Genomic DNA, 288,358 nt, shown 5'->3' with positions numbered 1-288,358 from the left:
AATTTAGACAATTTTACTGTAATACCTTTTTCTCTAAACCTTTTCAGAGTTTTGCTCAAGGTCAGGCAATGCTCTTCCCAGGTAGATGAGATTACAAGTATATTACCTACATATATTATTAAATCCTTTAACAATTCCCATCTTAACGCCTCATCCAGTGCATGTATAAACAGTTACTGAGATATTTAGCCTGAATGGCAACACATTAAAATGATACAATTCCCCATCAAATAGAAATGCTGTATATTTATTTGATACAGGATGTAACCGAATTTGCCAATATCCAGCAGTCAGGTCCATTGTGCTGAAAAATTTTGCGTTCTCAAATTTGGACAACAATTCATCGATATGACTTACCTGAGATGGTCAGTCAACTTTCCTTGCTGGTTAGCTTGATGCTGGAATCTTCTTTTCCCCTTATCTCCAAAAGTATATCTGCTAGGAACAGAAATTTCTCAAGACTCTTTATACTTTAAAAATAAGCAGACATACACATTTTCTTTTGCTCCACTTAACGATGTATATTTAAACATCAAACTTTTACAAATCTCATTCTCCACATAAACAAACACTGTCAAGTAAGTCTCCTTGTATATCCAAAGGTTTAAAACACATTAAATTAACATTTATAAGCAAGTTGATTTAAGAACCACTCATAATTTATGAACATGTCTTGCTTCTACCAAGTCCAACACATGAATTAAGTGTCTCTAGTCAAATCATATTTCATTTGTTCATAATAATTACAATCATTGCACTGTCAAAGAATTTGTGTGTGCTTGCTCCTTGTACATCACATACCGCTTCTATGGCCCGAGCGACAAACACTTGTTTACGCCAATCAACCACCACAATTGCAGTATTCTCCTGATACACGTCCATCCTGCACACACAAAAACCAGTGGCATGGTAGACACAACTCCACTCTACCACGCTCATACTTAAAATATTGAGTGTTCAAGATGGTGGAAGACCAAGTGTCTCTAGAATTTACCCCGAAATTCTCGAGGCACTGCAGTTCTTGGCCATCCTCCATACAGTCCGGTCCTCTCTCCCCGTGATTATGATATTTTTGGTCCCCTTAAAAAGGCTATGAGGGGCAAACGATTCACCTCAGATGACAATGTCCAGCTGTATGTGCACAACTGGTTAACATCGCAGCCCTGCGAATTTTATGAGACAGCCATTCACCGCCTTGTGTCACAGTGGGACAAGTGTCTCAACAGCCAGGATCACTAATTCTAACGTACAGGTATGGCTCATTTCTTTTTGAATGCCACTTATATTATCCATAAAAGGAATTATAATCAGAGAGATACTGAACACTTCCAGTATCTAACGAATAAAAAAACCTTGGAGACAAGTATGTGATACCTCTATTACCAATGAAAAAACACAAAATTTTTTTAACATTTTCAAGCTTAATTTTTATATATCTTTTCCACAAAGGACTGTGATTTTCAGAAGTACAGACAGATTAAAAAACAGGATTAGATGAGGTATTAGAGTATTTTGTGAAAAGAAGTGGTAACTTTTTATGCTCTCAAAAACTGACAGCAGTCCAGAATTTCTTAGTTATTTCAAAAAATACAAATTAGTTTTCAACCATGTCATAAACAAGGCAAAAATTAAGGAAAGTGACAAATATATTACGAAATCATACAGTAAAACTAAGTCTATACAAACAGCTGTGCAGGATCTTATAGGAAAGAAGACAATTTGCAAAAATATTGCGATATTGCACGATGGCAGAAATGTCACTGATCCTAGGGCAGCCGCAAACAAGTCTTGCCCTGATTATAAACCTCAGTGTGTGCTCCCTTGGTAGCTCAGAGAACGTCGAGGCGGTATTCCAGTTCCTGCCAGGTGTTTTGTAACATGCGTTCTGTCACAGTACCCACAGCAGCTTGGATCCTAGCCTTCAGTTCATCAACATCAGCAACGGGTGTGACAAAGACTCTGTCCTTGATATAGCCCCAGAAAAAAAAGTCAAGAGGCCTAATGTCTGGAGAGTGGAATGGCCTGAGAGTTGGACTGTTTCTTCCAATCCACGATCCGGAAATGTTTCATCCAGGAAACCACGCACTATCAAAGCCCAGTGGGGAAGGGGGAAGGGGGAGGGGGGGGGGGCGGTGCTCGGGGTGCTCCATCTGGTTGGAAAATATTATCCATGGTTGATATTCTTCTATCTGTGGGGGAATGAACTGTTGCAAAACATCTAAGTAAATGTTAGCAGTAATGGATTTTCCTGCAAAGAAAAATGGTCCAGAAACCTTTTTATGCATAAGGCTGCACCAAACATTCACTTTTTCACTGTCTCACTGTAACTGTATAGTAGCATGTGGAGACTCTGAACCCCATATACAGACATCATGCCTATCTACCATTCCACTGACATGAAAGGTGGATTCATGGGTAAAGCATATGCAATTTAAGTAATTGTTAGGGCTATCAATCCTGTTGAGAATCTCAGTTGCAAATTCAGCACATGTCAGCAAATCATTCAGTTGCAAGGCCTGCACAATTTGCACATTTTAAGAATGCAACCTAAGCCTTTCATGAAGAATCTTCACCACACTTGCTTGTGGTATCTGAAGTTCACGTGACACTTGAGAGTTGATTTAGACGGACTCTACTGAAACAATTGCCTAACATGACCAACAGTTGCCTCACTCACATGAGGCCTGCCACTTTAAGGATGATCTTCAATGTTGCTTGTTTTGTTAAATGTTGCATACCATCTCTTCACTGATTTAACGTCAGGAGGGCTGTGTCCATTCGAAGCCTGAAATTTATGCACAACACAGACGAGAGATTTTGTTTTGTGAAACCAAAGCACACATCGCACTTTTTCCTGCTTTGATACCATTTTGCTAGCAACTAACATGTCCTGACAGACCACGTTGGTGTTGTGGAGCACTAGTGCCATCTATTGGCCACAACAACTAGTAACACTAACCTAAGTAACGGCATCAAATGTAACCTATTATGCCAAATGGGTATTTGTTATAAATTTTTATAATCAGGGCAAGACTTTGTGCTCACCCTTTATATCCATATACTGTATGATCATGGTATCACGAAAAATCTGAGGAGCTGCCAGCATCAGTCACAGGGGGAAAAAATTCTGAAGATCACTTGTAGATAAGCTGAAACGAGTTAATAAAGAAACATTATTGCAATCTCGACTGTTCATTTTTAAATATCCATGTTTCTCAGTTCAGTAGCCACTGGTACTGATGGTATTTCAGATTACATTATAAAAATAATAGCAAGACATATACTTTCTCCTTTATTATACACATACAATTCATTCTTATGTGATGTCTGCCCACAGCAACTTAAAATGCTGGAAGTAACACCACTATATAAAAATGGTGACTGGCAATGGATGGGTAACTATAGGCTTGTGTCACTACTGACCAGGTTTTTGGAAATTAGTGAAAAAGTGTTCCTTTCACAACTAACCATATTCTTCGACAAGAATTTCTGCTTGTCAAGATTGCTTCAGACCACAGCAGTCAACTGAAACAATCACTTTCAGCCTGATAAACTATGTCTTAAATGCAGTGGGCAACAACAGAAAAATCTCAGGTTTATTCTTGGACCTAACAAAAGCTTTTTATGTACCAATCTGTGCTCCTGAGAAAGCTTGAAGACTATGGTGTAAGAGGTGTGCCAAATGCAAGGATTAAATCGTATTCAGAATATCGCTCTCAGGTAACTGAAATTAAGTACATGAAAGTACATGGTCTCCAGGTACACCATTCAGACTCATGTGGACTAAGTCATGGTGTTCCATAGGCCTCTATTGTAGGTCCATTTCCTTTTTGGTATACATTAATGATATCCCATTACATGTTACAGTACTGTTTGCAGATGATATCAGTCTATTGACTGAAGGAAATTAAGAATAAAATCTTACTACATCTGCAAAAGACATCACAAAAGAAGTGTCTGAATGGTTTACCAGAAGCAGCTTCATAATTAATCCCCAAAAGCCAAGAGTATGTAGAAGATGGTGGCGCGCGTTGATGCAGTAATAAATCGCTCGGTAAATTATGAGTATTTAGCGTCTACAAAGTGCATATCGTGTGATAAAATAGTAAAAAGCGGTATTAGAACTTGCCCAGTGATGCATATGTGGTATCATCCACACTGCTTTGCGAAAGTAAATCTCGAAAACATATCGTGTGCTTGTGGAACAAAGTACAACGGTTATCTAGATGCGACTGGAATGTATCGTGAAAATCGCGAAACCAATGTATTAGAAACACTGCAGAAAGAACTTCAAGCCACAAGACAACATGCTCTGCTACTGGAAAGCATGATCAAAAACCTTTCTGAACCGCCACATAAGGAAAAAGTTCGAAATTTGTACAGTGATGTTGTTCTAAATACTTGTACTAACGAAAGAAATGATGCTCCATTGAAGAAGAGTGAACATGAAAAATGTGAAACAGTAAACAAAGGTAAGAGTGAACATGAAAAATGTGAAACAGTAAATAAAGGTAACCTACAAAGTGCTTCTGAACACTTCTCGTGTAATTTAAAAATGGTTAAGAAAAATGACTGCAGTAAGTTGAAAACAAACACGAACATGAGTCAGCTTACAAATAACAAAAAACAGGTACTGTTACTTTCAGATAGTCATGGTAGGAACTGTGCAGAAGTACTGAACGAAATTTCAACAACCAGCTATAAATTTACATCTTTGATAAAGCCAAATGCTATATTCAAAGAAACAACATGCAATATACAAAACAAAACATCTAGTATAGGACAAAATGATTATGTTGTTGTCTTAGCTGGTGCAAACGATATTAATGGATCAAAACGTGGTTTTATGACATCACTAGATGAAACGATCGCAAAAACTAGGCACACACAACTAATTCTATGCACAATACCGTACAGATATGACATGCCAAATGAAAACTGCAAAATCTACCAAATGAACAGTTACTTGATGCAGAAGGCATCTTACAATGAACACATCAGAGTTTTAGATGTAAATAGCTTCCTCCAACGGAAAGATTTCACCAGGCATGGGCTTCACTTACATAAAAATGGAAAAAAGAAACTGTGTGTTAATCTGCTGAATGCCATCAAAAGTCCACTGGTAACAAGAAGTGCCATAAAACGTGTTACACCAGGACATCAAACATATTCGTGGTCCAATGAAGCTAATTTGGTGGACAATCTCAGAAGAATGAGCAATACTGCAGCTGAACCAACAGCAACACTAGCAGCTGAAGAGCCATCAGTAACAACAACAAAAGTGAATATGCAGTCAGGGTCATCAAGGAAAACACCAGAAACAGTTTTAGAAAAGAAGAAGGTATCCACAGTCAGCACTAAGTCACCAACAACATCCTATGCAAATATCTCGTCAAGTGCCACAAATCAGTCAGCCCACGACATCCAAGTGGAAACAGCAAACAATGTGCAGCCACACTCCAAATCAGTACCACTGGAAACTGTGACAAGATCTTCAACACGAAAACGCAGACCTCCAGCCCACAGCCAGGATTTTTTATGGGCAAGAACACCAGTAGCTCCCTGCTAGCAGCAAACCAAAGGAAAACAGGTGCAGAGCAAAATTTTCATGAACCAAAACTACAAGAAAACCTGGTGATTGGTGTCAAAAATCATTCCATTGGAAAGCAGTCACTATTATCCTTTAAAATATGTTTAATAAGTTACTAGAAATAGATCTTTTCCTAAAAACAAAGCCATACTTAGATGTTCTCTGTATTACTGAACACTGGTTAACAGAAGACAAAATTTTAAAAAAACCACTTGGCGAATTTACTCTAGCTGGTTATTCTTGTCGGAACAAAAGTAAGGGAGGTGGTACAACAATCTATGTCAAAAAATATTTAAGATACAAAAGCCTCACAAAGTACAATAATATGCAAATTGAAACAGACTTTGAATTCTCCTTAATTATCTTAACAGACTATAACCTATTGATACTGAACGTATATAGAGCCCCTGATGGGAACATCCAAACCTTCAAACACTCCCTCGAAGCACTAATCACAAAAATTCACTCACTAAACAAAAATCTATTAATACATAAGTGGAGACTTTAATATTGACTTCCTCACACCTGGAAAAAACAAAGACGAATTGTTGAATATTACAAATTCATTCAACCTATCCCCAACTGTAAACACACCAACCAGGATCCCAAAAAATTCAAAAACAGCTCTAGATCAGACTTTCATAAACGCAGACAAACTGCACCACTCAATCGAAGTCATCAGCACAGGTTACAGTGACCATGAAGCCCAAATACTAACAGCGAATTTAAATTACATAGGACAATATCCCACAATAACTAAAATGCAAAGGCAATTTAATGATGATAATATAAGGCTTTTTAACTATCTGTTAAGGGCTGAAAACTGGGCAGAGGTCTATAAAGAAAATGATGTAAACTACATATTTAATTCCTTCCATGAAACATTTCTCCACCACTTCAATACTGCATTTCCACTGAAATCCAGGAAAATCGGAAACAAACACACAAACTCGTGGGTAACAAAAGGGATAAGGATTTCCAGACAAAAAAAGCGTGACTTAAAAAATCACATGAAACACCACGACGTCAATGATCAGTTTAGGTCATATTGTAAGACCTATTTTGCAATCTATAGGAAAGTTATCCAACAAGCAAAAAAATTATACAATGATAAATTTATAAAGGAATCTAACAATAAAATGAAAGGCTTGTGGACAGTTGTAAAAAATGAAACAAACAGTAAGCAGCATGTTACAAACAAAACATTAAAACTAAACCTAAATGATGAAGTCACATCAGATCCCCAAAAAATATTAAATGGTTTTAATGACTATTTTAGCAAAATAGCAGAAAACCTGATAAAGAACAACTGCCACAGACCAAATGCTCAACACCAAACACTAATAGAAACCGCACCGGTACAGGCATCAATGTTTCTTCACAAAGTCTCCAATCCTGAAGTACTTACAGTAGTAAAAGGACTAAAGAATAAGTACTCCAGTGGTAGTGACAATATTCCTGATTTAATTGTAAAGAAATGTGGAGAATCCATTGTAGAACCCCTAACCCACATAATAAATGCATCCTTTACAAATGGAGTTTTCCCTGACCTACTAAAGACTTCTAAAATTACCCCAATTCACAAAAAGGGCTCTAAAAATGATGTAGCCAATTACCGGCCCATAGCACAACTCAACTCATTCTCAAAAATATTTGAAAAATTATTTTACACCAGATTGGAAGACTTTACTAATAAACTATCCTTATTGACAAAACACCAGCATGGTTTTAGAAAGCAAAAGACAACTACCACAGCTATTTATGAGTATCTCAACGAAACCTTAAAAGCACTGGATAATAAGGAAATCACTACTGGTATCTTTTTAGATTTATCCAAAGCGTTTGATCTAATTGACCATACCATACTCCTTAAGAAGTTAGCAAATAAAGGTATAAGAGGAATTACAAACAAATGGTTAGAATCTTACCTGTCAAACAGATTTCAAAAAGTTGAAATTAATTTTGAAAAAAAGAATACAACCACCCATCAATCTACTGTCCACTCCTCTGACACAATGCCTATTAGATATGGTGTGCCACAAGGCTCAATCCTGGGACCCATACTGTTTCTGCTATACATTGATGATATAAGCACAAAGCTTGCTACAGGACATACCACACTATTTGCCAATGACAAGTATTCTAATAACGAGTACTGATACAGAGGACCACAACCAAAAAAATAAACCGCTTATGTCGTCACTCAGCAAATGGTTCAACGAGAACAAACTGATTATAAACATACAGAAAACAACCTACATCAACTTCAGACTCTCATCCCAAAAACAAGAAATGCCTGATGTGATTCTAAATAACCAAGAGCTTATGTGTGTGGACTCTGTCAAGTTTCTTGGCATATGGCTTGCAGAAAATCTTAAGTGGGGGACACACACAAATTGTATCTCAAAAAAGCTCTCAACTGTGTGTTACATTTTAAGGATACTCAAAAAATCAGTCACAAAATCTATTCTCATACATGTATATTATGCTTACTTCCATTCTACATTACAGTATGGAATCATATTTTGGGGGAACTCACCTGGAGGTAGATATATTTTCAAAATGCAAAAAATGGCAATACGCATAATATGTAATCTAAGACATAACAAATCATGCAGACAACATTACAAAACAAATGGCATTATGACACTGCCCTCTGCTTACATTTATAATATCGTCTCATTTGTCAAGTCATACCTGTTAAACAATGACTGCACACTAAAATTCAATGGAGATATTCATAACTATGCAACAAGGCAGCAATCTGACCTACATATGATTCAGTCCAGAACTACCTGCTACCAAAAAAGTGTTTTAAATGTTGGGATAAAAACGTATAATAATTTACCCAATGAAATCAAAGCAACAAAGAACCCAAGAGCCTTCACACATAAGTTAAAAAAATATCTATTGGACCATTGCTTTTATGCAGTTGACCATTTTTTTGAAAGGGGTTAAAAATGTAAAAAATATGATAAATGTTCAATTAGGTCTGAAAATTATATACTGTGCATGTCTATGAAATACACTGGACTACTTTACTATTACATTTGTATTGGCTGTTTGTATTTTACCATACAACATTTGCATTTACTCTTTTGTTAAAGATAGCTAACTTCCTCATTGCAAAATAATGTAAAATCAATTTATTAAATATTACCTGCAAATATGTTCCCTTGACCTATCCAATATCGTATGTAAAACCTTACATCTCTTTGATTTGTATTAACTGTTTTGTTGAAGACAGATAATTTCCTTGTTACAAAATAATGTAAACATCAATTTGTAAAAATTACTGTAAATAGCTCTCTTGACCTATCCAATATCATATGTACAGCTGTACAATACTACGATTGCCTGGATCAATAAAAATACAATACAATACAATACAATACTCAACTAACTTTCACACAGATCAAAATAAAAATTCAGCTCAACCAGTAACACGTATAGGTAACCAAAACATTATTTGTGTCACTGAAATTTAATTTCTTGAGATCCATATCCTGGAAACTCATAAATTGAGCTTTCATATCACATCCTTGAATTCAAAACTAGCAAAAATGAGCTATGCAGTAAGAATTCTATGCTACAATACTAGTGCAGAAACAGTTGCAGCTACATGTTTTGCTCATGTACATTAACTACTGAAGTACAGTATCATTTTCTGGGTAAATGTAAAGCAGGCCAAAACAGTTTTCAGGAAACAAAAGGCAATTATGAGAATAATGTAACAAGTGATCAGCAGAAAACAATGCACACCTTTATTAAATGATCTAAAGATCTTACCCCTTCCCTGCATTTATGTACTGGTTGTAGTCATGCATGTCAAAAAAGTATACTGAGAAAATTTCTTTTCTCAGTATACTTTTTTTGACATGCATTTTTTGACATGCATTTTTTCCTCATAACAAAAGTATCTGTGATTACAATACCAGGTCAGACTGTGAAATGCATGTTAGTCATTGTAACATCATATTATGCAGAAACAAAACTATACAGCAGATTTATTTATTTTTGGTCCTGTGACATCTTGGACAGATATAGGACAACCAGTCACTAACCTCACCTGCCCCATCAAAGGCAGGGCTACAGTGAAACCAGTTATGTGACCTACAAGCTAAGCTGCAACCACTGTGCTGCATTCTATGTGGGCATGACAACCTACAAGTTGTCTGTCCACATGAATGGCCACCGACAAAGTGTGCCAAGAAACAAGTTGTAATGTAACGGACTACTGAAACTACCAATACCACCAGCTGGCGAGGTGTGCGGTGCGATCAATCAACTTGAACTTTAACTACGTAAACATAAAACTGAAATATTATTATTTTGTTACAAAATTGTTAATATGAGGACAATCATGAGGTATATTGCCACAGAACTATATTATAAACACTTTTCATTTTTCATACGAGCAATGTGTAAAATATCGATATACAACCAAGGTTGGCAGTATTGCACAGTTTGTAAGCGCTGTGACCAGGAGACGGTTGTTGGCAGGTGTAGAGACAATGGGCAGTTGGTGTTGAGACGTCTTGTAATACACGTGCTTTGAGAATGTCAAGGATAGAAGGAACAAAATGATGTATTGGAAAAGCTGTTACATTGAAAATTATTGAATATCATCATGATCAGCATTTATAAAATAAAAGTTGGAAGTTTAAATATGTGTCAGTTCTTACACAGCAGAATACACACCCTGGACCTCAAATTGATTTAACAAACAGCAGATGGCGAGATTCATCACTGGACCACAAGCATGCAACAACGACCAATAAAGGTAAGAAAGTTATATTACTCTAAATTCAAATTGTGATGATACCTTTCATTCTCCACGTCTTCAACCCTGTATGTACTATGTTGTTACAGTGAACAGTGTGACGGGGACTTGTGGTCGACTAGGCACACCAGGGAGACCACACAGGTTTAAAATGATAATTTGTAGCTTAATATACTACTACTGATAATAATTAATATTTGTCCCCCGGAGAAAGAGGTGCATTACAAAGTGGACCACCCTATTGATGAGCATGCTGCCAAACATGACATGCTTTATTTCAATGACTGCTTCACAGCCTGTGCCATATGGATTCTTCCCACCAACATCAGATTTTCTGAATTGCAGAGGTGGGAACTTTCCCTGCAATACTATGTTCTTGTAACCCTCCTGGCCTCAACCTTTGTTAGTCACTGCCCTCACCCATCCAGCACACACAGCCATCATTTCCCGACCACATCCAGTCTCTTTACTTCTCTCCTTTACCAATACTCCCCCCCCCCCCTCCCTACCTCTTCCTGCCCACCATCTAACCTGCAGCACCTCACTGTATGCCACCTCCACGATACCATCCCTCCCCTTCCCTGCCCCAGCCTTCTCCTTACCCCTACCCAGTTACCACTCCTGTCATGCACTGGTGCTGCTGCTCAGAGTTCGGTTTCAGTTGCCTGAGACTGAAGTCGTACGAGTCAACATCTCTCCTATATTCCGAGCAGCAACTTTTCTAAAACAAAGATGATGTGACTTACCAAATGAAAGTGCTGGCAGGTCGACAGACACACAAACAAACACAAACATACACACAAAATTCAAGCTCATCAGGAAAGAGGGAAGGAGAGGGAAAGACAAAAGGATGTGGGTTTTAAGGGAGAGGGTAAGGAGTCATTCCAATCCAGGGAGCGGAAAGACTTACTTTAGGGGGGAAAAAAGGAAAAAAGGACGGGTATACACTCGCACACACACACATATCCATCCACACATATACAGACACAAGCAGACGTTTTTAAAGACAAAGAGTTTGGGCAGAGATGTCAGTCGAGGCAGAAGTGCAGAGGCAAAGATGTTGTTGAATGACAGGTGAGGTACGAGTGGCGGCAACTTGAAATTAGCGGAGATTGAGGCCTGTTGGATAACGGGAAGAGAGGATATACTGAAGAGCAAGTTCCCATCTCCGGAGTTCGGATAGGTTGGTGTTAGTGGGAAGTATCCAGATAACCCGGACGGTGTAACACTGTGCCAATATGTGCTGGCCGTGCACCAAGGCATGTTTAGCCACAGGGTGATCCTCATTACCAACAAACACTGTCTGCCTGTGTCCATTCATGCGAATGGACAGTTTGTTGCTGGTCATTCCCACATAGAATGCATCACAGTGTAGGCAGGTCAGTTGGTAGATCACGTGGGTGCTTTCACACGTGGCTCTGCCTTTGATCGTGTGTGTGTGCGAGTGTATACCCGTCCTTTTTTCCCCCCTAAGGTAAGTCTTTCCATTTCCGCTCCCGGGATTGGAATGACTCCTTACCCTCTCCCTTAAAACCCACATCCTTTCGTCTTTCCATCTCCTTCCCTCTTTCCTGATGAGGCAACAGTTTGTTGCGAAAGCTTGAATTTTGTGTGTATGGTGTATGTTTGTGTTTGTTTGTGTGTCTGTCGACCTGCCAGCACTTTCATTTGGTAAGTCACATCATCTTTGTTTTTTTTATATATATATATATATATATATATATATATATATATATATATATATATAGCAACAATAACAGGATTTATCACAAGTTTGACATAAATTCAAATGACTATATTAATACAAGTCTGAGTGTTAGAACAGGCCCAGCGTATTCCTGCCTGTCTTAAGAGGTGACTAAAAGGAGTCTCAAGTGTTTCAACCTTTTTGTCATGGTCTCCTACAGGGTTTGGCCTCCATTCTTCAAAATTTTTAAGAAGAGCGAGCCAATTGAGGAAAGGCATCGTGTCCCTCATGTTCTGCGACCTTTAGCACCCGATATCATTGTGGATCTGCAATTCTGCTCATTCTCCAGTCATTGGGTGAGGACAACTTCTCAGGTGTGTTTCCTTCATCCACTCTGCAGTGTCGTTTTCTGTGCCTATGATGATAATAGACTTGTTTGCAACTGATATCCAGCACGATAGCCAGTCCGTTGTGGTGTGGTCACAATGTATCCCCTCGGTTGTAATCCCCTGACTACGTGTGGATTGCTCTGCTGATGCCTGTGCCGTTAACTTCCCACGTATGCCGAGGAGTCGATGCTATTGTACCTGGAGCATTCAGGCTTTCAGCAATGGCCATCCTGCCATGTGGCCTTAGCTGAGGCTAGGTGGGCCCATGGGGAGGGCCCATGGTCAGAGGGGGTGGCATCAGGGAAGATGACCCACTATGAAGTGGACAATGTCATCTCTTGCTGGTGGTCAAACACCAGCAGTCTCTAAGTGTTCAAGGTCTCAATTCAATGCAAGGAAAAATGATCCCAACTCACTCCCCTCCCTGGTCACACTATGGGAGGAATTCCAGGCTAAAGATAGAAGCGAACCTTATACACCCTAGTACCTAGTATTTAGAGGTCAAGTGTGGAGCGGTGGAGGGATTGTCCAAAATGTGATCTGGGTCAATCCTGTAAAAACAGCATCCTCTGCCCAGTCGCGGGCATTACTCACCTATGACAAGCTGGCAGATGTCTCTGTTTCAATCACACCCCATAAGGGCTTAAATATGGTCCAGGCTATTATATACCACAGGAGTTGCACACCAACTTAGAGTGCTGAGGTGTTCATTTCATCCAGCACATTCATAGGGATCCAAAGGATAATAAGGTTGCCACCGGTGCCTTCATCTTGGCTTTTGAGGATGATACATTACCTGAGAAGGTCAGGATGATGGTATACCGATTTGTTGCAAAGCAATACATCCCTCCTCTGATGTGTGTTTTAAGTGCTGGAAGTTCAGGAATATGTATTCCCACTATACTTCCAGCGTTACATGTTGAGATTTTGGATGTCCATCACATCCTAATACTCTATGTGCTCTGCCTTCCATCTGTGTCAGCTGCAGAGATCACAACTTCCCTTGCTTGCTGGACTGCAGGATTCTCTAGAAACAAAGGAAAATCATGGAATACAAGACCCTGGATTGACTGGTCTACACCTAAGAGAAAATGTGGAAGTCTAAACCCTGTGTGCATGATATCCTCTTATGCTGCAGCTATGATGATGTTTACAGCCCCATCTGTTTCACCATTTATAGTTGGCCCTCAGGCCCACAAGACTACACCAACTTCAGGAGCAATTGCCGCCCCCCGCCCCCCCCCCCCCCCCCCACCAACCATCTGTGACATCACTCCCAACTTATCAGCTGGTGAAGCGTAAGTCTTCCTGGCTCCTCTCACTAGGAAGGGGTCCCTTGGGTCACTCCCTTTAAAGGTTGCTACCAGTGGGATAGAGGATGCCCACCAGTGGCTGAAGAACCCACAGGCAGCTGGTCGTAGGGCTTCTCCTCAGCCCCTGAGACTGAATCAGTGAAGCCTTCCCAGCCAGAGAAACACAAGGGGCAGTGAGAGACATCCAAAAACAAAAAGAGCTCCAAGAAAAAAGAAATTGCAGTGGCCCCCACATCATCGCTACCTATAACCTCCAAATCTGAGGATGAGGTGGAGATTCTGTCATCTCCCAAGGACCTAGACCTTGCCAGACCCTCAGATACGATGTATATCAATCACACAGGTACTCAACTGCTGGCAGCAGGTGACCCGGAGGTGTCCCTTCATGTCTTCCCAGCTTACAGGCAATGTCATCCTCCAATGGAATTGTGGCAGTTTTTTCCACCACCTGACTGAGCTACCTTTCCTACTTCTGGGAGATTTTAGCACCCATAACTCCTTGTGGGCTGGCACCACGCTTACTGCCCAATGAAGAGACGTCAAGAATTTACTGTCTCAACTCGAACTCTTCCTCTTAAATACTGGCGCCCCCACACACTTCACTGTGGCTCATGGTGCTTTGCAGCACAGGTCTTCTCCCATCTGTCCACTAGAGAGCCCACAAAAATTTGTTTGGTAGTGATCACTTCCCCTTCTTCTTCTCACTCCCTCAGCATCATTCCCCCAGACGCCTAACCAGACAGGTTTTAAACAAGACAAACTGGGAAGCTTTCACCTCTGGCATTACCATTGAGTCTCCCCACATGTCAACATCAATGTGGTGGTCGAGAGAGTAATCACAATGATCGTTTCTGCTGTGAAAAAGGCGGTCCTTCGCTCCTCAGGGTGCCCCCGGCGAAAGACTGTGTCTTGATGGTTGCCGGAAATTGCAGCAACATAAGCAGCACCCATCACTGGAGCACCAAAGACCTTTTAAACAGCTTCATTTGCATGATCACCAGCTCATAAATAGATGGAAACAGAAGCTTTGGGAGACGTGAGATGTGCATCTCCACCATTGGGTCTCATACGTCGTGTTCGCAAGTCTGTGAGAAAATAAGGCACGTCTTTGGGTAACAGAACCCAACACTTGTCCCTGGAATATTGTAACGGGACATCCTCCTCTAGCATTAGTTTTTCTCAATAGTAGTTGTCGATACCAGCATTATTTTTCTGGTTTTTAACAGGTTAATATTATCTCAGTTACTTCTCTGAAAATGTTCTTATAATTTTATACACAGTATGTTATATTTCAAGCTAAAATTTATGAAACGAGTTACATTATAGAATATTTTAGTTTCAATGTTATAATTAATAAGTACTAGTTCTGAATGTACAGTTATAATTCATTTTTTTAGAAACATTTGAAATGATGAATTATTAAAATCACAAATTATTGAAATTATGAATTATTGAAATTACAAATCATTAAAATTTCTATTATTAATTACGAAATCCTGTACTGTTTACTATGTTTATTTCTGGATTCATTTATGAAATAATAATCGAAATTAAAGATAGTAGAAATTCAGTTGTATAGAAAAATTATAAAACTTTACGAATATTGTTTTTTCCACAGAGTCATAAGCATGCCTCTGATGTGATCAGAGATATTTTTGTGCGAACAATGTAATTTCGGCTTTGTAAACGTGAAAAATCAAAATCATGTACTAAAAACGTACGAAAATACATGTATGTAAAAACATGCTGCAACAACAATCTCCAGATTTATTTAGTTCAAACCAATCATGAGGACCCGATGTGACATTTTCAGTTTCAAGAATCAGGCCCACAGACAAGAACAACTTTATTATTACCTTTATTACCAATTCTATGTCATTCACCAGCCACAGCTGGATGGACAGCGTCAAAATACAACATTATCAAAATACATGAATACAACTCTCATATGATAGTAATTTAATACCGCAAGACATATTTAAGTTATAAATTAGATTACAATAATATCACAACTATAAAATAGATAGAAGTATACAATGAAATTAAATATGATGGTTGCTGTTGGAGTCATGGAGCTGAGCTGCAGCTGAAGTAAACACTATGCTATTACTAGAGAATAATTGTTCAATGTTGTAGAAGGGTTGCTCTTTTAGCTTATGCAAAATAGTAGTTTTAAACTGCTCCCATGGTAAAGACTAAATGTGATCAGATAGAGCATTAAACAATTTTAGGGTCACCACTGGGAAGCTGTTTTGTGTCTTTGCTAATTGACACCTTGGCATGTCGATATTGTCTTTGTTGTGAACTTCATTTCTCTTTCTGTAAATATCATGGTTTCTCTTTATGTGGCAGAGGCAGTTCAATATATACTGGCTGTAAACAGTCAGGACTCCTAACCTGGTGAAAATTGGTTTACAGTGGTCTGTTTTTTTGCTTTAAGTAATGATCCTCATTGCTTTCTTTTGCAGTAAAAGCACATTCTTGCAGCCTGCTGAATGGCCCCAAAACAACATCCTATAACTGATGTGGCTGTGGAACATTGCATAGTACACAGTTAGAAGGTACTGCTTCTTCAAGAGGTACAGAACCCATGAAAGTTTGGAACACACATGTTTGGTGTGCTGTTACCAGGTTAATTTGGTATCAATGAAAAAGCCCAGAGGTTTAACATCTGCTGTGTTACCCAATGCTCCAGTATTGCTGAGGCTGCATATCATCCTCTGAGTTTTTTGTTCATTAATTTTCAGTTTGTTCATGATAAACCAGGCCTTAGCTTCATTGAACAAGACTTCTGTTGTTGGACTGCCGGTACAACATTCTGTCCTTTTAAGAACAAGGTTGTATCATCCACAACTGCAAGGTGTGCTCATTGGGGCCTACGTCAATTACAAAGATAAGGAACAGCAGGGGCCCTATTACCAATCCCTGTGGCACACCATGCTGTAGCTTCTTCTCATCTGAATCAGCTCCTTGCAAGGAGACAATCTGTCGTCTGTTTCTCAGATAGGATTCAAGAGTTTGCAGGACAGATCCCCCTATACCATATGTTTTTAGCTTTCTGAGCAGGGCCTTATGTGGGATCCAGTCAAATGCCTTACTAAGGTCGCAGAGCATTAGTGCTATAGACTCTTTGTCTCCAAAACCCTGACTTATGTTTGTAACTAAATCAAGTACAGCTGTTGTTGTTGACCTGCCCTCCCGAAAGCCATGTTACGCATCATAAATGAGACTGTCTCCTTCAAAGTAACTTAATAGTTGTTCTTTCACTATTCCATCACCTTCGCTAGTACTGGTGTTATAGATATGGGCCTGTAGCTTGACACTTCATGTGGACTGCCTTTTTTGTAAACGGGCACTGTGCGTGCAACTTTCAGGAAGTCTGGAAATTGCCCTGCACGGAGGCTTTTATTTATTACTACTGCTAATGGCTGTGCAATTTCACTGATTATAGGTTTTATCATAGTACAGGACATGCCATAAATATCAGGGCTCCCTGAAGATTTGTACCTTTTTACAATTTTCAATATTTCTTTTAGATACACTCTCTTCCACATTACCATGCTGCCTTTATTCTCAAATTTCACAGCAGCTGCAGGATCTGTTACAAAGTTAGGAATTTCATCTACTGCGTTTTTCGCTATTTTTATAAAATGGTCATTAAACTCATCTGGACTGCAAGAATTAGAGCAAGAGGTGGGCTTTTTCCTGTGCTCGTTAACCAGGTCCCATGCTGCTTTACAAGGATTGTGAGCTTTTTCAAAAATCTGGCATCGCTTTCCTTCTTTGCTTTTTCTATTTCCTTTCTGTAGATCCTTTTGGTCTGTAAATAACTAGAGTACAGTCTATCCTTAATATCTATATCTTCAGCAGCTTGACCTTGTCATTTAGTATTTGGACAATACAGTTTATTTTGGCTAGTCTAAGAGTATACCACCTCATTACTTTGTTAGTTTTTTGTCTAGAGCCATTTCAACAAGACAAGCTAAGTAAACTAGAAAGTTTATCACAATCTTTGCTCCTCTCAAATCTTCATAACAGTCTTCAATGTGGACAATAGATGGAAGTAGCAAAGAGGGGGGAGATTGCAAGTGTGGGTGTTGTCTGTGATTAATTGACTAACAATGAAGTTTTGTCTGGTGGAGATATCATCTAACTTCATTGATTTTTTAAATTTATGTACAAATAAATTTTCGATCACATGGAGCAAAACTGAAGCATGCCCAACAAAGGATCTTTGTACCAACAGTGATGATGTACTACCAATAATGATGGAAGTGAGAAGAACTTTACAACTACAACCAGAGACATCAAAAAAGAAAGATAAGTACAAATTATTTGTGAAGTTAATTTTGTGGACTCGTGTGCTTGTTAACAAAATTGATAGGGACAAAAGCAAAAGTGAGGTAGAAATGAAAGCTGTAGAATTCAGTCAGGACATGTTTGAGCTGAGTGAAACAGAAGTCGCTAAAGAAACAGTACAGACTGATGTTTTGCAATTAATCTTGTAAAAACTAGAGGAAATGAAGACAGATAACAATAGCAAATTTAGTGCAGTTAATGATCAGTTAACTAAAACAAGAACATAATGATAGCAAAGTTGCTTCATTACAAGGACAATTAAATGATTTGGAAGCTGAAAATAACAGTAAAATGGACATGGTACAAGGTCAAGTAGGTCAACTTAGTAATAAAGTTTCAAGATTAAAAAATGGTTTGTCCAAGGGGTTAAAAAGTGTGAATGAAAAGATTGCTGTTTAAGAAAATAAATTTATTGTTTTAAAAAATATGTTTGTAGCCGAGTCAGCAAAACAATCAAAGAATATTTATGACATCAGAGTTGAACAGAAGCCATAGTGGAAAAAATTGTGTGAGTTGAGAGCTACTACCCGACAAATTTCCACCAGTTTAAAACAAAAAAAATTAAGTGTAGAAAACAATATGCAACCTAATGTAACAGTTATAGATCAAAAAATTTCAGCAGTTTAAGGAAGTGGTATTAACAAAAACCTGTGTGCAAACAATGATATTGCATGGTCCAACATTCGTATCAAAAGTTTCATGTCAGATAATGTTGTGACTCGCCGATCATTCAAAGCGCCGCCGCACAATTACGCACGTCCTCTACGTGCGGCGCTGTCTGCCAGCCATGCAGCAGCCACGCCACCCAAGCGGCCAGCCAGCCAGCGGCCGCTAGACTTGGACTCAGAGCTCATTCAAATGTTACCATGCTCACATGTTTTGCTTGGTCAACTTGCTCTGTGACTTACATGTGTTTTGACGTTTTGACATACATGTGTTTCACTTGACGTTATAACAATCGGCGACAAGGTAGTGGATTTTTCCTTTTTATTGTTGACCCACAGGTTTCCATGGCTACTTTAGAGCAACTATTGCAAGGTGTCATTGAACAGCAAACACTTCTCACATCGGCAATTCGTGATTTCATCGCGGCATCAAATGCGGGCCGTTTCTCGTTGTTGTCTATACCTCCTTTTCCTCCTTACGATGAGACGGCGGAAGACTGGTCTGATTATGAAAAACGTCTTTGACAGCACTTCTTGGCATTTCATGTCACGGATGAACAAACATGTAAGTCTCTGTTCCCTTCATGGATTTCACCTTAAATGTATCGGTTGTTGTCGCAACTGGCTCCTTTGAAAGAGATTAGATTAGATTAGATTAATACTTGTTCCATAGATCATGAAAACGACACTTCATAATGATGTGGAATGTATCAGGTTCATAAAAGATGTCTGTACAAGATATTACATTATACAAAATATTGCATGACACTAATGTTTAAGTTGTTGTTGTTGTTGTTTCCCTTAATTTATATCTAAAAATTCACCCAATGAGCAAAAGGAGTTGTCATCTAGAACTTCTTTTAATTTATTTTTAAATGTTAGTTGGCTATCTGTCAGGCTTTTGATGCTGTTTGGTAGGTGACCAAAGACTTCTGTGGCAGCATAATTTACCCCTTTTTGTGCCAAAGTCAGATTTAACCCTGCATAGTGAAGATCATCCTTTCTCCTGGTGTTATAGCTATGCATACTGCTATTACTTTTGAACTGGGTTGGATTATTAACAACAAATTTCGTAAGTGAATAATATATACTGTGAGGATCCCTAGACCCTTAAATAGATGTCTGCAGCATGACCGTGGGTGGGTTCAGCAACTTTTTAAAAAAAATTTTTTTTACTTTACTTTCATTCCACTTGATCTGTAGTGAGGAGGTCCTCCAGGATGTGGAACATGTCAGAAAAACAACAATACATGACAAATATTTACAACTAAAACAAATAAGCTAATGCACCATTCCACAGGTCCCAAGTGATCGTCATTTTTTAATGAACACTATATGAAAGAGTCATTTTACAAATACTAATGCACTGAATTTAAAATAATTTTTTTTTATTTATTTATAAGGTAATAAACATGTAATACAACTTCTATAATACTTATTTACAATGAACACATTACTGCACTGAAATGGTGCAGAAGTTAGATTGTACTTACACACACACACACACACACACACACACACACACACACACACACAAATTTTCAAGGAACACATTACTGCACTGAAATTGTGCAGAAGTTATATTGTACTTATATACAAATCAGTTGGTTTTACTGAGTAATTCATCAGTGGAGTAGAAGGAGTTGGCCACCAATAAATCCTTTAGGCTTCTCTTAAACTGAATTTCATTGGTTGTTAAGCTTTTTATGGCTGCTGGCAAGTTATCGAAAATGTGTGTTCCTGAATAATGCACACCTTTTTGTACAAGACTAAGTGACTTTAAATCCTTGTGAAGATTATTCTTATTTCTAGTATTGATTCCATGAATTGAGCTGTTGGTTTGAAAAAGTGATATATTTTTAATGACAAATTTCATTAAGGAATAAATATATTGGGAAGCAGTAGTTAGTATCCCTAGTTCCCTAAACACGCTCCTGCAGGATGTTCTTGACTTCACACCACATATAACTCTTACTGCACGTTTTTGTGCCCAGAAAACTTTAGCTTGGCTTGATGAATTACCCCAAAAAATAATCCCATATGACATCATGGAATGAAAGTAAGCATAGTATGCCAGATTTTTCATTTTTATATCCCCTATGTCTGACAAAATTCGCATTGCAAACAGAGATTTGTTAAGACGCTTCAGCAGTTCTGTGGTGTGCTCCTCCCAGTTGAATTTATTATCATGCTGTAATCCCAAGAATTTAACACTGTCCACTTCTTCTATCATCTTGTCATTGTATGTTACACATATACTCGTGGGACACCCCTTACAAGTTCTGAACTGCATGTAGTATCTTTTTTCAAAGTTTAGTGACAAAGAACTGGCTAGGAACCAGTGATTAATGTCCACAAATATTTTATTGGCTGATCTTTCTAAGACTACACTTGATTTGCTATTTATTGCAATGTTTGTATCATCGGCAAACAAAATGAACTTGGCATCTGGTAATGTTACTGATGAAAGGTCATTGATATACACAAGAAAAAGTAAGGGCCCCAAAATGGAACCTTGTGGGACCCCACATGTAATTAGTTCCCAGTTGGATGATGCCTGATAGGTTGATACATGTCTCTTTCCTAATAACACCCTTTGTTTCCTGCCAGAGATATAAGATTTGAACCATTTTGCAGCATTTCCTGTTACACTCACAGTCAAATGCCTTTGACAGATCACAAAATATACCAGTTGCCTGCAATTTTTTGTCTAATGAATTAAGCACATTTTCACTGTATGTGTAAATAGCCTTCTCAATATCACAACCTTTTAGAAATCCAAACTGTGACTTTGACAGTATGTTATTTGAGATAAGATGGTTATAAAGCTGACTGTACATTACTTTTTTGAAAATTTTTGAGAATGCTGGCAACAGTGAAATTGGACGGAAATTTGATGCTATTTCTTTATCTCCCTTCTTAAACAATGGCTTAACTTCAGCATATTTCAGCCATTCAGGAAATATTCCACTGATAAACGACTTGTTACACAGATAGCTTAATATGTTACTCAGCTCAGAATCACATTCTTTAATTAACTTTGTTGATATTTCATCATACCCACTAGATGTTTTTGATTTTAAAGATTTTATGATGGACGTTATCTCTGTTGGGGTAGTGAGGGTCAAATTCATATTATGGAAGTTACTTGAAATGTCTGGTCTGAGGTATTCCATAGCAGCATCTACCGAACCTGACAACCCAACTTTTCAGTAACAGTTATAAAATGTTTGTTAAAAAGTTCTGCAACACTATACACATCTGTCACCAATGTATCATTTACTCTTAATGCTATTTGTTCCTCTTCATGTCTGGTTCTACTGGTCTCCTCCTTCACTATATCCCATATTGTCTTTATTTTGTTATCTGATATGACTATCTTTTCCTTGTAATATATTTGCTTTGATATCCGTATTACAGTCTTTAATATTTTGCAGTATTTCTTATAATGCACTATAGCATCAACATTGGAAATGTTTCGGATTGACAGATACAGTTTTCTTTTTGTTTTAGAAGATACCCCTAGTCCTCGAGTAATCCATGGCTTCTTTGTAGACTTTGCTCTAACCTTGGTAAGTTTTGGGGGAAAGCAGTGTTCGAATAAGGTAAGCACTTTATTAGCAAAAGTGCTATATTTTTCATTCATGCCATGAGCACTGTAAATATCAGTCCAGTGAATGTCTCTGAGGAGTGTCCTAAAATAATCAATTTTTGGCTTACTGATTACCCTCTTGAGCTCAGATTTAACAGATTTTATATCCTGTTCAGTATTAACATTTAACAGAAGGAACTGCATGTCATGGTCTGAGAGGCCAATGACTATTGGTTTTGTAATATAATTTTGTTCATTGGACTTTTCTATAAAGATATTATCAATGGCTGTTTGTGAGCAAGTGGCTCTCCTAGTGGGGAACTTTACAGTGGGAATTAAGTTGAATGATAGTGTTACTAACTCAGATAAGTTCTTATTGGGAGAGTCTTTAAGGAAATCTACATTGAAATCTGATTACACATTTTTGAGCAATGAATACTTTTCTACTCAATGATGAATTACCCCAGAATATGATGCCATACGAAAGCAGTGAATGGAAGCAGGCATAGTAAGCTAATTTACTGAGTTTCTTATCACCAAAATTTGCACTGACCCTAATAGCATACGTAGCTGAACTCAGACGTTTCAGCAGACCATCAATGTGTTGCTTCCAGTTTAACCTCTCATCAATGGACACACCTAAAAATTTTGAAAATTCTACCTTAGCTACAGACTTCTGTTCAAAGTCTATATTTATTACTGGAGTTGTGCCATTTACTGTACAGAACTGTATATACAGTGAATTATCAAAATTTAAAGAGAGTCCATTTGCTGAGAACCACTTAATAATTTTGTTAAAAACATCATTTACAAGTACATCACTTAGTTCTTCGTTTTTGGATGTTATTACTACACTTGTATCATCAGCAAAAAGAACTAACTTTGCATCTTCATCAATGTGGAATGATAAGTCATTAATGTATATCAAGAACAGTAAAGGACCTAAGACCAAACCCTTTAGGACCCCGTACTTGATAGCCCCCAGTTTGAGGAATCAGCTGTTGTTTTAACATTACATGAACCACTTATGTCAACTTTCTGCATTATTTCAGTTAAGTATGAATTAAACCATTTGTGCACTGCCCCACTCAAACAATAATGATTTAGCTTATCTAAAAGAATTCCATGATTTACACAATCAAAGGCCTTTGAGAGATCACAAAAAATACCAATGGGTGATGTCCAGTTATTCAGAGCATTTAATATTTGATCAGTGAAAGCGTATATAGCATTTTCTGTTGAGAAGCCTTTCTGAAAACCAAACTGACATTTTGTTACTACTTTATTTTTACAAATATGGGAGGCTACTCTTGAATACATTACTTTCTTAAAAATTTTTCATAGAGCTGTCAGAAGAGAGATTGGGCGGTAGTTGTTGACATCCGACATATCCCCCATTTTATGCAATGGTTTTACAATGGCATATTTCAGTCTATCGGGGAAAACACCCTGCTCCAAAGAACTATTACATACGTGGCTGAGAATCCTACTTATCTGTGGGGAACAAGCTTTAAGTATCTTGCTGGAAATGCCATCAATTCCGTGAGAGCTTTTACTTTTCAGTGAGTTTATTATTTTACTGATTTCAGAGGGAGAGGTTGGTGGAATTACAGTTGTTTCAGACTGCACAGGTATGGCCTCTTCTATTGGTAGCCTTGCCTCTTCTAGTGAAGATTTAGATCCTATTTTCTCCACAACATTTAAAAAAATGATTATTGAAAATATTTTCAATTTCTGATTGTTTGTTAGTACACTTGTCATTCAGTTTTATGGCACTAAAGTCTTCCTGTGCTCTTGGTTGCCCTGTTTCCCTTGCAATAATATTCCAAATTGCTTTAATTTTATTATCAGAGTTACTGATCTCAGACATGATACACATGCTTCTGGACTTTTTATTAACTTTTCTTAGTACCGCACAATAGTTTTTATAATATTGAACAATTTCGGGGTCAGTACTCCTTCTTGCTGTTAGATACAGTTCTCTTTTACAGTTGCAAGGTATTCTTATTCCTTTAGTTAGGTTTTTTTATGTTTTCTTGGAATTATGTTTAACTATTTTCTTGGGAAAACAATTTTCAAATACCCTTGAAAATGTATCATGAAATAAGTTATATTTCAAGTTTGCATCAGGTTCCTTATACACTTCATCCCAGTCTAGCTGCCGTAGGCTTTCCCTAAAGTTTGCAATATTTATATTGTTAATTGAACACACTGCTTTGAAAGTCTGATTTGATATACTGCATGGAGCTATGTGATGTACTGTAACTAGCTGTGCACCATGACCTGAAAGACCATTCTCAACAGGATAAGCATTTATGTCCTTAAACTTATCTTGGTCTATAAAAACGTTATCTATCAATGTACTGCTGTTCTTTGTTATCCGAGTAGGAAAATCTATGACGGAGCTCACATTGAAAGAACTGAGTAATACTACAAGGTCATTCTTCCTATTACACTTTTTCAGGGAATCAACATTGAAATCCCCACAAATGATAATTTGCTTCCCCCTGTCTGACAGATAGCACAACAAAGCGTCCAAGTTTTCTAGAAATAGCTGGAAATTCCCTGAGGGGGACCTATACACTGTAACAATTATAAAAGTGCCATCATTTAGTTTAAGTTCAGTGGCACATGCTTCCATGTTTTTTAGTTTCTAAATTTTTTACACTGTGGAAGCTTTTGACATGTATGGCAACTCCTCCTCTCATCATATTATCTCTACTTACAGGTGCAGCTAATTTGTACCCATTGATGCTAACCTTTTGCATATCAGTGACAATGTGATGTTCAGACAGGCATAGTACATCTATTACATTCTCAGTTTCTATATCTTCTAAACAAAGCAGAAGCTCATCAATTTTATTCTTCAATGCCCCAATATTTTGATGAAAGATCCTGCGTCTTTGTCCTTTGCTGAAATGTGCTCACTTCTGTCTGTATATTTTCATAAGCAAACGCATGTGGTAGCCTCTTGTGTTGCCTTTTATTGTTGTCAAAAACAACCAAATCAATCCCATCGCACTTGGGCTGCTGAGCTTCACGGCCTCAGTCGAAAGTGTCAATTTGTTACTGACGTTCACAAAGAATCCTACGCAGATTACATGGTATGGGATACTATTATCTGGTTGGCACCCGACAAAGAAGTGAGACAACGTGCCCTTCAGTTGGCAAATCTGACTCTAGATGAAGTCCTATCCATCGCGCAGTCTTTTGAAATTTCTCGCGCCACTGGAGTGCAAATAGAGGCCTGGGGGTGACGTTGGGGACATACAACCTCTGTGCGCTGGTGACGACGCGTGCGGCGTGTCCCCACTGGCTGATGTGGCCGCAGTACGCTCCCATGCACAGCCTCGGCCTACCCGTAAACAAACCTCTCAGAAACTGCAGCAAAACTCCCAGCAACTTCCTTCATGTCCGCAGTGTTTTACGAAACATTCACGAGAGGATTGTCCCCAACGTTGGGCCGTGTGTCACAATTGCAAAAAGAAGGGTCATGTGTCTTCCATTTGCAAATCCGACTGCGTACATGATGTTCATGACCGTGATGCTGATTCTGCTTCTGTGTTGTCTGTCAGTTGCACTTCTTCCCTTTCAGGGAAGTTATTCTTCACAGTCCAAATCCTTGGTCGTGATGTTCACATGCAGGTGGATACTGGTTCTGCTGCCACTATCATTAATTCTAAGATGTATCTTCAGTTGGGTTCTCCTCTTCTATCACTCGTCACTTGGCAATTACAGACGTACAATAAACAGAAGATTTCTCTCTTGGGACAGTTTAATGCTGAGGTATCTTACAAATCTGTCGTTCACATTGTTCCCATATTTGTGGTCGACCAGAGTAATGCAGAAAATCTCTTTGGTTTCGATGCCTTTCGCGTTTTTGGGTTCTCCATAGATGACTGTCAATATAGTCTCTGATGCTATTCCGTATGCTCAATTGGATTCCTTGGCTCAATTGGATTCCTTGTCGACGACATTTTCGTCCCTTTTTTCTCCTGGGTTAGGCCATGCAAACGACTTTGAAGCTCATATCACGTTCAAACCCACTGCTCGGCCTAAGTTTTTTCAGGCTCAGCCCGTTCCTGTGACCCTTTGTGATTGGGTAAAACTGGAGCTGGATCATCTTACTACTTCAGGAGTCTTGCTTCTTGTCACTTCCAGTGAGTAGTCCTCTCCTGACGTTGTCGTTTCTAAGCCCAAATGTGATATTCGTCTCTGTGGCGATTTCAAAGCCATTGTAAATGCGCTGTGCCTCATCGACACTTACCCTATGCCCCAACCTGAAGAATTGTTCACTAAACTTGTGGGAGGCAAGTATTTTTCTAAAATTGACCTGTCAGAAGCTTATCATCAACTTCCTCTTGACGCTGCTTCCCGGCAGATTCTGGTCCTTAACACGCCTTTCAGCCTCTATCAACACCAATGATTGCCATTCGGGGTTGCCAGTGCCCCTGCTCTCTTTCAGCGATTCTTGGAACAATTATTGCTCACTGTCCCCGGGTGTATCAATTACATGGACGACATTGTTGTCACTGGCTCCACCACTGACGAACATCTTCAAAATCTCCGCACACTTTTTCATGTCTTACAGACTGCTGGTCTTAAGTGTAATCATCAGAAATCACAATTTTTTCAGGCATCTATCACGTACTTGGGGTTCCAACTCTCTCGGGATGGTAGTCATTCGCTTCAGCAAACTGTCGCTGCGATTGATGCCCTTCCTCGCCCTACATCTGTTAAGGAGCTGCAGGCCTTCTTGGGGTTTTACCGTCTGCTGCTTCGGTGGCTCAGCCGTTGCATCACCTGTTGCATAAAAACATGCCTTTTCACTGGTCCGCATCATGCGATGTGGCTTTACAGAAATTGAAGACTATGCTAAAACAGGGCCCATGCCTGGCTACTTATCGACCTGGCCAACATCTTGTTCTTGCCACAGACAATACAGGGTCGGTGCAGTCCTTCCACACCGTTTTTCCGACAGTTCTGAACAACCCATTACTTATGGCTCCAAAACGCTCATGGATTCCCAACAAAAGTATTCTCAAATTGAAAAAGAAGCTTTGGCCATTATTTATGTTCTTCATAAGTTTGGTGTTTTTCTCTATGGATCCAAATTTCATCTTGTTACGGATCACAAACCACTTGTTTCTTTGTTTCATCCCTCAATGTCACTTCCTGACAAGGCTGCACTCCGTCTCCAGCATTGGGCTCTTTACTTGTCTCGTTTCAATTATGAAATTCATTTCCGGCCGACGGCTCAACATGCGAATGCTGATACTCTGTCTCGCCTTCCCATGGGTCTTGATCTGGCATTCGATAGGGACGAACTTTTGTGTTTCCACCTGGATGTTGCCGAGCAGCGGGTTGTGGACAGGTTTCCCATCACCGGGAACCGGCTGGCGGCTGCTAAGCGTTCTGATATTACCCTCTCCCGGGTTTTACACTGTATTCAGAAGGGTTCACCAGATCATCTATCCACTAAGACTTCTGATCCATTGTGCAACTACTATGCTTTGCACTACCACCTCACGGCTAGGGATGGTGTTATCCTCCTTTCCACTGACAATGCTTCGCCGCGTGTTGTGGTAGCTGCGTCTTTGCGTGTGTCGGTCTTGCGCCTCCATCACCAAGGGCACTGGGGTGTCTCTCGCACAAAATCTCTGGCGTGTCGTCATGTGTACTGGCCCTGCATCGAATCTGAAATCACATACATGGTCGCTGCCTTCGGCCCTTGTGCATCACAGGCCGCCACCCCGAAGTCATCTTTGTCACCGTGGCCTTTGCCTGAGAAGCCCTGGGAGGGAATTCATGCTGACTTTCCGGGACCTTTTTTAGGTTCTTATTGGCTACTCGTAACTGATGCCTACTCTAACTTTCCTTTCATTGTCCGTTGCATGTCGCCTACCACCATGGCAACCACAAATGCTATAGCTTGCATTTTCTCTTTGGAAGGCCTTCCCACCATTGTCACTGATAATGGTCCGCAATTGGCCTCTTCCAAATTTGCGGATTTTTGTGCCCGTCACAGCGTCATGCGTGTCACGGCCCCTCCGTTCCATCCACAGTCCAACGGTGAGGCTGAACCACTGGTCCACACATTTAAGGCTCAGATAAGGAAACTCCTGACTTCTTCTGCTGCTGATGATGCGCTTCTCCAATTTCTGGCTTCTTACCATTTCACCCCTATGGGTGACAACAGCCCGCCTGAGCTCTTACATGGCCGACAGCCTCGCATGCTACTTCATCTTCTGCAGCCTTCCACCTCACGGCCGAAGGTGCCTTCGCTTGGCCACTTTACTGCCGACGACCTTGTATGGGTACGGGGATATGGCAGGTGGCCAAAATGGAGTCCTGGCCGCATCTTACGACACCGTGGCCGATGCCTGTATGAAATCCAGATGGACATGGGTGTTGCAGTGAGTCATTCAGACCAGCTTCAGCCTCGTGTGCCAGCATCGCCTGTTCCGACTGCCATTACACCACCTTCGGCTCTACCTGATGCTCGGGATCTTGGCATCTCTCATTACACAACACAGCCCTCTCACCATCATCTCAGTGCCAGCACAAGAACGGACGCCACCGGGAGACGTGCTCATGCAGGAACCGGATGAACATCACTTGTCAGAGCAACTCTACTCGCCTCCTTCTTCTATGGACGCCGACACATCGCCCATGTCTCCTGTTATAACAACCGGACTTGCTGCAAGAGGCAGATTGGTGTACGGGGCCCCAGCAGACTCGACCCGTACGTCTCCTGTCATCTCGACCCGTTATCATCGGGGACACTTCGGTCTGTACGGGAAGCCTCCTCCTCAAGACTTTACTGCCAGTCAAACAATGCCTATGGACTTAGCAATCTACAGGCCACCTCCATCAAGACCAGTGCAAAAATTTCAAAGGGGGGAAAAGTGTTGTGACTCGCTGATCATTCGAAGTGCCGCCGCGCAATTACGCACGTCCTCTACATGCGGTGCTGTCTGCCAGCCATGCAGCAGCTACGCCACCTAAGCGGCCAGCCGAGCAGCGGCCGCTAGACTTGGACTCAGTGCTAATTTCAATGTTACTGTGTTCACATGTTTTGCTTGGTCAACTTGCTCTGTGATTTAGATGTCTTGTGTCGTTTTGACATATATGTGTTTAACTTGATGTTATAACAGATAATTTACTTCCAGTGGATTTTCTCCACCACTGCAGAGATAGTTTTGTGACAGGCATTAATGATAATCAAAAGATTAAGTTCATTAAACAATTTCTTGAAGCCAAAGCTCTGTCACAGGTAAATTTAAATTTTAAGTCAGTGGGAAGTCTAAGATTTTTTTAAAAAAATTATAGTTTTGAACAGTTTTTATGATATGTTGACAGACTGGATAGTGCAGTAGAAAGAAGTATGTACCATAATAATAGGAATGATAGAAATCACAATGTGAGTTGTGACATTTGCCTGCTTTATTTCTTCATTGATTGTCCTCGGTTCAACATACTGCATTGTTACACTAGCAGAAAAATGAGGTTTGTAATTTTGACACTGACTACCGTAAAAAATGTAGCCGACATGTGCACAGTTGTGTTTCACAGTTGTTTACTTTCACCGTTCACAACCACCCAATAGTACAAGGTTGTATATGGCCAGTGTTTAACTTTTGGTAAGCCTCATTAATTGATTGCAGGCAAATATCCACATACTGCTACAGTAGTTTAGTGTTGTACAACTATGAGCAGTAAAACACTAACCACGCATTTTATAGTCTTTCATATGAATTTGACAGACACTGTCATTGTTTTAACACATGGCCTACTGGTGTAACACTTATTTCATGGATACATTGTTGTTGATCTAACCAATCCAGGTTCCTCATCTGAAACACAGTTATGGACTGACTGTCCCACGACCCAACATTGGGCCCTTATATATCCTCACAATAATAGGTGCTCAATGTTTAATTTACAGAAATTAACTCATTCAATTAACTGAATACATCAAAATCGCCCTTCTTTTTAATGGTTTCTACTATGCAAGGGCTAAGCTGTATTATTTGTTTCAATCATGAAATTAACATATATAGTTATTCAAACAATAATTTTAACAAAACTGTTAATTACTTTGGAATTAATTAAGGGCTGGCTTTGCTAACATGTTTTCAAATAGAGACAAAAGATATTTCTAAGATTATTATAGTTGAATTCTTTTATCTTGGCGGCTCGCGCATGCCCGCCCAGATGCGGGAGATTGCTGCGTTGCCAGTTGCACACGACGCACGCACCAAGAGAAGCAGCGCCATAGTATAGCATAGTTCGCAAGCTTAGGTTTAGGGGGGAGCACGCAGTTCATGAAGTAAAGCCTCCACGGCCGCATTAACCCTATCGCTGCTACAAAGATGTGCTCCCTGCATTCTGCGCTGTGCGCGGTTTTGTCACTGCACTGCTCGCCTGTGTAGACACATTGTGTTCCGGCTGCTTTGACGCTCTTATCATTCGATTTCACAAAAACTATTTGGCCCAAAAATTTGATTTTTACACATCTTCTTGACTGATACCTTCCCCCCATAAATGACTTAATTTTGTTTCGATGTTCAACGCAGTTATTATGCAGCATTAAATATAGTAAACCTTTGCACGAAATTTTGAAGAGTTTGCAGAGGTAAAAGTCCATAGAGTATACTTTCCGCATGGTCGATTTTAGTTGCCACAATGTTGAGAATGAAATGTGGACAAGATACCTACATTTCATATAAAATTTACTGTACAACAATATCTCATTTAATTTAATTACCACATAGGTGTCATATGTAATATTGAGAAATATTCCGTCTTTCGCGACTGTAACAAAAGTTTTATTTACACCGGGCACATTTGGCTTTATTTTAAAGCACTTCAATCAATCAAAAGGAAGTAGACAAAATACATTAAACAAAACTGTGGACTTACAAAAACATTAAGACTTGAATATACCGTCTATCAGTGAAGTGGTCTGAGCTATGTCAAATATAATTTTTGTGTGTGGCACACACAAACATTTATTTGCTAAAACACTGATCAGCCGACACAAACGTTGAATATTGTGTTACCACAGCACAAAACTACGAAAGGTGACTTGGCAATGGAGGAGACAAAATATTGTCCACTGAAGATGCTTCAAAAGAGAGACACACATCTGGTCTAAATAAGTCGCTTTATTACAGTTGCAGAATAGGAATATATTTCAATACCATTGGTAAAACTGCGACTGTGGAACAAAAACAAGAAAGAGAACATGAGTACCATTGTGTATGTGCCATACCTTTCACGTCTCGGTCACCTCTTGTTCGCATTGACAGCACTTTGAGCAATGGACCTTACATTTCAGATGTGTTACGACCTGTGTCTCTACCCTTCATTCGATCCCTGCCAAACCCTACATTGTAGCAGGATAATGCACGACCGCGTGTTGCAGGTCCTGTACGGGCCTTTCTGGATACAGGAAATGTTGGACTGCTGCCCTGGCCAGCACATTCTTCAGATCTCTCACCAATTGAAAACGTCTGGTCAATAGTGGCCGAGCAACTCGCTCATCACAATACGCCAGTCACTACTCTTGATGAACTGTGGTATCGTGTTGAAGCTGCATGGGCAGCTGTACCTGTACACTCCATCCAAGCTCTGTTTGACTCAATGCCCAGGTGTATCAAGGCTGTTATTACAGCCAGAGGTGGTTGTCCTGGGTACTGATTTCTCAGGATCTATGCATCCAAATTGCGTGAAAATGTAATTACATGTCAGTTATAGTATAATATATTTGTCGAATGAATATCCATTTATTATCTGCATTTCTTCTTGGTGTAGCAATTTTAATGATCAGTAGTGTACACACAAAAATGTATTACATAAGAAATCTTACCAAAATTACAGTCATATGTTTTTCAAATTTCTACTTCCATGAATTGGCCATATGAAAATTCCCATACAAATTATTTACATACATTGTATTGCACAACTACACAAAATATCTACAAGTTACACTTTTAATAAAAATTAGGCATCTACATTATAAGTGATGTACTTTTTGGGTAAACAATGATTACATTCTATGATACATATCAATTTATATGAGATCTGTCTTGCTTAAAAAGTTATACTCACATGGGTTGCAAAAAGTCAAATTACACTGTGCATTCCTGTTTAGACAGAAAATTTCACTTCCTCAATGTTTAGTAATTTTCGCAAGCACTTTCACTCTTTTAATGAGCTTTTACACATTTTCTCACCAAGTTGTTCACGCCTTCAACAGGTCCAGTTAGTAAGGAAATGCACTGCTTTCAGTTCCCTTGGAAATGGTTCTCCTCCACTACAGTACATGAAAAAATTAGAGAATATACTATACTGTAGTGCATTTACTTTTGCTTCTAACTTAAGCCTAAAAGCATTGTTTAACACTAATGGCAAATGGTAGACGTTACATCATAAATAAATACATTACATAGTTCTCATAACATAACAATAATCAGCACTAAATTTGACTATAGTACGAAAGGTGTGGACTAGAAAAAATTTTAAAATCAAGTGCACATTACACTACAAAACATGACTAAGTCATAACTGTCTGAAACTGGTTAAAGTACTGTTTAAAGATTTGGGTCTCTTTTCTATTTGCGAAATAGAAAGAACTCTAGATGTGCAGTAGCATAGATTTGCTAATCATCACATTATAAAAAAAAAAAAAAGAATAGAGTCACCATCACATAACTTAACCACTATTCAAATCAAAATTAAGGAGATAGAAATTCTACTAAATCATTGTCCCACGGCGCTGATAGGTCAGTGTAATAGTGCAGCTCTCTCAAAAAAGCAATCGTGTAGCAGTGCAGTGGGCAAGGAATGTAAAAAACGTTTTGTAAAAGGAATTCTGCATGTAATATGAGATCTGTCTTGCTTAAAAAGTTATACTCACATGGGTTGCAAAAAGTCAAATTACACTGTGCATTCCTGTTTAGACAGAAAATTTCACTTCCTCAATGTTTAGTAATTTTCGCAAGCACTTTCACTCTTTTAATGAGCTTTTACACATTTTCTCACCAAGTTGTTCACGCCTTCAACAGGTCCAGTTAGTAAGGAAATGCACTGCTTTCAGTTCCCTTGGAAATGGTTCTCCTCCACTACAGTACATGAAAAAATTAGAGAATATACTATACTGTAGTGCATTTACTTTTGCTTCTAACTTAAGCCTAAAAGCATTGTTTAACACTAATGGCAAATGGTAGACGTTACATCATAAATAAATACATTACATAGTTCTCATAACATAACAATAATCAGCACTAAATTTGACTATAGTACGAAAGGTGTGGACTAGAAAAAATTTTAAAATCAAGTGCACATTACACTACAAAACATGACTCTAAGTCATAACTGTCTGAAACTGGTTAAAGTACTGTTTAAAGATTTGGGTCTCTTTTCTATTTGCGAAATAGAAAGAACTCTAGATGTGCAGTAGCATAGATTTGCTAATCATCACATTATAAAAAAAAAAAAAAAAGAATAGAGTCACCATCACATAACTTAACCACTATTCAAATCAAAATTAAGGAGATAGAAATTCTACTAAATCATTGTCCCACGGCGCTGATAGGTCAGTGTAATAGTGCAGCTCTCTCAAAAAAGCAATCGTGTAGCAGTGCAGTGGGCAAGGAATGTAAAAAACGTTTTGTAAAAGGAATTCTGCATGTAACGTGTCGCTTCTGGCTACATGAAAAGTGTGCAAAAGTGATCCTAAAATTCATAAACGATGATTTCTTGTGGGATTGCCAGGATTGCTTACAGAAATGTTTACGTGAAGAAAAGGCTGATCTCCAAAGTGAAGTGACAGCAAAAGAAACTGTTATTCAAGTGCTGCAGAAAGAAATTGAATCCCTCAAGGACGACCTGTTAGCGTTAGCCTACTAAATGAAAACTGCGAAGTTAAGCGTCAAAAAGACTCTCTGCGGGGTCTACCAGTACATCACCAGAAACGATGAAAATTTGTGGATGCAGAGTGATACAAACCTTGTTTCAAAAAACGATAATGAGGCGTCCTGTGAAGCAATAAAACCACAATCACTATTAACGCGTAGAAATGAATACGTGGACCTTACTTATTAAGAAAATTGCAGCTCAAATAAAAATACCAAAAAATGTTCGATGCGAACAAGGAAGTGCGCCATTTGCGGAGGGATACAAATACGCGCTCCCTGCAAGACGAGCGTTTCACGTCACGTAAATTATCACAATTGCAGACTCAGTAGGCATAAATACTACATATAAATGGACAAGTGGAAAGTTCGAGAACAAAAGACGTCATAGTATTAGAAGTGTAGCTGAAAATGAATTTCTCATAATTGGCGATTCCATGTTCAAAAATGTCGTAGTGCCAACCTGTGAAGTCGAAATCCACCCAGGAATTAGGTCCCATCAGCTCAGTAACTATTTCAAAATTATTACAAACTCATGAGAAAATATCGAAACAGAAGCGAAAAAAATTTAAAAAAGCCGTTTTCATCAATGTTGGAACAAATTCCCTCTGAGGATACAGCGAAGAAGAAATTATTAACGAAACAAAACATATAATCCGATCAGCCAGAAAAATTAACCCTGCTTGCAGGGTAGTGATCAGCGGAATCATAAGCAGGAGGCCAGTGAGTGACAGTTATATCAGTCAAATCAATTCCAGAATTAATGAGTGTTGTGACAGACTAGGTGCAATATTGATAAACTCAAATAAGTTTTTAGGCAAGGAATGTCTAGACAAGGATGGACGGCATCTAAACAGACTAGGATCAATGACCTTCATCAAAATCTTTAACTAAGGAAAACTAATATTTACTGGAGGAGATACAAAAGAAAAAAGCCTGTTAGCTGAAAAGAAATCTGCTAAAGACTGTCTATGAAATTTATGCTCAATACCATTAAAACAAGCAAAAGTTCTTATTTGATGCACTGGAATATAAGTGGCTTAAGTTCTAAATCTTCCAGAAGCCTGAGCTACAAACTCAATGAGTTTCAAATTCTTCTCTCAGAATGTAAAAACATAAAAATTATTTGTTTAAATAAACAAGGCTTAGCTCTAATACAATAAATATTTTAAATGAAATTGAAAACTTCAGTGTTGCAAACAGCTACTGCAGGGAGAAAAAATCTCATGTAGGTTGCTGCATACTCCTGGACTCTTCTATAAGCTATGAAGTAAAAACAGATTTTAATTATTTAAATGAAGACTGCATGTTCGAAAGTTGTTGCGTAGAGCCCTAAAGACCTTAATATGTTGGTCATTTCAATTTATACAATTCCAGAAAGGGCTTTAGTCACGCCATTCCTCTCTAAATTCCAGTTCTTGCTAGATAAACTAAAGAAAGGAAAGAAAAAAATTGTAATAGCAGCAGATTTTAATATAAACACTGCAAATTATAATAAAGAATCAACAACATTTATTGACTCAATAAAAAAGTCTGGTTTTAAACTAAATTTTTTTAGAGTTCACCAGAGAACATATTCAGTCAGCAACATGCATTGACAACATTGTAACAAATTACTATGGACCACTTTGATAATTCTGTCTAGACTTAGGACTTTCTGATCACTCAGCCTTATTTCTCTCAGTGCCAAAAGCTGATAAACATAAATAAGAAAAACATATATCAAAAGAAGTTTCAGTAAAACAAATATTGAAACATTCTATGCGTAACTAAGTTACGTGGTGTTTTGGTGATGGTGAATCAACAAATGATAACTGTATTACATTCTTAAACAGTTTTCTTGAAGTATTTAATGAAGCTTTCCCACTAAGATCATATATTGCAACAAAACATCAAGTAAGATAGGATGGATCACACCAGGATTAAAAATATAGAGTGAGGGGAAAAGGAAGCAACACAATCAACTGAAGTAAAACAAAGATCCTGATTTTGTAAAATATGTTAGAAACGATAAAACTATTTTTTTAAAGTTATGAAAGCTTCAAAACAAATGGCAAATAATAGATCATTCTAGGGCAGAAAAATAAAACAAGGGCAGTGTGGCCTGTAGTTAAGTCTGAATTAAGTGTCTGAAATCATAAAAAAGACATTTTAGAAATCAAACTTACGGAAAAATTGGTTGTATGTCCAACTCAAATATCTGAGTGCTTCAATGAGTACTTCATAAATATAGCAAAATCTGATTTAGAAGTAGCAAATTATGAGCAGAAAGTAAATGGTTTTGGGTTAAACGCCAGTACCAGGGAATGTCTCAAAAAATTCAACACAGCCTGAGCAAAATTTGTTGAAAACGTCATACCCCCCTTAAAAGACAAAACTCTGCTGGCTGGGATGGTATACCCACCAAAATAATTTAAAAACTTTGCAACATAATTGCTCATCCTCTCTCTCCCATAATAAACAAATCTTTTGAAGAAGGTTGCTTTCCTGATGTCTTGAAATATATGGAAGTGAAACCATTGTTTAAAAAAGGTTCAAAATATGTTATGCGAAATTATCGCCCCATCTCTATACTCCCTGTCATATCAAAAATATTTGAAAAAATTGCTGCTTTACAGATACAAAGCTTCATCACACGGAATAATATCATTTCAAATAACCAATTTGGCTTCCAACAAGGCAAAATCACAGTAGATGCGATAAATGAGTTTATCGAAAAAATTACTTCATCACTAGATAGGAAAGCTAAGGTGACAGGAATATTCTGTGATCTTACAAAAGGATTTGACTCTATAAACCATGCCCTGATGCTTTTCAAACTCAACAGGTATGGAATAAGGGATGTTGCTTGGAAATGGTTTGTACCATATCGCTTGAAGAGGAAACAAAGGGTGGTAGTCACATCAAATGGAGCAGATCACTTCTCCGAGCAGAGAACTGTGTCACAAGGTGTTCCTCAAGGCTCAATCCTTGGACCCATTTTATTCCTGTACTACGTAAATGACTTGCCTCTCAATATAAATATTCATTTAACTTGGTTTGCAGATGATACTTCTGCACTAACTGAAAACGAAAATTCTGGCAATATACCACAGAGTGTCATGACTATGTTAAGTGTAACCTGGAAACATGGTTCAGTCAAAATGGCTTAAGGCTAAACACTTCAAAAACCCACATGATGAGTTTTAAAACAAAACATTCAAAAACTGAAGAAATCTGTGACACTCACAACAATCCAAAAATGGAAGAACTTGACACAGTCAGGTTCCTGGGAATAAACTTGGACAGAACATTGAGTTGGAATTCTCATATAGAATATCTAGCAAATAAATTAAACAGCCATGCATTTGCAATGGAAATTTTAGCCTGTGCCACTGATATGGCCACCAGGAAAATAGTATATTATAGCTACTTCGAATCAGTTATTCGATATGGAATAATTCTTTGGGGAAACTCGGGAAATGTTACACGAATTTTAAAGTTGCAAAAAAGAATCATTCACAACATGTGCTCTGCACAGCCGAGGGCATAATACCTAACAGTATTTAAAGACCTAAAAATATTAACTGTCCTCTCTTTATACATCTTTGAGGTGGTTATTTTCCAGTGCAGCACAGCTGATCTATTCAAAAAATCATTTTGAACATTCATATGACACAAGACATAAACAGAACTTCATGCTCACCTATCATTGCTTAAAAATGAGTGCTCAAACTCCTTGGTATATAGCCATGAAGATTCACAACACTATAAAAGGGTGTGACATAATGAATATCACGATAAACATTTTAAAAACAAGTTACATGTTTTTCTAATTGAATGATGCTACTACTTTGTGGAATATTTCATGAAGGACAAAGTGATACTTTGAGCTGGATCCCTAAAACGGAATAGAAATTTATGATAGTTAGAGTAGATGTAAATACTGTAAGTTTGACAAATTGCAAGCAAGTAAACGCTCCACAAAGTACTATTGTAAGTGTGAAAAAATTTTAAATAAGCAAATTGTAACCTTGACATGTATCCTGTACATGTGACATATGTTCTGAAATTGTGTACGTTATGAGATGAATAAAACACATTACATTACACATTACACTTCTGTACTCAACTCTGAGCACCACTCTCATTCAACCAGAAAATTAATTCCTCAGAAAATGCTGCCAAATAGTTTATCTGTCAGGATATTCACATCAGTCTACTACCACAGCTATCAGCTGATTGGCAAAATTACTGTTCATCATTCCAGTATTACCATCTCAACCTCATAATTCCTCAGAACACAAATAGAAAGTTTTTCAGATAACCTATAGATCCAATAATGCAGCATTATATGACTTCTAGCTCACTAAAACATTACCCTCTGCTAAACTCTCATTCTCAGCTGCAGTGTTATGAATTGCACAATACAAACAGTACCCAATGTTGCCTAGTCAAAAATGTTACATCCTCAATACAGTTACAGAACATTTTTTTGCATACCATTGTCCTTTTCATTACTGAAGCATGTCTGTCAGCTCCGTTATTCTACTTACCTTTCTTACCCTGTTAGCTAGTGGAGGGCATTCTCAAAAAAAAAAAAAAAAATTCCTACTGCAGAGATAGGTTCCCTAACCATTAAGACACTAACTTTATTCATTATTTTATTATTTCATTATTGAATCATTATCTAATAAATGAACACCTGCTCTGCTTATATAATACAAAATTGATTCTACAGAAAAACACTCCACAGTAACAGATCCTCATCCTAAGGCAAACTTAGCTCTCATTACCGATCAGACAGAATTATCACTTAGAAAAACTTTTATTTGCTTGACATTATAGGTGGAAGGGTGATATACATACAAACCTTGCTTATATATTCAGCACATTACTCCAGGCAACTGTGTTTGAACTCGTAATCACTTAATGTTAGAAATGGCTGCACAATGACACAGATATATAGTTATCTCACATATACTGATTGCACCAAACACAAACACTTCTACTATACCACAATTAATATTATTACCTAGGATTAAACATGCTTCATACTGCGTATTGCATAGATATGAAAGTTGAATGTAGAATGGCTTTGATTCAATTATAAACTATAGATAGGATAGTAGAAGAGTTTGACTGCCTCTTGAAACATGAAAAATGAGACAGACACTGGGATCATTATGATCGCTACATAATGAATCCAACACAGAATGTTGAACCCACTGCATGCTAATTGCACAAGAAATTAGTCCCAAATATTACATCATTGCAGAGGTTTTGAATCCCCAGCCAATTGCACTCCAACAGCTGTCCTGCCAATTCCACAGTTAATAGTGCCTCTTGTTTCACACCCTTTGACAGCTTACCAGTAGCACCAATAATTTTTATACCAGACACATATATCACTACTATACCCTCTGTGTTCTTAACAGATTCAAAAATTACCTGTGAAATGCTATTCAAATCACTACCACTGTCGAGTAAACACTTAACAGTTGTACCTTGTACAATTCCCGTTATTACACGCTGACACACTTCCTTTTTACCTATCATGTGATCTTCTTCATACAACAAATCCTCATCAATCCTTTCCCTGGAAAAACTATCAGCCTGCTTACGAAATTGATCATCAGACACAGTCAAATGACAAATAGCATGGTCCTCTTCCTCATTTCCACTCTCAAACTCTAACTCTTCATTACGCCTAATATTATCCTCTTTAATTCTTTCTTTACTTTCACATTGTCATCGTTATCAATTAGAAATTCAAAAACCTCATCCTCAATATTACTTGATTTGTGACTACTAATATCATTACAACTACTGTCAGAATCAGACTCACTGTCACTTTCATTGTCCTCAGATATTTGCCTAATTAGTTGATCCTTGTTTTCAGTACTATACCACAAAGCAAAACACCTGAATTTCTTATGTTCTCTTAGAAATTTAACATCCATTTTGACACTTTGGACATTCCATCCAACAGCAACACCCAGTGTTTCATCACTTGATTTTATTATAGTAAGTTCCTCCTCTCCTTTTATGGGGTAAACATTGCTACCCACACCATCATTCAAAATCTCACTAGAATTAGAATTTGCACTTGTCTTACCGCTATCATTTACATTAACCTTACCTGTGATTACAGCACATTTATGTACAATTGGTCCTTCATCACTACCCGCTCTAGTGCGAGCAAAAACTGGAGCAATATGTGCCTTAAATGGTTTGATCCAGAATTAAAATCATCTACTCCATTTCTTTTACTTGAATTTCTCCTACCATTTCCGTGCCCATTCTGGCTATCCTCCATCCAACCATTCCTTGTATTTCTACTGTAATTAGTCCTGTTCATCCTGTTTACCTGAAATTCTCTCCATGATTGATTCTTGTCGTCAAAATTCCTTCTAAGACCTTCCACTGAGAGCTTCAGCCTCTCCACTTTATAAACATAATTCAAGAAATCACTAATATTACACCTTGGAGCAGATACAAGTTATTCTCTAACTTTCTGAGGCAACTTAATTTCTGAACCCATAATTACTGATCCACTAGCTAGCTCTTTGTCCAAATATTTCGGTTTGTTTATCCAAAGCTGACAGAAACCTTCCATAGTACCCTACCAAGAGTAAATCTCTCTCCTCCCCAAAATTCACTCAAAAGTCTCTGCTGCTTCTCTTTGGACCAATATTCTTCTGAAAATGCTTTCTCAAAGATTTGCCATGAAGTACAACTATCAGCTACCTGAGCTGTCCATCCATAAGCATCCCCTTTCAAGAAGCCTCTCACAAATGGCATTTTCTCTCTGTCATTCCACGTTTCAGGCAAATCATTAAATTCCCTAATAAAATCCAGTCGATGCACACACTTCCCCATACAGTGCAAAATCATTAAATTTCCTATAACTAACAAATGAAGGACTGTTTGGGATACTACATACTCTATGCTTTAGATTTTGTACCTCTTCCATGTTTTTCTCTATTTCAGCCAATTTTAATCTACATTCCTCTACCACTACGGCACACTTGGTTTCTACCTCTGTTTCTAAACCATAAAATTTCCTGGCCAGTTTGACTTCATCTTTACACTGTTTTTCAGAAGCCTCCACCCTTATAATCATCACAAATCTTCTTTCTCTCTCCTACAAGGTTACTTCTCATCAATGTTAATTTCTCATTAATATTCTGTACTATTTCTTTATCTTTTCATCACCATCTTTCCCTACTGCCTCAACCTTTTTATTTAATTCTGAAAGAGAAGTGGTAACTACCTTAATTTCCTTGGTTATTTCTTTCTTCAGTTTATCTTTTAAGTTAGTCATGTCAGTTTTAATACTACCAATGTCTTCTTTCATACACATACTACTCACACTACTCATAATTTGCATTAACAGCGCTTCCACATATCCATCTGCCATAGACTTTTGCCCTTGCTGATTTTCACTAAGAGTTTCCTCCTCCTTAACCCTAACAATTTCATCCACTTCAGTACTGTTTTCGTCCATTTTGCTCACAACTCAATAGAATGTGTATGACGCTTTTATCATTCCATCTACAATAGGAATTTCGTCCCCATCATTCAAAGTGACATTCATGTCTGATTTATAAACACTATTGTCTACACAACCAGTCCCATTTAGGTATTTTTGTTCATTTAACAACTTAAGCTCTACAGCTTTGTTCTCAGTCAGACAGTCTTGTTCGTTAAGGCCACTCATTATGTATCACTTAATATAAAACAGCGGTTGTCATCTTTACTCGTAGTCAGCTGCAAGTTGTAATTCTCTCAGTGATGCCTCTTGTTATCTCGGTCGAATGTGTCTACCTGTGTGCTGCTTGGATCCTCCTGTACTCAGTGGCTGCTTCCATAGAACCCTCTCGCTGATTGGTGCTGTCCTACTGTGGTCGTGAAACCCCAGTGGTGATTGGCTGTCGCATCTCCTCCATTGAAATCACTCTAAGCCGCTCAAGTTCACACTTCACTGTCAAAGTTCGTGAGTTCAAGTTTATTGTGCCCACATACAATAGTCCTCACCTTGGGGCAACAAATGTGATGTTCCTTGCTTTATATCTTTGTTGATTGTCGTCGGTCTCAATATACTGGATTGCTACTCTGGCTGAAAAATGAGGTTTGTAATTTCGACACTGACTACTGTAAATAATGTATTCGACATGTGCACAGTTGTCACAGCTGTGTTTCACCGTTGTTTACTTTCACTGTTCACAACCACCCAAATAATACACAGTTGTATATGGTCAGTGTTTAACTTTCGATAAGCCTCATTAATAGGTTGCAGACAAACATCCACATACTTCTACAATAGTTTACTCTTGTAGGTCTACCAGCAGTAAAATCCTAACCACACATTTGACAGTCTTTCAAATATATATAACAGCCACTGTCATTGTTTTAACACACAGCATATTCGTGTAACACTTATTTCATGGTTACATTGTTGTTGATCTAACCATACAGGTTCCTCATCTGAAACCCAGCCGTGGACTGACTGTCCCATGACCAAACATTGGGCCCTTATATATCCTCACAATAATAGATGCTGAAACTACACATTGCTCAATGCTTAATTTACAGAAATTACAATTAAAATCTAATTCATTAAATTAACTGAATACATCAAAATCTTCCTTCTTTGTAACAGTTTCTCCTACTACAAGATTTAAGCTGAACTATTTTTTTCAATCATGAAATTAACATATATATATATATATATATATATATATATATATATATATATATATAGTTAAACAAACAATACTTTTGACAAAACTGTTAATTACTTTGGAATTAATGAAGGACTGGCTTTGCTAACATGTTTTCGAATAGAGCCAAATAGATACTTTAAGATTACTAGTATTTCATCTTCCTAAATTTTTATTATTAGTATATAATTTATATTTGTTTATAATTCAACAATAGATTTAAGTTACAAAACAGTTACTGATTTCACCCTATAACAAAATTATTAACTAGGAATAGTCAAAATTAATTAGAAAATCAATTACATACATAAAACTAAGAACAAAATTAGACATGGTGTTGTATTCTTTAAAACTGAGGGCCAACCTTTCTCTTTTATGAAAATGCAGATTATACTCACATATGCTAGTGCAAATTAGTTAAAAATGAAAAAATAAATTTTAAGGAGGCAGATGGCAAAACAAAAGGGGAAGTAAAAATATCCTGGCTTGCTTCATCACAGAGTAATCACAGAAACAGAGGGCAGCCATAATTTTAATTTTTGTTTAATTCTGTAATGCACAATTCGGATATAAGAGGATGGAAGCAATTGAGTAGTTTTATGCCTGTATAGTTCGAGCTTTTCTCATTAAGTGTTGTTCTGTGAGAGATGTTTTGGGGTCTCTCTTTACCTCTAGTGTTGCGATCATGTACTTATTTATTAAGTGTTTTATTACTGTTTACTGCCATAATGATATCATAAGGACATACAGGTTATGAACAGTTACTATTTTTAATTCTTTAAAAAAATTTCTGCATGACTCCCTGTCACATTTCTTTCCCACAATTCTAAGTGCCCTCTTTTGTAGGTTAAGTACACTTTTCATATTACTTTCACTGCTGGATCCCCATACCTCTATCCCATAGCTTAGATGGGATTCACATAGCGCAAAATATATTTGCCTCAGAGTGGTAATGTTACAAAAAGGTGTCAGTTTTCGTAGGGCATATATGACAGTAGATAGCTTTTTTGCAAATATCATTTACATGATCATACCAGTTTAACTCTGCAAAAGTGTCAGACCAAGAAATTTGGTCGAGCATTCTTTTTTAATGTATTCATCACCCATTAAAATTTGGGTTTAATGAGTTTTTTGCCTGCCAAGATCAAATTCAATACAGATTGACTTATTTGTTTTTAATTTGAGTCTGTTTTCATTAAAATACTGCAGTATTATGCCTACTGCAGTACTAGATTCCACTTCAAGCTGCAGGTGGCTTGCATTGCGGCATATTAATGTGGTATCATCTGCATATAAGATAGCTGTAGTAGGGTTTGTTGTAGACTGAATATCATTAACATAAATAATAAAAAGAAGTGGTACTAATATTGACCCCTGTGGAATGCCAAAATTAATGTCAGTAGTGTTTCATTTGTATGCTCCCTCTGCAGTGCTAATAGACACAAACTGCATCCTATTTGTCAAGTAGGATCTAATCAGATTATATCTAGAAAGATGCCACATACATGTTCTTTATTATCTATTGCCTGGGTGACATCTTTGATTAAGTTGGATGCTGGTGTAATGGTTGATGACCCCTTGACAAACCCACTCTGCCCCTTGGAATCACTTTCTTGCATTCCAGGAAGTTCCAGATCCTTATGTATATTACTTTCTCAAAGATTGTGGATATTATTTGAGGATCAGATATGGGTCAAAAGTTGTCTACTAGGTTTCTGTGATGCAACTTTATGTATACATTTCTTAAGAGTATCCAGACTAAGACCATCATATCTTGCTGCATGAGAATTCTTTAAGCTACTCATTACTTTCATTATTTCTTCTTCACTTGTTGGTGTCAAAAAAGTACTACCTGACACTGCCGTTCCTCTGAATTTGCATTTATGATTTTTAAGCTGACAGTCTATGCTGGGGCCAACAGAAGCAAAGTAATTGTTAAATAAATCTGCTACCTTATTCTGGTGAGTTCCTATTGTGCCATTTGTCAGCAAGTGATTTTCAGTTGTATGTTTTACCAGATTTACCTATTTCTCTGTTTACTAGTGACCATGATGTTTTGGAGATATTATTTGAGTTTTGAAATACACTACCAAAATGTTTCCGTTTTTCAGAAATTAGGAGGTCTCTATAGTATTTCTGATACTTTTTGAACTTTTCTATTAATTTTTATTTGCTTAAGTCATTTAACATAGCATACTCATACCATCTTAGTTTTTCTCTAGCCTTAGTGACCGAACTTGATATCCAGTTTTGCGCTACGGCATATGACTGAATTCTCTTTTTTATTAATGGGCAGGCTTGGTTGAGAATGTTGTATAGTTCACTTGAGAATATGCCATAACTATAATATGTCATTAGAATACTGTCCCAATCCACATTCCTTAGCATGTTATTCAAATGAGTTATATTTTGGTCTGTATTCATCCTAATATATCTATAGCCCACTGTGTGTAGGAACCTTTTTTATGTTCACACATAGTTCTATTGCGTGTTGGTCTGACAAAGCACTTACAATAACGAAAGATGTAAGATCATTAAATGAATACCAGTGATTATGTTGACTATTGCAGACTGGCATGTTTCAGTCTCCCTGGTTGCAGTGTTTATCAGTAATCTTACATTATATTCAAGCAGGGTATACTTGAACAGTCTAGTGTGTAACTTATCTGCTACTACATTTATGTTGAAATCTGCTATAATTACCAACTTATTCAGCTGTTATATAAAAACATTCTCTATCATTTCACAAAACTTTGTTAAGAAGACTTCCGAGTTTCCACCTGGTGGTCTATACAAACGTATAAGATAAATTTCATCATTTGGTATCTTTATGTGTGCTGCACATAATGCAATTATTCCTTCTAATGAATATTTACTTACGTCTATAGAATTCAAATCAAATGCACTTTTTGCATAAATTGACACACCCTCACCTCTGATAAAAGTTCTGCAAAACTTATTAGCCAGTACCATGTTTAGAGGTTTAAAAAATTCTAATTTCTTACCAGATAACCAGTGTCCACTAATAGCAAGCACATCAGGCATAGTTTCATTTACAAACACATCTAATTGTTCATATTCATTGCTCAAGCCTTGTACATTCTGGTGGATTATTTTAAAGTAGTAAATACCTTGTAGATTTCTCGCTTTTCCAACTTAAATAAGGTCATACTGTAAAGCTGGAATTACATATCCCCCTATTTCCATCTATTGTACTATAAACTTTTTTCCCTTATTTTGTTACCTGAAGATAAGGCATTTCTGTGTCTTTATATATTGTAATTGTTCTACTATTTGTGTATATATATATATATAGATGTTTTTAGATATATTTTTCCCGCATATATATACATATAAATATAATAGCGGGAAACATTCCACGCGGTAAAAATATATCTAAAAACAAAGATGATGAGACTTACCAAACAAAAGCGCTGGCAGGCCGATAGACATACAAACAAACACAAACGTGCACACAAAATTCAAGCTTTCGCAACAAACGGTTGCTTCATCAGGAAAGAGGGAAGGAGAGGGAAAGACGAAAGGATATGGGTTTTAAGGGAGAGGGTAAGGAGTCATTCCAATCCCGGGAGCGGAAAGACTTACCTTAGGGGGAAAAAAGGACAGGTACACACTAGCACACACACGCATATCCATCCACATATACACAAACACAAGCAGACATTTGTAAAGGCAAAGAGTGTTTAGGATCTTTGATAGCATTGATTCTGCTGCATGGAGCGCGGGCAGAGGGAGTCTGGCTGGAGTAGGGTGGAGGAGTAGGTGTGTTGTGTGACACTCCCGCGAGTTGCCGTGCTTTCGGGGTTTGGCAGCAAGTAATTGCACTCGACATCCTATGATAGTTTCTGACATGGTGTCGCGGACGGGAAGCATTAGCTGGCGCACATCAAGAGCCCGTTTCGCCTGGTGACCGTGTCGAGAAGAAGGTGCGCCAACATCCAGCTTCTGCAACAGCGACGGCCGACAATGAGTGACTGTCGCCATCTCCCCGATCGACAACTGCAAACCTTCAATCAACCCACAAGGAAGACTAAAAGCACGTAAAGTTTTAGAACTGTATGGCAGACCTCAAGCAACTTAGCATGAACCTTTGTTGCTCATTGTCCCAATTGCATTACCAAGCAGGGTCCCTTCCTTTTCTGGAATGAACCCGAGTGTCTTTGAAATGAAATTCATACGCCATCATTAAAGTAATATTATTCCATTTCACTGCTTTAATTTCAAAGTTCAGTTAAAGTATTCATAGCTGGCTACAATATTTAGATTACACAAGCAGAAATTAAAAGTGCGAGTTTTGTTACCATATTTTAGCTAACCTGTGACTGCAGCTCAGCTAGGTACATACTAAATTTTACTATTGTTAATTGTTCAGAATCATTTAATTCAAGTTCAAAGTTAAATCTCTTATTTCTAAATTGCGCAGATTCAAGTAGCTTTTGAAATGATTGTCGAGGTAGCCGAAGACTAACCTTATTTTATTGAATTTCGTAGTACTTCAGAAACAAAGTTCACTATTAATTTCAGTCACTAGATTAACTTTCAATTTTCCGGTTTTATTAATTCTTTTGCTAAATTAAGTCAGAGTGTAGCGAAATTTATTACTTCTGACAAACATTGTTTTCACACAGCATGTGTCAACCTTCAGTTGCAATGCTTTTAGTGCTAATTATATGTGCATTAATCTTTCGTTTTCAGTTATTATAGTAGTTGTCCATAGGCCTGGCTACCGTAATTTTCCCCAAATCTCAAATATCTTATTAACGCCAATTAATTGTTAACGTAACGACTGCACATTTACTTTCTTTCTTAATTTTACCCTTTCCTCAAAATCAGTTTTCACCAATTTCATTTGCATTTTTCCTTTCATTTAGATGTAACCCTTTCCTCCCTCTTTACTGACAAATTAACTTCGGTGACGATTGCTTTTCCCAAATTTCCATTAGGTGCACGCGGTTTAATGTTTCACTGTCATTAAGGTCGCTAAGTGCAGTGGAGGTTACATGTGGCGACCTGGTGACAGGACATCTTCGGATTTGAAGTTGTTCTGGACACGAATTTTGCATTGTGCAAATCTCGTTACAAAGTACTGATTACAAACAGGTAGTTACGTCAGCGAGAATAAGTAGTGGGAGGAATCCTAATTATATTTGAGATTTGGCATTTATATTGAAAATTATTAAAATGAGTGAAGCCAACAATTACCAAAATTTGGTAGACTTGGATACGGATCAATCGGTCGAACAGTGGGAAATGCGCACAGCGGAACGCATTGTTCAGGGGCAGGCGGCTAGCATGAAAGACGCGACCGCCGATACGCAACAGAGAGCAAAAATAATTCCAAAATTTAGAAAATGTTTCGGAATCGGAAGTGAAAATCAAATCTGAACCCCTGGATGACGAATACTGGGGGACAATTAAAGAGGTACCCGCTACGCAAGTAAAACCGCTGGATTCCGGGAATTTAACGGATTTATTGAATGTTTTGATTAACGAAATCAAGGCTCAAACTAGCAAGATAGAAACTCAATCGGCAGACATTAAAGCTCAGTCTGCCAAGCAAGAAGCTCAGTCTGCCAAGCAAGAAGCTCAGACTGAAAAAATTGACAGGAAGCTGGACAGTCAGAACAAAGCTATTAATGTTGTTAACAATGTTGGAGTTGTAAACACAAAAATTGATAAAATCAAAGAAAATATTGTTTTAATTAATACCGAAATCGGTAATCTTAAACAGGAAATGATAGGCGTTCAGGCGGAAATTGCGAGCATAAATACTCGTTTTGATTCCGAAATTAGCAGAATCGAGGAAAGTGTAGGAGAAGTAGTTGCTCCGATAATCGAGAATGAGGTGACGGAACAAATTCAATTAGTGAAAAAAGAAGATCAACAGAAGGTGGAACTTTAAAGGCTTTAGTGTCCGAAGTAGATACTAGAGTGAGGAAGCAGGCTAATACCTGCGAAGAGAAAAAGAGGGAATTGGAAACGCTTGCGACAATCACTTGCCAAGTAATTACGAGAGTGTCGGAATTAGAAAAGAAACTTGACGAAAAACAGAGCTATGTGCCAATCTGTGCACATACACTCCTGGAAATGGAAAAAAGAACACATTGACACCGGTGTGGCAGAACCACCATACTTGCTCCGGACACTGCGAGAGGGCTGTACAAGCAATGATCACACGCACGGCACAGCGGACACACCAGGAACCGCGGTGTTGGCCGTCGAATGGCGCTAGCTGCGCAGCATTTGTGCACCGCCGCCGTCAGTGTCAGCCAGTTTGCCGTGGCATACTGAGCTCCATCGCAGTCTTTAACACTGGTAGCATGCCGCGACAGCGTGGACGTGAACCGTATGTGCAGTTGACGGACTTTGAGCGAGGGCGTATAGTGGGCATGCGGGAGGCCGGGTGGACGTACCGCCGAATTGCTCAACACGTGGGGCCTGAGGTCTCCACAGTACATCGATGTTGTCGCCAGTGGTCGGCGGAAGGTGCACGTGCCCGTCTACCTGGGACCGGACCGCAGCGACGCACGAATGCACGCCAAGACCGTAGGATCCTACGCAGTGCCGTAGGGGACCGCACCGCCACTTCCCAGCAAATTAGGGACACTGTTGCTCCTGGGGTATCGGCGAGGACCATTCGCAACCGTCTCCATGAAGCTGGGCTACGGTCCCGCACACCGTTAGGCCGTCTTCCGCTCACGCCCCAACATCGTGCAGCCCGCCTCCAGTGGTGTGGCGACAGGCGTGAATGGAGGGACGAATGGAGACGTGTCGTCTTCAGCGATGAGAGTCGCTTCTGCCTTGGTGCCAATGATGGTCGTATGCGTGTTTGGCGCCGTGCAGGTGAGCGCCACAATCAGGACTGCATACGACCGAGGCACACAGGGCCAACACCCGGCATCATGGTGTGGGGAGCGATCTCCTACACTGGCCGTACACCACTGGTGATCGTCGAGGGGACACTGAATAGTGCACGGTACATCCAAACCGTCATCGAACCCATCGTTCTACCATTCCTAGACCGGCAAGGGAACTTGCTGTTCCAACAGGACAATGCACGTCCGCATGTATCCCGTGCCATCCAACGTGCTCTAGAAGGTGTAAGTCAACTACCCTGGCCAGCAAGATCTCCGGATCTGTCCCCCATTGAGCATGTTTGGGACTGGATGAAGCGTCGTCCCACGCGGTCTGCACGTCCAGCACGAACGCTGGTCCAACTGAGGCGCCAGGTGGAAATGGCATGGCAAGCCGTTCCACAGGACTACATCCAGCATCTCTACGATCGTCTCCATGGGAGAATAACAGCCTGCATTGCTGCGAAAGGTGGATATACACTGTACTAATGCCGACATTGTGCATGCTCTGTTGCCTGTGTCTATGTGCCTGTGGTTCTGTCAGTGTGATCATGTGATGTATCTGACCCCAGGAATGTGTCAATAAAGTTTCCCCTTCCTGGTACAATGAATTCACGGTGTTCTTATTTCAATTTCCAGGAGTGTAGTTCGGAATTGTTGACGAAAGAGGAGCGGTTCGACCCCCTGAAAAAAGGCGGTATACACGTGACGGATTTCATTAGAAATTGTGAAAGAGTTTTACCCAGATCATGGACTAATGAGAGAAAAATTAATGCGGTTATTGACGTGTTGGGTGGTGATGCCAAGCGTTGGGGCTTAAACCTCAACCTTACGAACCTGCCTTTTGACGAGTTTAAAAATTTGTTTTTGGCTGAATACCGGTCAGAGCAAAAACAACAAAGTGTCTGGCGCGAATTTGTCGTATCGAGGCCTTTCGGTGCGAATTCGCGTGGCTCGGTGAAGGAGTTTTGTGAGGGCTGGAACCGCAAGTTGGAATATTTGCGTGATCGCCGCACGGAATACGAAATAGTCTGGGAACTCTACAAGAAGCTTCCAGATGATACAAAATGCAACGTAGGAAGCAAGTACAAGACAATCAATGATTTCCTGGAAAGAGTTGAGGACGAGGACGATTGGTGCAATTATTGCGACAGTGCTAGAGGCCGTGGTAACAACAACGGGTACCACAACAACGATAAGTATGGGAATAATGCATACCGCAACCATGGCAGCAATAACAATAATGGATCGGACCGTAATAACAATCGGTACAATGCAAATAATAACAGGAATGACGGAAACCAGTATCATACTAACATGATAGGGCTTCACAGGATAGTAATAATGCCAGATGATGTGATAAGCCGCCTCAGCAGCATCCGGGGAGCAGATCTGCTGGGACGAGGCAGGGAAACCATTAGCCGCGTCGGTGAGGGGCCGACCGGGCGTGGAGAAATTTTGGCGGCCCAATTACAGGAGAAAACCCAGGTGTCGTCGTTATGAAAATTCCGTATGGAATAGTCAACGGCGGGAGAGGTTGCCAGTGTTAAGAGAAAGGAGTGCACCCACGAGTAGTAGATCAGCTGTATACACGGCAGTAGAAAATACATTCACTGTCAGTGAGAACAGTTTAAGTAGTGTTCCGGAAATAGATTATAAAGTGGCAGCTGTAACACCCACAGCGGAAATGGAGATTGAGATTAAGAATGATTCGCTTGTGTTGAGAGAAGATCAGATGTCGGATAAGACGTCCGTCATTGAGCGAGGGGATGCAGAGAGGGATGAGGTCTGGTTAAGGCAGTTCGGTCGCTTATACGACGAACTAAGAGATTATAGGGGCCTGTACGGGAAAAGTGTTTATGGGGAGCGCGGGCAGGATTTGCCGCGTCTCGTCCCGCAGGAAGATAGTGTTTGTGTAGTGATAGAAAGTTCTGGCCCTAAACGGCAGACTTTACCAGAAATAGTTGATGTTAATGGGGAGCACGAGCAAGATTCGTCGTGTTTCGTCCCGCAGGAGTTGGATGTTGAAGTAGTAACGGAAAGTTCTCTCCCTAACCAGCAGACCTTACCGAAAGTTATAGTTGTAGAAGTAGCCGACCCATCCGACGCAAAACTCCAGTTTAAACATTGCGAGAGTATTAAGGAGAAAGATTACGAGAATTTTAGTGATAGCCAGACACGATTTGTAGAAAAGCACGTAGATTACAGCGTGTATGAGGTTAGAGCTGACGCTACACGGTCGGACGATAGCAGTGTGGGTTGCACAGATCCAGAGGAAGTAATTGCAGATACTACTGGGCACATTCCTCCAGGTAGATTGGCAGATGAGATCAATCTGGCCAAAGAGGAATCAACGAATGTGACAATTAGTGAGTTGAAAGCAAAGCAACACTCACTAGTTGACGAGTTACAGGAAAAGGTTTCGGTATTGGAGGCGAAGCTACAGACTAAGCCTCAGGACAAACGTGTTGAAATTAAAACTGTATGTGAACAGACGCTGCAAAAGCCGCCAGATAAGCCGGATTTAGGATCAAAGCCGGATGGTTTTTTCTTGGATGACCTGGATATAGACGAGGATTTACTGTGGGAAAATAAAGAAACAGTCGAGGACAAGTGTAGACAGATAGTAGTGTCTGTTAATATGCACGACCTACAACTAAACGTGTTGATTGACTCCGGTGCAGAATTGAGTGCTGTATCTGGGAAAATATTTCAGTTACTGAAAGACAGACCTGGTATCGTAGTTATGCCAGTAACAGGATTGAAAATTATCGGTGCTACTGGGAAGGCCAGTAAACCAGTCACAAAACAGATTTTTGTCAACTTTGAGATATGTGGGGCACAATTTGAACAAGAGTTTGTCGTCGTGCCAGACTTAACTATGAAAGTAATTATCGGGTTAGATTGGCTATTAAAGTACCATGCAGTGATTAATTGCGAAAGCAAAACTTTGACATGTACGTCACAAGATAAAACAATAGTAGTTAGTTTTGACGAGGCAGGAGACGGTGTGAATAAGCAACACTAGCCTATACACATTGTTAACTGACCGGGTGCTATTGACGTAGGTATGAATTTGAACTACTGTAACGTGAGGAATCTCGTCATTGACAATAGTGTAGAAAGTGAATTGGAAAGTATGGTAGACGGTGTGTCAAACGTAACAGACGTTCAAAGACAAGGCCTGTATGAAGTTATAATGAGGAATGAGAGTGAGTTTTCAGACAAACCGGGACTTGTGGAAGACATAATCAAATTCCCTTCACGGATTGACATTAGTATTGCTGTGAAAAAAGATCGTTTGCGAGAAATAACGAAGCTAAAACACGATGCTCGCATACGTCGTTATGACGCTAAAGCGCGTTTTGCTAAGTTTGCAATCGGAGACTTAGTACTTGCAAAAGCTCATGAGAAATCGAGCGAGATAGACAATGAAATCTCAAAATTTAAGTTTGTTTATAATGGACCATATAAAGTCATTGGTATACCTCACACAAATGCTTATTGCTTAGAGTATCCAAGCTCTGGAAAACTATTAGGTATACGGAACATTGGAGACATGAAATAGTACCAACCTAGGATTGATTAATACCACAGAATGGGTAATTTGTACAGTATGTAAATATAGAGTGTAAGATTTAACGATTTCCTAGATTGCCATGCTTTTGCCTGACCAAGAGGACATTAAAGAAGTTGTAATTAATAAGTAATTAATTTTGACTAAATGATTTAAGAGTAACTGATTATTAATCAATCGAAAAATCCAAGCTGCTAGTTTAAGTTTTCAGCTGTCACAGTAGATTAAGGAATGTAAATGTGATTTTGTAACTAGCTGTAAGATTTCTTGAATATGTGTTTTACTAGTCATTGTTGATGTACTTAGACGCTGTTTCAAGTTTCAGGCTAGTACATGCGTGTGATGATGGACAGTGTTGAGTTATCCACTGCGATAGTGTTAATGGACTCCTTGAGATTACTCGGGAGTGAGTTTTTTCCGAAAGAATTCAGCGAAGCGGATGTTCTGGAAATGCGAGTGAGATCAAGCGTGCCGCAGAGGCGGGCGCAACAATACTGTCGAGGCGGAGCCGCTGTCGGCTCTTGTGCCGCTCTCGGCATTCTTTGTACTTGCGGGTACGGAAGGCGGAGTTGTTTCTCTTCCCGGACAGCTGATTTTAAAGAATTCTGCTGTTAATACTCATGTTTCTTTCGATCTGCTGTGTATTATTTTCTTGTATAGCGTTAAGTGCACTCTCATGACAAGAATATTAATTATGAAAAGGTTGTATAAAAATGTTTATTTTATGTAATTAATTATTAATTTCCGTATTTTAATCTACCTGTTTTTATGACCACGTGCTCTGATTAATTTTGTAAGTAGTATTCCATTTCTTGATGCTGTTAGGAATTTTGCTGATTTTAGAATAGCTAAACCATTTACTATGTTTTCTATGAATTTCAATATATTGTCAACCTGTTTTCTTTTGTGTAAGATGACAGACTGGAATAAGGTCAGGAGTGTCTCCACTCAATTATTATAGTTTAAAAATTAGTTTATGGTTAATTAGCCTAATGCTAAATTTTCTTGATATTTTGAGCATATGCATTTCTGCTGATTTTTTTTCCTTTTTGGGTCATTTTCTAAGTCTGTTTAGGATACACGAACATCCTCAGACAATGTGGGGCATGTGTAACGCCGGAAATGCATATCCTCCTATTTCCATCTATTGTATTATAAATTTTTTTCCTTATTTTGTTACCTGAAGAAATGACATTTCTGTGTCTTTATATATTGTAATTGTTCTACATTTACAATGCATTTATGTCAAAGTATAATTGGTTTGTTTTGCAAATATTATTTGTATTTTTACGCTGGGTCTGGCCTAGGGAACACTATGCTATCGAACGGTTACATCGATAGGTCGTGTGGAGAACCAAAGTGTTTAGGATCTTTGGTAGTGTTAACTCTGCTGCATGGAGCGCGGGCAGAGCTGAGTCTGGCTGGAGTAGGACAGTGGAGGAGGTGTGTTGTGTGACGCTCCCACGAGTTGCTGCACTTTCGGGGTTTGGCAGTGTGTAATTGCCGACTTGCTATGATAGTTTCTGACACGGTGTAGCAGACGGGAAGCATTAGCTGGCGCACATCAAGAGCCCGTTTCGCCTGGTGACCGTGTCGAGAAGAAGGTGCGCCAACATCCAGCTTCTGCAACAGCAACGGCCGACAATGAGTGACTGTCGACACCTCCCCGATCGACGACTGCAAACCTTCAATCAACCCACTAGGAAGACTAAAAGCACGTGAAGTTTTAGTACTGTATGGCAGCCTCAGCTTTTCAAACTGTTGCATCACAAAAATACAGCAACTTAGCATGAACCTTTGTTGCTCATTGTCCCAATTGCATTACCAAGCAGGGTCCCTTCCTTTTCTGGAATGAACCCGAGTGTCATTGAAATTCATATGCCAGCATTAAGGTAATATTATTCCATTTCACTGCTTCAATTTCAAAGTTCAGTTAAATTATTCATAGCTGGCTACAATATTTAAATTACACAAGCAGAAATTAAGAGTGCGAGTTTTGTTACCATATTTTAGCTTACCTGTGTCTGCAGCTCAGCTTGGCATGTACTAAATTTTACTATTGTTAATTGTTCAGAATCATTTAATTCAAGTTCAAAGTTAAATCTCTTATTTGTAAATTGCGCAGATTCAAGTAGCTTTTGAAATGATTGTTGAGGTAACCTAAGACTAACCTTATTTTATTGAATTTCGTAGTGCTTCAGAAACAAAGTTCACTATTAATTTCAGTCACTAGATTAACTTTCAATTTTCCGGTTTTATTAATTCTTTTGCTAAATTAAGTCAGAGTGTAGCGAAATTTATTACTTCTGACAAACATTGTTTTCACACAGCATGTGTCAACCTTCAGTTGCCATGCTTTTAGTGCTAATTATATGTGCATTAATCTTTCGTTTTCAGTTATTATAGTAGTTGTCCATAGGCCTGGCTACCGTAATTTTCCCCAAATCTCAAATATCTTATTAACGCCAATTAATTGTTAACGTAACAACCGCACATTTACTTTCTTTCTTAATTTTACCCTTTCCTCAAAATCAATTTTCACCAATTTCATTTGCATTTTTCCTTTCATTTAGATGTAACCCTTTCCTCCCTCTTTACCGACAAATTAACTTCGGTGACGATCGCTTTTCCCAAATTTCCGTTAGGTGCGCGCGGTATAATTTTTCACTGGCATTAAGGTCGATAAGTGAGGGGGAGGTTACAATACCTCTGTTTCTCTTGTTTGTGGTTTCCACTAAAAAATCATTTAGATGGGATTGAGGCACTGGCTTCCATCTACTGTCTAAAGTTTTTTTAGTTGACAGTACCGGTTCTGTTAATATTGGAGTTGATTCTGCTGCTGTTGTGGATGGTTTTGCTGTCGCTAATAATGGTTCTGTTGCTCTTGCCATTGATTTTCCTGCTGGTATTATGGCTGGCTCTGCAGTTGATGGAGCTGTTACTGCATTTGTTGTTGTTACTGTAACTGTTCTTGATGTTTTCACTACTTTTGGTGGAGTTGGTCCTGCTACCATTGATTATGTTGCCGCTGCTGGTACCAGAGGTGGCTCTGCTGTTGATGTAGCTGCTGTTGTTGCTTTTGTTGATGTTGTTGTTGCTCCTGTGATTGTTTCTGATGCTTCTACTATTTTTGGTGGAAATGCTTCTGCTAGTGCTTGTTTTAATACTAGTGGAAGTAGGGTGCTCATCACAGTTTGCCCTTCTTCACACAGGATTTCTGGCTCTGCTTCTTTTGTGTCTTTAATGGAAGCAGTATTTGCTGTCACTATGTTTGATGAGTCTGTAAATTATTTCACTGATTTTCCCACACAAAAGTTTCTTGCCCTTTTCGTTCAGATGCAGTCTCTCTTAAGAAAATCTACACAAGTAAAGTTTTTCATTTTGCATATTTCCCGAAATTGTGAGTTGACTTCCCTAATTTCAGTATTTACACCTGAAGTGGAGATGAGATCAAGTCTATATGAAATACTAGTGACAATCATGTTCTGCTTCTTAGTACTGTGCAGTAATTTCCTGAAGTTATGCACAGCATTCAATAACTGGTTCCTGTATTTTGAAGAAGTATGATGATGATGAGTATCAGGTATATGTGGAGTTTAAGAATATTGAATTTTCAGAGTTATTTGTAAGTGATGCTGGGAAGGTAAGTAATGTATGTGATATTGTAGGAGAGGGTCATGGACTACCAGTCCAGTCAAAACAGTGTTTCATTAATTTCATGCACAGTACTGACCCAAACAGTGCAGGTGAGGTATCTGTGAGCCTGGAGAATAAAGGTGAAAACTTTTTGAAGTATGTTTGTGACCAGACTGATGAAAACTTAGATAAAGGTGCCTTCTGGAATAAGATACCTCTGGTTAGTCGGACTTTGTATCCCAGTTGATGGAATGAAGTTAAAGAGAATCTAAACAGGAAGTGTAATTTTGAGAATAATGTGTTTTGTGTTCCTTCTGTAACAAATGATGTTAGTTGTACCATGCAAACTATTCATTTTGTTCAATCTTTATCTGACAACATGGGTAATAAAAGTAATGTTATGATACCAGTAAAGTTGATAAAACCCTGTGAAAACAGTGCAGACATAGCATTTGATGAAATTGGAAATAATCTTTTGCATGAAGTGTCTGGCAACAGAGAAGATGATTTAGGTTTTCAGTGTCCTTACATTAAAATTAAGATTGATCAGTGGGAGGGCAACTGTTTTATTGATACAGATAGCCCAATTTGTGGTATATTTTAACGCTTTAGAACCAAGATCAAGTATAGTAAGAATTTGAACATGGATGCTTAGTGATCCCTAGTCTGGAAGAAAGTATAATTCTTGGTATGGATTGGATGGTGAAAGATGAGACTTGTTTTGGTTGGAGCGCTAAAGAATTGTTTTTTGGAACCTAAAAGTAATACTTGGGTGAAAACTAATTTCTGTATTTTAAACAGTGGGAAAAGTTGTCACTAGAATGAGATTTTAACTCTGCTGCAGAGTGTGCTCTGATATGAAACTTCCTGGGAGATTAAAACTGTGTGCTGGACCGAGGCTCAAACATGGGAACAACATTTGGATCTGTTAAGAGATGTGTTTTCAAAATTGGAATCCAGAAGTATGACTTTGAAAATAGGTAAGTGTAAATTTGGTGTGGAAGAGGTAACATTTTTATGAAATTTTATATCTAAGTAAGGAATTGCACCTGATAAAGAGAAACTTGATGCTATTGCTAATTTTCCTGTTCCTCACAACAAAAAAGACTTAAATAATTTTTTGGGTTACGATGATTCTATAGAAAATTTTGTAGCAGCCAAGCATTGAATGCTTCATGCCTGTGTGAAGTTCTGCTTGGGATTGGAATCAGGATGTCAGGATGCTTTCGATGAGATTAAAGCGCAGTTGGATCAATGTCAGATATTGTTCAGACAGGATTTCTCTCTTACTTTTTGTATTATGCCAGACAGTAGTGATGCTGATTTCGTTGCTCATTTATTTCAGGAAGTTTAGGTTGAAGGTGTTATCAGACATAGATCACTTGCATTTGCCAGTAGAGTATTGCAGAAGCACGAAAAAACACACTGTAACTGAGAAAGAACTTTTGGCTGTACAATGGGCCTTCAAGAAGTTAAAAAATTATTTAATATGTCACAAAGTCATCATCTATACTGATCACAAAGCATTATGTTATCTGCAGGAATGTAAGCTGTGCCATAACAGAACTACTCGTTGGGCCTTGTTTTTACAGATGTTCAATTATGAAATCAGATACATTAAGGGCACAGACAATTTAGCTGCTGAAACTTTGTCTAGGCTACCTTTAGGGACTGAATCATGTAACAACTTTGGAGAAGGAGAGCAATAGTTTAAAATAATGTACGTGAGAGGTGTGAAAGAGGGAAAAGAAGAGAGAAATAGTTTGAAATTATGTACTTGAGAGGTGTGAAAGAGGGAAAAGAGACCTTGAAAATTTGCAAAGACAACCACAGGTATCAAAATCAAGATCAAAATTGGAAATTGGTTAAGAGCATGTTGGGTAAGAAAGGAGGAGAAAAGACTAACAATATTATAAGGTACACAAGAGTATTTTATTCAAGAGACATAAGACTGACTGAGGTGATTGTATTGGCTGGAACAATAATTGATACTTTAATTACTTATACACATGAGAGTTTTGGTCATTGCAGATCAACCAAATGTACATAAAAGATTCAGGTAAACATCTACTTTTATAACATAAGACATGAGAAGTCAAGGAAACAGTGTAGTGACAGAGTGCTCGTTTCAAAAAGTCGAAAGTTTAACAGTTCATTGTGTAAGAAGTGCAAAAACGTGTTATCAAAGGCATCTTGTGTGTAAACTGCAATTTCTTGCTACATGTAAACATGTGGATGTGACACTAAAATTCATGAAGGACGACTGTCCTTGGACATGCAGTGACTATTTACACAGAGAAACGACAGAATTACGAAGTGCAGAGAATTCAAAAGGTGAAATTATAAAACTACTGCAGAGTGACATAGGAAAAATGTGCGGAAGTGTCACTAAAATTCATGAAGGACGACTGTCCTTGGACATGCAGTGACTGTCTACACAGAGAAACGGCAGAATTACGAAGTGCAGAGAATTCAAAAGATGAATTTATAAAACTGCTGCAGAGTGACATAGGAACTCTTAGTGTACGTTTACACTGCCTGCGATGCGACGCGACGCGACGCGAGGCGATGCGTGGTATAATGGCCAAAGCGATGCAATGCTATGGAGCGTTCACACTGCACACGATACAGTGCGCGCGCGCGCGCGATCTTGCCAGCAATTGGGCAGTCTCGGCACGATGTCGTGTTTCCTCGACCCAGTAAACTCTTTTTTATTAGAAAACAATGCTCTGAGAATTCAATGCAGTCGTGAATGGGTGCATGAAATCAACAAGGAGAGGAGGGCTTTAGGAGAATTTCATCATTTGTACAGTGACTTGAGAAAAGATGAGGATAAATTTTGGAGTTATTTCAGAATGAGTACAGAGACACTTGATTATATAGTGTCGTCTGTTTCAAATACACTCCTGGAAATGAAAAAAGAACACATTGACACCGGTGTGTCAGACCCACCATACTTGCTCCGGACACTGCGAGAGGGCTGTACAAGCAATGATCACACGCACGGCACAGCGGACACACCAGGAACCGCGGTGTTGGCTGTCGAATGGCGCTAGCTGCGCAGCATTTGTGCACCGCCGCCGTCAGTGTCAGCCAGTTTGCCGTGGCATACGGAGCTCCATCGCAGTCTTTAACACTGGTAGCATGCCGCGACAGCGTGGACGTGAACCGTATGTGCAGTTGACGGACTTTGAGCGAGGGCGTATAGTGGGCATGCGGCAGGCCGGGTGGACGTACCGCCGAATTCCTCAACACGTGGGGCGTGAGGTCTCCACAGTACATCGATGTTGTCGCCAGTGGTCGGCGGAAGGTGCACGTGCCCGTCGACCTGGGACCGGACCGCAGCGACGCACGGATGCACGCCAAGACCGTAGGATCCTACGCAGTGCCGTAGGGGACCGCACCGCCACTTCCCAGCAAATTAGGGACACTGTTGCTCCTGGGGTATCGGCGAGGACCATTCGCAACCGTCTCCATGAAGCTGGGCTACGGTCCCGCACACCGTTAGGCCGTCTTCCGCTCACGCCCCAACATCGTGCAGCCCGCCTCCAGTGGTGTCGCGACAGGCGTGAATGGAGGGACGAATGGAGACGTGTCGTCTTCAGCGATGAGAGTCGCTTCCGACTTGGTGCCAATGATGGTCGTATGCGTGTTTGGCGCCGTGCAGGTGAGCGCCACAATCAGGACTGCATACGACCGAGGCACACAGGGCCAACACCCGGAATCATGGTGTGGGGAGCGATCTCCTACACTGGCCGTACACCACTGGTGATCGTCGAGGGGACACTGAATAGTGCACGGTACATCCAAACCGTCATCGAACCCATCGTTCTACCATTCCTAGACCGGCAAGGGAACTTGCTGTTCCAACAGGACAATGCACGTCCGCATGTATCCCGTGCCACCCAACGTGCTCTAGAAGGTGTAAGTCAACTACCCTGGCCAGCAAGATCTCCGGATCTGTCCCCCATTGAGCATGTTTGGGACTGGATGAAGCGTCGTCTCACGCGGTCTGCACGTCCAGCACGAACGCTGGTCCAACTGAGGCGCCAGGTGGAAATGGCATGGCAAGCCGTTCCTCAGGACTACATCCAGCATCTCTACGATCGTCTCCATGGGAGAATAGCAGCCTGCATTGCTGCGAAAGGTGGATATACACTGTACTAGTGCCGACATTGTGCATGCTCTGTTGCCTGTGTCTATGTGCCTGTGGTTCTGTCAGTGTGATCATGTGATGTATCTGACCCCAGGAATGTGTCAATAAAGTTTCCCCTCCCTGGGACAATGAATTCACGGTGTTCTTATTTCAATTTCCAGGAGTGTAGATTACAGAAGCAAAACACAAATTTCAGAATGGTTATTACCCCTGAAGAGAAAGTTATGATCACCATCAGGTAAGTACAATATTAAGTTTACAGCAATCATTTTATTATGAAAAATTTGCAAATTGTGATAGATTCAAACTTTCTTTTAATAAATTTTGACATAGTTGACAATGAGAAGTAAAATACATCACAGTTCACTCACTTAGGTATCAAAGTTTTCAGAATCTTGGTGGCTTGAAATAACAATGTCATCAGGTTGAATTTCAGAAATGACTATTTCATTCTGCGGATTTCCAGAAATTACGATTTCAACTGGATTTTCAGGTGCATAGGGTGACGTCAACGAATGTGCAGTGGAAGTCGTTGATTGTTCCAATTCTTCCAAAAGAACCTGCTGAATTTTTATCCTGGCTCTCAACTGAGCTGCTGGTGATAGTTTTCGCATTGCTGGCAGCAAACTCACTACAAAATGATAGCTGTCATCTCGCGTTTCTGATTTCGACGTTTGTTGCTCAATTAGCTTCAACTTTTGCTTCTCTATATTTAGCAACTCAGTTTGTCGATTTCTTGGATCTCTTGTTTTGGTTTGTGTGTAGGGTGGGTGAGGGAGGAGGCATCGAAACGCTACCCTCTGAACTTACAGACAGTCTTGAAGAGCTGGCTTGGTTGGTTTCATCAGGTGAAACACTCTCTCTCTCTGTAAGAGCTGGTGAAAATGGTACGTCGTCGTGTGCGTCGTAGGTTGCGATGCTGTTCTTTTACTGTGATGAACATTAGTCTTCGTCTTCCAGGGCGTCATTATGTCAGTCAGGAAGGTCATAAGCTCGTACCACGGCCAATTGTATTGGAAAGGCGGCATGCCACCTTCGTCTCCTGAACGTTCAGCACGAGTTTTTTTGAGTTCAGAGCGGAAAGTGTCACGTAGGTTCTTCCATTTATTCTTCAGTTCCTTGCCTGAAAATATAGACGCGAAATTCCAAAATGACAGAGCAAACAGTAGTGCTTCAAGAAGAGCGAGGAGTGTCAGAGAGGCCATCAAAAACTATGTCGACAGTTATTAACGCAAATATATTTCATGTCGAAATTATCAAATACTGTAACTATTGTGGACGTCATTTCATTATCAAAATACTGTAATAGTATCTATACACAATTAAAATTAGATAATAAACGAAGTTGTTTGTGTTACTTATTTCTTGGAGTCTTGTAGCTATTTATTTTACTTTTTTGTACTTACTGTCTGTTCGACAATCTTCAGCTATTTCATTCCACTCTTGATGAACAAAATCCCTATTGTGGTAATATTTATTTTTCTGGTCCCACAACACAGGGCGTCTTTCGATGTCCATTGCAAGCAAGCAATTACTTCAGACACAAGCGCAAACAAGCAATCGCTCCAAACACTCGCGCGAAAAGCAAACTCGGTTGTAACTACAGCGGAGTCATCGCATCGCACCGCATCACATCGCTCGGCCCAGCCTGCAGTCTAAACGGGCACCGCTCTGTTGCCACTGTTAAATCAAGCCTGCCCATTGTCACGCGATTTCAGCGCTTCATCGCTCCGCTCGGCTCGGCATCGCATCGCATCGCATCGCGGGCAGTGTAAGTTTAGCCTTAATAAGGAAGTGTCAGCTCTAAAGGAAAGAAATGCCAATCTAGTAACCGAATCAAAGTCGTGTGTCTGCAAAAAACAAGAACCAAACCCGTGTGATTGTTACAATAAACAAATAGTAGGCTGTGTATCTGACGAGAAGACGGCAAATGAAGCACTAGTCGGGAAATCAGTCTCGAAGTACAAATGGAAGACAGTTAATTATAGAAAAAGAACAACAAGGTTAATACTAAAGCGATAAAAACATCTGACGAAAACATACGACCTAAAAATTATCTGATAATAGGCGGCTCGCTGTTAAAAAATATAGTAGTACCAGACTGCAAAATCGATGTTCTCCCTGGAATTAGAACATACCAACTCAGTAAACATATTACAAACATTTCGACAGCGAAACAGAATGTGGGAACAAATGCAGCGGAAGCCAGGCATCACAAAGGTGTTTTCATCCTTGTTGGGACGAATTCTATTCGAAATAGCAGTGAAGAAGAACTTATCAATGAAGCCAGAAACCTGATTCATACGGTGAAAAGTGCTTATCCATCCTCGAAAATAATAGTTAGTGGCTTTGTACATAAATAGGAGGTCTGTAAGTGAAAAGTACATTTTCAAAATAAACAGTGGTGTGAGAGAGCAGTGCAACAGACTTGGAACAATATTCATCGATCGTAATAAATTTTTAAATGATAAATGTCTAGTAAGGGATGGTTTTAATTTGAACACACTAGGCTCTGCAGCTGTAAGTAAAATGTATATGGACGTTTACAAAATCATAAACGAGGAAACTAATATACCCTGATGGGGATAGTAAACTATTTAAACAGAAAAATGTCCACATTTCTGCACCTAAGACATCACAAAGTTGTGAGAATGCAGTTTTTCTGGAGGAACGTCTTCAAGAAACGAAACAAAACAAAACAAAAAAAAAACCGGTGTCAAAGTGTTACATCAAAACATTCAGTACCTAAGCAAACATGCATACAGTTAAAGTAAGCACTAAATGAGGAAGATGCAAATAAGCACTAAATGAGGAAGATGGAAATGTAGTTATTCTTACAGAACATGAACTGTCTAATACTTTAATTACAATGACTAAATTCGACAACTATACTCTGAGTAGTAATTTCTGCCAAACAGAACATAAAAGTGGGGGAGTTGCCATATACTGTAAAGACCATCTATATGTCACAAAACTGGATTTTATCACAGAACTTAGAGTGGAAATGACATGTGAAATTTCAGCAATAAAGCTGTTGGTAAACAAAGTGCCCCTGATTGTTATATGTCTGTACAGATCTCCTAGTAGTATTGTGGGCTTCTTACAAAACATGGATAAAATGATAGAAATTGTATGTAATAAGTATAAGAACATAGGTATTGTTATAGCTGGTGAGTTTAATGCAGATTCCTTAAAGTATACTAAAGATTATGAAAAAGTAAATCAAATTCTGTGTAGCTATAATTTGTCAGACAGGGTCAACCAGACTAACTGAAGACTCCTCTAGCTGTATAGATCACTCTTACACCAACTTAGATAACTGCAGGGTTGACGTAATAAATCTTCACCTCTCTGATCATCTTTGCAAGACAGTGGAAATACTGAATATGTACCATTCACAAAGTACATATGAGACGATTGAAATAAGATGTAAAAAGGAAGAATGTTTAGAAAAGTTGTTGTCTGCACTGAAATCTGAGACATAGAATGACATATATTGCGCAGAAAATGTTGCAGAAAAATGGACTAACTTTGATAACACTTTCTTTGCCCGTTTCAATGTAACATGTCCAGTTACTTTCAAAAAGAAACATACTCAAAACGGTATAAGACTTAATTCAGAAGTAAAACAGCTGAAGAAGAAAATGTTTATTATTTGGAAAATATATAGAGAGTTCCAGGACACATCAACTAGAGACAACCAGCAAACATGTTGAAAAGCCTATAAACAAGCACTGAATGTATACAAAAAGCAAACTATACAGCAAAAAATTGCTACGTCAAATAACATAAGCAAATCAGTATGGAACTGTGGAAATGAGAGAATCAGCAGGAAAAACAGCCTAGTATCAATAATATCCAACTAACGTCTGACAATGTAAATATTTCAGATCCATATAAGATCAGCAATGTTTTTAATGCCCCTTTATAAATTCAGGTAACATGTGTGTGACCTCTGACACTGATTACTACAGAACTTCTTACCAGGTACAAAAATCAGTGTTTATGTATAAAAAGGATATAACTGAAGTAGAGGGAATAATAAATAAACTACAAAACAAATCTCCTCCATCATATTAAAACGATGCAAACATTCACTCATACCTGTTCTGGTCCACCTCTTCAATGAATTTATTTATTTATTTAGTGTATGGCTCATAACATCAGAGTAAAAATTACAGAAACAAATGACATATGTATAAACAGAATCATAAATAACAGTTTGTATATAAGGACACCAAGAATTGTAAATTTACAGTCACAGAAGAGAAATCACAAACAAACGTCCAACTTAGATAATGTATTGTCGATAGCCTATTGGGTCCCCATTAGGAAATCCTGTGGGTCACTCTCATATGCCCTTAGTGGGCATTCCTGCGCGATGTGTTTGACCATCTGTCTCTCAGCACCACAGTCGCAAGCAGCCGAAGGAAGTTTACCCCATCTGTGTAAGGAGTCGGCGCATCTCCCACATTTGGTTCTGATGTGATTAAGAGTGGACCAAACTTTGCGAGGGCAATCAAATCCTTTTGGTTTACTAAAGATGCATGGCATACTGTGGCAGTTTACTGCTGTTCTGCTCTCCCATTCCTCTTTCCATCAGTCATTTATTTTAAAGTTGGTTTGGTGCAGCGCCTGTGCGGTCTTTAGTGGAGGATGCCTAGACCAGATTTGGTTTCCTTGGATGTCATTCAATAAAAGTTTGAATAAAGGTGTGTTTCCATCTGAATTAAAATATACAACAGTCAAGCCATTGCACAAAAAAGGTAGTATCGACAAAGTCGAAAACTATGGACCCATTAGCTTAATTCCAATCCTAAACAAAGTATTAGAAAACATTATTTCACTACAGTTAGAAAACTTTCTTGTCAAAGAAAAAGTGCTATGAGAAACCCAACATGGTTTTAGGAAAGGCTATTCAACATCATCTGCCATATGTGATGTAGTACATATGATACTTATGAAATTAGATGAAAAAGAAAGGGTGGCATGTTTGTTCCTATATTTATAGCATGCATTCGACACAGTATCTCATGAGCTGCTACTTGAGAAACTGGAAACTTATGGTACTGGAGGAATAGCCAAAAGTCATGCAGTCATACCTACAAGACTGATATCAGGTCACACAAGTCACAATCAAAGTGGGCAATGTTATTAAGTAGTACAGCTCCAGTCAAGCTATAGTAAAATATGGTGTGCCCCAAGGGTCAGTGCTGGGTCCTTTATTGCTCATACTATATGTTAATGATCTGCCCACGGAACACAACAGCAAGATATTTAACTATGCAGATGACACAACCGTTGTTAACTGGGGAACCAACGAGAATGATTTGGCCCAAAATTGTTCTGATGTCTTATTTGGATTGAAAAACTACTACGAAAACAATCACTTAAGCTTAAACATGAATAAAACAAATCTAATGGAATTTCAAACACACCACAAACAAGATGAAATGCAATGGGGTGTTGTGACTGATGATGATTCAGAAATAAAATTTAAAGACAAAACTTCCTTCCTTGGCATAATGTTAGATCAGCATCTCTCTTGCGAGCATCATATCGATTTCTTATGCCAAAAACTTAGCAAATCAATTTATGCAGTATGGACAATGTCACAATTACTTAAATATGAGCAAATGAGTATAATCTACTATGCTTTAATGTATCCATACCTCACATATGGAATTGAAGTATAGGGGTGTGCTGCTGCCAAGCATGTAAATAGGTTATTCATCCTTAAAAAGAAGGCAGTTAGGGTCATGTGTAAGCTTAGATATAATGAGTCTTAAAAAGCAATTTTTAAAATTAAAAAACCACTAACACTCTCATCACTATATATATTTATAAAACTGTTCAGCTGATGCTAAAATACAAGCAGTACAGTCACTTAAATAGAGAAGTGCACATGTACAATACTATGAGGTATGATGAATATCACCTGGAAAGAAATAATACAAAAAGTGCAGACAAGAGCCCCTATTACATAGGGATAAAATTTTATAACAAACTTCCAAAAAATTTAAAAAGCTTAAATGGAAGCTGCTTTGAAATTGCCTTGAAGGAGTTCCTCAGCAATAAGTGTTTTTATAGTATTAAGGAATTCCTCTCAGAGGAGTAGAATACTTTCATTTGTATAAATAGTATTTACATGTACAAAAAAATAGCAACATAATTTTTTATCTCTTAGACCTATCGTATATAATTGTTTCCCACAACGTTATACGGGGAAGTGATCAATATGTAAACATCCAAAACAAATCCTTGTATTTGTCCACGGAGAATAAATAAATAATTAAATTGGGAGAAGAGTCAAGAAGAAGATTGCAGCTGTGATAGATGTCAAAGAGTGAAGGTAAGTAATCAAACAAGTAGAGATCAAATGCAAAACATACTGCCTAATAGTGACCTAGACCTCATGTCTGTGGACATCTATAGATCTTTGCCTCAGTCTAAGAATGGATTTTGTTATGTTTTTGTGATGGTTGATGTATTTTCAAAGTTCATAAAGCTGTTTCCTCTTAAGAAAGCTACCAGTAAGCAAATCATTTATAAGTTTCAAAACACATATTTTCATCAGGTGGGTATCCCTAAAAAAATTTATCTGACAATGGTTCTTAGTTTACATCACAAGCTTGGAAAAATTTTGTCAACCATGTAAAAATAAGGTGTATTCTAACCTCTGTGTCCCATCTGTTGAGTAATTCTGAGGAAAGATATTTGAAAGAAATTGGAAGACTGTTTAGAACATATTGTAGTAAGAATCACACCAGTTGGGTAGATTATGTCAGCAATTTTGAGTATATTGTGAAAAGTTTACAACATTATTCAAAAAGTTTTTCACAATTTGAAATCTTGTTTAATCACAGACCAGTTAGCTTTATTTCTGATCATGTAGAATTTCCGCCATGTAAAATTCTGTCACTGCAGGAGAGAGAATAGTGGGTCAGGGAGATGATGAAAAAGCAGGGGGATAGGAGAAAGCAGAGACATGATGGTAAAGATAGATTTCCTAAGTTTTAGGATGGAGATGTTGTGTGGGTGAAAGCCAAAGAGAAATCTGAAGTGTTGACATCTGAGATAAAGAAATTTTTCGATATTTATATAGGACCATTCGAAATTGTTGAAAATCTGCATCCTAATGCATGCAGACTTGTGTATCCTAAATCTAAGAAGTTGTCTGGATTATGCAGCATCACTGTACTGAATGCTTGTAGACATGATCCATAAGTATCTATTTTTTTTGTTTTTCCTTTTTCAGGGATATGGTAAGTAAAATGATGCGATTTCTAAAGTCCTGTCTTATCTGTTGACGGAGTCCAAGTCTCTGCCACACTATATTTGCAGGTTCATACAACTATATAATTCTGTTACGTAATTGATTTGTGCTTTAGATTTTGATACATTTGACTAAATGGGTAGATCCTTTCATAATTTTGAAATGTGACAGTGCCATTATATATCTAGTGACAGATTTCGTATTTTGGAACGCTTTTAGTGTTAAATATTATTATTATTATTCTCGTGTACTTTGCAGAAAGTGATTTAATTTAATTCTCATGAACTCTTTCAGGTAAAGTCATAACTGTTGTGGTAAATTGAGTGAGGACTCAATTTATTGATGTATGCTGTAGATATTAGGAATAGTATTTTGAAATTTCATTTGTCAAACAAAAAACAAGTGTATGTTAAACACAGAATTCTTATGTCATTACATCATGGACTGTGGTCCATGTCTCATTTTGTAGGCATTTGTCTGATGGTGCATCAGTGCAGTCCAATTTGTCTTTCTTTTATACATAATTTCTTTCAATATACTAACTACAAGTCAATGTTACTTTCAGATATCTTAAGTATAAATGTGTTAGTTACATTACTAATTCATTTATTTTTTCATTGCGTTTAGCTCTGTTTATTAATGTACCATATGTGTAAACACTTTTTAATCCATTCTGACATAGACATGGAATACATATTTTTTTCGATATAGATAGGCAAACCAAATGCCATGTGATGTGAGGGAGGCATTGAACAGCATATGTAGTACATAAAACAATGTTTCAGTATTCAACTTGAAAGCTACACAGGAAGTTACCTATCCACTGAGAGTGCGATAAGAAATCTATGGAGAAAACTCAAAGATGTGGGTGGATTCATTCCCACACTTGCGTATGACTGTATTCGTGTAGGTACAGTCGACTTTCAAGAGATGATAATGATATAGCGTTCCCCAAAATTCATATGAAATGTCTGATGCCATCTTTTTAGTTATTGGACAGTTCAGTACTTCCTACAGCCTTGTATGTGTGTCTTTATACATATCATTCTGTCCTATTTGATAAAAAAAATTGATATTCATTGTGAAAGTGTGTGGAATGTTCTTGATGGATGTGCATTGTCATAATTATCAGTGGATTGTTGTCATTGATAAGACTATGTACATATACTAAATTACGTAACTAATCAAGAAATTGAAGTAATAAATCCTTAGGAATAAATTACTAGATATTGCAGAGATGTTACCATGAAAAATCAATGCTTCTAATTAACAAATTGGTAATCTAAATATCCAGTAACAGAAGAAATCACTATCTTGACAAACAGTGTAAAATTTATTACCAAGCGATGTATTTTCATTTCTTATTTATTTTTATGTCTTCATCTAATTAACTCTCCATTTGTTTACATTTCATAGTTTTCCAATTTCCAGAATTTTAGACCTTATTTGTGCATTTTATGTATGTAATAGGATAAAGCACGAGCTCTGTACTACCATTAAATATTAGCAACCAAATCCAAACTGTAATTAATTATGTAACTAAAAAAATATGAGAGGTTATTGTAATTAAAGTTCAGAATGATTTTCTTATTGAAAACTAAAGATATGACTATAAAAGACTGTCATTCAATATTGTATTTTATACCTTATTCAGCTGTAGCATCAGTTTCTGTACTTTTGTAAATTTTAATTGTAACATCAAAATTGTACAAAATTAATAATGCTTTATTTTGGAAGTTATTGTTAAAATTCTGTAGAAAGCGATGCAGCGATGCTGCGAGGAATCGGTTTTGAAGTTACTTTTGGAACTCAAAGAGATCAGTGAAGTCTGTGCAGTTCAGATGTCAGTTAATGTGAATAAATTTTGTGAAGCATGAAAATTTCGCATTCATTCATCAATAGACCATGCAGAACAAACTTAAGTAACATTCAACATGAATTGTTACAAATGGTGGAGTTGTGCTGTGAGTGATGTTTGAAATGTGGAAATATGTTTAACAAGTGACTGTTTCATGTGAACATAAGACGAATGCGAAACATAGAGTGTCTTGAATAATTTTATATTATGGACCCACAGAACGAATTGATGTTGCCGCAAGGAAAGAGTTGATGTGGATAAAAGGAACCAGATTCTCAGACAACACCATCAACCATCAGACGAGTAACAGTTTATTTTTTTAATTGAATAGTTTTGTGACAGTGACAAACATTTGTGTGGAAAGTTTTTATATTTTGAAATTTAACATGGCCAATAACGACAAGGTAAAAATGAGTGAGGAAAAACTCGTAATCAGGAAATGGAAAACACTTAGTACCTAGGAGCAAGTATCAGTGAACCATCGCCCAGTAGTAATCAAAGTGTAGATCGGAGCTTTGGTGGAGAGGGTTCCAGTGAAAATGTCGCCACAAGTACTCCAATTGCACAGGGAAGAGTAGGCGGAGATGATTTGTTAATGTTATTAATGCAGAATATGAAAGAAGCGAAAGAGCAGATGGAGCAGATTAGGCAAGAAGCAAAGAAACACATGGGAAAGATAAGGCAGGATCTTGGTCAGCAAAACCAACACTTGAGTCAGCAATTAAGTGAAAATACTTATCAGATAAGGGAAATCCAGGAGGGTTTGGCAGCACTAAAAATTACTGTTGAGACAAGGCAGGGTGAACTCAATACTCGTGTAGGAGCAGTAGAAGGAAGGTTAGAGATATTAGAAACTAATTTCACACAAGAGTTGTCCAAACACAAGGAGAGATTCGAATAACCAGACAAACATGTAGAAGTAGAAAATTCTAAATTTGAAGTAGAGGTTGTTCAGACTAGGAGACTGTTAGAAGAGAAAGTAGAATCTTACAAAAGGAACTCTGAGCTAAAACTTACAGACATTTCCAATCAAATAGGTAATGTTGAACTAAAGTATGATGAAAAAATATATTTGTGTAAAAGTAATGTGGTAGATTGAAGTAAGAAAGTTGTAGAACTACTATAGGCTGTAACTCAAAGAAATTTTGTTAGCAATATTAATTGTGTATGGGGTGGCATACGTATAAAATGCTTTCCAGGAGATGGTAAATTGCATCCTGTTAATTTTTTACAGTCTTGTCAAGATAATTTTAGTAATGACATGACATAAAATGTTAAAATTAAATTTCTTAAGAGATTGTTGGATGGGGAAGCAATCTCATGGGCCAATCAGAATGTTAATTCTAAAATGTATATGATGAATTTGAAAGAAAATTCTTAACTAAGTTTTCGATCAGAATCTGAGCAAGCTAGGATTAAGAATGAGTTTTTGAATGGTCAAATGTACGGGGAAGGTGATGGTAGCTTGAAGTGTTTTTGTGAAAACCAATTGAGGAAATCAGCACACTTAGACAAACCTTTTGAACAACAAATACAAAAAACTGCCTCAAAAAGATTACCGAAAAAGAGTACAGTGGAAGTAGATTTATGTACCAGACGACTCTGTAGATCAGTTCTTGAGATATGCAGATAAACTGGATAGAGTCTTTGAGAGAAATGAGTGGTTAAGAATGTCAGATTTGGCAGTCAACCATCTGGGGGATGGAATCAGAGCAGGAATCAAGGTACGAGTGACTGAAAATCAGAATAATAATAATAGTGGTTACAATAGAAGTGATAATAGATGGATCAACCATAGAAATGGGAATAGAAACAGAGGATATGGCAACAGGGTTCGACCTTGGGAGAATAATAACAGACTATTGGATAATCATCAATAAAGACAAGGCAATTTAAACTGACAGACGCCTCATTGGAAGCTTGTCAGTTTGGGCAAGGAATAAGTACCAAAAACAGGCAAACACCACCGTCCTAGAAAAATCGAAAATAATTACAGAGGACATAGTAATCGAAGAAATTGGAGTGGAAATGACAGAAATTATGTAAGAAGAGCACATCAGATTAGCACATTACAGTCTGACAGTAAATTCTGTAAAAGTATGAACAAAAGTGTTGAAGATGGAAGTAATAGCATCTGTAACAATGTTGAAGAGGTTCCGTTAGAGGGGGAAATTATCTCTAGTCTATATAATTAGTGTGGCAATGCAGTTTGCGAAGAAAATGTTGGTTCTGATAATAATCCTGATGAGTTAGAATTAGGTAAATTAACAGAGGAAGAATCTGTCATTGTTAAACACTTATATGATGATACTTGCACTGGTGTACTTGTCAACAATTCAGCAGACCACTGTAAAGATGTTGTAGAAGTGCCTAGTATTCGAGATAATAGCATGTGTGGCGATATTGATAGTGAATGTGACAGTAGCAATGATGAATTGGAGGAGGAATTACACAGCATGGTGTATATGGAAGTCAAAGAAGATTTAATTAATGGTGAGGAAGATGATGTCATTAGTATTTGTGAAGAATATGAGAACCAGATTGTACCAGTGGAAACTGGGAAGGTATCATCAGATGAGGAACATGTGGATGGACATTATGATTTAGATGTGATGCTAGGAACTTTATAGGATGCTTACAAGGGTTATAGTGACAGTGACAGAGTAAAAAGAGTCATCAAGATTATTTGTGGAGAAATGCATTCCAACTGGGAATGGAGAACCAATCAGCAGGCTTACAGTGAGATCCGTTATGGGAAAAGTAGACAGTGTGTAAAAGAGGGGCATGACATCAAGCAATCAACTGATGCACCTTTAAGTAAAATTCAGACAAGTAAGAGAAATTGTGCAACCAATAATGGTGTAAATGAAAAAAATTGACATTAATGAGGAAGACAAGGAAGAAAATGCAGTGGAGACAAGTGTGCTGAATTAGTGGCCGCCAAACTAAAAGAGGCTGGGGGTCTAGATGAAGAACAGACAGATCAGTTAGGTAGTTTGTTATGGGAATACAAAGATGTGTTTAGTGAGAAACCTGAAAAAGTGAAAAACTATGAATGCAGACTTAATTTGAAACCTCACAAACAATTATTTTTTTCAAACCATGTGGAATAAGTGTCAAACAGCAAGAAAAATTAAGATGATGTAAAAGCCTTTAGGAGGACACATTTTTGTGTGAAGTGCATGGTGAGCACTAGGTCTCTGAGCTATGTAGCATTCTATTTTCTTCGTTTAGGTTTCAATTGCTACATCTTTTAATCATCTATAAACCTGTAATGAAGTTCTCTCTTACTTAAAATACTATTCATTCTCTCTAGTATAAGTTTTCTCTATGTAATGTGCCTATTGAGTGACATTATTTGAGGAATAATTTGTACCTGTAAACTGCGAAATAAATTTGATTTTCCTACAATAGTGATTGACCAATTATTGTAGTTATACTCTGTAGAGGATGTATTTGATTTGTGGGTGCATCTTTGAGAATTACAGGCATGATCATGATTTTATGAATTTGCTAATGAGATGAGCAAATGGACAGTGGTAAAGATGCACATGTGTTACTAAATGGACAAGTTACACTGTGACAAAAGACATTTTGTGAAAAGTTTGTTATTACAAGATGGTATGATGATGAGCAGTCTGTGAGTTTGTTTCATATGATAAAGAGTTAAATGTGATCTGGGGGGCAGGGGGTCAAATATATTCTATAGTGGAATATACTGTAATATTAATCAAAGTGAAAGGATACATATATAATTCATTTTCGGTTCATTGACTTTAATCTGTATATAGCTAAATGTTTACAGTTTAGAGATCCTTAATTTAGTGTGATTTTGTTTGTAAATATGCTGATAGTATATGGTAATATGTGAATGCTTTTTATATAGTCATACCTGATGTGATTTTAATTGTAACCTACACGAGTATCTTGAGTAATGGGTTCATCCCTGTTCCTACCTAGAGAACTGTATCCTAGATCTTTACCTGACCTGGAAGTGAAAAGTAAAAACTGTGAAACTAATAGTAGACTGTGCTATTGCAGCGTAGAGACTGCCAGAAAAAGGGGGGTTGCAGACACAAGATGGACAGCGCAAAAGGACTGATGACTGTGAGATGTCAATTGCTTAAAATGTGCAATGTGAACCAGTGACTGGAGTGACAGCTAAGAAAAGAAAACTTTTTTAATTTTTTTGATTGCGTTGTCGACTTCAGTTAAACTGGTGGCTGTCCGACCTTTGCTTAACGTGATTCAGAAGAATAAAGACCTTCAGTTCAGCAACAATAACTTTATTGCGAGCCCGTATCTGACGACTCCCGGCATGCATGGACTGATTACAAAATTTGCTTCCGGCCTCTACAGAAGGATCCTTAATCCTGGTAAAACTTCCGTAGTTATTGGAGAGAAAACAGTACTCGTCCACACAAGCCAGGAGGCACTGAACTACTAATTAATTCAAAAAACAAGGAATAATAATAATAAACAGAACGTATATAAAAGCTAGAAAACACAGCGCCTCTAGAGGTTGGGCGCGGAACTACACAGACGTCGTGTACAGTAATTACGACCGCACAGCACTGCACTGACACACGCGCACACACCTCACACACACACACACACACACACACCGGCGAGCTTGAATTAGCGCGCGGCAGCGTCGCTACATCAGCCCCCTGGGCGGCGTCGAGATACCGCGCCGGAAAGTGCACCTGACGTCCAGAACGGGTCGTCCTCGTCGGAGGAGGAACAGCGCCAGGAGGCCGATGTCGTGCTGTGTTGGGCAGCGGATGTTGAAGAGCCGGCGCCGGAGATGTGGCGCCAGTGTCTGGAACAGCGGTAGGTGGGCGCCTACGACGAGGTGCTGCAGCTAGTGGGGTGTCCGGAAAAACATACGCAGGTTTAACCCGATTCAACGCAACAGTCGTGGTTTTTCCGTTCACTAGGATATCCATGGTGTGGGCACTGCGCCGTAGCACTTAATATGGACCACAATAAGGAGCTTGTAGAGGCGGTTTAAAGCCCTCAGTGGGGAGCATGACGTGACGACATTGTTCCAGGTCCTGGTGCACGAAAGTGGGCGGCTTGCCATGACGTGTGGCCTTCGGAGGACGAATCTTTGATACATGGTTCCTCAAGCGTCGCAAGAAATCCGGCTGGCCAGTAGCAACTGTCTCCGTGGCATCAGCGTCTACAAAGTCACCAGAAAGGAGCAGTGTTTCTCCATAAACCAGTTCTGCCGCTGACGACCCCAGGTCTGGTTTGAAAGTCGTCCGTAAGCCTAACAAGACCACTGGTGGTGCGGTTGTCCAGGTTTCTTCGTGGAACATCAGCGCGACCTTCAAACAACGGCGACAGGGTTCGATAATTCCGTTGCTTCCTGGGTGATAACTTGTGGTCTTATGGTGGGTGTAACCACAGAACTCGGCCAGCTGTGAGAACAGGTCTGATTCAAATTGCCGTCCGCGGTCAGTGGTAATATGTAGTGAGCACCCAAATCTTGCCAACCAAGTCATTGAAAAAGCGGAAGCTAATGTGTCTGCTGTGATATTATCCACCGGCACTGCCTCCGGCCAACGTGTAAAACGGTCCATCATTGTAAACAGATATCTTTGTCCGTTCGAAGATGGAAGTGGTCTGACTACATACAAATGAACGAGGGCAAAGCGGGCGGTGGTATCAGAAAAGTCACCGATCGGTGCGTATACATGACGGTTAATCTTGCAGCGTTGGCACTGAAGACGAGATCGGACGCACTCGGGGCAGACTTTTTGCATGCCCGGCCACACGAAACGTTGCGATACTAAGCGGAATGTCAGGCGTACCCCTGGATGGCACAATCCGTGTACTGTATCAAAGGCTTGTCTTCTCAAAGCCGGCGTCAGAAAGGGACGAGGTCAACCGCGAGAAACGTCGCAGTATAGCTGTGTATCTTCCCCCGGAACATCAACGAGTTTCAGTTGCAATGCGGAAGCCGTATCTTGAACATAGGCAAGGAGTTCTTCGTCGTCTCTCTGTGCCTGTGCCAGTGCAGGAAAGTTTATAGTACTGGAAACACTGCTGATCCGTGATAGGTAATCCGCAACATTGTTGTCGATCCCAGAAATATGTCTAATGTTGGTAGTAAACTGGGCCACGGACTCAAGGTGATGAAATTCATGGGGAGAGCAGTTGACACTATTCAGACGGAATGCGAACGTGAGTGGCTTGTGGTCTGTATGCATCGTGAAAGTTTGCGCTTCCACTTGGGGGCGGAAATATTTCACTGCTTGGTATACCGCCAGGAGCTCACGGTCATATGTGCTCCATTTTCTCTGTGCAGGAGAAAGCTTTGGGGAATATTATGCCAGTGACTGCCATGCGTTGTCCGACCATTGTTCTAACGCAGCTCCGATCGCCATCTGGCTCACGTCTACGACAGTTGCTAATGGCGCGTCGAGCCGTGGGTGTGCGAGAAGTGCCGCGTCGGCCATGCTCTTCTTTGTTGCCTCGAACGCAGAACACATGTCCACTGTATCAGAGACTTGCTATTTACTTTAGGGCCTGAAAATGCCGCCGTCAAAGGTTTCTGCAGCTCCGCAGCGTTGGGAAGGTGTCGTCGATAAAAATTGAGCATCCCCAAAAAACGACGTAATTCTTTGATCTTAGTTGGTCCGGGTAGCTGCAAGATAGCGTCCACCTTCTCGGACAGAGGAAGAGAGCCTTCAGCATAAATCTTACGGGCAAGAAATGTCACCTGTGACTGCCCAAAAACACACTTGTCGACGTTCAAGACGACACCGTAACGCTCCAATCGCTCGAAAATCTCTCTCAGATGTTGTCGGTGTTGTTCATGGTAAGCACAGAACACTAACACATCGTCCAGGTAGGCGAAACAAAACGGTAGCCCCTGGAGAACCGAGTTTATAAACCTTTGCCAGGTCTGAGCGGCATTGCGTAAACCGAAAGTCATAAATTTGCTTTCAAATAACCCTAAAGGCGTTATTATTGCAGTCTTTGGAATGTCGTCATTGGCCACCGGAATCTGTGTATACGCTTTGGCGCAGTCCATAACCGTGAACACCATGGCACCATGTTGTTGTTGTTATTGTGGTCTTCAGTCCTGAGACTGGTTTGATGCAGCTCTCCATGCTACTCTATCCTGTGCAAGCTTCTTCATCTCCCAGTACCTACTGCAACCTACATCCTTCTGAATCTGCTTAGTGTATTGATCTCTTGGTCTCCCTCTACGATTTTTACCCTCCACGCTGCCCGCCAATGCTAAATTTGTGATCCCTTGATACCTCAAAACATGTCATACCAACCGATCCCTTCTTCTAGTCAAGTTGTGCCACAAACTTCTCTTCTCCCCAATCCTATTCAATACCTCCTCATTAGTTACATGATCTACCCACCTTATCTTCAGCATTCTTCTGTAGCACCACATTTCGAAAGCTTCTATTCTCTTCTTGTCCAAACTGGTTATCGTCCATGTTTCACTTCCGTACATGGCTACACTCCATACAAATACTTTCAGAAAGGACTTCCTGACACTTAAATCTATACTCAATGTTAACAAATTTCTCTTCTTCAGAAACGATTTCCTTGCCATTGCCAGTCTACATTTTATATCCTCTCTACTTCGACCATCCTCAGTTATTTTGCTCCCTAAATAGCAAAACTCCTTTACTACTTTAAGTGTCTCATTTCCTAATCTAATCCCCTCAGCATCACCCGATTTAATTTGACTACATTCCGTTATCCTCGTTTTGCTTTTGTTGATGTTCATCTTATATCCTCCTTTCAAGACACTGCCCATTCTGTTAAACTGCTCTTCCAAGTCCTTTGCTGTCTCTGACAGAATTACAATGTCATCGGCGAATCTCAAAGTTTTTACTTCTTCTTCATGAATTTTAATACCTACTCCGAATTTTCCTTTTGTTTCCTTTATTGCTTGCTCAATACACAGATTGAATAACATCAGGAAGAGGCTACAACCCTGTCTCACTCCCTTCCCAATCACTGCTTCCCTTTCATGCCCCTCGACTCTTATAACTGCCATCTGGTTTCTGTACAAATTGTAAATAGCCTTTCGCTCCCTGTATTTTACCCCTGCCACCTTCAGAATTTGAAAGAGAGTATTGCAGTTAACGTTGTCAAAAGCTTTCTCTAAGTCTACAAATGCTAGAAACTTAGGTTTGCCTTTTCTTAATCTTTCTTCTAAGGTAAGTCGTAAGGTAAGTATTGCCTCACGTGTTCCAACATTTCTACGGAATCCAAACTGATCTTCCCCGAGGTCCGCTTCCACCAGTTTTCCCATTCGTCTGTAAAGAATTCGCGTTAGTATTTTGCAGCTGTGACTTATTAAACTGATAGTTCGGTAATTTTCACATCTGTCAACACCTGCTTTCTTTGGGATTGGAATTATTATATTCTTCTTGAAGTCTGTGGGTATTTCACCTGTCTCATACATCTTGCTCACCATGACTGGCTCTACCAAGGCCATCAGTAGTTCTAATGGAATGTTGTCTACTCCCGGGGCCTTGTTTCGACTCAGGTCTTTCAGTGCTCTGTCAAACTCTTCACGCAGTATCTTATCTACCATTTCATCTTCATCTACATCCTCTTACATTTCCATAATATTGTCCTCAAGTACATCGCCCTTGTATAAACCCTCTATATACTCCTTCCACCTTTCTGCCTTCCCTTCTTTGCTTAGAACTGGGTTGCCATCTGAGCTCTTGATATTCATACAAGTGGTTCTCTTCTCTCCAAAGGTCTCTTTAATTTTCCTGTAGGCAGTATCTATCTTACCCCTAGTGAGACAAGCCTCTACATCCTTACTTTTGTCCTCTAGCCATCCCTGCTTAGCCATTTTGCACTTCCTGTCGATCTCATTTTTGAGACGTTTGTATTCCTTTTTGCCTGCTTCATTTACTGCATTTTTATATTTTCTCCTTTCATCAATTAAATTCAATATTTCATCTGTTACCCAAGGATTTCTATTAGCCTTCGTCTTTTTACCTACTTGATCCTCTGCTGCCTTCACTACTTCATCCCTCAGAGCTACCCATTCTTCTTCTACTGTATTTCTTTCCCCCATTCCTGTCAGTTGTTCCCTTATGCTCTCCCTGAAACTCTCTACTACCTCTGGTTCTTTCAGTTTATCCAGGTCCCATCTCCTTAAATTCCCACCTTTTTGCAGTTTCTTCAGTTTCAATCTGCAGTTCATAACCAATAGATTGTGGTCAGAATCCACATCTGCCCCTGGAAATGTCTTACAATTTAAAACCTGGTTCCTAAATCTGTGTCTTACCATTATGTAATCTATCTGATACCTTTTAGTATCTCCAGGATTCTTCCAGGTATACAACCTTCTTTTATGATTCTTGAACCAAGTGTTAGCTATGATTAAGTTATGCTCTGTGCAAAATTCTACAAGGCGGCTTCCTCTTTCATTCCTTCCCCCCAATCCATATTCACCTGCTATGTTTCCTTCTCTCCCTTTTCCTACTGACGAATTCCAGTCACCCATGACTATTAAATTTTCGTCTCCCTTCACTACCTGAATAATTTCTTTTATCTCGTCATACATTTCATCAATTTCTTCATCATCTTCAGAGCTAGTTGGCATATAAACTTGTACTACTGTAGTAGGCATGGGCTTTGTGTCTATCTTGGCCACAATAATGCGTTCACTATGCTGTTTGTAGTAGCTAACCTGCACTCCTATTTTTTTATTTACCATTAAACTTACTCCTGCATTACCCCTATTTGATTTTGTATTTATAACCCTGTAATGACCTGACCAAAAGTCTTGTTCCTCCTGCCACCGAGCTTCACTAATTCCCACTATATCTAACTTTAACCTATCCATTTCCCTTTTTAAATTTTCTAACCTACCTGCCCGATTAAGGGCTCCGATCCGTAGAACGCCAGTTTTCTTTCTCCTGATAACGACATCCTCTTGAGTAGTCCCCGCCCGGAGATCCGAATGGGGGACTATTTTACCTCCGGAATATTTTACCCAAGAGGACGCCATCATGATTTAGCCATACAGTAATGCTGCATGCCCTCGGGGAAAAAATACGGCTGTAGTTTCCCCTTGCTTTCAGACATTCACAGTACCAGCACAGCAAGGCCATTTTGGTTAATGTTGCAAGGCCAGATCAGTCAATCATCCAGACTGTTGCCCCTGCAACTACTGAAAAGGCTGCTGCCCCTCTTCAGGAACCACATGTTTGTCTGGCCTCTCAACAGATACCCCTCCGTTGTAGTTGCACCTACGGTACGGCCATCTGTATCGCTGAGGCACGCAAGCCTCCCCACCAACGGCAAGGTCCATGGTTCATGGGGGGTGGCACCATGTAAAGCGTGATTATAATCCCTCAGTAACGGAATGGGATATCTGTCCGGCACTGTTCACGCGTTAAGCGCACGGTAGCCTCCGCATGGGCGCCAAGCTCCACCCTTCTTTGGAACAAGATGTAATGCGGAGGACCACGGGCTCTTAGATTGCCGCATTATGCCCTCGCGAATCATGGCGTCAAATTCTGCCTTCGCTATCGACAATCGGTCAGGAGCGAGACGCCTAGGTCGGCATGCTACTGGGGAACCATCAGTCATTTGAATGCGATGCACCGTGTCATGTGGTATGAACCTGCGAGCTCCGGGTGGCCTGGTCAAGTTCGGATAGTTAAGCAGTAATTCAGTTTACTCACCCTCCGTAGCATGGACCAACTTGGCATTGTGCGTTGCGACGGAAACCCACGACTCCTAAGCCAGTGAAGCTGTCTACCAAGCGTGCGTTCGCGACGTCCGGCAGCAGGTGGCAGTGCGCCATTAGGTCAGCCCCGACAATCGCCTCCGTGACGTCAGCCACTGTAAAATTACACTCGTACGGGCGACGTAGGCTGAGATTAAGCTCCATCCTCTGTGTGCGATATGTTGCGATGGAAGAATTGTTGGCAGCCGTCAGACGGAAGGCAGTTGGCGGCCGGCAACGATGTATGGCTGTTCGTGGTATGACACTCAGGTCCGACCCAGTGTCTATTAAAAACTTTACGCCGGAACTCCTTCCGGTAACAAACAGGCGCTTGGAGGATAACTGGCAGTCGGTTGCGCCTATTGTCGACCGCCAGTGATGTTTGAGTGCGAGCATGGAGATGTGCACTTCCTTGCTGAACGCCGAATCGTCGGTGGTACCAGCACAACGGTACCTCGCCTTGCGGAGTGGTAGTACTGCCGGAAGATCTGCTTCTCGAACGCCGCCGTCTGTATCGGGTTCTTCTATTGTCGTCGTTGTCACGTGCCAGCAGTGCACTGACTTGGGCGCACAAAAGCTCAACCTTGGCCGCGAGTGAATCGTTGTCAGCCCATGCTACAGACGCGGTACTGTTTGTATTGCTGTCCAACACCGCGACTGCGCTGACCTGAGCCGGTGGTATCACGTCCTGAATCCGGTCTGCTAGCTGCACCACGTCATCCAGCGGCATGTCCGTTTGTGAGGCGATTATGGCTTTTATTTGCGGTGGCAACCTACTGCTCCACAGCGTTCTGAGCAGACTGTCTGGCACAGTAACGGCGTCCACTTTGCTGCGTAGATGTCTCAGGTATTGAGAAGGCTTCCTGTCGGCAGTTTCTTCCAGTGTCAGCACCTGACGTATCCGGTCCTCTTGTGACGCGGCCATCCGTTGGATCAACTCTGATTTTAGCCTGGCATAAGCTCCAGTCTCGGGCGGTGCTGTGATTATGACCTGCACCTCGGCTGCGTAACGTTGGTCGAGCTGGCTCACAATCAGCGCAAATTTAGTTGCTTCGGCCGTTATTCCAGCGCAGCAAAAACTTGCCTCTGCCTGCGCGAACCAGAGTACCAGGTTGTCGGGCCAGAACGGCGGCAAACGGACTGCAATCCTGGAGACGGCCTGCTGTTCGGTCATTATGTGCTCGTTACTTACGTAGCTCACGCCTGCTTCTTCTTAATCACGTCGGTTTCTGCTTGGATCACGTCAGGGTCACCACTTGTCGGGTTCAGCTAAACTGGTGGCTGTCCGACCTTTGCATAAGGTGATTCAGAAGAATAAAGACCTTCAGTTCATCAACAATAACTTTATTGCGAGCGCGTATCTGACGACTCCCGGCATGCATGGACTGATTGGAGTTACAAAATTTGCTTCCGGCCTCTACAGAAGGATCCTTAAACCTGGGAAAACTTCCGTAGTTATTGGAGAGGAAACAGTACTCGTCCACACAAGTAAGGAGGCACGGAACTACTAATTAACTCAAAAAACAAGGAATAATAATAATAAACAGAACGTATATAAAAGCTAGAAAACACAGCGCCTCTAGAGGTCGGGCACGGAACTATACTGACGTGGTGTACAGTAATTACGACTGCACAGAACTGCACTGACACACACGCACACACCATACACACACACACACACACACACACACACACACACCGGCGAGCTTGAATTAGCGCGCGGCAGCGTCGCTACAGGGTGTATAAATTTAGAAGTCATTCATACAAGTAATACTTGTAAGAGTGGCGGGGGTGGTGGTTGTGATAACGGTACAGCATCCCCCAGGACTCATATGAAATGTCCGATACGACCTTTTTTATACGCATCTGGATAGTTATCGGACAATTAGATGTGTGTCTTTATACATATCATTGTGGCCTATTTGATAAAATACTTGATATTCATTGCGAAAACATATGGAATATTCTGTAAGGACGTGTATTGTCATAATTATGCCAGGGATGCATGGGGGCCAAAATTAACATGGGGGAGTTTACGGAGGAGGTCCATGTTAAAGGAGGGGGACGGGGACTCGATGAGTCCCTGCAAGGTATCAGCTGAGAGATGGGAGCACAAGGGAGATAGTTTCATTTCTCTATGGTGAGGGTATGGGGTTGACAGCACTAAGGTGTGGGGCTGGGTTATGGGTAGCTGGAGGAGGGATGGTATTCATGGCGACGACAGGGGGAGGGGGAGGAGTGGCGACTTTTTGTGGGAAGTGGTGGGAGCAGAGTCAGCAATGACGTGCTTTTGGCGTTTTTTTGGAGACTGTAGGCTGGGAGGAGGGGAGAGGGATGGGGAGGAGAGGGAGGGGGTGGGTGGTAGATCCCATTGGTGCAGTGGAGGTGCCGGGAGAAACAGCCAGTTCAGTGGTGGCGACGGTGCCCCAGCGGGACGTGATGGGTGCGGAGGATGCAGATGATGATGTGGTAGGGGATGAGAAAGGGGAAGCCAGCCACCTGAGGGGTGGCAGCAGAGGTGGCATCGGAGGTGTATGTGAGGACAGGGGCAGGATTAGGAGCTGCTGTGGGTGTGGAGGCTGGGAGATGGGTGTAGATGTGGGGATACACAGCAGGGGAGGAAGTGGGGACGTGAGGGAGTGGGTGAGTGGAGGGAGGGGAGGCGAGGTGTAAGGAGGGAGGCCAGGGGCGGCACTCCAAGAAGTGACAGTGGAAGAGGGAGAGGGGGAGGTGTAGATGACAGCGGAGGTGCGAAGGCACACGATGGACGGACAGCGACGGTTGGACAGCAGGCAGCAGCAATGGACGGACGGCAATGGATGGACAGCAAGCTGTGGCGGCGATGGACAGCGGCGGACGGACTGTCAGCAGGCGGCGGCGGCGATGGACGGCGGCAGATGGACGGACAGATGGACGGACAATGGCGGATGGACGTACAGATGGATGGACGACGGACAGATGGACAGACACACGGACAGCAGGCGGCGGCGAGCACCGGTCAGCGAACAGGCAGGCAGATGGTTGGACGGACGGACGAGAACTGTGGCGGCGGCGATGGCGACGCACGACATTGGCTGGCAGGCGAACAGACAGACAGACAGACAGAGAAACGGACAGATTGTCAGCAATAGGCGCTTCGAAAGCATAGATTTCACCCTGAGGGTAGCCCAGGCTCTGGAATCTGACGTCTTCAAAGGAGGGGATCCAACCATTGTGATGCAGAGAAAAATTCCGACCTTTGACATTTCCATAGCCGCTCGACTCCTTATGGTAACTCTATTTGTACTACTATTAAATTGACAAATAAGGCGGTGGCTCAACAGAATGACCGTACATGTCAATGCCTGTACTGCAGCTCCTATCAGCCACCGCTCTGACATTAACTTTATTTAATTGTTTGTGCTGAAAGTAGCGAAGACGCACATTATAGTACACAGTTCTATCAAAAGATGGCGCGCAGTCTCACAGTTATTTCTACAACCTATAGAACGCCATCATTTAGAATCGATGCCTCTGCTACATATTTATCTTTGCTGCAGTTGCTACGAACGCTTTTACAGACGTTCCTATTAACGTGGTTGTGTTTTGCTTACCTTTGTGTTACATCTTTATGTGCGTGTTAATAAAAGCATTTATGTTCACTTTCAAACCGTAACCGCGTGTTTATTTGAAGTTGAATAACAACAGGTTATGGGCCCAGGCACTGTCACCCAGCGGTTTATTTGAAGTGAATAAAAACTACGTCTTTTTCGTCACATCTAGACGCATATACAGAACGCTGATATCATGAGTTCAGTCAGTACTAATTCGTTGCCGTTAATTGAAAAACCGAAAGGAAGAGATAATTACGATACATGGAAATTTGCAATGAAATCTTATTTACAGCACAAACAATTGTGGCAGTGTGTAACGGGTGAGATCGAAGATGAAATTAAGATATGCACTGCAAGGGCCAAAATAATCTTACCAGTTGATCCTGCTATGTATGTGCATTTGCAGAGCACGTCATCTACAAAAGAAGCGTGGGATAAATTAAAGCAAACTTACGAGGATTCAGGACTTTATCGAAGAGCAGACTTGTTGAGAACGCTTTTAACGACACGATTAATGAACTGTTCGTCTGTGGAAGAATATGTGTCGAGAATAATTTCAGCGTCAAATAAATTGAATGATCTTAACTTTGAAGTGAAAGACGAGTGGGTAGGATGTATCTTGTTAGCTGGTCTGCCTAACGAGTACAAACCAGTGATAATGGGTTTAGAGAACACCAACACGCCGGTAACGGGCGATTCCATTAAAAACAAATTACTACAGGAAGTAAAGGATGAAGCGTGTGCCAACTCGTGTGTTAATGATGTGGCTCTCCAGGCGAATAAAAAAGACAAGCGAATCAGCTCACACCACAATCCCAGGGGTCCGATATGTTACAACTGCAGCAAATATGGACACATAGCGAAAAATTGTGGCAGTAAAAAAAAGGAAGGGAAAAATCAGTAAGTAAAAATACCAGTAATAAGACATTCTTCATGATGCCGCCGTCAACTAAAGCTATACACAAAGACTGGTTTGTGGATTCTGGTGCGTCAGCGCACATGCCAAACCATCCACGTGATTTAAATTTCGTAGCGTCAGTTCCCAGTTCACAAGTTGTCGAGGTCAACAACGAAAATTTACCCGTTAAAGGGACAAGTTGCACGCACATTAAAGCTGTGGCAGGCCGAGAGAAAATAAATATTAAGGTGATGGATGTACTTAATGTTCCTCAGCTGAGTACAAATTTACTTTCTGTTAGCAAAATAGTGCAACAAGGTGACTCAGTCATTTTTTACAATAGAGGCTGTCGCAATCGAGATACAGAGAAGAAATTGAAGGCTACAGCATCGTTAATCAACGGAATGTATAGGCTGGACCAACCAATAGATCACAGTGCAGAAACAAAATATGCATCCTTGTCTATTGATGCAAATCTATGGTACAGAAGATTACGAAACGGTTTGGCTAATGGCATCAAATATAAAGGAGCCGTCGACACTCCGAGCGTTAGGTGCGTAGAAGGTAAGCAAACTAAATTTTCCTTTCCTCACTCCACTTCTAGAGCTAAAAGAATTTTGGAGTTAGTGCATTCAGATTTGTGTGGTCCAATACAAACCACATCGATTGGTGGACTAAATATTTTATAACTCCGATTGATGATTTCTCTAGAAAGATTTTTTTTGTATACTGTCAGCAATAAATACCAAGTACCTGACATTATACGCAATTTTAAAAAGTTCATAGAGGATCAGACAGGCGAAAGGCTTTGTATCTTGCGAACTGGTAATGGAAACGAATATGTAAACCAAAGACTGACGAAATATTTAAAGGAAGAAGGAGTTACACATGAAACCACTGTTCCATACACTCCAGAACAAAATGTTGTTGCAGAAGGGTACAATAGAACGATCGTGGAAAAGGCAAGATATCTGATATTTGAAGCGAAATTACCTAAGAATTTTTGGGGAGAAGCAGTCTCCACCACAGTTTATCTTATTAACAGATCACCAACAAAAGCTTTGAACAACATAACTCCAGAGGAAGCTTTCTCAGGAAAGAAACCTGACCTCCAACATCTAAGATTATTTGACAGTAAGACATTTGTCCACATATCAAAAACCATAAGGCGCAAATGGAACAAGAAATGTTTTCAGTGATACTCGTTGGATACTGTCAACACAGCAAGGCTTTCCGGTTGTTCCATCTGGTTCAACAAAGAATCATTAAATCCAGAGATGTGATACTAAAGAAGAAACAATTCAAGAGAATAATAACAAGCCAGGAACATGTGATCATTTGCTGGAACCAAATCAAATATCTATTTCGTTCACAAATAAGGAGGAGAACATTACGATTCAAGATGACTCAATGGACAAAAGATCAGATAACAGCAAATCAGAAGAAACAGGCTCAGTCGAAATAGAAGAAGAATCTGAAATGCCTCAACAAGTGCTCAGAAGATCTTCCAGAATACCCATACCGAAGAAGATGGATGATTATGTGACCTAATGTACTAAAGAAAATTCACAAAAATCAGAGCCATCAACTTTGGAAGAAACTTTGCAATCCAAGGATTCAGAGAAATGGTTTTAAGCAATAGAAGAAGAACTTAATTCACATGCGGAAAATAAAACTTGGGAATCAGCTATCCTGCCCCAAACAAAGCGATTAATGCTAGGTGGGTCTATAAGATAAAAAGAGACGTACAAGAACAGATAATTTGCCATAAAACTTGACTTGTAGTTAAGGGATGTTCACAAGTTAAAGGTTTAGACTATGAAGAAACATCCTACTAGTGATACCATACAATTCACTCGGATATTTGTTTAGTCTAGCTGCTAAATACGACTTGGACAATGATCATTGTGATGTGGTGACACCTTTTTTGCAAGGTGATTTAAAAGAAGAAATTTATTTAAAAATTCCCACAGTTGACTATTTGACTAAAGCAGTCAAATATGAAGGTATTAAAAGATTCGAGAAAGCAGCGTATGGACTTAAACAGGGAAGTCGCTATTGAAATATCAAACTGGACAAAGTTGTACTAGGTTTAAATTTCAGCAGGTCCACCACTGATCCATGTGTTTATCATATAAAGCAAGGAAGTGATATATTAATTGTAGCGGTTTACGTAGATGACATGCTGATATTTTGTAACAATATGCAACAGAAAATTGCATTTAAAGAACAATTAAAGGAACAACTTAAACTAAAGGACCTTGGAGAAGTATCCAATTGTCTCGGGATCCGAGAGACAAGAGATCGTAGGCTTGGACTTTTATGGTTGGATCAGACTCATTATATAAATCAGATTTTACGAAAGTATAACATGAAAGACTGTACTCCAGTATCCACTCTGCTTGACAATAACCAAGTATTAACTCATGAAATGAGCCCAAAAACGGAGAGAGAAAGAGATGACATGAAGAAAGCCCCACATAAAGAATCCATAGGTAGCATAATGTATTAACAACTAGTGGCTAGCGTACCAAATTGGAGTTGTGAGTCAGTTTAATAATAATTCTGGAATATCCCACTGGCAAGCTGTAAAGCGAATCCTAAGGTATATAAGGGGAACTAAAGACTTCAAGCTAAATTTGTCCAAAGAAGATCATGACATCACAGATTACACTAATGCTGACTGGGCTGGGGACATAGGAGATAGAAAATCAACCACTGTTTTTTTTATTTATCTCACAAGGTGCAGCAATTTCATGGAATAGTAAAAAACAACCAACAGTAGCTCTCCCGGCGGCAGATGGAGAATGTATGCCTTTAACTTCTGCATGCCAGGAAGCACTTTGACTGCAACGTCTGCAATGAGAGGTATCCCATTTCCCAAAAGAGGGCCCGATAAGATTGTTTTACGACAAAGTAAGTGCAATTGATCTGTCAAAGCCAAGTGGATACAAACGTCACAGTAAACACCAGGCATTGACTTGTCCTATATCATGACGTGTTTTGCTGTACAAATTGTATGATCTACAGGACCAATAATAAATCAGATCAAATCATTTCATCAGGGAAAAGATAAATACAGGATAAATCACAGTGGAGCAAATTTCCACAAATAGAATGCTTGCAGATATGATGACAAAGCCACTGCCAAGAACCAGACATCAGCAACTAACACAAGAGTTTGGACTCCGAGAATGAAGTACTGAGAGACATCGCTTCTAGTGGGGGTGTTGGAATTTAGAATCGATGCCTCTGCTACATATTTATCTTTGCCGCAGTTGCTACAGACGCTTTTATTGACGTTTCTATTAACGTCGTTGTGTTTTGCCTACCCTTGTTTTACATTCGTTCTGTGTGTGTTAATAAAAGCATTTATGTTCACTTTCAAACTGTAACCACGTGTTAAGTTCAAGTTCAATAGCAACACCCTCTAAATGGTCTATCCTTCTCCTTCGTAGCAGATCTCTGATGAGTTGACGCAAAAACGTAGTAAGATCTTCGGTCAACAGATTGCGAGAGGCACTGTTGGCAGTTATTGAAGTACCTGCCAGTAACAGATGAGCGGCTATCATAGTAACTGTTTATTTTATTTATTTCATGTTCCGTAGATCTCGTATTGTGAGCATGTCACATGAGATGTGGAACGAGTCAAACATACAAAACAACAAACATACAAAAATATACAAAACAGTCTTCATTAAATATATAAAAAATGTTCTTCATAACTGCATATAGTTAATACAAAGTTTAGAGGGAAAACAGATATTGTACATATATCAGCAGATTTCTTTGAGTGTTAATACAAAATTTCATGTTTTAATTTGGAGAAAAATTGCAAGTACATTTCTTTGTTAACAAGATGGATAATTCTATCTAAATGCTAATTCCCTTTTTGCATAATAAAACTCTTCTAATGTATAAACAGACATATTTAACAAATATTCCTTTAGTTTTGCTTTAAAAAGAGATTCATTTTCTCTTAAACATTTTATCTGGTCAGGGAGATGGTTAAAAATTTTTGTTCCTGACCATTTGACACCTCTCTTAACAACTTTCAGGTTCTTAAGTTCACAGTGAGTACTTTCTTTCCCTCTTGTATTATATTTGTGATAGTTCTTATTTGATGGAAATTGTTCAGGGTTCTTAATTACAAAACACATCAGCGAATATATGTAATGGGATACAGAGGTCATTATTTACAGCTTTTTGAAAAGGTTATGGCATGATGTCCTAGGGGGTACTCTACGCATAATTCTAATAGCCCTTTTCTGGGCCACAAAAATTTTCTTTGCCAAAACTAAATTTCCCCAGAATATAATGCCGTAACACATAACGGAATGAAAATACCCATAGAATGCGGACTTCATAGTGGTTAAATCTCCAATGGAAGACATCATTCTGATAGCATACATAGCCAAGCTCAATTTTTTTAGGGTCTATTGTATGTGGAAGGACCAGTTCATTTTGCTATCAATATGTACTCCAAGAAATTTAGACACATCCAGTCTGTGTATTGGTTGATTTCCACATGTTACATTTATGTCTCTCCCTTTTTTTGTTTTGTATGGAACCGGATAAAATTTGCCTTACTTGAGTTTAGAGAGAGACCATTAACACTGAACCACTTAATCACTTCAGAGAGTATGTTGTTAACTGACTCCTCGAAATTAACATCTGATTTTCCACTCGTGAAGATTGTGGTATTGTCAGCAAAAAGAGTAAATTTGCAAGGCAGGCTTGCACGCAATGGTAAATCATTTATAAACATCAAAAACAACAGTGGACCCAGAATTGAGCCTGGAGGCACACCACAACTAATAAAAGTCCATTCAGACTGAGCGGAGGTATCCCTTGACTCATCTGAGCTGTTTACAATTACTTTCTGTTTTCTTTCCTGAAGATAAGATTGCAGCCAGTTACCTGCGACACCCGTTATTCCAAGTAGTTCTGCATGAGAACGTGGTGATCTAGACAATTAAATGCCTTTGATAAGTCGCAGAAAACACCAATTCCTATCATTTTTTGATTTAGACATTCAAGTACTTCATTTGTAAGTGCATACACTGTATCCTCAGTTGAACAACCCCTTTGAAAGCCAAACTGGCTCTTGTTAATAAGTCTGTTCATTATGAGGTGTTCAGTAATTTTATTGTGCATTAATTTTTCTAGAATTTTAGAGAAGGCTGTTAACAGTGAAATAGGGTGGTAGTTAGTGAGCTCAGCTCTATCGCCCCTCTTATGTAAGGGCTTCACAAAGGCATACTTGGGACTTTCAGGAAAAATGCCTTGTTGAAATGAAGCATCAAAAATATGGCACAGAATATCACTAATCCATTTACATGAAAATTTCAATAAATTATTGGATACATTATCTACTCCTGCAGAGTTCTTACACTGTTTGAATTTCCTCTACAGTAATAGGATTAATGTACATTTCTGGTATTATGTTGGAGTATGCATCCTGACAAAGTCATAGCTTCCTCAACAGAGGGCCTACAGCCTATTTGTTGGGTTACTGACAGAAAATGTTTGTTAAAAATTTCAGCCACACTTTTTTGATTTTCTATTAAGTTACCCCCATGCCGGATTTTTAGCTCATCTGTGTCGTTTGTTTTAGTCTTTGTCTCACTTTTTATAATGTTCCATATTGTTTTCATTTTATTATTATTAGATTTATCTATTTTCTCCTTATAGAAAAGGGCTTTTGACTTCTGTATTACTTTCTTTAAAATTTTGCAGTACAATCTATAATGATTCCATTTTTGTGTGTCATTAGTTGTTCTGACTTTAGCATAAATTTCTCTCTTAGTTCTGCATGACTGTTTAATACCTTCTGTGATCCAAGGCTTAATTAAGGAATTTGGATTAATATTTTTGACCCATTTCTTTGGAAAGGATTCTTCAAAAAGGGCAGAAAAATCATTTATAAAATAGTTAAATTTGTCATCAGCATTATCAATGTTGTAAATAAAGGACCAGTCCATTAGCTGCAGCTTACAGTTGAAGGATTCTTTTGCCTCTTTGTTCATTATTCTTGTACATTTCCACTAGGGAGATAGTTTAAAAAGAGGGTTAACACTGTAAAGAGTGATTAATTGACCATCATGGTCTGTGGGACCATTTACAACCTGGTTTACATTAGTGTTCTATTATCTACTTACATTTAAAAATACATTGTCTATCATAGTTTGGGAATCTGGTGTGATTCTAGTGGGAAAATTGATTACTGAATTCAGATTATAAGTGGATATCACATTCTGGGAGTTACTTCTATTGTTATTATCAGTCAGACAGTCTACATTAAAACCACCTAAGGCTACAATATCCTTTGTTTTTGAAAATAAAACTGACAATACCTGGTCTATGAGACTAAAAAACATTTTTATATTTCCTGATGGTGCCCTGTAAACAACCAGGTCTATTAATGAATTGAGATTAGTTTTCATTTCAGTAGCACATGCTTCAAAATGTTGGTCCATACAGTATTTTGTAATGTCAATTACTTTGTAGTCAAAATTTTCCTTAACATATATTGCCACTCACCCCGTTTCTTTATTTACTCTACAGTATTGGGTTCCTAAGTTGTAACTTGGTAAAAAGGGCATGATGCAGTTGCTAGTAACATGGTGCTCAGTGAAGCACAATATCTGGGCATTATTTATACAGTCTTTCTCATTAATTTTGATAAGCAATTGGTCTATTTTGTTAGGGAGGCTTCTCACATTTTGATGAAAAATTGATAACCCTACCTTCTTTATTTTGTCAGTGCTGCTATTTCTTGACTGAGATTCCAGACGAGTCTGCCTAAATTCATGTGGTAGTAAACATTTGAGACTTTTTAGGGTATTGGCTTTTTTTCTTCACGCCTGCACATAAAAAATCATTGAAACGGGAAGGTGGCATGACATTTCTTCCACTAGACACCATTCTATCTGTTGTAGTTGTCTTCTCATTTGTGGTTGCTGGTGATACTGTTGGCTGCCTGGGTGATTCTGTCATCGCTGGGACTGATGCTCCTGTTAATGTAGCTTTTGTTGACTTCACCTTTTCAGGTAGACTTACTGCTTCTATCACTGTTCTCTCTGTTGGCATGTTAGCAGGAGTTGTATTTACAGTACCATTGCTTTTGAAGTGGTAATCAACTGATACTGATAGCTGCTCGATTGTTTTTGGATACCTTGCAAACTGAGTCTTTCTAGTGTACATACAATTTTTTCACTGAGTAACCTTTTGCCACATCTGTTCAGATGCATTCCATGTTTTATGTAGTTGCACCTTTGAAGAAAGTCCACACTAAGAAAATGTGCATTTGGGTACATTTTGCAGATCTTGTGGAACTGCCTGTTTGCTTTTTAATTTTGAAATTTACTCAGGAAGTAGTCATCAGATCGTGTCTGTTTGGAATTCCAGTTACAATTACGATGCTCTCTCCTGCAGAATGTAAAAACTTGCTTCAGGTTACCGATAGCAGTTCATTTCTATAAACATCATTGGCTCCCCCAATCAACACAATACTTCTGTTTTTGTTTTCTAAATATTCCTGGTCGATACTTTTGATAACTTCCTTCATGGGTGCCCCAGGTTTAACAAAGCCACATGCTTTCACATTGAGTTCATAACGAAATATTTCTGAGAGATTTCGTCCATGACTGTCAGAGTAAATAACTATTTCTTCACTTTTGCCAAACATCTGCGACTTCTTACACTTTTCTCGTACTAAATTGTTCACTTCAGATTTTTTTACAGCTGCGGTGTTTTGCATCTGAATTTACTTTCTCACAGCCAGTACAGCTTAAGTAGTCTGGAGATCGAGTTTTTAGAGTCTCATCATTGTATACGTGTTTCTTATATTGGCTGTTTTTCTTCTCTAGTTCCTCACATCTGTTATGTAAAGCGCACATATCACTTAGAAGAACTGCAATTATGTCGTCTTTACTGTCTCTTTTGTGTATACTGAGAGCAAGATTTGCATTGATACGTTGCGAACAAAGCCATGTCTTTAGATTGGGATTGATGTTTACACAGTTAAAATGGTACAGTTCTGCAATTCACGCACATTATACCTTTTACAGCACGCTGATGACAATGGCATACCTTCGAGATCGGCGGAACTTCATGAATTGGCGAGCTAGCCGCACACGCAATTTTTCTATCACATTTTTCTGCTTTAAAAGTGCTTCTTTCTACTACTTTTGCGACAATATAGCACGCCACACATAGCTGATCACAATACAAACCGAAATTATTGCAAGACGAACACTTTTCTTCGTTTACCGAGCATTTATTTACGGAACTCACAAACTCACTTTCCACCACCGCCGCCATCTTGCCATGTCTTCTCAGTAACCGGTTATTTCTATCAGGTACGTGATTTTTGACCACATCTTGAGATCATGAGCTCCTCGGTTAAAGCCTGCGTAACGACATTTACAAAACTTGTCGTATAATTAGCGTTTGCAACTTCGGCGTGTGCACACGCTAACTTGCAAGTAAAGGTAGTTGTAGGGTAATTCACGTGTAAGTAATTCATGCCTATTGAAGTCCTCCTTACATCTTACAAAAATGGCTGCCTCAATAGATTGTGCTTGAAATGGATGATGGCACCATAGAGTAAATATCTCTGGAGTGAGCCATTGGGTTGTATGAATAAAAACGAGAACATTCTCCAGAGTCGATACTCAGAGCAAAAGAACATTCTCAAAGAAAGTTCTCAGTTTCGTATGAATAAAAACTAGGAAGCATAATCTCTGACCCTGGAGTACTTTCTCTCTACCTCCCCTTCTTACTGAGTAAGTTCTCAGCAAAGAGATTAAAATCCAACATCTTTGGTTCTCAGTTTGTTTCGTTTGCGACTTTGCGTGTGTTTTGTGTTAGCGAAAGTTTTCTGAAGTTATTTCTGTGCCGAAATGGAAGACTCAGAATTAGCGTTTGTTAACAGTATTAAAGATTACCCCGCAATTATCAGCAAATCACAAACTCCGGCCGCAAGAAGAGAGAAAGAGGATTGTCTTAAAGAAGTACAACACCGTTATATGGTTAATTTAGGGAAAGAAATAACGGACGTGCAGATAATGAAGAAACTGCACAATATTAAATCCCGTATCAAGGCGAAAACGGATGTGAATAAGACGGGAAACATCAAGATTTCCCTGAAAAATTGGGAGCAGATATTTTTAAAGTTTTTGGACGGAGATGACTGCAACCCAACTATCCACAGAGTTCCTGGTAAGTCCCATACTTTTCGATTTTTTAATTACGCGCTTAATGCTTTGAAAATGTGATTCAGACAAATACGTATTTTTAACATGTGAAAATGAAACAATGTTTGGTAAATTTCGTCTACTATATCACGTCTTTTCAGTAAAAGAATCAGTGTACTATGCATGAAATTGGAAGAACCTCTCCCACATTTCTGCGTAAACCTGTTTGGTATATTTACTAACTAGAAACTGAATCCTGACACACTACTATTACTTTTTTTAAAATTTTTATTAGGAGCTTGTGCAGTAGGTGGTGGTTCCACCTCTGTCATCACATCACAAAGGAATTCGGAGGTGGCTGACACAGACTGCATGTATGAACAAGAGTCAATTTTGCAGCTACCACTAATTGTTCCAGCCGACCATATGGATCTCGTGGGCCCCGAAGTCGTCATACCTTCACAATCGCCTGCTTCGGGACATGAGAGTGTGCTTAAACGTCGGCGATTAAGCATGGAAACAGATGAGACACGTAATTTGTCTACTCCAGAGCTGCAAAGGCTGGTGCTATTGTATCAATTGGACATACTCAAACGAAAGCAGCAGAAATTGATACGCGAAGAAGACAAACAATAAAAAAAATTGTGTAGTGTCTTATTCACATAACGAATTTTATTAATAAAAACATCTTTTTAAAGTGAATGTTCATTTTCATTCCTCATTTACCAAATTCCATATCCTTTTACAAAAATTATTCAGTACAAATGTCTTTTCAATGAAACAATAAGAGTAATATAATCCAATCTGAAATGTTAAAAAAAGTGTTGTTGTTGTTGTGGTCTTCAGTCCTGAGACTGGTTTGATGCAGCTCTCCATGCTACTCTATCCTGTGCAAGCTTTTTCATCTCCCAGTACCTACTGCAACCTACATCCTTCTGAATCTGCTTAGTGTATTCATCTCTTGGTCTCCCTCTACGATTTTTACCCTCCACGCTGCCCTCCAATACTAAATTGGTGATCCCTTGATGCCTCAGAACATGTCCTACCAACCGATCCCTTCTTCTGGTCAAGTTGTGCCACAAACTTCTCTTCTCCCCAATCCTATTCAATACTTCCTCATTAGTTATGTGATCTACCCATCTAATCTTTAGCATTCTTCTGTAGCACCACATTTCGAAAGCTTATATTCTCTTCTTGTCCAAACTATTTATCGTCCATGTTTCACTTCCATACATGGCTACACTCCATACGAATACTTTCAGAAATGACTTCCTGACACTTAAATCAATACTGGATGTAAACAAATTTCTCTTCTTCAGAAACGCTTTCCTTGCCATTGCCAGCCTACATTTTATATCCTCTCTACTTCGACCATCATCAGTTATTTTGCTCCCCAAATAGCAAAACTCCTTTACTACTTTAAGTGCCTCATTTCCTAATCTAATTCCCTCAGCATCACCCGACTTAATTAGACTACATTCCATTATCCTTGTTTTGCTTTTGTTGATGTTCATCTTATATCCTTCTTTCAAGACACTGTCCATTCCATTCAACTGCTCTTCCAAGTCCTTTGCTGTCTCCGACAGAATTACAATGTCATCAGCGAACCTCAAAGTTTTTATTTCTTCTCCATGAATTTTAATACCTACTCCGAATTTTTCTTTTGTTTCCTTTACTGCTTGCTCAATATACAGATTGAACAACATCGGGGAGAGGCTACAACCCTGTCTTACTCCCTTCCCAACCACTGCTTCCCTTTCATGCCCCTCGACTCTTATAACTGCCATCTGGTTTCTGTACAAATTGTAAATAGCCTTTCGCTCCCTGTATTTGACCCCCGCCACCTTTAGAATTTGAAAGAGAGTATTCCAGTCAACATTGTCAAAAGCTTTCTCTAAGTCTACAAATGCTATAAACGTAGGTTTGCCTTTCCTTAATCTTTCTTCTAAGATAAGTCGTAAGGTCAGTATTGCCTCACGTGTTCCAGTGTTTCTACGGAATCCAAACTGATCTTCCCCGAGGTTGGCTTCTACTAGTTTTTCCATTCGTATGTAAAGAATTCGTGTTAGTATTTTGCAGCTGTGACTTATTAAGCTGATAGTTCGGTAATTCTCACATCTGTCAACACCCGCTTTCTTTGGGATTGGAATTATTATATTCTTCTTGAAGTCTGAGGGTATTTCGCCTGTTTCATACATCTTGCTCACCAGATGGTAGAGTTTTGTCAGGACTGGCTCTCCCACGGCCGTCAGTAGTTCCAATGGAATATTGTCTACTCCGGGGGCCTTGTTTCGACTCAGGTCTTTCAGTGCTCTGTCAAACTCTTCACGCAGTATCATATCTCCCATTTCATCTTCATCTACATCCTCTTCCATTTCCATAATATTGTCCTCAAGTACATCGCCCTTGTATAGACCCTCTATATACTCCTTCCACCTTTCTGCTTTCCCTTCTTTGCTTAGAACTGGGTTTCCATCTGAGCCCTTGATATTCATACAAGTCGTTCTCTTATCTCTTAAGGTCTCTTTAATTTTCCTGTAGGCGGTATCTATCTTACCCCTAGTGAGATAGGCCTCTACATCCTTACATTTGTCCTCTAGCCATTCCTGCATAGCCATTTTGCACTTCCTGTCGATCTCATTTTTGAGACGTTTGTATTCCTTTTTGCCTGTTTCACTTACTGCATTTTTATATTTTCTCCTTTCATCAATTAAATTCAATATTTCTTCTGTTACCCAAGGATTTCTACTAGCCCTCGTCTTTTTACCTACTTGATCCTCTGCTGCTGTCACTACTTCATCCCTCAAAGCTACCCATTCTTCTTCTACTGTATTTCTTTCCACCATTCCTGTCAATTGCTCCCTTATGCTCTCCCTGAATCTCTGTACAACCTCTGGTTCCTTTAGTTTATCCAGGTCCCATCTCCTTAAATTCCCACCTTTTTGCAGTTTCTTCAGTTTTAATCTACAGGTAATAACCAATAGATTGTGGTCAGAGTCCACATCTGCCCCTGGAAATGTCTTACAATTTAAAACCTGGTTCCTAAATCTCTGTCTTACCATTATAAAATCTATCTGATACCTTTTAGTATCTCCAGGGAATTTTCCCTGGAAATGTCTTACAATTTAAAACCTGGTTCCTAAATCTCTGTCTTACCATTATATAATCTATCTGATACCTTTTAGTATCTCCAGGGTTTTTCCATGTATACAACCTTCTTTCATGATTCTTAAACCAAGTGTTAGCTATGATTATGTTGTGCTCTGTGCAAAATTCTACAAGGCGGCTTCCTCTTTCATTTCTGTCCCCCAATCCATATTCACCTACTATGTTTCCTTCTCTCCCTTTTCCTACACTCGAATTCCAGTCACCCATGACTATTAAATTTTCGTCTCCCTTCACAATCTGAATAATTTCTTTTATTTCATCATACATTTCTTCAATTTCTTCGTCATCTGCAGAGCTAGTTGGCATATAAACTTGTACTACTGTAGTAGGTGTGGGCTTCGTATCTATCTTGGCCACAATAATGCGTTCACTATGCTGTTTGTAGTAGCTTACCCGCATTCCTATTTTCCTATTCATTATTAAACCTACTCCTGCATTACCCCTATTTGATTTTGTGTTTATAACCCTGTAGTCACCTGACCAGAAGTCTTGTTCCTCCTGCCACCGAACTTCACTAATTCCCACTATATCTAACTTCAACCTATCCCTTTCCCTTTTTAAATTTTCTAACCTACCTGCCCGATTAAGGGATCTGACATTCCACGCTCCGATCCGTAGAACGCCAGTTTTCTTTCTCCTGATAACGACATCCTCTTGAGTAGTCCCCGCCCGGAGATCCGAATGGGGGACTATTTTACCTCCGGAATATTTTACCCAAGAGGACGCCATCATCATGTAATCATACAGTAAAGCTGCATGCCCTCGGGAAAAATTACGGCTGTAGTTTCCCCTTGCTTTCAGCCGTTCGCAGTACTAGCACAGCAAGGCCGTTTTGGTTATTGTTACAAGGCCAGATCAGTCAATCATCCAGACTGTTGCCCTTGCAACTACTGAAAAGGCTGCTGCCCCTCTTCAGGAACCACACGTGTGTCTGGCCTCTCAACAGATACCCCTCCGTTGTGGTTGCACCTACGGTACGGCTATCTGTATCGCTGAGGCACGCAAGCCTCCCCACCAACGTCAAGGTCCATGGTTCATGGGGGGGAAAAAAGTGTATGCACTTATATTGTTGTGTCTGGCCAGTATCTTCCCCACATCCTTGAAACAATTTCTGGTAAAGTAAATCAAAAAGAGTATGGGTGAAGTGGGGTATGTGTAACCATGGGGTTAATGTAACCATGGCTTATGGTGCCTTAAAGAAGCTGTATTTTTACCTCTGATTTATCACACATGTTAATTTACTCCTTTCTTTGTTATATTTAACCATAAGTTGTCAAATCTGATATAAATTGGTAATTAATTTTTGGACTTGAATGGACGTCTACATTTTCACTCTGCGACAGAGTGACATACTCAAAATTTGGTGGTCTGTCATTTTTGCTGTTTTAAAGATAACTGCACAATTTTTTGGTTGCAAACTAACTTTTGCATGATAATTTCAAATATGAGATTCGTTTTACTCTACTGATAAAGCTCTTCTTATGCCAGGCATGGTTACACTTACACCAACTTTTTCCCATGTGGGGCAAGTGTAACCAATCGGCTGGGGCGCGTGTAACCAGGGGGGGGGGGGTTACACTTGCCCCAAACAAACTTATCGGTACCTATTTATTTATTTAAGCTGTAACCTTGTTTTTGCCATCACACTAGATCAACTAAACTGGCCTTCCTGTACATATGGATACCAGAATACCTGATGTGCTGGATTTGTAGGTCTACTGAGTTGGTGTGAGATATTTTATTTTTTATTTACGTCTACTATATTTTTAAACCACGTTTCCTTTTATAAAATATGACATAGAACTGTACAAAATGTCGCCATTTCAATTAAAAATACAGTATGTGAACCATTGTTTGACTGACAACAATGTTGAGCCTGATAATTCGTCCTGCAGCAAATGGATGTAGCGGTGTTTAAGAGTGTGAAATCCACTTGGGACCAAAAGTTAACTCGTCACCAGACACACCATCAAGGGGTAAAAATTAGCAAACTTGACTTTTCCAATCTCCTCACTGCTGTATGGAATGAAACACCACCTGAATTGTTGAAAAGTGATTTTCAAAAAGCATGAATATTCCCTTACAGTAAACAAGTAATTGATAAAACGATAATGCAGCCATGGACTGTGTGGCAGCTACGTTCCTAACAGAAAGTAGCTCAGATTTTTGGGAAGCTTCCAGCTGAACAACCTCCAGAATTTTGTAGGCCTACATCTACTGAGCCCTGCAGATCTCCCAGTGTCAGAGTTCTTTCTCAACCATTCCCGAGCTAACCAATGATTCATTATGTTCTGGAACTTCTGATTTGTCATTTGAAAGCTTATTATTGGAAACAGTCTGACAGTGTAGTCCCACTGGTAAAACAAAGAAGAAAAGGATTGCACCAGGAGCTGAAGTTATCACTTTTCAAGATGCCATCTATAAAGAAAAAGATTTTAAAGGAAACAAGAATAATAAGGAGAAAGCAAAACAAAAAAGCATTACTGGCATAAAAAAGGGCTTGGTAATGAAAAGTAAATCTTCCACACAAAGTGCTGTTACTTTATCCGAAATGGCATCTCAGAATGTTATAGAAAAAAAATCCCTGATTGCTCATGTGGGTAACAAGGAAAAAAGACTGGAAGTTGAATCAACAAGTAAAGAATGTGAAAGTGAAGGAGGCCTACCTTTAATAAGTAGTGATGAAGAAAATGGGACCATAATAACAATGGACGATCTCAGGAAAGAAATGATAAACTGTGAAGAAGAAGAAGAGGCAAACTTTTTTGAAACCAAAGATAAAATTACAGTTGGAAACTATGTTCTGGTAGCTTTTGCAACAAAATGTAAGAAAGTTCATTTTACTGGCAAAGTTACCAAAATTAGTGATTTAGGAGATCCAGAAGTGATTTTCCTCAGATGCAAAAATAAGACAAAGCATGACACCACATCCTACTGGCCTGATAGAAGAGATGGGACGGAAGTTCCATCCTCTGATGTCATTTCAGTGCTGCCTGAGCCTACTTTGGGTCACAAGGGAGACCTGACATTTGGTGTTACGTTTGATTCATACAACGTTCAGTGACTAAATAATAGTTAGGGCCTAAGTGTGAATATAAAAAGTTGAATTAGGGCAGTTTAGCATTAAACACAAATAGCTTACAACTTTAGTTCAATTTCCATGAAAAATAATAGAAAGTGAACTTATAAAGTGAATTTCTCTTGAGGCTACATATCTTATTATTTTTGTTAAATTGCCTAATAAAGAAAAAAATTACTTTTGTAGAATTTAAACTAATAAATTACTGGCCTAAAACAAAAATATATCATCTATGATGCATTCTGTTTCAGTGTTTTATGTTTTAGGCTAACACTTATTTTTTTAGTTTAGCTAACATTTTCTGTGTATTTCATAATATACAAAGAGGCGTGTGCTAAAAAGTTCATATCTTGAGTAAAATTTAAGATATTTTAATAATTTAAAAACCTTCAAATTAAGTAAAAATTTGGTAATCAGGTCACTTATCCCAAGTCTCTTTTACAATGCTCTGTATGGGTACAACAATGCGGGGTTACACTTGCCCCGAACCATGGGGCAAGTTTAATCTCTCAACACAAAATTTTGAAAACAATGATTTGACCATATCATTATTTTTTTTCAAAAACAAAATGTCTATTGTTTAAAAGTCAGTAAGTCAAACTTTAAGCATGACAAATTCCAAAATCATATCTTCATTAACAAGTTGGCAATTTGGTGTCAAAGTTGAACTATGCCAAGACGTGGTTACACTTACCCCACTTCACCCTAACTTGTTTGTATTTTAAATGCTGCAGGTTAGACAGTTGTGCACTTATTCACTGTAGCAGGTGCAAATACCTTCTCCACATCCTTGGAACAATTTTGGTAAAGTAAAATAAAAACTTGTGCCATCAATCTGCTGAAGTTACAGTACAGAAATTACAGTAAGGTTCCAGCAGTTCATGTTAACCTGTTGTGTCCAAAGCTATCACACTGGGGATTTTTGTTTGGGCAAGCCTTATTTTATTTTGCAGAATTGGGAAACGCCTTTTCACCTGTCCAAAGCACCGTTCGATTATCACCCTTTCTTTAGAGTGAAGTCTGTTGTATGCCCTCTCATCAGGTGTTTCTGGATTTTGAAATGGTGTCATTAACCACGGTGCAATGCCATATCCTTCGTCTCCTAAAATTAGGGCGTTGCACTGGTTCTCACGCAATATACGATAGACATCGGAGTTTCTCCATATCCTAGTGTCATGTACAGACCCTGGCCATGAAGCATCAACACTCGTAAACATTTCACTGTTGTCACACGTCGCCTGCACGTTTATAGATGGAAAGCCCTTTCGACTGACGTATTTGTCTCCATGTGAAGAAGGTTTCATTATAGGTATGTGAGTACAGTCTAGGGCCCCTACCGCACATGGAAACTTGTATCTCGATTGCCATTTAACTTTCGCTGTTTCTAGTTCGTTAATATTTCTCGGAAATCTGATCCACAACGGTGCTTTCCTGTTGACCTGTTGCAGAACATATGAAAATGTTAGTGATACTGTAGTCTGGTGTACTCCCAAATCTTCTCTTACACCTATCTGAAAACCTGGATCCGCTAAATAGCGCAAAAATATTTTCATTTTGCATTCATTGGAAAGGGCGCCTCCTCTTCTTTCGTGATTTTCCGGAAGAAAGTGATTCGCCAGCCAATTAATGTTTTGACTGTTAAATCTATACAAACTTCTACAGTTCCTTTCTTCTGTGTTCCTGCTTACTACGTATATCTGTTTTTGCCTTTCAAGAAACATAAATTCCGCCATTTTCGCTAAAAACACTCGGTAACGCTTAATCACAACACAACTCACTCAGCTCGAAGTATGCTACGGAGCTCACTCACAAAAACAGAGAATCTTCTCCGCTTGTGAGAAACTTCTTTGGCTTTATTCGTACGAAATCGGAGAATATACTTTGCTTTGAGCAACTTCCCCCACCCTTCAACCCACACTGATAACATACTCGGGTGAAGTATATACTCAGACTCGCTTTATTCATGCCAACCAGAGAACTTTCTCCGAACTTCTGAGTATAAAGTATATTCTCTGTTTTATTCATACGACCGATTGGGAGGATGCTAAGTTCACCCAACCTGGATATGATTTGACGTCATTATGACGTATATACGCTTTATTCGATTAACACACCTATCGACTTTTACGAACGTTCGAGATACTAAACTGTCGTCTGCTAGTGGTTTGTGTTGACAAGTGTGATTCTGAAAACAGCTCAGTGTGGCAGCGTATATGTATTTCGCCAGAATAAAAGAGCTGGATATTAGTGGAAATATTCCTGACCGCGGCCTTGAAAACACCACGGACAACACGTTTCGTAAAAAAGTGAAGTCAACTTATGTGCCGACCAGATTAGATTGTGTGATTGTTGTATTGAATGCTTACGCCGAAAATTATATTTATTTACTATCAACATTTTAGTATGGTTTCAAACAATTTGTCTTTTCAGTACATATTAGATTTTAGCAGCATACTCTTGCTGACTTTTTTTCTTAATTTATATAGCTGAAAGAGAACTCGTGCACGTTTGTTAGTCCATCCCAAGATAGTCTTTTATCAACCATAATTCCAAGTAATTTTACACTCGGACCGCAGATACAGGTTCCTTAGCGTCCAGTAATGACTGGTGTGTAGAATGATTGAATTTCGAACTTAAAAAGAAAAATATGAGGCATTGTTGAAGAAAAATCGTCGACCGGAGATGAAATACGAGGGGAAGTGGATTTCTCAATGTAATCTTAACCAAAGGTTAGTGTCTAGTACTGATTGACGTATGAAATAATTGAATGCAGTGTCAAAGCATTCCACGGTGGTATGATAAACCAGACGTACTGTTTATTATGTCATGTATACAACCACAATAGTTTTAGCATGTACCTGGCCATGTCAGTGTGGTTTATGTCAGCAGTATAATTAGCTAAGACAAGATTATGCAAAATACGAATTGCATCACAACATGAGCGGATACCTTAAACTATGCAGAAGTCTCGTTACTTTTGCCGGATGCAGCTTGCAGAAGATGGCAACAGTAAAGGTCTCTTACTCGGAGAACCAATGTGTTAGGTCATCATATACTCAGTTCAGCTTTAGAGTCCACTGTTCACAAACGAATGGCGCAGAGTACAGCGCTACCCTGTCACAACCTCTCGAAAGTTCAGAAAAGTCGAATAGTTGATATCGGTTTCTATCGTTTTCGATGTAGCGTGTATACGTTATAATGACGTCACATCGTATCCAAGTCCGGTGAACTTAGCATCCTCCTGAGCATTGCGTTCGTGTTGCGTTTTGCGCATGTTGTCAACATTAAACCAGGATTGTTACGTGATCTTGGGACTTCGCTGTGCCTGTGTGCTTTCTGCAGCGTTTGAAGTTTATAATACCAAGAGTTTTAGTTGTGTTTCACTGTTTGTTGATAGTGTAATAGCGATAGTGAATTACGTTCTTGCTACGGATGGAAAGAAAAATATGTGAAAGGAGGGATAGTAACTTTTCATGGGTACATTCCATATAGCTCTAATTATAGTTTTCATTTTAGTAAGAGACACTGTATACGTTTAAAAATTTCGAGACGCATTATAATTAAGACTTGATTCTGTAGACCTATTTTTCTGCGATTTTATGACTATATAATAGATATTACGGCTCGTACAAAAGCTTACAAACAATCGCTTCCACTCGTAAATTTGCTAGTGGAACAGGAAAGGGAAAGGTTAGTTGTTTCAGTAAATACTATCCTCCATGCATTTATCAGTGACTTGTCAATTATGTATATAGATTACTCCGTCTACTATTTATTTAATGAACTGGGAGCAAGTACTTAAAATGCGTTAAATAAACACCTCAAAGTGCCACCAGTAAGAAAAATTATGCTTTGGGTCGCACAAACGCGAAAATAAATACGCAGAAATACAAGAAAAAAAGGACGAATTAGCAGGGATATAATCGCTAACGTGTGGTAAATTCGGTGTTTTTCGGACACTTGCGAAAGTACTAACGTACTGTCAAGTCGTTTTGCAGGACTATCACTGCAAAAATGTACTTCATGCTCTGTAATACTATAAAGTGCGGTATCATACAAAAAACTACCAAAAATCGAGTGCATCTGAACTATGACACCTATCGCAAAGAAGCTGAATGTAATATCACTTGCCCTTAAAAGTTACGTAGCTGGTTTATTCCCGGTATCAAATGGATACTGTTAAAATGTCTTCGCAACATATATAAATAATCCACGACACGTACGAAAAGAATCCGTCTGTACTAGGGATTTAGTGACATTCTAAATATACAGGGCGCTATACGAACAAACACACGACGTCCCGAGATCACGTGACCAGGCCGGCAATGCATGTTGACAACACAAAATCTGTTCTGCGCATGTGAGTGCTCACTCCAGAGATATTTACTCTATGGATGGCACAGACACACATGTATATCTGTGGATGATGGTTAGTTTAGATACTTTGCCGGATCCGATACAGAAAACCTCTGGTGGAATAGTAAAGTTGACATGTGGGTAACAGATGACTGTCAAATTTGGTTGGCAGTTGGTATTAGTACGGAATTTTTATGAATTTTTCCCGAATATTTGGAAAAATGGGTAAATTTTATGAATTGAAGCCAATAAAATTAGGATGTGAAGTTAGAGGCGTAGACCTGAAGACAGAAAACAGGCAAGAGGGTGAATATTAACTTCTATTGCTGTGTTTAGTTTTCTTTGCCTTGCATACGATTTCAAGTCATATATTTCGTTAAAGATCATTTGTTCAGTGTTGTTGAAAAAATAACACGTATGTAAACAGCATCCGTATGCATATTTTGTGCAAAGAACAAGTTACCATCGCCAGACTTTCTGCTTTCACATTCGTTGGCTTCGTCAACTCCGAACCACATTATCACCTTCACAACGTAACCGAGACATCGGGCTGCGCTATGGATCGGTGATTTTTCTTTTATTTCTTTATTTTTTAAAGAAAAGATTAATTACTTTCTCTTTAGACCCTTTGTGAGATGTTTCGAGAAATACGTGCCCGAGGAATAGAAAACATATTTACGGAAGAACTAGAGCCTAATGTGCCAGTCCACTTAAGGTTCCCCAAGCGAAACAACCAGGAAAATGTGGAATAAGGCCTGAATTTCAATCGCATTTTAATAATAATGATCTCCTTTCAGCTTGTACCCCAACAATGAAAGAAAATTAGAGGAAATAAAATCTTGTAGACTCCAATTATTGTGGAATTGTCGGAGGGACTGCAGTGTTCAACACAAAAAATCGTTGTGCTGGGGCTTTTAAAAGCTGATCATTATGTGTTTTTGTTTTCCTTGAATAAATTGAAATCAGTGTCTTCTCAGTAAGTTTGAGCATTGTAGGGGAAGGACAAATGTCAGTGTGTTGAAAATAGTGGTTTAATGATCCAAAATTGTTTACTGTTAAGTGAAACAGATTAAGAACAAATGCCAAAAGTGTGATCCACATCAACATGCAGTACATGTTTTAAGGGATAAATTGTGGTCTGCAGATGTGGTGGGCTGGAGGGAGCGGAGCGGAGTGGGGTGGAGGATAGAAGCCTGATGGAAGATACGTTTTTGGATTTTGCTCATGCAGTTCCTCCTTTGAAAGCTTGCAAACTGAAGAGTTAGCTGGCAGTTCCCTACTCTTTCTACCACATTATGTCACAAAAAGCAATTTTAGGGTGTGTCACAGTCTGCCTTAAGAAACACTGGTGATGTAGTGCACAGACACAGCAGCAGTCATGGTACGAACATGTATCACACTGTGTGGGATACAGATATGAATTACTAACACATGTGGACATAATCTACATAAATCTCGGCACACTGTTCTATACTGTTAAGAGGGAAAATTGATTTTTAGTCATACTGTATGGCAGCTGTAGTGTTCGTCTGAGAAAGGCAGTGTCTCCCCACTATGAGTACTGCTTCCTTTTTAGTTTACAGACAAACTGTACTTTCTCAGCATTTTCTGTCCATTTCTCCTGAGTAGACGAAATAACTTCACTGGTCCCATATTTGTATAGTGAAATTATTTTCAATTTATTGAGCATTTATTTGAGTTAGCCTAAGTGAAATTTTGTGTAAAAGAACTCAACAGCTGAAGCAGTCAGCTGTCTAGCACACTGAAGAGCCTGTGCCAAGTGTAACATTCTACCAATATGTATTCGACAATGTTCGATTCATTGCCTCCAGTCAACATCTGGAATGCTTTTCATGGCATGAGTGGGATCAAATGCATCACCCCTGCCATAGCTCTCCCACTGCCAGAAGCAGCCCAGTGGCTTAAATTGACTCCCACTGCAACAGGTCAGTAGGTGTTGTGGATATTTCAACATCAGTTAAGCAGTGTTTTACAGCAGCTTACTGTTCTATACTTGAAAATGATCAGTCCAATTCCTATCAGACATATTCACCCCCATGTTGCAAGATGTACTGTGAATGTGTGGTAAGTGCATGAATGGAAGAGATTGATGCAGTCTACTCGAAACACAATTACTGGTGAGAGAAGTGCAATAATTTTCTGATCATTTATTAATTTGCCAACAGGAGACTGTGGCATGGTTATGGCTTTACAATATGCTGTCAACGGTAGACAGCAGTAAGGGGTGCCGCATATTCCAATCTGCCAACACTACGTAGGTCGCGGACGTAACATGCAAATTTCTTACTTTACAGCCATTGTTTATAGGCATCTATAAAAGCTCAGTTAACAAATGCAAAGAAATACTCACTTAATAAAGTAAAAATAACTCTAGTACATAAACGCTCACTCAGTGAAAGTATTTTGCCTATTCACACAATTGAACTAGACAGGAAATGCTGGGGAGGTAGAGTCAGTCTGTAAAATGAAAACCGAGCAGCAGTCATGGTATGAGCATTTGCCAGTCATGGAAAAACACTGCAACTACCATACAGGATGACCAAGAATCAAGAGCCCTCTAGCTGTGTAGAACAGAGTGCGGAGATTTACATAGAATCTGTACATGTGTGTTTCTTGAGTTAGTATTATTAGTAACTTGTATCTGTATTCCACTTAGTGTTAATGTACTGTGTGGAAAATACCCCCCCCCCCCACCTCGCCCCATCTTCCCACCCCATACTTCCCCCTCACAGGTGTGTGTGCACAATGTATTGCTAGTGATTCATAAGATGTGTTGCAGAGGAGTTGGTATAACTTTGTGAAACACTGTCACTGCTTCTTGTGCTGTTTGGTTTGCAGAACTATGGAGGAGGAAAGTGCATGACTACAATACAGTGACCTACCTTCCCTCAGGTATCTATCCACCCCTCAACCTACCTCCACCCTATTATGCCCCTGGAATACAATTTATTCCTTAATAGAGTTCTACCAAACTTAGCTGTCGTACGCACATCTAATACTTGTTCTTAACCTGCTTCATTTAACAATAACATTAATTTTGTGCTATTAAAACACTATTTTTAATAATGTTTGATTTTTTTCCAACCACTGCAACGTGGAAACTGTTAGGCATTGAGAGAAAATGAATGGGGCCTTTAATGTGGTTCAATTTTGTACTGAGTAGTACTTTTACTAGAAGCTGCAGATTTTGAGTTATCCAAAAAAAGCAAAAGAAAATTATCTTTAAATGCACCACACCCATTCTCACACTCAACTGGTCATGATTTTTAATTTGTTGTTTGTGTTACTACCACAATACAATAATTTGTGACTACACAATTTTTTCCTCCTGTCTCACCTTTTTTCTTCTTTGTTGATTGAGCTATTGAGGTAGCCAGTGCTTGATTTGTGACTGCAAAAGCCGAAGATTTTGAGATTTGGTATGTTGTTGTTGTTGTTGTTGCTGTAGTCTTCAGTCCTGAGACTGGTTTGATGCAGCTCTCCATGCTGCTCTATCCTGTGCGAGCTTCATCATCTCCCAGTACCTACTGCAACCTACATCTTTCTGAAGCTGCTTACTGTTTTCATCTCTAGACCTCCCTCTATTATTTTTACCCTCCACGCTGCCCTCCAATACTAAATTGGTGATCCCTTGATGCATCAAAACATGTCCTACCAACCGATCCCTTCTACTAGTCAAGTTGTGCCACAAACTCCTCTTCTCCCCAATTCTATTCAATACCTCCTCATTAGTTATGTGAACTACCCATCTAATCTTCAGCATTCTTCTGTAGCACCACATTTCAAAAGCTTCTATTCTCTTCTTGTCTAAACTATTTATCATCCATGTTTCACTTCCATACATGGCTACACTCCATACAAATACTTTCACAAATGACTTCCTGACACTTACATCTGTTTCGATGTTAACAAATTTCTCTTCTTCAGAAACACTATCCTTGCAATTGCCAGTCTACATTTTATATCCTCTCTACTTCAACCATCATCAATTATTTTGCTCCCCAGATAGCAAAACTCCTTTACTACTTTAAGTGTCTCATTTCCTAATCTAATTCCCTCAGTATCACCTGACTTAATTCGACTACATTGCATTATCCACGTTTTGCTTTTGTTGATGTTCATCTTATATCTTCATTTCAAGACACTGTCCATTGCATTCAACTGCTCTTCCAGGTCCTTTGTTGTCTCTGACAGAATTACATCATCGACGAACCTCAAAGTTTTTATTTCTTCTACATGGATTTTAATACCTACTCTGAACTTTTCTTTTGTTTCCTTTACTGCTTGCTCAATATACAGATTGAATAACATCGGGGAGAGGCTACAGCCCTGTCTCACTCCCTTCCCAACCACTGCTTCCCTTTCATGCCCCTCGTCTCTTATAACTGCCATCTGGTTTCTGTACAAATTGTAAATAGCCTTTTGCTCCCTGTATTTTACCCCTGCCACCTTCAGAATTTGAAAGAGAGTATTCCGATCAACATTGTCAAAAGCTTTCTCTAAGTCTACAAATGCTGGAAACATAGGTTTGCCTTTCCTTAATCTATTTTCTAAGATTAGTCATAGGGTCAGTATTGCCTCACGTGTTCCAATATTTCTACGGAATCCGAACTGATCTTCCCTGAGGTCGGCTTCTACCAGTTTTTCCATTCGTCTGTAAAGAACTCGCGTTAGTATTTTGCACCCGTGACTTATTAAACTGATAGTTCGGTAATTTTCACATCTGTCAACACCTGCTTTCTTTGGGATTGGAATAATTATATTCTTCTTGAAGTCTGAGGGTATTTCGCCTTTCTCATACATCTTGCTCACCAGGTGGTAGATTTTTGTCAGGACTGGCTCTCCCAAGGCTGTCAGTAGTTCTAATGGAATGTTGACTACTCCTGGGGCCTTGTTTTTACTTAGGTCTTTCAGTGCTCTGTCAAACTCTTCACGCAGTATCATATCTCCCATTTCATCTTCATCTACATCCTCTTCCATTTCCATAATATTTTCCTCGAGTACATCACCCTTGTATAGACCCTCTAAATACTCCTTCCACCTTTCTGCTTTCCCTTCTTTGCTTAGAACTGGGTTTCCATCTGAGCTCTTGATATTCTTACAAGTGTTTCTCTTTTCTCCAAAGATTTCTTTAATTTTTCTGTAGGCAGTATGTATCTTACCCCTAGTGAGATATGCCTCTACATCCTTACATGTGTCCTCTAGCCATCCCTGCTTAGCCACTTTGCACTCCCTGTCGATCTCATTTTTGAGACAATTGTATTCCTTTTTGCTTGCTTCATTTACTGTATTTTTATATTTTCTCCTTTCACAAATTAAATTCAATATATCTTCTGTTACCCAAGGATTTCTACTAGCACTTGTCTTTTTATCTACTTGAGCCCCTGCTGCCTTCACTATTTCATCCCTCAAAGCTACCCATTCTTCTTCTACTGTATTTCTTTCCCCTATTCCTTTCGCCGAAACACTCTACAATGTCTGGTTATGTCAATTTATCCAGGTCCCATCTCCTTAAATTCCCACCTTTTTGCAGTTTCTTCAGTTTTAATCTACAGTTCATAACCATTAGATTATGGTCAGAGTCAACATCAGCCCCTAGAAATGTCTTACAATTTAAAACCTGGTTCCTAAATCTCTGTCTTACCATCATATAATCTATCTGATACTTTCTAGTATCTCCAGGCTTCTTCCATGTATACAATCTTCTTTCATGATTCTTGAACCAAGTGTTAGCTATGATTAAGTTATGCTTTGTGCAAAATTCTACCAGACCGCTTCCTCTTTCATTTCTTACCCCCAATCCATATTCACCTACTACTTTTCCTTCTCTTCCTTTTCCTACTATCGAAAACCAGTCCCCCATGACTATTAAATTTTCGTCTCCCTCCACTATCTGAATAATTTCTTTTATCTCATCATACATTTCGTCAATCTTTTAGTCGTTTGTGGAGGTAGTTGGCATATAAACTTGTACTACTATAGTAGGCCTGGACTTCGTGTCTATCTTGGCCACAATAATGTGTTCACTATGCTGTTTGTAGTAGCTTATCCACATTCCTATTTTTTTATTCATTATTAAACCTACCCCCGCATTACCCCTATTTGATATTGTATTTATATTTATAACCCTGTATTCACCTGACCAAATGTCTTGTTCCTCTTGCCACCGAAATTCACTAATTCCCACTATATCTAACTTTAACCTATCCATTTCCCTTTTTAAATTTTCTAACCTATTTGCCCGATTAAGGGATCTGACATTCCACTCACTGATCCATAGAACGCCAGTTTTCATTCTTCTCATAACGACGTCCTCTTGAGTAGTACCTGCCCGGAGATCCGAATGGGGGACTTTCCTACCTCCGGAATATTTTACCCAAGAGGACGTTATCTTCATTTATCCATACAGTAAAGCTGCATGCCCCCGGGAAAAATTACGGCTGTAGTTTCCCCTTGCTTTCAGCCGTTTGCAGTACCAGCACAGCAAGGCCGTTTTGGTTAATGTAACAAGGCCAGATCAATCATCCAGGCTGTTGCCCCTGCAACTACTGAAAAGGCTGCTGCCCCTCTTCAGGAACCATACATTTGTCTGGTCTCTCAACAGATACCCCTCCATTGTGGTTGCACCTACGGTACGGCTATGTGTATTGCTGAGGCGTGCAAGCCTCCCAACCATCGGCAAGGTCCCTTGTTCATGGGGGGGGGGAGATTTGGTATTGGTATGATAGAACTTTTTTTTTTTTCACAGTACAACTGTTGTATTCACACATTTAAAATCCTCAGACAAGTGTTAAAATAACATTTTAAGAAATTTAAGTTTCAACGCCCCTCTCTTCCCGCTCTGCCACCCACTACCAGAATGTCATAATTCTGATGTTACTGGAACATCTTTTTTAAGGAAGCAGCTAAATTCCTCTTCACATTTTGAAAAAGGAATAAAAAAGTTTATCATTTTGTTTGAGGGGGACGCTCATTATAAGACTTCTTTTGTTCAGTAATGTCTACAAGTTTTAACCATTCATTGTGTTTTGTATATCAGGCTGTGAAAGGAAAGCTACACATACGTGATACGAGTGAAGCCATACCTTAACAAAGAGGAGCATCGTTTAATATGAATTCAGTACTCTGTATCAATAATAGCAAAATACTATTAAAGCTTACACAGGTTAAGTCTGATGCAGTTAATTTTTCAGTCAATGGACGCCATATATGCAGGAAGCTTTTTATAACAGACTGCCACTTAGTATAAAGAAACTGAGCATCTTCAAAAGAAAACTGAAGGAACATCTCATCTTTTTATATTGATATAATGTGAAGTACTTGCAGGCAAATCCATAGGACAAATGTAACTGTAAAATTGAAAATTGAATAAAACACTCCATTTTTCACGTGGAAACAAATTTCCAGAAAGAAGGAAAATGGAAAACAAAGTGTAGTGCTGGAAATACATACAAGAATATACAGACTAAGTGTATTCGTGCAAACATGACTAAAATGAGTTTTTACTGTATATAAATGTCTAATTATTTCCTGCAGTATGGTCAACACATATTCTCTAAAAAGTAATTTTCAGTTTGTCTAAATGTATTAGGGTTTTCATTATTTGAGCCGACATCTTTTGCACCCATCTGCTTGTACAAGAAGGAAAATGTAAAACAAAGTGTAATGCTGGCAACCAGAGTGCACATAGTGATATGTTCCACACTTAACAAACTATCTAAACAATGTTTAGGTTCCCACACATATTTTTCATGAGCATGAGCAGTTAAAAGTGGAGCGTGTTATTCTGCAGAATTGACACGTTACACTACAGAGTGAATGGGGAAGAAGCATTGAGTGAGTGAGTAGGAGGAGAGAAAAAGGGTTAAGAGAACTTGAGTAGGTGTGATCTTTTATTTTTAGCTGTCTATCTTGCACCAGCCTCAAACTTGTCATATTAGCTGCAAGTCTTCTGCTGTTTGTAATGAATGTGTGACACATGTCATAGTAACAATGTGGCCATGCACAGATCCAAGGTGTGGGATCATAGGTCATATAGAGTTGACAGAAAAGGGGGGGGGGGGGAGAGAGAGAGAGAGAGAGAGAGAGAGAGAGAGAGAGAGAGAGAGAGAGAGAGAGAGAGAGATAGAGATAGATCATACACCTGTACAAAAAATTAGTAGAAACACTTCTATTTTTGCATAAAAATCTCCAAATTTCAGAGATAACATCCAGGGCCTTTCCATGGAATAGGCCTTTTGCCTGACAGGTAATGTTCCAGCTGGGTAAATAGGCTGGCTGTATGTGCTGGCCACAACAAATCTGACATGGATTGTGGGTCTACAGGTAGTAATCAGCAAACCACAGGAAGTTGATTAAGGAAATACAGGGGAAGGACCATGCCCTATGAAAAACAATATAAGAAGCTCACTTCCTAAACAAAGGTGGAACTGACTGAAACAGCATTCAACCCATTTAGACACTTACATAACCATAGTCTGCAAATCTGTGTGCATAATCATACTGCTTAGTGACATACTGATGTGGGTGCACGCCTCAGTTTTAGATTGTGTTTACAATGAAAATGGCAAAATTGTGAGACTTTGTTGTTGTTATAGTAATTAATCACACGATTCTCAAATGTTTGGATGAATGATTTTCAAATGTTATATTTATTTAAATTGCAGTTTATCAGATGTAATTCTAAAGCACCATACTGAGCACTGATGTAAACAAATTGATTTATTATTATTATTATTGTTATTATTATTATTATTATTATTATTATGAAAAGGATAGTTGCTACTCATCACATAGTGGATATGCTGAGTCACAGATAGGCACAACAAAAAGTTGTCAGTAAATGAGCTTTTGGCCAACGAGGCCTTCGCCAGAGATCCGGTTTTCGAATGACACTGCAACTCTGTCAGAGACAGCAAAGGATTTGGAAGAGCAGTTGAACAGAATGTACAGTGTCTTGAATTTAGGATATAAGATGAACAACAAAAGCAAAACAACAATAATGGAATGTAGTCGAATTAAATCCAGTGCTGCTGAGGAAATTGAATTAGGAAATGAAACATTTAAAGTGGTAGATGAGTTTTGCTATTTGGGCAGTAAAATAACTGATGATGGTCAAAGTAGAGAGGATATAAAATGAAGACTGGCAATGGCAACAAAAGTGTTTCTGAAGAAGAGAAATTTGTTAACATCGAATATAGATTTAAGTATTGGAAAGTCTTTCCTGAAAATATTCAAATGGAGTGTAGCTGTGTGTGGAAGTGAAACATGGATGATAGTTACAACTAGAAGAGAATAGAGGATTTTGAAAGGTGGTGCTACAGAAGAATGCTGAGGATTAGATGGGTAGATCACATAATTAATGAGGAGATAATGAATAGAATTGGGGAGAAAAGAAATTTGTGGCTCAACCTGACTGAAGGGAAGGATCATTTGATAGGACACATTCAAAGGATCACCAGTTTGGTACTGGAAGGAAGTGTTTGAGATAAAAATCATGGAGGGAGACCAGGAAATGCATACAGTAAAAAGATCATATGTTGCAGTAGTTATTTGGAGATGTAGAGGCTTGTGCAGGATACAGTAGCATGGAGAGCTGTGTCAAATCACTTTGGACCAAGACTACAACTGCAGCAGCAGCAACAACAACAACAACAACAACAACAGTCAATAGAGATTTAGATGAGTAAGTGGATGAATGCTGGACATTCAAGACCCATATAGAAAGTTGTGGATTCAATCTGAAAGTGGCTTGATGCAACTCTCCTCGCTAGTCTAGCCTATGCAAGAATCTTATCTCCAGAATTACTGCACACTGCATTGATCAGAATCTGTTTGCAGTAGTCAAGCCTTGATCTTCCTCTACAACTTTTATCATCCACACTTTCCTCCATTACCAAATTAGCTATTCATTTAGGTGTGCTCTATCAACTATGTCTTCTTTTAGTCAACTTTTACCATATGTTTCTTTCCTTCCTGATCTGATTCATTAGTTATCTGATCTATCCATCTAATCTCCAGCATTCACCTTAATGCCACATTTCAAAATCTCTGTATTTCAAAAGGCAGTTGTATCATGAATAAAAATTATTAATATACCACAAAGAAGGTTTTGTTTACTGTACTTTAATTGTGTCATACCATGATTCTGTGTAACTACATCTGTAAACTATAATGAATGGCATTGTTTAGGCTGCCAAGTTGTTATACTGCCATAGTGAGGTCAATACAGTGAGTAATATTGTTATGCTTTCCGGAGCTTTTAGAACTATACCTACAGAAATCTCTACTGTATTAGTTGTTTTATATCATTTAGATTTTCAAGTAAGAAGAAAAGAGCTGTAATCTGATGCTAAAGCAAAAACAGTATGGAAAATTATCAGAATTGTGGGAGAACCGGAAATAAATCCAATAGGAATAAAAACGTGATATTTACATGATGGCAACAGAGGTGGTATTTCTCAACCACAGGGAACATAACTTTTCTGTTTCTGTGTCATATCAATGAGTTGCTTCAATTAATACATTTGGATGAAGTTTGGGGGGCTGGTTCACTACTTTTCTGGGCTTGGTCCACATCCTACATTTCTTAACAGAACTGGTAGGAGTGCCATTATCAGTTGTGTGTTTGTTGAAATGGGCTTACCAGACCCTGTCCAAAAGGAATGCCACATAGTGAAAGATTATAAGAACAGTAAGGCACATGTATAAGCACGAACTACTATCAGCATAATTAAAAATGAAAGAGAACTTTAATCCTCTACATCCATTAACCAAATATAACAGCTTTACACCCTGTATTCTGTTCATAAATATAGCATTCTCTTATTGCAAAGAGTCTGATCATGCTTGTTAAGCTTCTTGACCTTGCCACAGCTTAGGCTTTCTTCCTTAGCGTCCAACTTTGGACTCATAAATAAAAGCAATGGTATTAACTCCTTGAACACTATTTTAGAGTAAACGTAACAGTTTTACTAATGGGTTATTCCACGTCAAAGGGACCAAATTTAAAAAGTGTCCCCATTTGACCATCTCCAAATCTAATGAAATTTGGTGTGAAGGTTTTATATGGTCTTGGATGGTTATATACCACATTTCAGTCCACTGTCTTCAGTGGTTGAATTGTTAGGGGCTTTTATAGAGAGGCTACTCATCTTCGCATCACGTTCAAAGGTGCAAATCTGCAAAATTTGCTCGGCTTTTTTAGAAGTTCTAAAAAACATTTGGTCATTCTCTGTAATGTACATAGATACCTTTATATGCTGAATCACACGATGGCAAAAATTAGGGTTTTAACCACACCTAAATATAGATACAAGACTCTAAAGTGGCTAAAAAACTTGTCACGCTGTTCTGAGAGCCAAGGTGTGACCGACCACTGTTACTTTTCATATGAACCAGTCACACCAAAGCTTCATAGGGTTATTCCTACTGTTGTTGTTGTGGTCTTCAGTCCTGAGACTGGTTTGATGCAGCTCTCCATGCTACTCTATCCTGTGCAAGCTTCTTCATCTCCCAGTACCTACTGCAACCTACATCCTTCTGAATCTGCTTAGTGTATTGATCTCTTGGTCTCCCTCTACGATTTTTACCCTCCACGCTGCCCTCCAATGCTAAATTTGTGATCCCTTGATGCCTCAAAACATGTCCTGCCAACCGATCCCTTCTTCTAGTCAAGTTGTGCCACAAACTTCTCTTCTCCCCAATCCTATTCAATACCTCGTCATTAGTTACGTGATCTACCCACATTATCTTCAGCATTCTTCTGTAGCACCACATTTCGAAAGCTTCTATTCTATTCTTGTCCAAACTGGTTATCGTCCATGTTTCACTTCCATACATGGCTACACTCCATACAAATACTTTAAGAAACGACTTCCGGACACTTAAATCTATACTCGATGTTAACAAATTTCTCTTCTTCTTTCCTTGCCATTGCCAGTCTACATTTTATATCCTCTCTACTTCGACCATCATCAGTTATTTTACTCCCTAAATAGCAAAACTCCTTTACTACTTTAAGTGTCTCATTTCCTAATCTAATCCCCTCAGCATCACCCGATTTAATTTGACTACATTCCATTATCCTCGTTTTGCTTTTGTTGATGTTCATCTTATATCCTCCTTTCAAGACACTGTCCATTCCGTTCAACTGCTCTTCCAAGTCCTTTGCTGTCTCTGACAGAATTACAATGTCATCGGCGAACCTCAAAGTTTTTACTTCTTCTCCATGAATTTTAATACGTACTCCGAATTTTTCCTTTGTTTCTTTTACTGCTTGCTCAATATACAGATTGAATAACATCGGGGAGAGGCTACAACCTTGTCTCACTCCTTTCCCAACCACTGCTTCCCTTTCATGCCCCTCGACTCTTATAACTGCCATCTGGTTTCTGTACAAATTGTAAATAGCCCCTCGCTCCCTGTATTTGACCCCTGCCACCTTCAGAATTTGAAATAGAGTATTCCAGTCAACGTTGTCAAAAGCTTTCTCTAAGTCTACAAATGCTAGAAACGTAGGTTTGTCTTTTCTTAATCTTTCCTCTAAGATAAGTCGTAAGGTTAGTATTGCCTCACGTGTTCCAACATTTCTACAGAATCCAAACTGATCTTCCCCGAGGTCCGCTTCTACCAGTTTTTCCATTCGTCTGTAAAGAATTTGCGTTAGTATTTTGCAGCTGTGACTTATTAAACTGATGGTTCGGCAATTCTCACATCTGTCAACACCTGCTTTCTTTGGGATTGGAATTATTATATTCTTCTTGAAGTCTGTGGGTATTTCGCCTGTCTCATACATCCCGCTCACCAGATGGTAGAGTTTTGTCATGACCGGCTCTCCCAAGGCCATCAGTAGTTCTGATGGAATGTTGTCTACTCCCGGGGCCTTGTTTTGACTCAGGTCTTTCAGTGCTCTGTCAAACTCTTCACGCAGTATCTTATCTCCCATTTCATCTTCATCTACATCCTCTTCCATTTCCATAATATTGTCCTCAAGGACATCGCCCTTGTATAAACCCTCTATATACTCCTTCCACCTTTCTGCCTTCCCTTCTTTGCTTAGAACTGGGTTGCCATCTGAGCTCTTGATATTCATACAAGTGGTTCTCTTCTCTCCAAAGGTCTCTTTAATTTTCCTGTAGGCAGTATCTATCTTACCCCTAGTGAGACAAGCCTCTACATCCTTACATTTGTCCTCTAGCCATCCCTGCTTAGCCATTTTGCACTTCCTGTCGATCTCATTTTTGAGACGTTTGTATTCCTTTTTGCCTGCTTCATTTACTGCATTTTTATATTTTCTCCTTTCATCAATTAAATTCAATATTTCTTCTGTTACCCAAGGATTTCTATTAGCCCTCGTCTTTTTACCTACTTGATCCTCTGCTGCCTTCACTACTTCATCCCTCAGAGCTACCCATTCTTCTTCTACTGTATTTCTTTCCCCCATTCCTGTCAATTGTTCCCTTATGCTCTCCCTGAAACTCTGTACAACCTCTGGTTCTTTCAGTTTATCCAGGTCCCATCTCCTTAAATTCCCGCCTTTTTGCAGTTTCTTCAGTTTCAATCTGCAGTTCATAACCAATAGATTGTGGTCAGAATCCACATCTGCCCCTGGAAATGTCTTACAATTTAAAACCTGGTTCCTAAATCTCTGTCTTACCATTATGTAATCTATCTGATACCTTTTAGTATCTCCAGGATTCTTCCAGGTATACAACCTTCTTTCATGATTCTTGAACCAAGTGTTAGCTATGATTAAGTTATGCTCTGAGCAAAATTCTACAAGGCGGCTTCCTCTTTCATTTCTTCCCCCCAATCCATATTCACCTACTATGTTTCCTTCTCTCCCTTTTCCTACTGACGAATTCCAGTCACCCATGACTATTAAATTTTCGTCTCCCTTCACTACCTGAATAATTTCTTTTATCTCGTCATACATTTCATCAATTTCTTCATCATCTGCAGAGCTAGTTGGCATATAAACTTGTACTACTGTAGTAGGCATGGGCTTTGTGTCTATCTTGGCCACAATAATGCGTTCACTATGCTGTTTGTAGTAGGTAACCCGCACTCCTATTTTTTTATTCATTATTAAACCTACTCCTGCATTACCCCTATTTGATTTTGTATTTATATGGGGATCAAATTTAACTGATATTGGATGCCTAGATGAAAAGATATGCATCTGCAGATGTAGCCAAAATTTTCAAAGTGCAAGTTTTAAGGTATTTTTGGGGGGCAGTATCTCAACTGTATCTTGTTAAATCCTACTGGAAAGAGCATGCTTGTTTAATTTCTAGATCTTGCATATTGTTGAGTAAGAATACCTATCAAAAGTAGGGAAAATGGATGGTCGGGAAATACAAAAAAATTAATAGAATTTGTAGTTGTAAATCAAAAAATATGTAATTGTAGAGTGTTTTGATTGTATAAGATTTGGCTGTGGTTAGGAGAATGTAATTATGCCAGTAAGAGGTGTTTTTAATTTATTTTACATTACAGAATATAGATATCATAAAAACTCAGAAAATGCTCTTAAGATTATAAAATCTAGATCATCATAATGGAACACTATGTTGCTTTAGACCGTTTTAACCCTACAACGCATGGTGGTGCAGAAATGCGTTATTACTGAGTTTCCATCAGCATTATAAAGCAGCAGTATTTTCTTAAGGCTCTCTCAGCAGTGATACATTGCTGAATCAGCACTTTCAGTTGTTGCTTTCATTATTGGCAGTTTTCACAGTGTCAGTCTTCTGTATTGTTGAGTACTGAATATTTGAATAATCAATAATCATTGTTGTAGCTGCAGGTAAGCACTAAAACAATATGTTTGATACACTAATTTGTATATTTTATATACAAACAAGTCTGAATCTGGTATGCTTCAAACCAGCATTCATGAGCTTTCAAAATTGCTTGTTATAGGTTAATAAGCTATTGTATAAAATAAACCAAGAGACCCTTGCATCCTGCTACTTTGGTGGATCAGATGGAGCTGACTGTCATAACTCATCACCATTCTATTATGGTAGAAGTCAACTACAGTCAGTTAAGGAAATGTCATCAATTGACAATGAGCTTCTATGACATAAGTCTGGGCTTGATTAATCAAGAAGTCTGTAACACCTTTAACCTTTGCAGTGTCTGATATGGTTGAAGTTACTGGCTGACGAAGTTTTTATACCTGGTCAGAAAATTTGTACCAAACGAAGACATGAAGTGGCCCAAAAAGAATCATCCCACCAGGATAAGCAAGAATCACCATCCACTGAAGACATGGATGTTGTTGATGCTTGCTTGACTGCTAATACTTCGTTATCATTACTTGGAGTGTCACCATTAGAGCTTCAACGGATCAGCAAAAGGGATTCAATGGGATATATAAAGTGCAAAGTTCTGAAAGCCCAAGGCAGCATTAGTAAGGTAATTGCCACAGCTGCTGGTGGAAGATAGGATTTTGGTAACATCTGCAAACCAAAAAGGGAAAAAACTCAGTGATGAAGTAAAACAGAATGTCTTCATTTTCGGTTTTGTAACCTGAAAGAAATGTTCATTGCTTGTTTAAGCAATACGGAAATCAACTGAGCTTCTCAAAATTTTGTGACCTCAGGCCAAAATGGAATATTACAGTTGGTGCTTGTGGATTACATTCAGTATGTGTATGTGCAATTCATCAAAATGTCAAACTAATGTTGGCTTCAGTAACATCTATCCAAGATGACTACAAGGATTTGATGAAAAAAAACTGTATGCAGTTTGGAATCAAAAGATTGTATGCTGCAGCATTGTGAGGAATGTCCAGGAAAAATGCAACTAGAGGCTTTTCTTGAAGATCCTTTTAAAGACAGTGACCCTGTAGAAACAATGGAATACAAGCAGTGGGTCCATACTGACAGACACACATTAGAGACATGTCAAAGAACTGTTGAAGATTTCATGGAGGCACTGATTCTGAAAATCATGGGTTAAGAAGCCATCAGCTTGTGTCAGAAAACACCAAAGTTGATACCTTAAGCAGCTAAAAGATATCTTGCAAAAAATGAATTAATTATAGTGATGGATTTTGCTGAGAATTATTCATTATTTGTTCTAGATGCAGTGCAAGGATTTCATTGGAAGAATAGTCAGGCCACATTACATCCATTTGCTGTCAATTTTGGATGCAATGAATATCAGAGTATTAGCATTTGTATGATCAGCAACTGTCTCCATCATGATACCACTGCTATTCATGCCTCTCAAATAAAGTTAATAGCATATTTAAAGACAAATATTGAAAATATTAAGAACATTTATTTCTTTAGTGATGGTTCAGCTGCTCAGTATAAGAATTTCAAAAATTTCATTGATTCATGTCTGCATGAAAAGGATTTTGACATCACTGCTGAACGGAATTTTTTTGGAACAAACCATGGCAAATCACCTTGTGTTGGCATCGGGGGAACAGCAAAAAGACTAGCAGCCCTTGCTAGTCTTTAGAGGCCCTTAGATTACCAAATATTGACTCCATATGATTTGTGCAAATTCTGCGATGATAGTATTCCAGGCATAAAGTTTTTACGTAGCAAAAGAAGAAATTGAAAAAATTCACCCTCATCAAGAAACAAGGTTTGCCATGGGACATACAATATCTGGAACAAGAAAAAAATCATTAATTTAAGCCAATTACTTGTAATGAGTTCAGAGTAAGCAGAGTTTCCAATGATGCTACAGCATTCACAGTTAACGCTTTGAAGCAGATGGAGAAATTCCAGCAATCTCAATTTCAAGTTTACAAGCAGGACAATATGTTGCATGTATGTATGGCAATTTTTAGTGTGTTGGAAATGAGTGTGAAGTTTCACATGAACAACACGATGTCCTTATCAGCTTTATGCACTCACACAGTTCTGCTCGTTCCTTCCACTCGCCAGCTGCTAAAGACACCTGCTGGATTCCTGAGCAACATATTTTCATGACTTGAAAAGCATCATCATCATCATCATCAGGATGACAACAACAGTTATCCACAATCTGTCCTTGACAAAATTGTAGATCTGTTAAACCAAAACTGGAACTAACTTTTCAGTATTTTTGTTTTGCAAATTTTGTGTGTTGTATTATACTTATTTTTATGGTGTATGTTAAGCTAATGTTTGAAACTGATTTATATCCTGAATAAAATGAATTAATTGTGGGACTTAATGAGCAAAATATTTCACTTTTCAATCATCTCGAAGGGCTGAAATAAGAACTTTTGAAGTGAAGTGTATTCTTACTCATCAAAATACAAGATCCAGAAATTAAACAATATAGCTTTGACAACTTAAAGCATGCTCTTTCCAGCTGTGGAAAAAAAGGAGGGAGAGAGAGAGAGAGAGAGAGAGAGAGAGAGAGAGAGAGGAAGGATTGAAAAAGATACAGTTGAGGTATTGCTTCTTAAAAATATCCTAAAATTTGCATGTAGAAAATTTTGGCCAACTTGGTGCAGATGCATATCTTTTCATCTAAGGATCCGATGTTAATTAAATTTGATCCATATATAGACACTACAGGTATGAATAACCCTCTGAAGTTTTGGTGTGACTGATTCATATGAAAAGTAGCAGTAGTCAGTCACACCTTGGCTCTCGGAATAGCGTGACAAACTCTTTAGCCACATTAGAGGTATTTAGGTGTGGCTAAAACCAAAATTTTTGCCATGGTGCGATTCAGCATAGAAAGGTGTCTATGTATATTAAAGCAAATGACCAAATGTTTTCTATAACTTCTAAAAAACCCTAGCAAACTTCACACATTTGTACCTTCATATGTGTCGTGGAGATGAGTAGTCTCTCTTTAAGAACCCCAAAATATTCAAGCACTGAAGATATGGACTGACATTTGGTATATAACCATCCAAGACCATATAGAACCTTCGCACCAAATGTTGTTAAATTTTGAGATGGCCGAGTGGGGACCCCTGGTCCTTTTGACATGGAATGACCCTAATGTTAACAATGTTTCTACCTGACTGAATGTCAGTTACGCTATCATAATTCTTCCAAAGAATTTAGTGCACAAACTAGGCAGTTGTTGTATCCAGAAGCAAAGTATACCCTTCACTTCTTAGCTTCAGTTATTGTTCTGATAATGGTTTTCCAATAAATGCACAGTGTCGGCACATACTTCTGGGCCAGTAACCAGTACTGAATCCCTTGAGAACTTTCCTCTTGAAATCGATAACTATTTACTGATAAAAACTGCCACACACTTAAAGTATAAATTTTGAAAGCAAGTCGTCCTTAAACTTAGAAGAGTTCATAAGTATATAATTTAATAAATGCAATTACTGTTTTTGTACCAGAATGAATCTAACAAGATCTTAAATGTCTTCCTTCTCAAACATTGCTTTATGAACTTTGCAGAGCAGGAATGAAGTTAGTAGTTGTCATTAGAATGAAGTTAGTGTAATCTTGAGACTTTTAGTAAATGTGAATGCAAACAAACTAAATTTAACCAAAGTGACCCTTCAAAGTTGTATGTCTCCACACTCTTGCTTTAATAAACCACAGAAACGCTGCTTTCGCTACTGTTACTCTTCCACATAGTAAATAGTACACTACTGGCCATTAAAATTGCTGCACCACGAAGATGGCGTGCTACAGACGTGAAATTTAACCGTCAGGAAGAAGATGCTGTGATATGCAAATGATTAACTTTTCAGAGAACTCACACAAGGTTGGCGCCGGTGGCGACACGTACAACGTGCTGACATGAGGAAAGTTTCCAACCGATTTCTCATACACAAACAGCAGTTGGCCGGCGTTGCCTGGTAGAACGTTGTTGTGATGCCTCGTGTAAGGAGGAGAAATGCGTACCATCACGTTTCCCACTTTGATAAAGGTCGGATTGTAGCCTATCGCGATTGCGGTTTATTGTATCACGACATTGCTGCTCGCGTTGGTCGAGATCCAATGACTGTTAGCAGAATATGGAATTGGTGGGTTCAGGAAGGTAATACGGAACGCCGTGCTGGATCCCAACGGCCTTGTATCACTAGCACTCGAGATGACAGGCATCTTATCTGCATGGCTGTAACAGATCGTGCAATCACGTCTTGATCCCTGAGTCAACAGATGGGGACGTTTGCAAGACAACAACCATCTGCACAAATAGTTCGACGACGTTTGCAGCAGCATGGACTATCAGCTCGAGGACCATGGCTACGGTTACCCTTGACACTGCATCACAGACAGGAGGGCCTGCGATGGTGTACTCAACAATGAACCTGGGTGCAAGAATGGCAAAACATTTTTTCAGATGAATCCAGGTTCTGTTTACAGCATCATGATGGTTGCATCCGTGTTTGGCGACATCGCGGTGAACGCACATTGGAAGTGTGTGTTCATCATCGACATACTGGTGTATCACCTGGCGTGATGGTATGGGGTGCCATTGGTTACACGTCTCGGTTACCTCTTGTTTGCATTGACGGTACTTTGAACAGTGGACGTTACATTTCAGATGTGTTACAACCCGTGGCTCTACCCTTCATTCGATCCCTGCGAAACCCTACATTTTAGCAGGATAATGCACGACCACATGTTGCAGGTCCTGTACGAGCCTTTCTGGATACAGAAAATGTTCGACTGCTGCCCTGGCCAGCACATTCTCCAGATCTGCCACCAATTGAAAACGTCTGGTCAATGGTGGCCAAGCAACTCGCTCGTCACAATACGCCAGTCACTACTCTTGATGAACTGTGGTATCGTGTTGAAGCTACAGGGGCAGCTGTACCTGTACACGCCATGCAAGCTCTGTTTGACTCAATACCCAGACGTATCAAGGCCGTTATTAAGATGAGAGGTGGTTGCTCTGGGTACTGATTTCTCAGGATCTATGCACCCAAACTGCATGAAAATGTAATCACATGTCAGTTCTAGTATAATATATTTGTCCAATGAATACCCATTTATCATCTACATTTCTTCTTGGTGTAGCAATTTTAATAGCCATTAGTGTAATTTTAAGATAGGGTATAGCCAAATTAATGAGAGCTACTTGAAATAAGATGGTAAAGTTTTTAGAATTAACTGTCAATATAGTGAACCAAAAGCATTTTTTATAACAGATTTTGTTAACACAAATCTGCTTTGCTGTAGGCCTACATGACTAATGAAATAAATTGTCTGTAAGTTGTCTTTCCAAAAGCAGTGCAACTGAGAATGTGATGCAAAAATGCTTTCATAGATTCTTAATGTCTTGTAGTAATTAGATAGACAAAAACTACCATAATGTCTACCTTTTGACAAGCATTCTTGAAATATAAAATGGTGTGAATATTGTAACACAATATTTTGACTTTGAAAAGTCTTGCATTCGCAGATACAATTTACACAAGATGACTAATAATTGTAGAAGTGCTAATTAGTGTCTTCTTCCATGCATTGTACCAGTGTTGGCACAAATATTTGAAATCTTGATGAGTGCGCCAATACATGACCCCACTCAAACACTGCTAACTAGCTTCTTTCACAGTCCAGTGTGTCTGCAGTATACCTCATTCGACATAAAAGATGTTCACAAAATGGAAATGACAAAGCACACCTGCCAATCTTTTCTTGAGACTGTCCTGTGAGTCAGCCTCTTGTGCATTTTCCCTCATAGAAAACACATTCACAAAATGAAATGGTGTGGGAAAAAACTTGGTCATCCTTACCATTTGGCCAAATAATAATTTTTCATAATGATAAAATGTACCATCCTCAGGAAGAGCTCAGACTTTACAAATAATTGTATTAGATTCTTAAGTGTATATCATTTATTTCAGTGTGCAGTTATTAATAATATACTTAAGCAGTTGTTTGATGTCTCTTCCTTACAATAATCTGTGAATAATAGTTAATAAAAACTATCACATATCAGCAACACACTGTGTAAATGTAGAAGTTATGCTGTATTACAAAACGGATGGATTGCTACTAACTACAAAGATGACACATTGAGTTGCAGACAGGCACAACGAAAAGAATGTTACATGTGGAGCTTTTGACCAATCCCTTCTTCAGAAAAAAAAAAAAAAAACACAACCCACATACATTCACACAAGCAAGTGCACCTCATGCACACCTGACCTCTCACTCTGGCCAGCAAGCAGCCGTATCGTATCGTGCAGAAGCCGCAGTCTAGAGTGTGGTAGGGGTAGCAGGAATGGGTAGGGGGTGAGGAGTCAGCGCTGCCTCTAGGTGTCAGTATGAGGCTGCCAGGGATAATGATGGGAGACGGTGGGGGATGGGGAGGGTGGAACTGGGAAGCAGAAAACAAGAGGGGAACAGAAGGAGAGGACCGCTGGTTGCATTGGCAGATATCAGTGCACAATGAGGACGGGTGGACATAAATTGGGAGAAAGTGGGAGATGGGTTGGAAACTATTGTGTTTTAGTAGGAGGGGGGTTGGAAACTGTTGTGTGGAGGGTGTGGTGACAGCAGGTTACTGTAAGTTGGGGCTGGGACAATTTCAGGAGCAGAGAATGTGTTGTAAGAGTAACTCCCATTTGCGCAGTTCAGAAAAGCTGGTTGTGGATGGGAGGATCCAGATGCCCCATATTGTGAAGCAGCTATTGGAATCCACTGTGTTGTGTTTAGCTGCATGTTATGTGACAGGGTGATCCACTTCGCTTTTGGTCACAATTTGGCACTGGGCATTCATCTTGGTGGACAACTGGTTAGTAATCATACCAATATAAAAAGCCGAGCAGTGATTGTGGCAGAGCTGGTATATGATGTGGCTTCTTTCTCAGGTGGTCTGGTCTCTGGCAGTGTAGTATAAGTCTGTCACAGGACTGGAATGGGAATTACTGTGTTCGTGGATTGGACAGGTCTTGCATGTGGGTCTTGCACCTGGACGTTCCACAGGGGTACGATTCTTGTGGCAAGAGTTTGTGATTGCAAGTGGCATAGGGGTGGAAAAGGATATTGTGGAGATTGGATGGGCAATGATTTTTTAGGAGGGTTGAGGGGGACTGTGGGTAGGAAGTGGCTTATTTAAGGGCATGATGATAGATAATCAGAGCCCAGATGAAGGATGTGGTTCAGTTGGTCCACTCTGGAGTGGTGGTGGGTGACAATGGGGCACTTCCTTGGGGTTTGTGGGAGAATTGGGGGATATGTGGGGGTATGGCATGGGAAATCTGTTTGCTGACTAGATATGGTTGATAGTGTCTGTTTGTGAATGCCTTTGTGAGACCTTCAGAATATTGGGCTGGGGAATTCTTGTCACTGCACCTACATCATCTGTGGGTAGTTAAGCTGTCTAGGAGGGATTTCTTGGCATGGAATGGATGGCAGCTATTGTAGTGCAGGTACTATTTTGGTGGGATTAATGTGGACAGACATGTGGATGGAGCCATCAGAGAGGAAGAGGTCAATTCTAGGAAGGTGACATGCTGGGTTGAGGAGGACCAGGTAAAACAGATGGGAGTGAAGGAATGAGGATAGGTTGGTGCCCTGAGTCCAAATCGTGAAGATATCATCAGTGAATATGAACCAGATCAGCGGTTTGAGGTTTTGGGAGGCTAGAAAGGTTTCCTATAAATGGGCCATAAAAAGGTTGGCATAGGAAGGTGTCATGGATGTGTCACACATTTATTTGTGTACTTACCCTCAAAAAAATTAGTAATTATGTGTTAGGATCAAGTTAGTAAAGTGTATGAGGAATGAGTCAGTGGATTTAAAGTCTGAAGGACATTTATAGACGTAGTGCTTTTAGCAGCAAGACCAAGGACGTGAGAGATCTTGGTGTATAGGGAACTGATGTCAACAGTGTCAAGTAGACATCCAGGAGGTAAAGGGGTAGGGATGGTGGAGAGTCGATAAAGGAAGGGGTTGGTATCTTTGGTGGAGGCTAGATTTTGAGAAACTGGTTATACACTATGTGATCAAAAGTATCTGGACACCATCAAGACCATACATTTTTCATGTTAAGTGCATTGTGCTGCCACCTACTGCCAGGTACTCCATATCAATGACCTCAGTAATCATTAGACATCGTGAGAGAGCAGAATGGGGTGCTCCGCGGAACTCACAGACTTCGAACGTCGTCAGATGATCGGATGATGCTTGTGTCATATGTCTGTAAGCGAGATTTGCACACTCCTAAACATCCCTAGGTCCACTGTTTCGGATGTGATAGTGAAGTGGATACGTGAAGGGACACATACAGCACAAAAGCATATAGGCCGACCTCGTCTGTTGACTGACAGAGACCCATGACAGTTGAAGAGGGTCATAGTGTGTAATAGGCAGACATCTATCCAGACCATTACACAGGAATACCAAACTGCGTCAGGATCCACTGCAAGTGCTGTGACAGTTAGGCAGGAGGTGAGAAAACTTAGATTTCATGGTCGAGCAGCTGCTCATAAGCCACATGTCATGCCGGTAAATGCCAAATGACACCTCACTTCGTGTAAGGAGTATAAACATTGGATGATTGAACAGTGGAAAAATGTTGTGTGGAGTGACAAATCATGGTACACAATGTAGTGGCAGGGTGTGAGTATGGAAAGTGCCCGGTGAACATCATCTGCGAGCGTGCAGTAGTCACAAGAAAGATCACGGGAGGCGCACATCGGCATGGTTGCCGCACGTAGAGTCCCGTCCACCAGAGGGCATGCGAGAATTCGGACGCGACCTCTGCCGGTGGAACAACAACAACAACTCAGGCAGCACGGGCCGTACCCAGTCAGTTAACATCGGGCATGCCTAGGACACAGTCCTGGTCTACGCTAAGTGAAGTGCGACGTAAAACGTGAACAGTGTTACTACAAAATTGGCGACGAGGAGGGTCGCTCTTTCGCGTGTTGCATCGTTGTTCCAATTTCACAGCTTATCCATGGCATGGAGGATTTAATGCGGGTTTTGGTTGAGCAGCAGATGGAGCTCATGGCCACCATAAAACAAGTGCTTCCGGCGTTGCTCTCCACGCAGTCTGCTCCAGAGCCGTTCCCTCCTCCCTTTCCCCTGTATGACGAGACGGTGGAGGATTGGGCCGCATATGAACATCGCCTTTGGCAACATTTCCAGGCGTTTCATGTTGCCAATGCGGAGGTATGTCGTGCTCTCTTCTTGTCTTGGATATCTCCCTCGCTGTATCAAGTTTTGCAGCAGCTAGTGCCGTTGCAGGAACCCTCGTCCTTGTCTTTTGATGCATTGTGTTCATTGCTGTCTTCATATTATTGCCGCCGCACGAATTTTGTGGCGGCTAGGGTCGAGTTCTGTCAATACAAGAAACAGCCCCATCAGTCTTACCGGGCGTGGGCCGCTACCCTGCACGGTCTTAGTCGCAAGTGTCATTTTGTCACGGAGCAGTTGCAAGAGTCGTATGCCCACGTTATGGTACGCGACGTCATTGTTCGTTCGGCCCCTGATAGGGAGGTCCGGCAATGGGCCCTGCAGGTAGAAGACCCTTCCCTTGAGGAAGTCCTGTCCATTGCTCAATCGTATGAAGTCTCTCATGCCGCAGGTCAACAGTTGGAAGCGTGTTGCGACGTCGCGGCTGTTCAGGGCGGCGCGTCCGTGTCCACTGCGTCCGGGGTGGACAACGTGCGAGCGGTACAATCAGGCCGTTACGGCCGCTCCCGCAGGGTGCGTAAACAGAATTCCAGCTGCCGGCCCCTGTTGCCATCCTGTGCGTCATGCTATATACATCATGATCGGTCAGAGTGCCCCCAGCATTGGGGTCACAAATGTAATAAAAAAGGTCACATTGCTAAAGTTTGCCACTCAGTCTCAAAAGAATCAAAGGAAGCAGGTACAGAGGACATGGACGTTGACATTCAGGAAGTTTCATCGGGCCAGGCTCCCGACCCATCAGCACGCAAACTCTTTATCGAGGTGTCGGTTCAGTCGCGCCGGTTACAACTGCAAGTAGATACGGGGGCGGCAGTTTCATTGTTGAATGCACAAACTTATTCCGACCTTGGATCGCCCCCATTGGCGCCAGTTTACCGGCGTCTATGCGGTTATGGTAAACAGTTCATTCCCCTACTGGGTCAATTCACTACCGACGTGACTTACAAATCAGTCACTCGGCCTATTACTTTTATTGTTGTCAGTGATGTGAGCTCCGCTAACCTTTTTGGCCTGGATGCCTTTCAAGCTTTCGGTTTTTCTATCGCTGACACCATACAGTTGGTCTCCGAAGACGTTCCCTATCAATCATTGGAATCTTTGATCTCAGACTTTCCAGATATCGTTGAGGAGGGCCTGGGGCGTGTTTCAGACTTTGAAGCTCACTTAACATTGAAAGTGTCAGCTCGCCCGCGTTTTCTTCGTGCGAGGCGGATCCCCTTAGCTCTCCGCCCTCAATTAAAGGAAGAGCTAGACCGGCTGACAGCCCTAGGGGTCGTTCTTCCCATTTCTTCTAGTGAGTGGGCTTCGCCCCTCATTATTGTCAGGAAGCCCTCGGGAAAATTGCGTCTTTGTGGCAATTTCAAGGCCACCATTAATTCCCAATTGGTGGTGGGCACTTATCCTTTGCCTCGTGCTGATGAATTCTTCTCCGCCGTGGCGGGAGGCCAATAATTTTTGAAAATCGATCTTTCGGAGGCTTATCATCAGATACCACATGATGAGGACTCCAAACGGCTGGCGGTCGTCAACACCTCGTTTGGCCTTTACCAATACCAGCGGTTGGCCTTCGGAATATCCAGTTCCCCGGTGATATTCCAGCGTTATCTTGAGCACGTTACGTCAGCAATCCCTCATTGTATTAATTACCTGGACAACATAATTGTCACAGGCCGCAGCACGAAGGAACACTTGCACAACCTATGCACCCACTTTCTCAAATTCAGGTCTGTGGGCTTGAGTTGCAACCTGCGTAAGTCAAACTTCTTCCAACCGTCCTTTGAGTATGTGGGCTACACCATCTCTCGGCACGGCGTCCAGCCACTAGGAAGTTTGATCCAAGGTATCGCCGACCTTCCTCGGCCCGCTTCGCTGAAAGAGTTACAAGCTTTTTTCGGCAAGATAGCCTATTACCACCGGTTCATTCCCAGGGCTTCCACCATAGCCCGCCCCCCCTGTACTGCCTTCTGCACAAGGGTGTTCCTTTTGATTGGTCGCCTGCATGCGGGCGAGTGTTCACCTCGGTGAAGGGCCTCCTCACGTCAGCACCTTGTTTGGCTACTTTTGACCCCCATAAGCCGTTGGTCCTGGCTACAGATGCTTCGCAGTATGGGGTGGGGGTGGTCCTGGCCCATCGCAACACAGATGGTTCCGAGCAACCACTGGCGTTTGCGTCTAAAACTCTTAGTCCCGCGCAGGCCCATTACTCCCAGGTGGAAAAAGAGGCTTTGGCCATTGTCTACGCTGTTACCTAGTTTCACCCTTTCTTGTATGGCACGAAGTTTCAGTTAATCACTGACCATAAGCCGTTAATATCGTTATTTGGCCCCGCCTCTCAGATTCCGGATAGGGCAGCCCACAGACTACAGTGCTGGGCCTTGTTCCTCTCTAAGTACCATTATGACATTCATTTTCACCCTACCGGACAGCATGCCAACGCCAACGCTCTTTCCCGTCTTCCGGTGGGCCCGGATCCTAAGTTTGATCGAGAGGTGATTATGTGTTTTCGTTTGGATGTGGCATCCCGCCAAGTGGTTGATGGCTTCCTGATCACTAGTTCTCGAGTCGCCAGGGAAACGGCAGCTGACCCGGTTCTCTGGCAAGTAGTTCGCCTCATTCAGCAGGGGTGGTCATCCCGCCCTCCAGGCCGGGCCTCGGACCCTCTTCGTAATTATTTTATTCTACGAGACCGCCTCTCGGTCTTGGAAGGAGTTCTCCTTCTGGCTTCCGATGATACAGCTCCTCGCGTGGTTGTTCCTGCAAGTTTACGAAGGGAGGTCCTCATGTTATTACATGAGGGGCACTGGGGTGTTTCCCGTACTAAAACCTTGGCTCGCAGACGTGTGTACTGGCCCGGTATTGACAGAGAAATTGAGCACTTGGTGGCCGCCTGTTCCCAGTGTGCGAGCCAACAGGCATCTCCCAGGGCAGCGTTCTCTTCATGGCCACCGGCAACCCAAGAATGGGAACGTGTTCACATCGATTTTGCGGGCCCATTTCTCAATGGCTTTTGGCTCATTGTCATTGATACTTATTCCCGATTTCCATATGTGGTTCACTGCTCCTCAACCACTTCAGAAGTTGCAATCCAGGCACTAGCAAAAATCTTTTCTGTGGAAGGTCTGCCAATCACCCTGGTCTCGGACAATGGACCGCACTTTATTTCGCAGACCTTCCAGGATTTTTGTAGGCGCTTCGGTATTCGGCACATTTGCTCTCCCCCCTTTCATCCACAATCGAATGGGGAAGCTGAGTGCATGGTGCGCACATTTAAGATGCAGATGAAAAAGTATGTGCACGAATTTCCTGCGGAGGAGGCATTGACGTTTTTCCTCACGGCATACCGGACCACACCAATGGGAGAACGCAGCCCCGCAGAGCTCCTCCACGGGCGCCAACCTAGGACTCTGCTGCACCTCCTCCTGCCTGGTCCTCGCCAGTCTTCGCAAAACAGAGTACCTGGCTTTCCACTGGGTATGTCGATCTGGGCACGTGGGTTTGGTCGCAATCCACGTTGGATACCGGCGGTGATCCTGCGCCGAAAAGGCCGCTGGCTCTATACCTTGCAGGCGGGGGACCGGGTGGTACGTCGTCACCAAAATCAGCTACGTCCACGTTTGGGCACCCACCCTCCGACCTCTCGGACACCGGCTTCCTCATTGCCGGCACCCGTGTTGGTTTCTCAGGGGACGTTACCGCCTCTCCCTGCTGTGACTCCGCCGCACTGCGATGGTTCTCAGCCTTGGCAGCCTCCCGTAGCTCCAGCACCGGCATCGCCATCGTTAGAGATGCCCCAGTGAGAGCTGGCCCGCCTCGCAGGCCCGGTTTCTCAGGAGGCTGGTTCACCTGTGGTTGTCCCTTCCCCATCGTCCCCGCCACTGGGTTTTGCCCCTCCCGAGGTGGAACAGGATCCGGAGTTCGACAGCTTGTCGCCCGTTCTGTCCCGGGCTCCGGTGGTGGGACAACGTGGGCCTCTTCGTGTGGGTCACTTCCAGCCGTATTAGAAGGTTCTGGCTCGAGGGTTGGCAGATCCCCTCGACTCCAGCCTTCCAATGGATGTGGAGGTAGCCACCAGAAAGATCATGGGAGGCACACATCGGCACGGCGCGTCACGGACGGTAGTTGCCGCAAGTAGTGTCCCATCCACCAGAGGGCACGCGAGAATTCGGATGCGACCTCTGCCGGCGGAACAACAACAACAACAACAACAACAACAACAACAACAACTCAGGCAGCACGGGCCGTGCCCAGTCAGTTAACATCGGGCATGCCTAGGACACAGTCTCGGTCTACGCTAAGTTAAGTGCGACGTAAAACGTGAACAGTGTTACTGCAGAGCATTTGTAGTGCCAACAGTAAAATTCAGAGGTGGTGGTGTTATGAAGTGGTTGTGTTTTTCATGGAGAGGGCTTGCACCCCTAGTTGTTTTGCATAGTGCTATCACAGCACAGGCCTACATTGATGTTTTAAGTACCTTCTTGCTTCCCCCTGTTGTAGAGCAACTCAGGGATGGCAATTGCATCTTTCAACATGATTGAGCAACTGTTCACAATGCACGGCCTGTGGTAGAGTGGTTACATGACAATAACATCACTGTAATGGAATGACCTGCACAGAGTCCTGACCTGAATCCTACAGAACATCTTTGGGATGTTTAGGAACACTGACTTTGTGCCGGGCCTCACTGACCGATGTTGATACCTCTCCTCAGTGCAGCACTCTGTGAAGAATGGGCTGCCATTCCCCAAGACACCTTCGAGCACCTGATTGAATGTATGCCTGTGAGAGTGGAAGCTGTCATCAAGGCTAAGGGTGGGCTAACACCATACTGAATTCCAGCATTACCGATGGAGGGTGCCACGAACTTGCAAGTCATTTTCAGTCAGGTGTCTGGATATTTTTGATTACATAGTGTAGGAGTGGGTCAATGAGGGCTGTAATTGTTTCAGTGGGTGCCAAATAACCAGCTGTAATCTGGCATCCAGGATTATTGGGTTTGTGGATTTTGGGGAGCATGTAGAAGGTGGATGTGCAGGATGTAATAGGGGTGAGGAGGGAAATTGGATTCAGGGGACAGGTACTGGCTAGGTCTTAAGGCTTTAGGCAGGGATTGGAAGTTTTTTTGACTTCTGTGTTGGGATCACTGTGACAGAGTTTGTAGGTGGAGTAGTCAGGCAATTGCAGAGTCCTTTGGCCAGGAAGTCACCGTGATTCATAATGATGGTAGTGGAACCTTCGTCTGCAACTAGGATGACTAAGTTAGTATTTGTTTTGAGGCTGTATATGGCTGTCCTTTTATTCTGATAAAATATGGCTGTCCTTTTATTCTGATAAAAGGTTGGTGTTCTTAGGAAGGGACCTGAGGAAGCCTGGTGAGGATCACAGTAGGATGGTGGTATGAACTGTAAGCAGGCAGGATTGAGTGTTGGGATTAGTTTGGCTTTTTAATTGGAGGGATTAGTGGCAAAGAAGTATTTCCACTTCAGGGATCAGGAGGAGGAGACTAGGTCATTGAAAAGTTCAGAATTGTTAAGTATGGCAGACAGAATTTGTAAGCTAAACTCACAGAATAATGAACTGACACACAATGCCATGGCGAAGAGAGTCCTCTTTTGGGAAGCAGAAAATATGGCCTTTGATGTATTTGTAAGTGGTATTTCAGTTGATATGTCAATGGGGGAGGATGAGAAATCCTAGTGATTTGTCCTCAGTTATTAGGATTGCCACACAGCTGGAGGAGATAGGTATTGCAACTCAGAAGTGCAGTGACCTTGGTGTCTTCTCGTCTGAGGTCAAGAGGTAAAATGCTACAGATGTGGATCAGCAGGCCATTGAAGAAATGGAGATTCTGCAGGAATGAGTGTAGTGTGCCCTCAGCCATAGTTGTGTATCATAATGGTGTCAGCAACAAAAGCCAATTTAAGGGTGAGGATTCTGTATGACTACAGGGAACACCCCTGCAAAGGCTTACAAATTGAGTGACGTCAGACAGTGCCATTGGAATACCCATTTCAGTATCCCTGATGTATGTATAGTATGTGTATTTTAAGAAGTAGTTATGGGAGGTGATATAGTTAGTTGTGCTTACCAAATACCAGGTGGTAAACTTGGTATCAGCCAAGAGTGGTAATGTTTGATTAAGTCAAGACCATGGGTATTTGGGGATATTGGTATAGAGGGAGGTGGCATCAACAGTAATTATGAATTATGCTAGAATTTACATAAATGATTTAGAGGAGCCGCAGAAAATCTAAATCAGTATGATCTTACGGAAACTGTAAACCAGCTCTTCATGCATGCGAGTCCAGAACATTAAACACCATGTAATTTCATTCGGTAGTTGCTGAGCGGCCAGTAGCCTTGGGAAAGGGGTTAGCAGCTGAGCTTTAGGGCACGATCTCCTGTCAGTGACTGCTGCTTCACAGAGGTAAGTAATGACCTTAGCTCATGTGGGTGATAGAGAATGGAAAGGGAACGGAGGAGCAGAAGAGCTGAGTTTTAAAATGGAGGCCCAGGGATTTTCTGTGCCACCAGGGCCTTTGCCACCTACGGGAGAAGTCATCACATCCACCAGCTGTGATTCCACTACTGAGCATTTTTCTGCACACTTTTGACTGTAAACCAAATTTCCATCCAGGTGAGGACCCCACTGCCACATTGTAGCTAAAGGCTAGATGGATCAAGTAATTGTGGGAGTGCTGCTCAGCCTGAAGGTGCAGTTACACAAGTAATGATTCTGCACACATTTAGAGAGCACCTCACCCACTGTTCCAGTGACCATGATATCTACTTTGCTAACAGCAACTGTAACTGCAGCCAGCACATTTTGAGAAGAAGATGAAACATAGAAAGAATCACAAATATTGGGGTAATTAATACCTTTCGCATGTCTGAAGGTACAGTCACTGCTGGTGATTGACAGCCATATTAAATTATGAAATTCATTCTCAAATTGTGAATATGGTTGTACAGTGACTCTATGGTTTACTGGTAACACAAGAAAATTTGTGCCAGACTGGGACTTGAACCCAGATTTCCCACTTACATGAACAGTTGTCTTAACCACCGTGGCCTTCTGTGCATGTCTCCAGGCCTGATCCAAACATTTTGTATGTTCTCGTGTACAAATCGTATGATTACCGTAGGGCACTCTGTATAGTTCGATGCAATGTTCATTCGGACATGCGTGCATAAGTAGTCTCTGCAAGGAACTAGATTAGCATAAACAGCACTTTCCAGGTGCTCTCTAAAATCAATAATCATTCCGATGATCACTCTGATTTGTATTTGAGTTACTTATTTATTTATTTATTTATTTCTTGTTCCGTAGATCCAGTTAGTGAGCCAATCACAAGGATATGGAATGTGTCAAATTGTACAGGTTTCAATCTAAACTTACAATAAATACAAGGGCAATTCAATGGAAAATTGTACATAGTTTAAGTAAGACATACTATAAATAAAGTAACAGATACAATGTCAGCTAGATAACATAACTACCATTTGACAGAAAAAGGAGTTTCAAATAAAGGTTAAAGATAAGAGCACAAAGTTAAATCAGATATTAGACCTACAAGAGTAAATACATGTACAGCCAATCTTTTGTTACAAAAAGTGCGCTAATGCCCAAATGCACAATAAAATCAATTGAACTACTTCTAGACACAATAAGTTTAGTGATGGTATACATTTTCTTTCAGGTATTCATCCACAGTATAATAAGATTTCTCTGTCAGGTAATCTTTGAGAACTTGTTTAAATTTTGGCAGTTCTGTATGAACACATTTGATATGTAGTGGTAGAGCACTGAACAGCTTAATGCTGGAGTAGTAAACTCCTTTTTGTACCAGAGTGAGACGTTTCATTTCTAAATGTAGATTGTTTTTGTTTCTGGTGTTATAACCATGGAATTTACTGTTGTCTTGGTAGATGGAATAATTTTTGCACACAAAGGTCAGCAAGGAAAAAATATACTGTGAGGCAGTTGTTAGGTTACCTATCTTCCGAAACAAGTGCCTGCAAGAGTGTCTTTGATGGACCCCACACATTATTCTGATTGCTTTTTTTTGGATGGTGAAAACTTTTTTTGCAAGTGGTTGGTTCCCCCAGAATATGATAGCATATGACATCAATGAGTGGAAGTAGCCAAAGTAGGCAACCTTAATAGTCCAGAATTTTCGAGAAGGTAGTTAATACGGATATTGGGCGATAGTTTGTAACAATGCTTTTATCCCCTTTTTTAAAGAGAGGAATCACTACAGCCAACTTAAGTCTGTCAGGGACAATCCCATCTTGTAGGGATGCATTGTATATGTTGCATAAGACGGGACTAACAAATTTATAACAGTGTTTCAGTATTTTACTAGAAATATTGTCCACACCAGCAGAATTTTTATTTTTTAATGATCTAATTACTCTTATGACTTCGCTTACAGTAACTGGAGGTAGGAGACGAGGTACTGGCAGAAGTAAAGCTGTGAGTACCGGGCGTGAGTCGTGCTTCGGTAGCTCAGTTGGTAGAGCACTTGCCCGCGAAAGGCAAAGGTCCCGAGTTCGAGTCTCGGTCGGGCACACAGTTTTAATCTGCCAGGAAGTTTCAACCTTAATAGTGTCAACTTCAGCCACTGAAGAAATTACCCGTAATGCAAATGTTGCCGAGCTAAGTTTTTTACATAGATGAAGAATGTGAACCGACCAATTACATTTACTGTCTATGTAAGCACCCAGGAATTTTGTGTCTTCAACTTTCTGTATTGGTTGATCTCTACATTTTATGTTAATTTCATCGGGATTACTTTGTGATGTATGGAACCTCATATAATGAGTTTTATCTGCATTGAGCGAGAGACCATTTGAGGAGAACCAATTTAAGATGTCATTAAAAACAGTATTTGTAGTTTTTTCAAGATCATGATCAATCAAATCGTCAATTAGAATTGTGGTATCATCGGCAAACAGGGTAAATTTGCTGTTTGTCTCAGAACAAAGAGGAAGATCATTAATAAAGATGAGGAAAAGCAGTGGGCCCAAAACGGAGCCTTGAGGCACACCACACGTTATCGTGCCCCATTCAGACGAGGCAGGTTCTCCAGAAGAGCCATTTAGCATTACAGTCTGCTTCCGATCCTGTAGATATGATTGTAGCCACAAGCCAACAGTACCACCTAAACCATAGTATTCTGCCTTTTTCCAAAGAATTTGGTGGTTTACACAGTCAAAGGCTTTCGTAAGATCACAAAAAATACCCACTGGAGACATTTTTTTGTTAATGGCTTCCAAAACTTGGTTGCTGAAAGAGAATATTGCCTGTTCAGTACAAAGACCGGCACGAAACCCAAACTGATTTTTGCTTAAGATACTGTGGAAGTTGAGATGGTCTACAATCCTCCTGTGCATGAGTTTTTCTAGAATTTTCGAGAAGGTAGTTAATAGGGATATTGGGCGATAGTTTGTAACAGTGCTTTTATCCCCTTTTTTAAAGAGAGGAATCACTACAGCCAACATAAGTCTGTCAGGGACAATCCCATCTTGTAGGGATGCATTGTATATGTTGCATAAGACGGGACTAACAAATTTATAACAGTGTTTCAGTATTTTACTAGAAATATTGTCCACACCAGCAGAATTTTTATTTTTTAATGATCTAATTACTCTTATGACTTCGCTTACAGTAACTGGAGGTAAGGATAACTGTGGGATTCTGTTGCTAATAGCTTTCTGTAGGATGGACAATGATTCTTCCATAGAACCATTACAGCCTGTCTTCTCTGCTGCTCTCAAAAAGTGGTTATTAAATATTTCTGCAACCAACTCAGGTTTCTTTATGATACTGTCCCCTGTATTAATCTCTACCTGAGACATGTTCCCTGTTGTCCTGCCAGTTTCCCTCTTTATTACATTCCATATAGTTTTAATTTTATTTTCTGAGCTTTCAATTTCTGATTTTATGCACATACTTCTAGATTTATTTATAACCTTCTTGAGAATGCCACAGTAAAGTTTGTAGTGTTGTCGTTTCTTTGGATCATTACAAGTCCTGAGAGAACTGTATAACATCCTCTTTGTTCTACAAGATGTTATTATCCCTGTAGTGATCCAAGACTTCTTGGCATTGCCTATATGACTATTTCTAACAACTTTTTTGAGAAAGATGGACTCAAATACAGACATGAATTCATTTAAAAATGAATTGTACTTTTTGTTTACATCTGTTTCTCTATAAACTCGGCTCCAGTCTATCTCTTTTAGGCTATCATTGAATTTTTTAAGGCCCTGTTCATTTATTATTCTAAAAGATTTCCAAGAATGCTCGGAACTGTTGCACACACTGATGTAATTGAGCCTAAGCAATTGACCACCATGATCAGAAAGGCCAAGGATTGGATGTACAGTGATCTCATTCCATTTAGACTTATCTATAAATATATTATCTATCAGACTTTTACTTTTAACAGTAATCCTAGTTGGGAAATCTACTATTGCCATCAGATTATAAGACTCCATTAAATGTACTAAATCAGCTTTACTATTGCTCTCATTTAGGAAATCAACATTAAAGTCACCAGTAATTATCAAGTTCTTGGACTTTGAGTACAGTATGGAAATAAAGAATCTAAGTGCTTAAGAAATACATTCAAATTCCCTGAGGGAGATCTATACAGTGCTAACACTACAGCCGTGAAGTCATTTACGGTAATCTCAACACCACATACTTCAATTTGTTGCTCTATACAATGGCTCTTTAAATCTAATGCATTGTAAGATATGTTGTTTTTTACATAAATTACCACTCCACCTTTTTCCATGATGGTTCTAGAGTAATGCGTTGCCTGACAGTAACCACTTAGTTGCAACCTTTCAATATCCTTCACATGATGTTCAGTAAAACATAATACATCAGTATCTTTTATTCCTTGTGGTTCCTCTAACAGAACAGTAATGTCATTTACTTTATTACCAAGTCCTCCCACATTTTGGTGAAAAATCGTCATTTCTTTGGAATTAGAGACAGATCTAAACTTTTGCCTAAAAAATTATCGGTAGCTACAGACACAGTACGTTCATTACTAACAATTTCCTGAAACATTTGAGTTTGAAACCGAGTCTGACTTGATGGTTGGAGCCATTCAAGTGCGATTGGTTCCAACTTTGGGGTACATTTGTAGACTTCTTCCAATATTTTTGTTTTCAAGAGGGTACCTAATGCTTTTTTACCTGATCTGTTCAGGTGCATACCGTGTCTTGTAAATAAATCTCGTCCAAAACTGCTTACATCTACAACACAAGTATTTTTAAAATGCTTACACAACTTTGCTAACTTAGAGTTCGTTTGTGAGATAGCCTCATTTACACAGGACTGTGGAATTAAGTCATGTCTCTTTGGAATGTTCACAACAAATACCTTAGACTGATGAAGCTCCGATATTTTCTTCCTGAGCGACTGTATGGCATCATTCCCTTCGTTGCAGGCAATGTTGTTTGAGCCACCTATTAAGATCACACACTCGTTTTTTACTTTTTCAGGATCACACCCCGCTACAACTTCTTGAAGTTTAGCACCTGGCTTCACAATTCCACAAACATCGGCAGCATTAAAACTGCTTCTCACTATATCAGCCATGCCTCTACCATGACTATCAGTGAAAATGTGAAAATGATTTGTTGATGTTTCACTCACAGCAGACTGGATCACACCACTGCCACCTTCATTGCTGTTAACTGAACGTTGTGGCTTTGGAAGATCAAACCTAACCTTTTTCCGATAGTTTATCGGCACACTCTTCTTACGATTGTTTTCACTTTCAGTGAGACTATTACTAGAACAAAGTACATCAAAATTGTTTACATTCTCGAACCTCGAAACATTTGCTGTACACGAATTTTTAGTGCTGATTGTTTGACGCTTGTTGTGTACTACCTTCCATTCTGATGATTTATCAGCGTCATTTTGCACCAATGTAGCCATGTTCTCGCGAAAGTTTTTGTCCTTCTGTCTCTCTTGAAGCAATGGATCCATGTTTCGCTACGACTTCAGTTCCATATTTTCGGACTTCAGGCTGTCGATTTCTATTCTTAGACTGCTGATTACACATTGTAAACTAGCAATACGCTCATTATACTTTAATAATTCACTTTTGCAACTTACACACGAATTTTTAACGGCTTCACTGTAACTTATTTTTGGAGTAAAATCGCGGATATCTACACACGCCCCATGAGCTGTGCAACTGGACATTGTGGTTGGAGTTCTCACAACTGAAACTGCATGGTTCTGAGATCGGGCATACTCATGATGACATACTGTCAAGCACAAAATGTGATTTATCTTGCTGAAATTGCAGAAAGTCCATACATTGATGTATGATGAATGAACGACGTTTCCAGCTATGTGATCACCAGCAACCTTTCACAAATATTTATGCATAACTGTTGCAGTAAGTTCTTTGCCTCTGAGGGAACTGAATACAAAACACTGTATTGATGATGATGATGATCTTGTGATCACATTCCCCATGTGCAGAATATGTCCTTTTATTGTTGAGTGTTACGAGAATTGATATTATTATAAGGAATCTGCTGGAAAATTTGAATAGAGGTATTCTTACAACACTATGAAGCCATTTTTCCTGTACAGCAGGTGAAAATTACAGTAAAGACCAAGAGAAAGGGACGCTAACATCTAGGGTTAAAACATCTTGTATGATGAAGAGAGCTTAATTTAAGGTAGATCATTAGGTTAAATCTACTGGAAAACTGAACTGAAAAAATTGTGGTGTTGATCTGCTAAAATGTTAAAAGTTCAGGCCCTTACTGTTCAAACATAACTGGTAGTATCAGGGTTCAGAAACAGCTTATGTATGCATAATCAGCTATACAAAGACATTAAAAAAGCCATCAAAAACTGTGATGTTTGCTGATGTTGGAAGTATATTGATAAAACAGCCAGACTTGTTTGTGCCATACACACCCAGGGGAACAGTGAAACAAGCTTACAGCTGATTTACAACAAACATCCTAACTTTAAAATGAACTGATATTAAAAGTTTCCAAGCAAATAAAAATGATTTACAGTAATCAAAAGGAGAGGTCAATGGCATACACATCTGCGAAATCCCTAGGTATCTTGATGGATAACAAACTGAGGTGGCACCAGTGCATATATAATTTCGCCAAAGAAAACTCAGTTCTGCTCTTCTTGCACTCTGATTGTGCTGACCTGTAAAAGGGATTTATTGGATACATTGCTTATTTTTGCTTAATATATCTTCTGACATTGTGTTTTAGGGCATTGTTACTAAGGTCAGAAAGGTATTTATTTTACAATAGCATGCAGTAAGAATAATTTGACATTTGAAAATCTTGGAGAAATGGCTTCAGGCACTTTGAGATTCATACATTTAGATTTACTCCCTTATGATATTTATCCAACATATCCCATTCTTTTTTGCATACAAGTGGCACTGACCTCCTGGTACCTGCCGTCAGTTGGGATTACCAGTTGGAATGCATCTTGGACCCCTCTCCCAGAATGTTCACATGCCCACCTGTCCTGCCTGGAATGTGCTCCACATGCCCCCCCCCCCCCCCCCCCCCCCCATCCTCACCTCTTGGTTGGTGCCCAAGCCACAAATTAGGACTGATCTGTTTCAAGGTCTTAAAGGCTGTCATCCCCATGACCTTTTGGCTTCTTTTATATGCAGCTCTTCAGGAATTTCAAGGTGCTACCATCTTATACACTGACAGCTCTAAGACTATGAATGAGGCAGCATATGCGTTTACATCCATTGCTGGTCAGGAACACCATTTGTTGCAAGGAATATGTAGATAGCATTTTTACAGGACTGCTGATAGTCACTAACAAGGCCCTTCATTTTATAAAACAGGTCTCCCTTGACTGCATTTTAGTATGTAGTTATACATTGAGCAGTCATCAGTTCACTGACTGATGTTACTCTTGTCACCCTGTGGTCTCCCAGGATGTCCACATGTCCACCTGTCCCACTCTTGCTAAACTTAGGCATACTGACTGCTCAGTTGTCTTTCTCTGGGTCCAAGTCACATGGGCATCCCAGGGACTGAACTCCAACCTTTTGGCTAGAGGAGTGGTTACTTGCTCCCACTTCCTTTTGTCAGTTCCAAGTGTGGATTTGTGGGTGCGGATAAGACCTCTGCTCACTCAGAGGTGGAATGACATCTGGTTGGCTACTGTCCCCTCTAATAAACTCTGCATTATCAAGGAGATTACTGCTGCATGGTGATCTTCCTTCCCTTCATCCTGGAAGAAATCCACTTTCCTATGTCACCTCTGTGTTGGTCATACAAGGGTAAACCATAATTTTATTTTACGTAATGAGCCACCACCAAACTGTAGTGATGTTCAGGAAAAACAGAACATCTTGAATGACTAGAGATAGGACGTTCATATGCACAGGACACGTACATTAAACAATGGAAAATCCAGGATGGAATGTAACAATATTATGAGAAGGAAAGTTGCTACTCACCATATAGCAGAGATGTTGAGTCGCAGATAGGCACAACAAAAAGACTCTCACAATTAAAGGTTTCAGCCATTAAGGCCTTCAGCAACAATGGACACACTTATGGTGAAAGCACGTGTGCGGGTGTGTGTACACACACACACACACACACACACACACACACACACACACACACACTGTAATTATCGTCCAAACCTTGTACAAAAACAAATCTCCTGTGCCTTATCTTTCCAGTTTCCCACCACCTCCTGAAGTCCCACCTTCCAGGCACAGAGGAGCATTCTCCTTGTAACTCAGTACCACCCGGGACTGGAGCAACTGAATTACATTTTCCGCTAGGGTTTCGATTACCTGTCGTCATGCCCTGAAATGAGAAATGTCCTGCCCACTATCTTACCCACCCCTCCCACAGTGGTAGTCTGCTGTCCACCGAATCTACACAATATACTTCTCCATCCTTACACAACCCCTACTCCCAATCCTTTACCTCATGGCTCATACCCTTGTAATAGACCTAGATGCAAGACTTGTCCCATACGCCCTCCCTCGCACCACCACCACCACCACCACCACCACCACCACCACCACCTACTCCAGTCTGGTCACTAATATCACCTATCCCATCAAAGGCAGGGCTACCTGTGAAACAGTTGTGTTGCCTACAACCTAAGCTGCAACCACTGTGCTGCATTCTATGCAGGCATGACAATCTACAAGCTGTCTGTGCACATGAGTGGTCACCGACAAACTGTGGCCAAGAAACAAGAGAACCACCCTGTTGCTGAACACGCTGCCAAACATGATATCCTTTATTTCAATGACTACTTCACAGCCTGTCCCTATGGATCCTTTCCAACAACACCATCTTTTCTGAATTGCACAGTTGGAAACTTTCCCTGCAATACATCCTACATTCCCGTAACCCTCAAGCCTCAACCTTCGTTAGTCACTGTCCTCACCCATCCAGCCCCTTCCCTATTCCCTTTGCAGCACTACACACCCATCATTCCACCACCACACCCAGTCTCTTTATTCCTCTCCTTTACCGCTAATTCCCCCCCCCCCCCCCCCCCCCCCTTTCCCACCTCTCCCCTGCCCTCCATCTAATGTACAGCACTTCACTGTCCGCCACCCTCACCATAATACATCATGCACCTGTGCTGCTGTTTGCAGTGCGGTTTCAGTTGCCTGAGACTGCAGTCGTGTGTGTGAGTTGCATTTGTGTGTGTGTGTGTGTGTGTGTGTGTGTGTGTGTGTGTGTGTGTGTCTGTGTGTGTCCATTGTTGATAAAGGCCTTAATGGCTGAAAGCATTAATTGTTAGAGTCTTTTTGTTGTGCCTATCTGTGACTTAGCATATCTGGTATATGGTGAGTAGTAACTTTCCTTCTGTGGACATGCACATTAGTATGTTCTGCAGAAGTGAATAGCATTTCAGTCACATTGATTCAGCATGTGTCCTATTGCCTAGTAGGCGTAGGGCCTGCCATGGGCCCTGATAAACTTGTGCCATCTGTGATGACAGAGATGCGTATGAGGTGCAAATGGTGTCCTGTGATATAGCCATCCATGCTAGCATTCACCTGGTTCCAAAGTTCATTTATGGTGATTGGCATTGGGTCACAGCACTGCACATGTTGTTTCACCATATCCCACATATTTTCAATTGGTGACAAGTCTGGTGATCTGGCAGACCAGGGTAAAGGCTGACTTCCCATGACACCAAGAAGACACGTGTTTGTGCAACAACAAGTGGTTGTGCATGTCTTGCTGAAAAATGGCTTTTAGGGTGTTCTGCACAAAGGGCATGGCTTCTGGTTACAGGATGTCATTCACATGGATCTCACTGGTCACAGTACCCTGGATATGCACCAGCTGTGATTTGTGCTTGTACCCAATAGAACCCCACACCATAAGGTCTTCAGTTGGCGTGTTGAGTGAGTTGTCTGAATAGAGTCACAGTGATGCCGCTCCCCCGGTCTGCAGTGAACCAAAATGTGGCCATCTTTTCAAACAAACAGAACCTGGATTCATTCAGAAACATTGTTTGATGCCATTCCTATTGCCAGTGACGTCATTTCATATACCGTTGCTTTTTAGCATGTTTCTGCACATTCACCAAAGGTACGTGGAGAAGTGGACAACGCACACACAACCTGTGCCATAATAAATGGAGATGGACTGTCACCTCTGATAGTGTATGATGTGTTCCGCTGTTGTGTCAGAGCATAGGAGGATGCAGATCTGTTCTGCAATGCCATTCAGATGAGGTGTCCACCTTTTACGGAGGAGTGGTGCGACCTGGCCCATCTCGTCGTGTTCTGTGGTCTTCCATGAGCCGTTCTGTACACACCTGTGGCACTCCCAAAACACTTCATCCCACAATTTCCCCTATGAACGCATCAGATTCTCTCACTGCAATAATGCGCTCTCTTTTGCACTCACTTATTTGACAGTACAATTCGCACATACATCTGCTCAGATCACACTAATCCATTACCTTCAGTTTATAGCGACAAGAAGAGCCGCAGGCATATTTTACTGGTATGTGAGGTTGCACTGTGATATTGATGTTGTCCTTGAACCCACGATACAACATGTTTCAAGTGCTAATAGTTTCAGCATAACATATTAATGTACATGTCCTGTGAATATGAATGTCCTGTCTCTAGTTATTCAAGGTGTTCTGTTTTTCTGAACATTAGTGTAGTTGTGGAGCCTTATAGAGAGTAGTTCATATCCTGATGCAATGCCCTCTTCTTTCGGCCCTCCATGCTAAGCACGGTCTTCCAAATTCTTTCCCCCAAGTGATGCTGGATGATACATGGTTGGCTTAATTGGTTCTCCATTTTCTCTGTGAAAGTACTTCTTATTTTTTTTTTTTTTCCAGATCTTTGCAACAGAGGTGGGATGGTTGGTGTTGGTGCATCTTCCACTGCATGCTGGGTCTGGAGGAGCCACCACCCTGACCAGCTCATTCTTTATCTCTCTCTTATTCTGTTTCAATTGCTTTTTGATGTGTGTTGTCTCTTTTTCTGCTGCACCTTATTTTCTATTTTAGAGGTAGCACTCTGTCGTGTAGTGGGTTCTCTTAAATGCCTTGACTGCACTGGAGTATGGGTGGGAACTGCTGTGTGTGGGAAGACTCCCATTGCATGCACAACCTGGGGGACACACCTGCTGCCTTACCTATATCTCTCCTCTTGTTTTTATTATTGATGGTCGAATTTATGTCTAATTCATTTTTAGCCTTCTCAGTTTTACTGGTGTGAATCTGTGAACTTGATGGCATTCTTTGCTCTGGAACTGTCTTCATCCTTCACGAGGCAGGTGAGGGTCGAATGCGGGGTGGGTCACGATTGTATGATCCCTGGGGAAGTCGTCGTCTGCTCTGACTTACCTGCCAACCCAGTCAATAGACTTCTCCATAAATTCTTTCTCCGCTGTGGCATCATTATTGCCTTCAATGCCTCTACATACTTGCATTGTCAGAACACATACTTTGAGGACTTCTACTCCTGGGTGGAGGGACTGATAACCTTATTGGTTAGTCCCTTAACCTCCAACCAACAAACCAACCAACCCACCGGTATGGAATTTTTGGTTAATTATGAGTGAGTTTGGGTGAATGGAGAAATTCTTCTCCACAGCATTAGAGGCAAAAGCATTTTCTACGTATCCTTTTTTAGAGTTCAGAATGTAGTTATACATTCTGGTAGAAAGATCTGTAACTGATCACCAGTTGACATCAGATTGGAAATAAACAGAGATTGATAAAAAGTACATTGTTAGTCATTCCTCATGTAAATTATCAGAATATTTTGACTCTGGGAATTAAATTTCAGTAAATGGTGACAGAATAACAAAGTGCATGAGCTGGAATTGGGTACACACAGCACGAGTATGAAAATACATTCCATATAAGTAAGTGCGATGTACTAAAAATTGAATGCCTATGTGTAGAAGAATGTTAGGAATGATTTAGGAAACAGAAAAGTTGTCAGTAATAGTAGTAATTTCATACTCGTTAACATGTCAACTGGCACCCGCTGAGTGATGGACATTTCAGTGCTGGGCCAGGCACACTGCATTAGACATGAGGATCTGCTGTGGCTGTCTGCAGCCACAAGGCAGTCAACATGGTAATAGGAGTAAGTTAAAATATGTAAACTGTTCATAATCTTGGCAAACAGATATGTAAGAAAAACTACATTGTTACTGTGACCACTGAACATACTTTAAAATAAAATAAATCTTTTATTGTTGAAATAAAGACTTTTATTACAGACACCAAAGATAGAGCTATAACCTATGTTAGTTGTATAACTGTGTAAAGAGTAAAGAGTCCTAAAGCAAGTAAGCAAACAAATAAACAAAGACAAGATATTAAACAGATTTATTTAACTATTCCGTTCTATAGGCAATTGATAGCAGCATCTCTGAAATCAGTAACGGTTCACCTTTATTATAATATTTATATAACAGGGTGTGTGAATGAATTAAAATTACATACTCTTCCTTTTATTTATTCTTTGAAAATCACAGAATTAAAATATTTAAAATTCTCATAATTCTGCACACAGTTGGTGTAAAGTAAATTCAAAAATATAAGTGGCTTGTACACAAGTTGTAGGCAGCATGTGGTGAACAGTGTGTGCACAGTGTGCATTATCACACTCAACCAGAGAAAAAAAAAAAAAAAATGAATAATACTGTCAGAATTTATTTTGTACCATAAAGACAATTGTAAATTACTTAGAGGTCATAAAAGTCATAATTTAAAGCCTAGTAGAAACTAATCTGGAGACAGATTGTAAAAAATGATTTTTGCTTCTTAGTATTTTTACATTTAAAGATTAGCCAGACTGTGCACCATCATGTAGGGGGATGTGTGGCATCTGAGGCAAAGAAGAGAGAAATTGAGCACCAGTTGGTTTGCCCAGATAATTCCCTGTTAATGATGTGTGGTTTGTGCATATTCTGAACACCTTGTTCACCATATGGGGCCTAGGTTTCATAGGTATAAATTGCTAATATTTTCAATTTTACTGTGTCATTTCTGTATAGAAGTGGCAAAAGTTTCAAGATTTGGATGTGGACTTTTTGTCCTTCCATTGCAGTTTGTGAAGAAGGCAAGAAAGCTAATGTATTGCTCAAACCAGTCATAATTAGAAGGATGTCATGTGATTGTGTCTGGAAGAAATTAAAGGACATGTGTAATAAATGCCAATCACATTTCTCTGTAGACAGACCTTGCCTTTTCCAGTAAAATGTTACAAAATTATTTGATAATATGCTCATGGAATTAAAGTATCTAAAAGTCAGTAAAGGTGTGCTTAAAAGAAAGTAAGTTGTTTTTCCTTGACAACTTGTGAATGTGATTTAGTTTGGTTTATTTTATCCACTGATCATGTTTCACAATGATGCATTCTACGTGGGTATGACAAACAACATGCTGCCTGCCTGCACGAATCACCACTGACTAACTGTGGCCAAGAAATGACTGGACCACCCTCCTGCTGAGCATGCCCTTCATTTCAGTGATCGCTTCACAGCCTATGCCACCTGGATCCTTCCCACCAACACCAGCTTTTCTGAATTGCGCAGGTGGGAAGTCTCCCTGCTATGTACCCTGCATTCCTGTAACCCCCCTGGCCTCAACCTTTGTTAATCATTGTCCTTATCCATCTAGCCCCTTCCCTGTTCTCATTCCAGCACTACACAGCCCTCTATTCCACCAACACATTTACTTTTCTCTTTTTCTGCCCCCGCCCTCCATCTAGCTCTCGACTTCACTTAGCTGCCCCACTCTCCATCTTGTTCCTGCATGCTCCCAGCACCACATTTTTGTCCCCTATCCCTATCCTGCTATCCCTCCCCCTCATTACCCCAGCTTCCTTCTTACCCCCACCCGGTTGCCTCTCCCATAATGCCCCGCTGATCACGGTCTGGCTCCAGCTGCCAGAGACTGTGGTCATGTGTTGCATTTGTGTGAGTGTCTGCTTGTGTATGTCATCTATTTTTTAAAAAAGGCATTGTTGGCCAGAAGCTAATTGTGTGACAGTCTTCTTGTTGTGCCTTTCTGCGACTAAACATCTCCACTATATGGTGAGTAGAAACTATCCTTTTCATTATATTGTTACATCCTGTCATGGATTTTCCATTGTTTGATTTTGTACGTGCTGTGATTTCTCATGTTTTCTCAGTGTGATTGATTGTGTTCTTCCTGGTATCCTGCTGAGTTTCTATTTTCATTGTATCCCCAATACTTTTATGACCAACCAGTTGTTTTCTTCAAGTGCTGCAAGTTTTTACGTTATGTGTACTTCCTTTTTGTCCACTGTGATTAGATTTCAGTTGCTTGTCCACCCATGAATACAGTATTTGCTTATTCTTGACAAAATCTACAATTCACAGTGAATGTTCCCCCAGAACCTATGTGCAAATTAATTAGTTCTAATCACTCATGACTCTTACAAATTGAATCCTAATCATTTTGGAATGTAGCCAAGTCATTTTACTAGATTATTTTTCAAAATCTTATCTGAAATGTTTGACTATTATTTCAGTTATCGATGAGATAAAGAAAGATGTTGCAGAACATAGAATATTAATATTCAAAGATCAAGGAGTGATTTCTGGTCAGAGGCATGTGGAGATAAGCAGGTGGTTTGGAGAGCTGGAGTCAACATTCTATAAGCATCCAAAATCACCACATCCAGACGTTTTTAGAGTTTCCAATGTAGCCAATGAAGGCTGTGTAGGTAAGTGGCTTCAGTTCTCTGTTTATTTTTGTCACATACAGTAAGAATTAAGTGCATAAAATCATGCAATTTGTTAAATTACATCTGATCAATAGTTTCCACAAAAATTGATGTTCTCAGAAATTTTATATATGCTGAAATTTGAAGAAGTTGGAATTGTAATAGTAAAGGTGTATCAATACAAAAACATCTTATGGATGTTTGTGTAGCATTACATTCAATATTTTTCAAGAAATTGTGAATTCGATTCTAGGAGGTTGAAGTAAATGTGATAGATTATCCACTCGTTATACACTATGTGATCACTAGTATCCAGACACGTGGCTAAAAATGACTTACAAGTCATGGTGCCCTCCGTCAGTAATGCTGGAATTCAAAATGGTGTTGGTCCACCCTTAGCCATGATGACAGCTTCCACTCTCAGAGGCATATGTTCAATCAGGTACTGGAAGGTTTCTTGGGGAATGGCAGCCCATTCTTCACGGAGTGCTGCACTGGGGAGAGGTATTGATATCGGTCGGTGAGGCCTGGCACGAAGCCGGTGTTCCAAAATATCCCAAAGGTGTTCTGTAGGATTCAGGGCAGGACTGTGTGCTGGCCAGTCCATTATAGCGATGTTATTGTCATGTAACCACTCCGCCACAGGCCGTGCATTGTGAACAGATTCTCGATCATGTTGAAAGATGCAACCCCCATCCCTGAATTGTTCTTCAACAGTGGGAAGCAAGAAGATGCTGAAAACATCAATGTAAGCCTGTGCTGTTATAGTGCTACTCAAAACAACAAGGGGTGCAAGCCCCCTCCATGAAAAACACAACCACACCATAACACCACTGCCTCCGAGTTTTACTGTTGGCACTACACATGCTGGCAGATGATGTTCACCAGGCATTCGCCATATCCACACCCTGCCATTGGATCGCCACAGTGTGTACCATGATTTGTCACTCCACACAACGTTTTTCCACTGTTCAGTTGTCAAATGTTTACGCTCCTTACACTGAGCGAACTGTTGTTCGGCATTTACAGGGGCGTGTGTATGGCTTATGAGCAGCCGCTCAATCCAAGTTTTCTCACCCCCCACACCCCACCCAACTGTCATAGTACTAGCAGTGGATTGTGATACAGTTTGGAATTCCTATGTGATGGTCTGGATAGATGTCTGCCTATTACACATTGCGACACTCTTCAACTGTCGGCAGCCTCTGTCAGTCAACAGATGAGGTTGGCCTGTATGCTTTTGTGCTGTAGGCGTCCCTTCATATTTCCACTTCAGTATCACATCCAACAGTGGACTTAGGGATGTTTAGGAGTGTGGAAATCTCATGTACAGACATATGTCACAGGTGACACCAAATCATCCGACCACGTTCAAAGTCCGTGAGTTCTGTGGAGACCTCCATTCTGCTCTCTCAGGGTGTTTGATGACTACTGAGGTCACTGATGTGTAGTACCTGGCAGCACAATACACCTAATATGAAAAATGTATGTTTTTGGGAGTGTGCAGATACTTTTGATCACATAGTACGAGGGCAGTTCAATAAGTAATGCAACACATTTTTTTTCCGAAACAGGGGTTGTTTTATTCAGCATTGAAATACACCAGGTTATTCCCCAATCTTTTAGCTACACAACACTATTTTTCAACGTAATCTCCATTCAATGCTACGGCCTTACGCCACCTTGAAATGAGGGCCTGTATGCCTGCACGGTACCATTCCACTGGTCGATGTCGGAGCCAACGTCGTACTGCATCAATAACTTCTTCATCATCTGCGTAGTGCCTCCCACGCATTGCGTCCTTCATTGGGCCAAACATATGGAAATCCGACGGTGCGAGATCGGGGCTGTAGGGTGCATGAGGAAGAACAGTCCACTGAAGTTTTGTGAGCTCCTCTCAGGTGCGAAGACTTGTGTGAGGTCTTGCGTTGTCATGAAGAAGGAGAAGTTTGTTCAGATTTTTGTGCCTACGAACACGCTGAAGTCGTTTCTTCAATTTCTGAAGAGTAGCACAATACACTTCAGAGTTGATCGTTTGACCATGGGGAAGGACATCGAACAGAATAACCCCTTCAGCGTCCCAGAAGACTGTAACTATGACTTTACCGGCTGAGGGTATGGCTTTAAACTTTTTCTTGGTAGGGGAGTGGGTGTGGCGCCACTCCATTGACTGCCGTTTGTTTCAGGTTCGAAGTGATGAACCCATGATTCATGGCCTGTAACAATCTTTGACAAGAAATTGTCACCCTCAGCCACATGACGAGCAAGCAATTCCGCACAGATGGTTCTCCTTTGCTCTTTATGGTGTTTGGTTAGACAACGAGGGACCCAGCGGGAACAAACCTTTGAATATCCCAACTGGTGAACAATTGTGACAGCACTACCAACAGAGATGTCAAGTTGAGCACTGAGTTGTTTGATGGTGATCCGTCGATCATCTCGAACGAGTGTGTTCGCACGCTCCGCCATTGCAGGAGTCACAGCTGTGCACGGCCGGCCCGCACGCGGGAGATCAGACAGTCTTGCTTGACCTTGCGGCGATGATGACACGCGCTTTGCCCAATGACTCACCGTGCTTTTGTCCACTGCCAGATCACCGTAGACATTCTGCAAGCGCCTATGAATATCTGAGATGCCCTGGTTTTCCGCCAAAAGAAACTCGATCACTGCCCGTTGTTTGCAACGCACATCCGTTACAGACGCCATTTTAACAGCTCGGTACAGCGCTGCCACCTGTCGGAAGTCAATGAAACTCTACGAGACGAAGCGGGAATGTTTGAAAATATTCCACAAGAAATTTCCGATTTTTTCAACCAAAATTGGCCGAGAAAAAAAATGTGTTGCATTACTTATTGAACTGCCCTCGTATCTATAAGTTTGGCTCTATACATTACAACACCACATTCTACCTATAAAGTGATAAAGATACACCAGTTTTCAAGGGAATTAAGAATTAATGTATTACTGAATGGTATAGTGATGACATAAAATGTGCAGTTTGGAGGACAATGACTACTCAAAGTTCTATTCAGAAAACTGTGCTGGCCTTTGTTATTGGAATGTTGCAGTTGTGGTCTTAAGTGCAGAGACTGGTTTGATGCAGCCCTCCATGCTACTTTATCCTGCGCTTGCTGCTTCATCTCCAAGTAATGATTGCAACCTACATCCTTCTGAATCTGCTGAGTGTATTCATGTGTTGGTCTTCCTCTACGATTTTTACCCTCCACGCTGCCCTCTGATACTAAATTGGTAATCCCTTGATGCCTCAGAACATGTCCTACCAAACGATCCCTTCTTCTAGTCAAGTTTTGCCACAAATTTCTCTTCTCCCCAATTCTGTTCAGCACCTCCTCATTAGTTATGTCTTCTACTCATCTAACCTTAAGCATTCTTCTGTAGTTCCACATTTCAAAAGCTTCTATTCTTTTCTTGTCTAAGCTAGTTATTGCCACGTTTCACATCCATACATGGCTACACTCCATACAAATACTTTTGGAAAGGACTTCCTGACACTTAAATCTATAATCGATGTTAACAAATTTCTCTTCTTCAAAAATGTTTTTCTTGCCATTGCCAGTCTACATTTTATATCCTCTCTACTTGGACCATCGTCAGTTATTTTGCTCCCCAAATAGCAAAACTCCTTTACTACTTTGAGTGTCTCATTTCCTAATCTAATTCCCTCAGCATCACCTGATTTAATTCGATTACATTCCATTATCCTCATTTTGCTTTTGTTGATGTTCATGTTATATCCTCCTTTCAATACGTTGTCCATTCCATTCAACTGCTCTTCCAGGTCCTCTGCTATCTCTGACAGAATTACAACATCATCGGCAAACCTCCATGGATTTTAATTCCTACTCCAAATTTTTCTTTTGTTTCCTTTACTGCTTGCTCAATATACAGATTGAATAACACCGGGGAGAGGCTACAACCCTGTCTCACTTCCTTCCCAAGCACTCCTTCCCTTTCATGCCCCTCGACTCTTATAACTGCCATCTTGTTTTTGTACAAATTGTAAATAGCCTTTTGCTCCCTGTATTTGATCCCTGCCACATTCAGAATTTGAAAGAGGGTACTCCAATCAACATTGTCAAAAGCCTTCTCTAAGTCTACAAATGCTAGAAACATAGGTTTGCCTTTCCTTAATCTATCTTCTAAGATAATTCGTAGGGCCAGTATTGCCTCACGTGTTCCAACATTTTTACAGAATCCAAACTGATCCTCCCCAAGGTCGGCTTCTACCAGTTTTTCCATTTGTCTGTAAAGAATTCATGTTAGTATTTTGCAGCCATGACTTATTAAACTGATAGTTCAGTAATTTTCACACCTGTCAACACTTGCTTTCTTTGGGATTGAAATTAATATATTCTTCTTAAAGTCTGAGGGTATTTTGCCTGTCTTATACATCTTGCTCACCAGATAGTAGAGTTTTGTCAAGGCTGGCTCTCCCAAGGCTATCAGTAGCTCTAATGGAATGTTGTCTACTCCTGGGGCCTTGTTTTGGCTTAGGTCTTTCAGTGCTCTGTCAAATTCTTCACACAGTACCGTATCTGCCATTCCATCTTCATCAAAGTTCTCTTCCATTTCCATAATATTGTCCTCAAGTACATCGCTCTTGTATAGACCCTCTATATACTCCTTCCACCTTTCTGCTTTCCCTTCTTTGCTTAGAACTGGGTTTCCATCTGAGCTCTTGATATTCATACAAGTCGTTCTCTTATCTCCAAAGGTCTCTTTAATTTTCCTGTAGGCGGTATCTATCTTACCCCCTAGTGATATAAGCCTCTACACGCTTACATTTGTCCTCTAGCCATCCCTGCTTAGCCATTTTGCACTTCCTGTCAATCTCATTTTTGAGACGTTTGTATTCCTTTTTGCCTGCTTCATTTACTGCATTTTTATATTTTCTCCTTTCATCAATTAAATTGAATATCTCTTCTGTTACCGAAGGATTTCTACTAACCCTCGTCTTTTTACCTACTTGATCTGCTGCTGCCTTTACAATTTCATCTTTCAAAACTACCCATTCTTCTTCTGCTATATTTCTTTCCCCCGTTCTTGTCAATCATTCTCTAATGGTCTTTCTGAAACTCTCTACAATCTCTGGTTCTTTCAGTTTATCCAGATCCCATCTCCTTAAATTCCCATTTTTTCGTAGTTTCTTCAGTTTTAATCTACAGTTCATAACCAATTGGTTGTGGTCGGAGTCCACATCTGTCCCTGGAAATGTCTTACAATTTAAAACCTGGTTCCTAAATCTCTGTCTTACCATTATAATGTATAATCTCTCTGAAACCTTCCAGTGTCTCCAGCCTTTTCCACATATAAAACCATCTTTCATGATTTTTAAGCCAAGTGTTAGCTATGATTGAGTTATGCTCTGTGCAAAATTCTACCAGGCGGCTTCCTCTTTCATTCCTTAACCCCATTCCATATTCGCCTACAACTTTTCCTTCTCTTCCTTTTCCTACTATCGAATTCCAGTCCCCCATGACTATTAAATTTTCATCTCCCTTCACTATCTGAATAATTTATTTTATCTCCTCATACATATCCTCGAGCTCTTCATCATCTGCGGAGCTAGTTGGGATATAAACTTCTACTTCTGTGGTAGGCGTGGGCTTCATGTCTATCTGGGCTACAATAATGCATTCACATGCTGTTCGTAGTAGCTTACCCACACTCCTATTTTTTTTATGCTTTATTAAACCTACTCCTGTATTACCCCTATTTGATTTTCCATTTATAAACCTGTATTCACCTGACCAGAAGTCTCGTTCCTCCTGCCACCAAACTTCACTAATTCCCACTATATCTAACTTTAACCTATCCATTTCCTTTTTTAAATTTTCTAACCTACCTGCCCGATTAAGGGATTTGACATTCCATGCTCTGATCCATAGAATGCCAATTTTCTTTCTCCTGATAACGATATCCTCTTGAGTAGTCCCTGCCCGGAGATCTGAATGGGGGATTATTTTACCTCCGGACTATTTTACCCAAGAGGATGCCATCATCATTTAACTTTACAGTAGAGCTGCATGCCCTTGGGAAAAATTATGGCTGTAGTTTCCCCTTGCTTTCAGCCATTTGCAGTGCCAGCACAGCAGGGCCAATTTGGTTTATGTTACAAGGCCAGATCAGTCAATCATCCAGACTGTTGCCCCTGCCACTACTGAAAAGGCTGCTGCCCCTCTTCAGGAACTACACGTTTGTCTGGCCTCTCAACAGATACCTCTCCATTGTGGTTGCACCTACGGCACGGCTATCTGTATTGCTGAGGCATGCAAGCCTCCCAACCAGCAGCAAGGTCCGTGGTTCATCGGGGTATTTATTGGAATACAGAATAAAAATTTAAATAATGTGCTCCTTAAACATTTGTATGCTGGTAAAAAGCCAGGAATTATGTATAATGCCATATAGGAAAATTATTAGAAATTTAATGTGACAAGAGAGTGCTTTTCAAGCACAAGGTTCAATGCACAGGTTAACAAGAACAAAGTGTTCAGTTTGCTGTCTGTGAAAAGAGCATATAAACAGCACCGTTACAGCACTCAAACTCCATGTCAGCAGTCTCGTACAGTCTGTAGTCGGTATCCGTTCAGTCTGATAGAGCCTCACAGTGGTGATAGTAGCAGCAACTGCAGCTGTGAACATAAGCCTCGGATGGCTGTATGCAGAGAAATTTCTTAATTGAGTTTATAATCATACTTCGTTCCCATTTCCTAAAATTTAACTTTTGTATGATTTCCCTAATTTGTTTCGTTTCGTGTGTGTGTGTGTGTGTGTGTGTGTGTGTGTGTGTGTGTGAACTGTGTCAGGTAACGGGGAAAGATTTATGTGAAATTTCATTATTTTGTGTGTGCAAAACCAAGGAAATTGGATTATCAGCAGATAAATTTCAGTAGCTTTTCCCTCAAATAACTAAGTAAGAACTTTTTTCAGCTTTGGAAGTGTGAAATGTCAGCATGTGGAATGCAGACTACAGGTAATTCATTTATGGTTATTTTCACATTAATCACCTCAATAGCTTACAAGCCTCTGTTGCATGGTTGGAGAAAAACTAAAAACTTATTAAAACAACTTGCCACACCTGATGATGATATGATAAATGTTTATTAATGGTTCTGTCAACCATTGCAGTTATTTATTAGGTGACTTGGTAACAGGCAAGTGTGAATTGTGGCATTCATCCCTAACATTTATAGAGTTTGTGTTGTCACTCAATGTTTATTATTAAGACTAGGCATTGTCAGTGCAGTTTCATTGGATCAAACTTGAAAATGAACCTGTAAGGGTTCAAAACTAGTTGCCGAATAAATAACTGCAACCAACCTGCAATGTAACGTGTCTTCTTTATGGGAAGTAGCAATCTATCTTTTCCTACATTTTTGACAGTTGTATGTGACAGTTTTAAGACTGAATTTCTACCAACTAACACCAGCTACCCCTGTTCCCCATTAACACATTGTGTTATTAAGATCATTTAGGTATACAGAGTAATTTAGCTTCTATAATATCGAACAGTGAAGGGAGTATTATAAACCACACCTGTATCCTGCACCATGAACTGCCATTAATGTCAGTATTCTTCCTTCAGTAAATCGTCCTCAGACAAGTATCAGCCTTAAGCCTTCCGACACTGACAATGTTGAGTGTTTATGGAAAAAGTTCAAGGCAATCGTAAAATGCGTTTTAGACAGGTACGTGCCGAGTAAAACAGTGAGAGACGGGAAAAACCCACCGTGGTACAACAACAAAGTTAGGAAACTACTGCAAAAGCAAAGAGAGCTTCACGCCAAGTTTAAACGCAGCCAAAACCTCTCAGACAAACAGAAGCTAAACGATGTCAAAGTTAGCATAAGGAGGGCTATGCGTGAAGCGTTCAGTGAATTCGAAAGTAAAATTCTATGTACCGACTTGACAGAAAATCCTAGGAAGTTCTGGTCTTACATTAAATCAGTAAGTGGCTCGAAACAGCATATCCAGACACTCTGGGATGATAATGGCATTGAAACAGAGGATGACACGCGTAAAGCTGTTTCACAGAGGAAGACCGCACTGCAGTTCCTTCTCTAAATACTCGCACAAGCGAAAAAATGGCTGATATCGAAATAAGTGTCCAAGGAATAGAAAAGCAACTGGAATCACTCAATAGAGGAAAGTCCACTGGACCTGACGGGATACCAATTCGATTCTACATAGAGTACGCGAAAGAACTTGCCCCCCTTCTAACAGCCGTGTACCGCAAGTCTCTAGAGGAACGGAGGGTTCCAAATGATTGGAAAAGAGCACAGGTAGTCCCAGTCTTCAAGAAGGGTCATCGAGCAGATGCGCAAAACTATATCTCTGATGTCGATCTGTTGTAGAATTTTAGAACATGTTTTTTGCTCGAGTATCATGTCGTTTTTGGAAACCCAGAATCTACTATGTAGGAATCAACATGGATTCCGGAAACAGCGATCGTGTGAGACCCAACTCGCTTTATTTGTTCATGAGACCCAGAAAATATTAGATACAGGCTCCCAGGTAGATACTATTTTTCTTGACTTCCGGAAGGCGTTCGATACAGTTCCGCACTGTCGCCTGATAAACAAAGTAAGAGCCTACGGAATATCAGACCAGCTGTGTGTGGCTGGATTGAAGAGTTTTTAGCAAACAGAACACAGCACGTTGTTATCAATGGAGAGATGTCTACAGACGTTAAAGTAACCTCTGGCGTGCCACAGGGGAGTGTTATGGGACCATTGCTTTTCACAATATATATAAATGACCTAGTAGATAGTGTCGGAAGTTCCATGCGGCTTTTCGCGGATGATGCTGTAGTATACAGAGAAGTTGCAGCATTAGAAAATTGTAGCGAAATGCAGGAAGATCTGCAGCGGATAGGCACTTGGTGCAGGGAGTGGCAACTGTCCCTTAACATAGACAAATGTAATGTATTGCGAATACATAGAAAGAAGGATCCTTTATTGTATGATTATATGATAGCGGAACAAACACTGTTAGCAGTTACTTCTGTAAAATATCTGGGAGTATGCGTGCGGAACGATTTGAAGCGGAATGATGATATAAAATTAATTGTTGGTAAGGCGGGTACCAGGTTGAGATTCATTGGGAGAGTGCTTAGAAAATGTAGTCCATCAACAAAGGAGGTGGCTTAAAAAACTCTCGTTCGACCTATACTTGAGTATTGCTCATCAGTGTGGGATCCGTACCAGATCGGTTTGACGGAGGAGATAGAGAAGATCCAAAGAAAAGCGGCGCGTTTCGTCACAGGGTTATTTGGTAACCGTGATAGCGTTACGGAGATGTTTAATAAACTCAAGTGGCAGACTCTGCAAGAGAGGCGCTCTGCATCGCGGTGTAGCTTGCTGTCCAGGTTTCGAGAGGGTGTGTTTCTGGATGAGGTATCGAATATATTGCTTCCCCCTACTTATACCTCCCGAGGAGATCACGAATGTAAAATTAGAGAGATTAGAGCGCGCATGGAGGCTTTCAGACAATCGTTCTTCCCGCGAACCATACGCGACTGGAACAGGAAAGGAAGGTAATGACAGTGGCACGTAAAGTGCCCTCCGCCACACACTGTTGGGTGGCTTGCAGAGTATAAATGTAGATGTTGATGTAGAAGTCACCCATATCTCTCTGTCCTGGGTATCCTCCTTCATTTGCTTGTAACTTCTTCCACTGTAGCAGAAAATTTCTACATAATACATCTTCTCTATCCAAGCTATCTTCCTCTTCTGTATCATCTTCATGAAGTTCCACTCCTCTCGTACCCTGCTCAGCACCACCTCATTTCTCATTCTGTCGATCCATTTCAGTTGCTCTGCTTAAACTTACTGAATATTTTTTTCTTTCTGTCTGACTGTCCACAATTCAGAACTATGAGACAGTAAAGTTCATACAAAACTTTTGGCAAATCTCTTCCTAAGCATAATGTGAATGCCTCTGGCTCTCAGCAAGTCTTTGACTCTCCCAAAACACTCTTTCCCACAAATATTCTGCCTCTCACCTTCTCAGTACAACAACAAGAAGTTACCAAGGTTCCCAAATACTGAAGTGACTGAATCTTTTCTAATACCATCCCCTCTAGTGATATATTAATTGTGTCATCAGTTTTTTCAATTCTCATAACTTTGGTCTTGCTGATGCTGTTTCATTCCAAGCTCTTTACCCACACATACGGTATTCTCCATCATTACCTACAGCTCTTCCTTCTGCTAGCACACTCATCCCATCAGCATACTTTTTATTCTTTCTCTTCCCACTGCAAGTTCTTTTCATTTTTCCAAGGCCTTATTGATTAGCTGTTTATAATATATTAGGTTGGTGCATAAGTCCCTAGTGTTTATTTATTTATTTATTTATTTTTTTTGCACATTGGTATTCTGGTTGCTATGCATTTATTTATCGGTTGTCATTTTTTATTTGTTGTTCACTGTTGCTGTCATTTAGAGATAGTGAGTGGAGCTGTAACTGCTAGAAATGATCTTTAAAGATGGCATCATGTATACAAGCAATAGTAAATTGTCCTGTGAGAAACGGCAATTTATTTCATCTAAAGAGCGTAAAGTGCAAGAAAAATGTGCATAAAGGTGCCAGACTATGTTCGGAAATGCATGGGTGGATTCACTTACAGAGTTCAAAGCATTTAGGACCAATAAACCCATGTTGTCATTGTGGCTTTGTGCAGTGCACCAGACGAGAGATTGCTACAGGAAATAATCATGCATATGCGGAAGAAAACGTTATAGCTGCATTACATCAAGAGCTTGAAATGACTAAAAACCGTGCTCACCGCATTGAATTGCAAATCACACATCGCAGTGACAATTGGGGAAAGAATGCAAAGTGATGATCACATCAACCCTAAAAATACAAATTGTATGAAACTTGATCAATCAAGTTTTAACTTAGAATTAACAAACAGAGTCCAGCCTTGATGATGTTGAAAGAAGACTGGAAGCAAAAGGCAGAGAAAAATAGTATAAATATAAACACATGACCAGACACTGAAAAGCTGTATTCGTGCAACTTAACTGTAAACAAGAGAGACTGCAATCAAACTCCAGTGAAAAAAAAAACAACATATGAACTAAACCAAGTTCACCTGTGAGTGAAAATCAATATACATTCAACAAGACTATGCTGACTACAAATACTGATAAAAACGAAATATTCGTTCATTCTGATGAGCATTGTCGAGGCATGGCAAACATTTTATCGAGGCATGGCAAACATTTTACGTAATGAACATGATATGTGGATATGTGAAATCAAGAGCACCAATGTGGGAAATAGCAAAACCTATAAACACATGGGAAGAAAAACAGTGGCATATTATCATAGCAGGAGGGAATGACATCTATAGAAATTACCTGAGTAGAGCAACACATAGCGTAGAATCATTGCTAAAACTCAGGGGAAAGAAACATATGATGGCCGTAGGAATTCCACAAAGGCATGATTTAATTCCTGTATCATACTTAAATGTAGAAATACAGAAAGCACATCAGTTGTTCACTGAAATACGTAAAACATAAAATGTGTTTATATAAATGTGGATTATTTAGATAGGGACTGTTACACTAAGCTTGGTAAACACATGAATGGGAAAGGCAAGAGAATTATCTGCCAAAAGATTTGTGAAATAATAGCAGCATCAGAACGTGAAGAGGAAATAGACACTGAAGCACTGACAACAATAAACACCTCTACAGACACGGCAATGTCCACTCCAACTTCAGTGCCAAATCATACCTCAACAAAACCAACAATGCCGACTGCTGTAGCAGTTGAAAATTCACCACTATCTGAAAGCTTACCAGCAACAAGGCCTCCCGTATCAGCATCACCTACAAGAGTAAAACTCACACCTACAACAGCAGTGAAAACACCTACTACTACTACTACTACTACTACTACTATACTACTACCCCAGCAACAGGAGGAAGTTCAGCAATTCCAGCAAGAAGAAATGTAAGGTGACCATATCATTTGCACAATCTTTTGTTCCCAGAAAGGCCTCAAGACCAAATTAGGATAAATAGTGCACCTATCAACAACACCACCAGTAGCAGTCCTTGCAGCAAAAACAGAAACCACATCGCCATCAACCACACATAGAAGAATGACCAGAGAGACGGACAACTGCCCCTTTTCATTGTCAGGGAATTTTGTTAAGACCAACAGAGAAAGCCAACTCATGCTTCAAGATTAGAAGGAAGATTTCCCACATAATTTAAATTCAGGAATAAAGGTAAGTGGTCAACCAAGTACAATCAGAATAATTCTAAAATCTCACCAGGTCACTCTTCATCCGATTATACAATCACTTAGGAATAAAGTAAGAGAGCTGGAAATCTTCCTATCAAGTGAACTCAGATTCTGACGTTCGCCTGCTTTATTTCTTCGTTGATGGTCCTCAGTGTCTGTGTACTGTGTTCTTATACTGGCTGAAAAATAGAGGGGTGGAATTTCAACACTGAATACTTTAAATGATGTAGCCGACAGTTCAGTTGCATAGTTGCATTTCACAGTTCTTTACTTCCACTGTTCACAACCCCCCCCCCCCCCCCCCCTCCCCCAATAATACACAGTTATTTTGCCAGTTAACTATTGGCAAATTTTGATAAGCCTCATTAATAGTTTGCAGGCATCGTCTGCATACTGCTACAATAGTTTACTGTTAAATATCGCTGTGCAGAGTGGCCCCGTGGTTTGAGGTGCCATGTGACGAACTGTGCGGCTCCCCCCCACCCCCCACCGGCAGTTTGAGTCTTCCTCTATCATGGGTGTGTGTGTTGTTCTTATCGTAAGTTAGTTTAAGTAGTGTGTAAGTGTAGGGACCGATGACCTCAGCAGTTTGGTCCCTTAGGAAATCACATACAGTTGAACATTGTGTTGAATATCTATGAGCAGTAAAAACCGAACCATACAGACACTGTCATTGTTTTAACACACGGCCTATTTGTGTTACTCTTATTTCACAGTTAAGTTGATGTGTTGTTGTTGATCTAACCAGTACGGGTTCCTCATCTGAAACTCGGACATGGACTGACTGTCTCAGGACCAAAAATCGGTCCTTTATGTATCATCACAATAACAGGTACTGAAACTACACATTGTTCGATGTTTAAGTTGCAGAAATTACAATTAAAATATACCTCATTCAGTTAACTGAATATATTGAAAAATTGCATCTTTTTAACTATTTCTTCTACCACAAGGGTTAAGCCGTATTATTTGTTTAAATGATGAAATTAACAGATACAGTTATACAAACAATACTTTTGACAAACCTGTTAATTACTTTGGTATTAATGAAGGGCTGGCTTTGCTAACATTTTTTCGAATAGAGTCAAATAGATACGTAGGATTACTGGTATTACTTCTTCCAAATGTTTATAGTTAGTACAGAATTTATATTTGTTTATATGTCAACAGCAGAATTTAAGTTGTGAAACAATTACTGATTTCACCTTATAACGAAAGATACTAAGTAGGAAAAAAAAAAAAAAAAACAGAAAATTAATTACATACTCAAAACTAAGCACAAAATTAGATCTGGTGTAATATTCTTTAAAACTGAGGGCCAACCTTTCTCTTTTATGAAAATGCAGTTTACACTCAAGTATGTTAATGGTAATTAGACATGAAAAAATGAATTTAAGGAGGCAGATGGCAAACAGGAGGGGAAGTAAAAAGATCCCAGCTTGCTTTGTAACAAGATATGTTAATATACTTTGCTTTACTGAACACTGGCGGAAAGAAAATGAGTTAAAGAGAGTGAAAACAATGAATCGTGTTTTAGCAGCACAAACTTTTAGAAATCAGTTTAGACACAGAGGGAACTACAAATACATAAAGAAATATATCAGATTCAACAATGTTTAATCCTTAAAGACTGAGAAAGATTTTGAAATATCAGGCATATAAATTCCAGCATTCAAGTTAATTGTAATATGTTTATATAGATCTCCAGGTAGCCACTTAAAAAAATGCAACACTCAGCTTGATACTTTGCTAAAAGAAGTAATAACAAACAGAAAAACAGTTCTTATATGTGGAGACCTAAATGGCAACTTTAATAAGCCAAGCAATTCAAAATCTGAGTTGATGAACATATTAACAGCTAATAATTTGTAGATTACAATCCACTCCCCTACATGTGAAATGAATCATTCTAGTACTACTAAGACCAACTAATAACACAACTCTGGAGTTTGATAGTCACTTCAAAAAATCTAAATCTATCTTAAATAAAATAATAAAGGAGGAAAAGAAATGAGACAGAGACAAATACATAGAAAATGCTTCAAACAGAACAAAAGCAATCTGGCAAGTTGTAAAGAAAGAAACCCAATTTGACAAAAATAGAGTTAATAATATTCTATTAAAGGCTGGCTTGGAAAGCATTAATAATCCAGAGGAAGTAGCTAATATGTTTAATACCTATTTTGTAAATGTAACAGAAAAACTACTACAACAGACCTCCAATAGAAACCAGCATACAGAAACAGGGAAGAAAGTCTCAACCAAATCAATGTTCTTGTACCCAACAAATGTGGAAGTAGTATAGGTTACAATAAAAAGTCTCAGAATGAAACACTGTGCAATAGTAGATGATTTACGTGATTTCATTATAAAGAAATGTGGGAATCTGATTACTGAGCCCTTAACTCACCTATGTAACCTATCTTTTGCTACAGGAACTTTTCTTTCATGTTTGAAAATAGCAAAAGTAAAGCCATTGTACAAGAAATGAGAAAGACTTTTCAATAAGAGACCAACAGACTTCTTAGAGGATAATGGCGTTCTGTCAGAACCTCAACATGGATTTAGAGCAAACACTTCAACTGAATCAGCAGTTCACTCCTTTCTATTTGAGGTGCTGTTAGCATTAGACAACTTACAATGGGCATATTTTTAGATTTCTCAAAGGCATTTGACACCATAAATCGTGATAAATTGCTACACAAGCTAGAAAATCTTGGCATTAGAGGAACAGGTAACAACTGGTTCAGCTCCTATCTGAAGATGACCGTTAAATATGGTGTGCCACAAGGATCCGTAATGGGTCCTGTTGTGTTCTAACTCTATGTAAATGACCTAAACATAAGCAATGACAGCAGTGAAATATTTCAATTTGCTGATGATGCAAGTTTGGTAGAGGGGTGACAGTAACAGAGGCAGCCAGAAACAAGCAAAAAATCTGATAACACCCAATCTAGAGCTATATGGACAGACAATTATGAAAACAGCTTGCACCAAATTTCTTGGACTTCTTCTACAAGACAACTTGAAATGGAAAGCACATATTGAGCAAATGAACAAAAAATTAAGTATTTCTTGTTTTGTGTTGTGTACATTAAAAAACTGTACCAGCTACAACACTCTTCAGTGTGTATATTATGCAGTCATAAAATCTCACCTCTGGCATGGGATTATGTTCTGGGGAAATTCTGGAGATGCCTTCAGAACATTCAAAATTGAAAAAAGAAAATTATAGGAATAATGGAAGGGATATGTGTGTGTGTGTGTGTGTGTGTGTGTGTGTGTGTGTGTGTGTGGTGAAAATATAATGTATTTAAAGCAAAACTTACAAAAAAAAAAAAAAAAAAAACACTCATCACTCAATCACAAAATACACAGCTATGATCCAAGACAAAAATTAGATGCACATGTTCAAAGTGCCAACACAAAGTTATTTCAAAACAATCTTATTCATCCTAGTATAAAACTATACAATGACTTACCGGGTACCATTAAACACACACAGAACATTGGTCACTTCAAATCTAAACTGAAGTTGTACTTGGTTGATCACTGCTTTTACACAGTAAATGAGTATCTACAAAAATAAATTTTTCTGCATTAACCCAATGTAGTCTTATACAGAACAACATTTGTATATTATCTTTCTGTATGTAGCATAACACACTTATTTAAGTATTCATCATTAATTGATATATTAATGTGTGGTGTTATGTAAAAATTGTTAATATTGCTAATATTAACATAAAAATCCAAATGTCTCTTCCCCATTGTGCAGCTGTAGACAAAAATGGATCAATAAAACAAATAAATCAAAACTGAGTGCCAGAAGGAGAAATTGGAACATTTCTCCTGTTTGAGATTGGTAGAGGGGTGACAGTAACAGAGGCAGACAGAAACAATTGCTTCTTGTATGTGGATAGAGCCATTGCCAGAGAATGGCAGGAAAATGGTTTTCTCATTTTAATGAGGATTGTTTCACATTAGTGGCTCACCACATTCAGGAAGACCTTCGGGGTTCGAAGAAGATCATTTAAACGCAGTGATCCGCATCAGTGTACTTGAGAACTGGCACATGTGATGAACTTTGGCCATGTCACCATAGTGCAACATTTTCGTGCAATGGGGAAGGTTCAAAAATTGTGAGTATGGGTACCGCATGCTCCAAATGAAAATCACAAAGATCAGTGGGTGGCCTTATGTGGCTCTCTGCTTGCTGTGTCATCATTTGAACCGTGAACAACACTGACCGTTCCTATCCTGTACCATTACTGGTGATGAGAAATGGTGACTATATGTTAATATAAGGAAAAGAAAGGAATGCTTGAGCCCAAACAAAGCAGCAACTCCCCGTACAAAGATCTGCGCACATCCTAAAAGATAGTGTTGTGCATCTGATGAAATGGTGACCGTGTGGTGTAATACGAACTGCTTCTCTGAGGTGTAACCATCACTGCTGACATATATTGTCAACAACTGAGATGTGTTGTGGACACAATCCAAGAACAACGATCGGGAAGATTGCGTGAAGTGACACTATTGCACGATAACAGCCACCCACAGTCCGCTAGATTGATAGAAAACACTGAACAGGAGTTGGTTTGGGAAGTCATTCTGCACCCACCTTATTCCCTTAGTCTGCACCTTCAGATTTTCACTTTTTCTAGTCTATATCAAACAGCCAGAATTTCCTTTCTGGATGAAAATGTGCTCCGAACATGGCTCAAAGATTTCTTCGCCTCAAAACTGTGTGATTTCTACAGTCACAGAATTGAGAAGTTACCCCAGTGTTGGCAGACTGTTATAAATAGTGAAGGATTATTGATGACTAAAGTTTCTGTATTGTGTATCTGTTGTGTTTATTAAACTTATGGAAAATCACTGTGCACTTATACACCAACCCGGTATATTGAAAACCGCTAGTGACATACAGCTACCCTGTGTCACACCTTTTTCTATACAAACTACCACTTCCTGTCCCATCAGAGTTCCTTTAATAACTTTCTATCCATCCAATCTATACCAGTATCTTTCAGAATCTTCAACTCCACACAAGAGTGAATTCTATCAAATTCTTTTTTCCTGCCAACAAAATAAACATACATTCCTACATTCACTTCCAAAAATCTTTCCACTAGTCAGTCTACTTGTGTCAAAATTAGTAATTTTATACTTAAAAGCAAGCTACTATTATACAAAATCTACATGTTTAAAACATGTATAGGACTAATAGGCGATATGTGTTTGTTTTTGGGTGTCTGGGGAATTTGATGTTATGTCTTAAGTTGTAGTCAATTTGTTAAAGATTTCAGCAACAGAAATCAGAACTATGCTCAATAGATTGGTGACCCATTATGAAATTTAAGCAACGATATAAAAGTTGCTTAGGAATTTAGTTTCGTGCCTTGTGAAGGCATTGTTTGTGTCACAGTTCATCACTAATCACCTACCTGTCCCCTGCTTGGTGTATAATGTACTCTAAGGTGATTGTCGTTAATTAATTGACATATGTAATAATACCACATTTCTCTGTTGAGATCACTGAAAATCCTGATCCATTAATAAATGTAATGGCACTTTGACTACCTAATTCAAAATCAGGAACTGAGGACTCATTGACAGCTAAAACTTATTTAAAAAGCTACATTACTAGTTATTTGGATGCACCAGTTGCAGTCATGTATTCAGCCACCATTGAATTAAGAGCAACACATTGCTGTAGTTTATTTTCCCACGCAATGAGACCATCTTGAAGCTTGAGGAGAATGGCACTTGTTGATCATTTTGTGTACTGGTACCCAGTATGATCAGCATTGTATAAGCTTTGGTACTAGAGTCTTCACTTTCCTAAAACTCAGTGCCATCTATAAATAATCTGAGTATTCATTTCAGTAATGCCAGAGATGTTGTGCCAATGCCTCTCAAAATAAAATTAACATCATATGATAAACCCTGTTAAGTACATCAGTCTTCCAACTATTTCTTGGTAGAATTGAGTATTATTAAAGGGAAGTGATTACCTACTACCCATCAAGCCTTGTTCTCTAAAACCCTCTTCATAGATGGAGGCTGTTTTTACTTAAAACAGTTGTTCAATTTCTTGACTTATAATCCTAGGTTGTAATCAACAACATCTGCAGTGATATGAAAATGATTTTCAAACTAAAGATTGTATTAATTACATTGTGCACAGAGGGATGTAAACAGTCATTTTTCGAGTGTTCCACACATGAATGGGACAGGGAAAAAGCCCTTATAACTGGCACCATGGGATACACACACTGCTGTGTGCTTCATGGAGTATAGATGTAGATGTAGAGCTTTTGAGCAGTTTTCATACACATCCGACACTATTATCATAGCCCTATGTTTGATACGTGTAAATTTCTTGTTTCAAAATACGATTTACAAATGTAGTTCCTCAGTTAAACTGATTTATACACCAGTCACATTAAATTACAACACTCAAATGAACTCTCATCATCTCAGATCTTGCTAGAGGACTAATTGTGTTGAGTAAAATATTCCAAATCACCACCAGTGTAAGATGAAAATGTTTCATTATTTTCAGTAAATGCCAAAGTATAAACTCACCAGTCTTCAATCATCTAATTTGTAGTAGCTGTGTCAACTGATTCATATACTTTACTCATCTTCAGAGGTTTCATTTCTTCCTCCATAGATTTTTCCAATGTTCAGAGCCTTCTGATTGCATAGCTTCCTTATAGTTCCTTCATTCTCCATGAAGGGAAATTATCCTCACTTGATGCCCTGAATTTCATTATATCAGTAACATATTGGTTTCTTCAAGTTCTGTTGATTACATAAATTGTAGGTTCCTTTGTGCCTTGCTTTTGAATTAATGAAAGGGGATAGTTACATAGATTTATCATAGTTAAAATAGGCAGCAGACTTCATTTCATTGGTGGGATACTGGGCAAATATAGTCAATCTATAAAGAGGACGGTTTTGAATTGTGTACATTTTATTTATTATTACTTTTTCTAATGTAATTTCATGTACTCACCCATTACATGGCCATGGAGATTGAATCCTTTAATTGGTCCTCTGGAACTACGTTTGTAAATACAGGCAACAGTCATGACACCAATCCTAGAATATTTGCTAGTGTGTGAGGAGCAATATCAAGCAGAACTAATGGGGGATATTGAATGTATATGAAAAAAGGGCATACAAATAGTCACAAGTTTATTAGAACTATGGGAAAGCATCATGGAGGTATTGAAAAAACTGGTGATACCTACTTGTAGGTAGTTCACATGAAATCTTCTTACACAGTTTTGAGAAATGTGACAGTGTGTAAAAGTTGCTAGAATGAGTTCTTAGATCTGTAGATGGGCTTTACTGTAACTACATTGCACACAGATAAATGTAAACAGTTATTATTCCTGCATCCCTTACTGTAGTTCATGTGGTCTTCAGTTCATAGAATGGTTTGATGCAGTTCTTCACACTATTGTATCCCTTGCGAAAATCTTGGTTTCTCCATAGCTACTGCAGCCCTTTGCTGTACTCAAGCCTTAATTTATCCTCTACAGTTTTTACCTCCCACACTTCCTCCATTATCAAATTGATTATTCCTTGATGCCAAAGAATGTTTCTTATCAATGTACTTTTACATTCATAATTTATATTCATATACTCATCTTTCACCTGCCTCTGTAGCGAAGGTTGCCAATGCACACTCATGTGGTGGCTCCTTACTCAGAGAAATACCAGTTCAAATCCTGGTGGTTGAAAAATTTCACTACCAGCCTTTTCCAAGTGGGGGGATGACAGGTGATTGCATATAGTTCCTGATCAACAGCCTTTACACCAATGTCCTGGATTAAATTCCAAACCCCTCCACAGTGTGTCACGAAGTGAGGGCATATGACATTGTTGATGGTGAACCACCCATCAGGTAGGGATGTTAAGCTCAGTGGCCCTGTTGGCATTATTTGGGAGGAGTAGGCTGTGTGCTGGTACTGGGTTCCACCCTCGGCCTTCCCATAATCCATAATAACACAAGTACGCTGCTACACTGTATGAGCTCTTATCCCAGACAAATTGGAAGAAGGCAGTGGCAAACCACCTTCATTATGAACTTGCTTAGAACAGTGATGAAAGATTCCTATGTCCTCAGTACCAGAGTATGGCAGTACTTGATTTGACTTGTCTTTAGTGTAGGATTAATGAGACACCAGTTTTTGCATGCACCTGCTTCTTTGTACATGAAATAATACAGAATTTTGAGAAATATGAAAATGATACATTAAACTCTTTTGATTTTAGAGGTTTCTTAACACAACAGCATTACACAAGATTATCTTTCAGGCTGTCATTTGACAAGCACTTTATTACTTCTACATTCCCATGAAAAATTTCTATATTGAGAGAGCTATGTAGGAAATTGCCATAAATTTGAAGCGTAATTTTGATCACTGGTTTAAGTCAAATCCATGAACTTTGTCTTCTTCATTAGCACAACTTTTTACTTGTTCATTAACCAACATTTCACATTTGTTTGAATACTTCCTTTGCCACAGTTTTTCAGAATTCATTACAGTGTCTGTAAATGGCAAGAATACAATAAATTTTAGTAATATCATTTTTCTCTAATTTGGCAGTAATTTCTAAGATTAGATTGAACTGGTTTTCAAACAAGTTCACCTACTACAGCAAACTTCTCAACATCAATTTCTTTCCTTTCAGTTTCATCAGCCATTGCTGTCAATTTTGCAGCATCAAAATTTATACATTCAGTTTCTTTCTCCTCAGTTTCATCTTTATCAAGCAGAAAATATTTTATCTCCTCAGCTGTATCCTCCCCTTTGACTAAAATATTTCCAGTTTCTGTATAATCATTGTCCTTTCCCAAAATTTTGCTGCATTGGCTTATTACTCCACCCATCTTAGAATCTAAATTCTTAATCCCAGCTGTGACACTAGTTTTCAAAATTTAGAGTTCGGCTTCCAACACTGAAAGTTTTTCACTGTTTTTACCTTGGATTTAGCAATTTATTCTTTTCAGTCTGTGATTTACTCTCAGAAAACTGACCCTCAGTTTTTGAAAATTGTTGTTCTGACCTTCAGTTTTCAAAAATTGTGCTGTAAGTTCTAAAACCTGTTCACTGTATGTTCAGAATTCCAAAATCTGTTCACTGGTTTGTGTTTTAAGTTCTGACTGTTGTTTGCTGGTTGTGTCTTTTAAGTTTCAAAATCTATTCCCTAAGTTGCCTCATCATTATAGTTGCTACTATGGCACTCCCTCTCTTCCTCCCCTGCAGTGCTTGTTAACTGACGGAACTCAGTTACACCCCCTTGTGCCTCCTTACACCTGGTTTTATTTTCATATACACTGCAAGCCACCACATGGTGCATGGCAGAGGGTACCTTCTACTGCTACTAATAATTCCCCTTCCTGTTCCACTCACAACTGCCTATGTGCTGCCATACAAGTTGTAATTTATGAGAGAAGATTGGAAAGTAACACACAATAATTTTATTGCCACAAAGTTTAATAGGTAACAAAATGGAAAAAAAACTGAACATACATCTTTTACCTACTTTTTTACATAGTCACAAAGTTCCCAACACATCTCTCCATTTGTGGTACCAGTTTCAATATTGCCCTATTCATAGAAGTCAGTCTGGTTGAAGTATAGGCCTACACGGATTGCTGATTTCACTTCTGCACCTGTCGCAAAGCATTGACCAGCCAGGAGTTTCTTCATGGAACAAAACAGATGAAAATCCAGTGGCAGATGCTGGAGCATCTCACACCCAAATTGCGTGATTTTCACATGAACAGGAGCAACAAAATGGGGGCGAGCATTGCCAAGAAGTAGTTTGACACCATCGGCATTAATGTTGCAGCATTTGTCACGAAGGACAAAACACATCAAAAGATTTAATGTAGGCTGCAGCATTCACAGTGGTCTCATGCTCAGCAGAACAGTAACACACCATACATATCCCAGAACACTGTCACAAGCATTTTCCTTGCAGATTGAGTCACTTTGAATTTTTTATACTGAGGAACCAGCATGTTTCCACTTTGTAGAGGCCTGCTTGGTTTTGAGGTATGCCCATGACTCATCGCCGGTGACAGTTCCTTTCAGAAAGTCATGCCCCTCTGCGGCGTAACGCATTAAGTGATCCAAGCTTGTCATCATTTGCTGGCCCGTGTGGTTATCTCTCAGGTTCTTAGGCACCCAGAGAGTACTAACTTAACGAAATTTCAACGTTTCATGAACAGTATTGTACACTGCACCATAGGAAATATTGGCCTGCTGCGTTAAGGTTTGCAGTTGCACACGTTGGTCAATAAAAACTGTTGCCTCAGTGGCTCCGATGTTCTGCGGGACTGCAGCTGCTACTGGCCACCCGGTGTGTGGTGAATCACTAAGCTTGAAATGACCCTCGTCCCCATACATGCGATACATGTCCCTGTGAATTTCTGTCACTTTATGTCCCTTGGCCCACAAATATCGAAATACACTTTTTGCTCTTCACAATCTGACCACAGTAACATCTGTGTCATTTTTGTTTTGTAGTTCAGGCTTCTCTCTCAAGAGCTGCACATGAAAACAATATATCCTCTGTAATGAAACTGCAAACTATATCATCATGAAATTTCAACATTCCAGCGGCAGTATCAGGGGAGAAACATTATTGTGCATTATTTTCTGATCTTTCCTCATATTTTGTCTTTGTGTTTTTACATGAAATGTACACAGGTAGCAGTAGAGCCATTCTGTAGTCAGCTGTAAATTCTGGTTCTCTAAGTTTTTTTAGTATTGTTTTGAAAAAATAATGTTTGTCTTCCCTCCAGCAATTTCTTAGAGTTCTGAAGCTTTTCTGTAATACTAGGATCTTGATTGAATCTACCAGTAAAAAATGTAACAGTATTTCTCTGAATTGCTTCAATGTCTTCATTTAACGTAATCTAGTGGGGATCCCAAACATGTCAACAGTATTTCTCTGATTGGTTGGTTGGTTGGTTGGTTTGGGGAAGGAGACCAGACAGCGTGGTCATCGGTCTCATCGGATTAGGGAAGGATGGGGAAGGAAGTCGGCCGTGCCCTTTCAGAGGAACCATCCTGGCATTTGCCTGGAGTGATTTAGGGAAATCACGGAAAACCTAAATCAGGATGGCCGGATGCGGGATTGAACCGTCATCCTTCCGAATGCGAGTCCAGTGTCTAACCACTGCGCCACCTCGCTCGGCTATTTCTCTGAATTGCTTCAATGTCTTCATTTAACGTAATCTAGTGGGGATCCCAAATATGTCAGTGGTAATCTAGTGGGGAACCCAAACATGTCAGTGGTACTCAAGAATGGCTTGTGCTAGTGTTCTACACGTGGTCACCTTAACAGATGAGCTACAGTTTCCTAGAATTTTCCCAATAAACCACAGTTGACAATTTGCCTTTCCTATTAGTGATCTTTCATATTCATTCCATTTTTTTGTATATATTTTTTTTCAACATGAATGTGTCAAGCACTGTATTTGAACGTTAGAGAGTTATTTTCCCACTCATTGCATTAATTTACATTTTTCTACATTTAGAGCAAGTTGCTATTCATAACAACAAATAGATTTTTTTTTTTTAAGTTGCCCTGAACCCTCCTTCAGTTATTCAATGATGAGTGTTTCCCATACACTGCAGTTCCATCAGCAAACAATTGCAGATTGCTGTTCACCCTGTCCGTTAGATCATATACACACAGTGTGAGTCAGAAAGAAAGAACAAATTTCAATTATTTATTACAGAGATAGAAACACATAGCGCATTTCACTGGTCTGAGGAAGGTTCAGAGTTTTATATTTGCACAGAAACTACACCAGACTCTCAATGTGAGTAGCATTCATTGCCTGAGAAACATCGGAATGGTAGCCCATTTTGTTCAACACATGAAGCAACACGCCCCTGTTTATTGAATCGACAGCTTCAGCAATTTGATTTCTCAGCTTTGTTTATTGAATCGACTGCTTCAACATTAGAAGAGCAGCTGCCATAGGTGGGAGGAAGACTGTCTTTTATGTACCCTCACAGAAAAAATTGCAAGGTGTGAGGTCAGATGTCCTTGGAAATCAAAAGCAATGAACAAGATCTTGTTGTCCAACTCTTCCAATGTAGTGATGTGGGATGGTTTTGTTAAGATAATACTGCACCTGAGGGTGAAAGTGAGGTGGAGTGCTATCATGCATCAAAATGAAATCATTGAGATCTTTGTGAAGTTGAGGAAACTACCAGTTTGCAGCTTGTCCAGCTATGAATTTCCTGTCACATTTTCCTCAACAAAAAAGAAATGTTCATAAACCTTGTGAGTAGAAACAGCACATAACACATTCAGTTTTGGTGAGTGTCTTTCACGTTTGGCAACGATACCAGGAGTTTGTGACCCTCATATTTTTAAATTATGGTGGTTTACTTTACCAGGTAGGTGGATTTGAATGGAAAGATGAGTCATTCAGAAAAAGTGTTCTCTACCATATCCTGGAGAACTGAAATGCAAAATTCTTGCCTTCTGTTATGGTTGCTGGGATGCAATTGATGGAATAACTGCAAATTGTAAGGCTTCGTTTGCAGGAACATTTCAGAAAACATCACACCATTGTTCGAGGAAGTTGAAGTTCATGTCCTGCCTGTGTTGTGGACTTCTGAAGGCACTGTGGAAATGCACCTTGGATATGCTTGACATTTTCATCAGATGTGCATGGCCAACCATTGCTGTTCCCTTTGTATGTGCAACCAGCTTCCAAGAATTTTGTATGCCAACTGCAGAATCGATGACTGAATGCACATTGCACTTAAACAATGGATTGACTTTGCGCAAATTCCAACACACAAAATGGTTTCTCTTGTAGTGTAGTCATCATGTTGCTCCAAACAAACAACAGCATAACTGTGTAAAAATTTTGAAACTTCCTGTACCCAGTGACATGTGCAAGAACATTAATAAAAGTTACAAACTGCAGGCACAGTTTCCTGAGTGGAAATGGAGGACAAAAGTCCTATCAACATGTGTTCGGAAATGAATCGTTGCCACAGTAGATGGCGTAGACAAATGAAAGTTCCTCCGACTGTGGGTCGTGTCTTCCTTGGGTGTTACAGGCTGTGTGGTTGATGCAGAATACTGTAAGCAGTAGAATGGTTTGGTATTAATTTCGGGAACAAGTTGAGGGCAAAGAGAAACTGCCAAGAGGCAGCATGGCTATCCAAAACAAGTACACTCACAGATACCAACCACATCACACAACATTTCAAGCCTTTTTTGGGCATTTGTGTGATTATGGGTAATTCCAGACAGATGACCATGCAGGGAAGTGGAATACTGTGTATATGCAAGATCTGGAGGACCAGGTTCTACAGGATATTGAGATGAATGATAGTACAAATCCCGGGCAAGTGACCCGTCGACATGGTGTAACCCATAATCACTCAGTGCCCGGAAAGGGCTTGAAATGTTGTGTGATGTGGTTGGTGTCTATGAGGGTACTGTTTTGGTATAGCCATGTTGCCTCTCTACTATTTCCATGTTTGGCCATGCACAAACACCATCTTAGCTTGTTCCTGACAGGCAGTAGTAGCAGACCGCGAAAGACGCAGCAACAGGTAAGTAAACCGCTTTTGTGACTTTTACGAGTTCCTAACGATGAGCAAATTTTATTATATCATCTGTGTGCTTTAATAGTTTAGTTTCTTGAGTTTCTACGTGTAAATTGAAAATCTAATAGCCACAGTTCTCGCGTTTTCGTTTGCGTCAGAAAGTAAACCAATTTTGTGACATATTACAAGTTCCTTATCAGGGGCAAATTATTTAGTTTCACCTGAGTGCTTTGGTTGTTACGTTCTTGAATATCTGCGTATTACTAGACACAATTCGTGCGTTTTCGTCAGGGTCTACATTAGAGCTGTGCAGCATGTGCTGATAGTCCGTTTATCTGCATAGTTTAGTTTTCCACGGTATGGACAGGGACTGCAATTGTTGTGTGAGGATGTGAGCCAAGTTGCTGACACTTCGCTCTCAGCTTCAGGCTGTGATGACTTCGGTTACACTGCTTGAGGCTGCAGTGGATGGGCACCACTGTTGTGGGCCAGCCGCGGGGATCCAATGGACGTCCAGCATGTCAGAGTCCTTTGATCGGTCCTCTCCGGTAACCAACCCAGTTACTGCTTGCACTGAGGCTGATCCCTCACCTGTGGTCGAGTGGGAGGTCGCCCCGGGGCGAAGCAGGCTGTGAAAGACTTTCCAGGCGGCCGCACGTAAAGTCTCCCCAATTTGTCTGACAAACAGGTTCCAGGTGCTGTCTGTGGCTGACACTGTCGCTGAGCTGGTTGCTGTCGCCTGTCCTGTTTCAGAGGAAACCTCTCAGCCTGTAAGATCCGAGCAATCGCAGAGGGTGGGACTATTGGTAGTTGGGAGCATTATGGGGCCCCTTAGGGACTTGGCTGACAAAGAGGGTAAGAAAACCAATGCCCACTCCGTGTGCATACTGGGTGGAGTCATTCCAGATGTGGAAAGCGTCCTCCCGGATGCCATGAAGAGCACAGGGTGCATCCAGCAATAGGTGGTGGCTCACGTCGGTACCAATGATGGGTGTCACTTCGGATCAGAAGAGATTCTCTCTGGTTTCGAGTGTCAAACAGAAGTGGTAAAGGCTGCCAGTCTTGCTTGCAAGATGAAAGCAGAGCTTACCGTTTGCAGCATAGTCGACAGGACCGATTGCGGACCTCTGGTACAGAGCCGAGTGGAGGATCTGAATCAGAGGCTCAGATGGTTCTGCGACGGTGTAGGCTGCAGATTCCTCGACTTGTGCCAAGGATGGTAGGGTTTTGGGTTCCGCTGAATAGGTCAGGTGTCCACTATACGCCGGAGGTGGCTACACGGGTAGCAGGGGCTGTGTGGTGTGGACTGGGTGGTGTTTTAGGTTAGAGGGTCTCGGGAAAATGCAAGATGGGCTTCAGTTACAAAGGGTGCATGCTGAACACAGGAAGAACATAGTTACAGAAACCATTGGTATAACAGTTGTAAATTGTCGTAGCTGTGTTGGCAAAGAGCTTCAAGCGCTCCAAGAGCTCCAAGCGCTAATAGAAAGCACTGATGCTCAAATCGTTATAGGCACTGAAAGCTGGCTAAAGCCAGATATAAGCTCAGCTGAAATTTTTGTGAAGAACCTAACGGTGTTCTGAAAGGATAAGCTAAACACGGTTGTCGGTGGTGTGTTTGTTGCTGTTAGAAGTAGTTTAACTTGTTGCGAAATTGAAGTAGATACTTCCTGTGAAATAGTATGGGCAGAGGTCATTGTTGGCAATCGGAATAAAATAATAATTGGATACTTTTACCAACCTCCCAGTTCAGATGATACAGTTGCTGAAAGGTTCGAAGAAAACTTGAATTTGATGTCAAACACGTACCCGACTCAAACCATAATAGTTGGTGGTGACTTTAATTTACCCTCAATATGTTGGCGAAAATACATGTTTAATTCTGGAGGTACGCATAAAATATCATCCGAAATTGTGCTAAACACATTCTCTGAAAATTATTTCAAGCAGTTAGTTCATGAGCCCATGCGAATAGTAAACGGTTGTGAAAACACGCTTGACCTCTTAGCAACAAATAATCCTTAGTTAATAATGAGCATCAAAACCGATATAGGGATTAGTGAACACAGGGTTGTCTTAGTGAGACTGAATATTGTAATCCCCAAACCCTTGAAAAATAAGCGAAAAATATACCTATTTAAAAAAGCAGATAAAAATTCACTTGATGCCTTCCTGAGAGACAGTGTCATTCCAAGTTAATAATATAAGTGTAGACTAGATGTGGCTTAAATTCAAAGAAAGAGTATCAGCAGCAATTGAGAGGTTTATACCAAATAAACCACCAAACAACGGAGCTGATCCTCCTTGGTACACAAAACGGGTAAGAACACTGTTGCAGAAACAATGAAACAAACATGCCAAATTTAAACAGATGCAAAATCCCCGAGATTGTTGATCCTTTACAGAAGCCCGAAACTTAGCACGGAGTTCAATGCGAGACGCCTATAACAGTTTCCACAACGAAACTTTGTCTCGAAACCTGGTAGAAAATCCAAAGAGTGAAGTGAAGTATGATAGTAGTGGCAAGAAACAATCAATGCCTTCTCTGCATGGTAACAATGGAGATAGTATCGAAGACAGCCTTCCAAAATGCCTTCACAAAAGAAGAAGAAGTAAATATTCCAGAATTCAAATCGAGAACAGCTGCCAACATGAGTAATGTAGAAGTAAATATCGTCGAAGTAGTGAAGCAACTCATATCACTTAATAAAAGCAAGTCTTCTGGTCCAGACTGTATACCAATTAGGTTCCTTTTGGAGTATGCTGATGCCTTAGCTCCATACTTAACAATCATATACAACTGTTCGCTTGATGAAAGATCCGTACCCAAAGACTGGAAGTTGCACAGGTCATACCAATATTCAAGAATAGTAGTAGGAGTAATCCACTAAATTACAGGCCCATATCGTTAACGTCGATATGTAGCAGGATTTTAGAACATATATTGTGTTTGAACATCATGAATTACCTTGAAGGAAACGGTCTATTGACACATAGTCAACATGGGTTTAGAAAACACCGTTCCTGTGAAACACAACTAGCTCTTTATTCACATGAAGTGTTGAGTGCTATTGACAAGGAATTTCAGATTGATTCCGTATTCCTGGATTTCTCGAAGGCTTTTGACACTGCACCACACAAGCAGCTCGTAGTAAAATTGCATGCTTATGGAATATCGTCTCAGTTATGAGAGTGGATTTGCGATTTCCTGTCAGAGAGGTCACAGTTCGTAGTAATTGATGGGCAGTCATCGTGTAAAACAGAAGGTAGTGTTATAGGCCCTTTGCTGTTCCTTATCTATATAAACGATTTGGGAGACAATCTGAGCAGCTGTCTTCAGTTGGTTGCAGATGACGCTGTCGTTCATTGACTAATAAAGTCATCAGAAGATCAAAACAAACGGCAAAACAATTTAGAAAACATATCTGAATGGTGTTAAATGTGGCAGTTGTCCCTAGATAACAAAAAGTGTGAGGTCATCCACATGAATGCTAAAAGGAACTTGTTAAGCTTCGGTTACACGATAAATCGGTCTTATCTAAAAGCTGTAAATTCAACTAAATGCCTAGATTTTACAATTATGAACAACTTAAATTGGAAAGAACACATAGAAAATGTTGTGGGGGAAGGCGAACCAAAGGCTGCACTTTATTGGCAGGACACTTAGAAAATGTGACAGACCTACTAAGGAGACTGCCTACACTACGCTTGCCCGTCCTCTTTTAGAATACTGCTGCGCGTTGTGGGATCCTTACCAGGTAGGACTGGGGAGTACATCAAAAAAGTTCAAAGAAAGGCAGCACATTTTGTATTATCACGAAATATGGGAGAGAGTGTCACAGAAATGATACAGGATTTGGGCTGGAAATCATTAAAAGAAAGGCGTTTTCCGTTGCGACGGAATCTTCTCACGAAATTCCAATCACCAACTTTCTCCTCTGAATGTGAAAATATTTTGTTGACACCGACCTACATAGGGCGGAAGGATCACCAAGATAAAAAGAGGGAAATCAGAGCTCGTACAGAAAGATATAGGTGTTCATTCTTCCCGCGTGCTATACGAGATTGGAATAATAGAGAATTGTGAAGGTGGTTCAATGAACCCTCTGCCAGGCACTTAAACGTGATTTGCAGAGTATCCATGTAGGTGTACATGTAGATTAATAGCAAACCACTGTGCTGCTTACAGTAAGCTGTGTCCGTCACACAGCCTGTAACACACAAGGAATGCATGGCATGTGGTCAGAGAAACTTTCATTCATCAGCACCATCTACTATGTCAACAATGCATTTCTGGACACATGTTCGTAGGACCTTTTTTTGTTCCATTTCCAGTCAGGAATCTGTCCCTGCAGTTTGTTGGTTTTGTTAATGTTCACCTTGTATAGAGAACAAGAGTGGTCATATCACACTTCCTGGTGTCACTCTTGGTGGTACCTTTGTATCTGATGAACACTTGCCATCCAGACAATATACTGTTATGTAAGAAGTCTTGGAGCCACTAACATATCTGAGAACTTGTTCCATATGCGTGAACCATTGTTAAGTCTGTAGTGGGGCACTGTGTCAAATCCTTTCCAGAATTGTAAGAATATGGAATCTGTTTGTTGCTCATTCTCTATGATTTTCAGAATATCATGTGAGAGAAGGACAAGCTGAGTTTCACATAGGCAATGTTTTCTAAATCCGCACTGACTTGTGCACAGAAGCCTTTTTATCTCAAGGAAATTTGTTATTTTCAAACCTAGAATCTACTCAAGTAACCTGCTGCAAACTGATATTGTGAATATTGGTCTGTAATTTTGTGGGTCTGTTCTTTTACCCTCCGTATGTGCAAGTGTCACCTGTGGTTTTTTTCCATTCATTTGTGACTTTACATGAGAGAGTGAGAGGTTCATGAGAAATGAAAGCTAAATAAGGGACCAATGCCAAGGCATCTTTCCTGTGAAACTGAATTGGGACTCCTTCTGGACCTAGTGAGTGATTTGCTTTCAACTCTTCCAGTTACTTCTCAACACTGGGGGTGCATATTTCTGCATCCGCCATATGGGAAGCTGTGTCAAATGATGGCACATCTGTATGATACATCCCCTGTGTGAATGATTTTTTAAATGTGAAATTTAATCCTTCAGCTTTACTTTTGCTGTATGCTATTACCACACCAGACTGTTTGATTAGTGATTGATGGAAGCCTTCAACTCACTTACTTATTTTACATAGGACCAGAATTTTCTCATGATCTCAGCAGTATCATTCATTGGCATGAAACAGTGAAAGTTTTTGTATGCTTAGTGCATCGGTCTTTCTGTAGATGAACACATTTCTATAAACTTTTGCCTGTCAGCATTTTGGCATTATCTTTTCTGTCCTTAATACACTTACTTGGCAAATACTTTTACAGAGCTCAATTTAAAGTCAGTTTAATCTTTGCCCATAATTCCTCTGACTCCATCAAACTGGAGCTAAATGATGTCCATTCATTGTCTTAAGTAGGATACTAACAAATGTGTGTCTTCTGTTTCCAGCATAAAAACTCTCCTAGCCTGTTGATGGATTTCTTCACTTGAGTAACCATTGCTGTTACGATGACGTCACTATAACTAATCCTTGTCTCTCTACTGACACTGTCGATAAGGCCGTGCATGTTTGTAGCTATGTGTAATATTTTCTTTATGTGGGATTGTCAATCTAACTGCTCAAGACAGTTTTCGGAAAAGGTGTTCAGAACTACTTTGCAAGACTCTCTGCCTATACCACCTGCAATGAATCCATAAATGTCCCAGTCTATATTCAGCAAGGGAAAGGGCTGTACCTTGGGACAGTTTTTAAATTTTTATTTTTTTTTATAGTATATATTTTTATAATAAATTTGAAAATTTACCCCATCACAGGCAGCAATTGTAGATAATGTTGAACAAACAACATTTAGGCTAACTCCAATAATTACCTCAGTTTTCATCAATAAAGACTTCTGTGATATGTGTCCCAAGTTACAACCTATGGTTTGACCTTGGGACAGTGGTGGTTCTACCTTGGGACACAATAGTATTTTTCAGTTTCTTAGTTTTATGAATAAAAAAATCATATTGAAATTATGTAGTGCATGTTCCTTTATTAGGGTCAAATACAAAAGTTATTTTACTTAAAAACAAAATATGATGGAAATAAAATAATTATAAAATAGTTGAATGAATGAAACCCATAACCCATCTGATGAATTAGTAGTTCCTTTTCTGGGATTAACAGTGCTGATGATGTCCCCAACATTACGGAATACAAAATGGGCCTTTTGCTTCCTTAAGAACTTCACAGTTACATCTTGGTCTGTATTTTCTAAAACTATTCCAGCATGGTAAACTATGACACCTGCCACCGATGTCAAATTTGACTAAGTCCCAACTACCTTGAGAACAAGAAAGTGTTACTTTTTCAGATGGAAAGATGGATGAGAAATCCTCTTTTCCAGAAGAGGAGTCAAATATACTTATTCCAGAATTACTGACAAGCATAGGAATTTCTTCATCATCACCAGAAAAAGAAGAAGAAAAGGAAGATTAAAAGTGCTTTGCCTTTGTAATGGCTTCTTTCTTTGGGCACGGCTTCTTGTTCTTATTTTTCTGCTTTTCAGTTCTTTGTTTTTCTGGTGTACCGGTGACAATTGTACACCTCCCAGGTTTTCTTCATCTATCACAAGTCTTCCTGGGAGGTGCTTTCAGGAATGGATGGATGTGTTCTGGAGTAACAGAGGCAGATGGTTGCAGTGAAGGACTGCTTGCCAATGGTATTCCTGCTCTTGTTTCTTCTTTTGTTTTCATTCTCAGTTGGAGTATTTGGTGAATGGATTTCACCAGCTCTTCCAGGATATGGGCTATATGGGCTGTTTGTCATTTCTGCAGGTAGGGATTTGTCGCCTCTGAACACTTCTTCATTGAATGGCCAGACACCAGTAATCCTGAAACCTGCAGTTATGTTGTTTGGAGTGAAAGCCAAATGAAACACTCTTCCCACTAGTGCAGAAACATCATAAATAGAAATTGTCTTTCTTGAATTCGTTATTGTAGGGTCTCTTGATGCCATTTTCCAGCCACTAGAAGCAGCCATACCAGGAGCGCCAGGTGGTGCATTGTTTAACATGTAATCCTTGTAATGAACCCTTGGAAACCTAAAGTCTGATGGAATAAATGTTTCTGCAGCACTCACACAAGCAATCATTGTAACATTACTTTCTTGTTACCATGCAGTAGCTGCTTCAATTTGTTTGGCTTTTATATCGCCAATTACCTGCAATGGTTGTACTGTAGAAGACCCTGTTTTGTCAAGTTTCCACATTTTTTAGGTTGTAGACCATACCTTGAATAAACTTCTTGTAGTTTCTTAAAGAAACTTCACATTGAGTTTGTTGGAAGATTCAATTTGACCTACACTAGTTGACTCCAGGTTTCTCAAGGAAATCCTGTTCTTTTAAGACTTCTGAAAGGTTCTGTACAGTTGTCTTTCAGCTGATTCCTGTTCCTCCCATTTCACAGGATATTATATGTTGTTATGTGTAGATTATTGGAAGGCTAACTTCTTCATATTATCCACAGTGATGCCAAAGTTCCATTGTGCAACCTTTACTATATAAAAAAAAGTTCTTCCTCTTACTCAATGGTGAAGATTTCTTGTGTAGCATTGGTGGCTATGTATTTGAAATGATTTTGACCAGACAATATGTGTTTTTGGATGTGCCAGCAAGAGTACTTTTCTGACACTCCATATACTTCAGCTGCTTCTCATACAGATCATTCTGTGTAACTACCTCACTGGCAGCTGCCTCCATACATTCTGCATCTGGTTCTTCTCTTTTCCTCCACCCCTTACTTCTGCCCATCTGAAAAGAAAATGAATATAAGTGAAATTCTAGATGAAATGTTTGGTTGTACAGTGGGACATGTTCCTATGTGCAACCAGAATTGAGTCCCTAGGTACAAGCAAGTTCACGTTAAGAGAAAACAGTATTGTAACCTGTATACACACTAGTACATTTATCGCTTATGGCATCGGTAGCTTACTTAAACAACACTATTTTAAGAAACATCAATAATGATGCTTCCCTTTTATTTAAATCTTTTAAGGGTAATAGCTAAATTGTATTTTTAAGAACACAATTCTGTAAAATTACTTCTAAGGCTTCTAACATGATCCAAATACAATATGGAATCCTATGCTCTCTGAAAAAAGTATGCCAACTTGATTTCACAGTTCTTATTGAGTTGCCACTAGTGTGTTCTACTTTTCGTAAAAAGTGTCCCTAGGTAAAACTGTCCCAAGGTACAACCCTTTCCCCCAGGCTAAAGTTGCCTCCAACTAATATTATATGATTATAGACTCATTTAAAATGATTCTACAACTGGTTACAGCAGAATGGAGTGACAAGTAAAAACATCTGATGATTAACTTGGATTCACTTAGGCCAGTTACTTGTGTTTAAATAATTTCACACTCAGACTCATTTTCACCTTTACAGGTACTATATTTTTGTCAATTGCAATGACTGCTCCTCCTACAGTGTCAAACATGCCTCTTTGATATACTTCCTGTGCTTCATTAAATACTGCACAGCTTTCTGTTTTGGGTTTCATCCAGCCCTTAGTTCAGAGTATAATTTGAGTGTGACAGCTTTCCTGGAGGGCTGTAAGTCTAAGGACTTTGTTGTGAATGCTTTAGCAATATACTATTAAAATTTTGACATTCGAAGTGTCTTCACACTGAACATGATCTGATTTTGCTCTATGCGTGTTGGCTGGTGAGCATTTGTGACAAGGTAATAGTTTATCTCTATTACTGTTGATGTAATAACTAATTCCTGGCCACACGTATGTTGCGATCATTAATGCCGCCAAACTACTACTGCCAAGTCATCAGTTGTATTTGGCTGGTGGCTTGAATACTCGCCTGTTAACAGTTGTTCTTTATCATTATTAGATATCTTCCAAGATTTTGTTAATTATCAAGACAGAATAATATTCCACTTAGATAACTCAGTATTTTTCCTAGCTCCACTACAATGCTAGTATCTAACACTGAAACACAGAAACAGCCCAGCAAAAGTAAACATATACCAACCACAGTGTTTACAATACTTCACAAATCACAGATATTACCTCAAAAAGCATAACAACTAACATTTATAACTCATAGCTGATATTAAAATATCACTAAAAATCTATGTTATATTGTTAACTAAAAAACAGAAATAACTGCAAATGCACTATAGCCAGCTTTGGTATGTTTCACCATCCTCGACTGACTTCCTTGGTGGTATCACCATCAACAGAAGTTGGTGTCTCCAGAGTCAGATTACTTGAAATAATAAAAATTTTCTCACTTCGTACACCATTGATAGTACGTTATACAACTTGAACTGTATTTAAATTACAATTCTGTTCATGAGTGACTGAAAACTTATTTGTTGTTTGGTTTAATATCAGTTGTTGGTGGCTTCATTGTTACTGATTTCTTTTCTTGACTCGAGTCGAACAAATTTTAGTGCATTATCACCAGCCACTCTGAGCCCTCAGTATGGATTAGGAAACAAACCAAACAAATACTAGGGTCATCCACAAAGTACGTTCCATTTCTATTTCTATCCGCAGCAGTGCTACAACCATAGTTCTGAGCATGCACGGCAGTCACTCTGACTCAAGAAGACATGTACTCCATTTTCAGATCACTGCTGCTGACAAGTGCTTTGCAGTGCTTCTGTATAACGTCAGCCGTAATTGAAAATGCCGCCGTGTGTGAAATCAGGTCAGTGATTCGTTTTCTAAATGCAAAGGAAGTTAAACCAAAGAAAGTTCATTGGCAAATCTGCGAGGTTTACAGACAAAATGCTGTGAGCGATTCAATGGTTAGAAGATGGGTCAGACTGTTCAATGAAGGATGCGATCAAGTGCACGATGAAGAACGAAGTGGACGCCCTTCTGTGGTTACTGATGAACTGATTCACACAATTGAGGGGAAGGTTAAGCACAACCATATGTTTACATTTAGTGCCCTTGCTATGAAAGTTCTGCAGATCTCACAATCACTAATTCATGAAATTTTTACTGAAAAACTGAAATTTCAAAAACTTTGCTCGCATTGGGTACCCAAAATTCTTACTGAACGAAAAAAAAAAAAAAAAAAAAAAAAAAGCAATCAATGGAATGGAGGCGCACACTACATCCCCAATGAAGGTTAAGCCTAAGCAAATCTTGACACCTCGAAAAGTCATGTGCCCCATATTTTGGGACAGAAAAGGCATTTTGCTGATTGATTTTTTACCACGAGGCCAAACAATCAATGCACATCGTTACTGCGAGACCATTAAGAAATTGCGCCGCGTGATATAGAACAAGCGCCGAGGATTACTGTCAAAAGGTGGTGTTTTTTTTTCCACGATAATGCCCGACTTCACACGATGAACGTGACTAAACAACTCTTATGGGAATTTCACTGGGATACGTTTGATCATCCTCCATACAGCTGGGATCTCACTCCTAGTGACTTTCATCTCTTCTTACACCTAAAATCTGTCCTTGGTGGTCAACACTTCAATGATGATGATGATGAGCTGAAAGAACATGTTACCACATGGTTGAATATGCAGGCGTAAACCTTCTATGAAGAAGGCATACAAAAACTTGTGCCACACTGTGACAAGTGCCTACAAAATTTTGGAAGCTATGTAGAAAAGTAGTTTAACAGTTGTAGATTTTTGTACAATAAATATTTTTTCTGTATCTGTACACATTTGTTTTATATAACCAAATGGAACTTACTTTGTGGATATACCTTGTACCTGCATTAGTTCCCAAAACTGAAGTTTCCTAACAGTAAGAGAAATTAAAGTGTCTCCACACCAACCACCTAAGGAACACCAACATTGTTACAAGAACTCATTTATTTATTAGTATTTGGCTAGATGAGGGTGGTTCCTCCACCAATCCTTGGTTCCACAGTAAAGATTCTCTTGATAATGAAATGGTCATAAATAACAATATATTACAGAGAAGAGAACACAAAACTGATACCCTCTTTAAGGAACAAATTGATGAAGATTTCAATTTACCAGCTCATAGAAAAACCCCTTCGAGAGTCCACCTATGCCTACATCCATACAAACATATATATGTATACAACTAAATAATTATAATCAAATGAAGGCAGGTGATCTCTTCCCAACTGCTTCATGAAAATTGATTAATGACTCACAGTAAAAGAAAACAAGGACCAATGAAGACATACAGAATTGATCTTAAATATGACTCTGTCACTACAGAACGCGTCTCTCAGACTCTGCCTGTATAACCATATTTTAGAAAGCTGTTCTTTACAGTCCCTCCTGTAATCTTAATTTCGTTATTCACAGTCTCTTCATCTTATCCAGTTCATACTGAAAATATAATCATTCAATCCATTCACCCATCAAGTGCCATTCACCCATCAAGTGCCATCATTACCATCTTCATGTAATCACCATAGTCACACAAAATTTACTGTAAATTAGGCCTGTAAACTACTACTCTCTGGTCAAAAATATCTTAAAAAGTTTTTTATGCTGCAACTGTTTGGTTGCAGCTTCAATAGAACTTCTCATTGCAAGAATGACATTCATCCATAGTAAACGTCAACTTTTCAGTCAACAATTTCATACTGCATAATTTATTACTACAGCTTCCTTGCTTACAGTTTAACATGTCAGATTGTACAATACACATATTGTCGGACAACTTACATCTTTAGTCCAAATCAATTCTGGAGCTAAAGGAGGGAAAACAGAGGTATTGAAGGTAATAGTAAATGGTGTAGAGCTGTGTGAGTAAATTTACAGGGAGGTTAGAATTAAACTTTCACTGCTTGAGCCAGTATAGATGGAAAACTATTTACCGTATGGGTACCCAAGTTTAGCCAAATGGTGTTTAGACAGTATGCTGCAGGAATTGCATGGTTAGTAGTGTCAGTGTCATGACTTGCCATTAAGTGCTGGATCTGGTACAGTGACATAGGGTTGAATCACTCGGACCCCAAGGACCAAGGACATGCAGCATGAACGGCACGTGTTACTGTGATCTCATTCACCAACGTGTGATCCCTACTCTACGGGAGACAGGTGCTTTGGACTCAGTTTTGTGCATGATTGAGCTCCACCTCACTTTACTTGTGAGATCACTCATTTACTCCATAAAACATTTGGAAAAAGCTGAATCATTGGCCAGTTCCAAACTGTATGGCCACCAAGATCATCAGATCAGCAGGACACAAACATAAGATATGAACACATGTTGAAGATTATAATAGTGAGAGAGGTAGCCAATATCCCACCTGAGATGTTTTGGGCAGCAGTAGAGCCATCTCTAGCGTGGTTCCAGGCTGTCATGGATGCAGATGGTTGTCACTCTGAGCAACATTTGTAAAATGGAATGTAAACAAGGTAAACAATTAACAAATATTATCTTCTCATGTGGAAATTAAAACATGTTTCTTTCAGTGGTTTAGTCATTGAGTGTCTTGTTCATGTCTTTACAGATGTTTCCACAAAGCGTCATTGTCCTGCAATCACTTATTTTTCATGGGGGTGCTCTCAAGTATTGGAAGTTTAATTATAACTGCCCTGTAGAATTGGGTGAGTAACTTAGATCTCACAAATTACTAATGATCCAGCAGTTGGCAACATAGTGGAAATTTAACAGTGGTATGGCAGTGGTATGTCAAGTGGTGGCCTAACGACAGAAACAGAAGACTAGATAATGAAAGATTCATATGTGTGCAGGTGTGTAAGTAAAACAGAGGGACAAACTGTCTCCAGCATTTGAAATAAATACAAGTTTGGAATTAAGAAAGTTATAATAATTGGAAAAGAATGCTGGCCAGGATGAAAGCTTTCAAGTGAAAAAAGTGGAGAAAAGGAAATATAAATGTTAAAGGATAGAAAGTAGGTGAGGAAATCAGTGGATTAGGATAGCACTCAGGTAAATGTGGTAAAACGAAGAGCGCTTAAGAACTAAAGTGATTATTTTCCTATAATATAGCACATGCAGCTCACAGAAACTTCCTCTCAAGAAGTTCTGTGAATGGTGTAAAAAGTGGACTGCCTGCTCGGAATTGCACCCAGAGTGCTACTGTTCTGCACTTTCACAGTGAGATTGTATGTATTAATATATATTTATGTTTCTTCATATTCACAAATTATCAGCATTTCACATAAAATGGTACATAACACTATTTACATCTCACATAATGCTGCTGCAATGATACTGTGCTGTCATAAATCTTGCTGCAGGTGAAGAATTTAGGTGTGACATTGTATCACACTGGCATACTGGAAATGGGCTTGTGACCAACTACTCTGATTTAGTGGCATCATAACTTTACCAGAGTTTTTGATTAATTTATGCCTTAACTGTATGTTATTGGGTGATGTGAAGAGGATCTTTTCCATTTTTATAGAATGATTCATATTGCCCACATCTGCCTTGCTGATGGTGGGATGGCTTGTGTGCCTCAACGATATATATATATCTGTACCGTAGGTGCAACCACAATGAAATAAAATGAAATGTCGTGTGACGAGGACCTCCCGTCAGGTAGACCGTTCGCCTGGTGCAAGTCTTTCGATTTGACGCCACTTCGGCGACTTGCGCGTCGATGGGGATGAAATGATGATGATTAGGACAACACAACACCCAGTCCCTGAGCAGAGAAAATCTTCGACCCAGCCGGGAATCGAACCCGGGCCCTTTGGATTGACAGTCTGTCGCGCTAACCACTCAGCTTCCGGGGGCAGACGCAACCACAATGGAAGGTTACCTGTTAAAAGGCCAAACAAGTGTGTGGTTCCTGAAGAGGGCCAGAAGCCTTTTCAGTAGTTGCTGTGACAACAGTCTTGCTGATTGACTTATCTGGCCTCGTAACATCAACCAAAATGGCTTTTCTGTGCTGGTATTGCAATTGGCTGTAAGCAAGGGAAAACTACAGCTGCAGTGTTTTCAGAGGACTTGCAGCTCTACTGTATGGTTAAATTATGATGGCATTCTCTTGGATAAAATATGTCGGAGGTAAAATAGTACCCTATGTGGATCTCCTTACAGGGTCTATTGAAGAGCATGTCGTCATCTGGAGAAATGAAACTGGTGTTCTATGGTTCGGAATAGGGAATGTTACATCTCTTAATTGGGCAAGTAGGTTAGAAAATTTAAAAAGGGGAAACTGATAGGTTGAATAGGTTGAAGTTACACACAGGGGAAATTAATTAAGTTCAGTGGCAGGAGGAACAGGACTTCTGGTCAGGTGAATACAGGGTTATAAACACAATACACAAAACACGTGATTTAAGAATCATGAAAGATGTTTTGTGTGTGTGTGTGTGTGTGTGTGTGTGTGTGTGTGTGTGTGTAAAAGAGATCTGGAGCCAGATTTTAAACTGGAACACATTTGCAGGGGCAGGTGTAGAGTCTGACCATAATCTGCTAATCTGTTGGTTAGGAACTACAGATTAAAACTGAAGAAATTGCAAGAAGGTAGGAAATTGAAGAGACTGGACCTGTATGAGTTGAAATAACAAGAGTTTCAAAGGTAGCATTAGACAATGATCAAATAGAACAGGAGACAAGAATACAACAGAGGACAAATTGATAGCTTTGAGGGATGAAATAATGAAGGCAGCAGAGTACCAAATAGGTAAAAAGACGAGGCCTTGTAGAAATCCTTGGATATCACAGGAGATACTGAATATAACTGAGGAAAGGAAAAAATATAAAAATTCAGCAGATGTGGCAAATGAAGGGGAATGCAAATATCTAAACAATGACATTGACAGGAAATGCAAAATGGCTAAGCAGGAATGGCTAGAGGCAAATTTAAGAGTTTAGGAACATATTTCACTAGGGGAAAGGTAGATACTACCTACAAGAAAATTAAAAGGCCTTTGGAGAAAAGAGAAGCAACTGTATTGGTATCAAGAGCTCAGATGGAAAACCAGTACTAGCAAAGAAGGGAAAGCTGGAAAGTGGAAGGAGTACATAAATGGTCTATTTAAGGGAGAGGAAGTTGAAGGCAACATTATAGAAAGGGAAGGGGATGCACATGAAGATGAGATGGGAGATATGATACTACGAGAATAATTTAAAGAGTTCTGAAAGATACAAGTCGAAATGAGACCCCAGAAATATATGATTTTCCATCATAACTACTGATAGCCTTGGGAGAGCCAGCCATGACAGACTCTTCCACCTGGTGTGCAACATGTATGTGACAGATGAAATACCCTCACACTTCAAGAAGAATGTAATAATTCCATTCCAAAGAAATGGGAATATTGGTTTGGATTCTGGAGATGAATTGGAAGACGGAAGGCAATACTGACTCTATGACTTGACTTAGAAGATAGGTTAAGGGAAGGCAAACCTATAGTTTCCTGAAGAGGGCCAGAAGCCTTTTCAGTAGTTGCTGTGACAACAGTCTTGCTGATTGACTTATCTGGCCTCGTAACATCAACCAAAATGGCTTTTCTGTGCTGGTATTGCAAATGGCTGTAAGCTAGGGAAAACTACAGCTGCAGTTTTTACAGAGGACTTGCAGCTCTACTATATGGTTAAATTATGATGGCATTCTCTTGGATAAAATACGTCGGAGGTAAAATAGTACCCTACGTGGATCTCCTTACAGGGTCTATTGAAGAGCATGTCGTCATCTGGAGAAATGAAACTGGTGTTCTATGGTTCGGAATGGGGAATGTTACGTCTCTTAATTGGGCAAGTAGGTTAGAAAATTTAAAAAGGGGAAACGAATAGGTTGAAGTTACACACAGGGGAAATTAATGAAGTTCAGTGGCAGGAGGAACAGGACTTCTGGCCAGGTGAATACAGGGTTATAAACACAATACACAAAACACGTGATTTAAGAATCATGAAAGATGTTTTTTTGTGTGTGTGTGTGTGTGTGTGTGTGTGTGTGTGTGTGTGTGTGTGTGTGTAAGAGATCTGGAGCCAGATTTTAAACTGGAACACATAGCATTTGTAGACTTAGAGAACTCTTTTGACAATGTTGACTGGTATACTCTCGTTGAAATCTGGCAAAGGTAGCAGGGGTAATATATAGGGTGCAAAAGGCTGTTTACAACTTGTACGGAAACCAGATAGCAGTTATAGAAGTTGAGAGCATCAAAGGGAAGCAATGGTTTAGAAGGGGTTGAGAGAGGGCTTTCAGTAAATGAAACCAAAGAAAAATTTGGAGTAGGGATTAAAGTTCAGGGAGAAGAAATAAAAACTGTGAGGTGTACTGATTACATTGGTATTCTGTTACAGGCAGCAAAGGATTTGGAAGAGCAGTTGAACGGAATGGACAGCCTCTTGAAAGGAGGATATAAGATGAACATCAACAAAAGCAAAAGAAGGATAATGGAGTGTAGTCAAATTAAATCAGATGCTGCTGAGGGAATTAGAGTAGGAAACAAGACACTTAACGTAGTATATGAATTCTTCACTTTGAGCATTAAAATAACTGATGATATTCAAAGTAAAGAGGATATAAAATTAAGACTGGCAATTGCAAGAAAAGCATTTCTGAAGAAGAGAAATTTGTTAACTTCAAATATAGATTTAAGTGCCAGGAAGTCTTTTCTGAAAATATTTGTGTAGAGTATATCCATATATGGAAGTGAAACATGGACAACAATCAAAAATGGAAATGAGCATATGGCATTGTTGGCCGGGAGGCCCCATGCAGGGGAGTTCGACCACTGTATTGCAAGTCCTTTTTAGTTGATGCCACTTCGGTGACTTGCAGGTCAATGATGATGAAAGTGATAATGGAGGGGGATCAAGAGGTGAATACACTAAGCAGACTAAGAAGGATGTTGAATGCAGTAGTTATTTGGAGATGAAGAGGGTTGCACAGGATACAGTAGCATGAAAAGCTTCATTCTACCAGTCTTCAGACTAAAGACCACATCAACATTAATAATATATATTGTTTACAGCTATTTTGCTGTATGATTGGTAACAGAAATAGAGCAAATTTGAATGTTATTGGAAGAAATATCTCATAGCTTCTTGTAGGAGGCACTGTGAAGGGAAATGAGACATGTGAAATCATCAGCAAATAGTCATTATAGTTTCCCCAAAACATTGATAGTGAATATGCAACATATTTGTTGTGTGACACCAAAAGCAAAAGATTAACCCAGAGACCTACAAAAATTTCAAGCTGATGTTTATTACAGTGATTAATTTGAAAGTTTCAGAGAATGCGTAAAGGAATTGGTACAAATAGCCAAATAAGTGTTTCATTTATCTGGAAATAACTTCACGGTTTGGGAAAAGTTCTATAGCTCAGTTTTAGGTGCACATGAACAGTTAGAGGTAACACTGATAATATAAGTTCTGTGAAAAATGAAAGCTGATAATATTGAAATATGCATGTTGCAAAGATTCACCAAGAAATGTATTTCTCGTCACACATGAAAGTTTCTAATTGACTGCTTCACTGTGGTGTAAGTTCTGGCACAGGAAGAAACATGTGTTCAAACACAAGAGTTAAACCAGAATATTTATTGTTGAGATGAAAAATTTAAAAGAAAATCAGGAAATTGCACTGAATCGAGTTGCTTAAAGAATCAAGTTTGAACTCCACACAGCAAGTAAATCTTAGACCACCATTCACAACCATAACAAAGACAACTAGATCATTCGGCAAAATATCCTTTGTAATAATGGAATTGTCAGCCTGGTTGGAGTCCAAAATATATCTTTATTTCTAAAGTAAATTAAATGGTAATGCTTAATGCAGGAACCATTAAGCATCATAGACTGAATGACTGCTGTAAAGTTATGAATTACAAAATGTTTTCACAGAAAGATGGTGTACACTATTTTGTAAGATAACAAACCTGATATTTGCCCTTTCTACTCTGCCTTTTTGGCAGCATGCCAGTCTGTAGTTGTGAAACTGAAAATCTTAATGAACATTGGATGGGGTTTGCTTAACATTCTGTACAACAACACAATTTTGGTTTCATTCGTTCATGCGTTTGTTATCGTTGATGTCCTGTTGTTGAGATGATGACCAGTTTCTTAATTTCGTCACATCAAATAGTGTGTACTTTAGGTTAGCTCTCCAAGTAACAAGAGCCCAATGACAGAATTCATGAGATAAATTGTAACTCTGATGATGAAGTATGGGTTTTAAAAACACAATCTAGGCATCAATAGTTGCTCATAAAGGTCATCAGAATCAAATGATTGGCATTATTTTGAGGAAGTGGTGATTTATAGTTGTTAGAAAATGTTGGAAACTCATGATTGCACACAGCTATATTACTCCAAAATTTATTGTACAACTGGTTTCATTTGTTGAGAGACTGTCTTATGGTGCACTTTGAAATTGTAGTCAGATGATGATTTATGATGGTTGATTAGGATTTCAAAGTACACCAGAAGATGGTCTGCTAATGAGTGAAACCACTTGTGACACAGCATTTTGTAATAATACCTCAGAAAAGTTATGCAGAGAAACTTTTAGGCACTGAGTTTACTATGCATGTATGGGTACCAATATGCTGACATGTTATGTAAATGTTTTGTGCACTTTTTACGAAGAGATGTTAGCAATATGATGGCTAGGTGCAGACTCTCTTGGCACAAGTGTTGCCTGTGAACTTTTCAACTGCAGACTGACTATTGTAGGCAACATCAGTTTATTCAAAGACTGGCATATGAACAAATTGTTATTTCAGAAACTACAGTCATTTGATAAAAAATTGCAAGGGTAGATTTTGCTAATCAGAGTGAACTATATGTGTTAACTATAAATTTGTCTATGAAATATTTGGTGGTCTAGAAAAATCAGAAAAGTTTATGAAACCATCCTATACATCTGCTTTAGGAGTACCCTGTTTATGGGTACATGCACTATGTTGAAAGTTTCTGTAAATTATGCAAAAGCATACACAGAGGCAAGGTACTTCAGAACTTTGCTGTTAATTATTTCCTAAGTTAATTAATTTCATGGAATTTGAACTATGTTACTGAAAAGTTGCAATGCCAGTAATTATATTGAATGCTGTCACTAAGCCCTGAACATGTTTCAGGTCAAATGATTATTGCTAAGTTGTGCTGTTATGTCTAATGTTCTGTAACACATTGTGTAACTTTACAGAAAGCATTTATAATGTGGGTGCTTTATATCTTTGCACGTGGGACCTTCCATCAAGTGCTCACTTGGTTCACAATATCTTTTTTAAAAACTGGTGATAAACTTTCCTATACCTTTCTTGTTTCATTATTATCAATGTCATAAACTCATTTTAATATTTTGATACTTCTTATATTTTTGTTCCCATTTTATTTCTTCTTTGTTCTTGTGGTCAGGGTTGTCTACTGCTGTCATCTTAATTTACACCTACTCATTTGAGTGTTGCTGCTAGCAGCAAGGTGCTGACTTTTCTGCTGCCAGCTCTCCAGCTTCTAGCAATATTAAGTAACTTCTCCTTTTCTTAAACCTAATGATATTTCTGGGTACTACATATAACATGCACACACAGCAGATGACTAACCAATAACCAAATAAGGTCACTATGTGCATTTTAGTGAATGATCACTATTTTTCAATGTGTATAATAATAATAATAATAATAATAATAATAATAAACCCCGTGGAGGCCCAGGAAAAGAATAGGCCTCAGGTATGTTATGCCAGTTGTAAAAGGCGACGAAAAGAACAAACCACTAATAGGGCTAACCCGCCTTTTAGTGTGATTAGTTGGTTCAGGACAGAACTAATGAAGCCTCGGACAAGCGCTGTCATGGTTGGGGACGACGCTTGGACCCTATGCCCGTCCACAATGGTAACGACACTGCTAGCCACACGGAAAATCATTTAAATCCAGATAGAGGTGTTTTGCAGGATATGTTTCCTGCAACCACCTTAGAAGGAAAACAAAGACAGAAGATGAAATGGTCAGATGAAGTTAACCGACACCTCATGTTCTGTTATTACCAAGCAACAAACTTAGGAACCAACACAACTGGATACAGATCACAAGTACACACAACATTTATTACCAGATACCCAGAATTAAAATTTTTAACACAACAACGACTAGCTGATCAGATCCATGTAATAATAAAAAATAAGAGGATACCCCAGTCAGAATTAGAGAATATGAAACAAGAAGTACAACAAATACTGGAACAAAATAATGTGCAATCAGAAGAAGAAGAAAATACAGTAATGGAATCAAACATCCCAGAGCAAACAAACAAAGAACAACACACATCAATTAAACAATCAGAGGAAAACGAAATCTTAAGACAGCCACCATAACAAGCACAAATAGAACACGAAGTGACACACATGTTAGATATAGAAGAAAAATTTCAGCTGACATATATAGAATACAAAGACACAAATACAGACATTAGACCATTCTTGCATAGACCACCAAATAACTCACAAGTCGAAACAACAACAACTATCAATACAATCACACACAACAAAATAAATGAAAATACAACTATGGAAGAGTTACAACTACTGGTTTGTATAGGAGCACTCACTACACTAAATATACACACTAGGCAGAGATCAGAACCAGCCAACACAGGCTACTGATCAGAATAGAAAAACTGAGAAAAGACATCGGACAGCTAACACAATTTATAAGAAATGAAATATTAGACAAAAAACGAAAAAGGTTTGGTAAAATCTCACAACAAGAAGCGATAGAGCAATTGGATGAAAAGAAGCAGAAATTACAAGCATTGGCCAAACGACTTAGAAGATACAAAAAAAGTGAAAATAGAAGGAAACAAAACCAAACATTCAACACAAGCCAAAAGAGATTTTACCAGACAATAGATAACACACACATTGAAATAAACAATCCGCCAAACATAACAGACATGGAACACTTCTGGAGGAACATATGGTCAAACAGACGTGCGCGGTAAGTACAAGCAGAAACAGGCACATACAAGATGATACCACAAATGCCTGAAGTGATAATTTTGCAACATGAAGTCACCCGAGCAATTAATTCTATGCACAATTGGAAAGCCCCTGGAAAAGATAAAATAGCAAATTTCTGGCTAAAGAAGTTCACCTCAACACATTCACATCTAACTAAATTATTTAACATGTCTAAAAACAAAGATGATGAGACTTACCAAACAAAAGCTCTGGCAGGTCGATAGACACACAAATAAACACAAACATACACACAAAATTCGAGCTTTCACAACCCCTGGTTGCTTTGTCAGGAAAGAGGGAAGGAGAGGGAAAGATGAAAGGATGTGGGTTTTAAGGGAGATGGTAAGGAGTCATTCCAATCCCGGGAGCGGAAAGACTTACCTTGGGGGAAAAAAGGACAGGTATACACTCGCGCACACACACACATATCCATCCGCACATACACAGACACAAGCAGACATTTGTAAAGGCTAAATGTCTGCTTGACTGGTGGGGGGGTGGGGGTGGGGAGTTGAGGGTTTCCTGTCTTTGGGGCTTTTCTCTTCTTCAATGTTAGCAACCGTCTCTAGTTTTTCCTTTCTTACTTCTCATCTGAATACCAGTCTGTTTGCTTGTGTCTGTGTATGTACGGATGGATATGTGTGTGGGGGAAAAAGGACTGGTATACACTCGCGCGCGCACACACACACACACATCCATCCGCACATACACAGACACAAGCAGACATTTGTAAAGGCAAAGAGTTTGGGCAGAGATGTCAGTCGAGGTGGAAGTAAAGAGGCAAAGATGTTGTTGAAAGACAGGTGAGGTATGAGTGGCGGCAACTTGAAATTAACGGAGGTTGAGGCCTGGCCAATAACGAGAAGAGAGGATATACTGAAGGGCAAGTTCCCATCTCCGGAGTTCTGACAGGTTGGTGTTAGTGGGAAGTATCCAGATAACCTGGATGGTGTAACACTGTGCCAAGATGTGCTGGCCGTGCACCAAGGCATGTTTAGCCACTTGATCCTCATTACCAACAAACACTGTCTGCCTGTGTCCATTCATGCGAATGGACAGTTTGTTGCTGGTCATTCCCACATAGAACGCTTCACAGTGTAGGCAGGTCAGTTGGTAAATCACGTGGGTGCTTTCACACGTGGCTCTGCCTTTGATCGTGTACACCTTCCGGGTTACGGGACTGGAGTAGGTGGTGGTGGGAGGGTGCATGGGACAGGTTTTACACCGGGGGCGGTTACAAGGGTAGGAGCCAGAGGGTAGGGAAGGTGGTTTGGGGATTTCATAGGGATGAACTAAGAGGTTACGAAGGTTAGGTGGACAGCGGAAAGACACTCTTGGTGGAGTGGGGAGGATTTCATGAAGGATGGATCTCATTTCAGGGCAGGATTTGAGGAAGTCGTATCCCTGCTGGAGAGCCACATTCAGAGTCTGATCCAGTCCCGGAAAGTACCCTACTACAAGTGGGGCACTTTTGGGGTTCTTCTGTGGGAGGTTCTGGGTTTGAAGGGATGAGGAAGTGGCTCTGGTTATTTGCTTCTGTACCAGGTTGGGAGGGTAGTTGCGGGATGCGAAAGCTGTTTTCAGGTTGTTGGTGTAATGGTTCAGGGATTCCGGACTGGAGCAGATTCGTTTGCCACGAAGACCTAGGCTGTAGGGAAGGGACCGTTTGATGTGGAATGGGTGGCAGCTGTCATGATGGAGGTACTGTTGCTTGTTGGTGGGTTTGATGTGGACGGACGTGTGAAGCTGGCCATTGGACAGATGGAGGTCAACGTCAAGGAAAGTGGCTTGGGATTTAGAGTAGGACCAGGTGAACCTGATGGAACCAAAGGAGTTGAGGTTGGAGAGGAAATTCTGGAGTTCTTCTTCACAACGACCCCATTAAGTTTTATTTACATTCCCTCCGCAAACATGCCTTCGCCCTAGCCAGATTACACTCCCATATTTTATTTTCTCAGGCTTGTCTGACATTTGGCATTACCCCCAAAGGCCTCACACTTAAAGTTCCCATCTCTGGCTGCAACCCTTCTTTCCATCAGTCCCTATACCAGTTCCAAACTGAACAATCCATTGCCCTCACCCACCTAATCCTTCACCTACACATCAACTCAGCCAATGAACACACCCATCAACTCCTATCCTTAATAAAAGTCCTCAATCTTTCCTCTCCCACATCCACACCGGCTGTTCAGAGCATCCTCCTACAGGCCAACCACAAATTAGAACAGCATGCCACCCTCCACCTTAAAAAACTATCCAATCTCCTGGTTTCCCACCTCCGGAAAGGCAACTCACTCACCCTTCACAACCTTTCCAGCAAACCTCAACCTCCTCTCATTGCACACAAACCCAGTCTCTCCCATCTACTCAATCTCCCACTTCCAGCTCCACTCCCTCCAAAACCTCAAAATTCCAATCAACACAATCTGGAACCACAACACCCTAATTCAGTAGTTAACCTTTCCTCCAAACCTCTCTCCCAATCCGAAACCTCTGTCCTATCCAAAGGCCTCACCTTCAGCCCCACTCCCAGATTCAACCAAACAGCCCTCGTCAAAGATTTACTGTCCTACACTCATACTCTCTGCTGGAAATATCACTTTGCCACGAAGAAAAATGATCCTAATCCTACTCCTAATGATCCAACTCCCCAAGACACTATCGAAATTGAACCCTGCCTGGAACTGTTCCGTCCTCCGTCATAGCGGGACCCACCTCCCCTTCCTCAAAATCACCCCCTCCAAACCTTCCAGGAATTTCTGACTTCCAGCCTTGCCTCTCAATCCATCATAAAAAACCTTAATCTTACTCCCAACATCACCACTGCTGAAGCCCAAGCTATCCGTGATCTGAAGGCTGACCGTTCCATCGTCATTCTTCCGGTGGACAAGGGTTCCACGACAGTGGTACTTGATCGTCGGGAGTATGTGGCTGAGGGACTGCGTCAGCTTTCAGACAACACCACATACAAAGTTTGCCAAGATAATCCTATTCCTAATGTCCAGGCGGAGCTTCAAGGAATCCTCAGAACCTTAGGCCCCCTACAAAACCTTTCACCTGACTCCATCAACCTCCTGACCCCACCGACACCCCGCACCCCTACCTTCTACCTTGTTCCTAAAATTCACAAACCCAATCATCCCGGCCGCCCCATTGTAGCTGGTTACCAAGCCCCCACAGAACGTATCTCTGCCTACGTAGATCAACACCTTCAACCTATTACATGCAGTCTCCCATCCTTCATCAAAGACACCAACCACTTTCTCGAACGCCTGGAATCCTTACCCAGCCTGTTACCCCCGGAAACCATCCTTGTAACCATTGATGCCACTTCCTTATACACAAATATTCCGCACGTCCAGGACCTCGCTGCGATGGAGCACTTCCTTTCACGCCGATCACCTGCCACCCTACCTAAAACCTCTTTCCTCATTACCTTAGCCAGCTTCATCCTGACCCACAACTTCTTCACTTTTGAAGGCCAGACCTACCAACAATTAAAGGGAACAGCCATGGGTGCCAGGATGGCCCCCTCGTACGCCAACCTATTCATGGGTCGCTTAGAGGAAGCCTTCTTGGTTACCCAGGCCTGCAAACCCAACGTTTGGTACAGATTTATTGATGACATCTTCATGATCTGGACTCACAGTGAAGAACAACTCCAGAATTTCCTCTCCAACCTCAACTCCTTTGGTTCCATCAGGTTCACCTGGTCCTACTCTAAGTCCCAAGCCACTTTCCTTGACGTTGACCTCCATCTGTCCAATGGCCAGCTTCACACGTCCGTCCACATCAAACCCACCAACAAGCAACAGTACCTCCATCATGACAGCTGCCACCCATTCCACGTCAAACGGTCCCTTCCCTACAGCCTAGTTCTTCGTGGCAAACGAATCTGCTCCAGTCCGGAATCCCTGAACCATTACACCAACAACCTGAAAACAGCTTTCGCATCCCGCAACTACCCTCCCAACCTGGTACAGAAGCAAATAACCAGAGCCACTTCCTCACCCCTTCAAACCCAGAACCTCCCACAGAAGAACCCCAAAAGGGCCCCACTTGTGACAGGGTACTTTCCGGTACTGGATCAGACTCTGAATGTGGCTCTCCAGCAGGGATACGACTTCCTCAAATCCTGCCCTGAAATGAGATCCATCCTTCATGAAATCCTCCCCACTCCACCAAGAGTGTCTTTCCACTGTCCACCTAACCTTTGTAACCTCTTAGTTCATCCCTATGAAATTCCCAAACCACCTTCCCTACCCTCTGGTTCCTACCCTTGTAACCGCCCCCGGTGTAAAACCTGTCCCATGCACCCTCCCACCACCACCTACTCCAGTCCTGTAACCCGGAAGGTGTACACGATCAAAGGCAGAGCCACGTGTGAAAGCACCCACGTGATTTACCAACTGACCTGCCTACACTGTGAAGCGTTCTATGTGGGAATGACCAGCAACAAACTGTCCATTCGCATGAATGGACACAGGCAGACAGTGTTTGTTGGTAATGAGGATCACCCTGTGGCTAAACATGCCTTGGTGCACGGCCAGCACATCTTGGCACAGTGCTACACCGTCCGGGTTATCTGGATACTTCCCACCAACACCAACCTGTCAGAACTCTGGAGATGGGAACTTGCCCTTCAGTATATCCTCTCTTCTCGTTATTGGTCAGGCCTTAACCTCCGCTAATTTCAAGTTGCCGCCACTCATACCTCACCTGTCTTTCAACAACATCTTTGCCTCTTTACTTCCACCTCGACTGACATCTCTGCCCAAACTCTTTGCCTTTACAAATGTCTGCTTGTGTCTGTGTATGTGCATTTGGATGTGTGTGTGTGTGTGTGTGTGTGTGTGTGTGTGCGCGCGAGTGTATACCAGTCCTTTTTTCCCCCTAAGGTAAGTCTTTCCACTCCCGGGATTGGAATGACTCCTTACCCTCTCCCTTAAAACCCACATCCTTTCATCTTTCCCTCTCCTTCCCTCTTTCCTGACGAAGCAACCAGGGGTTGCGAAAGCTCGAATTTTGTGTGTATGTCAGTGTTTATTTGTGTGTCTATCGACCTGCCAGCGCTTTTGTTTGGTAAGTCTCATCATCTTTGTTTTTAGATGTATTTTTCCCACGTGGAATGTTTCCCTCTATTATATTCATATAAATTATGTAACAGTTACATTGCAGACCCATACACATTTCCTGATGCACTTACACGTGGAATAACTTATCTGAAACCTAAAGATCAAGCAGACACAGCAAACCCAGCAAAATATCACCCCATAACATGCCTACCAACAATATAAAAAATATTAACTTCAGTCATTACACAGAAATTGACACATACAACACGGAACAAAATTATAAATGAAGAACAAAAAGGCTGTTGCAAAGGAGCACGAGGATGTAAAGAGCAACTGATAATAGAGGCGTAGGTGACATATCAAGCTAAAACTAAACAAAGGTCACTACACTATGCATACATTGATTACCAAAAAGCTTTTGATAGTGTACCCTACTCATGGTTACTACAAATATTGGAAATATACAAAGTAGATTCTAAATTGATACAGTTCCTAAACATAGTAATGAAAAATTGGAAAACCACACTTAATATCCAAATAAATTCAAATAATATCACATCACAGCCAATACAGATTAAGCGTGGAATATACCAGGGAGACTCATTAAGTCCTTCCTGGTTCTGCCTTGCTCTGAACCCACTACCCAACATGCTAAACAATACAAATTATGGATACAATATTACTGGAACATACCAACACAAAATCACACGTTTGCTATACAAGGATGATCTAAAACTACTGGCAGCAACAAATCAGCAACTCAGCCAATTGCTAAAGATAACAGAAGTATTCAGCAATGATATAAATATGGCTTTTGGAACAGACAAATGTAAGAAAAATAGCATAGTCAAGGGAAAACACACTTAACAAGAAGATTACATAGTGGATAACCACAGCGACTGCATAGAAGCGATGGAAAAAACAGATGCCTATAAATATCTAGGATACAGACAAAAAATAGGAAAAGATAATACAAATATTAAAGAAGAACTAAAAGAAAAATATAGACAAATACTAACAAAAATACTGAAAACAGAACTGACAGCAAGAAACAAGACAAAAGCTATAAATACTTATGCTATACCAATATTGACCTACTCATTTGGAGTAGTGAAATGGGGTAACGCAGACCTAGAAGCACTCAATACACTTACATGATCACAGTGCCACAAATACAGAATACATCACATACATTCAGCAACAGAAAGATTCACATTAAGCAGAAAGGAAAGAGGAAGGGGATTTATTGACATAAAAAACCTACATTATGGACAGGTAGACAATTTAAGAAAATTCTTTATAGAACGAGCAGAAACTAGCAAAATACACAAAGCAATCACTCATATAAATACATTGGCTACACCATTGCAATTTCATAACCACTTCTACAACCCTTTAGATCACATAACATCAACAGATACGATGAAAGTAAATTGGAAAAAGAAAACACTACATGGCAAGCACCCATATCATCTAACACAGCCACACATCGATCAAGACGCATCCCACACATGGCTAAGAAAAGGCAATATATACATTGAGACGGAAGGATTCATGATTGCAATACAGGGTCAAACAATAAACACCAGATATTACAGCAAGCATATTATTAAAGATCGCAATACCACAACAGATAAATGCAGACTTTGCAAACAACAAATAGAAACAGTAGACCACATCACAAGCGGATGTACAATACTAGCAAATACAGAATACCCCAGAAGACATGACAATGTAGCAAAAATAATACATCAACTACTTGCCATACAACATAAACTAATAAAACAACACGTTCCCACATACAAGTATGCACTTCAAAATGTACTGGAGAATAATGAATACAAATTATACTGGAACAGAACCATTATAACAGATAAAACAACGCCACATAACAAACCTGACATCATACTCACCAATAAAAAGAAGAAATTGACACAACTAATCGAAATAGCCATACCCAATACAACAAATATACAGAAGAAAACAGGAGAAAAAATAGAAAAATACATCCAACTGGCTGAGGAAGTCAAGGACATGTGGCATCAGGATAAAGTTGACATTATACCAATTATACTATCAACTACAGGAGTCATACAACACAATATCCACCAGTACATCAACGCAATACAGCTACATCCAAATGTATGTATACAACTGCAGAAATCTGTAATTATTGATACATGTCCAATTACCCGAAAGTTCCTAAATGCAATGTAACATATACCGTACAGTTAAAAGGAAATCACGCTTGATCAAGGTCAACGTCACTTTCCATTTTTAACCAGACATAACGTCTGAGAAAGGAAAGAAATGATGATGATATAATATAATATAATATAATTGTGTTGGCTTTGAGGCCAGAGGCAGTCGACATACAATTTTTTTCTGAGGATCATACCATGTCATAATATAAGAAACTATACTTGAGTAACTATTGACTATCGTTACAGTGGGAGGTGGGGCACATAATAAGGATTGAGAATTGCATAGCAACCCATGGCTGCAAGAGCTACTGTGCACTGCTGGGTTTTGATGTACATGAGAGTACTGGAGGGAATGCTGCCTGCTTTGAAGATGTTCTAGCAAATGTGAGGCGCAGCTTGTGGTTCCAGTGTGATGGGGTGCCTGAGCAGGCATTTTGGACTGGTTGTTAGTAGGCATTTGAACAGGTCACTCATGCATCGATGGATTGGCCATGGAGGAGTGGTTCCCTGGGCACCATACTCACTGGATTTATCAAGCCCTGATTTTTTTCTGTGGAAATCCATAAAATTGCGGATGTATCTTGATCCTGTGGAGTCTGGAATGGATCTTCTCCCAAGAATCATCTGCATAGCTGCTACAATCAAAGAAACTCCATGTGATGGAGCGTGTCTAGTAGTCAATGCTCCCTTGGTCTCAGGCATGCTTGGCATCACCAAACTTTGAACATCTGCTAAACAATTAGAGATGTATTCATGTCATGCACCATGTGTGCTCAGTATGGCCAATAAATGTTTGAGATGAAGCACTCTCTTGCTTTGTTAGCAGAGTAATTTGCTAGTGAAATAAAGAATAACAGTGTCCACAGCAACACAAAAGGTATACACATAGTCAAGGCATAGAGTCTTAAGTTCTTACAAACTCCCTTTCCCATCTTCAGTCTCTGCTGCCAGGTACCCCTGACGTTTGTGGCCGTGGGTTGCTGTGCAATTCTCAGTCCTTATGATGTGCCCCATCTATACTGGAAGTTCGTCATAACATTTCTGAGACACCCTGTATACATATTGGCTCTTGATCTCACAGTCCTATGACAATAACCAATTAATAATTTTGGAACAATATGTCCGACTTCCCTTTCTTTTCAGAACCAGCTTCCAGTGAATTGCATCCAGTAAAGACTCAAAAAGTTCACAAGTCAGAGATATGTATCTAAGTGTTTCCAGTGAAATATATATTCTCTTGTGCTTTTTGACAGCATCGATAAAATGGTGATTTCGTGTAATTCTTTTTATGTTAAATTGTATTTTTACTTTATAAAATATTATTCTGTTTATTTTTATTTAAATTGGCTGTATATATATTAGGATGATTATCTTTTGGGGGTCAGTTTCTTTTTATGTAAATCATGCTAAAATGTTTTTATGATTTGTAGAACAGGTAGTGAAATAGCAAACCAAGATGAAAGGAATGGAAAAGAGAGTTTCTGAGCAAAAGCTGAAGACCTTGAGAATTTGACTAAAAGTGGTATCAGACGATTCATCTAGTAAGATCCCATTATCAAACAATTTAGTTTATGAGAATGAGGCAGCCTTCGGTTGTTGTATGAAAATTTTAGTGAACATGAAAATGTGAAGTCTGAATGGAAAGAGTGTAGTTACATCCCAAACAAAACCTTCAACAGCACTGTCATTAACATTGCCTTAGAACACATTTTATTCACCAGTTCAATGAAACAGCTTCCATAATGAGTTGAGGTTACCAGTGGAAGCACAACAGTGACTGGTACACTCATTATTATCTGTGTGAAAATGTGTATGCTACACTCCATAATTTAAAATATTTTAATTTCTTGTGCATATCGGTCTCTCAACTCCTTGGAAGTTATATTTCTTATATTTACCTTGCAGTCACATGGAAGAAATATTTCTCCAATTTGTATTACTTTTATTGCACGTATTTATTTCTAGAAGTTTGGCTGTTCTTATTTCATTAACAAAGTGTAGATACCAGTTTAGACCAATTTATTGCTGTGTTTGAATACTGCGATTGTGAATGTACTAATTGCTCAATTACTGGTAATATTTTCAGGGGTTGGTCGAACTGGCTGGCACATTGATGGTTCTTTCCAGCCAGCTCCATTTGCCTATTCTTTATACCATATAGTGTCAGTGCCAAAGAAAGGCAACACAGTCTTTGCACCTTTGACAGAACTGATTGAAGGCCTTAGTACTGAAAAGAGAGCAGAGTGGGAGAGATTGTGGATGGTTAGTGACAGACGCAGTGGTCCAATACATCCTCTTATCTACACTCATCCAGTCACCAAGAAGAAGGTAATGCATAAACATCTGCCTGTAAATAAATATTATAAAATGGAGTACAGTTTGTGTCAAATCAGAAGGACAACAAAAATACATTTATTGTATGTAAGTATGTAGTACATTGTTTATACTCTGTTTGGGAAGAGACAATACAAATCTCAATTTGGCCATCCACATTTAACTTTCTTGTTATTACCTTAAACTGTTTCAAATGTAATGCCAGGATAGTATCTTTGAAAGGGATATGATCCTGAACTTGCTCCATCCCTGTTCAGTTGGAGCATGCGGTCAATCTCCAGTGACTTTAAAACGTTAAACTGTAATGTTCCTTCGGTATAACTTCGGATCTTGTAAGCCTATGTGCACTAGTGGAAAAAAAAAACAACACAAAAAAAAAATAATTAATGTAGAATAGTAAAATTTTGAGAAGACATTTGTGTAGGTAACACATTTAAATGATTAAAATTGCCGTATCACAGTTAATGTAAACATGAGATAAGCCATTGAAATTGTGAAATTCTGATGCATTACTAACCAGTGTAATTGCCAGAATGTTGAATGCAGGTGTGCAATTTAAATGCATTATGTTGTACAGGTGCGGGATGTCAGTTTGTGGTATGGAGTTCCATGCCAGTTACACTTGATTGGTCAATACAGGGACAGTTAATGCTGCTTGGGTGATGCTGGAGTTATAGTCTGATGATGATGTATATGCGCTCGATTGGAGACAGATCTGCCGATCGAGCAGACCAAAGCAACGTGTCAACACTCTGTAGAGAATATTGTGTTACAGCAGTGGTGCGTAGGTGAGCATTATTCTATTAAGAAGTACCCCCTGGAATGTCATCCGTGAATGGCAGCACAGAAGGTCGAATCAGCAGATTGATGTAAAAATCTGTAGTCAGGTTGCATGGGATAGTTACGAGAGTGCTCCTGCTGTCATACAAAATCACACCCAGGCCGTAACTCCAGGTGTAGGTCCAGTGTGTCTGGCACACAGACAGTTGATTGCAGCCCCTCAACTGGCTGCCTCTTAACAAATACACGGCCATCACTGGCATCAAGGCAGACACCAGAAGGCATAACAAACTTCCATTCTGCCCTCCAATGAACACTAGCTTTACACCACGGAAGTCACAAATGACAGCTGTTTGGGGTCAGTGGAATGCACACTACAGAGGTGCCCTTGAAGTAACTGATTAGTAAAAGTTCGTTTGTCACTGTGGTGACAACTGCTGCTCAGATTGTTGGTGCATCTGGAACCTGGTCTTCTTGTGACCATACATTCTTGAGACCAATGCTGCCAGCAATCATGTACAGTGGCTACATTCCTGCCAAATCTTTCTGCAGTATTGCAGAAGGAACATGCAGCTTCTCATAGCCCTGTTATATGACTCCTTTTGAACTCAGTGAAGTGTTGATAATGGTATCTTTGTCACCTTAAAGGCATTCCTGACTAACATCAACTCACCATGTCCAGTCTTTAAAATAACAAACACTCATGACTATTACAGCGTGTATTTAAAGCAGACCTGATTTGCATCTGCATAGTGGTGTTACTAGTGCCGCTCTTATGATAATGGCAAGAAATTTAAGTATACATTGCCTTTCAGATGAAGAAACGTGCCTACCAACTTTTGATAATGTCGCACAACTCCTTCTGTGTGTTGCCAGTGTTTTTTTTTCCTTCAGTGTATTTGCTTTATATGCAGCATGCCATTTACAACTTTTCTGAAAACTTTCAAGTAGAGAAATGCATTGTGTTAAAGCACTGTATTGAACATGTGATGTCAATATCATCTTTTAATTCCAGGTAAATGTTCCATTTATATTATTAGCATTGTCAGAAGCATATTTAACAGTCAATTCAAGGCATTTTAGAATATAAATAAAAGTATTTTCCTGGAGAACGTAAGATACGTTTACGTCTTAGGAGGTTTAGTAACTATTTTAAGAGATGGTAGTGTAGACTAATTAGAGTAAAATGTTCCACATATCATATTTCTATTTTTAGTGCTTACAGAGCTACAACTGTCAGGACGTAAATCAAACAAATAATCGTAGAATATTTTAAGCAAAGGAATAGGTTAAAGTTCGAAGTTGACCTCCATACATTCCACCTACAACTTCAGTGCTCTTTTGATTTCTCTTGTCAACACTACATGTAGCTCTTTTGGGATTGTTTAGGCAGGCTTTTATGAGGTCATTAATATTCATAACATTGAAGGCTTAGGTTTTCAGTGATCCCCACAGACACTCCTTTCAATCATCGTGACAAACAAAAATCTAAAGGGCTGAAATACACTGACTCTGGGTGTCCAAGAAATGTGGCCATTTATGCCGATTCATCGTCTGTGGGATGGTGGGTTTAAATAGTGTCACCTGGTGGCTAGTGCTGGTCCCTGTCATGCTGGAAGAACTTACTCATCTTTGTAGCCAAAGGAGTGTCTTTCAATAATGCTGGAACACTTTTTTTAAAAAAGAGAGTGTAGATATTGGGGCCCTTTAATATGATGTGGTAATGCAACAGGCCCAATCAACTGATTGTCTATCACACCACACCACACATTTAAGACAAGCATTCTCCATAAAGGCGTATGAGTTTTTCTTGAACCAGTGAGTGAGTTATGAGTGTTATTGATACCGTCATGAGTGAAAGTGACTTCATCAGTAACCATCATTAATGTAGTTACTCAGCTGTTTGCAATTAGCCAATCATCTACCTTCAACTTCTCTTTAATGGTGATAAATTTGCTGCAAATGAAAAGGACTGAGGCTGTGCATAGTAATGTCTAACGTATTGTTGTACTTGGAGCACTGCTCACTTTAAAATTTCTGTATGAGTTTGTTGAAGAACTACATTCTACCAACTGAATTATGACTTATACTTCATCCATACTCTGCTTGTTTGCATATTCAGATGAGATGTGACTGCTGGGTACTACACCGGTCTTGTGCTGTTTAGTGAAAACACTTCATTCGTCTTAGTGAAAACACAAGTAAACATTGTTCAGTCTCGTACTCTGTAGATGGTATATCATGTACCATATTCTCTACAAGCAGCAGTGTTTCCATTAAAAAACTTGTACACAGATGCTATGTTGGGACACTCAACATTTGTAAGCACATGTATCATGCTTAAATGATATGAGGCAGTCAGCTGAAAGTGAGACAGATGGAAAAAGCAAGTAAATTGCTGATTATTTCAAAAGTAATTGCCATAACTGTTACTAAATTTACCCTATTGTGAGACAAGATGGCCAATGCCTTCATAGAAAAATGTTTGTGGTTGCCAATGGAGTCATAATTGTACCCTGGTGTGCACCTCTTCGAAGCTAATTGACAGATACCAATGTCTGCCAAATATAGCCACATCTCTATCCAACTAGGTTGCTTAACAGAACTCAACTTGAAAAAAGCCAAGGCTGTTTTGATACTCATGACCATTTCCCACTACTCTGCGGCGGTTCTATTGGGATAATTTCTTTCTTTCTTTCACGTAGAAAAATTATTACACAGCAGCTGCTTGATGACAAACTGCAGTTATCCCATTTTTCTGGTCTTAATTAATAAAAAAAAAAAGACTGATGTATGATACCAGCATGTATTTATGGCACAACCCATGTATATGATATACAAATGATACAGTACTAAATATTTCCCACTAAAGATGATAATTTTTGTATGTGATTTAACAGCCACTCCAGCAAACTCAGATCAAGTTAACTTGTATTCGCTACATAAGTATAAAGTGAACAAACTTTTTGGTAAAATATAATAATACAGTTTGGTATTATTATTATTATCATCATCCCCTAAATTGGTGAACAGATCACAATTGCTATATATAAACAGCATTTTAGAAAATATTGACTATTGTTATTAACAATACTAAAATAAGTATATAGCTTTGTTATTATTGGAACTTTGTCTATCATCTCTGATGTTGTTGTCGTCGTGATCTTCAGTTCGTAGACCGGTTCGATGCAGCTCCTCGTCATTCTACTCTATCCGGTGCAAGCCTCACGTCTGAGTAACTACTGCAACCTACATCCTTTTGAATTTGCTTACTGTATTCATCTCTTGGTCTCCCTCTACACCCCCCCCCCCCCCTCCCCCCACACACACCGTCAAACTTCCCTCCTTGATGTCTCAGAAAGTGTTCTATCAACCAATTCCTTCTTTTAGTCAAGTTTGCCATTAATTTCAAATCTCCCAATTCTATTCAGTACCACCTCATTAGTTACATAATCTACCCATGTAATCTGCTGCATTCTTCTGTAGCACAACATATTTTCAAAAGCTTCTACTCTCTGCTTGCCTGGACTGCTTATCATTGATAGTTTCACTTCAATACAAGGCTACAATCCAGACAGATGCTTTCAGAAAAGACTCCCTAACACTTAAATTTATATTCACTGTTAACAAATTTCTGTTATTAAGAAACACTTTTTCTGCCATTGCCAGTCTACGTTTTGTATTGCCTCTACTTCAGCCAATATCAGTTATTTTGCTGCCCAAATAGCAAAAAACTGCCTGTTGCTTATAGTGTCTCGTTTCCTAGTTTTATTCCCTCAGCACCATCTTTTTTTGTTAATGTTCACCTGATACTCCTTTCACAGTGCTGTCTGATCCATTCATCTGTCCTTCGCTGTCTCTGACAGATTTACATTGCCATTGGCAAATCTCAAACTTTTTCTTTCTTCTTCCTGCACTATCCCACAAGGGGACTCACATCTCTTACTGAGTACGTGCCTGACCAGCACGGCGTCCCAGCCCTCACAGCGCTACTTCTCTTTCTGTGCTGAAAGTCTGTATTTCTACTATTCTTTCTCCTTTCTACCTTTTCTGGGATGTTCTTGGATCCAGTTTGTGTTTTGGGCACTCATTTTCTTACCTTCAGAACTTCTACATCTTTTCATTGTTAACTATATGGTATCTTTGTTGGGCTTCAGTTGATACTTCTTTTCCAAATTTTACAGAAGTGTGAATTATGCAGGGAAATTCACTCAGTGTGGCATATATTCAACCTTTTTTCCTTTCTGTTTTTGCACTCTTCTTTCTTGCAACAGTACTATGCCCAAAACTCAGCACGGTAGCCATTCTGTTGTGGGATGGGGTCATCAAGTGACTGCACGGTGGTAGCCTCGGACCACAAAGTGATCATACTGTTGGTGCCTGAGCTGGAAACTCCTCATACAAGCCACAGAGTATGTACTCATCACGGCTGGAGCATGGGGATGCTGGGAAATGCTTTACTGGCCCGATAACAGTTGCTGTGGCTGGGTGGTGACCGTGGGGAAAGCCCCTGTTTGGGTTTGGTGGTACCATAGCAGAAGATTCAACATGAAGTGAATTAAACTTTCTTCTGCTGGTGGCTTCATGACCCCAGCAGTCTCTTCTAAAGCTAAGTTATATTACAATTTGAAAAGGTATAGGAGGAATGTAGAGCTCAGATACAAGGTGGAAAATACTCCCCCCCAATAATTTGTTCTAGGATGGACAAGGATTCCTTTTCGACGACAAGGCGTCCATTCTTTGTGTTGAACATCCTAAAGGCAGATTTGAGGAAGTGGCAGTGACTTCAAAAGTGAAAAGTGCCTCTGTTCTGCCTTCCCCATTCAGTCACAGGTGCTGCTCATCTGTGACAAGCTGGGCGATATTCCTGTCACTGTAACCCCTGTAAGAGTCTGATTATGGGTCAGGGTATCATTTTCCATTGAGATCTCCTTTTACAGACTGGTACAAGTTGCTAATTCAGAACAGCGAGATGTGCATTTTGTCCTTTGTGTCCAGCAGCTGCCGTAAGATAATAGATTTGATGCTGGAGCCTTCATCTTGGCCATTGAAGATGACTTGTTGCCTGAGAGGGTCAAGATGAGGGCGGTGGTGTGTCACTGTGATGTCAAGATGTATATTTCTGCTTCCATGTGTTCTGCAAAGGCATGTGATTTGGACACACGTCTTCACGTTGCAACACCAGCCTGGTCTGTAGGAATTGTGGCTATCAGTTGCACTTGAATGTACTTATACCCCTCCTGCAATCTATGTCAGCTGTGGGAAGCACATTTCCCCCCTGTTCATCAGACTGCACTGTTTTCAAATGCAAAAAGAAAATCCAGGAGAAAAAGTCCCTGAACTGTCTCACATATCAAGAGGCCAAGAAAAAATATGATCACCTATATTTTACACATACAATAGTGATGGATGGTATGCTACAACAATGTTGTCCACTCAGTGTCTTCTGTGTCTGGACCTTCAGGCTGCCTGTCTTCTCCTGCTGCTTCCCCTACACCCCCTTACCAGGAGGGGTCCCCAGGACATTCCCTTCCCAGGACTCTGCTGACCTACAACCAGGTGCTAGCTGGTGGCTGAAGGAGTCACAGATTGCAGATTATAGGACTATATGTTCCTCCTCTGTCTCAGAATATGAGACAGACAAGCCCTTCTAGAAGTCTAAATCATTTAGAGACAAGAAGGTGAGGTAGTAGCCCTCCAAAAAGGGGAGATTGTGATGGCCCTCATGCCATTTAGCCCCACATGTTCTGCCTTTGTACCTCAGGCAGCGTTCCTTGCGGTTCCCGTAACCCCAGACCCAGACATGCACCCTGATTTGGAACAGATGTGTATCTGTATAGGATACAGATAGTGCAGTCCTCCAGTGGAACTGCAGCAGTTTTTTGTATCACTTGGCTGAACTATGAAATCTTCTGTGCACTAACCCTGTTTTTTGTGTCACTCTCTAGGAAACTTGGGTCTCAGCAATGTAGACCCCTACCTTCTGTGGTGGTCATACCTATTTTAAGAACCACACTGATTATGAAAGAGCACTGGGTGGTATTTGCATGTACGTTCTGTATTCTGTCTACAGCAGACACGTGCCACTCAACACAACTTTGAAGGTTATGGCTCTTCGTGTGAAGGCATCTCTGGAATTTACCAGTTGTAACATTTATCTTCCTTTCAATGATGAGGTGTCCCACAATGCATTGTCTGCACTATTTTCTCAGCTCCCCTCACCCTTCCTAATACTAACTTCATTGCCCATAAACCTTTGAGGGGGTGGAACTATGACCACTGGAAACAGTAAAGCTGTCGAAAACTAGCTCACAGAGCTCGATCTTTGCCTCTTGAATACTGGTATTCCCACACATTTCAGTGTGGTGCATGCATCTTATTTGGCCATTGACATTTTTATTTGTAGCCTATGTCTTCTTCGGGAGAGTTCATAATGATCTGTGTGACAGCGATCATTTTCTGATCGTTTTGGCCCTCCCTTTGTTTCAATTGTTTGGGTGTCCATCCAGATGGGTTCTCTTCAAAGCTGGTTGGGATGCATTCACCACTACCACCACCATCACCACCACCACCACCCTTTGCACCCTGCCATATGGAGATGTTGACGTGGTTGTCCAGAACACAACTGCAGCCATTCTGTCAGTAGCTGACTCAGCGATCCCCTCTTCCTTAGGATTCCCCTGTTGGAAGACAGAACTTTGGTGGACCCCTGAAATCACCATGACCATTAGAGATCGCAGGTGGGTTTACCAATGCCAAAAGTGATATCTGTTGATGGAGCACCTCATTGACTTTGAACAGCTTCATGACAAGGTCCACCATGTCATAAAATGACGGAAATGAGAATGCTGGAAGTGGTACATTGCTAACGTTGGACCACGTACCTCTCCTTCATAGGTTTAGATTGAGATTCGATACCTCTGTGGAAACTAGTAGCCCATGGGTGTATGGGTATCTCTGTGAATGGTGATGTCGACACTGATCCAGATGCATTTTGCTTTTTATCATGCTCGAGCCTCTGCGTCTGTGAATTATCAGTGTGCATTTCATGTCCTCAAACAGTAGGTAGAGTAACTTCCTTTACCTTTTACTACTAGACATCTGGAATTGTGTAATGCTCCTTTCAGTGAGTAAGAATACTTGAATACCCTAGCCCTTTGCCCTGACATGGCTCCAGGGCAAGACTGCATCCACAACCTAATGCTCAAACACTTATCAGTGAATTGCCATCGCATCCTTGCTATTGTCAACTGTATCTGTAGTGAGGGTGAGTTCCTGTCTCAACAGCAAGAAAGCGCAAGTTGCTCGGATGTATGTTGAGCCGATGACTGTGTTGGTACCTTGAGTCTCGGAGTCTTTTGGCTCCATCCCAGGGCAGTTTTCATCAATATCATTCTACTGTTGACAGTTAAGTCTGCATGGAGTCTGCTATTTGGTCAGCTTTTGACCAGTATCAACATCTTATCACTGTCTTCTTTAACTTGCATAGGGATTACGACACCACGTGGTGTCACCACATCCTTGCTACCCTCCACAAGTGGGGCCTCCGGGGCCAACTCCCAATTTTTATCTGTAACGTCTTATCTGACCATACTTTCTGGGTTCAAGTTTGTGCTTCTCACGCTGCTTCCCTTCTGTATTGAGTGTGCCCCTTTTTTAATAGTTATCAGTGGTCTAGCTACAGCTGAGAGATGTACAGTATCACCCTCCTTGTATGCCGGTGGCTTTCCCCTCTACTATTGCTCCTCACCTGTGGGTGTTGCTGAATGCTTATTGCAAGGTGGCATATGAACAGTCCTGGGCCCTCCCCCATGGCTTCCAGTTTTCTGCTGCCAAGACACGTCATGCACTTCTGTCACTGTCATACAGTCCATCGCCAACCAAAACTCTACCTCAAGAACCAAATGCTAAATGTGGTAGGGTCTTGTCATTTTTTGAGATTGGTCTATGATGCCAGATAGACATATCTTTCCCATCTTTGCCAACTTAAGCAAACATGCAAGTCACATCTTAATACTTTCTGCTGTTTCAATAATCCAACTAGGGCACAGACTGCTCCACATATTTGCAGCTCTGCAAAGCTCTGATCCTGTTGCATTTTAATTACGGGACACTGTGGTATGGCTCAGCATTGCCTTCAGCATTGTGAATGCTGGACCCGATACGCAACTGTGGGGTCCGACTTGTGCTAGGTGCTTTTCAGACCAGCCCTGGGACAAACTTCTCATGGAAGCCGTCATCCTTCCCCTACAGATCAGGTGCTAACAACTGCTGCTCAAATATGTAATACACATTCACAGCTCTCCTGAGCATGTGAAATTTGCATAAAGAGTCTGTGCTCTGAACTCTATCTTTCCCCACTGTTGCCTCTTGTCAGGGAGAAACCGCATGTGCCCCCATGATGTGTACCCATCCTGAGATCTCCCTCAACCTCTCCTTTGGGCCAAAATACTCAAAAGGCCCCACTCTTTTTCGCTGCCTGTTCCTCCTGGACATCCTTTCCATATTTACAGGCTCAGACTTGATGTACACAGATGACTCTGTAGTCAATGGACGATCCAGTTTCACTTACGTACGTGGCCATTGCTCATGCCATTTGCCACCTTCATTCGTGCACTGGCAAATTGTTCTTCATTGGCAGTGACTCCTTCAGTAATAGTCAGGCTGTCAACCATACTACCCTCAATACACATTGGTTGTGATTATCCAGGATCTCCTGTATGACCTCCTCCAAGCTGTACAGTTGGTCATCTTCACATGGTGTCATCTTTGTATGGACCTCTGGTCACCTTGGGATCCCAGGAATGAACATGCTGACCAGTTAGTCAAGATGGTGACCAAGGTGCTGACTTTGGAGGTGAGGATACCAGAACCAGACCTACTGTAGACTCCAAGCCGGCAGTTGTTGGAGACTTGTAATGTGGTTTGGTGTGCTCTTGTTTCTCCTAATAAACTGCAAACTATAAAGGAGACCACGGCCATGTGGCAGTCTTTCCTTTGTGCTTCTAGCAGGGAACCTACTGACCTTTTTCAGCTTTGCGTTGCCCACACTTTGCTGAGCTGCAGTCACATCCTCCGATGTGACTGGAGAAGACACTTTAGATCAAAACCACTGTCTAGACCAACAGTGTATGACATACGAGATTGGTTTGATGAACATGGACTTGTTATGGATGCACCAAGATCTAGAATGCCAAAAACAATCACAGCTGAGGAAAATGAACTGTGGGGATGTTTAGCTGTGACCCAAAGTCTGTGAAAATCAACCAGATGATTAGCAACTGAACTGGATTTATCACAGAAATAAGTGCAAGGGATGTTACACAGACAGAAGTTTAAAGTTTACATTTCACGTTTACAACATGGATTGAAGATGATACAGATCTTGAGTTTTGTGAATTGATGCTTGACCAACAGAAACATGATCCTAAACTATGCAGTAAAATTGTGTGGTCTGATGAGGTCAATTTTAAGTTAAGTGGACAAGTTAACAGACATAACTGCACTTACTGGTACACTGACAATTGAAATCTTTTGTTAGAACAACCACTGAATCAATATGGTGTGAGTGTTTTGAGGGGCAATATCATCATTTGGTGCACTTGGACCATATCTTTTTCAATGAACAGTGACAGGAGATAACTATTTGGATATGCTTCAGAGTTATATGGTAGCAGCACTTATGATGTGTGCTGAAAACTTTGAAGAAATTTACTTTCAACCGAATGGTGCTCCACCACATTATGTCTATGCCATCTGCGAATATTTAAACAAAACTTTTCAAAGAAAAGTGATTGGTTGAAGGGCAGATATTGACATGAATCCACGTTCACCAGATCTCCACATTCACCAGATATCACAAATAACCATGGATTTTTTCATGTGACATGTCGTCAAGGACTCTGTTTGTTTTCAAAAAGCTTCAGACCACTGCTGAACTAAAAGACTATGTACACAACTCATTTCACAATTTGGACAGTGATACCACAATGTGTAATTGGGTATGTAAAAGTGTTCCAAAAATGCTTCAAATATGTATTAATGAAGCTGGAAAACAGTTTGACATCAAAGATAATAGCAAGTACTGTTTGTATCTGGAATGAAACATAAATTCAATCTTTTGTTTAAATCAGTGCTCAGTGTACAGTGCTTTTGAACCACCTGGTATTTCGCAACCATGACTTAGTGAACTGATAGTTTGGGAATATGCATATCTGTCAGAACCTGCTTCCTTTGAAATTCTTCTTGACATTTAAGAGCATTTTGGCTGTCTCATACATCTTGCACACCATATGGAATAGTTTTGTCATGGCTGGCTCTTCCCAAGGCTATCAGTAGTTCTGATGGAATGGTGGCCACTCAAGGAGGCTAGTTTTGACTTAGATCTTTCATTTCTCTGTTGAATTCTTCTTGCAGTATGTGATATCTTCCATCTGATCTTCATCTATGCCTTCTTCCCTTTCTATAATATCACCTTCAAATTCCTCTTCCATAGACCCTTTAAATACTCCTTCCACCTTTTAGCTTTCGTTTTCCATCTGGGCTCTTGGTACTCATACAGTTGCTTCTCTTTTCTCCTAAGGCCTCTTTAATTTTCCTGTGTAGGTGGTATCTGTCTTCTCCCAGGTGAAATATGCTTCTAGATCCTTAAATTTGTCATCTAGCCATCCCTGCTTAGCCATTTTGCACTTCCTGTCAATCTCATTTTTAGAAGCTTGTATTTACTTTCATCTACTTCATTTGCTGCAGTTTTATATTTCCTCCTTCCATTAATTATGTTTAGTACCTCCTGTGATATCCAAAGATTTCTATTAGGCCATGCCTTTTTATCTATTTGTTCTCTGCTGCCTTCGCTGTCTCATTTCTCAAAACTACCCCTTCATCTTCTACTGTATCCTTTCCCCTGTTTCAGTCAGTTGTTGATTAATGGTCCTTCTGAAACTCTCGACAACCTCTCGTTCTTTCAGTTACCCCGGTCCCATGTCCTTAACCTTCTGCCTTTTTACAAGTCTTCAGTTTCAGTCTCCAGTTCATAACAAATAAATTGTGGCCAGAGTCAGCATGTGCCCCTGGAAATGTGCCCAGTATATAATCTGGTTCCAAAATCTCTGTCTTACTATTATACAATCAATTGGAAACCTTCCAGGTTTCTTTTAAGTATACAGCCTTCTTTCAAGAATTTTAAACCAAGTGTAAGTGATGATTAAATTATGATCTGTGGAAAATTCTGCAGGGAGGAGGGGCTATTTTTTATTCCTTTCCCACAGTCAGTATTTGCCTACTATTGTTCTTTCTATTCCTTTTCCTACTATTGGATTTCAGTTGCCCCTCACAATTAAATTTTTCTCTTCCTTAATTATTATTTTTATTTCACACCTAATTACAGTAAAGACACATATGTTAACACTTCTACAGCTTCAGATGTACTAAAACAATACTTCTCCTGAAAATGACCAAGGAGGGCATAACAGAGGGCTCATGAGATTTGAATTCAGCCAAAATCCCAAGAGAATTTATCTGTAGCAGGAAATAAAATTATACATTGTTCTCCTAAAAAGATGACAGGTGTAGCTGATGGTTGGTAGAGGAAATCGTTAATGCCTTCAATATAGTAGGGCAGGCTACAGACAGTGGGCTGAAGATGATGATCCACAACTGCAGATATTCTCTCTGTGGGGCTGGAGTTCCCATCACAACAGCCTGTCCTGGGTGGTTGGGTTCATGATCTGTAAGAATCATGTAGAAGGCAGGAGTGTGAGGAGTTGTAGGGATGAGGAGGAGGTGACCCAGGATCAGGATTCTGGGATGGACCTAGGGATTTGATGGTGGACTGGAGATCCTGTTGGATTTCTCATTGTGGCAGGCCCTCATCCAGATAATCCCTGTGGTTCATAAACATCACCCTACTACATGTAACCTGCGCTCTCTCCAATATAAAAGACTCTATTTATTTCCTCTATCCACTCTCCACATTTCCAGTTCCTTTGCCAGCCACACCTCGCTCATCACTGTCAATGTCATCTCCCTATAAAGTAACATCCCCAGTGTCCATCCTACTATTGAACATTAACTTTCCAAGCATCTGACCCCAAACCTACAATCTCTTTTTTGGTCACTATGTCCAACTATGTCCTCACCCACAATACAATCTGTGTTACAGCAGCAGGCACTCACACTGTACCATCCTATCACCAACCTATTCACAGGCACTTTAGTGGACATCTTAGCCACACAGATCTTAGCCACACAAAGTCCCAAACCCCTCACCTGGTTCAGATTCATTGATGATATCTTCATAATCTGAACCATAGGTGAGAATACCTTATTCCCATTTCTCCAGGACCTCAACATCTTCTTTCCTATTCGCTTCACCTGGTCGTCCTGAGCCTAACAAGCCACTATTCTCAATGTCAGCCTCCATCTCAAGAAAGGCTACATCAGTATAACTCTGTCCACATCAAACTTACCAACCACATCCAGTACCTCCACTTTGACAGCTACCACCCATTCCACACCGAGAAGTCCGTTCCATGTAGTCTAGCCACTAGAGATAGGTAATCCTCTCCTGGACTGATTCAAGGAAGTAGAACTTTCTGTGGAGTGAGTCATCAACAACTCAGGAAAAAAAGAGCGGCTGCTATTCCAATCCAAAATTTCTCTCAATTGATATCAGATTCCAGGGCAAGCTGCTGAATTAGTAACTGTGGCATACTTCATGCAGCAGAAAAATATGCTATATGTTATGTGTGTTTATATGCTTATATACCTTATTGTTGTGACCAGTTATTTTCAGCCATTAAAAAACGCAGCAAGCAAAGAAAGAGCAGTTTTTTAGAACTCTGTTTAATGCAGGAAACACTTTCTTGCCTTTCTTTCCCACTCTTGATTTCAAAAGACAGATTGCAAGTACTAGTCTATTCACAGCTTCACCACAAGAGATGGTACTCCACAGAGAGCACAAATAGTCACAAGCTCACTTGAGAGTTGCAAGAAACTTACTCAAGAGAGCTTCCAGCCCAGCATGGAGTGGATCACAGGTGACTCAGGAGTCACCTCACCCTTCATTCCCTTGAATCACTCACAGGGGAGAGGGTTGGGAATTCTTTGATTTGGGACAAGTTTGATGATACCAGGGAGGCAACACCACGGGCCTACAGCAATTCTCAGACTCCAAGTATATTGTTACATCAGCTGTAGATAATTTCAGGAAGTAGAAAATTAATTTCAGGTGTATTTTAATTTTAGCTTGTATTTTATGTCCAATAAAATTATGAAAAAGTAACAAGAATGGGTTTTGTTTTTATTATAGTTCCCAATTTCATGAAAATACCAGAATTTTGTTATGATATTTCACTAAATTTTTAGGATTTTGTAGAACTGTTAAAATTACGTGTGAAGTAATGTAAAATTATTAACCTTTTTCTGTATTCTTTCAAAACAGGTTAAAATTAGGTAAAAATATAGGTACAATGACCTCGAATCAAAAAGGCGTGGTAGCTTTCGAATGTGCCTTATGTACAATTTATTGATGGCCCTCGATAACTAGTCCTTGAAAGTCCATTGTCACGGTGTGTGGTATCTCCACATTACTGCACTGTAAAACAACCACTAACTATACAGTTTGTGAACTTTTGGTGACAGCAGCACTGCTCATTAAACAACATTTCCTCTGGAGATTGCACAAAAACAATCCACATCAACAGATATATACTGGATTGTTTACAACCAAACCACCAGTACCCACTGCGGTACCCTTTCTCACCAGCCTCACCAGCAGAAGTGCAAGCTTTGCCACAACACCACTGCCATTGCTGCACTACCTTTTTCCCTCTGAGTTGAGTGTTTCTACCAATATGCATCTGCTGGGCAAGTATTTAAGTCACCGCCTGACCACTCTGCAGCCAGTTCTCCACTCTAAGTTTATGCTGACTGCACGTAGTGCCTTCTCAGTTAGAGGGTATCATTTTTGAGCCGGTCCGGTCAGGAATCTCTCTCTCTCTCTCTCTCTCTCTCTCTCTCTCTCTCTCTCTCTGTGTGTGTGTGTGTGTGTGTGTGTGTGTGTGTGTGTGTGTGTGTGTGTGTGTGTGTGTATTATTAGTTGACTATGGCCTTCATGGATTTCATCTATCTTTGAGCACCCGACTGCACACACAGATGAAGGGCTCGAACACCGGACCACTTACCTTCGACCACAGCTCAAGACCTCATCAGTGTAATAATACTCCACTGCAATGGTTAGTGACTGATTTTGAGCCTAACCAAGTAGTCCATCTCACATCTCAAGAAATCATGTTATTTTGTTCACGATTGTAACAAACTTACTGTTGTTCTTTGCTACCTGGACACTTCAATTGTAATGTGTTCCTCCTTCTTGGTCACACACTAAAATGCAGATGAGGATTTTTGGCTTAGGGACTACATCCAAACAGTGACTGTCATCCAAACCATCAGACTTTTATGCTATCATCCTCAACCAGTGTGGCTTTCCATATCCCTGCACTGTTTCAAATATTTGCTTATTCTTGTCACATACATATGCTCTCAGCAGCCAGCATCTCCTTTCAGCATGCCATCAGAGCCCTCTGACATATTAGCACAGACCCTCCTTCACTTACAATGCCTCCAACTGGACTCTGAGCTTCTTTTACTGAAGTTAACTCCCTAACTCGATCCCCCCCCCCCCCCTGCCCCCCCCCCTTCCCACAGATCCCAAACTCGCCCCGACACCACCAATGCTGCTGCTACCTTAGGAATTGAACAAAGAGTTGGAGCCTCAGGCCGCGTTCCTCACACAGCTGTAACTGTACTATAGGGCCTCTTCAGTTCAAGATGACACTCAACAATAAGCCTTTATCTTGGCATCTGGTGCTCCCACCCATTGCACTTCATTTCCTTAATCCTGGTGCAGACCTGGCTGCTCTACCTACCTTCATTTATGGCACTAACTCCATGTCAACTATGCATGTTCCTGCACACCCTCAGCATTCTGAGGCACCGTCCTCAATGCCAGCTTTTTATGCTAATGAGTGCATGTATGCATGCACGCGCGCCCACGCACACACACACTCACTCACTCACTCACTCACTCACTCACTGCCCCCATGGCACATTGCTAGGGGCAGTGGAAGGCAGTCCCATTGGCTTACATGTGTGTAATATGCGCACACACAGAGGCTAGCATTATTACTGGATGTGACACGCTAATGTAGAATGTAATGTAGAATTTCTGACAATACAGATAGAATGTGACAGTTATTATGAAAAGTCTTACCTAGTGATCAGTATCAGATCTCAAAATTTAGGGTACTCAAGTATCTCCAGGATCTTCATATTATGAGAGAACACTTGGGGGATGAACACTGGGCAGTACAGTGATTGCAAAAAATAATTTTGAGAAACTTTGATAGGTAAGAATATAATTTTATTAACTTGTGGAGATGGCTAGAAAATGAGAACTGGTTATATAATCATATGGGGGGAAATGTGAGTGAATAGTAGTACGTAAAGCAGAAGTATTTATATGTGAAATGAAAGTGTTAATTGGTGGTCTAAGGGCCTTTTGTGCCTTGGCTATGGCACTATCTGTTAGGGTGTACTGTGGTAGACTGAATAAAGTGAAAAGTCATAAGGAATCATAACATTAATATTGATATCAAAGAATCTGTTTTTGTTATTACCATTTTTTGGGATGAGAACCAATATGGTGTATTTTAATGTAATGTGAAGGGGACGTACGGAGTCATACCAATATTCTCTGTGGTCTTAGCACTCTATTTTCCCTGTGCTAGGAAGAAACATTTCTCCCTTTGCTACAGGGAAATGCCTAATTAATAGGAACTACTTATGCCATTAAATTTGTATCTATTGTTACTCATTATCAGTGATGTAAAAATTTAAGCTAAAGGTGTAGAAAAATAAGTGATAAAGAATGTTAATACTTCGACATGTCCTATATTACACGTACATTTACTGTACACAATGTAATCTTACAGGATCAAATAAAATTCAATTCAATTCAATTGTGGTCTTTGTACTCTCCGCAGAGAAACAATATTTTGTTTTCCTGCCACAGAGGTTGATCAGTTTCCTATTGGGATTTTCTCTGGAAAGATAGTCCACCAGAAATTTTAATGCTAATAGTAATTAAAATACTTGAGGAAAAGGACTGTTCTCTAAGTATTCAACAATGAGATGCATGTTGTGATTCAATGATGTCACTCACTTGACAAGTTTAAATTAAGATTATTATCTAAATAAATGTTTGTATCTATTCATGAACAAAATATAAATGAAGGTCTTAAGAAATGTAAGGCAGTATATTTTATAATCAGTTTTGTAAATTTAATTAATTAAATTACAAAATTGGTTCAGTCCCCATGGATGAGAGAGAACAGAAACTGAGGATAGTAACGAAAAAGCAGAAATTCTTAACTATGTTTTCAAATGTTTCTTTACAAAGGAATACCCAGGAATATTGCCCCAGTTTACTCCTTGCACCACTGAAAAGATGAGTGAAATATATATTAGTGTCAGTTGTGTTGAGAAACAGCTGAAATCATTAAAATTAAACAGGGCCTGGTGGAATTCCTATTGAATTGTACACCCAATTTGCTGCTGAGTTAGCCCCTTTGCTAACTATAATTTATCGTAGAGTACTCAAACAAAAAACTGTGTCCAGAAATTGGGAGAAAGCACATGTTACATCTGTCCAGAAGAAAGGTAGCAGAATGTCCCACAAAACTACCATACCATATCCTTGAGATAGGTTTGTTGTAGAATCTGTACTCTGCAAACCACTGTAAATTGCATGGTGGATGGTACATCCCATTGTACCAGTTATTAGGGTTTTATTTGAAGGATCTACAATAGGCTATAGTTGAAAGAGGGGCTAACTCACCTGCAAATTCAGTATAGTGTCCGACAGGGATTATATTGGGCCCTGGAGCCTTGTTCAGTTTCAGTGATTTCAGCTGTTTTTCAACACAACTGATGCTAATACTTATTTCATTCATCTGTTCAGTGGTACAAGGATTAAATTGTCCAGTTCCCCTGGGTTTTCCTTGGTAAAGGAACATTTGAAAATGGAGTTAAGTGTTTGAGCTTTTGCTTTGCTACCCTCAGTTTTGGTTCCTGTCTCATTTGCTAGGGAGTGGACACTAACTCTGGTGCCACAAACTGCCTTCACATATGACCAGAATTTTTTTTGGATATTGTGAAATATCATTTGACAGTATTCTGCTGTGGTAGTCATTAAAGGCATCACGCATTTCTCTCTTGACGTTTCATTCAGCACCTCTCTATCTGTAGGCCTATGCTTTGTTCTACATCTATTATGCAGTAATCGCTATTTCTTTAGAAGTGTCTTTACAGTGACTATATATACCATGGAAGTTCCTCTCATTATGAACTGTTCTACTGGCTGTGTACCTATCCAGTGTATGCATGGTCAACTATTCTTTTAAACTTGAGGAGAGTTCTTGTACATGCTCCTAATCTGGGCTGAAAGTTTTAAGTTCCTCATTGAAATATGGTACTACTGATTTTTTGTCTAGTTTACTGAACATATATATGTTTCTGCTTGTTTTAGCTGTCCTTTGTACTTTGGTAATCATTGTTACCACAGCTGTGCCATGGTCACTGATACCAGTTTTGATGTGGACATTTCAGAGATGTCAGGTGTATTTGTTGCCATTAGATTCAATATATCTCCATTATGAGTGGGATTCCTAACCATCTGTTCTAATTAGTTTTCAAGGAAAGCGTTTAGTAATGTTTGATGGGACATTATATCATGCCCACCACGAACAACACACCAATTTTCCCAATTAATTGTTGGATGATTTAAGTCTCCACTGATGAACGTGAAGATCGTCTAAAAGCTATAAACGCAAAAGACGAAATTATCAAGTTACTGAATAGTGACATTGAGACTCCCAGAAAAGAAACAGCAATCTTGAAGCAAGAAAACGCGAAACTATTAGATGGAAATCGTTTATGGATACCTGAAAATAGTAACGGAAAATGATCACAAAAACAGTCAAATTCAAATGTTAAAAGTGATATGAAAAACGAAAAAAGTTATTATAATGACGAAGATCTTGCAGAAAGAAATGCAAAATACGTCGAACCTAGAAATAACTATAAAGGTATGACCACATGATGCCTTTTTTTATGTTTAACTTGCGCACGCACATAAATTTCCACCAGCGCAACTATGCATGCGCATTTGTGCATGCATAATTTCGTAGAAGTGGAGCCCGTGCGTAAAGCGCATTGCTAACCGCCTTCGGTGGAATCTCTGCGCTTTTTAGCAGACGACAAGCAGCTGGGGTCCGTATGTGTTTGATTGTGTAGTTTGTTGAGGTTATGCTGTAAAGCGATTTATATGCAGTAATGTCTGTTGATTCCAAAGGAAGCACACTTAAGTTTACAGATAATTACAGACAAAGAAAAAAGTCGTGTCGAATGCCGCTTCTGAAGATTGAATAAAAATTCGAGCTGTGTTGCCCTGAGCGTTACGCATTAGATACTAAGTCTCCGATCATATTTTTGTAAAGAATTATGCACCATAAGTTTTGTAACTGGGAAACTGAGAAGAATAAGCCAAACAATTATGAAAAGTATACATGGAAACTGTGGACAGATGTTCGTGATATGGCGACGTAAAAGCACAACTGAGGAGCCTGACATCTGGAGAAAAGACGCGATGGGGTGTGTGTAGCTCCTGAAAAAACTACAAAAAATAGAAATGAAGCACACTGATGATGCAAAAAATACGAAACTGAATAACACAACTTCTGTTCTAGTGAATTCTGGCATGTATGAAATTTCCAAATTTGTCGAGTTCGAGAATATTAATCTTCATATCATATTTCATGATTAAATACAAATGACACATTGACAGTAAATTAACTTTCACACAACGACTAAGAACCACCCATACATATTTCTCAGTTTCAGGAATAATCACTTTTATTTGTTTATTTGGTTTCCGTTGATCCAGTATGCAAGAGTATTGCATGGATATGGAACGGGTCTTAATATTACAGAACAGTTCTTATAGATTCTAATAGATATAAATATTTTAATTTTGCATAGGAACAAAATACGCCATTAATTACAAGCTTAGGCATTTCCTGAAGTGAAAAGAGGTATGAAGAATTAAATAATAAGTTACAATTCTCACATTACCGTACAAGCTTCAAATTTGATAGAATTGATGTGATTTGTTTTTGCAATGAGGAATAAATAATTGCAACAGGTATATAAGTTGCCAGTTACTACCTCACAAAATTTTTATTGCCAGCCTTATCGCTGCAGTTTCGCAAACAGAAAATCTAAAATCTGTTGTGACCCCCTCCTGAAATCTGCAGACCAAACGTCGTCACTTTATATTTCTCATGCGTCTGTTTGCATACTACTTTACCTACAGTCGCTTTTGCGTTTTCTTTTTCTGTCGCCTTTTCATTACAATAAACGCAACATAAACTCTCTGGCAAAGAAGGGAATTCATGGCAGACTGTTTGCGCTGTGAGACAACGTGTGGACACGCGGACGCCCATGCTTTCTGGACGTTCATTCGATAAATTTGTGTGCATGCCCTTTTATTCCCGTGCGCCTGCGATTGCGCACGACGAAGAGCCATCGTCTGGACATACCGTAAGTGGATTGTAGGAACGTACAAAAACAAAGAAAGAAAACATCAATAAAGTCACAAACGAATCATCGGAAATGACTTAATAATTGGCGATTCACTAATTAAAAACGACGGAGTACCGAATACAAAAATACGTATACATCAATTAAAAATTCACTTCAAGAACATACAGACAACGAAACAAAATGCATTCCCGAAGGTAAATCGCAATGAAAACTATACAGGTGTTTTCATCCAAGTGAGTACGAACTTGCTTCGAAACACCAATGAAGAACAGATCGTAAACGAAGCACGAAATCTAATCCGGACGGCAAAAAAATGTGTACCCAGCATCAAAGTTATTTTAGTAGTATCCTGCACAGAACATCGGTAAGTGATTAATACATTAGACAGGATCAACAACAGCACCAGAAAGCAGTGCAACGGACTTGGTGCAGTTTTCGTGAATTCGAATAAACTGGACAAGATTGGCAGCATCTAAACAGGGTTGGTTCGGCTAAATTCACCAATATATACACTGTTGATATTTTTAACTATATCAGGACACAGATATATCGAAAAATTATCGATATATTGGCGGAAAAAATTTGACATCATTCTGTAAAAATATCGGCTGCACGTTATAAATATACGGCCGGTTTTAGAGCTATATGTTTAAGTACCGATTTACTATTAGATGTTCTGTACATGAACAAGTTAGCAGCCTGCCTACCCCGCTTAGAGCAAGAATTGAAGGAAAACAACGCACTTTCATCTTTGGCGATATCACTTTGCTGCATGTAAGTGGCACAATAAAAGGTGTCCCATGAGTTCGTCGTTAGGTTTCGTCACATATCGGGTTTTTTCTAAACACTTCATGTCGACTTCCCAATTTTTTTCATTTCTGACAATGCCAACGACCTTAGCACCGGGGACCAGTTACGTTAGCGTTTCCTCTTCACACGTCGCCACCCACCGCAAAGAGCAGTCTTGTCATTAGGTCAGAATCAGAATTTTATTGTCTCATAACGTGCAAGTTAAATCACTGATTTTATGTACAGGAAACTCGTCAGCTTATAACTATGATAAATTGTATACGGAATACAATATTTTTTATATAATCAAAATAAAAAATATTATTTATTATTAAACTTCCTGGCAGATTAAAACTGTGTGCCCGACCGAGACTCGAACTCGGGACCTTTGCCTTTCGCGGGCAAGTGCTCTGCCATCTGGCTACCGAAGCACGACTCACGCCCGGTACTCACAGCTTTACTTCTGCCAGTACCTCGTCTCCTACCTTCCAAACTTTACAGAAGCTCTCCTGCGAACCTTGCAGAACTAGCACTCCTGAAAGAAAGGATATTGCGGAGACATGGCTTAGCCACAGCCTGGGGGATGTTTCCAGAATGAGATTTTCACTCTGCAGCGGAGTGTGCGCTGATATGAAACTTCCTGGCAGATTAAAACTGTGTGCCCGACCGAGACTCGAACTCGGGACCTTTGCCTTTCGCGGGCAAGTGCTCTGCCATCTGAGCTACCGAAGCACGACTCACGCCCGGTACTCACAGCTTTACTTCTGCCAGTACCTCGTCTCCTACCTTCCAAACTTTACAGAAGCTCTCCTGCGAACCTTGCAGAACTGGCACTCCTGAAAGAAAGGATATTGCGGAGACATGGCTTAGCCACAGCCTGGGGGATGTTTCCAGAATGAGATTTTCACTCTGCAGCGGAGTGTGCGCTGATATGAAACTTCCTGGCAGATTAAAACTGTGTGCCCGACCGAGACTCGAACTCGGGACCTTTGCCTTTCGCGGGCAAGTGCTCTGCCATTATTTATTATTGTTGTATTTATCGTGCTCAAATGGTCAGATCATTACAACATTCATCAACAGAGTAAAAACATTTCTGCACCAGGGTGCTATACAATTCTCTTTTTTACTGCCTCAGTTTGGACCTTTCTAAAATTTGTCTCTTTCAGTTTATTGTATACTTTCATTCCCATATATTGTGTAGTCTGTGCAAAAAGATTAAACCTTGTGTGTAAGCAGCAAGAAGCTTTTTTGTTTACAGTTTCGTAACTATGCTGGAAATTATTTGACAAAAAGAGTTTAGGGTTATTACTTGCGAAAAGAATTATTTCATACAGATACAATGAGGGAACGCTTAGTATCTTAAGATCTCTTAATAATGGCCGACAAGATTCTCTTGGCTTTGCACTGGATATGTTTCTGATAATTTTTTTCTGCAAAGTTAATATTTTTGTCATGTTGCTAACATTCCCCCAGAAGACAATGCCATATCTCACTGCTGACTCAAAGAAACTATGGTATACTACTTTTTTGTGTGTCTACTATTTATTTACTTATTTTATTACCCATCTTTAGGCATTAAAATGCAATTGATGTCGTCATTTGTGTACATATACAGTTTACATAACTAACAGAAATGGTGTAATATATTGTAGATCATTATTGTCTAATAAGATACAAAAATTTGTCCATAATGCTGCACAAGGCATTTGCATTATGTTTACATGTATAAGTTTAATCTAAGTGAAACTATATTAGTACCGGTACTGAAGAGCATCTTTAGTGTTCTGTACATGCACGTTATGAACTCTTCTATTGTATAAAAAGCTTTTTCTCCTAGCCATTTCTTTGTGACACTTTTAAACTCATTCAGTGACACATTATGTGCCTCTATTGGCAACATGTTAACTAGTTTTACTCCCATGTACCTGTAATTATCTTGAGTTTTCTTTAGTCTAGCAACTGGAATGTCAATTTGCTGTTTTATACATGTGTCATGGTGATGGATAGAGTGTCGTAGTTTGTGAATGTGTTGGTTTTGTTTTGTGTGTATCAGACAACTTATTATAAAGAGGGCTGCAACTGTTAGTATTTTTAGATTTTTGAAATATGGTCTATAAGACCTGTTATTTCTGACTCCGTGGATGCATCTGACTGCCTTCTTTTGCCAAATGAAAACTTGTTTTGCTCCGGGTGAGTTTCCCCACAACAAAGTGGCATACTTTTGTTTTTGGGTAATAAGTTCTTGTACACTACTTATGTACTATGTGTATGTAATTTGTTTGCTGTTTGTATAAGTTTATCAATTTATTATGTGTATGTGTTGTTATGTGTTACGTGTAATCAAATGACAAATCCTATATCACATGTGTGATCTATTGGATGCTAAATAAATAAATAAATGTTAAATGGATGTGGAAAAAGGCATAGTATGCATTGAGTAATAACTTACCACTAACACATGACCTTAGTTTACCTAACAAATATGTCACACATGCTAACTTAGTACAAATATAATCGGTATGATTCTTCCACGTTAATTTTGAGTCAAGGTGGATCTCAAGTAGTTTAGCTGAGACACAATCAATCTTATCACTCTTAACACACAAGCTAAAGAGAATATTTACTGTTTTTTCATGATTTATATGCAAGTCATTGAGTTGGAACCACTTGATGGCTGCTCTGAGATGAGCCTCACTTTCCTCGTTTAATTTTCCTAAATCTTTCCCTGCTTTAACAAAAGTTGTATCATCTGCATAGAGTGTGGATTCACATAACATGGTGCTGGGCAAGTCATTTACATATATTATAAAAAGTCAAGGTCCAAACACAGAGCCTTGTGGTACACCCTGCATGATATCCAAGACATTTGACCTAATATTGTTAAAATGCACAATTTGTTTTCTGTCGCTCAAATAGGATCTGATCAGAGATAGTTCTGAGCCTGTAATACCATAGCAGTGTAGTTTTTCTAGAAGTATCCTGTGACTGACAGAGTCAAATGCCTTGCTGAGGTCCACAAGAGTGGCATTAACTGATAATCCTGATTCGAATGATGACAATATATATGAAAGAACATCTTCAACTGCTTTTGCCGTTGACAGGCCGGACCTGAAGCCATACTGAGATTCACTAAGAATATTATTCACAGACAGATGTTGAATGATTTGGAGCTGTATGCAATATTCCACTACTTTTGATATGATGGGTACAAGGGAGATTGACGGTAATTATTGTGCAGTGGAGTAACTACTGCCATTTTTAAGAATGAAGGGAAACAGCTACTGACAAACATCCGGTTCATAAGAGAACAGAGTGGATGTGCTATTACATCTGCTATTTTTTTTAATTACAAAATTGGAGAGACCATAAATATCTTCTGATTTTGAATAACTTAATTTTGCTATTGCAATTTTAATGTCTGTTACTTTTACTTCTTTCTATTTAAACACAGGAACCATATCCTCAAAATTTTGTAGAAATGAATTTCTATTATTTGAGATATGGTTGTTGTCACATTTATGGATATGTTCATTTGCAGCACTGTTATTCATACTGGCAGCATTAATGAAGAAGGTGTTGAAATCATCCGGTGTGATACAAGCATCACATGAATTGTTTCTGTTAACATCTTTATTTCTACTCAGATGAGTCTTGATAACAGTCCAGGCGGCTTTGCCTTTTTTTTGGGACTTATTAATATAATCATCATTTGCCTTGTACTTGCTTAACCTAATTTCTGCCTTGTATTTGTTCCTCAAACTTATGTATTTTGCTTTTTCAGCTTCACTATTTCTTGATTTGTCATAGGAAATCATTAACAGAGTTCTGAGCCTTTGTAGGTCAGGTGTGAACCAGTTATGCACTGATGTGAGACCATGTTTCCTCATAGTTCCCATATTTTTTCTCATTGCTTTAGGGCAGTGAGTTTTAAATGTATCTGACAATGCACTAATGAATAATGTAAACGCTTTTTCAATATGCTTACTTTCCAGCAGAATGTAATTCCAATTTGTCATCTTTATTTGTGTTCTGTAGTTATCAATGTTCTCTTCATTCAAAAGCCTAATGTTCTTAATTTTATTGGAGACAGATGCTGGCTCTTCTGTTATCAATTTTAACCAAATACCTTTATGGTCTGATAAAAAATGAGTATTGAATAGCCCTAGTTCATACCAATTTGTCTCAACATTTGTGATTACATTATCAAGGCAGGCAGACTGTCTTGTTGAGTTTTCATTACTGCAGTGCAGGTCATGTGATCTTAGCATATTCAGAAGATTAAGTTGTTTAGGTGTGTTCTGCCTTAAATCAATATTTATGTCACCAAAAATTAAAATCCTATATTTAGGCCACTTATCGAGGTGTAGTATCAGTTTCTGTAAGGCCTGTGCAAATACTTCAACATCATTATCAGGTGTGCGGTATACAGACGCAATTATGAGTTTTAACATGGGCAGTAACATTGCTGCTATTTCCAGTACATTTTCTATACAGTAATCATTAACACTAAGGGCGCTTTAATCCAAGTCTATACCATCACTAACATATATAGAGGCTCCCCCATAGTTGTGTTTTGGTCTACAATAACCTGTTACTAAATCAAAGCCTGGGGGTACATACAACTGCAGTTGGCCTTCACTTAACCAGTGTTCATTGATACATAATATAATATTCTTGTTCACTCCTAACAAAAAACTCAGGTCATCAGTTTTGTTTCTTAATGACCTGATATGTACAAATAATAATGAGTCATCCTCACAAAGGGGTAGGTCTGGATTCCTCTGTAGCAGTATATCAGATTGTTCACTTTGCTTGTACATTCTTCTGTCACTTGTTGATTGAGTACTTACATCTCTGGCTAGTTTATTGGTTGTGTTGGATCCAGATGATTTCTCTGGTGCCATCCATAAAAAATCGCTGCTCCTCTGTGGAACTTTTCTCACTCTAGTAGATGCACATACAGTAGCTTGTTTGTTTTCGCTCATGTCCTGTGTACTTGCTTTTCTCACTTTTACAGCTTGATTGCTTACACTCACTGGCTGAACACTTACATTTAAATCATCTGCTCTTTGAATGTTCTTTTTCACTCACTGAAAACTTCCTTTTAACTGACCCACTTGACCTGGAGATGACATCATGACATTTATATGTGTAAATGATGTGCTGACAGTTCCTGGAGACTTTCTTCTTTGCTGGGAAGTGGACCTGATAATGGTTTCACTTCTGTTTACATGTGTAATTGGTGCGCTGACAGTTTCTGGTGACTTTCTTCTCTGCTGAGAAGTGGACTGGATAACAGTGTCACTTCTGTTTATCATATGGACGCCCTGTCCCAAAACTGGTGTCATCATATGACTGCAGTTTACTGAGGAGGTAGCTACATTTGTCAATGTTGCCCTCCATGTGCACCTAGCAGAAGTAGCGATAGTTTTGCATACTTTCTGTTTTCCTTTTGCATTGAGGTGCATCTCATGTTTTGTGTAGTCTTCTCTATGTAGAAGTTTGTTCAAGTCGATTACAGTGACATTTGTACATGGAGATGCTAGGTCCATTATAATACAGTTAAGATTGTACACCATACAGTTGTTTTCTGGCTTATCGTATCTGTATGGGATTGTACACAGTAGCAGCCTAGTATGACACATTCTTGAAATTAATCTTTGTACACTCATTTTAAAAACTGCTGTGCTTCTGTTACTGTCATTAAAACCTGCAATAACTACCACTAAGTCGTCCAAAGTGAAACCCCTGGAGAGTTCAACTGCTTCCCTGACAACATTTTCAAAGCATGCATTAGGTTTTACTACTGCTGACGTCCTGTAGTTGAAAGATGCATTTAAGAGTGATGCACACCCATGCCCATGACTATCAGATAACAGCAGTATATTGTTTTTATGCTTGATCTGAATCATTTGACTACCAGTAACTGTTTTCGTGCAGTTGAAGGATGTTCCACTCCATTCTGTTGTGCCTTTTTTTGCAGCAGTATTGTTTTTTGACGGAATATTGACACTAACGGTTGCTGGTTTCAAATTGTGCACTGTAGGACTATTAGTTACTGCATTTTGTTTTGAATTAGAAAGAAGAGTGCGAGTGTTACGTATTCCAGGTTCACTTTGTAGGTATTTTTCCAGTAATGCATCATATTGATGTTTGAGGAGTTGAAACTCATCGAATATCATCGAGATACTAGTGACATTGGCTAAGATTGTCATAGCAAATGCCGGGCTGTTTAGTTTATTTTTGAGATAATCTGCTGGCTGGATTGGCCGAGCAGTTCTAGGTGTACAGTCTGGAACCGCGCGACCGCTACGGTCACAGGTTCGAATCCTGCATTCGGCATGGATGTGTGTGATGTCCTTAGGTTAGTTAGGTTTAAGTAGTTCTAAGTTCTAGGGGACTGATGGCCTCAGCAGTAAGTCCCATAGTGCTCAGAGCCATTTGAACCAATTTTTTTAGATAATCGGTGTGTGAGGACCATGATAGGTTTCTGTCCAGTTGCATTCCAAAGAATTTAACATGCTCTGCTTCATTTAGCTCCTGGCTTCTGTGCATAATGTGAATATCATTTATTCGAGACTGTTTTGTCTTAAATTGCATCAGCTGTGTTTTTGAAATATTTAGCTTTAGGCCATTTAGATGGAACCAAACATCTAGGTTTTCTAGAGTTTCTCTGACGTTTTTAGGTATTTCTTCTGTGTTTTTATTTTCTGCCAGTACTGATTATATTTATGTTTATGGTTAAGTCATTTACATAAAAAAGAAAGAGGATTGGGCCCAGAATTGAGATGGTTCTCCACTTCAAGGAGTATTTCCCTTTGTTTGATGTTGTGACAACCCTTTGCTTTCTCTCCATTAGATATGACTTACACCACTGTAAGGCGCTACCGATAATTGCGAATCTTTTCATTTGATGTAGTAGTAAGGAGGGATTCACACATTCGAATACTTTGGATAAGTCACAGAAGATTCCTGAAGCTTTTTGTGACTTGCCTAAAGTGGAACTAACTTTAGTTACAAATTCATTGATTGCATGAATTGAACTTTTGCCTGGAATCCAAACAGATTTTTTGAAATAACATTGTATTTGTAGCAGAAATTTTGAATTTGAATTTGCAACTATCATTTCAAATATCTTAGAAAACACAGGGAGAAGGGAAATTAGACGGTAATTTCCCATACCATCTTTGGAGCCTTTCTTAAATACTGGTTTGACTTGTATTGTATTGTATTTTTATTGATCCAGGCAATCATAGTATTGTACAGCTGTACATATGATATTGGATAGGTCAAGAGAGCTATTTACAAGTAATTTTTACAAATTGATTTTTACATTATTTTGTAGCAAGGAAATTATCTATCTTAAACAAAACAGTTAATACAAAACATAGAATTGTAAGGTTGTACATACGATATTGGACAGGTCAAGGGAACATATCTGCAAGTAATATTTAATAAATTGATTTTACACTATTTTGCAATGAGGAAGTTAGCTATCTTTAACAAAACAGTAAATACAAATGTTGTATGGTAAAATACAAATAGCCAATACAAATGTAATAGTAAAGTAGTCCAGTGTATTTCATAGACATGCACAGTATATAATAATCCAGTATATTTCATAGACATGCGCAGTATATAATTTTCAGACCTAATTGAACATTTATCATATTGTTTACATTTTTAACCCCTTTCAAAAAAATGATCAACTGCATAAAAGCAATGGTCCAAGAGATATTTTTTTAACTTATGTGTGAAGGCTCTTGGGTTCTTTGTTGCTTTGATTTCATTGGGTAAATTATTTTCTTGCTCTGACTTGAGCCAAACAAATGTATATTATCTTGATACATTTATGAAGAATTTATTAAAATTTTCTGATATCTGAGCTGGATGTACAATTATTTTGTCATGTACCTTTATTTTAGAGATTTCCTGGTTGCTAGGTTTGATTCCAAGTTCAGATTTGACTACTGTCCATACTGCCTTGGATTTTTAAAAAAAATAAATTTAGTGTTTTCCATTTCCTTTGCTGCTTTTGCAATCTTCTTAAATAGTTTTTAATACACTTTAACATAGTTTATGAACTCAGGAGTCTTATTTGATTTCAGCTCAGCATAGCTCTCTCTTTCTATTACTATATATTTTTATGCCAGTGGTAATCCACTTTAGTTTATTTGTTGCCCTTCTTGGGCAGGCTATGGGTGGAAATGTTTCATTGAAGACATGTAAAACTGTTTAAAAATTTATCAAAATTTTCTGAACACGAGTTTTCTTGTTGTAATGACCAGTCTGCCTCATTTAATCTATAACAGAACAGGTTTATGTTTTCTTCACTGAACTGTCTTTTCATGAAGCATCTCCTCCCATTTTTTTATTGCTATTTTTTTATAAGTTTAATTCTATAAGCAGAGCAGAGTGATCTGAGATACCTAGGTTTAAAGAGAAGAAGCAGTGTCCTCGAATGTATAATTTGTTAAAATATTGTCTATGCATGCTGCTGTTTGCTCATTTACTCTGTTGAAGTCAGTGAAATTTAATCTAAAGCCATATTCTTGAATTACTTCAATAAACTTAGTTGACATGCTTGTTTTGCTTGCTGTATCTATGTTAAATTCATCAGCAATTAAAATAGATTTTTGTTCATTTTCAGCAACTGTTTTTGATGAATGCCGATGTAAATAAATAGCACACTGGTTGCATTAAAAATCTGAAATCTTGTTATTCCATTCACACCACCACCTCCTACGGCAATAGGACTTTTTCTTCAGTGCCACACGTATTTGCTTCACACATTCAAAAGAGAAACATTGGATGTGATGATAGCTCAAAAAGTAGTAATACTCCTTCAGTGAAAGTAAAATTAAAAGAGTAACTTTAAATATTGACCAACAGTTGTGAAAAATAAATAACATAAAATAAAATTATTGGCACTCCATATTGCTACAGTCTTTAGACTGTGATATTGCCATTTTGATATCGATGTTTTATCAACAGCCCTAATATGTACAATTGCAGAGATGGGGGTGCAAACATTAATGACAATGTTGAAACGAAAATACATAAACCGCATTTCAAAACAGATGCCATTAAGAATATTCAAAAAAATGACAACACATTCTTAATGCACTTGAATATAAAGGGGTCAGGCTCAAACTATACAAATGACGGAGAAACAATAGTTAACGACTTATAAATCATTTTGTCATAAATAATAAATATATTAAGGTTGTATGCTTGAATTGACACTTGCTTACAAAGGATAGTACGAAATCTTAAATAACCTTTCTAATGTTTATGTTGCCATCAGCTTTTTTAGGAGTAATTTAAGTCGGGGAGGATCATACATACTCGTGGATAGATCAAAGGAGTATAAAGCAAGATTTGATTTCGATTCCCGTAATGAAGAATGTATATTTGAAAGCTGCTGCGTAGAGTTAGGGCAAAATATTTTAATTTTATTGGTGTATAGAATTACAGGTGCGGAAATAAGGTAACTATTTTTGTTGAAATTCCAGTGCCTGTTGCAAAAGCTCAAAAAGGGAACCAAGGAAAGAGTCATAGTAACTACTGATTTCAACAGAGATTTAGCCAGTGAAGCCAACAATGCAACAAAATTCATTGTCATGATTCAAATATTAGGTTTCAGTGCCAATTTCACTGATTTTACTCGAGTAAAAGAAATGTCTGCAACATGTATAGATACCGTAATATTTTAACCAATCGTACTCATAATGAGGCAAATAAGTTTTGTTTAGATTTAGGGCTTCCTGATCACTGTGCTCTGTTTATGGAGTTACAAAAAACAATAGAACCTCACAAAAAAAAGAAAATGCCCTGTTCTCCGCAGAATATATGAACTTATTCCATCACAGATTAAATAAGGTGCTCTGAAAATTTTTCTACTTTCTGAAAACTTCCTACATGTTTTTAATGAAACTTTCCCCCGTACTGTATTTCATAAAAGAAATAGGATTACTGAAGGAATAAACATCCCTAGTGCAAAAAAAAGACAGCTTCATAGGGAACTAAAACTTTAAAAAAAATCCGGATTTTATTACCTATGTAAAAAAATTACAAAACTACTTTTAAAACAGTTGTAAATCCAGTAAAAGAACTGACAAATAATAGTTTTATTTTGGATAGTGAAAACATATCAAAGACATTATGGTCAGTGATCAAAGCTGAAACAGGTACCATAGCTAGAGGCCACAATGTTTCTGAAATCAATGTTGGCTGGTTGGTTGATTTGGCGGAAGGGACCAAACAGTGAGTTCATTGGTCCCATTGGATTAGGGAAGTATGAAGAAGGAATTCGGCCATGCCCTTTCAAAGGAACCATCCTGGCATTTGCCTGAAGCAATTTAGGAAAATCACTGAAAACTTAAATCAGGATAGTCGGACATGGATTTGAACCGCCATCCTCCTGAATGTGAGTCCAGTGTGCTGACCACTGCGCCACCTCGCTCGGTCTGAAATCCAGGTACAGGACAAAACTGTTGTAAATCCTGCTCAGATTTCACAATTATTTAATGAATTCTTCATAAACGTAAACAAATCAAATATCAATGTAGAAATGTAAGGTCATTTGAAGATTAACTTTCAGTAAATTCAGCAAAACTGCTGTAAAAGATACAGAAAATTTGATACTATCACTGCAAATTAAAACAGTGTCTAAAATAATTGCACAGCCACTATCTACAATAGTTAACCAGCCCCTTCGAGAAGGTTATTTCTCAGACACACTTACGTACACAGTAGTAAAGCCACTATTCAAAAAAGACGCAAAAGAACATATAGGAAACTATTTCCCAATTTGTCTTCTTCCATTACTATCAAAAATATTTGAAAAAGTTCTCATAAAATCAATATGAATTTCAAAAAAGCAAACCAGAGTGTCTGCTATAAACCATTTTGTAGATAAAATTAGCTTCTCTCTGCACATCTCACTGCCTGCCACAGAAATTTTTTGTGACTTATCAAAGGCCTTTGATATTGTTAAACACTCTTTGCTACTCTGTAAACTGGAAAAATATGGAATTAGGGCACTGTATTAGAATGATTTAAGTCCAACCTAACCAGTGGAAGACAGAGTGGTCATATCATCAGATAAAAAGAACTTATACTTCAAAATGGAAAACCATTCCACAAGGCGTACCCCAAGATTCTGTCTTAGCTCTCATTCTGTTTCCATTTTACGTAAATGACCTACCACTTAACATTCAGTGTCAGTTTTATTTGCACATGATACATCTGTGATCATTGAAAGTAACAGCACTGACCAAATTCCTCAAACTGGATTAAGTACTTTATAAAAGTTGATGTAAATGGGTTCAAAATGGAAATGACTCAGTTAACACAGTTTAAAACAAAACAAGCAAAATTAAATAATGTTCATATCAACCACAAAAAACTGGATTTGCAGGAAGATAGCTGTGTGAAATTCCTAGGAATGCAACTGGGTAAAATTCTACCATGGTGCTCACATATATAGTACCTTGAAAATAAATTAAATAGCCAAACATTTGCAGTGAGGATATTGAACAATACAACCAGTATGGACATAAGTAAAGTAGTGTGTCACAGCTACTTTGAATCAATAATAAGGTACAGAATTGTATTTTGGAGTAACTCAATCCATGTTTTCCAACGATTTTGGCGACGAGAAGTGGTGCAAAGCTGGATTGCGGACCTCACACTTCTCTTACTATAGTTGACTTACTTGAAACATTTAGCCAATCCTCTTCTCTGGATATGTGGCTGCGTCGATCTCCACAACTTCTTCTCCGAAGAAATAATGCTGGTTAGAGGAACCAAACAAATACTATCTCTCTCTCTCAATTTCCACTAGTTTCATATAAGCATACAAACTCTTGCAAGTTGAGTACACCAATACCCATTAGATACAATTGAACATAATCACAATTGCCTGGTTTTAACAACCAAATAATTTATGGACATCTCATGTGTCTTGCTTTGTTCAGAGCTAAGACATGAAGTAAGTTAAAAGCCTACAGCCAATTGTTTGTTTTTCTTTTTTTCAACAATTACAATCACTAACACAACAAAGAATAGCATTTAATTACTCCATGTCGTCTCATGATGCGTCTGTGATGCTTGCAGCAAACACTTGTCTGCGTCGTTTGACTGCCCCGCTTATCACCTTCTCATTACAAACTTCCAACCTGCACAGAGGAACCAGTGGCACAGTAGATATGTTTCTGTTCTCTTACTTATATTTAAAATATCGGGTGTTCGATATGGTGGAGGGCCGAGTGTGTTTAGAATTTGCACTGAAATTCTCGAGGCACTACGGTGTGTCAAATTTGCACTTCAGAAAACTGTCATTAGAAATATGCCCAATGTAGAGTGAAGAAAATCATGTCACCCATTCCTAAAACATCTAACTATATTAAGTATTCCTTCACTATACATCTATGAGCTGATTATCTTTGTACATAGTAACCCTGATCCATTTGTAGCAAATCATTTTCAACATGATTACAACAGCAGATACCAAAATAATTTTATGCCGCCCACCTACCATGTAGAACTTTATGCTCAAACTCCGTATATGTGTATGAAAATTTATAACAAAGTAAAAGGAAGAGAGTTGCGCAGTTTACATATAGAAACACTGGAAAAAACCTTCTATGAGAAATGAGTTCAGAAATGTTACTGTTCAGTAGAATTCATTAAGGATAATCTGAACATTTGAGCAGGAGAGTGCAATTGGTTAGAACTGTTAATTTTTAAAAGTTAGTTACTTATTAAGAAAAGTTATTAGTTGCATATTAATTACATATCCAGTACAGTTTACTATATTACTAAGAAAAACTGTAAACCAGTTTTTGTGTTTTGACGAGTCACCTGTACATTAAGTCAGTGACTTTGAAATGATATGTTAAGAGACGATAAACATCTATTCTATTGTATTGCAAATGCTTTTGCAGTTAACCATTATGATTTTAATACTCTCACCTGTGGGAGGCATTTCTTTCAATCTTATGCCGGCCGGAGTGGCCGTGCGGTTCTAGGCGCTACAGTCTGGAGCCGAGCAACCACTACGGTCGCAGGCTCAAATCCTGCCTCGGGCATGGATATGTGTGATGTCCTTAGGTTAGTTAGGTTTAATTAGTTCTAAATTCTAGGCGACTGATGACCTCAGAAGTTAAGTCACATTGTGCTCAGAGCCATTTGAACCATTTTTTCAATCTTACACTGATACTTCTGGGTTTCCAACGTCTATCGTTACCTGAATTGGATTGAGATCCATCTAATCTAAGAAACCCTTGCATACACCCCACACATTGTGAGCTACCTGAATAGCAGTCTCTGATGTGTAGTGCACACCTGACCCATTTATGAGGACCCTACAGTCCTCAATCCTATGGTGCAAGTTCAGGAAGTCATAGCCTAGCTTGTCGCAGAACCTTTGAAGTCTCTGGTTCAGTCCTTCCACTCGACACAGAACCAAAGGGCCATGATCAGTTCTGGGGATAGTGCCACAAATTGTGAGCTTTGTTTAAACTGCATGGACGAGGCTGGTCTTCTCAATCTTCTCTGCCAGTGACTGGAATGGTGCAAGTATGACCTCGGAGCTCTGATGACAAGCATCATTTGTCCCAATGTGTGCCACAATCTGCAATTGGTGGCATCCTGTTCCCTCAATGTCTGCTGGAATAGCCTCTTATACCTGTTGAATGAGGCCCCCAGCCTTACCTACTGAGTCCACCTAGTGTCCCTTTCTGTCCCTTGCTGCCATTTCTCTAAGAGGTACCATCATTTGCTGTATGTTTGAACTGCCAATGATTAATAGAATCCTATCCTTTAGTCACATCTTGAAACCAGACAAAACAGATTTCCCCAAAACAGGTGAAGCGAGTCGCACTGGCTCGGTTTCAGTTTCTGTGAACAACAGCACCTCAGACTTGTTGATGAGGGGAATTGGTGCAACACCCTGAGTCCTCCCAGGTCCTTGTCTACCCTGTACAGCCGTCCCAGATGGGTGATTTCCATCTGCTTACGAATGTCAACTAACTCATCCTGTGTTGAGAACAGCTTTCTCAGTGGAGCTGCATTTTGGACTGTGAAATGTGTTACAGGACAGTGAACAGATAACTTTAAATTAAGCCTGATAATTGTCTTTTAATCTGTGGAGTAAAAAGTTGCTTATTCCCTTAAGAACTGAAGCAAATACACAAAATGAGATTTCTATTAAGGTACAACAAAAACCTGTGGTAAGAATTTCTAGCTTCCTAAAATGTTTTGAGGCTAATTAAAATTGTTATAAAACATTTACAATAGATGCAGATAATATATGTTGGGCTACTCCTCTTTACTTGCATCCTGATTGAATTTATCAGCAACTATCCTTATGTGAAATATGGAACATTAGCAACATAGCAGTCTTTGAATCAGATTCTCTAAACTGCTTCACTGTTTCCCTTTAATCTGACCTGGTGGTAATTCCAAACATGCAAGCAGTACTCATCTACATCTACATCCCTACTCCACAAGCCACCTGACGGTGTGTGGCGGAGGGTACCTTGAGTATCTCTATCGGTTCTCCCTTCTATTCCAGTCTCGTATTGTATGGGCCACACAAATTTTCTGTATGCGGTTTCCTTTAGGAACGAACTGCACTTTCCATAGATTCTCCTAATAAACTGAAGTCGACCATTCACCTTCTCAACCTCCATCCTTATTTGCTTGATCCATTTCATATTGGTTTGCAACATTACGCCTAGATATTTAATCGGCATGACTGTGTCAAGCAGTACACTGCTGATGCTGTTTTCAAACATTACACGTTTGTTTTTCCTACTCATTTGAATTAACTTATATTTTTCTACATTTAGAGCAAGCAGCCATTCATCACACAGGTTAGAAATCAGGTCTAAATCACCTTGCATCTGCCTTTTGCCTGAAATTCGTAGTTTTAATATAGTGATGTACAGCTATTGTACCAAATCATCATTGTTTTCAAAATATGTAATAACTTTAAATTGTTTAATGTAACAGCTCGGGGAATTGAAATGGGAATCCTTGGAAGAAAGACAACATAGTTCTTGTTATATCTGCTGGCTTAATTTAGAGAATCTGTATTTGAAGAGTACTATGTGACCACTGTGTTGCTACCATTTTACATTTCACACAGGGACTATGAAGATAAGACAGAGAGAGATTAGGGCATGTACAGTTGCACATAGATAGTTCTTTTTCATTCACTCAATATGCTGATGCAATAAGACAGAAAATCAGTAATACTGATGTGAAGTACTTTCTGCTATGCACTGTGACTTGCAGATTAAAGATTAGGTACAGACGCTTGACAGATGACATTTTAACTGTCTGTTCAATGAACTAACTGGTTTAAACAATAAACACGTATGTTTTAAAACCTTGAACATGGTTGGATATAGCTACTGTTGAATGGAGTCATTGTGCAAATGTGAAATGAATTACAGCCAGTCAGATGGAGAAATGAATACTCCTTTCATTTCTGCAACTGATTGACTGTAATTCACTTTATCATCACAAAGAAATACGTGTTTTCATAAACGAAAATTTAATTTGTCAAATTAAAATAGAAAAAGAATTAGTGTTTCAGTTGGTAAAAATTAATGTTTTATGTGCTCTGATTTGTTTATAAATAGTCAGAGAGAAGATAAAACTACCTGTTTAGAAAATTTCCAAATACCAATCACATCATGCCATCAGTAGTGCGCACACATACATTTAAAATGTCTAAGTAAGCTATACACTTCATACTCATAAGCACCATTTAATACTTCATTTTAAAAAGTATACCATTCCATTATGGCAGGGTGTTACAGGAACCAGTTTTGAATGTATTTCAGAATAAAAATGGTCTTGGTTGTGAAATTATTTAATGTGAATGATGTGTTTTGCTCTTATGGGGGCTTCATCAGGTTGTGTAAAAGTAGCTGGGTGTGAAACATATTCATCATATAGCTATATAAAATAGAAAATGGACACAACACTAAATGTGTATGTAATCCATCCATACACCATAAAACATAAAATGTGAGGTGGAACTTGAACATACCAACTTACACAGCTATAGCAAAATGAAATAGGGCCACACTTCAAAAATAAGGGCAGTATGAGCCACATGCTGCACAGTGTCCTTTTTATGACAGATGAATTATATATCCAGTTTCTGTTGTACCTATCTTCCATTTTATGTGGCTATGTGACTGATTGGTTTCATATCCAGCTACTTCTACACAATCTGCTGATGTCTCAAATGGGTGAGATGTGTTACTGACATTAAGTAAGTTTGCAATGCAGATTGATTTTATTCTGAAATACTTCATTTTAACAAAAAATGATTATCCTCTTAATAACTGCTTTAAAGGAGAAAAATAGAATGTAAGCCATGCTTTACTTCACATTTGGTTTATAAAATAAGTTTCAGTATATTTAATTTGGAACACATCAGGTAGAAGTGTGCATCACTAATTCATTTATTCAGTCAGGATTATACTATAGCATCTTCGTAGTTTCATTAAGAAATTACTCATGTAATGTGTAACATTTCTCTTTAGGTTCTTTGTTTTCATCTTGGTATGACAAATAATTATCTGTGGGACAAAGGAACTCCTAATGAGCGTTTTGCTACAGAGGAAGAATTTGATCGCATTACGAGAGACATACATAACGAATTTGTTCGGGATGGTGGAAAAATACAATATTCTCACAAGGTAAGCATGAAATTTCATATATCACTCCTGAACCTTTTGTCACCTTTTAAGGCCTTCACATTTGACATCGTTGTTTTCAACCCTACTATGAATTGTAGGAACAATATGTGTTACACACACACACACACACACACACACACACACACACAGAGAGAGAGAGAGAGAGAGAGAGAGAGAGAGAGAGAGAGAGAGAGAGAGAGAGAGAGATTTTATCTCTCTCTTCTCTTTCAGCGGGCTTCAGGACCTTTGTGTTGTCCCCTTTGCTCATCTGAAAAAGGTGAGCCAGAATCTCACCTCAGTGAATGAGACGTTGAGCTCAAGAAAACTGAAAGCACTTACAAATATCCAGCATAGATCCTGGGTATAGGATTTTATATTTAGATTCATTAAGTTATGACCATATACTATAAAATGACTTGTTTATTATTAAATTATTTTGATTTTTAACTGTTTCCCACTCTGTGTTATCTATATAGTTGTTAACAGTAGTATGAATTTGTTTCAACTGACTTTTTAAATATTTGGATTTTAATTGCCTTTATTGATGTCCTTGGACAGCTTGTTGCACAATTTTTATTCCCTTGTAGAAAATGCTGTTTTGTGTTCTCTAGTCATTCGTTCTTGGTAAAAGTCTGGCTCTTGTTGTGAATAGAACAAAATCTTCGTTTGTGTTTTGGTACAATTTCTATGAAATTGGCTTTGTCTTTGTGTTCAGTACATAAAACTGTAAAATATAATTACATAAATATGTGTGTGTAGAACAAGTAGATATATATGCTAAAATAATATTGATAATACAATAATCATACAGAATGTGTTACTATTCAGTGTTAATATAATAATAATAATAATAATAATAATAATAATACATTATATTAACCACATATGGTAGTATCACATGTAATTATTTTTTAACTAGGTACCATGCAGAAACAAGTGTAAATGCTTATATTTTACTATCACACACTTGTAGGTAGTTATTGGCTGCTTATTACGTATCCCACCCCCCCCCCCCCCCACCCCCCTGCTGCCCCTTCCCCCATGAACCATGGACCTTGCCGTTGGTGGGGAGGCTTGCGTGCCTCGACGATACAGATAGCCGTACCGTAGGTGCAACCACAACGGAGGGGAATCTGTTGAGAGGCCAGACAAACGTGTGGTTCCTGAAGAGGGGCTGCAGCCTTTTCAGTAGTTGCAGGGGCAACAGTCTGGATGATCGACTGATCTGGTCCTGTAACTCTAACCAAAACGGCCTTGCTGTTCTGGTACTGCGAATGGCTGAAAGCAAGGGGAAACTACAGCCGTAATTTTTCCCGGGGCCATGCAGTTTTACTGTATGGTTAAATGATGATGGCGTCCTCTTGGGTAAAATATTCCGGAGGTAAAATAGTCCCCCATTCGGATCTCCGGGTGGGGACTACTCAGGAGGACGTCGTTATCAAGAGAGATAAAACTGGCATTCTATGGACCGGAGCGTGGAATGTCAGATCCCTTAATCGGGCAGGTCGGTTAGAAAATTTAAAAAAGGAAATGGAAAAGTTAAAGCTAGATATAGTGGGAATTAGTAAAGTTTGGTGGTAGGAGGAACAAGACTTTTGGTCAGGCGAATACAGGGTTATAAATAAAAAATCAAATAGGGGTAATGCAGGAGTAGGTTTAATGGTAAATAAAAAAATAGGAGTGCGGGTAAGCTACTACAAACAGCATAGTGAACACATTATTGTGGCCAAGATAGACACAAAGCCCATGCCTACTACAGTAGTTCAAGTTTATATGCCAACTAGCTCTGCAGATGATGAAGAAATTGATGAAATGTACGATGAGATAAAAGAAATTATTCAGGTAGTGAAGGGAGACGAAAATTTACTAGTCATGGGTGACTGGAATTTGACAGTAGGAAAAGGAAGAGAAGGAAACGTAGTAGGTGAATATGGATTGGGGCTAAGAAATGAAAGAGGAAACTGCTTGGTAGAATTTTGCACAGAGCATAACTTAATCATAGCTAACACTCAGTTAAAGAATCATGAAAGAAGGTTGTATACATGGAAGAACCCTGGAGATATTAGAATGTTTCAGATAGATTATATAATGGTAAGACAGAGATTTAGGAACCAGGTTTTAAATTGTAAGACATTTCCAGGGGCAGATGTGGACTCTGACCACAATCTATTGGTTATCAACTGTAGATTAAAACTGAAGAAACTGCAAAAAGGTGGGAATTTAAGGAGATGGGACCTGGATAAACTGAAAGAACCAGAGTCTGTATAAAGTTTCAGGGAGAGCATAAGGGAACAATTGACAGGAATAGGGGAAAGAAATACAGTAGAAGAAGAATGGGTAGCTTTGAGGAATGAAATAGTGAAGGCAGCAGAGGATCACGTAGGTAAAAAGACAAGGGCTAGTAGAAATCCTTGGGTAACAGATGAGATACTGAATTTAATTGATGAAAGGAGAAAATACAAAAATACAGTAAGTGAAGCAGGCTAAAAGGAATACAAACGTCTCAAAAATGAGATCGACAGGAAGTGCAAAATGGTTAAGCAAGGATGGCTAGAGGACAAATGTAAGGATGTAGAGGCTTATCTCACGAAGGATTAGATAGATACTGCCTACAGGAAAATTAAATAGACCTTTGGAGAAAAGAGAACCACTTGCATGAATATCAAGAGCTCAGATGGAAACCCAGTTCTAAGTAAAGAAGGAAAAGCAGAAAGTTGGAAGGAGTATATAGAGGGTCTATACAGGGGCAATGTTCTTGAGGACAATATTATGGAAATGGAAGAGGATGTATATGAAGATGAAATGGGAGATATGATACTGCGTGAAGACTTTGACTGAGCACTGAAAGACCTAAGTCGAAACAAGGCCCCGGGTGTAGACAACATTCCATTAGAACTACTGACAGCCTTGGGAGAGCCAGTCCTGACAAAACTCTACCATCTGGTGAGCAAGATGTATGAGACAGGCGAAATTCCGTCAGACTTCAAGAAGAATATAATAATTCCAATCCCAAAGAAAGCAGGTGTTGACAGAATTGAGGTGTTGACAGATGTGAAAATTACCGAACTATCAGTTTAATAAGTCACGGGTGCAAAATACTAACGCGGGTTCTTTAAAGACGAATGGAAAAACTGGTAGAAGCCGACCTCAGGGAAGATCAGTTTGGATTCCGTAGAAATGTTGGAACACGTGAGGCAATACTGACCCTACGACTTATCTTAGAAGAAAGATTAAGGAAAGGCAAACTTACGTTTCTAGCATTTGTAGACTTAGAGAAAGCTTTTGACAATGTTGACTGGAATACTCTCTTTCAAATTCTGAAGGAGGCAGGGGTAAAATACAGGGAGCGAAAGGCTATTTACAATTTGTACAGAAAGCAGATGGCAGTTATAAGAGTTGAGGGACGTGAAAGGGAAGCAGTAGTTGGGAAGGGAGTGCGACAGGGTTGTAGCCTCTCCCCAATGCTATTCAGTCTGTATATTGAGCAAGCAGTAAAAGAAACTAAAGAAAATTTCGGAGTAGGTATTAAAATCCATGGAGAAGAAATAAAAACTTTGAGGTTCGCCGATGACATTGTAATTCTGTCAGCGACAGCAAAAGACTTGGAAGAGCAGCTGAATGGAATGGACAGTGTCTTGAATGTAGGGTATAAGATGAACACAACAAAAGCACAACGAGGATAATGGAATGTAGTCTAATTAAGTCGGGTGATGCTGAGGGATTTAGATTAGGAAATGAGACACTTAAAGTAATAAAGGAGTTTTGCTATTTGGGGAGCAAAATAACTGATGATGGTCGAAGTAGAGAGGATATAAAATGTAGACTGGCAATGGTAAGGAAAGCGTTTCTGAGGAAGAGAAATTTGTTAACATCGAGTATAGATTTAAGTGTCAGGAAGTCGTTTCTGAAAGTATTTGTATGGATTGTTGCCATGTATGGAAGTGAAACATGGATGATAAATAGTTTAGACAAGAAGAGAATAGAAGCTTTCGAAATGTGGTGCTACAGAAGAATGCTGAAGACTAGATGGGTAGATCACATAACTAATGAGGAGGTATTGAATAGGATTGGGGAGAAGAGAAGTTTGTGGCACAAATTGACTAGAAGAAGGGACCGGTTGGTAGGACATGTTCTGAGGCATCAAGGGATCATCAAATTAGTATTGGAGGGCAGTGTGGAGGGTAAAAATTGTAGAGGGAGACCAAGAGATGAAAACACTAAGCAGATTCAGAAGGATTTAGGCTGCAGTAGGTACTGGGAAATGAAGAAGCTTGCACAGGATATAGTAGCATGGAGAGCTGCATCAAACCAGTCTCAGGACTGAGGACCACAACAACAACAACATCACATATCTCCTGTATGCCACTGCTTAGAAACTCATCAGTTGAGTAGTATGGCATACATTTTAAACACATTTTTCTAGTATGTTTAAAACCATTCATTGGTAGATCACTCACTGTCTTCGGGAGTATGTTACAGAAATTCAAACATAGGCTTCTGAGCTTCTGTGTTAATGTCAGTCTTGAATTCTGAAGATCTATGTTACTATGTTTTGAGTATTATGGAGATGGACTTGGGATCTTAAGTTAAAATTGGTAACATTTTCTGTAGCTTATATTAACCAGTTGTAGACATACATACCATGCAGTGTCATTTTCTCGAGTTCTTTAAAGTGATTTTTACACCCTTGTCTTGGTGTTAGACCATATATATACTACTGTAAGAAAATGAAATGCCTATGCCTACAGCTGTCCTTATGATCTTATATATTGTCTAACTATCAGTTTTGGTGCTTCAGTGCCTTCAGTTGATACTGAAGGGGTTATCATGATCCATATATAACCCCTTCAGCATCAACTAAGGCCTGAAGATGGCGCATTGAAGCACCAAAGCTGATAGCTACACAGTAAATAAAATAGGACAGCTGTAGGCATTTCATTTTCATACAATTGTGAATGGCTGTGGTCTCCCAAATCTCCAGTCTAAATGATGGACATACAAAAACTTAATAGACATCGGCTGCTTTCTTCTGCCACTTGAAGATGTTACTTGAACCCATTGAGTTATTCCGAAGTAGTACTGCACACAGCAGTTGTGACTGAAACAAGGCAAAGTCTGCAGAAATTAATAAATTTTTACTAATAATATGTGTCAGCTTGTGCAGTAAAAAGAGGTTATGAGCATGTTTGCCTCATTAAAATTTTTATGTTTATCCCATGTAAATTTTGATCTAAATGGAATCATTTTTATGTATTTTGTTGGAATATCTATAGGTACAGTACATTGTCGCATTCCAGCATCTAAACCAACACAAGAAAGTTCTCTTCCTCTTTTCTTTTGATAGATTGTTTAGGTTACCACTTTTCATGCAAAATCATGACAAAGATTCAAAAGTGATACAGTATGTCACCAGAAATAATAATTACCCAATGCAGTATGCGATGGATATTTATAACAATGTTGCCAAAAATATGAGCAATACAATAACAACCAAACACATAAAACAGTGAAGGAGCAAAAAAAATAAAAATTTGTTACTTAAGCATATTACGGTTTTGTCAGCGTAGGAATAACTATAATTTTTAGAAAACAGAATATTAGTGTGACACTATCCACTGAAAATATGTTGGGTTGTCCAGTAATTAATAACATTCATAAATATGAGGAGCTGCGGGACTCAGGTGTAAACAGATTGATGTGTTCTGCATGTCATTTATGTTGGATAAACTGTAAGAAGGCGTGAAGTGAGATCCTGTGGGCATGTGACATTGTATAGGAGGGATATGGTAGACATATCTAATTTTGCAGCTCATTTTATTGCTACTGGCCATGCCCACCCTTGATCTGACATCACATTTAAAATTGTTGCCCAAGGCTGAAAAAGGAAAATATCGCAAATTCTGTGAGGTGATGGAGATAGTTTGTATGTAGCCACTGCAGCAGAACACCATGCAGGAACAAAATCTGTTTGGAAGGACCATACAGAATTACTCTTGTGTTTCCTTTTTTGTCCAGATAAGAAACATTTCATAACAGCAAACTGTAATGTTATGTTGTAACTAAGTCTTAGCTGAAGTAAAGTGGAGTAGTCATTCTCCAGATTCAAACCCCAAGAGTGCATTATGGCAATACATGATGTTAGAGTCACATTACCTAAATATGATTAAGAGAATTTTCTGTGCTGTTTTTAAAAGATTTTAAATTTTGTTGTATATCTGTTTATATCTACATGGTTGTCATACGTCATTCAAAAATGTGCAAGTGTCAAAATTAATGCCAGAGCATATGAGTACAATCACTTTACTAAAATTTGAATAATAATGAATTTGTAATTTGGTTTTTTAAAAGTTTTTACACAGTGTTGTGTATTTTTATACCTACATTGTATTTTAAACTGTATCTGTCATATAGGCATTTGGAACTGTATGAGTATAAAAATTAGTGTCATAGGGCCTAACCATGAAAACCAATTCTTTTGATTTCACTGGAATTATTTCAGTGTTACGTTAACATAATGGTTGCAATACTATGTTCTAGTATGGCTCATGCTACACCACATACATTGGGACATGGTTCCAGAAACACAGGCCAGAAGGTGTGAGCACTGACACTTTTATGATTTTACTATTAATCCTGCAGATCTTTATGTTTAAGGTTCTTGATGTGTGCATGGATTAGATACTATATTCCATTGTGCCCTCTATTTTCATTAATAAAAGATTGTGTAATAATGATCACTGGAGAGGTCACTGTTGTTTGTAGGTTGCTGTAAGGAGCTAGCCCTATTGCATTCATTGATGCAAATGATCTCTTCTATGTGTTCTTACTGCTTGCATAGTTGGGCAGATGTGTATGTTACAGTGCAGTGCGATTATTTTAGTTTTATTTTATCTACAACACTGGTGATCGTAATGCATGATTGAAATTGTGTTGCAACAGAAATAAAGATTTCTACTTCAGTGATCAATGCTGACCCTTCTTTTGTTATTAGTAAATGATGTATTTACATTTATTTATCAGGATTGTATGACCTGTAAATGCTGAGTGAATGTAATGGCAAACAGAGGTGTAGAATACCAGTTCAACAATGGTTGTTGCTCAACCAAAAAGACTTTTAATACTCATCATCTCGATGATCCTAGGGAATGATTTCTCAGGTTTGGATTTTTTAAGTATAAGTCATAAGTCACAGTATGAAGACACTGTGGCTTATTTTCAGTTCCAACATTTTCAAACGATCAGCTTCATGATTTAAACTTTTTGAATTTCACTATAGAAAGTCTTGGTCCTTTCTGTATGATACCAGTTTGATGAGATTGAATTGTGCTTCAGTTCTGCATTCCATTAATAGTCACAAGATTAAATAAAAAGGATGCAAATGATGTACATGTTACACGGTTAGTTCACAGTATTCAGACCAAAACTGCAAGTCCACTCTAAAACCAAAGACAAGACTGTTCTGCATCCAGTTCCAAACCAGCACTGATTTCCTTGAAACCTAATCAAAGACTGTCTTACTCTTTGGTGTATAATACCAACAATATATTTTATAGCATGAAAATCTCATTCTTCCTAAAACCAGGAAATAAGCAGATTAAATTTTATACATTTTTTTGCATGTTTGAGTTCACATCTCCCATGAACATGACTCTGGATCTCTGCTTTTAACTACGAAATTCTTATTTCATAGTTTTCATTCACAAGTATCATTTTTTGGTAAGAAGATGTAGGGATATACATCACTCCTCTGGAGTGGCATGTGTCACCACAGTGACTGACTGAACAGTGTGGTTTAGAACACCTTAGCTATGGAATCTGCATGGATATCAGTATAGCAGCTATTATTACTCGCATGTTAAGGCTAATAGAGGAGGGGAATAATTACGTCTTACCAATACCATGGTCCGGTCTAGTATTAATGGAGTGTGGCCAAACAGGAATCTTCCACAAAATGCAGAGCTCTACATTTAACCTAAATCTTCTCGTGATTTGGAAGGATTGTTTGTAAACTGTAATGTTTGTGGAACAGCAAAATATTCTCTCTGTTGAGGTGAAAATTCTGTATGACGGTGAAGTTATCTGGTCATGTATAACCAGGAAGTGTTTACTGTTTCAGCTCTCTGAGAAAGCAGATGTGTGTGCAAGTTGCGCTTGCGTGAGTGTGTGTGTGCGTGTGTGTATGTGTGTCTACTGCTGACAAAGGCCTTAATGGCCGAAAGCTAGGATTGTGTGAATCTTTTTATTGTGCCTATCACAACTTGGCACTTCTGCTAAATGGTGAGTAGCAACTTTCCTTCTCTTGTATTGTTGAAAAGTATAGTTTGATACTCACCATAATGATGACATTTTAAATGAGTAGCAGTCTGCCCTTTTCATATTACTGACATTCCTACCTGAATTTTCCATTGTTTTAAAACACACTACATGTAGACATAGGCTCAGACCATTTCACTGGAGAAGAAAAAGGTGATCTGTGTTGTTGTTTGCAGCTGACTTCAGATATCTTAGCATTACATTTTTGAGAAACGCCTTAAGTACATTGTTAATAATAGTGTCTACCCATTTTAAGGGGAGTTTGCAGGCAAAAATTTGAAAATTTTCACATTTTGCAAAACATGCCCTAGAATATTATGTACATTTTTTATGCTTTACGTTCCTTTATATCAAAACCTACTTGTGACAGCGACATGAAACTTTGACGCCTATTTCATTAATATATATTGTACCTACTGAAGCACAACCATAGCACTAACTTGAATAGAAGGCCATCTAGGGCATTGTGTGTACAATTATTTCTAATAAAAAATAGCATAATTGAAAATACACATATATCTCTCCTTCTTTTGTACCTCATCTCTTAATTCTGGTTCAGTAGACATAAATAACATGGATAAGATAGCTGTAAAAATTGTACAGTGTTATCTTCATTGGTTCTAGAGATAAAGGTACATGAAGTAGACTAATTTAACATTGCCTGCATAGGCCCTGTAAACTCCCCTTAACCTGACGGTATAAATATCAACTCATACTCAGACAAGTGCAAGTAATTATCATCTTTCTCTAAATTGAAACAGTGTTATGAAGTACTGTTATATGAACAGATAACTGAATTTTAGTCTTGTATTATAACATATAAAAAGATCTTTAAGGAAAATATAACTAAAACATTTTGTCCTAGTATGACCAAATTTGACAACATGAAAACAGAAACCACCACAAAGATTGACAGTAAAATGCTTGTGATGACTAAACAACTAACATGTTTTTTACAGTGGGAGGCAGGAGATTTCATCATTTCTGACAATCTTGCTGTTGGTCATGAAGCCAGCCCCGAAACACAGCTTCCACACAGCGAAGTTGGACTACGTGTCATGCATCGTACAACTGTCAAAGGAACGACACCTCCACAAAAGTGAACAGCTTTATTTATGATACATTCTAGAAATTATCTTAAAGATTCACTGAGATGTTTTAAAGTTGCTAGTAAATGAAGAAAGATTTTTATTGTTTTAGAAGTTGCTCTCTGTCAGTGAGTTAAATGCGGTATATACATAGCGACTATAAAGATCATCAATATCTTTCTAGACTTTGTGAAAATTATAATTAATACTTTTATGCTTTCATAGCTGGTTTTGTTAATTTGCAATGTTAATTTAGCTTTACAATAATGTAGAAATAGCAGTGCTGACTGCATCTGTTGTAAATTCTGTTACTATAAATGACCCTAATGTTTAAGTGAAACAAAAAGTCTTGTACAGAAGCCTCTTCAACACAGTTTTATAGACTATTGTATGAGTGTAACGGTGCCAAAACCTGGGGGCAGGGGGGGGGGGGGGGGGGGCATGCCAACCCCTACCTCCAACCCACAGCTCTCAGGCGAAGCAGGAAAATACAGTCTAGTTTGGTGTTCTTCTTTTAAGAAAATGATGTAAAAGTCAGTATAATGTAGCTTTCCAATAGGATCTAATGATGTAAAAGCCAGCTTTTCAATAAGATCATAACTAGATCTTTTTTATGGCAAATATCAAGTTGCCATTTGTGTTCAAAAATATTAAAAATACTCCATACCTGCAGGTCTAGACCCCCAGCCCTGGACTGTTGTATACTGCTGTAAAAAAAAAAAAAAAAAAAAAAAAGGAAATTGGCCAAGTGCAAGTAGGACTCACACTGTGAGGGTTCCTTACAAACTTTATTTACGTGTATAGATAGTTCATCCATCCCAGTAATTGCGACTCTTGTTTGGTTGTTGATATTGATACAGGCAATATAGCGTCCAACACTTCGGAGAATGTTTTAAGTTTAAATTTTTTCTGTAATTTTGCAGTTGCTATTGTAATTTTTCACATGCATTATTAATTATGGAGTTGTATTAACTTGCTATGGTACCTAGCAACACCAATTATGTAAACGTTTTTAAAATTGATTGTTGAATAATGTTTGAGGTAGCTGACTCAGAGTTGAAGATCAGTGAGAATAATTTTTTGCAATCCGTGTGCTTAGTCATCATTTAAGTTTTTAAATTATACTAATTAAAGTAATTTAAATATGGTAGAAATTGAGTAATGGGTATTGAAGTCTGATTGATTCTTCACTTCAAACCACATGAAATTTCAAAATTTAGTCCAGGGATTTAAATTCCCATCAAAACTATAAGTACTAATAAATACTTCCCGAAGAAATAATAAAAAACCATCCCCAAAATTTATAACTACAACATTGGTGCCTTTAAGGTGAGAGTGAGTAGATGTTTACCAGATCAGAACATTTCCACCTATGATCAGGTGAGACTGGAGTCAAATGTGGGTTTAGTAGTTCATATGAAAACTGAAAATTAAATTAAAATGATTAATTACATATTAAATTTGAACCAAATTTGTAAGTGATGACAAGAAATAATGAACAGTACTCCATTGTGTATTGAGGTTGGCAAAAACAATGTTGATAAACATACTAGCTCTTGCAGTGCCTTGGCTTATTTTTATGGTAATGTCCCTTTGGAGGGAAAACATAGTAAAATTGCATTTTGGGGTTTGGTTTTAAAATCTTTGTTGAAATCTCCTAAAACAATCATATGAGAAATGTAACTGTTGCTGTTGTCATCCTATATTGCCATATCTATGTATTCTGTAGCAACATTGGTTGGACAGCAATGCACTGGACCTGGAACATTTCAAAATGAATTATTTAAATTGAGGATGGAAGGTGGAAAGGAAAGCAATGGGAAGGAACTAATGATATCAGGTGCATTGGGACTTTATGCGGAATCAACAGCAACAAGTGGAAATGTATGCTGGACTGGGACTAGAACCTGGGATCTCCTGCTGACTAGGCAGATGAGTGAACCACTGCACCATCTGTATATGGTGTTTATCGCAAATGAATGGACTATCTCAACATGCTCCCCTACTGACACATTCCCACCTAGAACCACCTGTCTGTAGTCCCATCCACATCATTCATGCTAGCTAATTTTAGATTCCTGCCGGAGGTCAAATGCAAATATGCATCTGTACTGATGGTTGTGGATTCATTGCCCATTGAGATGAATCAATTATACAAATGTGTGATGTCTGTTCTTTTAGACATTTCTGAAAGAACAGATCCCACGCAAAACCTCCAGCTGTGATACATATTATGTAATTTCAAGGTGGAGGGTGGAGAGGAAAGGAATGGGAAGTAACTAATGATATCAGCTGTGTCAGGACTTTATGTGGAATCAGCTGTGACAAGTGAAAATTTGTGCTGGTCTGGGACTCAATCCTGGGCTCTACTGCTTACTAGGTAATCACATTAACCACTGCACCATCTGGACACAGTGTTTATCACAAATGCGTGACTCTCTTGACATCCTCCCTGCCAGCTTACATTTCCACCTAACACTACCTATCTGCAGTTCCCGTCCATGTCCTTCATGCTCACTAATTTTAGATTTCTGCTGGAAGTTGAACATAAATGTGCATGCACAAGAAGTTTGTGGACTCATTGCCCATCAAGGCAAATCAGTTATTCGAATGCGTGGTGCCTGTTCTTTTGAACATTTCCAGGTACATGTCCTTGTCTGGCACATATATTCATTCATTGCCTGTGATTCCACAGAAAGTCCCAATGCAGTTGATATCATCATTTCCATCCCTCCCCCCCCTCCACCTTCAATTTACATAAATGTATCACAGCCACAGATTTTGTGTTATGTCTGTTCTTTTGGAAATGTCCGAAAGAACAGAGACCACACATTCGTGTTGTAGTGATTCGAGAATTTCTGTGTAATTTCTAGAACCACTCAGCCCTCTACCGTCTCGAACACACAATATTCTAGATAAGTGTGTGGGATGCTAAAATCCTACCTACTGCGTGACGTGCTTGTGTGTACAGGTTTAGAATCAGTTGCAGTAAGAAAGTAGACGCGGCAGTTGAACGGCACCGGCAAGTACCTCTCAGACAACTCATAGATATGTTAGTGAGTGTGTAAGGAAGAACCATGGAATCAGTATGCAGCACTGTGCTTATTGTGTCATTGACTATTGTTATGTGAAACAAGAAAAGTTGATAAAGTGCTCTTGTAGACTCTTGACTCAGCCTTGTGAGAGGCAAGACGTTTTTTCAGTCTCTTTTTCTGAAAGTTATGGTGTCTAAGCAGACTTTCTTTTGAATGTAAACCAATTGTTTCTAACATAAAACTGTACGAGAGACTTACTGAAGTTACATACTATGTTGAAAGTGAGAATTTTTATTGTGCTTGAAAGTCAGACACATCATTGTTAGACGAAATGTAAAGTTTGTATGTCTACTTTCACAATTTACGCCATCACAACATGTTAGAACATGGCAACCTGTGTGAAAAGACCAAAAAACAGGAATTTTCAGTCAAAAATGAGAAAAGAATCTGTTGTGTGTTGCCATAGCAACCATACATAATATGACAAGGAATTTACTCTGAGACATTGGAATATGTTCAAGTATCTAATGGAGCATAATTTGAATGAAAAATGGTGAAGACATGAAAAATTCACAACGATAAAGGAGCAAAGAAGTTTTCAACATATTTGTCAAGAAGAAATATGCATAGAATGCTTCAACCAAGAAGATCCAGTACGGGGAGTATACAGCTCTCACACACATCGCGGGGATGGAGACGCGGAAACCAACATACATCCGACGCTGCCGGCACCAGTTGCTGCACACCAGTGCTGACCTGCCTCCACATCCGCTTACCTACGCTATGAGAATTCTATGCCGGGTGAGCGTGAAACAAAATTCTGTTACTTTATGATGAAATGGTACGAGATACTGTTGTGTGAACTTTATTTGCTTAGTTATCATATTTAAAGTTAGTTTTAAAAGCTTACAAGAGCTAAAAGATACAAGAGTATGGAAAATATACAACAGGTTGGGGAAACTCAAGACCCAGCTATGGCCATGAAAATTAGCAAATAAGTGCCTGACTGGGCTGAGTTGTTAAATTTAATCAAAGCTCAAAGTGCCACTCTAAGTAAAGAACTAGGCTTAGTAAATTCTCAATGAAATATCCAGAGTGAAGCTTTAAATGCTTAGAGGGCAACTCTAAATATTCAAACAACAAATTTGTGTTTGTTAAGTGCCAAGGTCGACTCTCAAAGCGAAGAATTTAGTAATCTGCGTGAAGGCATGGGCGCTTTGAAGACTGAGTTTGATGCTATAAGTACTAAAGTAGAGAATTTAAAAGTAAATCTGAAAAATGATTTGACAAACTCTTTGACTACTAATATAAATTGTATGTTTACCGACAGTAGTCAGAAACAGAATGATACCTTTCAGGATTTGTCAAACAGGTTAGAACTTGAAAACAAATGTAATTGTGTAGAATCGGAACTTATTGAAAAGTTAGGATCCTTTGAAAAAGTGTACAGTATTAAGTATAATGATGTAAGTCAGGGTGGTATACTTTGCAAGAGAGTGTAGATAAGCAGAATGAGTTAATACCAGCCATTCAGTCACAAATTACAGGTGTCAATACATGGGTAGATAATGCAGAAAGAAATTTCAAAGTGGACATAGCTAACTCTGATTTTATAAATGTAACTAGTTTGGAGAAACAATTTGGGGAAATTATAGATCGAAAAGTTACCAATAAAATAACATCCGGGAATGTATCACCTATTCCTTCTTCTGAACTTAATGATAACAGGAAGCATATGGCCGGCCTGTGGAAAGAGATTAAACTTATCCAAGTTAAAGTAGAAAAGAAGGGCCGGCCGCAGTAGCCGAGCGGTTCTAGGTGCTCCAGTCCGGAACCGCACTGCTGCTATGGTCGCAGGTTCGAATCCTGCCTTGGGCATGGATGTGTGTGATGTCCTTAGGTTTAAGCAGTTCAAAGTCTAGGGGACTGATGACCTCAGATGTTGAGTCCCATAGTGCTCAGAACCATTTGAACCCATTTTAGAAAAGAAGGGTAACTCCAAGTAATGTTGTGTTAACTAGTGAAGTGGTGACTGATTTACAATGGGGAGCCAATTCAGGGTTATCTAGACAATTCCCTAAATTTAAGCTGGACGAAGATGTACATCAAACCCATTTCTTAAAAAGATTTAACCAAGATTTGCCAAAAAATTGGGAAGATTCCAAGAAGATTGAATTTGCTGTGGGGTACCTTTTAGGGGAGGCCTCAGAATGGGTAACAGTAAATATTGAGAATTTTCCATCTTGGGAAGACTCAGAAGAAATTTAAAGAGAATTACTGGTCTGCCAGTGCACAAGAAAATTTAATATCAGATCCATGGTACCCAGGTGGAGTCATCTATCCCCAAGGAATACATTCTGAGTTAACAGGTGGAGTGACAACAGTCTGATCCCAAGTTGTTTTCGGTGTTTTTTCCAAATAGTTTCCTGCACTGAATTCCTTTAAGATCTAGAACTATCCTGTAATCTTATTAAAAAATTGGATATGACCACAATATAGAGACCAATGTAGGAGAATTACAGAAAAAAGTGATATCTAGACGAAATAAACTAAATAGAGTAATATATTTGTGGAAAATATAATAAGATTTGACTTGCCGAACAACTGTTATACCATAGAGTATAGATTTTCTATTTTTTGTAGAGTATTTTATACCTTTTATGAGACATGATATAGATGGGAGGGTTTGTATAAATTTTGAAAGGGGTGGACATTGTAGCTAAAAGCTTGATTTACAAGAACAGATACATCATGACTAACATACAACACACCTTTCAAACTACCCTCACAAACAAGTGTGCCTGATTCTTCTTCATTTCCCATTTCCATAGGGTTGCTAGGATTTCCTTCGGGGACCTCAAAGGGTGAAGGTGGGACAAGTCCGTTCTGTAGGAGGCGATTTAACACCAAGCCTGCTCCAGCATCTCATTCAAGTACCTGAGAGTTAGGGATCCTGAGGAAAGGGGGTGGGAAGGGTTTCCTGTCTTTTGGGCTGACTTCTTTCTCTTCTTTGATCCTAACAACCACATCTATTTTTTCCTTTCTTACTTCTCATCTTGAGGACCTGACTATCTTTTTCCTCTTTCCGTATTCATAAACTTCTATCACTGAAATCCTTCCTTATTTCCGTTGTTACTAATAACCTACATCTTATCTTTAGATAAGAAGGCCAAAGAATCAGACTACATGAACACACATCCACATATACACAAATATACATTATATACAATATATACAATACATATATAAAAACAAAGATGAGGTGACTTACCGAACAAAAGCGCTGGCAGGTCGATAGACACACAAACAAACACAAACATACACACAAAATATTGCCTCATCAGGAAAGAGGGAAGGAGAGGGGAAGACGAAAGGAAGTGGGTTTTAAGGGAGAGGGTAAGGAGTCATTCCAATCCCGGGAGCGGAAAGACTTACCTTAGGGGGAAAAAAGGACAGGTATACACTCGCACACACGCACATATCCATCCACACATACAGACACAAGCAGACATATTTAAAGACCTTCGTAACCTGTTAGTTCATCCCTATGAAATCCCCAAACCACCTTCCCTACCCTCTGGCTCCTATCCTTGTAACCGCCCCCGATGCAAAACCTGTCCCATGCACCCTCCCACCACCACCTACTCCAGTCCTGTAACCCGGAAGGTGTACACGATCAGAGGCAGAGCCACGTGTGAAAGCACCCACGTGATTTACCAACTGACCTGCCTACACTGTGATGCATTCTATGTGGGAATGACCAGCAACAAACTGTCCATTCGCATGAATGGACACAGGCAGACAGTGTTTGTTGGTAATGAGGATCACCCTGTGGCTAAACATGCCTTGGTGCACAGCCAGCACATCTTGGCACAGTGTTACACCAACCTATCCGAACTCCGGAGATGGGAACTTGCCCTTCAGTATATCCTCTCTTCTCATCATCCGCCAGGCCTCAATCTCCGCTAATTTCAAGTTGCCGCCACTCATACCTCACCTGTCTTTCAACAACTTCTTTGCCTTGGTCTTTAAATATGTCTGCTTGTGTCTGTATGTGTGGATGGATATGTGCGTGTGTGCGAGTGTATACCTGTCCTTTTTTCCCCCTAAGGTAAGTCTTTCCGCTCCCGGGATTGGAATGACTCCTTACCCTCTCCCTTAAAACCCACTTCCTTTCGTCTTCCCCTCTCCTTCCCTCTTTCCTGATGAGGCAACAGTTTGTTGCGAAAGCTTGTATTTTGTGTGTATGTTTGTGTTTGTTTGTGTGTCTATCGACCTGCCAGCGCTTTTGTTCGGTAAGTCACCTCATCTTTGTTTTTATATATAATTTTTCCCACGTGGAATGTTTCCTTCCATTATATTGATATACAATACATATATATACAACATATATGTCTGCTTGTGTCTGTATATGTGTGGATGGATATGTGTGTGTATGCGAGCTTATACCCGTCCTTTTTCCCCCTAAGGTAAGTCTTTCCGCTCCCGGGATTGGAATGACTCCTTACCCTCTCCCTTAAAACCCACATCCTTTCGTCTTTCCCTCTCCTTCCCTCTTTCATGATGAGGCAACAGTTTGTTGCGAAAGCTTGAATTTTGTGTGTATGTTTGTGTGTCTTTCGACCTACCAGCGCTTTCGTTTGGTAAGTCACATCATCTTTGTTTTTTCATAAATTTTTCCCACGTGGAATGTTTCCCTCTATTATACAAATATACACTTCTACGCAAACATTATATTATATAAGACAAAGCCCGTCATGATGTGAGAACCACCAGGTGTTGTAGGGGAAAGGTGTGTACATAGGAAATTATTCCCACATATATGGAGAGTTATGATGGTTCTACATTGAATATACTTAAGGAGAGATGCCCATACATAACGAACAACTATAAAATGGTGGTGAGTAATGGATAAATAAGAAAAAGGCATGAGCAACATCAGTACAATGAAAACTCTGATGAATTGAAGGATAGTGGGATGTAAGTAGTATATATAGACATAATATCCATTGAAAGTGTAGAAGTTGATAAGTAGAGGAGGACTCTAGGGAATGAATGATATATTAAAGAATAAATGCTAAGTTTAAGATAGATTTATATCTTTACCAGAAGATAATCATGGTATACATAGAAATGTATATTAGGGTAATGAATTGTTGAGGCCTACTCAAAAAGAACAAGGGAGGTGTACCCGGCAATCACTAAGTATAAAGGGCAGACGTACTTACGTGGAGATAGGACGACCTTTGGCCTAAAAAAATAGAGATATTTTGTATGGGGTGTACCTGCCGGAATGGAAAGAGGAAATGCTCTCATAAGGTCAACTCACAAGCAAGGAATAGGTGCTGATCCTAGGAAAAGGGGACAGTATCGTGACAAAAGTCACAAATTTTATAGGAACTGGAAAGTGTAAATTCTATGAACGACTAGCATTATTATGTTTCGTGGAAACAAATGAGTGTCAAAAGAACACTTTCATTTCGTCCAGAATTTCTCCAAGCTACAACTAATGAAAATAGTACCTACTAGGAAAAAGATAAGAATAGAAAGTAGATTATTCATGTGTCATAAACACCTGAAGTTTTCGATTGAAGAAGGAAATAAAGAAAAAAAAGCCCTCACAATTCCTGAATATTAGCAAAGCTGACTAAAATAATGAATAAATGCTCACGTCTTAGTAACAAAGTAAAGTAAGAAAAGAGCAGAGAAAAAATAAGTGAAAGATTGTGCAAGAGAGGACAGAAAATTGTTACTCAGAGGATATATGTAAGAAATGTACACTGTTAAGATATGAAATGTTATTATGAGTGATATTATTTGAATAATGATTATGTATAAAATATCGTGTGTTCGGTCTGAGTGTAGCGATTTGAGAATTTCTGTGTAAATTCTAAAACCACTCAGCCTTCTACTGTTTCGAACACACGATATTCTATGTACGAGTGTGGGATGCTAAAATCCTATCTACTGCGCATCACACGTTTGTGTGTGCAGGTTTAAAATCAATCACGGGAAGAAATTAGACACGGCGGTCAAACGGCACCGACAAGTACCTGTCGGACAATCCACAGATGTGTTAGTAAGTGTGTAAGGAAGAACCATGGAATCAATATGCAGTTCTGTGCTTATTGTGTCATTGACTATTGTTATGTGAAACAAGAACAGTTGAAAATGTACTGCTGTAGACTCTTGACTCACCCTTGTGAGAGATAAGTTGTTTTATCAGTCTCTTTTTCTGAAAGTCGTGGGGGTCTAAGCAGACTTTCTTTCAAATGTAAATCAATTTGTTGCTAACATACGACTGTAAGAGAGACTTACTGAAGTTACATATTATGTTGAAAGTGAGAATTGTTATTGTACTTGAAAGACAAATACATCGTTAATTGATGAAACGTAAAGTTTGTATGGCTACTTATTTCACTAGCAGAAAGAGGCTTGAAAGTTCCTGTACCTAGTGTTACTTGATGGAGAAGAAGTCAAGGGAGTTTCCAACAGCTAGCTATCCAGTAGAGAAGAGTGGCTGCAAACCCCAAGTAAGTCATCTCTTAAAGAAGTGGAATGTGGTTTGGGGAAATAAATCAGTATAACCCAGACCCACACTCACACTTTAAGTCATCAAAATGTTAGAATGTACAGTAACTCTTGATCAATGTGGAATGTGTATAATTCGCAAATCTGCCCAACCCTACAGCATTTCAGTCCTGATGCATTCAATACACTTTTCTGTCCTTCTTGTTTAAAGCGGACTGTGCCTAATGTGGAAATGAAATGCAGTTTTTAAGATTTAATTAATAATTCAATGTTTAATGCGGAAAAGAGCTTATACAGTACTACTGTATTACAGAATACATTACTTATTTGCTACTTTTAAGACAAAGACTGTACAGCCCTGACAATGCTGTAAAGCATTGCAACAACAAACAAGTTACATGCAGTGTTGGTACATTGATGGAAATGGTTCATTTGTGAGTGCTCTGTTCGTCAGTGTTTCTTGTTCTTAATTATTACTGATGTGTACGGACATACACTGGAACATAGTTGTGCACTTACAAACACACTGCTGCAATCTGGACAGTGAAAGGTGGGTGGTGTTGTGTTAAACAGTGGTGTTACTTGGAAAGGTCAAGCATTCCAAAGAAATGTACTACCTGCATTATTTTTGTGCAAGTTTCAGTTGAGCAGTAGCACTTTAAGTGATGACATAATTTAAAAAAAAAAGTATTTGTCACTAACACTTAACAAAAAGATTAAGGTGATTGAGACAAGTGATAATGAAAAACATTGCATGCACAAAATAATGTTGCATTTCAAATGCGATGAAAAACAAATTTATGATACTTCAAGAAACGAGGATGGGGAATGGGATGAATGGATAAAAGGGAAGGGGAAAATGAAAATAAACGAGAATAAGACTGGAAATGAAGAAATTAATGAGGTAGGAATGGTTTGTAAGTGCACAGGCAAAAAGTGAAGTTCTTTGGAGCAGGTGTGTGTGTGTTTACTCAGTGCACTTGTAAATATAGGTGTTTACTCGTGGAAAAACTATTTATTAAGGCAATATTTTAGCTTAAATAAGTAAATTAGTATCTGTTGTGATCTATACATTGAAGGTTTCGCTTTTACTTGCATAGTGTTTGTGAAAAGATACCCCCCTGTAGGTCCGGGGATAAGAATGGGCCCGAGGTATTCATGCCTGTTGTAAGAGGTGACTAAACGGAGTTTCACACGTTTCGATCTTTATGTTTCCACCATGCACTATGCAGTGTCGCATTCTGTGTTGGTGATGAACATGGACTTCTTTGCACCTGATATCCAGCACGGTAGCCAGTCCATTGTGGTGGGGTCACCATGTGCCCTGTTGGTTGTAGACCCCTGACCACACAGGGATCACTCTGCTGATGCCTGCACCATTAACTCCCCACGTATGCCAAGGGGTAGATGCCCATCCCCCTGGGGCATTGGGACTCCCGGCAATGGCCATCCAGCCAGGTGGACTTTGCTGTGGCTGGGAGGCACCTGTGGGGAGGGACCCTGGTCGGAGTGGGTGGTATCAGGGTGGATGACATGGGATGAAGCATAATCCATCATCTCTTGCTGGTGGTGAAACACCAGCAGTCCCTGAGTGTTCACAAGCTCAATTCAATGCACAGAAGTATGACCCCAAATTGTTCCCCTTCCTGGCCACATCATGGGAGGAACGTCAGGCTAAGGATGGCAGCGGATCTTATTCGCCCCGGTACCTTATATGTTTGAGAGCTTATGGGGGAATCTTTCAAGACAATGAAGCCTCAGTTTTTTGTTGATCATTTAGAGGAAAAGTTTGGGGAGGTGGAGGGCTTGTACAAAATATGATCTGGGTCAGTATTGATCAAAACAGCATCCTTTGCCCTATCACGGGCGTTACTCGCTTGTGACAAGCTGGGGGATGTTTCTGTAACCATCACGCCCCATAAGAGCTAAATTATTGTCCAGGGTATCATATTTCACAGGGACTGTGTTTTGCAGTCTGATGATGAGCTGTGCACCAATTTAGAGCGACGAGGTGCACATTTCGTCTGGCGTGTCCACCGGGATCTGAGGGATAATCAGGTTGCCACCGATGCCTTCATCTTGGCCTTCGAGAGTGATACATTGCCCAAGAAGGTCAAGGTGATGGTCAACCGCTGTGGTGTAAAGCCCTATAGCCCTCCCCCAATGCGGCGCGTGAAGTGCTGGAAGTTTGATCATATGTCTTTCTGCTGTACATCCAGCATCAAAAGTCACTATTGTGGATGCCCGTCACATACCAATACTCCATCTCCTCCCATCTAAGTCAACTGTGGAGAGCAGTTGCTCACCAGACTGCAGGATTCTCCAGAAAGAAAGGAAAGTCATGGAGTACAAGACCCTGGACTCACTACATACACTGAGGCTAAGAGCAAATTTGAATGCCTGCATCCTATACGTATATCATCTTGTGCCACCGCTACAACAGTTCTGTCACCATCAGCTCCACCAACCCCAGTCACCTCTCAGAGCCAGAAGACTACTTCTGCCCCCTCGATGTTGGGGGGCATTTCCCTCCCTGTTGCTCCTGCACCACCTACTTTGGCAGAAACACCCCCTCCCCCCAACCATTTGGGATGTCCGTCCCCACTTCTAAGCAGAAGCGTAAGTCTCCTTCGGCTTCTCTCGCTAGGAAGGGGTCCCTTGGGTCACTCCCTTCCCAGGTTTCTGCTAGTGGGAAAGATGACACCTGCCAGGGCTGAAGAGCCCAAAAGCAGCTGGTCATAGGGCTTCACGCTCATCCTCAGTCCCAGAGACTGAGCCAGTGAAGTCCTCCCAGCCAGGGAAACCCAAGGAGCAGCAAGAGAAATCCAAAAAGAAAACCCCTAATACCACGGAAATTGTGGTGGCACCCACATCACTGCTACCTACAAGCTCTGCATCTGAGGATGGAGTGGAGATATTGGCATCCGCTGAGGACCTTGATCTCGCCAGACCCTCAGACACAATGGATATAGACTGTTCACGCAATAAGTCGGTGGCAGCAGGTGACTCTGAGGTGTAAACTAGCTCATTGAATGTTTCATGCCTTCCCAGTCTCATGATGACATCCGGCTGAGCTACGGCAACTGTTAAGCTATACACCTGCTATCCGCATTGCCCTCTAGGAAACTTGGTACCCAGCAATGTGGACCCCTGCCCTCCGCAGCTATAAGGGATATTACAGGAACCATAGCGACTATAATCGAGTGTTAGGTGGAGTTTGCGTTCATGTCCTAAACTCAATCTGTAGTAAACCTGTGCCCCTTCAAACCCCTACTGTCTCATTTCGACCTCTGCCTCTTAAATACTGGGGCCACCACACATTTCAGTGTGGCTCATGGTAGTTACTCGGCCATTGATTTATCAGTTTGCAGCCCAGAACTTCTCTCATCTATCCACTGGAGAGCACATGACGACCTGTGTGATAGTGACCACGTCCCCATCTTCCTGTCACTGCCCTGTCGTCAGGCCCACAGACACCTGCCCAGATGGGCTTTAAACAAGGCAGACTTAGAAACTTTCACCTCTGCTGTCACTGTTGAATCTCCCCCACATGGTAACATCGATGTGATGGTTGAGCAGGTGACTACAACAATCGCTTCTGCACCAGAAAATGCAATCCCTCGTTCTTTGGGGTGCCCGAGGTGTAAGGCAGTCCATAGTCAGTCGCCAGAAGTCGCTGAAGCAGTTAAGGAGCGTCGGCGAGCTCTACAGCAGCATAAGTGGCACCCTTCCCTGGAGCACCTCATAGCCTTTAAACAGCTCTGTGCCCATGTTCATCAACTTATCAAATGATGAAAGCAAGAGTGTTGGGAGAGATACATCTTGACCCTTGGGTGCCATACATCACCTTCCCAAGTCTGGGCAAAGATCAAACGTCTTTTTGGGTACCAGACCCTAACAGGTGTTCCCGGTGTTATCTACAGAGACAAATGCGATTGCCGAGCACTTTGTTGGAGCCTCTGCATTGGAGAATTACCCCCCCCCCCCCCCCCCCCCCCCCCAGCCTTTCTCACTCTCAAATGGAGGCTGGAAGGAAACGTCCTGTCATTCACTACATGCCACAGTGAATCTTATAATGCCCCATTTACAGAGTGGGAGCTCCTCAGTGCCCTTGCACATTGCCTCAACACAGCTCCTGGGGCTGATCGGATCCACAGCCAGATGATTAAACATCTCTCATCGGACTACAACCGATATCTCCTCATCATCTTCAAAAGGATCTGGTGCAATGGCTTCTTTCCATCGCAATAGCGGGAGTGCACCATCATTCCAGTGCTCAAACCCGGTAAAAACCCGCTTGATGTGGATAGCTATCGGGCTATGAGCCTCACCAATGTTCTTTGTAAGCTGCTGGAACGTATCGTATGTCGGCGGTTGGGTTGGGTCCTGGAGTCATGTGGCCTACTGGCTCCATGTCAGGGAGCTTCTGCAAGGGTTGCTCTACCACTGATCATCTTGTGTCCCTAGAGTCTGCCATCCGAACAACCTTTTCCAGATGTCAACACCTGGTTGCCGTCTTTTTTGACTTAAGTAAGCATACGACATGACATAGCGGTATCATATCCTTGCCACATTGTATGAGTGGGGTCTCCAGGGCCAGCTCCCGATTTTTATCCAAAACTTCCTGTCGCTCCATACTTTCCGTGTCCAAGCTGGTGCGTCCCATAGTTCCACCCATATACAGGAGAATGGAGTCCCACAGTGCTCTGTATTTAGTGTGTCTCTATTTTTAGTGGTCATTAACGGTTTAGCGGTCTAGCAGCAGCTGTCGGGCCCTGCGTCTTACCTTCTCTGTATGCAGACGACTTTTGCGTTTTTTACTGCTGCTCCAGTACTGATGTTGCTGAGTGTCACCTACAGGGAGCCATTCACAAGGCACAATCATGGGCTCTAACCCATGGCTTCCAGTTTTCAGCTGCAAAGTCGTGTGTTGTGCACTTCTGTCGGCGTCGTACCATTCATCCGGACCCAGAACTTTATCTTCATGATGATCCACTCACTGTAGTGGAGACATATCAATTCTTAGGTCTGGTTTTTGATGCTCAACTGACTTGGCTTCCTCATCTCTGTCAGATTTGCCTGAGCAACACAAATTGGGGTGCAGATCGCTGTACGCTGCTGCATCTCTACAGAGCCCTTGTCCAATCCCAAATTGACTATGAGAGTGTAGTTTATGTTTTGGCAGTGCCCTCAGTGTTGCATTTACTCGACCCTGTGCACCACTGCAGGGTTCGACTAGCAGCAGGAGCTTTTAGGACGAGTCCAGTGACCAGTGCACTGGTGGAGGCTGGGGTCCCTCCATTGCAGATCAGATATGCACAACTGCTCGCCAGTTATGCAGCACACATTTGTAGCTCTCCTGAGCATCTGAATTGCTGTCTCCTTTTCCTGCCTGTGGCAGTCCATCTCCGGCATCGGCGGCCCAGGTAGGGGCTAACGATTATGGTTCGTGTGTGGTCCCTTCTCTCCAAACTGGAGTCCTCTCCTTTACCACCTCTACTTGCGGTCTGTTCACGTACACCTCCATGGTGTTCGCCTCGGCTGCAGCTTCATCTGGACCTGTCACGTGGCCCTAAGGACTCCGTTCACACTGCGGCTCTCCTCTGTCACTTCCTCTCGATTCTTGACGTGTTCTGGGGCTCTGAAGTGGTTTACACTGATGGCTCTATGGCTGATGGTCGCGTAGGGCTTGCCTACTGTCACGGCGGCCATATTGAACAGCATTCCTTACCCGATGGCTGCAGAGCTGGTGGCCATTTCTTGTGTACTTCAATATCTCTGTTTGTGCCCTGGGGAGCCTTTTCTTTTATGTACAGACTCCTTGAGCAGCCTGAGAACTATCAACCAGTGCTACCTTTGTCATCCTTTGGTAGCGGCCATACAGGAGTCCATCCTTGGTGTTCATCTGGACCCCTGGTCACATCAGAATCCCAGGAAATGAACTTGCTGACAGGCTGGCCTAACAGGCTACGCGGAAACCACTTCTGGAGATGAGCATCCCTGCAACTGACCTGCATTCGTTATTACACTGCAAGGTTTTTCAGCTTTGGGAGATGGAATGGCAAAATATCAGTATGCACAACGAATTGCGAGCCATTAAGGGGACCACAAATGTGTGGAAGTCCTCGATGAGGGTTTCTCGCAGGGTCTCCATTGTTCTCTGATGGCTCTGCATTGGCCATGCCTGGGCGACCCATGGCTACCTCTTGCACTGTTAAGACACACCTCAGTGTTGGTGTGGCGCCTGGTTGACAGTGGCCCATAGTCTTCTGCTCTGTCCTTCTTTGGTTGCCCTGCGACTTCATCTTCGGCTGCCAGACTCATTAGCATTGATTTTAGTAGACAACGCCTCATCGGCTTATTTGGTTTTGTGTTTCATCCATGAGGGTGGGTTTTATCATTCGATCTGAGTTTTAGCGCATGTCCTTTGTCCCTCTGTGTCCTCCACCCTAGTGCCTTTAGGGTGGAGGTTTTAATGTGTTGCAGGGTGGCTGGCTTTTCCTTTTTGTTTTTGTGGTCAGCCAGCCACTGTAATCTGCTTTCTTGTTTTACTCTCTTCTAACTGTTTCTTGTATCTCTGTTGCTTTCTTGTCCTCTTCTGTTCCTTTTAGTGTTTGTTGCCTTTCCTTCGTTCTTGTGGCCTTTCTGTTCTTTCCGTTTTGTGTTATATATCTCTTCTGTTTTATTCTCACAGTTGTGGCATTGTTTTATTAGGAACAACGGACCGATGACCTTGTAGTTTGGTCCCTTTCCCCTTTAAACAAACCAACCAACCAACCAACCAACCATGAAAAGATAACTGTTCTAAAGTGCAAGCCGTTAGTGTGGGCTTGTTTTCGTTATCGACCGCAGTAAGTTATGTGATTATTCAATAATTTCTGCATAGTGTCCTAGTAGCTTTATTGTGAAGAGTATCATGCATCTATAGTTTGCATCCAGTTCGTGTTTTCTGTGTTTCTGTACTTCCGTGCAGTTAATTTTCCATGTTGTGCAGTAAAGTCGATAAGTGGTGTTTCTGTTTCCATTAGAGTATTTATACATAGGTCAGTGATAGCGCCTGTTCAAATTTGTTGTTAGAAAATATCGAGCCTCTTCAGTTTCTTACTAGTTTTGTGATTTATGCCACTATAACGTACACCAGCAATTAACTTCGCACTGTTGGCATTCTCCTGCTGCTACATTCACCTGACATCCAGAAGTGCTCTGCTCATCTCACCCGAAGCTAAGTTACTTTCTACTAATTATTAATTGGTGTAGCAGAGTTGTTTGTAGTGTAATTTGTATTGTTTAATCTGCCGTCATGTGTGACAAATGTGGATGTTGTCGCAGAATGGTGAGTGTGGGAGTGAAATGTCAGGATTGTGGGTTGATGTTTCACTGGGGTGAGTGTAGCGGGGAAGCTGTTATAGTGTCTGATGAGGCTCACCAACGGAGTTTTAGATTATGTAGCTGTGACAAAAAATTGTGGAACAGGGAAAAAAGATTTGTGCCCTTCAGGCTGAGCTAGAAATGACATAGTTCGAAATAGACAGGTTGAAGGGGAAAAGAGACAAGGGGAGCTCGGAACAGGTAACAAGTCGTAGTCAGAAGGAGAAAACCCCAGAAATCACTTTTCAGATTCCAGTGAGCAATTCAATTTGATTTGTTACCTGAATTAGAAGAGCCACAAACAGTTTTTGAGCAAAGTAGTATGCAGTGGACACGTAGTAACAATTGTAATGCTAGGTTGTGAGTAAAGTCAAGCAGAAAGAAAAGAGTCCTGCTGTTAGGTAGCTGTCATGGGAGAGGTGCAGGCCAGTTGCTACAGGATAGGCTAGGAATCAAGTACCAGGTCACAAGCATTGTGAAACCTAGTGCTAAGCTTACACAGGTTACAGAAAACCTAGGAGCCTTGTGCAAAGATTTTGATAGTGAGGACCATGTTCTTATAGTAGGCGGAGCAGAAAACAGCCTGGCTAGCAATTAGGACCATAGCATCAGGTGTGACCTGGATGTAATAGGAGCAGCAACAGCTCACACTCATGTGGGGTTTGTGGATGTTTTGCAGCGCCATGGCCAGCCCTGGCTTAATACGGCTGTCAACCGTGTTAACAGAGAGCTGGGGGTGGGGGGTTACTGTTGGCAGAAACTAAATCTCATATCTGTGCTGTGCCTGTTGATGCAATTGGGAGGTGGGGTTACACTAGTCATGGCCTTCACCTGAATAGGAGGGGGAAGGATAGATTAGTTGATCTTCTTGCAGAAAATGTGAGAGGGGGGGGGGGGGGGGGGGACATGCACACAAGACAAAATACCTGCGATTACATGGCTTAGCCACAGCCTGGGGGATGTTTCCAGAATGAGATTTTCACTATGCAGTGGAGTGTGCGCTGATATGAAACATTTTTTAGATTAGAGGCAGGTTACAGACAGAGAGTATTGAAAGAGGTTAAAACAGAACAGTGCTATAATGTATGTAGCAGTATGCAAAGAAATAAAATTTGTGTGTTTCATCAGAACATTAGAGGATTAAAAATAAGATAGATGAGCTTCTTGTATGCCTAGAAAATGCGGTAAATTCTGAAGGTATAGATGTTTTGTGTCTCTGTGAACACAGGGATGGAGAAGTTATATTTAAGGGATTATAGATTAGCATCTTATTCATGTAGAGTCAACATGGAAAAAAGGAGGTGCTGCTTATATAAAAACTGGACACAAAGTCAAAAATATTGAAACAAATAGTTTTTGTGTAGATCAGATTCTTGAAGCATGTGCTTGTGAGTTGCTACTGCAATATACTTCTATAGTAATTGTAACAATCTACAGATCCCCTCAGGGTAACTTTCAGCTATGCATGAAAAATCTAGAGGCATTATTGAGCTACCTGTCAGACGAAAGGAAGCAGTTAGTGGTTTGTGGTGATTTTAATGTAGATTTCTTAAAAGATACGGATAGGAAAAATGAGCTAGAATCTTTTTTGGTTGTTTCAATCTAGTATCTGTTGTAAATTTTCCAACTCGTGTGCAGCAGGATAGTAGGTCACTTATCGAGAACATTTTCATAGACAGTGCTCAGGCAGAAACTATTAATGTGTACCCAGTTGTTAATGGGCTATCTGATCATGATACACGGTTAATGGAAATAACACATATAGCACCTTAAAGGCTTGAGGCAAGTTCATATAAGGCAGGGAGGCTTATTATTGCGAACAGGATACAGAGTTTTGAGAGGAACCTAGAAGAGGTGGAATGGGATGAAGTATACACAGAAAATGATGCTGATGCCAAATTCAATTTAGTCCACGATAAATTTGTCTCAATATTTGAGAGTTGCTTTCCTGAAATTTTATCAAAAAAAGCCATTACAAAGTCAGGTAAGCCATGGATTACTAAGGGAATTAAGATATTGTGTAAGAGGAAGAGGGGAATATATGTACAGGCCAGAATAAGTCAGGAGCTGACGTTACTTGCTTACTACAAAAGATACTGTAATATTTCAAGCAAAGTCATTAAGCAGTCGAGAAGCTTATGTGTTCTGACAGAAATTAATAATGCGGATAATAAGACTAAAACTGTGTGGAATATTAAACTTCCTGGCAGATTAAAACAGTGTGCCCGACCGAGACTCGAACTCGGGACCTTTGCCTTTCGCGGGCAAGTGCTCTACCACTGAGCTACTGAAGCACGACTCACGCCCGGTACCCACAGCTTTACTTCTGCCAGTATCTCGTCTCCTACCTTCCAAACTTTACAGAAGCTCTCCTGCGAACCTTGCAGAACTAGCACTCCTGAAAGAAAGGATATTGCGGAGACATGGCTTAGCCACAGCCTGGGGGATGTTTCCAGAATGAGATTTTCACTCTGCAGCGGAGTGTGCGCTGATATGAAACTTCCTGGCATTCTATATGGAATATTGTCAAACGTGAGACGGGGCAGCCTGACAGAGCGTGGCATACTATAGCAATAAAGCGAAATGATCATGTTGTGAGTGAATTCACAACTTGCAAGTATTTTTAACAATCATTTTTTGAATGTAGCAGCAAAAACAGTATAAAACGGTTCATTTGAAGAAGCAAAGAAATATGTTAAAAATGTCATTCCCAGGACTTTAGGCCTTTACAAATAGCACCAACATCCCCCACTGAAATTAAGGGAATTATAAATATACTGAAGAACAAGAGCTCACATTTTGTTGATGGAGTCGCTAACAGAATTTTGATGTGTTGTTCTAATTCAATAAGTGGAGTCCTTAGTGATATATGTAATGCTTTGCTGGCACAGAGAATTTTTCCAGATAGATTGAAATATGCAATTCTCAAACCTCTTCATAAGAAAGGGGCAAAAGTGACTCAATTAGACCAATCTCATTGCTGACTTCATTTTGTAAAACATTCGAAAAAGTTATGTATTCAAGAGTATTCTCCCATTTAAGTGAAAATAATTTACTGAGCATGTCACAGTTTGGATTCCGGAAGGGTTACTCGACTGAGAATGCTATCTACACATTTACCCATCAAATAGTACAAGCCCTAAATAACACATTATCACCAGTTGGTATTTTTTGTGATCTTTCCAAGGCATTTGACTGTTTGTATCATGTTACACTCTTAGAAAAACTCAGGTTTTATGGAATTGAAGGCTATACACGCAGCTGGTTTGAATCATACTTAACAAACAGAAAGCAAAAAGTTGTGCTGACTAACACAATGTTGGGAGGGTGATAAATTCTAGTGAATGGGGAGTTATCACTAAGGGAGTCCCACAGGTTTCAATTTTGAGTCCTCTGCTGTTCCTTATTCATGTGAATGACCTCTCACTTAACATTCAGCAACCAGAACTAGCACTTTTTGCAGAAGACACGAGTGTTATAATAAATCCCATTCCAGAAAAAGCAGCTGAAGCTATCGTTAAAGATGTCTTTCAAAGAATTATTAAGTGGTTCTCAGAAAATGGACTCTCCCTTAATTTTGAAACAACTCACTATATCCAGTTCTGTACATCGAATAGAGTCATACCGATAATTGATGTAGCATATGAACAGGGCTCAGGTAACAGGGTAAATTTCTCCAAATTTTTGGGTGTTCACATTGGTGACAACTTGAACTAGAAGAACGATATTACTGAGTTTCTCAAACAATTAAGTTCAGCTTCTTTCGCTCTTCGTATCATCGCTAGTCTTGGTAATAAACAGATCAGCCTCCTAATGTACTTTGCATATTTCCACTCAATAATGTCTTATGGAATAGTTTTCTGTGTTAACTCACCACTTAGACATAAAGTATTGTGTGTACAAAAGAGAGCAGTGAGAATAATTAGTGGTGTTCACCCAAGGACGTCATGTAGGCACCTATTCTGCACCACCCGAAGAACAGTATTGTTCATACATAGAACACTAGAGGGAAAAATGACCTTTACTATCCGTTACTGAAGCCGTCAGTTGCTCAAAAAGGAGTACATTATTCAGCAAGGAAAATCTTTGATCATTTGCCCAACAGCATAAAGTGTCTGGCAGGTAGAAGATCAAGTTTTAAATCTTGCTTGAAATAATTTCTTTTGGACAACTCCTTCTATTTCATGGGCAAGTTTCTGTTTCAGAACTGGTAAAAACAAAAAGAAAATGTACCTCTAAATGTAGATGCATGTGTAGAACTAAAAATTTCAGTAATATTAATATTAGCACTATTCATGTGTGTTATATATCTTGTTCCACATCATATTGATAAAATAATCATGAAAATGATATGTGGAACATGACAAAACTAAACTAAACTAAACTTCCTTTGTCTGGACCCATGTTGCAGAGTCAGGCACTGAAAGTCACTAAAGAGCTTGGAAATATGGAGATTAAGTCATCCACAGAATAACTGGACTGTCTCAAAGTGTCTGGGGAAGCTAAGGATGTGCAGTGGCAACAGAATATACAAGCTAATTAAGAATTATGACCCAAAAGATTTGTTCAGTACCGATGAAACGAGACTAGCAATTTGTGGTGAAAAATGCGCTTGCAGAAAATGTCTAAATTGGGAAGCTGGAAAAACCACATTGTTTCAGAAACATAGAAGTCAGTAAGCTTACAGTCATATGGTGAAGCAGTAAAAAGGCATGGACGGCAACTGTTCTAATAGAAGAATGGGTTGGCTCTTTTTCGGTGCCAAAATGAAAAAAAGGAAACTGCCAGGTACTTTTTTCCTACATAATGTAACCTGTCACCTGGAAGTCAAGCTATCAAACATGAAACTGGCTTGGTCATTTCAGGTTCAACCAGCCTCACACAAACAATGGACCAGGGGTTATTTACACATTCAAATCAAATCATAGGCAATTATTGATTCAGTCTCTTATTTCTAATATTGAAGAAGATGAAAGTGAATTTGTTCCTGTATGGTCAATTCCTGCTCTGGATGCAGTAAATTGGATTGGCTTGGCAGTAAGGGAAATAAAGCCTGAAACTGTTACCGAGAGCTTAAATAAAGCAGGGTTTGAAGGTCAAGAACAAGACACTTCTGCAGCTATTGGAGCTTAAGCAATGCATCAGCAATTGCTGAATTAATTAAAATGTGAAAGATTTCATGTAGTGCACATGACTACATTCAAAGTGAAGACCTTCTGTCAACCCACTTGACTACTTCAGCAACAGATTCAATAGAAATCCACAACACAGAAGGTGATCAAGAAGAAACAAAGGAATTCAAAAGCAGCAAAATGAGGACCCTGGAAAAATTATTATACCTAAAGAACCTATTGCATGCATAATGATGTTATGCAATTTTTAGGACACACAAATTCTCCCAAGCTGTTGGAACTGTCGTATGTTGTTGTTGTGGTCTTCAGTCCAGAGACTGGTTTGATGCAGCTCTCCATGCTACTCTATCCTATGCAAGCTTCTTCATCTCCCGGTACCTACTGCAACCTACATCCTTCTGAATCTACTTAGTGTATTCATCTCTTAGTCTCCCTCTACGATTTTTACCCTCGACACTGCCCTCCAGTACTAAATTGGTGATCCCTTGATGCCTCAGAACATGTCCTACCAACTGATCCCTTCTTCTAGTCAAGTTGTGCCACAAATTTCTCTTCTCCCCAGTTCTGTTCAATACCTCGTCATTAACTATGTGTTCTACCCATATAATCTCCAGCATTCTTCTGTAGCACCACATTTCGAAAGCTTCTATTCTCTTCTTGTCCAAACTATTTATCAATCATGTTTCACTTCCATACATAGCTACACTCCATACAAATACTTTGAGAAAAGACTTCCTGGCACTTAACTCTATGCTCAGTGTTAACAAATTTCTCTTCTTCACAAATGCATTCCTTACAATTGCCAGTCTACATTTTATATCCTCTCTACTTTGACCATCATCAGTTATTTTGCTCCCCAAATAGCAAAACTCCTTTACTACTTTAAGTGTCTCCTTTCCTAATCTAATTCCCTCAGCATCACCTGATTTAATTTGACTACATTCCATTATCCTCATTTTTCTTTTATTGATGATCATCTTATATCCTACTTTCAAGACACTGTCCATTCCATTCAACTGCTCTTCCAGGTCCTTTAATGTCTCTGACAGAATTATAATGCCATCGGCGAACCTTAAAGTTTTTATTTCTTCACCATGGATTTTAATTCCTACTCCAAATTTTTCTGTTGTTTCCTTTACTGCTTGCTCAATATACACATTGAATAACATCGGACAGAGGCTACAACCCTGTCTCCACTCCCTTCCCAACCACTGCTTCCCTTTCATGCCCCTCAACTCTTATACTGACCATCTGGTTTCTGTACAAATTGTGAATAGCCTTTTGCTCCCTGTATTTTACCCCTGTCACCTTCAGAACTCGAAAGAGAGTATTCCAGTCAACATTGTCAAAAGCTTACTCTAAGTCTACAAATGCTAGAAACGTAGGTTTTCCCTTCCTTAATCTATCTCCCAAGATAAGTCGTAGGGTCAGTATTACCTCACATGTTCCAGTAATTGTACCGAATCCAACCTGATCTCACCCTGAGGTCAGCTTGTAACAGGTTTTCCATTCCTCTGTAAAGAATTTGCCGTAGTATTTTGCAGCCGTGACTTATTAAACTCATAGTTAGGTAATTTTGACATCTGTCAACACCTGCTTTCTTTGGTATTGGGATTATTATATTCTTCTTGAAATCCAGGGGTATTTTGCCTGTCTCATACATCTTGCTCACCAGGTGGTAGAGTTATGTCAGGGCTGGCTCTCCCAAGGCTGTCAGTAGTTCTAATGGAATATTGTGTACTCCCGGGGCTTTGTTTTGACTCGGGCCTTTCAGTGATCTGTCAAACTCCCCATGCAGTATCATATCTCCCATTTCATCTTCATCTACATTCTCTTCCATTTCCATTATTTTTTCCTCAAGTACATCACCCTTGTATAGACCCTCTATATACTCCTTCCACCTTTCTGCTTTCCCTTCTTTGCTTAGAACTGGGTTTCCATCTGAGCTCTTGATATTCATACAAGTGGTTCTCTTTTCTCCAAAGGTCTCTTTAATTTTCCTGAAGGCAGTATCTATCTTACCCCTAGTGAGATATGCCTCTACATCCTTACATTTGTCCTCTAGCCATCCTTGCTTAACCATTTTGCACTTCCTGTCGATCTCATTTTTGAGACAATTGTATTCCTTGTAGCCTGCTTCATTTACTGCATTTTTATATTTTCTCCTTTCATAAATTAAATTCAATATATCTTCTGTTACCCAAGGATTTCTTCTAGCCCTCATCTTTTTGCCTACTTGAGCCCCTGGTACCTTGACTATTTCATCCCTCAAAGCTACCCATTCTTCTTCTACTGTATTTCTTCCCCCCATTCCTATCAATCTTTCCCTAATGTTCTCCCTGAAACTCTCTACAACCTCTGGTTCTGTCAGTTTATCCAGGTCCCATCTCCTTAAATTCCCACCTTTTTGCAGTTTCTTCAGTTTTAATCTACAGTTCATAAACAATAGATTGTGGTCAGAGTCCACATCTGCCCCTGGAAATGTCTTACAATTTAAAACCTGGTTCCTAAATCTCTGTCTTACCATTATATAAACTATCTGAAACCTTCCAGGATCTCCAGGCCTCTTCCACATACTGGTATACAACCTTCTTTCATGATTTTTGAACCAAGTGTTAGCTATGATTAAGTTATGCTCTGTACAAAATTCTTCCATGTGCCTTCCTCTTTCATTTCTACCACCCATTCCATATTTACCTACTACGTTCCCTTCTCTTCCTTTCCTACTATCGAATTGCAATCACCCATGACTTAAATTTTCGTCTCCCTTCACTATCTGAATAATTTCTTTTATCTCATCATACATTTCATCAATCTCTTAGTAATTTGTGAAGCTGGTTGGCATATAAAGTTGTACTGCTGTGGTAGGTGTGGGCTTTGTGTCTATCTTGGCCAAAATAATGCATTCACTATGCTGTTTGTAGTAGCTTACCCGCACTCCTATTTTTTTATTCATTATTAGCCCTACTCCTGCATTACCCCTATTTGATTTTGTATTTATAACACTATATTCATCTGACCAGAAGTTTTTTCCTCCTGCCACTGAACTTCACTAATTCCCACTATATCTAACTTTTAACCTATCCATCTCCCTTTTTAAATTTTCTAACCTAACTGCCCGATTAAGGGATCTGACATTCCACACTCCGATCAGTAGGACGCCAGTTTTCTTTCTCTTGATAACGACATCCTCCTGAGTAGTCCCTGCCCGGAGATCCGAATGGGGGACTATTTTACGTCCAGAATATTTTACCCAAGAGGACACCATAATTATTTAACCATACATTAAAGCTGCATGCCTTCGGGAAAAATTACGGCTATAGTTTCCTCTTGCTTTCAGCTGTTAACAGTACTTGCACAGCAAGGCCATTTTGGTTAGTGTTACAAGGCCAGATCAGTCCATCCTCCAGACTGTTGCCCCTGCAACTACTGAAAAGGCTGCAGCCCCTCTTCAGGAACCACACGTTTGTCTGGCCTCTCAGCAGATACGGCTCTGTTGTGGTTGCCCCTACGGTATGGCTATCTGTATCGCTGAGGCATGCAAGCCTCCCCACCAAGTGTTGTATACTGCAAAAATTGTGTAGTGAAAACAATTTTTAACAGAAAATTCAAATAGATTTCCCTCCTTCAAATGTGGTGAAAAAAATGAAGTTTAAAGCAAATAAATATGGGAATAATTTGTACGAGGGCTTTTTTTTTACCACCAATTGCTTAGTATAGAAGCTATGTGAGTTGCAGAAAGTGGACGTGTGCTGTAAGCTACTGCAAAACCCTTGCATTACACACTCTGTCATTGCCCACGTCAAGGCATCAGTCTGCGTTACACTACTGCAACATAAACATGGTTGCCGTCATCGTTGCTCCCGTCAAGTGTGAATTACGAAGTGTCATTCAGTTTCTACAAGCAGAAGGGAATAGTGCAGCAGAAATCCATCGTAGAATGATCTGAGCGTATGGTAACTTCATGACTGACGGTGTTGTGTGTGAATGGTGCCAAAAGTTTAAAGATGGCCGAAATGACATGCATGATGAAGGGGGCTAAGGATGCAAGTCTGTTGTTACAGCGGACCTTGTTGAATGAGTTGACAGAACGGTTAGAGAAAATTATAGGTTCACCGTAAGTACTTTGTCTGTGGAAATTCCGGAAGTTTCAAGATCTGCCATATACTCTGTCGTTACTGAACATTTAGGCTACAAAAACTTTGTGCTCTTTGGGTTCCAAAATGTTGACTTAAGTTTACAAATGTCACCAAATAGCATGAGCTATGAATGCCCTTGACCATTATCATGACGAAGTAGAAAATGTTTTGGAATGAATTGTTACTGGAGATGAAACTTGGATCCAATATGACACACCAGAAACAAAATGGCAATCACAACAATGGATGCATCCAAATTCTCCTAACAAATAAAAAAAAAAGTCAAACTAACTTCAACAACAGAAAGGATATGGCTACTGTGTTTTGGGACCAAAAAGGTGTGTTGCTTGTAGAGTTTATACAGTCCGGAACCACTATAGTACGGCTGCTTACTGTGAAACTTTACAATGTTTGCGAAGAGCCATTCAAAACAAATGAAGAGGAATGCTGACTTCAGGAATTGTGTTGATCCATGACAATGCTCGTCCACACACTGTTGGTGCAACCCAATGGCTCCTTGATCAATTTCATTGGGACATTTTCGATCAACCGCCATACAGTCCTGATCTGGCACCCAGCGACTTTCACCTTTTCCCTGAACTGAAGCCATGGCTAGGGGGCCAGCACCTTGAAACCAACAAAGATCTTCAAAACAACATCAATGCTCATTTGAGGCATTGGTGGCAACATGTTTTGAAGAGGGTATTGCAAAGATTGTCCACAGGTGCGATAAATGTCTCAATCTTTTCGATGATTATGTTGAGAAGTAACCACAAGTGTACAAAACTTTGGTACTTAAATAATTATTTTCTATGAACTTGTCTTTTATTTATTGCCTATCACAGGTTGGAAAGAAAAGGCCCTCGTACGTACATACATACAGCAATAAAAGAATTTAAAATTAGAGTAAAAATATGAATGTCTACTGTGTGAGAGTGAAGGTATGTAAATAATTGATGTAAATAATTGCATAATTACAAATCTATACTTTTGTGCATGATACCTGACAAACTTAAATAGCCTATTGAGTTTTGTGTCCATCTTGAGCAAGTTTTACTGTATTTCAAAATTCCACCCTCTCAACAGCCTTTCGCAGCACTCAGAGTATTAAGCAATACCTTTTACACGATCCATCTGTCACATTATTTCATAGATTGTGATGTGCGTACACAATAGATCACCAACCTGGATTAGCATTAGTTACTGCCGGATCAACTACTCTGCATGCCTCATCAAAATCATCAAGTTTAAAAGTGTTTCTATGACATCACCAAGTTTCAACAAGCAGTGTGGCACGTGAAGAAAGAATGAGAGGATCTGTAATCATGTCTGGCAAATGGACTGTAGACCTTAGTATCTGACATAAATTTCAACTTGATATGTTTACCCATTCCTGAGGAAAAAGGGGTCTTAACAGTCACACAGACAGACAGACAACGAAGTGATCATGTAAGGGCCCCATTTGGTAATAACAATTAAGGCACAGAACCTTACAAATATAGACAGAAACTATAAATGTTGATGGAGCAAGGGAAATGACATAAAGATGGATACTCAATTAACATGCAATATGTAATTCTCAGTGAATGTATTAATATACGTGGTACACTATATTACTCTACATATTTACTTGATTTGTTACCCGTCTTGATTAACCAGGTTAGGAATTGATTCAGCAACCTACTAATCCCATCAGTACTCATTGCCATGACCTACCACAATTCTTTCATAATTGTTTTTTGAGTACACTTCCTGAGAAAAAAAAAGTGAAGCACTCAGACGAAGAGCAGAAACGAATTTAAATCTGCAAGGTTGTGGAGGTGTGTAATTTTATTGCAGTGACTACAAAACTGTGCCAAATTTGCAAATAATGTAGCAGTATTAGTCCACTTATCAGTATGAGATTGCACACTCTGTGGACTAGATGCTTGCTGTGATTCAGTTGATAATAGTGTCATAAAGCCATGGAACCCTCTCCTGAGGCAAGGAGGCCAACAACAGTTGTAACTAGTCCTCGGTATCCAGGATACTCTAAATGAGACAGAGTTTACATGCGAGCTGGTTCCACACATTCTGTTGGCAACAGTTGGGGATTTTGCTGCAGCTGGAGATGTTGCTGGACATAGGAATACCTCATCACTGAGGCAGTTCATAGAGACGTGCCACTGACGGACTGTCATCGTCCTGTCAGAAAGGGGCTCCACAGTAGTGTCACACGAGAGGTACCACACGAGGATGTGAGGAGTCCGTGATGTACTCTCGTGCTGTCTGAGTTCCCTCAGTCACTACCAGCTGTGACCTGATACCGTACCTGGTGGCTCCCCATATTGTGACACCAGGAATAACACTGCTGTGCCTCTACAAAACATTCAAATACTGTGACCTTTCCTGAGTCAACTGCCATATTTGCCAACAATGGTCATCCTGGGTAGTGCAGAACCCTGATTCGTCACTGGACACATTGTGATGCCATTTATTAGTGTTCCACGTTTCCCAGTCATGATACTACTCTAAATGTGTCATAGTGTTAAGAACAGTCTACTCTTGGAGTGGTATTTCCCTAGCCTGGTCATTAGCTACTATATAGCTAGTCTCCAAACAACGGTGCAGAATGAAACAGAATGTTGCAGGGGGCCAATTACTTGCTCTTAGATGATATGGCAGAGATGTGAGGGGGTTACAATGTATTTGGTGCATAATAAAGGGATCCTTACTTGTGACAGTCAGATGTCGTTGACTAGAATCTTGATGACAAATATGCCCATTGTAACATTCTGAGGTGTTCAAATATTGGGCCACTGTCACATCTGGATGTTCCACAAAACTGGATATTGCATGGTTTGATTAGCCAGCTAAATAGAGAACCACAATGAGGACCATTTCAAACTCTGACAGGTACTGATAGTATTGTCTGATACAAGCATGCAGCATCTCTGTGTCCTTCACTGTGATCACTAAACAGTTGATGCTGTTCATGCACCTATAACCTACTAGGCTACTAACAGCATTAAACATAAACAACACTGATCCGCTTTGGTGGTCATTGTTTTACTCTCTCTTCCTGTGTCTGTCTCTCTGTGCCAGGAAACAAAGCAGTCCCCTCAAGGACAAGATGATTTTATTACAAATGAGGTGCGAGGAAGTTCATCATTGTAGGAGTGTACGGTAACAAATTCAGACCACAAGAAGCACGTCGCATTAAAAGATGCCCAATGAGTCACATCATTTCACACTGTACTCCCTCTGGTGGCAACACAGGCATGTATTCTGATTCATCTCTAAACTCAGCACAGATACTGCCTGCAGAGTTAGAACAGAGGGTGCACAGACAGGCCCCTGAGTGCCGTCTGATTGCTGAGGACTGTGTCAGGTGAATCACTGACAATGCATATCATTAACACATCCTCAAAGTATGTATACAAAATAATTGTTGACAGATTTTTTTACTTGTAAGTGCACAATTGAAGGTTCAGTATATAATTCTATTTGCTGACTGTTATCTTTATATTATCATAGTTCTTGAGAATTCATATAGGATCCCTGTGCAGTACACTTTACATAGGTTTTCAGACTCTCGACTGCAGCTTGACTGCAACTGAACTTTAACTCACAACTGCCAGCAAGTGACTCCTTACTGCTCATTTCAGATTATTTATAATGTCACCCTTTGGCAAGAATGCCTCACTTTATGTCTTTTAGTGATTTACTAAGAGAAACTATAACAATAAATGATACCAAAGAGAAATTATAAAGGTAATCAGCTTGGATTTGTAGGACTAGTTACTTGATGGACCCAATATTTTGCACCCTTGTGTTTTATAGAAATACAAGGCACTTTTTTTGATCTCATGATGATAGTGTACCTTTATGTTCAGTAAAAATTCGCTGCCACCTTTACAATTTGTTTGACAAAAGTTAAACTTTTTCAGGCTCCAATATTATAAGAACAGAATTTTGAAATGTTACAAGTTATAAAATTTTGGTGCCTTGAAATTGTATCTTAATTAATAACTTTTGAATGACAGACATTTAAACTAAGTTAATCTATTTCTTGGAAACATGAACAATTGGTCTACAAAGTTAATTAGGTTGTCATTTCCTAGGTTTGATTGTGATGGCTGTGTTTTTGTATGGTAATGACATCAACATCTTGAAACCTGACACATTCTGCATTAATTAAATTTAAATGGAAACAATTAAACCACAATGTTGCTGATTGGGTACAGTATAATAAGAACATGAAGCTAGTTACTAAATGTGAAAGTTGATAAATTGGTTTACACTTACAGTGCAGTCATGATTCTGTATTTCTGTAATGAGAGAAGTCTGTAGCATGTTAAATGGATGGATTAAAGATTCTTCATCCACATCCATAGCTCGGTGGTCAGTGTGGCTAACTGCAATGTTAGGGGCCCCAGATTTGATTCTTTGGCTAGATCAGATATTTTATCAACTTCGGGATGGGGTGTTGAACTGTCCTCAGCACCATTTCATCATCATTGACACCCAAGTCTTTGAAGTGGCCTCACATAAAAAGAAGTGCACTAGGTTGATAAACAACCCCAAATGTGGTTTCATGGCCAATAATGCCATATGATTGTTTCATTCAAAGATGCTTCATTTCGAAACACTGCCTTCAATATTGGTTGTGTTTGTTAGCCAAAGATTGCAAGTTTTCCATTAGAGTCATTACAATATTTGCTGTGCTTCCTCAGTTAAATGCAACCTACAAAATAGCTCACAGTGACCTGAATCACACAAATGAAAGTGCCCTTATTGAAGCTGTGAAATGAGACTGGTAACACTATTTGTTGTAAGTCAATTGCACTCGACCCATGCAGCAACAAAACTGGAACGAACTACTGCCAAGCATCCAAAGTGGCATTTGTAATGGAAAGAGGACTTACAACACAATGTTAATTACGTAATATTGGCCACATTCACGAGAAACAGCTTCTGCAGGACATTATACCCCAGCATCTTAGGTGACGTTGTACAAGTTACTGTACTAATACAGAGGCTTTGCAGTCTTAGAGTACTTTCAGTACACATATTGATGGGCTGCTTCATGCTATTTGTGCATAAATTTGGTTGAGAAGTGAGATAGTGCCTTATGTAGTATACTGTATGGCCTTTCTCAAGGGGTCATCCTCTATCCCATATTATATACAGCTGACATTAGAACTTGTGTACCCCTGACAAACTATTAAAATATGTGGACAGTATTTGCTTTCATTCAGTGATTATATCTCACTCAGAGACGTGCAGTAGACTAGATTTAATTTTTGTAGTATTCAATGTTTGGCTGGTTCTAAATTTGCTACCAATATCAGCTTGAGATCACAATGTGTGGTGTTTACCAAGAAATGTGTCCAGTGACTTGGACTACAACTTTAGTTGAGAGACCATACAGTACTAGTGAGCTCAACTTCTTGATTCTTGGTGCTAATCTGTGACTCAAATCTGATATCGTACTTCCACATCAGACATTTGATAACAAGTGATAAACGTTACCTGACGAGTTGTCCCATAATTATCAGGAAGCACATCTCCCCATAGAACTCACCTTATGTCTGTCACATATGCAACCTCAATTGGAGTATAGTGCTCTGTTCTACCACAGTGGAATCAGGTTAGCACTTGCCGCATTACAAGAAGTAGAATTAAAGTATTCATCATCACCTTGAAAAAAAAATGAAGGAACTTGATTAATTTGTTGTGGTGTGTACAGGTACACTTCGAAATCACGCTACCACAGTAGTGTACAGCTGCTGCAGCAAAAAAAAAAAAAAAAAAAAAAAAAAAAAAAAAAAAAAAAAAAAAAAAAAAAAAAAAAAAACCACTTTGCCCCATTTCGAGGGGAGCAGCACTGAAGCAGTACATGCTGAGTTGGTGGAAGTGTATGGCAACAATACTCCATCATATGACTCCGTAGTTAAGTGTCACAGATGCTTCCAGGGTGACCAAAAAAGTTCTGATGTTGAAGAATGGTGGCACAGATTATCTCTCTTTCAAGGACTAAAAATCATAAGAGAAGTCAAGTGGAGGCTTGGTACTTGAAGACCGGCATATGACAATTGAGGTAATAATGGAAAAAATGAAAATGAGTGACACATCAGTTTTAAAAATGTTCTCTCTGGAATGTGATAAAGATAGCCACTTGTCATGTCCCATGACTGCTTACGCTGATTTAGAAAGCCACTGAACTGAGGCAGCAGTGGAATTATTCCATCTGTGTCAATCCATAATAGTCCCTTATCCACTTAGGGATCACCATAGATGAGAGCAGCATGCATCACTAACACCCTGAGGCAAAGGAGCAAAGCAAGAAACAGTAACATTTGTATTCATTACTGCCATAAAAGATGAAGACAACCGTCACTGGGCATGGTGAAGCTGGTGGTGGTGTTATTGGGACTGCCGTGGTGTAGTGCTAACAGGTTATGGTCACGAGGGGCAAACTGTCACAGGAACAGCTCCAGATGTGGTTGCAGGCAGGCATTTTCAGAAAAATGACAAGGAGAGTTTTAAAATGGGATGTTTCTGGAACAGCCAAATTGGAGATTCTACAGATTATGTCTCTGCGAAATGATCCATCATTGCAAAAAATGTGTGACATTGAAGGGTGGATGTTCAGAAGGACTAACACCAAGTTATGTGGTCACAGACTGATTTTTTTGAGGTTACAGTTAAAACTTGGTGACTACTACTCCTAAACACCATACAATACTGATACACAGGAATCAATATCAGAGTGATGCCTTCAGTACTGATTAATGCTCTACTTTTGGGGCAGTGAAAATGATTCTTCATATTAAACACCAGTATCTTGTGGCTAGATTTACATTGTGGAGAAGCTAGACTCTAGAGTCCCAATTGTTTAGAAGTTTCCGGTGCTAAAAGAGCTGCTTTGGATCAATAACCTTTTTGTCTCATGAATCAAAAAGCATGCCACTGAATAGTATCTGCTGCTTAAATGTAATTCTTTCTTAGTACCCAATACACCAAACTAACTAGCAGTTGGAAATTTCTTTTTCTCAGCTCCTCAGTTTGTACAACATCCAACTGCTCCCCAAATCTGAAATGTCAAGTGTTAGCAACATATTAACAACAACTTAGCAAATGCAATGGCTAGGTGCAATTAAAATATTCAGTGAGAGGTTGAAAGTAACGGATACACCATATGTTGGTCCTGATATCCATGTGGCCCCATATTCCATCCTTTACAAGCCATTATTTACCACAGAGACAGTGACCATCTTTCAGGCTCTCCACTTTTTTACATGGTGTATCCCTGCCAAGTACATAGCTTGAGGAAACTTGAAGCATACATAGAAGAACTGTTGCAGTATAATAGAGTACAGTAGAGAAGAGTACAGTACAGAAGGTAACTGACAGAAATACAAAGTGAGACATACAAAAATTATATGTTTATTCAAAGGTCACAATTTATGATAGCCCCAGCACATTAGAAAAGGTGAGTCATGGCAGCTGGGATG

The 288,358-nt window shown here is 39.7% G+C and overlaps 1 protein-coding gene and 1 long non-coding RNA gene across 5 annotated transcripts; one reads left to right on the top strand and one right to left on the bottom strand.

Moving 5' to 3' along the window:
- Nucleotides 1-18,589: 18,589 nt before the first annotated feature.
- Nucleotides 18,590-34,733, bottom strand: LOC126481649 (uncharacterized). 3 transcript variants are annotated; one of them, XR_007587606.1, is made up of 4 exons: nt 34,394-34,733; nt 33,303-33,507; nt 32,495-32,699; nt 18,590-19,414 (listed from the first exon to the last, which is right to left on the bottom strand). It is a non-coding gene; the product is annotated as an uncharacterized LOC126481649 (long non-coding RNA). The 3 variants fall into 3 exon arrangements; XR_007587605.1 differs by lacking the exon at nt 18,590-19,414 and having other exon boundaries at nt 32,200-32,699; nt 34,394-34,422; nt 34,516-34,733; XR_007587604.1 differs by lacking the exon at nt 18,590-19,414 and having other exon boundaries at nt 32,202-32,699.
- A 70,827-nt stretch (nt 34,734-105,560) lies between these two features.
- On the top strand, nt 105,561-255,812 carry LOC126481387 (uncharacterized). 2 transcript variants are annotated; one of them, XM_050105109.1, is made up of 5 exons: nt 105,561-105,720; nt 150,593-150,787; nt 207,048-207,289; nt 245,098-245,253; nt 254,526-255,812. In XM_050105109.1, exons 1-5 carry the CDS (start codon nt 105,609-105,611, stop codon nt 254,667-254,669), a joined length of 849 nt encoding a protein of 282 aa, XP_049961066.1. In that variant the 5' UTR covers nt 105,561-105,608; the 3' UTR covers nt 254,670-255,812. The 2 variants fall into 2 exon arrangements, with proteins under 2 accessions (XP_049961066.1, XP_049961067.1); XM_050105110.1 differs by having other exon boundaries at nt 105,577-105,639.
- The last annotated feature ends 32,546 nt before the right edge of the window (nt 255,813-288,358 follow it).

This window comes from Schistocerca serialis, chromosome 5, assembly GCF_023864345.2.
Source record: "Schistocerca serialis cubense isolate TAMUIC-IGC-003099 chromosome 5, iqSchSeri2.2, whole genome shotgun sequence".
NCBI classification, from domain to species: Eukaryota; Metazoa; Arthropoda; class Insecta; order Orthoptera; family Acrididae; genus Schistocerca; species Schistocerca serialis.
The sequence above is the reverse complement of the archived record's forward strand: the minus strand, read 5'-3'. Positions and strand labels throughout refer to the sequence as shown.

Bases quoted from the DNA above. Each gene is read 5' to 3' on its own strand.
- LOC126481387 (XM_050105109.1), top strand. From the start codon at position 105,609: ATGAATTTTTCCCGAATATTTGGAAAAATGGGTAAATTTTATGAATTG. The intron at 105,721-150,592 runs GTGAATATTAAC...CTATTATTTCAG, and splicing joins GACAGAAAACAGGCAAGAGG to TTATCGATGAGATAAAGAAA. The intron at 245,254-254,525 runs GTAAGCATGAAA...TGTTTTTTACAG, and splicing joins AAATACAATATTCTCACAAG to TGGGAGGCAGGAGATTTCAT.